We start from the raw sequence: 288,358 nt of genomic DNA on the forward strand, positions 1-288,358 counted from the left end.
ATAAAAATATCTTAGATTTTAAGTTTTTTTTTTTCTTTCCATCTTAGTCTACATTCTATTAAAATCCTTCTTTATCTTTATACTTTATCTTAGATTTAACCAAAAAGTTATAAAATTCTATTCAATTTCTAGCACACCACACAAATTCATGATATCAAAAAGACACTAAAAAGATTTTCAAATTTTCATTTCCTTATGAATTTTTCCCTTTTTAGCACTTTTCCAAAAATTTTTTTGAAAAAGTGTTTATTAGTTTCACTCTGTCCGTCCGTCCGTCCGTCCGACCGTCCGACCGTCCGTCCGTCTGTCCACAAAGCTTCTACATCCTTGAGGATAGAAAGCTGAAATTTAATACGTATGTAGATCTTTACTAGAAACTAATTTTCGTACCACAAAATTTTTACCTATTTCCCCCCCCCCCCTTAAAAATTTATACCCCCCTAAACCATAAAATATATTTATTGTAGTATAACCATATGAGTTTTTTAAATTTTTCAAACGCAGAAATATAGTAGGTGGCTTCCTCTATCGCGGCATACTGTACTTGAACTTTAAAAAAACAAAATGGCCGCTAAAATTTACCGTTATGTGAAGTCAGTTTTTTGAAGCCATGCCATAAAAAAAAATAATTATTTTTCTTAACTCGTACAATTAACCCTTAAAATCGAGCATTATGTTAACCCCTCTTTAAATTAGTTTTTGCTTTATTTCATGGAGGTTCAAAACTACTTAAAATGTTCATCCTAAATATATGCAATCTTAGAAATAGTTTTGTATATGAATGAAAATAATTTTAATAGTGTGATAGGTATACATAGACTGCTTCTAAAAGAGGCATTTTCACTTGTTAAAGGGAAAAGTGTTACAATACAAACCATTGGTTTGACTCAACTTTGTTTCTCTTTTACTCTTAATATTTTTTTTTTCTTTTTGTCACAACTTTATTTATTATATGAAACAGGAAATCTTTTGATATCCTTGTTGAATAAAATAACTATTTTGTGTAAGCATAAAAATATTTTTTTTTCCTTATTTTGTTTATCTCTTTAGAAAGGCAACTTTCTTTGTATTTGATTGAAGAAATTGAAGAAAGAAGCATTTAATTTAAATATAGAAAATGTAAAATTGCGTATGAAATGCTTTTCTGAAGGTTCCCTGTTTCCTTGTTTTCTTTCTTCTTTCAAATTTAAAGAATTTTATTACAATAATAACGTGAATAAAATGCGAAAATGTGCATTATAAGGACATAGAAAATGCTTATGGAAAACTACGAAATACGTAATAAAGAAGCAGTGTAATTTATAGAATCGATTGGAAGATTGGGAGTGTTAGAGTTATTTTAAATGAAGATATCGAGGAATTTAAATTTTTATTCAAGAAATTTAGAAATCCATTACAAAATTAATGAAATTTAAATTTAATTTTCTTTTTTTAAAAACACAGGAATGTTTCGAATTTTTTTTAAGAGATTATTGTAAATTACAACATAAATGTGCCATAAATACATATTTAATTCCGAGGGTTTTACAAAAGAGCTACGCTGTTAAATTGATTTTGCTCAAATTTCTTTATCAATGAGATTTTAAATTTCTGGAATGTTTTAATTCTAATGTCGATGTTAAACAACAACTCGTGAGATTCATGACTTAAAAGGTTTTCAAGTTAAAAATTTTACAGTTTTTCAAAACACCTTCAACGTCATACATTCGGCATGAAAACCATTTTATTCTCATTTTTTTAAGAACTTCTTTCGGAATAGCAAATTGCCAAAAAATTTGTAGAGATTTTGAAGAATTTTTAAATGATATGCCGCATGACCCCCACCGGTACCTGTACCACTTCCAGTACAACAATCTAGCTTATTTTCAATACAAATATTAGTGCAGTAAAAATAAATTCTGAATTTGAAATCCCTTTGTCGTGTTAAACAACAAGAAGAAACACATTTAACACATGTCCCAAATTGAAGTGTCAATTCAATTTCTTGAGATTAATCTTAGATTTTAACGCAAGAGGGAGAAAGAATCACTATTATGAGATTTTTGAGTTTAAAAGTTAACCGTAGCCAATAGTTTGAACACAGTAAGATGCCAAAAACTTACATTTTCACTACTTTTAAAAGTTATAACTTGAAGGAAAAGGAAATTTTTAAAAATTTATTAAAAATGTTAAACTGATGTTGCATTTTAAGTAAGCTTTGAACAAAAATAATTTTATACAAACAAAGAATATAAAATTTATAAATTATTTTTCTTTCCTGAAGTTAAAACCTACTCAAAAATCCAATTACATTGAATGGAATTTTTATTTATAATTTAAATGTAAAAAATTCTACGAAATTTTTAATTCTCTATGTAAATTTAACTTGAAAATTAACAAAGTAAACAATGCTAAACAAGGCACATACCTACTTCTAACTGCTTTTATTATTATTATTATTGTATATTCATAAATTACAAGAATAAATGAGCGTATGCTTGTACACAAACTAACAGTATGTATGTATATGAATCATATATAAAAGCACTTTGTACACATTATCCTCGAAAAGTAGTCAGACAAAAGGTACATGATATTTTCCTCTTATATAATATTCATATCAGACATAATAACTGATTTTACAATAAAATATACATACTTATATACACGTGCATCAACAATATTACAACTATTGTTTAAGAGAAAATAATTATACACACACATATATAATTATACACCTGAAACTATTTTTAACAAAAATTACCTAAATTCTAAACAATATTTTCTCATTTTAAATTGTGTTTTAAATTATTATTCTCTTACATTTATTGTTATATAGAAAATTATTTTTATACACAATTAAAAATTATGCTTTAGTCTAAATTAAAAATTTTTTTAAACAAAGCTTTAAGAAGCGTTTTTAAATTCTTATTGTATGGAACAACAGAAATTTGCAGTTTTTCAGATAGTATACAATTTGGCAGAACATGAAGTTGTAATCCAAAACGTTATTACACTTTTACTAGAATATTTACCTTTAAACTATACGCGTAATTCTCGTACAATTTAAAAAATATCACAATACAAAATTCTTATCAATCAAAAATATGATTTTGTCGAAGTTTAATTTGGCTCATCTTTAGTTAGTATCCCAGCCGTCAATCACCAAAATAATATTAGATCACATATTTCACTCATTTTATTGAAGTTCCTGGAGAAGCCGATTATCATGGGACTTTATTCCTCCTTATAGGATTTCTTAAATAGGATTCTTAAATAGGAAGTAAGAATCTAGGAGACTCTTAAATAGGAAATTAGAAAACTTCTTATCTAGTATTTTTATTAATTAAATTAAAATTTTTTCAGTAGCATTTCTTATGTTATCGCATTCTGTTGCTTTAAATTTAATATTTGGTAAACTTGAATCCAGAATATTTTAATGAATTTCTGGGTACTGTTAAAGGTTACACGCACATATATTCCAAAATAACGCCTACCAACAGATCAAACTTTATTTAATTTGTTTTACTTTTAAATTCGAAATTCTTAAAATAAGAGGATTATATTGGGCGACTACTCTAATTGAATGCCTATTGGTTCATTAATTTTGAGTAAATATTGTTGTTTATTGATATACACATTTTAAATCAAGATAACATTTCAATGGCTAACATGAATATCGAGATGGCGATTCAAAATCAAAGCAAAATTGTAACAAAATTCTCATTTCATTTACACTAAAATTCTTTCCAATTTTTTGAAATTAAATTTAATTCAATTTTTTGCTTCTATTTCACAAAGACGCGATACCCCAATCTAATTAAGTATAGGTATAACACTTATAATTTACATGTTGCATAATATGAAGCTTTTATTACGAAATGCATAACATAAAATTATAATAGCATAAGGGAAAATATTTTACTTTTACACAATAAAATAAAAAAAATAGAGGAAATATCAAGGATATTTTTGTATATTCATTTCAAAAATGCTTTTTTAGTATTTAATTGACACATACACACATGCTCACTTAAATATTATAGTTCTGTTATATCAATTGTTGGGACTATTTAGATTATTCTAGGAAAATATTATATTTCTGTTTTGAACATAGAAACATTACAATTTCTGGTACTAGCGCATATTCTGTTATTAGTTTGTTGTTTCGGTATTGAAATTTTCAATCAACATTCATAAAATTCATTCAAATTTCATAAAATAGAATTTTATTTAAAAATTAATTCCAAATTCTTAAATTTCTAGAATTAGTAAATCTCACCAGATTCCTGAATAATTTTATTTTTCTCCTAAAGACTGCTATAATAGAATCCAATCTGTTATATAAAAATTTACTACCTATGAAAGCAGATCAAGAGGCAAAGGGAGAAACAACAACATAAAAATGAGTGGCAGAACTCTGCAGAACTGTGTGCTAGTATTCTTGTGACTTGAAAGAAAAATACTAACAGAATAGCTTGAATAAAATTCATAAATTAAATGTATGACCAACACAAACGCTTGTGAAGGGGAGCAATGTAAGTTTAGTGTGGCATTAATTGAGAAAATAAATAAGAGAATTTTTAATTAAAAAATTTTTCTCTTTAAAAGAAAAATTATAAATATTGCATATTTATAGGGGTACATTTTATGAAAATAAAAATAATTTCTGTAATAAAAATTTTTTTTTAAAAAATTAATAAATTTTTTCTTATTCTATATTTAGATTGTTGTATTTTTGCTTTGTTTCTCTTTCTCTCCTCAGTTTTGTTTTTTTTTTTTTAGTTTTAAAAATTCGTCGCCTTACAACTACCAATATGCACATACATATACTTCATGAGTCGATTTGGATATTAGGGTCTTCAGGAATTCACCTTCACCTTCAAGATTTCACGTGGCATTTACAACTCCAATGAGAAAAAAAAGGTAATGAAAAAATATTGTTATAAAATTTTTAATCACTTTAAAACCCAATTTATATAAAAATCTAAAATTTCACTATTCAAGAATAACATTTCAAATTACAAGACCTAAAATCAGAACACGCTTCAAAAAAAAAAATTTATTAAAAAATATTTTAAAGTTATTATTAACCTATAATTTAATTAGAACTAAAAGAATTTCTATAAAATATTCAACACTTCTACATGCCTGATTTCAATTTTCCAACCCAAAAAAATTTTAATGTACAAAAATGCTTAACCCTATGCTATACAGTGTTAAAAAACTACCTTACCGAAAATATTTTTTTTCTCTTCATTCAGAAAATTATAGCATCTCTCAAGTACTTACTTAAGAACGTACGAAGAGCTGTTTGTCCTTTCTTCTTTTGTATAAGAAGAAGTTTTTCAATTAAAAAATTTTTTTCGGTGAATTTTTACCCGGTATACGAGTAACGTGACAAATATATTTATTTTTGAATTAGGAAAATTTTGTGGGCCCGCATATCAGTTATGTAAATAAGAAAAAATGCATAGCGCTTAAGGGTTAAATTATAAAATCTTTGAAAGAAATAAACCAATATAAAATTAAAACTAAAAAAACCAAATATTAAAATAATATTTTATTTAAAAGGTTTACCAATTATTTTACCTAAATCAAATTCAGAAACAGATTACATACAAATCTAATATTTATTTAAACATATTTACATATTTACTTAAATTCACCATATAACTATTATTTAAAACACATAATAATTTTTTTTTTCAAACAATTTAAAAATAGTTGAGTAAAAATTTTCTTAAATTTATATTTGACCTACATTTCATTTTGAATAGGAATTGAATTAGTTTACATACATACACTTATATATTAAAATATGCACACATAATAGTAAATCTTGTAAAAGTAAATTTCACACCAGTGAACTCAAATCTGAAGATTACTATAAATAGACAACAGATGGATTAATTTTTGTGTTACCACAAAATATAAAAATAAACCAACACATACAAACAAACATTGTATGTATGTACATAATAAAAAATGGTCATCTTCTTCTGCTTTGGTTTTTCTTGTATTTTTTTTTTGTTATATAAAATTTTTCATACTCATTTAACTTTTAAATCAAATTATTTTACTTAAAGGATATACCAACAATATTACTTAAATTTTTTTTAAAAAAATAGGAAAAAAACTTTTAAATTTTTTATACACAACGAGGATGATATTATGTGGGCGCATAATGTTTTTATGCAGATATTGGTGATGACAAGAGAAAATAAAAGGTTATAATGAAGTTGACACTTGGTTAGAGTAGGTCTATTTCATTTGTTCTCCAATTTTCAAACAATTATTTTTTAAATTTATTACGCCCGTTGCTATTCAATAATTATTTATTTGTGTAATTGTAGAAAAAGTAATTAAATAAACTTACGCCCAGATGTATGCAATTTTATATTTTTTTTTCAATTAAATTCCGAATATGGTTACCAGGTAAGTTTGTTTCGCGTGCTGTTAATATTTTTCGTGTTCCAAGGTTTTCTATTTGGTTGCTTCAAAAATAAATTGTTGATATAAAATTCATGCGTTCTTGTACAATTATTATTGAAATATTCATTCGCCCTCCTATATTCATTCTAATCATACTATATTCATTCACCCTCCAATCTCATCGAAATTAATTGTGACCCAAGTTTAGTGTATTCTGTGTTGATTTAAACCGACGTATTAGGTATAATTAACTTAATTTAAATTCAAATTCAATTTTTGTAAAAAATATGATATTTCTTGTTGATAAAGTTAGTTTTGAGATCAACGTTATTGTACGTCATGTCAATAAAATTTTCTCCCCGCAGAGCCGAGGGGATATTTATTATGAGCCGAGTAACTAATAACAATCGAGTTAATAATATGTCGAAGTAAGGATATTACAGGCATTCTTCATTCGAATAAAATCGAAAATTTCTAATTCTTCCACAAATTGTTATAAAAAATTTATATTAAATGATGAGAGGATCTCCAATCCTTGGTATATTGCCAAATACATTCGAAAAATAATTCATAATTTGAGTAATTAGTCGGAAAATCCGATTATAATTTCACGCTTACTTTGTGTTTTTTGTTTTCCTTTTTGTTTTATTTTAGTTTTCCCATTTTCCATTTTTTTTTGTTTGTTTTACACTAATGATATAATGAAAAACAAACATAAATTTATATCCATGTTATTAAATATACAAATAAATATTAAAATATAGATACACATGAATACATATATATATATTAACATATTATGTGTTATGGTACTGGATAAAAAACTGGATGTAGTCCTTGAAGAAATGAATGAAAAGAAGAATGAAAATTAAATTATTTAATTTCGTTTTCCTTTTTTTTTTCTTAAATTTTCATTTCAAATACAAATAGTTTTAAAGTGATTTTTCTTTTGTTTTTGTTTCAAAGAATATGCTCTTTAAGATCAAAGAAAATAAGAAATTGATTTCTTGTTAATTTCAGGTTCATAAACTGCAAACTGTTGCATTTATTTACATTATATGTTTACACATACAATCTAGTACACCTTGTTACTCTATACTAAATATTTTTGATTTTTATTCAATTTTAAATTATTGACAAAGAGAAATCTACAGTGCTTTTAAATAGTTCAACATTGCATCTGAACTAACAATAATATTGTAATTCCAAGAGTTGTACCATTAACATCGCAAATATCTAATTCAAACGAGTGAGTTTATAAGTTAATATACTTCTCGCATGGTTTGGCCTTTAATGTCGAACAAAACTTAAGCACTTATATTATATCATTAAATTCTACATCGGACATACAAACGTTCTCTAATATATTTAATTAAAATGGTCTGTAGAATAATTTTTTATTTGGTTTTGGGATGATGGCAGAGGATAACACTAACAAATTATCACATTTGTACAATTTTCTATTAAAATTTTAAAAGAATATTAATTGTTTTGCATTAAAAATTAATTTTGTTCTATTAAATATAATTAGGAACCCTATATAGCTGGTATTATGATATAGATGTACCTTGATTATATGTTATTTTGTGCATATATAGAGATTATAAAGTAAATCATTATATTTAAAGAATATTCTGCACATAAACTTGTAATTTAAAATATAGGTTTTCAATTATGCGTTAGTAATGCGAAGCTATTATAAGTAATAGATGCTTAATCCTCATTAAGTATTTTAGATTATTGATTAATTTTTGAGAGCTATTCAAGTGTAAATATCATTGCGACCGCTTTGATCTACTGATCAATTAATGACCCTCTCAGACACAAGTTTTGTTCCCAATTTCCTCAAGCAACCTTCAGAGATATTATACCATTTGTTAAACATAATATCGGGAAGGTTCAGATAGCCGGAACTAAGGTGTTCGAAGCTTTTTCTTAAATAGTGAGTCGCAGGTATATAAAATTTGAAACATCTCCTATTTTCCGGCACCGGAAAATATGCTAAAAGTGGATTTTATTGTGATGTGCGAAGATGTTTGCTCTCCGTCCCAATTCGGGGATCATGCGCTGTCCAAAAAAAATTTTACTATATAGCGACTGTTCCTACCTGAATATGTCATTATTCCAAATGTTTTCCAAATTTGAAGAGCCAAATTTGAAAATTAAATACACAAAAAGGAAATGTCTAGTCTTTATTTTAATTTCAGAAGCTATTGAATCCTCATGTTCACACATATATGTTCACACATATTTGACTTGTTATATTTGACCATGTTATATATTTGGCAAAAACTTCATTTATCGTAATAAATTTTTATCTTGTTAACATCTTTTATTAATTTTCTCACAGCTAGATATTAAGAGAATAAAATTATCCGTCTCTTTGTTACATTTTTCATTCATAATTTTTCCTAATTTCATTCATATTAAAAGTTCCTCTCACTTTACTCACAGTGTCTGAACTCAATTCGGAAAAAAAAATTATTTTAGTTTTTTTTTCTTTCTAAACCAAATTTAGTTACACGTGTGTGTCATTGTGAAAATAACAAAACTTCAAAATGTTAAAATCAAACACAGATTTTCTCATTTGCAAAAAATTTTTCTAAAGTAACTACCTACATACATGTGGCACTTACTCATAACATATTAATTAATCAAAAATTCTGAATGTTGTTTCTGTACTGAAATTATTTCAGAACAAGATTTTGTACCAGGTACGTAAAAATTGTACCGACTTGGAATAATACTCGATTTTAATTTTTTATAAATTACAAAACTTAATATTTCAAAAATCGCAACAATAGAACGAGTAGACGTAAAGTGTATTCTTTGTACGAAACTAAACAAAAATATGCGATTTAATTTCGGATAATTCCTCAGTGCGGATTAGAACGGCTCACTTATTAATTAAATTACCAATCACGCCATTCTTGTTAGATTGAATTTTTATCTGGCATTATAAACGAATTTAAGGGCCTATGAGGACTCAATTTGTGAAAATTATGGTTTGTGTAGGTTTTTAATTCTATGGAAATATATGGATGTACCAAAAAAAGGAGTTACTTCTTCATATAAGATTGTACCTCTACTGGTCACATGTGTCATATTTTATGAAACATAATGTACATGGGATTAAATTAATAACATGGGTCTAAACAAATGTATGAAATTTCAGACAATGACGAAATTTTAATAATTTAATAATTAAAATTTAAATTATGAATTTCGTGCAAAATATTTTGTAAATTTTTTTGGGAGCAATATTTGAGCACATCTTAAAAACAAACACTTTACTTATGGATAGAAGTACTCCCATCACTATATTTGTATGAAATATGTGTATGTTATCTGGTCCATTCATTGTACTGCTTAAAAATTATGTTTTTGAAAAGCACCTACATGAATATAAACGCTCCAATGTCGCATATGAAAATTATTTTTTGGTACTGTGCAATTATTTCAAAAATTTGAAACGTTAAAAATTAATTTCTTAAATTCAACTTTATTTTTTTCCAAAAAACAGAAATTTTTAAAAATATATTGCTGAATTAATGTCCTCAAATTCATTATCGAATACACAAACCAAAAGCTTCGTAAAAGCTTTGTATTATAAATTTCTTACGATATAATGCACTTGCTTTGTTATAAATTTTAAGTCTTACTACAATATTGTTCAGTCTATTGCCTGATAGAGGCGCTTACTATTATTTTAAATTATATACTACCTACCGCTCTTAATAAAAATAAAAAAAAATTTTAATATATTGGTTTTTGTCTTAGTTTTCATTGTATAATTAAATCACTCTGGTAACGAACAACAGAATTATAATATATTTTTGTCCACAATAGAAAGACTAAAGGATAGTTTTATAAAGGATTTGAATTAATTCAAATGGTTCGGAACAGAAACTGAACCCATTTTCAAAAACACAAATACCTACTTCTTTTTGCAATATACATACACATGCACATTGTAGTAATTCAAATCTAATAAGGAATTTGAAATGATTTCCATAATTCTTCTCAGAAGTAGTTACATTGATTCAATAGATTAAAGTGATAATAATTATTGGAAAATACGACCTGATTACTCTCATGCTACTTGTGCGTCAATGGTATATAAAAATTGTGTTACTTTTTCCGACTACATTGCAAATAATAGTGGAGGTTATATGGTGGCATCAAATTTCACATGTGGAGTTTTCGGCAGAGATCCATCGGAGTGCTGAACGCGTTTTCAGTATTCTCCGCAGCCGCAGTATGGGGCTGTCTTGAGAAACACAATGAGTTGGGTAGACAAAACCGGGATACTTTGTACTGGGTGCCGGGCTATGGGGCGTGGAAAGAAATGAGGAAGCAGATACGCTGGCGAGGAGGAGGGCAACACACCTCTCCTGGAGCCGTAGCCCTTCTACAGTATCAGACCACATACTATTCGTTGGAAACTAAGAAAAGAATCAGAGAGGAGGCGGTCAGAACACTGGAGAAATCCTCCGGGGCTGCGATAGGCCAAGGAACTTATGGGAGATTATGACCAAAAGCGTTTTAAGAAAATTATGCGAATGGCAAGAATCAGGTGAGAATCCTCACCGAGCTCTTGTCGGGTCACTATAGACTTAAAGGATACCTCAGCAGGCTGGGCCTAGAAAGCGAAGATAGGCTGGTTCTGTGAGGAAGATAGGGAGACTTCAGTACCCCGTTTGTGGCGGTGTGTTGCTATGGCTCGCACGAGAAGGGAAATACTGGGGTACTTTACCATAACGGCGGCGGAGTTAAGGTCCTGCGCACCCCACAAATTGTTTTAGCAAATCAGGGCGGTGAATCAACCATTGTGCCTCGCATCCAAACGAGGCACAATGGATCCTTTACATGATCTCAGTGCACTGTTACCCTACTTTTACATTTTACAATCTACAATCTTCGGCAGAAATGCGTTTCTCAATGCTGGAGAAGTACTAATAAATTCTTTTTAGGAATATGTCTATCGGTCTATTTGTCTGTCTGTTTGCCAGTGTGTCTGTCTGGCTATCTGCTTGTCTGTCTGTATATCTGTATATTATTTGATTCAGATAGTTAAAATAATGAAATTATTTTTTGGGAATATCAGAGCTCGAAAACTGAACTTTCACTATAGAGGTGGTTTTAAATTTTTTTGCTATATCTAAGAAATTAATTGAATAAATTGGTTAGTCATAATATCGCTCAAATAATATTTTCAAATCACAATTTCAGTTATTTTATCGCTTTTAATAACGATAATAGAAAACTAAAATTAAATCAACATTGCAATAAAAGAATTAATTTACCTATAAATGCATCAAAAAATTCATAATCTGAATTAAAAAAAAAATACTTTTAATAGAATTGAGAAGAAAATTTTTTCATTATTCAATTATAATGGAATAAGAAAATTTGTGAATGCAAAAGTATGAAAATATTGTGAGACAGAATATGAAAAAGCATAAAAATCAATAAATTTTAATATTTCATTTAATGGAAAATAACGGTAATGTTTTTAATTTTATTTTAGTAATAAACAATAAATTTAGCATACTTACAGGCGTACAGCATTTAAAACCCAGAACGTTCGATATGAGAGTCCATGATTTTTATGAACGGCTCAGTTGGAAACTGCTTGTGAATTGTGTACCTATGCCAATGTTGAAAATGCTATTAACACCCTCCAGACCTGCAATATTCATAAATGATTAAAAAATTTAAGTTTTTCGATTGAATTTTTGTGTTTAAAATTTATTTTTAATGAAAATAGAAACTTGGGCATCTTGAATTTATAACTATTTTAAACACTCACAATTTTTAGTAAAAATATCTTCGATGGAGCTGGATGGGATGGAGGCTATAAGAGGGTAGCGTGCTGTAACATGGCCTACAAAAAGTTTTTGGAGGACACGCTGCCGAAGCTTGAAGGCATCTGGGTGGGGGTCAAACTGCGGGCTATTAATAGGTCCGATGTTGGTAGGTACCGGAGGTCGAAACCATGGCTATGAGTACCCAGACCCTACGTTGCAGCGGAGAAGGTCCTCAGGCTACTGATTGCACAGAATCGGGAGCTTGGGGCAAAGGACTGGACTGTGGTTATGGAGGAGCCTCGGAAGGAAACTGGAAAACACCTCCTTTTGAGCATAAATAGAAAATCGGTGGCCTATATAGAAGAAAATGGCGGATTCGTAAGGTTCAGCTTATCCAAGGTGATGCTTAGGATCGTTGGGGCGGGCAGTACGGGAGATGGAAGTAATACAAGTCAACATCCATCACAGTAGGGATAGAATGTGGATGTCATTACATTGTCATTATATTACAATGTAATGACATCCACATTGCGCTCATTCAGGAGTCGTGGTTAGACGGAAAGGGAAGAATACGGGGCCTGAGGCTTAAGGACTATGTCCTGTATTACAAAATCGGAGTAAGTAGACAGAGATCTTGTATCTTCGCCAGGAAGGAACTAAAACTTTTTCTTTTAGATAACTTATGTGACGGCTATACAACTGTGGTGAGGTGGGAGAGTAAGAAGAAGGATTCGCCACTTCTTCTGATCTCATGTTATATGCCCTACAACAGCGAGGCAGAGCCGCCGCCGGGAAAATTCAGAGAGGCTATCAGGATGTGGAGACACGATGTGCTGGATGGGTACGATGTGAATGCGCACCATACTCTGTGGGGAAGCTCGGATGTTAATCAGCGAGGTGAGTCCTTAGTACATTTTCTTAGTGGTACTAACCTTTGTGTATGTAATAGGGGTTGCGACCCTACTTTCGTCGTTAGGAATAGGAGTGAGGTGCTAGAGCTTACTTTGGCTACTAATTTGGGGACCTTAATGGTCAGTAACTGGATGGTATCGGAGGAGTCTTTCCTCTCGGACCATTGCTATGGAGTGGTCTTACCTCTGGAATCTGACATTGCTAGGCCGGTACATGAACTGATAAGAAGAGTTAAGTCAATTGACAATGCGATTGAGTGTCTGAGTGCTGCAATGAGGTGAGCCTAATGGCCAATTGCCCAATTAGCCGCCCTGCAAAGTGTGGTAGACCACCATGGTGGTGTAACGAAAGTGTTAAATCCACGAGGAAAGTAAGGAGACTACATAATTTGTCGAAGCGGGGTAGCAGCCCATCCATGTGGGATGAATATAAGAAGGAACTGAGGGCTTTTAAGTACACAATAAAGAAGGCCAAACGGAGGTCTTGGAGGAGCTATTACACGTCATTGGAAAATACCAATGAGGTTGCAAGATTAAGGAAACTACTATCCGAGGAGCCCCTGGTACCTGGTTTTGTTAAAAGAGACGGTGGTACTTGGGCTTGCTCTAGTACAGAAACGTTGGGGGAGCTGATGGGGTTCCCTTTCCGGGATCAATTCACGAGGGAAAAGGAAGAGCAAAAGCCAAGGGGGTTCAGAGGAGAGGAACGGAGACTGTACGAGCTTTAGGTAAAGAAATTCTTACGGGGGAGAGGATACAGTGGGCTATTAAGCCTTTTGGCCCTACAAGTCTTCGGGAACGGATGAGGTGTGGCCTATCATGCTGCGGAGGGCACCGAGAGCGATAATTGATTGGTTGGTGGTAATTTTTCGTAGCTGCCTGTATATGGGGTATGTCCCTAGAGAATGGAGAGAGGTAAGGACGGTTTTTGTGCCGAAGCCTGGTAGGAATGGTCATGTCAGCGCGAGGGATTTCTGGCCAATCAGCTTGTCGTCTTTTGTGCTGAGTGCTTTGAATAATGTGAAGGCTGAGGCTATCGTGGGGGCTCTTGAAAATGTAGGAGTAGAGGAGGGCATAATCAGATGGATAGAGCAAATGCTTATCTGTGGGCCCTGGTTATGGAGGTTTATCTTAGGCTCATGAGGGATAGTCGATGTAGAGTTACTGCCTATGCGGATAATGTGGCAATCCTGGTCTCGGGTAAATACCCGGAAGTACTAAGTGCAATAATACAGGGAGGTCTTGATAGACTGGATGGTTGGGCGCGGGGATGCGGTATTTCTGTGAACCCCTTAAAACCGAGCTGGTGTTGTCCACGAGAAAAAGGAAGGTGCCCAGGTTTGCCGTGCCTAGGATGGCGGGATAGGGAAAGGAGGAAGTTGGACAGGGTGCAGCGTATGGCTTATATTGGGGTGACGGGTGCATTGCGTACTACACCCACTTTGGGTTTGGAGGTTATTCTCGACCTGGATCCGCTGGATAAGCAGGTAAAAGCGGCGGCGGCGACGAGTGCCTTGGGGTTACAAGCGATGGGCATACTTAAAAACAGCGAATATACACACAGTAGAATTCTGGGGGAATATGTAATGCGGCATATGGACATTAGGCCTGATTTTGTGGTGCCATACACCGACTGGAGGGTTGATTATGGGGTTGGTATAAACAAAGGGAGGATTGGAGTGTGGGGGGGTTATGCACGCATGAGGGGTTATCCATCTACTCGGATGGTTCTAAGACCATGGATGGTACGGGGGCGGGGGTTTTCTCCGAGCAGTTGGGGATAGAGTTATCGATTGGGCTGCCTGAAGGATGTGGGGTTTTCCCGGAAGAGATTTTGGCGATGCTCAGAGCGACGGAATTGGCTGCAACAAAACCGGTGGGGGGATGCGAGCTGGCAATTTTTGTGGATAGTAGGGCGGCGATTGGGGCACTCGCATCCTACTCGGTTGGGAGGGCTTTGGTGGGTCGTTGCAGGGGGGCACTTAGGTCACTTTTTACTATGTGTAGGGTGACTGTGGTCTGGGTTCCCGGTCATGGCGAGATACGAGGTAATGAGGTGGCAGATCATCTTGCGAGGGCTGGGGCTGACGGGAATGCTTGTGTGGTACACGCGTCGCTTTGTCTGGCGCTGAGGGCTTATCTGCCGTCATAGAAGGTGAGTGTAGGAGAAGGAGCGGGGTCTTGTGGGTGGAGACTCACACGTGTAGGGTGACCAGGCAATGTGGCCTTTCAGGGACGAAAGGAGGACGAGGATGCTGTTGAGATATAATAGGGCTGATCTTAGCGCACTGGTTGGGGTCCTGACGGGGCATTGCCTTCTGGGGAAAATGGCCGGGAGGTTTGGGATTGCTATGACGGATGTATATCGTGGGTATCGGGATGTGGTGGAGGTGGAGGATGTAGAGCATGTCCTCTGTGCCTGCCCGTTTCTGATGTGGAAGAGAAGGCGTGTCTTGGGGGCTTATTTTTACGATGACCTGGGGGATCTTTTCAGGATGTCTCTTGCGCGGCTTTTGTACTTCACCAAGGAGGTTGGCTGGTTTGGAAAAGGGGGTCTTGCGTGTCGAACTGCATGGAGGTTGTTGGGTATTTTCTGGGCTCTTACTACTACTTCTACTAGTAAAAATATCATACTCACCTATTATGTAATTATTTTTTAATAACATATGCAGAAGAACTTTAAAAAAATCACTTTCTAAATCACTTTTCATAACAATAAAAAAAACTTATTTTTCACTAATTTTATTTTGTAAATTTCTTAATTAAAATTTTTGGATAGTTGTGATTTTATCATTAGTCAAGGTTTTTTCCGATCCAAAATGTTTAATCAAATTTCCTTAGAATTTATGCCTTCACTCTCAATAAAATTTTATGCTTTTTGTTTTTTTATTAAAGTAAAAGGAAATTTGTGAACTATAACCTTATTTATCCTTTCAAAAGCTATAAACCATGGTAAACGAAAATTTTTCTTATATTTTCATATTCTGTTTCATTCCACCAATAACAGCTATTAGGACCTATTTGATATTTTTGGTGTGAATTTAAATTTTCGCCACATACAACTTCTTTTTCATTTGACATTCTACTCTATTTTATTGGAGACCCCAGTGCATATATTGTGTAATCATATGCTAAATTGGTTTGTACTTATATACTTAATGATGTATACAAGTAGACTGTTGTACCTAAATATACTAAATACTTACATATATAAGTATAGTAAAAAATATACAGGATGCTTTAATATGATTTTTTGATTTTTTGTATTTTTTGATTCCTTTAATTGAGGGGCTCAGAAGCAAGGTGGCCTCACCCTCACTCCCAAAATTTTTGCCACAATATTTGTGCTAGGCTACTTTCGGACTGGAAAAAATTAAACACTTAGCTACTGTGGTCCTCAGTTCATCAGTATTATCGACATCAGACCAATCAGTTTGGAATTCATTTCACTTTGAAAAGACTTATATTCTAACAAAGTTTATGGAGCATATGGCAAGTAATTAAATTTATATTTTGAGTCAATCCATTTACCAATGAGGCGATATGACGCCTTTAGATTCATCTTGTTACTATATAAACCATCGGTCAATGACTTTAGTTTTTGTGAAACAATTTCATAAACATACTGACTAAAAATTGGGCTATAGGAATCGATAACTGAAAATTTAATCGTTTTTATCCATCTTTTCCTTAAAAAGTCAATTGAAAACGAATAATTGTCGATTAAAATAAAAATTACCGATAAGATTGCCATTTCTTCTGACTTTTGTTTTAAATTGAAAAATTAAGTGCGTTTGAAAAAATCATTCTATCCCAATATTTTTACCTCTGCCAATAGGAAATTTAATTTAAAAACGAAATTTCAAAGTAAAAGCGAAATTTCAATCATTCCAAAATGTAGTTTCTAGGAAAAATGTAGTATCGCGGTTTCTATGAATTGTTTCCAGTCAATACCTGAAGTTAACATTGATCCAAATTGCGAGAATGTTTGGTTATGGTTAAATATCAAAAGAAAAATTTTCAATTAACATAGAAGGATGATTATTAATGAAAATGTAGAATTGATTTAGCATTATCGAAACCCTTACTACCATTGTTCGACAAGTTATAACATTTTTCACAAAGCGTGAACAAAAGATGGCACTTGTTATTCGTATAAGTTTTCATTGTCTTGATTGTCTAGCCATAATGTTAGAACGACATTTCCACCCTGGATGAGTGGAAGGAATGTACCAAAGTGAACAATTGGAGGGAGTGAATAAATTGATCGTGGTGGGTCGTCCAAAATTTACTTTATTATCTTTCACAAATTTTTTCTCTATTTAAATTAGACCATATTTTATGCGTCTAAATTAGTCGTTGTTTGCTTTTCTTCCCTTTTGTAATATTGCAAATAGCTGACCTAAACTTATATAAGACTTGATAATATTTTAAACAAGTGTCGTAAAATTTTAAATTTTATATTAATTTCCAGTAAAAGAAAGAAAAATATTTTAATATCGGCCAGCATTGAATTCAATTACAAACCATTGATTTTTATTTTCTCGTCTTAAATTCTGCAATAATTCAAAAAAAAAAAAATAAAAAATTTGCGACTAATTAGCATAAATTTCACATTTATTTCCATTAGATGGCCTGATTATTTTTTGATAGAGTAACGAATTTTTTGCATAATCGTCTATTCTATAATATTATGTGGACATACACATTACATTTACATACAGATACAATAGATTTACAGATATTATACATGAGATAGAATAATGTTTCCTTTTTTTTTGCCAAGATTTTGTTATAAATTTCTCTTAAAAATTTTAACAATTACCATTTGGTTTTTCAAAAAAACAACCCAAAAGAAACGAGATTTTGGTTACTTAAAATAATAATAATCATTTGTATGTACCATATTATATTTCAAGACTCCGACTTTTTCTTGTATTCCACTTTATTTATATATATACAAAATTTGGTTAGAGAAGATTAAAAATGTTTTCTTTCAGATAAGATCTATGGCTCAATTCATATTCTGTAATATATTTTCATAGATTTGCATAATTTTATAAATAGATTATTATTTTGTATTTATTCAAGAATTTATATGCTGAAAGTGGACCAAAAGGGAGAGCCTATTCCTTCCAAAAAATCTCCCATAACTTAAGAAAGTATAATTTCTTTTGTGGTTGTGTAGCTACTAGTTAAATTAACAAAATACTTTCGTTTGTTTAAATAAAGTAGGTTGAATTAAACAGGAATCTAGGACAACGTTAAAATTTGAAGTCCTATGATTGTTAAACTGGAGCTGATCAACTACCAAAATATTTTCTTATTTCCTTTATTATTCAGTAAATCAAAATTCTTATAGTTATACATTAATAAACAGTATGAACTTCTTTGCATAAAAACGAATTCAGTTATTATAAACTCACGAATTCTTAAATGAAATTATATTAGTCAATGCAACTTGAAATTTTTAATACTAAAACCTTTCAGGCCGCAATCCTTATGACAGAGGCAAGCTAGCTATATAAAAGAAATAAAAAACAATTGCTTAGCCGATATGAAAAATCTTGTTCGTTAAGATTGAGGTCTGCAAGGGTTAAATATGAATAAATTTATTTGAAAATTTAATTTTGTTTTTTTAATAAAAGAATAATAAAGAAATTTTCTAAATTATTGCTTTAAAACATTTTTGCATTTTATTAAGAGTAACCATAAATAAATTTAAAATCCAAATTAAATTCTGCAACTTGTTGAAAATTTCTCAAAACATTTCCAATTTAAAAATGCAATACAAAATCTGAAATATTAAAAAATTTGAAAATTTAATTTGTTTTTCAAAGGGAATATATGAAAGAAATTGTGGACGTATACGATAGCGTTATTATTTTTCAGACTAAAGGGCGATAAATTAATAAGAATTTTTTGTAGATTTTCTTTTTTTTTTTAGTATTTCACTACTTTTTCCAAAATTCGGTCAAAATTTCGGTATTGTCAAGGCAACAATAAAAATAATAATTTTTCAATTATGCAAATTAAAATTCATTTTGTTTTTTTTTTTTTTATTTTCATATTTTGGAATATTTAATACTCTTATTCCAGTTAAAATCCTTTTTTCAAAAAGGATATTTTTGATTTAAAAATGTTTGATTGCGTGCTTGTTTATATTTCTCTCTGTTGTTAATCTGGTTTTTAATTCATTTTAGAAAGAAGAGAATATTAGTGTTTGCTCGTTGTACGAGTATTGTTGATGTTGATTGAATTTTCTGATGAAAATATAAAGATTATTTGTGTATATACATACAAATACTTATTTAGTCTTTAAGGATAATTTTAACACTATAAAATCACTCATAAATTTAAGAAGAGAAAATTTTTCTTAAAAAAAAAAGTTTAAGATGAAAAATTAAATTTTTTCTGCTTCATGAACAAAGGATATTATTTATAGTGGTAAAAATATAATCATCTTATACATACATATAGAATTTTTAATAAATAGCAATAATACTCGTAATAATGGTAATAAATGAAATAAATTTTCTTTTTTATTTTTTTTTGTTTTTGTTTTTGGGAAGATGTAAATTTTTCAATTCATTTCATTTTAAATGTGGTTTGAAATAGCCAAAAGGGATTTTAATAAAGATTTTAAGAATGTTTCATTCTTTTTTTTCTTATTTTAAGATTTACAATTTAAGAACGGTACAACAAGAGTTCAATTATTGAGAAAAACAAAAAATTATAGAGGGATACTACTAAGGTGGTTTCTAAAATTGTATTGAGAGCCTACAAAAATTTTTCAAACTTTTGACCTCATATTTTAGGTAAATTTATATTTGATTGTATGATTTTCCTATATGGTCGTAAAACATAGGGAAAACAATCAAAGAATAAGGTAAACTTTTTGATCTCAATCCAAAATAGTTTTTCTGAACCCGTAATAAATCTGTAAATGTACACTATTATTAAATTGTATGGACCGCTACCGATCAACACACCACTGTATGCGTCAAGGCTTAAATAGGACTACAGGCTCGTGTGATGTAATACCAATGGTGTTATGTAATACCAATCTCGGTTTATTTAAACAAAAGTTGATATTGAGAAATGGATTCATTAATTGGAATGATTGTGTGCTGTTACAGCTGTCGATATTTTTTTGATGGAGGTTCTTGATGTTACTAATTTGTAGCTAGTTATACCACAAAGGACATACGCAGTTAGAAAAAGTGGATTAAAAGTAAAAAATGTCCGCAATCATCTTCAAGCTGTAACAATTCAATATTAATCATGTGATAATAATAACGAAATATTTTTCACTATAATTTCATAGCTAGATTTTCTTATCTTTTGAACACATATTTTTCATAATGTAGGACTTATTGAAGAATTGTTCAAATAACAATATACATCTGGATATAAAGGCAAAAATATTAACAACAAACAGAGCATATTATACAACGTCTCACCTTTTTAAATCAAGTATCTTATTAAGATCATTTAAACTACAGTTGTACAAAACCATATTACGTCGAATATTGAGCTATAGCTTCGAAGAAGAAGAAGAAGAAGTAGGGCTTGTTGAATAGATTTTGCTCTATGCATACTATACACGTATATTTATTTGAACAATCTTTTATAGACGTTAAAACATTTTTTTTATTCAAACATGTTTGGAAAATATTTCAGTTCATTGTAGTTCAAAAACTTGTCTCTCTTAAAATACATGTGCCTATTACAGGAATAAGGTACGAATGTATAATATATTTTTAATAATGCTATTGTTGCTGTAACTTACACTGAGTGTTATAAATAAAGGTCAATTATAATTTCATATACACACGTGTAACGAGTATCCTTATTAATTTCCTCTCATATTAAAGACTTTTAAAATTAAATTAATTTCATAAAAAATATTCAAGATCAGCTAAAATCCTAATATTTCAAAGTGACAGCGGTTTTTTATTTTAATAACATTGTGGTTTTTATTATTAACAAGTCTAGACTTTAATTATAGAATTTTTTTTTTTCATTTCGTCAACGAAAATTTAATACTTACACCCACAAATTTTTTAACTTAATAAACCAAACATAATAAAAAATGATGACTTAAAAAATTTTCAAAGAAAAAAAAAAATAATTAATTTCTTTGTTTTTTTTTTTCTTATTAAAAAATAAGTGCAAAAGTAAATGTGGAAACAATGGTTTTAATAGAATTGGTTGTTGACCTAAATTTTCTACTTTCGTTACGTAATAAAGCAAAAATCTGAAAAGGCCAAAGAAAAAATCTGCCAGCCGAACAATAGAACTTCATTAATAGCAAGTGGAAAATCTAAAAAAATTTTAATATAAAAAAAAACAAAACAATAAAAAAAAAAATTAATGAATAAAATATGAAAAAGTTCGAACTTTTTGTACACCGCCTTATAATTTTTCTTTTCAATTTCGTTATCCTGCTGGGTCATTGTTATTTTAAAAATTACAAAAGAATAAAAAATTAAAGTGAAAAAGAAAATTTTAATTTTCTCGTCAACACTTTATTTTTTTCTGTGTTTCTTTGTCTTTCACACTTTAAAATACCGAAAATACCTCAATTTATTAATTTATTAAAACTGATGCCTCCTTTAATTATTTTACCATAAAAATTTTGTAAATTGAATAAAATTTTTTTTAACAAAATTTTACATACAAAATAGAAATGCCTTTATTTGGATCCAATCCTCATCGAATATATTACAGGAAACTAATGCCGCATCGGCATTCCCACTGATTTTTTCCTTAATGTATATACCTATTTGATCAATATATTGGTTTATGCTTCACTATTTCATAATCTTTCAGGAGACTTTCTATTGTATGAATTCATGATACGTATTCTGTAGGATTCCCATTAAATGGCCTGAGTGAAGGAACTGTATCGGACAGTTTACTAATTTCCTGTTGCTCTTTTTCATTTTTTGGTCCTTGTTGGGGAACATTTTGAACTTTTGCTTCGGCACTTTTGAGGCTTTGTTCCACTTGGTTTAATCTTACTTTTAGTTTTTTAATCATTTCTAGCTGAACATTTACTTACTCAGTCAATTGTAGTAAGGTAGTTTGGATAACTTCCATTTTATTTATATAATTAGTTGATTCACTTACAAAATACAAAATCTAATGTTCATCGGATTGTAAAAAAAATTAACGTCAATCTTAGAGACGTTTTTTCGAAGATTATTATGTTTCCTTGAATTGACGTTTCCTCGGATGGTTCTACACCTCTTAGAGCTTCTGTTTGGGTAAAAACGTTTACGCTTGTAATTACAATACTATTGATACGATGAGGATCACTATGGTGCAAGATCTTTTGACTATGTTCTCACGGGTAATCACCCACCCTTTCATCCTACACTATTTCGAAGTAAACAAATTTTAAATTTATCAAAAATACTTATTCAAAACCATTGTAAACCTTTTTAAAAATTATTAAAATTTAAATTTTTAAAAAGGAAGTAGAATGATTTTGATTTTTTTTTATTTTAATTTCTCTAGTCAATTTAGATTTTTAAAAATTATGGAAATACAATTTATTAATAATTCATAAAAATCATGAACTTTTTTTGAAGTATACAAAATTTTAAGTAAAACAAAAGAAATGCGAAGTAGGGAGAGCATATAGTTTTATTCAATGGGGCTGATTTTGTGCAGCGGCTGCACAAAGTCAGCCCCAGATCCCTTCCGCGCCAGCTCATCGGCAATTTCGTTGCCCGCATGGCCACTATGGCTAGGTACCCAAATGAGCGTGACTCTATTCTCCGGTGCCAATTCCATAAGTGCAGCAAGGCAGCCCCAGACCAGCTTGGATGTAACCTGAGCTAACCGAAGCGCCAGCAGTGCAGCCCTGCTGTCCGAGAACACATAGATGGTGCGGTTTCTATACCCCCTTACTAAATTGATTCTCAGACAGATCTCTATTGCATGTATTTTGGCCTGGAACACCGTGCAATACGGGTCAAGGGTTGCATATGCACGTGTATCCGGGCGGACACCGTATACACCCGAACCCACACCCGACTCCGTTTTGAACCCGTCCGCATACCACTCGCTCGAACCCGACTCAAGTACCGGGCTACCCCGATTAAACGTCCATCGATCGGGAAACAGAACCCTTGTTCTTGTGGTCGAAGTTGTACCGCGGCAGACAGGTATCCGACATGGTTATTCTTAGAATCGGATGGCTCTTAATGAAGTCTCTGTGAGTATTGTGGGCCAACTTTAGCCCTGCCTCGTCCTTGCCTGAGAGAAGTCGGTAAGTCACTAGCCGAGCTTCCTTCAATAATGCAGCGGTAGGAACCGTCCGCATTGGACCGGTCACTCCCAGGTAGGCCGGCCTCTGTAGCTTTTCAAGCTTGGCCCACACACCCGTCTGCTGAGCCTTACGGCACCATACAATCGACGGGTAGGTGACGATGGGCCTAGCAAGGGCCGTATATAGCCAGGGTGGTATCCTGGGACTGATTCCCCAGGTCCTATCCTGTAGCATCCAATTAACCCATCTGCTCGTCGTCGCATCAATCCCTCGTTTGTGCAACGACTCACAGATGTCATGATATGGAATGTTGTCAAAAGTTCCCTCTATATCAAGGAAGCAGCAAACAGCCTCCTCCCGCACCTCCAGTGGGTTTTCAAGGACTTTAGAGTCATGCAAGGGATTCCTTCCCAGTGCATCGTCCCGTATAAATCGACCAATCACTTCCATTGCTTTCAATAGAAAAGAAGTAAGGCTGATTGGACGGAAAGACCTTGGGTGGTTGCTTGGTCGCTTCCCCGCCTTCGGAATATACGTCACTTTAGCCACCCTCCATGCCTGAGGGATGTAATTCCACGCATAGCTGGCATAAAAAATTTCCAACAGTCCTCTGGCGATATGCAGAAAATGCAGGATATATTCCTGGAGATTTGAACGGCCTGAAAGAGAAACCACCCCATCTAATCTTGTCCTTCGTGAAGACCAGACGAGATCGTTACCAGTCATCCCTTCTGGGCCAAGATGGCCTCGGTTCAATGACCGCATTTGAGTGATTCCGAAGAAGCTCCGAGTCAGGAATGTAGCTATAAGTTCCAACGTCTGCTTTCCGTTCTCAGTCATGGAGCCATCAAGCTGTTCCATTAGGCCCAACCCGCTAGCATACTTTTTGGAAAGCACCCTGTGAAGACGCCCACTGCTGGAGAGTTCATCAATGCCCTTGCAGAACAACCTCCACGAAATTCTCTTCGCTTTCCTAATTCCTTTATTGTATTTCGTGAGTGATTTTTTATGCTGTTCCCACGAACCCTACGCCTTGGCCTTATTGAATAGTTTTCTGGTCTTTAGTCTAAGACTTGAAAGCTCTTAATTCCACCACGGGCGTTTATTATTGCTCCACCTCGGCTTAGCGTGGCAGCTCCCATGGTAGGCACTAATAATAGTCGCCGTAATGTCCCATATTAGGCACTAGTAATAGAGCCTCGCTGGCCAGTTCGATATCCATGACCGTTCTGACAGAAGCAGGAATGGATCCAATCCCATCCATGAGGAGTGTTTCGAATTGACTTCAATCTTTGGATTGGGGTACACGATACATTTCTTCTGCCAGGCTCCCGGAGACCATGATATCAAACCTAATCTATGCCTATGATCGAACATGAATGTCTTATTTGAGACATGCCATCCGCTAACCCTACTGCCGATAAACTCAGTGCAAAGGGTGATGTCAAGCACCTTTTTCTTAATTGCATTTATGAATGTCGGCCTATTGCCCCCATTCATAACCATTAATTTATTGCTATATAGAAATTCAAGTAGGCACTCACCTCTTTTCTTTATATTACTGCTTCCCAAGCCGGTGTGTGGTGGGCATTGGCATCGCTTCCTATTATTAGTTGGAAGTTCCTACTTCCACAAAAGTCCACTAGATCTTTTAGTTGTTCGTCTGGGTGGGCACAGTCTCCCGGATGAGCACAAATAAACTCTGTCCAACCCCCGGAAAACTTCACCTTCACCAACGCAGCTACCTGATTCTTAGAACAGTAACCTGGAATGGGAAAATACGTTAGCCTTTTACTAAACAAAATGCAAGCCCTAGGCCTGCCCCCAATTGTATTATCATACAATAGCTCACCTGTTAGGCCCTTAACCTGATCCTTCACTATGTAAGACTCTTGAATGAGGGCGATATCATTTCCTCCGGCTCCTGTCTATGGGCTTTGGCCCTTTAGACAAAGGCTTTACATGAGCCTTGCTCTCATTGCCGCATTTTTACGCATCTTGGTGGGCGCCTGCCCTGCCACAGCCTCCTTTGCCGTCCTAGGTGCCACACCAGCCCCTCCAACAGCAAATACCGAAGCTGTACCGGAATTCCCAATGGACTTACGCTCTTTTGGTTCACTGGCGCGCTGGTCGATGGTCCTTCCGTTTCTGCCGTTTTCGGAGCGACTTCAGACTTTCCAATAATTTCTGGCTCTTTTGGTTGGCCTGAAGTGCTCGTCGTTGTCGCGGTGGGCGTTGGTTTTTTATTTTGTCCTGCCCTGCCTTGAGAGGATTTTCTTCTTTTAACCCGAATGGTAACACGGAAGTAGTTCACGAAAAGTCGGAACTCCGCTTTCCGTAGATTTTCCAATCCGGAATCATCCACGGAAAAATTGATGGAGCAGCGCCCGTCCTTTTCCTTATCCATCCTCAGCACCTTCCAGGAACTCATCTTGAGGCTGGGATTTTGCTTCCCTATCCTACTTAGGAATTTGTCCCTGGAGAGACTGAGAGTTTTTTCGTCCTTTGGCACATAGGTGACGCAGACATGCTGTTTGTGCATGTCGCCGCCATCCAGTACCACGACGTTGCAACCGTCCCAAGGCTTGATTTTCCTGCAGACACTGGTTATCCACTCCCTGGTGTTTTTATTATTGCATGTTACGGATATCGACCCATCCCTTTGCAACGCTGCAGTGAATTGTGGATGAAAATCCACAACTTTATCCATTTCATCCAAGATGGCTACTTTGATTTTCCCCATCTGGACTTCGGATAGCCTTTCCTCTGGATGCAGTTTATTATTGATGGCCACCTGGACCTGTGCTACTGCATCCCGATAAGAAGTCATTTTCGTGTTTTGTTGAGGAATGTTCTCAAAGACCTTTCCCTCCACATTGCCCTTCATCGACCTCTTTTTTGAGGGCCCTGCATCAGGGGTGTTGCTTTCTGACCTTTCCCTCTTCTGGGGATGGTAGGCCACAACACCCGATCCGCAGGCTCTCAGCTTTTGTAGCCTTTCCTTCTCATATCTGCGAGCTTCCTCTGGGGACATGCCATCCCTGATATAACCTGCGATACGCCGCTTGGATGCACCAGAGAAATATTGTTTTTTCCCACTGATGTCCAACCTATATATGGCGAGACATGACCACGACACGAACGTAACTTCGATCGTTTAAATCACCCCTTTTATCCTCTGCCATTACCGGGGCCCACCACTAGAAGGTGACAGTGCGATTTTGGGCCCCTTTTCGATGTTATAGCTTCAATAATTTTTTAAATATAGCCAAATAGTTTTTTAATATGTAGGTACGAACCAGTTCTCGATCACATCCAACTGAAATGAGGTTTTGGCACTTACTGTTTTCAATCATTTGTGAAAATTTGGTGAGCTTAGGTCAATTAGTTTTTCAGTTCCAGCTCGGACGGACGGCTAGACAGTCGAACAAAAATGCTTAAATCAATTCAGAATTCGACGCTGATCAAAAATATATTATTATGTCTATATCTCAAACCATTTTTTATTAGCGTTACAAAAATATGTTGTACGGGTATAAAAAAAGCTGCTTTCCTTAAAAGAAAGAAAAAGAAAAGTAAGACATGATTATGAAATTAGAAATATTTAAATAAAATCTGAAATTTTTTTTTTTTGTATTTGTTTAACTTTGAATTTAATTTGTACAAAAAAAATTACCTTCCATTGCGAGAATTTTTTTTGGTGTATAAAGACCATAAATTTAAAAGACGACATCATGAAAAATAAATGTTTCCTTCTATACTATTCAGTGTTCTTACACAGATAGGAACCAGGATAACTTTCCTTCTAAATCTATTTCCCGTATTCTTAAATATACCTGCTCCAAGTCTTTAAATTAAAGTTTAAAAATTGAAATTTAGGAGAAAATGTTAACAATTTCTCCATGGTTTTGCACTAAAATACTCTTATATAGCAATTTAAACTTGCCTATGGATTTAAAATATTACTGAAGTGTTTATATTTGATACCACAATAAATTTACATAATTACTTTTCAGGCAGGTACTCCTCTATATTGGATAGTAGAATTTTGGGGTATTGGACATAATTTTATATTGGGCGCTATAATCGAACTACTCAATTGTTATTGTTTTATACACAATTTCATTTTACAAACTTTGAAAATTCTTAAATTCGATTCTTTAAAAAGTAATCCAAAATTCAGTAAATTCATACATAATCATACAAGTACATACATTCATGTATGATCGAACACAAGCTAGCATACCAAAAACATTACAAATTAAACCAATTGTTACGGTTGGCTTTCAGAGATTTAGCTTCCATTTTTTTGAATATTAAACTTTTGAGCAAGTTTTTTATGAAAAAGTTTTCCTTTTTTTTATTTTTTCATTTTCAAATTGTGTTCAAAACTTCTAAAATACAAAACAAAAGTAACAAATATTCCAGTTAAATTTTTTTTTTATTTCAAAATCCCTGGGGGTGGTTTTTGATTTTTCTGTTTCTGCTCGTTTTACTCATACTTTATTAGTTTAAGGATCAATTGAGGAAAAATTCTAAAAAAGATGGGAAGAAAGTTGAAAAACTTCCACAGATTGATTTATCTGTGTCTGCCAAACAAAAATAGACACAACAACAGAAAAAAAAAAATTATAAAATTAGTTTAGAAGGAGAAATTCTTCATCTGATTTGTTTTTTTTTTTTTGTAATTTTATTTTTTACTTTTCGCTGTTCATTTGATGGTCGCAAAAGAGATGAAAACTTTGTTTAAAGAAGTTTTCCTTATATACTTTCGTTTTCGTTGATGGGAAAAATTTAATATTTTTAGTAAATATTTGAAATTTAATTAAAAATAATTAGAAAGAAAGAGGAAAATAAAAAATCGTAATTCGCTTACATGGTTTTGAAATCCGTAAGAAAATTTTAGATTTTTTTTTTAATTATTCTTGTTATTATTTTCTATTAGTTTTTTATGCTGTCACTATTATTCAATTTACAAAATTATTGCATTTCACTCTCTTCAATAAAATATTAATGGAAATATTGAAATAAGTTCTGAATTCTTAATTGAATTCCAATATTCATAACATTTGTCTCAAAATTGTGCTCGTGGCTTTAATTCACAGAAATTGTTCCACAACTTGCGCCACAACTTTGACCATAATTACTGCAAAAACTCTTGTATTTTTCAAAATCGTTGATGATTTTTCCACACTCTCTTCCGATTTCTTTCTTTCCATTTCCCGTTTCAGTATTTCTCAAAACTCCCCTGCATACAGAACAGTTTAAACTCTACAAAAATTCATAATTTCTTTCTGTCTTAAATTAAAAAATTGAGTAAGAGTTAAAATGCTTTTCAATAATTTTTACATTTAAAGTTCATTTAAATATTTTTGCTCATTATCCTTTTGAGATACATAGATAATATTTATCCAAAGGTTTATTTATTTTCTAAAAAAAAAATAAAATGATTAATTGTTTTTGTTAAAAAAAACAACATTGAATATTTTTGAAATCCTATTGAATTTAAGATTAATGATTTTACATTTTTATTATTTTTGAGTGCGTAGAAAAAGTATAACAAAAATTTAAAAATTTTAATAATTCTAAGATCATTTTAGTAAATCGAATTTTTTGTAGTCCCTTCTTATTATAGTTTATTATAATATTAAATTTGTCATTTTTCATAAATATTATTGTTATGTTGTGGTACGTTTGAGATAATTGAAAAGGATTCAATTTACTCATTCTCATTTATAGCCAAAAGAGTAAAAAAAATTTTTAATTTGTGCGTACGTACCTATAGAATTTAGCTCTTTGTACTAAGTGATGATTATTAATTATGTCTAAGTTTTAATAAAATGTTACCTTCGCGGTTCTGAAATGATTTGTGTGTGTCATAATTTATGAAAATATTTTTGTTGAAAGTTTTGGGGGCTTATTATATAGCTAAAATCGACAAGTTGATATATTTAGCAAAACAAATCGGTATACTTTATATCTGTTAACCCTAGACGACAACTCCACCCTTCTATCAGTTATTAAGTCACTATAATATTGTTAAAAAGGCAGCAATTTGCAAAGCTAGTTTTCTGACAAAGAATAAAAAAAATTAATGAATAAATCATTGATTAAAAATTAAAAGTACCTCATATCATTTACAAATTTATAGTTATTTTAACCGAGTTCCGCTTAGTTTTCGTTAGTTTTGGTGATATTTCCAAATTACTAAGGGCTTAGACTAGAAGCATTTTAGTAGTAATAAGAATTCTTAGTACATTCAGTGATTTAAGACGTCATTAAATGTGTAAAATACCTATACAAGTATTCTTATGATGTCCTTTGTGTTCTAAAAATTAAATTTTCTAAAATTGAATTTTTTAATAACTAAATTTTAATATTGATCAATTTAAATTTGAAGTTCATGGCTAAAAATTTAAAAATTTATTGAGAAAAAAAATTTTTTTTTTATTGTATAAAAAAATTTTTATTACATTTTTAATTACTTTTTGTGATTATTAAAATACAAAAAAAAAAAAACTTTGTTTAATTAACTTATAGAAATAAAAATTTTTTTATTATTTTTTTAACAATTTTTTTGTAAAACTGAAGTAAATGAAAAAAAGTAAAAAATATTTTTTATAACAATATCGTTTTTCTTTTTCGACAACAAATTTATGTTGGAAATTAGAACAGGAGAACCCAGCTTGAAAGCCTCACTACTTCTCATATACTTTATAATGGAGGTCTAAATGGAATTTCTAAGGAAATTTAATCTGAAAGAAAGATACAGCATGTAGATACTTTAAGATATTCGATATTGTACACTAACAAAATTAAACAAAAAATATCAATAAACTTCAATATTTCGGTCCATCCCAAGCAGCTCTGAAAAGAATTCCTTGAGCAAGATGAAAGGAAGAATTTTAATGATAACATCGTTCTATAGCTCCCCATCGAAAATTTGATAGTGCGATTTTCATATCCCCTTTTTAAGTTCATAATTTCAAACATATTTCTATTGCATGTATTTCAGCTTGAAACACCGAGCACTAATATAATAATATTAATTTTGAACTTATATGGGTCAGCAGAATTTTCTAAATTTAAATTTTAAATATAAAAAAAATTATTTATTAATTGTTTTTAAATTAAAAACTAATACTCACCATTGCTTTCAACGGCATTTTTGTTTAGGTTGTCTTATGCAATTTAACTGATTCATCCATTGGTGAACCCTTTCGTATTAAAAAGTGGAAAATAGCTAATCTGAGTAAAAAATTTTCATTCTCCATAAAATATTACAACAGCATAACGGAGGTGCTTCCATTCACAAATTTTTTGCTCTACCCAATTAGAATACAAAGATATGGTCAGCTCGTTTGCATAAAGTAATTATTCTAACAACAACATTAAACTATGAACATTAATACCGGACAGACCAACTATAAAAAAAATTTAAAATCCGAAGTAGCTATTGCCAATTTCTCTGATTTAAAAGTTTTAATTTTTTATCTCCAATTTCTCTGTAGTGAGGTTCATTTATTAAACATCCCACTGTCTTATATCCAAACTATACTGAACATATGGTACAAATATTTTTTATTTTGATTATTTTGAATAGAGTAAGGTAGTAAAGAAAAAAGAAATTTTTTTTTTTAAATATTTCATTTGTTTGTTTTTTTTTTTTGGTTAACATTCTAAATTTTTAGCACTTTTCCAAAAAATTTTTTGAAAAAAGTGCTTATTAGTTTCACTCTGTCCGTCCGTCCGTCCGTCCGTCCGTCCGTCCGTCCGTCCGTGGACACTTTTTTTGTTTACAAAACTTCTACACCCTTTAAGATAGAAAGCTGAAATTTCATACGTACATAGATCTTTACTAGAAACTTATTTCCGTAGAACAAAATTTTTACCTATCTCCCCCCCTCTAGAAGTTATACCCCCCCAAAACCCTAAAAATGGCCTTTTTTAAATATTTGTTGCAATGAAACCATAAGCATTTTTGAAATTTTGCAAACGCAGAAAGGCAGTGGCTTGCTTCCCCTAGCGCGATATACTATAGTTAAACTTTAGAAAAACAAAATGGCCGTTCAAATTTACCGTTATCTAAAGTCCTTTTTTTCCAAATTTTTGATGTCATTTTTCTTCTAAACCCCAGCCTGTAGAAGCTTGAAATTTTAGCAGCTTTTAGACATTAACAAACAGAAAAATTTTTTTCCATCTCCACCCCCTCTCAAGCTATCGCCCCTTGAAATTTGTAAAATTTGAATTTTTGACACCTTATATTTCCGAAACCGCAAGCTTTTCCAAATTTTTATAAACGCAAAAAGCTAACGCTAAATTCCATGAAATTAAAAAATATAATTATTTTTCTTAACTCACACAATTAACCCTTAAAATCGAGCATTATGTTAACCCCTTTTTATATTAATTTTTGCTTTATTTCAAACACTGCATATATGCGTCATCCTAAATATATGCAATTCTAGAAATAGTTTTGTATATGAATGAAAATAATTTTAATAGTTTGATAGGTATACATAGACTGTATTTAAAAGCAGAATTTCCACTTGTTGAACGGAAAAGTGCTACAATACAAACCATTGGTTTGACCCAACTTTATTTTTATTTAATTATTTTAATATACGAATAAAACATATGTTTTATATGAACCGTATACAGTATACGTGTGCGCACAAATACGTCACATTTTACAGCAAAAAAAAAAAAAAAAATTTTTCTGTAAACATTATTTTCGCTCTCCGTCTTTCTCTCTCTACCAATATATTTTTGAATTTTTCTAATAAAAACAAAATTATTAGTACTCCGTTCGTCGGAAAACCCATCTACAAAACTTCTACATCTATTAAGATAGGCAACTGAAATTTTACATACATAAATAGATATTTGCAAGAAACTTGTTGCCGTAGAAAAGTTTTGCCTATCTTCTGCACTCTAAAAATTATAGCCGCCCAAAATACTAAAATGCTATTTTTCGACTATTTATTGTAATTGTATTATTTTTTCTGTTTTACCTCATCCTAAATATATGCAATTTTTTAAATATTTTGAGGTGTGAATGAAAGTAATTTTAATATTGTAGAAAATTGTTTTTAAAAGCAGTATTTCCATTTGTTGATGCGAAAAGTGCTACTTTAGAAACCCTTGGTTTATTTTATATTAGTTTTTCTTCAGGCAAAAAAGAAGTCAATACACACATAACAACAAGTATGTTAAAATTTTATATTTTGTTTTATTTTTGTTTAATTTTTATGAATACATATTTTCGTATTTTAAACAATAACTGATGATTTTTCATTTATATTAACAGTAATAATAATATGAAAAGTTTAAAATATTTTAAAAATGGACATAATGTTTATTATAAGAAAAATAACAAGTTGTCCAGCTGTATGGAGGGAATTAGGGGTGAAGTTATTTTGGAAACAATTTTTTTTTTCACACTCATCTAAAATATTTAATTTGTTGAAATATTTTTGTTTATAGACAAAATGAATTTAATTAACGTCATTTGCTTATTAGTGATATATAAACGTAGCAGGTGGTATTAGAATTAGTAGGACAGCAAGCAACAATTTCTCGCCAATCTTTGATGTAAATTTTAAAATAAAATATACTTTATACTCTCAAGTAATGTAACTGAATAAAATTGTATTGAATAATATTGAAATAAAAAATGGGGTCCATAATCGATTTTTTTTTTATTAGAACGATAGATTAGTATAGCTATTTTAACTGTCATTACAAAGCATCAGAATCAGAATACTTAAGATTTACTTAAGATTTTTAAAAATTACTCTGAAAGGATAATGATACCTATTTGAAAAAAAAAAATCTTATGTGATCAACACATAACCGACTGCAATGTATATTGTCAAGTTAAGTAAAAGTGTTACAGAATATGCCTCTTAAATACTTCTTTCTAATTTTTGGGGCGTTAGTAAGCTTTTAGTTAACATACCTAGAAAAATGTAAATTTCGCTCTTAGTAGGTTTTTGCTTTGTGCCATCCGAATTCGCTGAAAAGTTCACCAGCTATTTTTCTCTAACAACTTAAATATCAAATATAATCAAATATCACATTTCAAGTAATTCCATCAATCCGTTCCATAGATTTTTTTCTTCAAAATTTGATGCCATCACATGACCTATCTTATTGTATGCAATGCGTTCGGTAAAAATTAATGTTATTTTTAATAAATTTTTAATTTCAGTATATTTTTATAATAAATGAAAAAAGTAATTAAATTTATTGAACAACACTACCCTCTCACTTGAAATTAATATTAAATTTAATAAAATTTTGAAAATAAATTCATTTTATATAGATAGAGGTACTTAAGTTGTTATACTCGGACCATAATACAACGTGAGTATACAATACTTTTGTACATTCTGTACGTATGTACCTATGTCGGTATACATATTATAAAATCTTATAAATAGAGGGAGGAATGAAAACATTCTTTTTATGTTATTTAAAAATTTATGAGTTTTTCAAAGTAATTTATTGCAAAAAATTTTATTTATAATCACCTGGGGTAGTTTTTAAATTTTGAAAAAGTTTTTTTTTAAAAAACATAAAATAGAAAATATAAATTTATTTTCTAATATTTTTTTTTTATGATAATTGAAAAATATTATTCTTAATTCATACTCATTCCTATTATTTTTTTCTTCAGTGTAGACCATAACGAAATTAATTTTTATTGGAAAAAGTTTTCACATTTCTTATAAATATAAAACTCATATGAGTCTATTGATTGAAATATTTATATGTGTATGGGTGGGTTATCATACAAATTTATTAGATTGCAGGTATATACTTATAATTTCAAATAAAAATGGAAAAAAAATTCAATAACTTTATAGAACATTAAAAATTATTATATAAGCAGACAGCAAATAGTTATTGCAATAATTAATAAAATAAGAAAAGTTTATTTGAAACGTGACATCGGAACTGTAATAATACCGTATCGATAACAAATTCATATAGTAGCATTTATTTTAATTGGCGCAACAAATTTAAATAAGTGCGTTTTTGTGACTAATTAATTACGAGTACATGAAACTTTATAAATTCAGCTTTTTAAACCTGAATTTAATTGTCCGCCGAATTAATTCTGGTCGAAAATTTCCGTCACCGTTTTAGGAACATGATCTCCGCTTCCGTCAAATTATTGTCACGTACACAATAAATATTTTATATAGGTTAATAGACACGTTAAAAAATGTGAAAGGGAAATTTAGCCTCAAAATAGTAAAATGACTTGAATTTTATTTTTATTAACACAAAATTTATAATATGTTCATTGAAAAATAATAAATTTTTTGAGAAAAATAATTTATAAATTTTATGAATTTTCAATTAAATTTCTTAAACTTCAAGAACTGTTATCATTATTTCTTAATAGCTCACTGATTCTACACTATGGTAGATTTTACTGTTTTTCAAAATAATTTACTAAATATTTTATAACAATTATTTTTATTAACCATAAACCATAATTTCTATAAACAATATACGCACTTTACTATATACACATACAGACATTTATTTTCAACATTAATTATTATTATTATATTAGAATCTTATAATAATTAAAATTTTATCACCATAATTATTAAAATAATATTGATAATAATGATGGTTTTAATATAATTATATTACATTATTATTAATTCCATATGATTGAAGCTACTGTAAATATGTATTTAGTTTAATATAGAATAATAAAAACAAAAATTCATATAATTTACTTAATCCGTATTTATACCCGTACGAACGTATGTTCGAAGGGTATACTAAATTTGCCTTACCGTTTGTAACGCTAAGAAATAACGGTGTTAGATATAGACTCAAGTGTATGTTTTTGATCAGCGTCAAATTCTGAGTTGATTTAGCTTTGTCTGTCCGTCCGTCCGTCCGTCCGAACGATAACTCAAAAACTAATTGAGCTGAGTTCACCAAATTTTCACAAATGATTTATCGTAGTAAGTGCCAGAACTTATTTAAATTGGACGTGGTCGGGGTACCGGTTCGGGTAGCTGCCATACAACTTCAAAATTTATTTGGCTATATCTCAGAAACTGTAAAAGTTGTGGTATTGAAATTTCACACAAACGAATACATTAGTAGGGCCAATGTGTCTCATAAAAGTCGTTGAAATTACTTGGCTCCTTCTGGTACCTGCCATACAACTTCAAAAGTTATTTGGCTATATCTCAGAAACTATAAAAGCTGTGATATTGAGATTTCACACAAGTGAATATATTAGTAGGGCCGATGTGCTTGATAAAATTCAATAAAATTTCTTGGCTCTTTCTGGTAGCTGCCATACAACTTCAATAGTAGTTTGGCACAACCAATATTTTGAAAAACACATAGTACTGAAATTTTGCATAAATTAATATGGTAATACGGCAACTTAAAGTCATAGTCTGCCCCATAGTTAGCTATGGCACATTAGTTATTCGCACATAGGATAACAAATTCGTACGGGTATCACAGAGTTGACAAGGTCAACTCTACTTTTTTTCTCGTTTTCTATTAATTCTATTACAAATAAACTTATACACAATCCTGTCAATTTTTATCATATTAAATTATCTGAATATGAAAATATCTACTAATATAATTCTGTTATACATACAAGCGTAATATTTTTGTTATATAAAAACCTATATACTAATTTGTATGTAAATATTATGGGTTGTATATTAAAATAGAAATTTAAATGAGTATGTAACTTTGAAATACCACAAAAACAACTTGTATTAACACAAATAACGGAACGTGAAATAATGTTCAAAATTTATATATCTAGATACAATGCGGTTGTAAACAAAAGTTTCTATACGAATGAGAAAAATATAAGCAGCATTATTTTCTGTCGTCAATGTTCCGTTCAAATAGCTGAAGATATTACCGCTGTGTGCTGATAAAATTGATTGATGGTGTGTGGTTAGATACCATAAATTTTGTACATAGCAGGATTAAACTTATATCCGAATTGCTGGATTTTATAAAAATAAAGTAGCATTGGAATCGTAGATATACTAATTGCTGAATTATGCATAGCGATATAATATGAGTGTTATTTTGTTGTCACTAATACTCTAATTAACATATACTTGCATTTTTAACTGCTTGCAACTTACTACTGCCATAATAATTTTCAGTCTTATTTATAACTACCCTTAAAAGGGGCACACTCTTTATGATTTTGTAAGCTTTTTTGTAAATTTTTCCAAAATTTTCTGTGAATCTATAGAAAAATTGGTATTTTGCTTTCAACACTTTATTTCAATTTCTAGTTTCTACAGTAATTGAATAAATCTTATTCCACAAAATTTGAATTATTATTAACTATGAGAGGACGAACACTAACTCACAATTTATACTAATATTTCACTTGAAAATATTATTTTTTATTTTATATCTGAAATTTATGGTATAAAATTCAATATTTGTATACGACCCAGAATTGATGTTGATGTTAAAAAAGAACAAGAGAAAAAAAAATAATCAGAAATCAAAATAAGACAAATTGAATTATTTTATACATAGAGAAACAAACCATCACCCCATATTACTCTTTCTCTCTTTCTCTCTCACACACAATAATGTGGTTCGACAGTATGTTACATAGGTTTGTGTTATTTTAATGGAAAATATTGTTATCATCTACATGAGTACATGGTATGTATATAGCAAAAAATCAGTATTTGCACACATTTACATATAGCCGCATGTCCATATGTATGCATATATACATATATATTAAATTTTTTATAATAAATAAAGTTATTTCAATATTTATTAACCTGTAGGTTTCAGAAAGGACTGGGCGTTGTTAAAATATTTGTTTTTAACTTGTATTAAAATATTTTTCTTTTGTTTTTGGAAATTTTCAAAAAGAAATTTTTAATAATTTTGTTATTTTTATGCCCATTTTTCGTTATACTCTAATTCAACTAGGATATTCAACACCAAAAATATTAGATAGAACAATATGCTTCTCTATACTGCTTTTTCTTTTTGTTTTTATAAATAAATTTTGTTTTATGGACTATAAAAATAAAATTAAGCAAAAAAAAACGGATAGATCTGAATAAAATTGAAGGAGGGTTATTGACAGATTTTCTATTTTAACCACACAAAATATGAAAATTTTTATGTTTTTTGATTTTCCATAAAATAATAATTTCTTTTATTTTATTAATTTATTAAAAAATTTTAATCTTGGTTATTTTATTGTTGATGGAAGAAAATTACTTAGAAAGTAAATTGTTTCATGTAATAGAGGAGATACAGGTGATGAACAGGGAAAAATTAATTTTATAGCTTTATGGAAATGTAATCGGCGTGGAATTAATTAGGACAAAAAATGTCACTGTCACTGCCATTCTAATTGCTACCGTCACTGTCACTGTCACTGTTACTGTCACTGTCACTGTCACTGTCACTGTCACTGTCATTGTCACTGTCACTGTCACTATCACTGTCACTGTCACTGACACCGTCACTGTCACTGTCACTGTCACTGCCACTGTCACTATCACTGCCACTATCACTGTCACTGTCACTGTCACTGTCATTGTCATTGTCACTGTCACTGTCACTATCACTGTCACTGTCACTGACACCGTCACTGTCACTGTCACTGCCACTGTCACTATCACTGCCACTATCATTGTCAGTGTCACTGCCACTGTCATTTTCACAATAAAATTGCTAAAATTCTCCGTTAACTCTATTTAACAAAAATTATCTTTAAGAAATCACAAAATAAAATATTCAAATATTGGTAGAACTTTGTTGAAATGCCAAGAAAACCTCATATGTACCTAACCAATAACCAATAAAATGAAAGGAAACAGTCATTAGACTAATAATATCAACTAGAAATAATATTTTATAAAAATTTTTGGCAAAAACTAAATTTTCTTTAAGTCTCTTAATTTACATTATTTAAAAATCGAAAAAGGATAAAGTTTTCTAGTTATAGTGATCTACTTTTCAATAATTGGATTGAATCCAAAAAAATTTTCTTTTTATTTCTCCTATATAAAATTCACAATCATAATAACCTTATCTTTGTGAGGACAACCCTAAAAATTAACATAATTATTTGTTACAAATAAAAATTTATTGCCTAAATTCGAAAATGATTACATTTTTAATAACATTAAAAAAAAAATTTTTAAAAATTAAAAACTCATATACCTCCCTGCTATTGAAAATATTAAAGAAAATCTTTCTTTTAAAATTACCAATTTTGTACAATAAATTTATTGTGCACGTAATGGCTGCCAAAAATTTTCTATACACAACATAAAATTTGGTAATACATTCACCCCAATTATGAAAAAATTAAAATGGCATAGCACAAATTTTAATGTAACATAATTTAAATTTTAATTCAATTTAGATAATTAAAGACGATTATTAGACTGTTACTTAGTATAATAAAAATAATTAAAAGTAAATTTACGCTTTATGTTAATTAGCTGCTGTTCAATTTCTTGCTCACAGAGTCCAAATTCTTTACAATACATTAAAAAGAAAATTCAGTGCTTGCATTCTCGTTCGGTGGCCCCAAGTCGGCTTTCTAAATTAACTGCAATTATTTTGAAAAAGTAATAAAATTTATAAAATATCCTTACATGCAAAAGAGATAAGGTAACAATTTCGTTAATGGAAAATCTACTTGAACAAAGAGGATATTAAAAGATTTTATAAATAAAAAAAGAATTTTCACAATAAATTCCTGAGTTTAGAAAGAAATTAATAATAAAATAAAAATATCCTTTTATTATCCTTACACGCGTAAGTTTGCAAGATTTCCCAAAAAAAAAATCAACATTCTTTTTTCTTCTTTTACATTCTTCTTAAATTAAATTATTTTCAATCTTTGTTTTAAATAAAATAAAAAAGTTCAATTGTAACAAAATTTTCTTTCTCTTTGCTTGAAAGAAGAAGAAAACTTGTAGATTGTAGATTTGTACAACGGGGGCAACAGTGCACCGCGACCACGTGTAAGGATCTATTATGTGCCCCCACCCGAGTGCTGGGCATGCACTACAACACACGCTCGAGACCCACCCTCCTGATGAACTCAAGCAACTTGTGAGGACCAGAAGACCGTAACTCAGCCACCGTTTCAGAAAAGCCCCCCAGCACCTACCCCCTCCTATGAGCAAAAGCATCACACTCCCCCAGGAAGTGCACCGAAGTCTCTCTATACTCCCACAGAATCTGCAAGTATCCTCATTTTCCAGGCCCAACCGACTGAGGTGTCCCCTAAGCCTCCAGTGACCTGTCAAAATGCCGGTGAGGACTCTCACCTGGTTCTTGCCCATCCCTATAATTTTCTTAAATCGCTTCTGGTCATAATCTCCCAGGAGCTCCTTGGCGTCCCGCAGTCCCGGAAGAGTTCTCCAGCGCTCCGACCGCCTTCTAAGACAACTTACAATACTGAAATTTTATAATTCAAAATAAATCGAACAAAACTACTATTACAAAATTGCGAATATAGAAATTAGTGTATTTTTGTTTACCTTATAATTGACATTATTGTTCTTGTCACTATTACACTATTCTAGCACAGAATATTATATATTGGGTCACTGACAAACCGATGTGCATACGGCCACAATGATGTTCACAGATCTCTGTAAAGATTGAAATGAATGACAGATGAAAAGAAAAACAGAGAGTACCTGGTTTATTGCTACTCGACAAGTATTAGGAAGAAAAACCGAAGAGTAACTGACATCATACCTTTCCGTGCGCACAGTGTGGTATGCCGGATCACAGATAAGATGATATCTCCATAAATTGAAATGCACCAGATGTATACGCTTTTAAACACAGACTGACGATTTGCGTTGATAAAATTCAATAAAATTTCTTGGCTCTTTCTGGTAGCTGCCATACAACTTCAATAGTAGTTTGGCACAACCAATATTTTGAAAAACACATAGTACTGAAATTTTGCATAAATTAATATGGTAATACGGCAACTTAAAGTCATAGTCTGCCCCATAGTTAGCTATGGCACATTAGTTATTCGCACATAGGATAACAAATTCGTACGGGTATCACAGAGTTGACAAGGTCAACTCTACTTTTTTTCTCGTTTTCTATTAATTCTATTACAAATAAACTTATACACAATCCTGTCAATTTTTATCATATTAAATTATCTGAATATGAAAATATCTACTAATATAATTCTGTTATACATACAAGCGTAATATTTTTGTTATATAAAAACCTATATACTAATTTGTATGTAAATATTATGGGTTGTATATTAAAATAGAAATTTAAATGAGTATGTAACTTTGAAATACCACAAAAACAACTTGTATTAACACAAATAACGGAACGTGAAATAATGTTCAAAATTTATATATCTAGATACAATGCGGTTGTAAACAAAAGTTTCTATACGAATGAGAAAAATATAAGCAGCATTATTTTCTGTCGTCAATGTTCCGTTCAAATAGCTGAAGATATTACCGCTGTGTGCTGATAAAATTGATTGATGGTGTGTGGTTAGATACCATAAATTTTGTACATAGCAGGATTAAACTTATATCCGAATTGCTGGATTTTATAAAAATAAAGTAGCATTGGAATCGTAGATATACTAATTGCTGAATTATGCATAGCGATATAATATGAGTGTTATTTTGTTGTCACTAATACTCTAATTAACATATACTTGCATTTTTAACTGCTTGCAACTTACTACTGCCATAATAATTTTCAGTCTTATTTATAACTACCCTTAAAAGGGGCACACTCTTTATGATTTTGTAAGCTTTTTTGTAAATTTTTCCAAAATTTTCTGTGAATCTATAGAAAAATTGGTATTTTGCTTTCAACACTTTATTTCAATTTCTAGTTTCTACAGTAATTGAATAAATCTTATTCCACAAAATTTGAATTATTATTAACTATGAGAGGACGAACACTAACTCACAATTTATACTAATATTTCACTTGAAAATATTATTTTTTATTTTATATCTGAAATTTATGGTATAAAATTCAATATTTGTATACGACCCAGAATTGATGTTGATGTTAAAAAAGAACAAGAGAAAAAAAAATAATCAGAAATCAAAATAAGACAAATTGAATTATTTTATACATAGAGAAACAAACCATCACCCCATATTACTCTTTCTCTCTTTCTCTCTCACACACAATAATGTGGTTCGACAGTATGTTACATAGGTTTGTGTTATTTTAATGGAAAATATTGTTATCATCTACATGAGTACATGGTATGTATATAGCAAAAAATCAGTATTTGCACACATTTACATATAGCCGCATGTCCATATGTATGCATATATACATATATATTAAATTTTTTATAATAAATAAAGTTATTTCAATATTTATTAACCTGTAGGTTTCAGAAAGGACTGGGCGTTGTTAAAATATTTGTTTTTAACTTGTATTAAAATATTTTTCTTTTGTTTTTGGAAATTTTCAAAAAGAAATTTTTAATAATTTTGTTATTTTTATGCCCATTTTTCGTTATACTCTAATTCAACTAGGATATTCAACACCAAAAATATTAGATAGAACAATATGCTTCTCTATACTGCTTTTTCTTTTTGTTTTTATAAATAAATTTTGTTTTATGGACTATAAAAATAAAATTAAGCAAAAAAAAAACGGATAGATCTGAATAAAATTGAAGGAGGGTTATTGACAGATTTTCTATTTTAACCACACAAAATATGAAAATTTTTATGTTTTTTGATTTTCCATAAAATAATAATTTCTTTTATTTTATTAATTTATTAAAAAATTTTAATCTTGGTTATTTTATTGTTGATGGAAGAAAATTACTTAGAAAGTAAATTGTTTCATGTAATAGAGGAGATACAGGTGATGAACAGGGAAAAATTAATTTTATAGCTTTATGGAAATGTAATCGGCGTGGAATTAATTAGGACAAAAAATGTCACTGTCACTGCCATTCTAATTGCTACCGTCACTGTCACTGTCACTGTTACTGTCACTGTCACTGTCACTGTCACTGTCACTGTCATTGTCACTGTCACTGTCACTATCACTGTCACTGTCACTGACACCGTCACTGTCACTGTCACTGTCACTGCCACTGTCACTATCACTGCCACTATCACTGTCACTGTCACTGTCACTGTCATTGTCATTGTCACTGTCACTGTCACTATCACTGTCACTGTCACTGACACCGTCACTGTCACTGTCACTGCCACTGTCACTATCACTGCCACTATCATTGTCAGTGTCACTGCCACTGTCATTTTCACAATAAAATTGCTAAAATTCTCCGTTAACTCTATTTAACAAAAATTATCTTTAAGAAATCACAAAATAAAATATTCAAATATTGGTAGAACTTTGTTGAAATGCCAAGAAAACCTCATATGTACCTAACCAATAACCAATAAAATGAAAGGAAACAGTCATTAGACTAATAATATCAACTAGAAATAATATTTTATAAAAATTTTTGGCAAAAACTAAATTTTCTTTAAGTCTCTTAATTTACATTATTTAAAAATCGAAAAAGGATAAAGTTTTCTAGTTATAGTGATCTACTTTTCAATAATTGGATTGAATCCAAAAAAATTTTCTTTTTATTTCTCCTATATAAAATTCACAATCATAATAACCTTATCTTTGTGAGGACAACCCTAAAAATTAACATAATTATTTGTTACAAATAAAAATTTATTGCCTAAATTCGAAAATGATTACATTTTTAATAACATTAAAAAAAAAATTTTTAAAAATTAAAAACTCATATACCTCCCTGCTATTGAAAATATTAAAGAAAATCTTTCTTTTAAAATTACCAATTTTGTACAATAAATTTATTGTGCACGTAATGGCTGCCAAAAATTTTCTATACACAACATAAAATTTGGTAATACATTCACCCCAATTATGAAAAAATTAAAATGGCATAGCACAAATTTTAATGTAACATAATTTAAATTTTAATTCAATTTAGATAATTAAAGACGATTATTAGACTGTTACTTAGTATAATAAAAATAATTAAAAGTAAATTTACGCTTTATGTTAATTAGCTGCTGTTCAATTTCTTGCTCACAGAGTCCAAATTCTTTACAATACATTAAAAAGAAAATTCAGTGCTTGCATTCTCGTTCGGTGGCCCCAAGTCGGCTTTCTAAATTAACTGCAATTATTTTGAAAAAGTAATAAAATTTATAAAATATCCTTACATGCAAAAGAGATAAGGTAACAATTTCGTTAATGGAAAATCTACTTGAACAAAGAGGATATTAAAAGATTTTATAAATAAAAAAAGAATTTTCACAATAAATTCCTGAGTTTAGAAAGAAATTAATAATAAAATAAAAATATCCTTTTATTATCCTTACACGCGTAAGTTTGCAAGATTTCCCAAAAAAAAAATCAACATTCTTTTTTCTTCTTTTACATTCTTCTTAAATTAAATTATTTTCAATCTTTGTTTTAAATAAAATAAAAAAGTTCAATTGTAACAAAATTTTCTTTCTCTTTGCTTGAAAGAAGAAGAAAACTTGTAGATTGTAGATTTGTACAACGGGGGCAACAGTGCACCGCGACCACGTGTAAGGATCTATTATGTGCCCCCACCCGAGTGCTGGGCATGCACTACAACACACGCTCGAGACCCACCCTCCTGATGAACTCAAGCAACTTGTGAGGACCAGAAGACCGTAACTCAGCCACCGTTTCAGAAAAGCCCCCCAGCACCTACCCCCTCCTATGAGCAAAAGCATCACACTCCCCCAGGAAGTGCACCGAAGTCTCTCTATACTCCCACAGAATCTGCAAGTATCCTCATTTTCCAGGCCCAACCGACTGAGGTGTCCCCTAAGCCTCCAGTGACCTGTCAAAATGCCGGTGAGGACTCTCACCTGGTTCTTGCCCATCCCTATAATTTTCTTAAATCGCTTCTGGTCATAATCTCCCAGGAGCTCCTTGGCGTCCCGCAGTCCCGGAAGAGTTCTCCAGCGCTCCGACCGCCTTCTAAGACAACTTACAATACTGAAATTTTATAATTCAAAATAAATCGAACAAAACTACTATTACAAAATTGCGAATATAGAAATTAGTGTATTTTTGTTTACCTTATAATTGACATTATTGTTCTTGTCACTATTACACTATTCTAGCACAGAATATTATATATTGGGTCACTGACAAACCGATGTGCATACGGCCACAATGATGTTCACAGATCTCTGTAAAGATTGAAATGAATGACAGATGAAAAGAAAAACAGAGAGTACCTGGTTTATTGCTACTCGACAAGTATTAGGAAGAAAAACCGAAGAGTAACTGACATCATACCTTTCCGTGCGCACAGTGTGGTATGCCGGATCACAGATAAGATGATATCTCCATAAATTGAAATGCACCAGATGTATACGCTTTTAAACACAGACTGACGATTTGCGTAGATAAAAACGCAACAACTGCTTTTAATACATCCTAATACATCCTAACATGGCGATTATCATTGAGAGTGGTACGGCTGTGTATCCACTTGTAGTCTATACGCCACATTTCCGTAATCAAATCTAATCTCCCTAAATCATAAATCAAAAAGAAACCGCTGCATAATTTATGCATTGAAGTGATAAAAAATTGTACAGCAGTTGAAATAGTTTCATCAAAACTTTACCAAGATCAGAATTTGCTTATTAACAAAATTTTAACTTTTTATCTTAAATGTTGGTAAATGGATAGACGAATATTTACTAAAATTCCAAAAATGGTTAGGAGTAGTTCACAGCAACAGTTTATATTGAATCGTAATGAAATTTTGTAAAACTTTTGTTACAGCATTCTATTTGATTCAATATATTTAAGGGTTATTGAAATCTAAAATTGCTCATTTATCGTAAATATGAGAAAATATTAACAAGTCCTTCACAAAATACTAATACGCTAGGTAATTGAAAATTGACAATAACTTTTAATAAATCTTTTGAAATTTTTAATCTCAAAGAAAAAATCTCTTAAGTATAAAATCGTAGAAATGATTCGAATACTCAATAAAATTGGCTATGATTAGATGAAATTGAATGTGAAGAGATCAAGATCAAAAAATATAGATAATATTTTGATTAAATTACTTTAAAATTGAAATTTAAGCAAATAAACTGCAAAATAAGTTCTACTGAAATAAAATCATAATTCATTTCCTTATGATATCAAGGATAATAACATTTTTGATGCGGTTGTTAAGTATACAAAAGTGCAAAATAAACTTACAAAAAATTTCTTTGAAAAGCGAACAAAATCCATATCAACCCTTGAACCCTTATCAAAGATTTTAAAAATTATGACATCAAACATTATAATTTGCTCTATATTTTTTTACATACACAAAATTTCTACAATATCTACAATATTTAGAATGAACGTGTCAGAATGTGGAAGACATTTTCTTTTGTTTTTGTACTAAATTCAAGTAAGTTTATCCAGTTTTCGGGTTGGCTCAATAAAATGTCTCTAGTAAACAGTAAACCTAGATAAATGAAAATAGAAATAAATAATATTTGATAGGAAACCTCATTTTGTAATCATATACACAATATAGGGTACACAATAAGTATTACATAATATTTGAAGGGTATTATTGAACAGAGTAAAAGGCAATTATGTAGTTCGAGTTTAAATCCAAGTGTTTCTGAGTTATACGAGTATGTATTTCAAAACTACCTTTTGTAGATCTAATGTGCCGTTTTAATACAACAACTCCGTTACGACTAGGTTGCTAGTAGATGTCCTATAGTTTTTATTCTAGCCATCAAGTTTTTTTGAAAAATTTGTATAAATTCACAACATCTGATACGTTTCTAGTGCCGTCAAGTTTCGTAGGTCAAGACGAATCACAAGTGGACAGTCTGGTTTTGTTAAGAGGAGAGAATTCGGAAATTTCTTCTTCTCCATCTACTGTTAATAGCGACATGATAGATTGTATGGCAACCTCAGCCTAATAACGTGGTTCTATGTTTCGTAGCCCTCTCAAAGAATAATCGGAGGCCTTTTGATTTACTAAGATCGCATTTTAACCACATTCTCTTCCCGATTTCGTGAGAGATAAGTCACTCAATTTGCAATCAGTGAATGATAGAGTAATTTTTTATATAATAGATGGCAAATCCTTATTAAAAATGTTGATAAATTTAGCGCCATTAGTGGAGGTTCACCTTGTATACCAAATATGTGCATAAGTAAACTAATATGCTGTAGGTCTAAGAAGTGAAACAAAAAAAGTCTATACAAATCTATTAAGAAAAATATCGAAAAATTTAAGTAAATAAATAAAATATGAAACGAGAGAAAATTTATTTTGTGTAAAAAGGATTTTTGCCTTTATCCCGTCCTTTTTTTTTCTCTTTCTTATTTTTGTTTGTTATTTTATTACTTCATATACAAAAGAAAAATGTCCTTGGAGGTAAGCCAAATATTTTATGTGCAATTTTTGCGGAAAATATACTTTTCGGTTTTTGCTCATTCTTTATTTCTCTTCATTATTTTTTTTTTTTGTTGAAAATGGTGTTTATGTACTGATAAAATTTTTGGTATAGATGACTGCCTAAATGCTCCCAAAAATAAGAAAAAATAAAATAAAATTAATTTTAATATGAACAAAAGCAGAAAAAAAATAACAAAAATTCATGAATAAATTCGAAAAAAATTTGAACTTTTGATAAAATGCCATAAATTTCGGAAGTTGCTATTCAAAATTATAAAAAAAAAATGAGAAAAAAAACTCAAATATCATTTTTACACTAAATTTCAATAAAATTGAAAAAAGATATCGGAAAAATTTATAGTTTATTAACGTTTGCAAAATAATTTTTATTTTGAAATTTTTGCATTATTTTTCTTTTTAAGCTTTAAGAAACTTTAATTTCAAAAATATTTTATTTTAAATTTTTTTTCGAGAGAACTTTGCCGACGATCTAAATTAAATGCAAAAAGGTGACGCAAGATTTTGGGTTACGACAAATAATGTTGCGAAGTCAAACAGTGTTTTGTGAACAATAAGAAAGGAGGAGCCGTCCTCTGCTATTAAAAGCCCACAAAATCAAATTATCTCAAATGGTCGTAATTAACCCTCCGTAATACTTTACATAAGTAAATTTCTCACGTCCCTTCCTTGGAGCCTTTTAAAACTTCAAAACTGCAGCGGAAAAACCACAAAATCTTTTTTTTTTTGTATTAGAGGCTGGTACACATAGAGACGGTAGCATAGTACTTACGTCTATACGTACACCCAAGCCATAGTATCACGTCAGGGTATAAACTCATCCCGCTTTGATTAAAACTTAAATGAAATTTTTTTTGAAAAGTTTTCTTAACACTAATTTGTGGAAAAAAAACTTTAATTTTGAAAAAATACTTACACCAAACAAAGTCCTATGACAACGAAAACAATAACGTCCATTGTCGCTTTTTATGCATTCAATGAACCCGTACTCCTTTTACAATTTAAGTCAAAGGTATCTTACATTTCAACCATTCTTGTTCAATATATCTACAATATTACAATAGTTTTCTTAAGTAAGGATGTTATCCTGAAACTCTCCTTGTTTTACAAAAAAAAATTTTTAACAAAATCAACATTTCATATATAACAGTGGAAAGAAAATGAAAAAAGTCTTAAAATATGACATGCTAATTTTTTATTGAATAATTTATGTCTAGTCGGAATTGTTAGTATAGGTGTTTTTATCCGAAAAAAAAATATATAGATAAAAAAAATGAAAGAGAATAATTTAAAACTTTAAAAAATGTAATATCATTTGTTATTCCCTTTGAAAATTTTTTTCTGCTTTACTGACGTCATCTGGATTTTGACTAGTTTTGCAGTCAAAGACATAAATTATTTCGTTCATGAAACTTTCTAAACAATAGCAATATTGTCAACAAAAAGTTATGGACTTTACGTATGGGATTTTAATAAAAGAAAATATAGCAATTGCATAACTTACCTAAACAAACAAAATTCTTAAAAGAGAGCAGGCAATAAGGTGTCTGTTTTGTTTCTCTTTTCTGTATACCAAACATGAGAAAGTGTAGACATTATTGTTCTCATAATACAAAACTTGGCCAGACTGGTCGTGCAAAATTAATGAAAGGAAGGGGGTAATATGTTGGCGTATTGGTAATTTACATTTGCGAGTAAGTGTTTTGACAGTCGTCTTGCAGAAATTTCCAAGGTATTGAATATAAGATTTTCAGAACTATTTCGAAGCTATCTGGATGTTGCACCAGTGAAATATCGTCATAACTTGTTTTGCCAATTTTCGTTCTTGATGATGTCAGTCTATTATTATAATAGTAATATGAAAAAATGTTTAATAAGTATTCATTATCAAATTGTCATTGTTCCAATTTTTCACAATTTAGGTGTACGGGCTCTAGAGAGAAAGTTGACGGTCAAATACGTGGGAGCGATATTTCATCCTAAGCTTCTTTCCAAGGGGAGCCACGAGGAAGCTGTACATACATAGGAAACCCTGGCGCTTATGGTTTGAAGGGTCATCTCGGACAGGTCGTGGAGCTGCTCCCCGTCTCTCATGCTGTGGATGTGTACCATGATGCTCATGCTGCTCCCGACTTAATGAGCAGTAACATGAGCAAGAAGTGTGGCTCTTGGTACGGCCAGCAAGAATCTGGATAGATTGCAGAGACTCGCATATATCTGCATCACAGGGGCTACGACAACTTTCCAAACTGCGGCAAAAAAGGTGATTTTGGGACTAATCCCTTTGCACCTCGTTGCCGAGATGGCAGCGAAGGTTGCTGTTTTTAGGTTGGGAAGAAATAGAGTCGGAGTAAACGGAGCGAGGGATCGGGATCGTCTTATCCAGGAGGTTCCGCTTCTTTCCATGTACATTCCTACATGGAAAGAAGCGGAATTTTCGATGCCTACTTTTTCGGGCCTTTTCAGGTCCCGAAAAAGTAGGCATCGAAACCCATCAGGACGCTGATGGGTCGAAAACTAGTACGGGTACGGGTGCTGGGGTTTTTGAGCCAAGAACCAAATTCTCCGAGCCGAAAGAGACTATCGGGGAAAGAAGATAATGATAATGTCGGATAGCCGGCCTGCCATCTAAGCGCTGAATTCGTTTTCGGTATCTACCGCGGCAGTATGTCTTGAGAAGCCCAACGAATTGGGCAGGCGCAACCGTATCACTTTGAGCTTAGTGCCGGGCCATGTGGAAATGTTAGGAAATGCGGCTGCTGATGCGCTAGAGAAGAGAGGAGCAAATAAGTCGGAGCCCTTTTGCAGAATAGGACCACATAAAATTCGTTGGGAATTGAGGAAGGAATCAGACAGGAGGTGATCAGAGCGCTGTAGAAGTCTTCCAGGGCTGCGGCAGGCCAAGGAGCTCCTAGGGGATTATGAGCAGAAGCGATTTAAGAAATTATAAGTAATGAACACGAACCAGGTGAAAATTCTCACAGGGCTCTTGTCGGGTCACAGCAAACTTAGGGAGCACCTCTATCGACTGGTCCTGGAAATGCGATACTCTCGCTCATAGGTGAAGGGAGGTGATGGAAGGCTTTGGTCTCATGGCGTCAGAGTTGCGGTCCTCCGGGTCTCAGAAGCTGTTTGAGTTCATCAAAAGGATGGGTCTCGAGCGTGCGTTGTTGGGTATGGCCAGCACTTATAAGGGCGCACACAATAGGTCCTTAAACTTTGACACAGTGCACTGTTACCACCGCTGTACAAATCTGCAATCTTAAATGTTAATTATAATATGTTTCTGGATTTTAAAAATCCAAAAAAAAATACACCGCATTTATTAACCTAATTCGTCAGTTCATTAAACAAAAAGGTATTAAAAATTCTAAGTATCCATGTCAAAAATAAAGTAGATGGGAAAATGTCTGGATGGGAAAAAGGAAGAAAAGGAAAAAAATACTAAAGAGAATGTGAATTTTAATTAAAAATCTCCTCTGTTTCTGCTGGTCAGACCTAAAAATTTAACAATGAAATTTTAATTTTTTAAAAAGCTTTCTGACATTTTGTACAATTAATTGTTAAGCAGAACAATTTCAAGTAGGTACCCATTTCTTGTCATGATGACAAATCAAAAGTCACTGAAACAAAAAGTACAAAAAAAATTATTTGTGTTTTTTTTTTGTTTTATTTAGAATTAATTAAAAATTATTTTTTTTTTTCATATTTTTCTCTTTTTGTTTTTTTCATTTTTTTCTTTTTTTGTCAACTTTTTTTTTCTTTTTGTGTTTTCCTTAAAATCTATTTACACATTTATACGAACGAAAAAAAAAATTAAAATAAATAAAAATGTAAAATTGAAACTGAAAAACAAGTGAAAATGAAACACGAAATAATTAAAATTCGAACGATACTGTTGTCATCACTTTTCATTTAAATTTTCTTTATCAGTGTTACTGTCATCGCTACTATTTGAATCGGTTTTTTGTAAAATGACTTTTGGTGAATCAACTGGTATTATTTCATCTTTTGGTACAGTTGTTGTTGTTGCTGCAACAATTACAGAACCTGAACGATTTTTTTGATTAAATGATGATGGTGGGACACTTGTTACACTCATATTAATGTTATTATTTTTATTATTATTTATTCTATCTGATGATAATGTTGGTGATTGAGATGATGATTGATTTTGTTGTAGTTGTTGTTGTTGCTCATGTTGAATATATTGATATTGGGTTTGATGCTGTTGTGTTTGTTGTTGTTGTTGCTGCTGTTGTTGTTGTTGTTGTAATTGCTGTGTACCAACACTTAATTGATAACCACAACTTGATATTGTACCAGTTACTGATGTTATTGTTATGGCAGTTGATGTTATTGTTGAACCAGTATATGTCGGACATGGATGATGATGTAAATGATCAATTGGATTTCTTGTTGTTGGAACTAAATTACGATCAGCTTGTAAAAAAAAAAAAAATTAAAAAATTAATTTTTTAATTTTTAATTTTTTTGCATTTAGAAATTGAATTATTAAAATGCTTTAGTGTAATTTAGTCACCTATAGGCAAATTAATATATAAGTGAATTTTGGGGTGAATTAGTAATTTAGCATATCAATAATTAATGAAGCATATTATTTTATAGCTCAAGGTATTTTAAAATGATAATTTATTCATATAATATTTAAGAAATTTGAAAATTTCTGGATAACTTCAGAAATTAATGAAAAAAATATTAAATTTTTAATTCTACGTTAAGTAGCCATAGATAAATGTCGTTTAAGATTTTCTCTATGCTTATAATAAGAACACAAATTAATGAAAGAAATTCTCCACGTTGCAGATGTATGAAAAATTTAAGCGATTTTTAGGAATTTTAATATTATTTTTTGACACTCAAGTAAGTATAGTGGTTCATTTGAAAAAATCCTGTTTCCATTAAGGTAAAGACAATGTAAACGTTCAGATGATAAATTTCACACAAATATTTTTTTCAAAAATTTTTTAAGAAAAAAACTGCTTAATTATATTACTTGCCTAAGACTCTGTTAGTAGCAGCCAAAAATTAAATTGAGTTTTTAGAAATGAAGTGAATCAAAAATTAATTGTATGCGATACAATTTCTTTTTTTATATACATATATTAATTTCCAATAATTCAGAGTTTTGTTGAAACAAACAAAAATATCGTAAATTTAAAATGACTAAAGGCATTCCGGTTACTTTAATTTTCCCTACTTTTACTTTAATAGACTCATAGCGGATTTTTCCGTTTTTCATTTTCTTTATTTATATTTTTCTTTTGTTTTCCTCCAATATTTTTAAATTTTGTCTTGTACAAGTGTATAGTCCTAAATCATCTAAGATTTGTTGATTTTTAATCTCAGCTAAAATAATTAATTGATTTTCATTTCGTTTTGTTTTCATACGAAACAAATATTGTTATTAAATTTTTGGAAAATTTTATAATGAAATAATAATAAAAAATAGATGTAGCTATGAGCAATTTTAAAACAATTATGAAAAAGCCAGCACCACTATACGAAAATTCATTATCTGAAACTTGTAAAAACATCGTAGATCAGTTATCCGAATGCTTAATCGTATACCCCATGCCCCAAATTCTTTATTACGAAAACGAAATCTATTAATATATTGTAATAGCGATTACAAAGAAATTTCTGTGTAAAGAGCTTGGGCACGTTGTTTGGAAAATCTTTCCAAATGTACAGTTGTGGAAATCTTACAGATTGTTATTTGATGGGTTTTAATTTATAGTTTCTTGTAGGTAACTTTTAATGCTGTAAAAAATTTCCATATTTTTAATCGCTTTTACTTTTCCTCAAATATTTATTTAAAGAATCTAATTCAATTCAACACATGAATTAAAATTTTCTAATTTTAGACAAAATATTTATGGATTTTTTTCGTTGATATCTAAAAACAAAATTCCAATTTAATGGTACAAAATAAAACATTACTCTCATGTCAAGTTTCCCCTTCTTGAAATCCAAATCAATTCCCAACACCTGATATCATGTGTATTTCTTTTTTTCCCGAGTTCAATTTAGATTTTATAATAAGAAAGATGCAAAAAAATAATGACAATAATATGTAAATGGTATAACAACAACAAAAATGGCTGCCATCAACAGTTCTATTTCTCTTATGCAGCAACAACAAATTTATAATTTTTCTCTTTATCGTTGCCACCATTTGTGTTGCTAGTATTTTTGTTTTTTTTTTTTTTTTGTTTTGGTCTTTGTTATTTAATTTTGCTATGATTTTTCTTCTCTCCCGAAATCCGAACCCTCACAATTTTTTTTTTCTATTAGAATTTTTTACTAAATTTACCTAATAATAATTTAGGTTGTAATGGCATAAAATCATTTCCTGTTGTTGCCGCTCTTGGTTGTAAACTTTGAACTTGTGGTACTTTAAGTAGATCACCGCTACAACCGCTAACTCCTGCACCACCTGAAAATGATATTAAAAGAGAAGGGAATATAAAAAAAAACAAACATAATTTGTTTTTCTCTTATTTTTTCTAAGTAATTTTAATTTTTTTTTTTTCTTTTGGAATAATTGCCCTTTAAGGATATTGAATTTTTCTTTTGCTTCAAAAAAAATGAGAAGAGAAGAGAAAACATTTTGCCTGTTTTTATTTATTTATTTATTATTTTTATTTTTATAAAAAATATCTTCCGGGTAAATTGAGAAAAATATGGAGGAGACTTGAAAATTTTTAAAATTTTTTTTTGTTATACGTTTCCTAAATAGGTACAACATGCGATTGCTGCTAATAAATACAGGTGTGAGTGGTATAAACTTTGCATCAAAATATGCTATCATTAATTTATAATCTTTAGGCTGCCGGTAACTTTTATCTAATTAAGTTATTCATATTGCTCTCTTCAAGGGTCTTTGTCTTATTCCAAATAAAATTTTTTGTTTGTATTGCCACTTATATTATCCCGTATCCTTAGTTAATATATTCGAAATAGAACAACAATTTTGAAGAGCATAGATGTGTTCTTCTAATTTCTTTAATTTTGTTTAAGAAATATCACATTTTACTGGTGATAAATTACATGATATCGCATTGAATTAGAATTAGATTTTATATTATTAAATTGGATTCATAAAAATTAGCCTTATATTAACATCAGATAAAGATTTTTGTGTAAAATTATGTTGCAAACAATATCTATGGAGTTTGAGTGGAATATTCTAGTAAATACTATGAACATGTGTTAGATTTCTAATTAATTTATTGAATAAGAATAATTTGTAATATTGTACCAATATAAAGATTTTATGAAAAAAAAGATACTTATCATTAGAATGATATTTTGAGATGAGGAATCTTTAAAATAAAAATTTCCTTGTAAAACTTATTTAAAGTTTGAATATCTCTTAAAAGACTGTTCTTAGTTGAAGGTGAACATAACCAGGGCACAAAATCATATTTATTGCAGCAGTCTAGAAAATTTGAGGAATTTATAACTAAGCTTCTAAAAATTCTAAAAATTTCAGTTAACTTGAGTATCAGACCTTAACATTTTTGGGTATTGGTTAGATTAGGCTTTCAAACCCAGGATGGCAAATTTTTTAAGAAAATAATAACGTGATATACAAGGAATTAAACTTACAAATCCAGTACATATTGCATGTGTATATAAAATTTCACAATTAGGAAAGCGGTTATGTCGAGATAGATTTAGAAATAATATGTACAAAATAGAATTTTTTAGCATTTTCATAGTATTTTCGGGATTATAGACTTAAAATTCAAAACACTTCGAAAAAAATGGCTATGTTATACGACACTAACTCTACTAATAACTCTACTAATATGAGAAACAAAGATTTCCCAAAACTTTCCAGGTTTTTCTTAATTTTACACCCAAAGCAGTACAGGTTCTTCTCTTTAATTAAAAATATAATTATTTATTGCTTATCGTATAATACCATCGTTATATACAGCTTGCTGGTTGGAGCTGTGGGGACATAAACATACAATTACGTCCGCAATATACAAAACGATGTATAACTTTTGTCTTTATATGAAATTTCTCGCTCTTCGCCCTTAATACTGCAAATAATGTCCTTAAATTTTTATGTAATCATCTCTTTTTTCTGCTCAATTCAAATTACATTTACTCAAAATAACTTTCATACATGTACTGAAATATATTATTACAAGAATCCATATATTACGAGAATTTTCTAAGAAATTTGCAAATCAGGAATTTCTTCAATATTTCTTATTGTTATATGAAATTCTACATCCTTATACTTGGATTATAAATTAAATTTTAACTTTTATTAACTTTAACATTTTTAATATACGAAATATTTAACATACTTTTAAGTACATACACACACACAATTCCATTTAACGAGTTACAAAATTCCATTTAGGAAGACCTGATTATAATCGTATACTTATGTGTGTATTGTGTATGTATCAATATTGTTAAGAGAAACAAGAAATTCAATTATTTTTAAAAAATTGTTTTTAAAGGTTTTTCTCCTCTTTTTTTTTCTAGCGACCACTAATGCATCCAATAAAACAGGTATTTTAATCATGTCAAATTTAACATGTCGAGATTTCCGAGTAAATGCCTTTATTCGTGTTCAATGAATGTAAACAAACTATAGTCGGTAATTGTGTCAGTTAAACAATCTGTCGTTTTTCCGCGCACTCCTCTATTTCAATTTTGATACACGCGATGCTAATGAAATTTTATATTTTAGTTCATTATACGGACATTCATGAACTGATCAACCTTTTTATAAGAGAAAGATCTTCAGCTCAACCTTAAGTAGAAATTTGTTAGCGCGATTAAGATCCAATTTTTTTCTCTCCATTCAAATATTGATTAATTTTAAAAGAAGATTTTGGGGAAAATAAGCAAATTTATAATTTTATCCTCATCTAAGGTTATTTTTTGAAGCCCTCACGAACATTTCGCAGGAACAGTTTTTTTTTTCAAATTTCTAAGTGTTATTTAAAAAGTAGATTATGTGCTGACCACATCAGAACTTTTCATCCTCTTTTTCTGTTTTATAAAAACAAGAAAATTTTACCTTGTTATGTATACGTTTCTGTTTTCCTTAACTTTTTTGTTAACTTTGATGAAAATATTAAAACTGGTTATATTACCATTAAAATTAACTTTTAATCAGTTAAAAAAATATTGATTTCCATGTATGAGAAGATGAGGAAATTCTATAATGGCAAGAATTTTCTAATTTGCTTATATAACATTCAAGATTATAAAAAAAAATACAGTCATTGTGCGTCTTATATATTGGCATGAGTTTTACTAGATCATTTTAGAAAAAAATAACAAGAAGATTGAGCTTTGAACCGAAATGTGTTTATCTTATTTTACCTCTTATCTGAACGCTTAAGGGATATGATTTCTTCATCTATATTGTGTTCTATAAGGATGATTATACAAAAAATATTATGGAGTATGCATTATGTTAGAACGGTAATTGATTTTAAAGGTGAAAGTAATCGTATAACAATGAGAACTTATTTTAAATAGAATAGAATTTGTAGGTATCTGTTATTTTTGTGTTTATAAAAGAGGCGACCCACACCATGTAAGAATGTATATTAGGCGTTAAAATCAAATCAGTTGTTATTTTTTGTATTAAGTATTTTTCTTATTAAAATCCTCCATTTTTCACTGGAAAATTACAAAATTATTGTAAAATCGAGAAAAATTTTCTACAATTTCCATTTTTAATTTCCTTTTACTTATTGTATGATTATATTTTAATTTTACAGTCCAATGTATAGCTGATATTTTTATCTAAATAATTATTTTGATAAAATTCGAAAAAAAAACAGGAAATTAAAAATAATAAGTGCTCACAGTTACCAGAAATTCTTTTAGAAATAAAATTAATTTAATTGTTAAAACTTGAAGTAAAATACGAGATTTAATTTTAAAAAAAACCTACGTTAAAATTTTATGTTATTAATAATTGTGTGAGGGCTTTTCTTTGCCAGAATTTCTCGGATTAAAAATTTCAACATTAATTCAATTTTTCTAATGAAATTTGTAGTATAAGACTGAAAGCGATTTTATATATAAGAATATTTAAATATCATTAAATTTAAAAATTTTTTTACCAGATTTGTCGATTCAATATGGCTTAACCCTTTCGGACACGTTGTATCCATCATGCACCACGATTAATATAAGTTTTTGTAATTAAGAATATAATTTCATTTTGTATTTACAACAGGACTTTGAACTTCAATAGTTATTTCTAAGACATGCTTTATTTATTAAGACATAAAAAAGAACGATAATATACGAAATAAAGGGGTTAATGTACAATATATTATATTATCAGCTCATTAATAATTTTAGGGAGACTAAATTCTAAAAGGTTCATATAAAAAATTTTAATTTCAGTAAAAGAACAATAGGTGTTAGTAATCAATCGTATTTATAGTAAAGAAAAAAAGGAGTTATGTCACATTTTATTAGCTACAGTTAATTATAAGCTTTTTTAGTGACAAGAGTTAAGTTCAATACAAACATTTTTATAAAAATGTTTATAAGTAAATTAGAAAGAAGTAGAAGATCTGTTTAATTTTAATAGATCGGTTTAATTTTAAAAATTCTATATATAAAATTTTATTAGTCTAATTAGTCAATAAATGAATTCTGAAGAGTGTGTCAATTATTAGTAAAGTGGTATTTTTTTTATGTAGCACTTGGAAAACATTAGATATTCAAATGAGGTAAAATTTAATTCACATTAAATGATATACGGCAACTCCAACACATTGTTTTGCTAAAGAGAATTTGCGTGACTGCAATTATTGAGAAATTAAAATTTGACAACTACTTAGAAATCACACTTTAACTAAATAATTGTGATACACTTTTCAGAATAAATTTTAACCTTAATTGGAATTATTTAAATAAAAATTTGTATTTATGTATTTCAAAAAACAAAAAATACTTATAATAAAAAAAAATTTACAGATTCTTGGCACCATCGATTTGTTTTGTAATCAATAAAAATTGTGTATATTTTCTATATTTTTGATATCTCACGCTGTAAATATCTACTGTAAGCATATTATGGTTAAAAACTGGAGATATACCGCTAAACTATTAAATACTTTTAACTTTTAATAAATTATTTTACTATATGTAACTAGTATTGTAAAAATCTAATTATTATTTTACATATGGATGTTGTGTAGTACCATAGAGGCTTTCGAGAAATTTCATTGCGAAAATGTTGAATTCGTTAATACAATCTAGTTGGCTCATTGTTCGTATCTTATTTTATAATATTGTTAAAATTCAAAATAACTTAAATTTTTAATAATAGTTTACACAAAATTAATTATTACAGGTTCACTAAGACACAACAATACTATGATTATTTTCGGTAAAGTTTGTGTATACCAAGAATAATAATTATTATGAACACTAATATTTTCTATTCATTTAATTAAGGGTTAACAGTTAATATTATTGTTGAACACCAAAATATTATTACATATTTTTTTACTTACTATGTTGTGAGCCAGGTGATCTAATTACAGCCAATGGTACTGATGGTCCTTGTAAACTTAAACCAATAACATTAACACCATTTGCATGTCCTGGTAGAGGAGGAGGAGAAGCATGAGATGAATTATCGTTGAATTTTGTAGTTTTACCTTTACAATTGTCTTTTTGTTTTTTGTGATTTTTTTTTGTTTTGTTTTTTTTTTTTTTTTGAGTTTGTGAATGGTTTTTTTTTTATATACATATGAATATATATATATACAATAACATTTAATGAGATATTTAATAGTGCCAATTGTTTGAAATAATTCTAAATTTTTATTATTGTTTTTTTATTTGCAAATTTTTCAAAATAATTTTTCTATTCTATTTTTTATTTGTGCAAATTATAAAATTAAAAATACAAAATGAATTTATTTACAACTCACTTCAATAATGGAAATTTTGAAACAAAATGGCGGACAATATTTACAAATAGGAACGAAAAGCAAAATTTATTAACAGGATCATTCAATCAAAATAGAATCATTATAAAGTGGATTTCAGAGGGAAGAGAGAAATTGGAGATTTAGAGATGAAAAACATTCAATTTTGATAGTAACGTAAAACGGAGAAAAGAAAAAACTATAAATAGCTCTAATAAACGATGACCACAAAAAGAAACAATAAAAAAAAAAAAACAAAAATCGTAATAAAATTTTAATTTTATTAAAATATTTTATTTACCTATTTTAGCACTACCAAAAGCATCTTTAAATATGGCCGGAGGATGATATGAGCTACTACCGATTGCAGCACCACCACCACTACTACTACTACTACCACCACTAGCACCAGTTGGTCCATGTTGATGTTTCATAGCATTAACACGACGATTTTGACCTGGTCCTGGTTCACGTTTACGTCTTGGCTGTTCAACTGGTAGAACACGTCGTCGTTTTTTAGGTAATTTTGATCGTGCCTTTAAAAATTAATTTATATAATGTAAAATTTAGTTTCTTAAAATATTTCCTTAATTTATAGTGCATGCAATTAGCTTAAACTACTTATTACAAACTTATCACATAGTTTCTAATATTGGCGTTATATTTGCAATAAAATCGAATGAAAATAAGTTAGATTTTTTCGAAATAATAAAATCAACTTTTATAAATGTACGTTTTAAGTTTCTTAGTATGTAAACTTTTGCAAATTGAGTTCCCAACATTGATGCTTATTACAATATAGGAAATGTTTTTAAACTAATTTTAAAAATTTACCAACTGAGCTCGTGCATACTTTTTCTTATTTACTGTGAACATTTTAATTATTACTGAATAATTTTAATCGTTAGCTAGGCTTTACTCTGATTGACTGCAGTTTAAACACAATTATATTGCTTGCACGTACTAAAATAAAAACAAATTACGATATATTAAGATTTATGAGTAACAAATAAGCCCACATATCCGGCTTGTTTTCTTTTCACCGAATTAAAAAGAGAGTGTCTATTGAAAAGTCTTATCTCTCAATGTCTCATATGAAAATTTTTTTAAAACAATTTGTTCTTCTTGTTTTAATTTAAAAAGTCCACATTATCAGTTGAACTTAATGAAATTCACCCCACTAACTAAATTTGAGTATATTTTCATTTCTACTAACTTGTAATTTGTAAATTATAATAAAAAGTGAGCGAATTCGCTCAATTTTTTATGATAATTTTATTATTACAACTTCTTCAATAATAATTATTTTGTTTATCGTTTTACGATATTTCTTTCACAAAACCAAAAAAAAAAACAGTTACATTAAAAAATACTTACCTGTGTATGAGAATAAAACATTGAAAAATTACTGACAATAACTGGCACCGGCAGTGCAATTGTTAATACACCAGCTAAAGCACAAAGTGCTCCAACAAACATTCCTACATAGGTTTTTGGCGCCATATCACCATAACCTACTGTTGTCATTGTGACTATAGCCCACCATAATCCTAGCGGAATGCTTTTGAATTGATTATCAGGATTATCCTGTTGGGATTATAATTTTAAAAATGAGATTTGATTTTTGTACTGAGCATAAATAAATGAATATTTTGTTTTATTTTGTTCTCTTCCTTTATTATATAAAACATTTTTTCTATAACAATTTTTATACTATCAATTTTTATGCTCTCTTGTATATATTCTCATGATAGTATAATAGTTTTATTTAAAATTCAATTCAGAAATTAAATCTCATTTTAAAATTATTAAAATGTTTATTTCGATCTCATATTATTTCTATCTATGTAACTATAATACTAAATATAATAATATTTGGTAAGTAAGCCCATTGGAACTTAGTAATGATTATAAAATTATATTTTATTGTGGCAACAATGAGAAGAGGATAAAATATTGTATAGGATATAGGATAGATATAAAAATAAAAAAAAAAATTTGTTAAAGAAAAATTAAAAATTTTACATTGGGACTGTTTTTTTTTATAAATTTTGTTTAGTTTCAATTCGTTTGCATGGAGCTCAAAAATTTCTGTGTGAATTCTTCAAAATGTACTGGGAGTAAAAGTGAATCTGTTCCTTACAATTAATGAGAGCACCATGCAAATTCAATTTGGTATTTCCTGATAGAAATAATAATAAATATAAAATTAAAATTAAAGAAAAAAAATGTAATAATTTTATTTTTGAACCCCTTGGCAATTAAGTTGTTCAAAATTTCTGTGTGTCGATAGGATCGTTTATGTGAATTTCATATATACTAAGGAAGTGAGTATTATGATAATCAATTTAAACGCCAGAAGAAGCCAAATCGTATTAACAGTAACATCACCGGTGCAAAAAAAGATTTACGCCTAATATTTCAGTTCGTACTTTTTTTTTTTTTTTTTCAATTTCATCAAAATCTTAAATTGTCAGTATAGCATTTAAATGCTTCTTAAAATACAAAATATTTTGTTTTTACCTCATAAATTCCTTTAATATTTTTTTTTTTTAAATTAAAAATTTAAAATTATTTAAAAATATTTTTTAATACCATTTCATGCTGGAATTATAAAACAAATTTCAAAAAGTCTCATAATCAATCTAAAAACCAATGGTGATCCGGTATAATTTGAATAGTTACTAAAAATAATAAATAATTTTTTTTGAAATATCAAAAAAGAAGAGTGCAAAAAAAATTAATTTTGTGATTTTTAATAAATTTTTCTTTGTTATTTTTAAAAATTTTTTAATTTTTTTAATCACTTCACTTGGCCTAATTGCAATGTGTATGTATGTATACATGAAACATGAATTTTATATGAGTAACTTTTGATATTTATAAAAAATTCCGGAAACTATTTCTAAAATGTGAACAATTATGAGGAAAATTGTGGTAGTTTAGGAAAGTGAGTATCTACTATATGAATAGATCCAAATATATTTGAATAATTTGGCAACGACATTAACCACCTCTGATGGGATGCCGAACAATCTCAATAAAATTAACAAGGTGAGTAGAACAGTTGAGCATATTCAATAAGTCAAAGCACATTGTTATGAAGAAGCTGATTTGCTAGTGTAATAAAAGGCAGCATATTCTGTTAGTGAATTCTGTTACTTTAATTGAATTTAAAAGATTTTTTCGTGACCCGTCACCTACTCCCCAGTCTTAACAAAAACGCCTATATATTCACCAACAAACTATCCGTACCTTCGGTAGTAGTAGAACCTCTTACTCTTGGAATAGCTCTGCTTTGTTAGTGAATAATTCACAACCATGAATTTCGCTCCTCAGTCGGTATGTCACCACAAAATCGTATCAAACAGCGAATCTCTTCGCAGTTTCCTCCCTCACCCATTCTTTTAAAAGACTACAAGGAACGAAATGTTTTATGTTTCTAGAACACAATTTCCTTTCTCTTTATTTTTTAAATCTTGTATTACAATTACAATGTTTTCGCATAGGACCCGTATTACATGCATAATGAAAATCATATTGGTTTTTTTTTTCACCTAAAGCAAAATTATAATATTTTAAACACAAACATGAAAAATTTTTTTATTTTTCTTTTTAACCCGAGAATTTAAAATGAAAATGGAAATTGTACAAGAAAATATCGCAAAAAAAAAACCAAAAGGAATTGCTTTGGGCTTATTAAGGATAATTTATATTATTTAAATAATTTTACTCTGATAACCCTGAAAAATTATTCTTAATATTATTCGTGTTATTACTTTTTCTGATTTCAACCAGAAGAAAAAAAATCCTCTTCAAATACGGGTTTAATTTGTATCATTTTACTTGTCCGTCTTATTTACGCTGAAATATAAAAAATACAATTACAGTTTTAAATTCGGTTCTACTGAATACACTTCCGCTTAGAGACTATCGGCACAGAAGTGAAATTGCATATATTATGAGATATGAAATTTATAGAAATTCCACTCGGGCAATCAAAAGTGGTATAGAGTTCATTTCAACAGTATACAAGAATTTTTTGTCGTTTATGAAAAGATCTGTTGATACGAGAATATGAATAACACCCTTGTAAGATTTTAAGTCTTAAAAATTGTTATTTATATTATATAAAAATGCATACTTTTAGGGATGTATATGAATTTGTGTGAAATATGAAAATGAAGTTTCATTTATTAGCTATTAATGTTTTGGATGATAATATTTTTAATTTCTGGAAAAACTTTATACGTATGCATAGAATTTCGATTTCTTTCAATTTCCAATTAAAAAATAACATATTCGAGAAAATGGTGGAATTCACGTTGAATTGCAGATAATAGAATGTGAATAATTTCTCATAATCATAAGATGTGTGATTCATAATCGTAATATCATAAAAAGAGTAGTTTACCTGACGTTGTGAATTGGTCATTTGAACGAGGCTATTACGCAATCTTTCCCATAAAATTTCTAATTTTCCTTAAATGTTCAAAAGATTCTTATAGCAATGTATTATTCAAAATGACAAAAATGAAAACGAAATTCAGATTTTTAGAGAAATATTTTTACAAACCGAGTAAATATGCAGCAGTTGAAGTATTCCGTTTCTTATCATTTAAAATGGTGATTGTTTGCTCATAGAATTTGTTTAGGACAATGAACATTTTGAATCGTTATACGAAAACCACCAGGAACAAACAAAAAATTATTAATATAAAAATACAAAAAAACACCCGGATTTTTTAACTTTTCATTTTCCTTTTCTAAATTAAAAAATAATTTTGAGAAAATTACTAATCACGTTTTTTTAGGGTTTTTTTTTCAGGTGTATTTTTTTAATAAAGCGAAAATTGTGGCTATTTTATACAAACAGAAAACAAAAAATTTTCCATTATAATTTTTTTGTACCTTACTGGGTTTCTACTTATAAATATAATTTATTTTTTACAAAGAAAATTGAAAACCTTGTACATATTGTGATAATAAGCCAGCAGCAAAAGAAAAGGGAAAGAATTTTATTTATTCTGGTTGGGTTTAAGGTTACTTTTTAACCGCAAATACATATGAAATTGATGTTAAAAATATTTTTTATCTTCAAAAGCGAATAATTGAAGCGAATAAGGAAAATGAATTCCAAAGCAGGTTCATATTATGTAGCGAGAAAATATTGTTATATTTTATAATATTTGGCTGCTGTTTGGGATATTGCTTTCAAAATAGTTTACATTTACATACAGAATGCAGTTAAAATAAAAAAAATCATCTTTTGACTCCGTACGACAAAATAATATGAACAGACTATAAACAGTGCCATTCCAAATTGGTACACTTAATTGGAAACAGAATTCAAGAGAAAGTCAGGTAAAAGATTCAGAGCCAAAGTTAGAGACTCGGGTCCGGAGTCAAAGAGCCAGAACCGGGTTGAAAGAGTTCAAGTCGGAGTCAAACAGTCGGAGCTCGTGTCAAAGAGCCAGAGATGGAATCAAAGAATTAGAGTCGGTATCAAAAAGTACAAGTCGAAGATAAAGAAATGTAGTCAATAGCAAGAACCGGAGACAAAGAGTCATTATCGGAGTTAAAGAGTCAGAGTCGGAGTCAAGCGTCAGAGTCGAAGTCAAAGATCCAGATTCGGAGTCGAAGAGTCAAGATCGGAGTCAAACCGAATTTACAATCAATTCGGTTGAAATTTTACAGAAGTCTCAGTGTTTTAAGAGCAGAGAGTAATGTAAGCAGATTTAGACCATAAAATTGTGAATCGAAAGGCAGTTAATAATTTTAATTTATTACTTTATGATTAAAAGAAATTCTATAGAAGTCAAAAACGCTTTTAATTAAAGTTTTATATAAGAGTTAAGAAGAAAATTATAATATTAAAAAAACTGAATTGAAAATCTCCATTTTCTCATTGTTGCATACGAAAGTTTTTTTTTTCTATTTTTTTTTTTAATTTACATTACTTTAAATTATAAAATCATCCAACATTTAAAATTAAACTCAAAAAAAAAAAAAAAAAATATTGCCTACTAATGAAAATTGAAAATAATATAAAAGTGAAATATGAAAATAATATGAAGAGAAACGAATAAATATAGTAAACATATACAATACGTTCTCATGTAGGTACTCACCTGTAATTTTTCAGCATAATAAACTAAACTAGCAAATACAACAATACCTAATACTAAAAAAAATACTAATAGTGTTAATTCTTTAGCTGATGCCTTAAATGTATGTATTAAAATTCGTAGACCAGGCGAATGCCGGGTCAATTTAAATAAACGTAATATTCTAACAATTGAAAATGCTTCAAGTAAACCAGCATGTTCACCCATACGTTGCATAACATCTGTATAAAAGCTTAATGTTGCTGTAAAATCAATAATATTGACAGGTGATTTTATAAATTGCCACCAATTTGGCGATACCTATAAAATAAAAAGAGAATTTTTACAAAAATTATTAATAATAAACAAATTGCTACTAAGTATACATAGGTTTAAATTCAATTCTATATGATTGATATTATCAGTATGCCATTTGAAAACGACCATAATTATATTATTTTATCATAAATTATGCAATAAAATTTCAATTATGTTTTATATTATTAGAAAATTGTTAGAATTTTGAATGAATATTTTATGTGAAAAATAAAAATGATGATGTTTTCCTAAAGGTTTTACGATTCAAACAGTAATAAAAATATATTGAAAAGTATTGAAAATATTGACACTGGCAGACACCATAATCAAAAATTGCTACTAGCAATTTAACATTGTTATTCAATTGAATGAATTGTACACCACAGCATTGTTATATTGAAGACATTCCAATGTAATATGAAAAATGTTGTTGATTGGTTGAAAATTACATACATTTCCGTTCTGCTATACTGGGTATTCAGTATACTGGAGAGCATTTCCGATGTGTTTGGATTGCGAGGCAAAATAATAAACAAGTTGCTACTAAGTATTCATAGGTTTAAATTCAATTCTATATGATTGATAAAGTAAGACTTAATTCAGAATATCAATTTTGAAGCTTTACTACTTGAAAAGAAGACCGAAGAGAAGACGGACGACAAATTTTCATTCAAGAAAAGCACTTTTTTCAAGTTAGCCATGATTTTTAAAACTCACTGGCCTATACTGAAATCTTCTTTACAAATCTTAGATAAGATTAAAAAACCAAAAACTCTATTAACTCAGCGAGTCATATAATGCCCAAAAATTTCATTTATATTTACGTGAAACTTCACAAAATCAAATTAAGAAACCAAAAATATAATCCAAAATATTTCCATTAAAATCGAATTTCGTACGAAAAAAATTTAATTTAATTTTGAAGTTATAAAAACGTTTCAAATTAAATTTATTAGCTGTAATCAATTATAAATTTTAATTATTTTCCAATAAGAACACTTTATTTAATTATCCTCTTTCTTGAATGCGTAACGAATTCGCCGCACGTTCTTCTCATTATTTTATGATTTTAAGAAAGTTTTGGTCAATTATTTTTTCTTCCAACATTTTGTTCTCTTCTTATCCCTGTTCTCATTACAATTTGAATGGAAAAAAAAAAATTTAATGAAAAAATAATTGAGAATCGAAAATATTTAAAATCGATTTTTGGGAAGACGATGAGATAAAGAAAAAATTTTTCACATGAAAATTCTGGAATTCATTAAAAACTCATTGAATGAAGAATTTTATGTTGCGGAAGGTTTGATATTACTCGTATTATAACATGAAATCCTTTTTATATAAGAAGAACGCATTAAAATTAAATGAGATGCCTAATTATGAAATGAATGTGCTCAAGTCATACAAAATAATTTGAGATCTTAGGTGCTTAATCCAAATATAAATACAGAGGGGAGCAGCTATTAGTGTATGTACAGCAATAAATTAGTAAAGAACAAAATGGTAAGGTTCATTCTCGCTTTTAATTTAAAACACAAAACTAATTTGAAATTTGTTATTAATTAAGAGTAATGTAATTTTTAAAGTAGAAATTGACGTATTTGTGACCAAGTTTATTTTATTTATACTATTTCTCCCTCTGTTTATGTTTTCACAATTAAAATAGTAAAAGGATCTGCACAAAACCCTTGTCAATATTTAATAAAACCAAAAAAAAAAACAACCACATATACTCACCACAAATCTTATAATAACTTCAAAAAAGAACCAAACATTACAAACAAGTTCAACATAGAAAAATGCTTCATGAGGTTGCCCATTATTGCCACGCCAACCGTATGTACCCGAATGGTCTTCAAGAAATTCATCTGAATAATATTCATTATCAAAGAATCTTTTCTTTCTTGGCGATGATGATGAAGTTGATTGTGATGTTGATGATGTTGGTGATAATATTGGAATTTTATTTTTTTGATTGATATTATGGCTTTGTCCTGTTACTGTTGATTTCATACCATCGATTGGTTTTGCAACAATATGAATTTTATCACCAGGACTCAAGGACGTATAATATTTATTACCATTCTCTTTTGTATAATTAAAATGTAATGTTGCAATAGTTGAACCTTTTTGCCGTTGTATTGGTATTGTTGTTGAATTTATATTTTTTAATTGATTAAAATATTGTGTATTATTTGTACCACCAGTAATTGTTTTCCATCTTGTTGGATCTAAGAACATTGATGAATATGTTGAATTACTATTTATATTATCATTGCCACTTGAATTCATATAATTATCATGTATAATAATATTTGAATCAGTAGCAGTTGTTGTTGTTGTGGCAGTTGTTATTGAAGCACTGGACGTAGGTACACGAGTTGGAAACTCAACACGAAAACCGGGATGAGTTTTTAAACAAAATGATATCACAGAAATAAATATAAAAAAAAACCGACATACCAGCGACAATCTATAATATTTAAGTGAAATATTGGACGTTATAAGAACTTTTGATTTTGGATAGTTTTTTTTTTTACCTTTGCGCTTGTCGAACTGGCTGGTTCATCAAAAAGCGCCCATATTTTCGGTTTAATTCGTTGCCAACATGTTAACTCACCATTTATAAGAGCATCTTCGAAACCAAAAAGTCGAGCTACCTGTTCTTCAGATGGCTTTTCATTATCAATATCTAATTTATCTAAAATTGCTAAGGTATTCTGTAAAATAATTAGTTTTGATAAAGAAATTGCATATAAGTGATTATAAAAATAAAAATAATTTAACCTGGGTATCTCTATGTATACTGTAGGTTGACCAACAACATGGTTCCACTTGATTCGAATCAAGACCCCAAAATTCTAATTCTTCTTCAAAAAGTGGTCCACAAACGTCTGTTGGATAATGAAGTTTACCAGTTCTAAATATGTAGAATTTTAAGTTATTAGACATGGATGATCATACAAAATTACAAATTTTCGTAAATTAGTGAAATATCTCTAAGATTTGTAATTATCAAATTGTTCTTTTTAAAATTTATAAAGTTGAATTGAAAATTCCAAATTTTGGAATAGCAGTGTAAATTTGATTTGATTTAGTAGCAATGGACTCAATGAAAGAGCAAAATTGAGGAAAATTACTTACAATTAGTGATTTTACTCAAAAAAATAAGTAGTTTACAAAAAGTAGTAGGAGCAAAACCATTTGATATGAAAATAAACTTGCTCTGTTATAAAATTTGGCACACTGAAAAGTTTTCACAGTGCCAAGTATCTTAACAGACTAAGTAAAAGCTTTTATTACCAAAATTAAATTTTGTGCAAATTATTAAGGGTGGCATTACAAGTAGAACTAAAAATACGCTCTAGAGTTGCAAGATAATATTGAAATTAATTGAACCTACATATTTCGAAGGATTAAAATCCCCAAAATACATCAAGCAACAAATTGATTTAATTAAAATTATATTTGCAATTATTTCGATTTTTTTTATAGTTAATTATCACCACAAATGAAAAATTTATCACTATTTATTATTATAATAAATAAAAAAATTAAATTACCTATAATAGTTTAATATTTGAGCAAAAACACCAGGATGTCTATCAAAAAAATATTCATTTAAAACGGGATCATAATTTGCAAGTGCCTCTGTTAAACGTGACAAACGGGTTGCGGGAATTTTCTTTAATGTTGCTTTGTATGTTTCGTACCTATACAATCAAAATTAATTGTAGAAAAAAAGAAATAATTAAAAATTTTGTGTTTTATAGTGTTCTATTGATGTTTATGTGATATATTGGATAAGGAGGATGGTGGTCGGTTCTGATACCCAGATCATAAGCATCATCAGGACTATTGGACACTACAGTATTAAAAGGCCTATTTTGCGCTACATTGGAGGGTTGTTTTTAAGACCTTTTCGTTAGATTAGTCAGACCCATTCTTAAAAAGGAATGTATCAATGCAATTGACTTTCTGGCCGTCATGTGGGTCCCTGCTCAAAAGTGATTAGGAACGTAATTTTTTGATTCAGAACATTGGTTTTTTGTGTTCCGCTCATTTTCGGTGACTGAAAAGAACAGATCAAGATAAATTGGTGGAACAGCTATCTGCTGCTTCTAAACTTTAAAATCCTTATAGCTCGTTCAAAATAGGGCCAATTAAATAAACTGAAAAGAATTAGCGAAATGGAAAGAAGGCGTCTAATCGGATGGAAGTTGAAAGGGACTCAAGAAATTGGTATATCTGTATTTTATATTGAAGTAAATTATTCGATACATTCCGATTTTTGCCGTAATTCCCAAAACTTATTCTTTCTCTAGTAAAATTTTATTAAAATCGCATATGTTTCAATTCGACAACGATTTTGTGAATTAAAAAAAGAGTACGATTTTAAAATCCTGGAAATGATGTGGAATTAATATAATGAATTATAATGTTACAAGAAATTAAATTTTGGCATACATACCTAATTCCACCAACGTTAAGTATAATCCGATTTTCTCCATCCATATCGGTGGCACACCTTCATATTAGGAGTTTTTGAAGTATAAATATAAAACCAAAAATGAATTGAAAATACTTTGAAATTTTATTCTTAAAAAAAAACGTTTGTAATTCAGCAAAAAATTATATCTGGAAAATTTCTTCTTTCTTTAAAAATTCATCATTCTCAGAAAATTTATGAAGTCTGTAAAGAGAAATAAAGTAAATGAAAATGAATGATTATTAAAAATTAAAATGAATCTAATTATAATTCTGTATAATAAGTAAAATTAATCTTAAAAACATGCATCGCACACAAGCCCACATGATGTTGAATACACGCTTACTGACACACCATACTTTCCTTCTTCAATTTTAGTAATATTACATAATAATAACATGTACTTAATATATTCATGTATGTGTTTCTTAATATAATGAAAATTTTAAAGAAAATTTATATTTTCACACAACTTACATGTATGTACAATAAAAGCTCTAAGGGTATATGCAATAACATTCTGAGAGTGAAATTTTTTAAAAGAAATGTCAGTCATAAGTCAAAAATAATAAAGTAGTTTATCACACTTTATAAGTAAGGAGGGAAGGGTTACATTAACATGAATTAACTCTTCAACATGACATTTATTATATTAACACGTTATTGTAGAAATGTTTATGAATCATATTTAACCACCTGTTAGAGTTACAGGCAACATTTTGTTACAATAGATAGAATTTACAGCGAAAAATTAGGATTCTTATTGTTATCTACAAAGAAAATAATTAATTTATTTCTGTTCAATACTCAAATTATTGTGTTCCTATAGAATTGTTCCAAAAGCTCTTCCAATTAAAAATTTATTTCATAGCATATTTCTAAAAGCAACAATTTGAAAATATGCTTATAATGTTAATTTGTCTATTTGTCTAATCGTTCTTTTACAATCGTTGAATGATTCCAGTCCGCTCATATTACACTCTTACAATTCTTTTCAAATTTATTCTTGATTATCTCACTTTGCAAGTTCTAGACATGTCGCGCAATTAATGTTGTTGGCCGCCTGAAAATTTTGCTTATCTATTTTCATTTTCTTTTTCTTATTTGACCCCATATTAGCTAATACTCTGTATTAGCTCGTAAAATTTTCCAAAAATCAATATTCAGTTTTTTAATTTTGCATCAAAAGCTTATTTCATTTTTTATTTAGAATTTGTTTTTTTTTTAAAAAATATTTTGCTGTTCCGCCTAACAGTATGCAAAGTGAATTTTAATTAAATTATTAAAGGGAAAAATGTACATTTTACGAAATGCAAAGTAAATTTATCCTGCATTATTTATAAGTCCTTACAAGAAGAACGCTTTGCTTTTTCGCAGTAAAATAAAAATACTCCGTAATACGTTCATTCCAAACCGTAATGCGTTCGTATGTAGACTACTGTTTGTTATTCTTAAAATATTTTGCAATTTTATCGTATTTGTTATCCTCTGCCAAAGCAATGTTCAAATATTATTTAATATCATTATATGAAGAAATTATATTTTTAATGTAAATAACTCACTATTTTGTGTAAATATGAATGAAGTGCATTCTATTTTATTATAGAGCTCATATTCTATTATAACATGTTCTTTAATATTTGCGTTGGCATACATAAAAATTTTTAAGATTATAATGATGATTATGGTGATGATAAATTTATATTTAACTCAATCATTTAATATTCTTATACATTATTTTCTAGTGGGTAAAACTTTACCCATTTCAACAAAATAAATAACAAGGAAAAACTAAATTAATGTATGGTATATGCAACCATTTTACATCTTTAGTGTTAATGATAGTAGAAGATCCATTTTCCCTATCATATTTAACCATTTTCATGTTTAAAGGATTTTTAAGTAAGTACTTAATATAAAATGTAGATTGCCTGCTTGTTTTCTTTATTTTAGAATTTAATTGTATTATTTAAATAAGAAGAAAAGAGAAGGAAACAGTATGTTATGTATGAAAAAATTTACTTTTTTTTTGCCCTATAAAATTTTGGAGACTAGTGCAGATGGTAATTTTTGATGTTGTAATGAAAGTGGTAAAGCTAGTGGTATGTTTACGAAAACACTTTTAAAACTACATCTTGGCTTCTACAACTTATATTATAATAAAAAATTTTTGAATAGAATTACATTAAATGTTTCGATTAAATTAAGTGTTTTCCTTATAACCCTGTTGTCACGTAATATTTTATAATTTCATTTAAATCTCGGTTAATGTTTCATTAACTTCAATAAAATATTCTAATTTTACAGGAAAACCTTGAGAACAAAAATATTATAGCAACTACAACTATACGTGATTGTAGTTGAATGACATTAACTTCACTCAAAAAGGCAGAACTAGGCTCTGCATAACACTTTTCTCTATAAAACAATAGGTTGAACGTAAATAATAATACTCATATAATTTTAATGTGGAGTGATTATATACGGACTCTGAGCTACCACGAAATATAAATAAAAAACCCGATTGTGTTTTTATTCAATTATGTTATTGAAAGCGATTTTATTTTAACAAAACATGTTGAGGGTTAAAATATAGTGTAACATACTTCCTTCAAAATATTGTTAGTTTTTAAATAGATTGTAATGTAATTATGCTTTTTAGTTTCAAAAGCATTATTCTTTTTTCAGTTGTATAAGGATGCACTTAAAAGGTATGTATATTTCTTTATTTAACACATTTATTTAGTGGGTAGAACACAGTGGTTTTTGAAATTATATGAAGTTCTTTTCATATCACAAACTTCATCATCATATCTAAAAGAGTTTCTCTGCTCTTAAGTACATCCAAAACATCTAGTTTGAATTTAAATGCTTGCTTATAACAGTTCAGTGTATCTTCAGTGTGTGTAGTGCTTTTACAAAAAATATTCGAAATTTTTAACGATAGCATTTTTTTGTGTTTTATAGTTTATTGTGCCGTTAGGATAAAACCGCTTTCTGCGAAAGAAGTGGTCTTTGCTATTCAAATATTCTGTTTAGTAGAATGTTAGTATTTATTTTGATTATAATTTTTTTTCGGTATTTGGCCGAATTTTTATTCGGGTTCAATAGACTATGGTCCAGTTTTACATGACGGCTGGTTCAAGTTGCGGCTCTTGCGGCTAAAAAAGATTTAAGATAACGGAGAAAACTGAAAAAACAAAACAGGTGGTCCACGATCGCGGCACTCTACATCAATATCTACTGACTTCTGTAATATTAGATTTAATTATTTTGCCACTATTTTTGTAAAAAGTGTGACCCCATACGAGTATTTTACTTGAAATTAATTTAATCTGCTTTCAACCAAAATGTCGACATCTTCCTTCCATTTTCTGCAAATTGAAATTTTTAGAAATTTAACAATGTTTAATGGTACAAGAAGAAATTTTAATTTTTCCTTTCTGACCTAATAAATTTTCGCTTAATAATGTTAAAAATTTACTTGCCAAAATGATTTCCAATTATTTCAAAAATATTAAAAAAAAAAAAAAAATTTTACTTTAGTGTTTTACAGAAATTGATTTTTAATGATAAAAGTTCAATATTATCCGAAACGAATTTTAATTATACATCAAAACAAATTTCACCATCAAAAGCATAAGATTATACTTAATGTAATCGTTATATAAAAAAAAAGTGCCTCTAAATTTTATATATGGCTATAATCATTTCTCAATTATTATAACCATAATAATTCATAAAACAAAATCTATGTCTATAATTCAAAATACTTGAAGCAATAAGCCTACTTGAAGTGGCTTGAACCAGTATTATTTCAAATACACATTATAAGAAAATATACGTGATATGCATACTTTTGTTTCTATGAACATTAATATTAAAATATCATGAAGAAAACGTACTGTGACCATCCTATAAGCGTACGAAGTTAAATTTTACGTTAGCATGCGAAATTTCATACTTGTTAATTTGAAATGTAAAACAGAAACAATATCAACAACTACATTGATGAAGATGTGGAGACTGTGTTTATATAGATTACCTATCCTTCGGAACAAATTAGAAAGAAAGAGCAAAAAAGCTTGAAAACGATTAAGAGGTAAAAAATTTGCCTTTGATTTCTATCTACCACATTATTCGGAAAATTAGAAGTAAATGCTTTAATACTTTTCATTGATTATTTTTTCTTCCTCAAATCCTGTTAATATTTTATTGATTATCGACACACAATTTCAAAAATGCAGAGAGTTCAACAATACGAGTGTAGTTTTTCATATCATATTTACTATACTTTTTGCTAGAGTCGGCCTAGTAAAACCTTCCGTTCAAATGGAAGAAAAAATTTCAAAGGAATAAGTATTAAAGCTTTTATTTTTATTATAGGAAGAGTACCAAAGAAGAACACTAAAAACCGCCAAGAGTTGTTAATATTTTTGGGAAGTGGAACTAATAATATTATTTTACGTGATAATGTTAGGCAGAGTAACAATGCATATCGTTAATTATAATGATTACTCATTTTTACTTAATGAAACTTCCGGATTTTGATGGTCACTGTTCTTTATCTTCGAATTCATTTAACTTGAAAATCCAATTAGATTATAAGAATTTCCGATATATGTATATACGATATAACCTATATATTAATATATTTCTTAATATAAAAATAAAACAGAAAGAAAGAAAAAAAAATTGAATTCCATTATCAAATATCCTGTAGATATCGTAATCAATAAGAAGTACAAGAAAACATAATTTTTTTTTCATACTTATTTCCTCGTTATTTTATTTTGATGAAATCATCAAATTGAATGCTCAAATAATTCACTGTGTTATTTATTTTTTCCGCATGTTTCTTAAAATGAAAACCACACCATACCACACACAGCTGATGTACAAAAAAAAAAAAAATAAGTTCATATCTCAATCAGCCATAGAATGATTTTATTGTTATTTTTGGTGATCCTTGGGAAGAAAAAAAAAATTCTACATAAAAAAATATAGATTTTTATAACACAATCAAAAAATGAGCATAAAAAAACATTATTGTACATTAATATTAAGATATCAAATTCAGACACATTGATAACAGTATACTATAAGCATTGTGTACATACGAGTACATATACACAAATAGAGAAGGAAATTTTATGTGCAAACAATAAAATTACATTATGGTTCCCAGACAGTCTTTTGGACAATAAGATTTTGAGCTCATCAGTATAGATAGATGCCAGCTAAATAAATTTATTCTGATTCAAATTAAAGCCAATATCAAACTACCATATAGGAAATTTCATATGAAAAAACATTGGTACTCGAGTAAATAAATTTTACGGAATGAAGTTTAAAATTGTATTAATTTAGTCGATTAGAGTTGTTGGCTACTATTACCACCATTGCCATTAATATAGATATTTTATCTTTAGAAAAGTAGCTATAAACAGATATTGTTCCCAATAATTCCATAATCTCTGTACAAATTCTCTAAATTCTGCCAAAAATTATTTAAAACGTAATGATTTTTTTTCAAAATTTTTTTAAAACGTAATTTATTGTTTCGGATTACTCCTTTGCAAACGCACAAAATTTTTAAATGTTAAAATTTAAAAAACAAAAATAAAAAAAAATTAAAATATTTTAATATGAAGAGATTTCCTATTAAATTGACTGTTTCTAATTTTAATCTACTCAGGAGGCGAAATAATAAAATGAGGAAAATCAAAAACAAAAAAAAGTGCTTATTCATCCCCTTAGATAATTTACAAGTACAATTTATTTTAATACGGAAATTAAACGCCAACAGTTCCCTATGAAAATAAACCGTTATATGCACGAAATCTTATATTCTACACTGTCACATTTTGTATTATAATACATTTTATAACATTTTGTCCGTATATACCAACGTGCAGAGAAATAAAAACATAATTATAATAATGTGTATGTAATCGTCAGAGTATATTTCTTTGTTTCCCCAATGGGGTACTTCATGACTCATGCTTATATATTCCTACATTGCACATAAATATAGGCATAGTATAGCATACAATATGTACTCGTATAAGCACAATAGTATATTAATTTTATGTACTATAAATCTAACTAAATTATGCGGGAACTGTCAAAAGAAATTGAATGAGTGCTTTATATAAAAAAAATATAAATTTTAATACGACCAAAAATAGTGACCTTATCATTTTTATTAGCAAGGAATGACATACAAATACATATATAATATACTTATAATAAAAATTTTATTAATAATAAGAAGAGTATATGCCCCAGAATTGGAAGAAAATATAGGCAAGTCGCACTTTTCGATAGGTTTTCCAAATTTTTCCAAATGTTCTAAAGCTCACACTGATATCAATCTTTTAAAGCTTTTTTAGTGACTGTAACTCAAGGTACAGTGTTTTCATTTCAAATCTTTGTTATTCGTTTCAGTTTTTCGACCCTAAACATAATCATCATCAGTAAGGCTGACTCCGTTTGGCTTCTCCGGAGGACGGTGTCACCAGCACACAGACCGTCAGTAAACTTGACTTCAGCAGGATTAATCCGTTTATGGGTGAAGAGTCACGGAACCAGCCACAGGATGCGCGTAACAAGCTCTGCAACCCAGAAGGAGACTGCAGCGGCTATCGCTCAAGACATGGCTGTGGGTACTCGGAGTAAGTAGACATAGATCTTGTATTTTAGCTAGGAAGGAACTAAAACTTTTTCTTTTAGATAACTTTTGTTACGGCGATAAGACTGTGGTGATGCGAGAGGGGAAGAAGAAGGATTGGCCTCTTCTTCTGATCTCATGTTTTATGCTCTACGGCAGCGAGGCAGAGCCGCCGCCGGAAAAATTCAGGGAGGCTATCAGGATGTGGGGACACGATGTGCTGGATGCATGCGATGCGAATGCGCACCATACTCTGTGGGGAAGCTCGGATGTTAATCAGCGAGTTGAGTCCTTGATAGATTTTCTTAGTGGTACTAACCTTTGTGTATGTAATAGGGCCTGCGACCCTACTTTCGTCATTAGGAATAGGAATGAGGTGCTAGACCTTACTTTGGCTACTTTGGGAAGGAGTCTTCCCTCTCGGACCACTGCTGGATTCGATAGGATACATTTGCAACTGGAACTTTGGGGGCCTTCGATACCAATTGCTCCATTAGCCGTCCTGCAAAGTGTAGTAGACCACCATGGTGGTGTAACTAAATTGGTGAATTCAGGAGGAAAGTGAGGAGGCTAAAAAATTAAGAGAAGCGGGGTAGCAGCTCATCCATGTGGGAGGAATATAAAAAGGAACTGAGAGCATTTAAGTACACAATAAGGAAGGCCAAACAGAGGTCTTGAAGGAACTATTGCACGTCAGTAGAAAATATCAATGAGGTTGCAAGATTAAGGAAACTGCTATCGAGAAAGCCACTGGTACCCAGTTTTGTTAAAAGAGATGATGGTACTTCGGCTGGCTCTAGTATAGAAACGCTGGAGGAGCTGTAGGGGGTTCACTTTCCGGGGGTCCCGAGGAGAGGCCTTACGGATTTTGGGTAAAGAAATTTTTACAGGAGAGACGATAAGGTGGGGTATTAAGTCTTCTGGGGTGTGGCCTATTATTCTGCGGAGGCACCGAGATTTATCATTGTTTGGTTGGTGGTAATTGTTCGTAACTGCCTGTATATGGGGTATCTCCCTAAAGAATTGAAAGAGGTGAGAACGGTTTTTGTGCCGAAGCCTGGTAGGAATGGTCATGTCAGCGCGTGGGATTTCCGACCAATCAGCTTGTCGTCTTTTGTGCTGAGGAGCATGGAGAGTTTAGTGGAAAAATATGTAAGGAATGAGGAAAGAGAATTGGATCTGTCAAATAACCAGCTTGCCTGCAAAAAAGTGAGATCTGTGAAGACGGCGCTGCATGCGGTGGTCACACAGGTGGAGTTGTCTCTGCAGTACAAGAAGGTTGAGGCTATCGTAGGGGCTTTTGAGGATGATTAAGGTATAATCAGATGGATAGGGAAAATGTTTACTACTAGGGTGGTTGTAGCTGAGTGGGGCTCAAGTAAGATGAGGATAATGTCGGTGAGAGGCATCTCCCAGTGGGGGGGGGGGGTCTTGTCGCCATATCTGTAGGTCCTGGTTATGGAAGGTTAATTCAGGCTCATGAGGATAGTGGGTGCAGAGTTACTGCCTATGCGGAAGATGTGACAATCCTGGTCTCCAGTAAGTATCCAGAATTGCTGAGTGCAATAATGCAGGGGGTCTTAATAGACTGGTCGGTCTTTCTGTGAAACCCGCAAAAACGGAGCTGGTATTCTTCACGAGAAAACGGAAGGTGGCCGGGTTTGCCCTGCTTAGGATGGCGGGGGTCGAACCAGGAAAACATAGAGAATAGAGTAAGAAGGGCAACGAATGCGCTGTTTACCTGCAAGGGGGTGGCTGGCAGATGTTGGAGAGTGAGTCCTCGGCTGGCCTACTGGTTGTATGAGTGTGTGGTTAGGTCTATTCTGGCGTATTGGGCATTGGTCTGGTGGCCAGTGGTGCTTCGGGACAGGGAGAGGAGGAAATTCGAGAGGGTGCAGCGTATGGCGTGCGTTGGGATGACTGGCACATTGCGTACTACACCCACTTTGGGTTTGGATCTTCTTCTCGACTTGGATCCGGAGAGTGAGCAGGTGAAAGCGGAGAGTGATAGTAGATCCGCGATTGGGGCCCTCGCGTCGTATTCGGTTGGGTCGGCTTTGGTGGGTCTATGCAGGGGGCACTTGGGGCACTTTGAAATATGTGCAGGATGACTGTGTTCTGGGTTCCCGGTCACAGAGGGGAACGGAGTAATGAGATGGCAGATCGTCTTGCGAGGGCCGAGGTGAGCGGGGATGCTGACATTATGGATTGGTCGGTGCGTCTGCCGCTTGGAGCATATCTTGATGTCATAGATGGTGAGTGTAGGAGGAGGAGTTGGGTCTTGTGGGCGGAGGTTCACACGTGTAGGATGATTAAAACAACGTGGTCTATCAGGGACAAAAGGAGGACAAGGATGTTGTTTAGGTATTGTTGGGCTGATCTCAGCACACTTGTGTGGGTCCTGACGGGGCATTGCCTTTTGAGGAAAATGGCCAGGAGGCTTGGAATCGCTCCGACGGATGTATGTCGTGGATGTCGGGATGTGGCGGAGGTGGAGGATGTAGAGCATGTCTTCTGTGTCTGCCCGTTTTTAATTTGGAAGAGAAAACGTGTCTTAGGGGCTTATTTTCATGATGGCCTTGGGGGCCTATCCGGGGTGTCTTTTGCGCGGCTTTTGGGCTTCGCCAGGGAGCTTGGCTGATTTGGATAGGGGTTCTGGCAGGTTGGATTGCATGGGGGTTGTTGGATGCTGGTTTTGGGGGTTGCCGATGGGCCTTTTCTATTGGCCTAGTGCATGGGTGTTCGGGGGGAAGCCGCCTCTCTTACAACAACTACTACTAGTGGTCTACACAGTACATACTTTTGAATGCCAGCCGCACGAAAGGAAATCCAAACAAACCCACCTGTATAACACATTTCAAATCTGCTTAAAAAATAAATTTCGAAAAACCAACACTCCGAGAATGTTACTCTTTAATAGAATAGGTTTAGTCTTTGCTTATAAATGCATGCTGCGTATTTTTGTAAAATGTAAAAAATATTTTACTCTCCCGTCTAATCAGTAAAATACTGACATTTTATTATTTTTTTCCCGGTGGGTAATTGACACATCACTTGAGAATATTTTCATGAAATTAATTGACAATATTTTTTTTTTGATATCGTGGTGAATAATACGGTTTTCATTTTATTTCTTCCTTGTTACGTATAAGGCGAATTTTTCCCCATTTTTTTTTATTCTAATATTTTTTTTGTTATTAAACATGATTTTTATGTTTTATTATTAAAGTATGCACTTTTATATCACAATAAATTTTATTTTTATTTCATATATTTTGTAAGAAACAAAAAGTAAAGAGAAAAAACGCAATCAACCTAAAATTGATATCAAATTTAATTTTTTTCGCATTCAAAATCAATAAAAATATGAAGGTCTCTATCAACAGATAAGCAAATGAAACATACAGGGTGTTTCACATAGTTTCAGAGATGATTATTGAATCAATTTCCAGCAGGCAATTGTAAGGTGCGCGGGAAGGTGCGGATATATTCGGTTTTGAGCTACAGCCTGTTCTACCAGATTTTCCTGCATATAAATAAATGCTTATAACTTCGGAACCATGCAACGTGGAGTAGCTATGGATGGTTTGTTTTACATGCGATTAATCGCTCTTTGATTTCGGGCTTACAAACAATTTGATTTGTGCCACAGTTTTCGAGATAAAGCTTGTCAAAGTCGGAAATTTTGTTTTCTTTTTTTACTTTTTTTTTAAGTACCCGAAATTTCTCGAAAATTTGTGTTATATATTTTTGTTTTCTTTTTTTCGCTATAATGAGAGCTTAAAGTTAAGCCATATAACATTTTCCTCTATCTCTCATAGTTTTGTTAGTAAAATGTGTTGAATTTGTTATAAAAACATGCGAAAAATGCATAGTGAAATGAATATATCCGCCTCCCCCCCCCCGTCAGTTTTTTCTGAAAATTGATAAAAAAATCATCCCTGAAATTATTTGCCATATTATGCGAAATACCCTGTCTAAATTATAATGCCTGCTCATATAGCCTTGGGATACGTGTATGAAAAATATTAAGAAAATATCTAAGTCTTGAAAATTAATAAATCAAACGGAATATGATGAAATTAAATATGTCCCTATAAGATATGTTCATTCATAACTGAAAACTGTCCAAAACTATTATCTTGAAGTAGGTGGTTAATATTTTTTCAAGATAAATTTCAAATATATTTTCGTTAGTTAATTTGCTTTACTTCATTAATACATTTCCTGAACGAAATTAGATACATCTGATGAATTTCAATCAAGGTGCCGTATTCCATTTCAGATACTCAAAAATCAATTATGATGAGTTTTTATTTTTCAAAAGTTTTATGAATTCGCAAGAGTGTCCACCTGAAATTATGCTGAAAGAATTCTACATTACATTATTTGTTGTTTTACCCAAGAATTCTCTTAAATTGCAAATACTTTTCTCAGCATTTTTATTTTCATAATGACCCGACCCCAATTATTTTTGGCACTGTAATAAAAAATCATATTGATTTGAATACTATACTTAAGTTCTTGACTAGAAATTAATCTAAATAAGAAATATTATATTATCTCAATGACACATATTAAAATAACATTCATTTTCTAACTAAGTCCATATAGATCCCGCTTCATAAATAATATTCTTAAAAATTATATACACATACACAAAATTACAATATTTCCATCTTCTAAATTATTCACTATAATTTTCTATTCTGTTTTTTTACACTAAAATTTCTTTTTTTTTTTCTGTCATATATTCTTGATCAAATATCACTTTTTTCCATTCCTTGTTTCTCTAATTTTTAATATTACATAATATTATCGTTGTTTTATTTTAAGGCGTCAGTCATAAATAATGGAGCAAGAGCAGAAAAAAAAAAGAATTTATTTTTATGATTTTTAATCTATATTTCTTTTATAATTCCCTCATGCATTTTAAATTCCAATTGAAGAAAAAAAAAAAAAAAAAATTACGATAAATAAAAATTTTCATTTTCATATTATTAAACATTTTTGTTGTAGTACGTGAAAAGGCAAGAGCAGCGAGCCATCTATTCATCGTTTTCCATTTAGTTGTTCATTTCAAATTTCTCATACAAAATTTATTTATTATTTATACGCGAAAAAAAGAGACATGATTTCATCATAAGTTTAAATATGAATTCGTAATGAGAGTGTACACTGTACGAGCCGAGCCTGTACAAATGGAGAAAAGATTACAAAGAATGGGAGAGAAGTTTTCTTAAAAATTGTTAGAAGAAGAAGGCAAATATAACTTGAATAATAATTTTTAATGTTTATCACGTATACCAACATAATAATTTGATTGAGATAACAAACAAAAGAGAACAACAAAAATAAAAATAAAAAATTGAGAGACTAAGCCATAAACATTTTTAAGACTGCAAACAATTGAATATTCTCTTTTTATTTTTTAAATAAAATATTTAAATGCTTTTAGTATAACATAAAAAAAAATTTTTTTAAATGAAGAACGAAAATCTTGCCCATAGCAAAATATAGAAAATAAAAAAAAAAAATTTGCAACCAAATTTTATGTTCTCAATTTTATTTTGGTTCTGGAATTTAAAAGAATATTGCTTTCATTTAAATTTTTTTTTAAAGAAAATACAAAATTGAAACAATGTTTTTCGCTTTGTTAGTTTGACATTATCTATTTAAGATCTTTTGCAAACATAAACTGTTGGAACTCTGTTGGATAATTCAATTTTACAATAAATAAAAATGTGAACACTATACGGGTGACGCTGCTAATTTCTAATTTTTAATATTACGAAATAAGTGTTCTAATAACGTAAACTAATTGGTAACAACATGGTGACATTGAAAGCTCTTTTTTAACGTTGTATAAAATCTATTGCAAAACCCATTTTCATAATTTTACTTGAAACTAAGACTTAAAAGCCCTTAATTCGGGAAGGTACAGAATTCACAAACTTTGTGATGGATAAATTTTAATATGAAAGATTCACTGTAAGAAAATCATTGTAATAAAACTTTAATTTTTATAAATTAGAATGTTAAACTGTAGCAATTTTTGATTCCTTTATTTTCATCTCTTCAACAATTAAATAATCTCCCGGAAATGTGCAATTTTTTTGAAAATATTAATTTTAATTGTTTATTTACTTGATAAGATCATTTTATAAAATTAAAACAAATTTCAATTTAGCTAGTTAAATAAATTTCAAAAAATTTCTTAAAACAAAATCTAAAAAAAACAAAAAAATTTCAAAATTGCAAAATATTCTTAATTGTCCCAAGACAATAATTATTATTCATTATAATATTTCAAGTTGAAATATTATCCAGCATTTAATTGAAAGAGTAAAATAGTAAATACAAAAAAAGGACATCATTATTTACGATGGAATCAAAATCATTCTTCGCCTTCCTTCTTTTTTCATTGTCTGTAATTTTACAAGTCATTTGCGGTTTTTAAATATAAAATTGTAATATTACTTTTGTTTTTTTTTTTCCATTTCTCTTCCAAGAATAATAAATTATTTTTAATTTTTCTTTACAACTTTAATTAATAAATACTTTAAAAATGTTCTCATCAACATTTTTTTTCTCAAATTTTGTAAAATTTTTTTCTAAATTTATTTTATTTCTCAATTTTTTAAGTGTATCTATAATTTGTGCTCATTTTAAAGATTTTCATTTGAAAGAAAAGTGAAAAGAGATGATGATTTCACGACTTGATAACGATCATTATAAATTTCTTAAATAAAATTTTGAAAGAGAAAGTTAATCTCGTTTTTTTGTTTTAATTTTCATATTTTTTCTTTAATATTTTTATAAAATGAAAATATAGTTTGCTTCTGTTCAAAGAAGAACATTAATTTTGTATAATTCAGAACCAAAACACTCATTAAGTCAAAATGTTGAAAAATTATTAGTCATTCAAACAATAATGTAGTGATAACGGTTCCTTTCAAAATGTAAATTATAATTTTAATTTTTATTCTGTAGACTTTATTAAAATCATTATAAATTTTATTTTAGTTGTTTTCATTTGAAATTTTAAAATCATTGTACTATAGAACGCCGAGCTGTACTATCGAGTAAAAGAGAAATATTCATCCCGGTTATTCAAATTAATGTTGACTAAATTGATATGATGTCCTAATTGATCAAATAAATATTAATATGATTTCTAAAATTAATATATTTCTAGAGAAATAGCTTAGTCGTAAACGGGGATGGACATCCATACTAACAAATTTAAAAAAACAGAATAAATCCGGTACACATTAAAATCTGGGAAGTTATGTGATTAAAACAGTTCGAAAAACATCGCCTACAATTCAATTCAACTCGGGAAGCCAAAAAGCTGCGAGAGGTTAACATATGTCGCTACACCAATACCGTTCTCTAAGCCATTTAACGAGATTCTGAAAAAAATCCAATCATTGCTAAATGTAGACCAGACACAAAATGAAGATGACGAGATATCGGTAGAAAACTAGAAGAAGGTTGAAAGTCAACTGATGGAAAATTTCACTCAAGAAAATTTCAGGGAAATCCTGAACCGTATCCCTCACGCAAAGGCAACAGTTGGAATCAGGAAAATGTCAAACTCACAGCAAATGCGGGCAAGAAATCATGTACACGAATGCGATCAAAATGTTAGATGACATTTCACCAGACGCTAGACTCATAGAAAATTCTCAGCTCATTTTTTCAGCTCGTTGATTCCGGCGTAGGTGAAACCATCAGACGGTGAAACCATCCATAAGATGATAAGGCTAGTCAACCCCAATCTGCAAACATATATTTGGGGGATTGTCAGATATTCGTTATAAATAATGACGGGCCATTGCAGTCTATGTGTACCTTACGATAGCCGCGTTCACTTAACCTAACCTAACCCACGGAAAGCAATGTTCCACTATCAAGCTTTATTCATATGAGATGCGCCAATTTTGATTCAATGTAGCAAAATATGTGGTATATATGAAAAGACTCAAATGATTTAATGAAAATAGTTTGGAATTTTTGGAATCAAATACATTCTAGAGTAACTCATGAAGATCTTTTGAGGAAAATTTCTTGGAAATTTGTGTGATTGGTCTTGGAACAAATTCCAAACTTGACAAATAATAATTGTGATCTAGTGTTATCAAAGTTAAAGAAAAATGATAATGAATATAATTAAACCAGTTTATCTTAACATCAAGTTTAATTTGATTAATTTGCATTTTTAAAAATAATCAAACCCATAAGTCATTTATTGTTAAATTATTTCAATAAGGCAACCACAAAAAATTTAAAAGCATAGCGATTAAAAACAATAAAAAAAATTATGTATAAAAATGAATTCTAAGAAGGAAATCCTCACCGAGTAATTCTCAATAATTTATTTCTCCTGAAATTAATAAAAATGGTGTGACGAGAAATAAACACTTTAAAATCTAAATGTAAAATTTCTATTTATCTCTTTAATTATAGCTCTCTCTCTTTTATTTTATACCTTTTTTCAGTTTGTTTTTTTTGCTAACCACAAACTATGTATATCTAACCAAGTATCTAAATTTTTTTGAAATTTAAACAAAAAACTTTGAATTCTATAACACAAATTAAATTTAATTTTCAAATTAAATAACAAAATAAGCGTTTTATTACATTTTTTTTTCTTTTCTTTTGAAAACACAATTTAATTAATCAAGGTAAATTATTTTTCGTTTTGATATTTTCAATTAAACATGATGTTTGAATACGATTATATTGTATATTATTAGAGTACACATTATATATAACTAACACATATAGACATTGTGATAGAAAATTCAACAAAATTTCAACAAAGTAACTTTTATTTAGTAAACAAATTCTGGAAAGGGACACAAATTGTTGGATTACAATGAATTCTAACATGGATTTCATGTAGGTATCAAGGTATGCTTTGTAGAATGATGAATTTACAATGAATTAAATTCATGGAATTTATAAAGAGTTTTAAAATTAGATCAGATTGAATAAATTTCAAGTTTCTTGAATTGAATTACCTAAAAATTTTTAGGTTTATAGTTTAAGAAGTCAATTTTGTGAATATTTAGAAAATATTAATTGTGACTGTCCAAGGAGATTTAACGATGAAGGTTTAATGTATACCGTTCCGTTGATGAAATATGTTGAAAATATTTTTCAAGACATTTAGATTGTTATTTGATATTCACCAAAGATTTATCCTGTGTTAATCTAAAATTTTCATGATACTTTTAGTTTTGAAATTTATTTCAAGATGTTATCGTTGTCAATCTTTAGTCAAAATAATCATACGATTTTCTCATGAAAAAATTTAGTAATCATAGCCTGCTATTGGTGGACTATTTATTCTACGTAGTTCCTCACTCCCCACTGGCTTTACCTATAAATTATAGGAACAGTTTATTACTTATTGGATATTTTTATTTAGAAGATGAAAGAAGGAAACTTTTAAAGACAGTCGATTAAATATCAAAAAACAAATTAATTTTTTGTTATTTGGAAAAATATTTTTAAACTTTTTTTATTCTATGAATTGAAAAACATACAATAGTCTCCCATGTGGCAGTTGTAGTTTATAACACGACCTCGTCTTGCCTTAAAAATACTATATGAATTCTCTTCATGTTGTAACTTAATTTTCTTTCTTTTTAAGAGCCGTACCTGAATTGCGTTTGGCGTATTTTCTTTAAAACCGCACTCATTTACTTAATCTCTCTTTCTGTTTTAATTACTTTGTAATATAATTTTATTTATTGTTATTGGATTTAATAATTATTTTAAGACATTAAAAATAATTTATAAAATATGAGAAAAAAAAATTTTTTTTTTTAATTCAAATTTTTTCCATTTTCTCATTAAGAATGAAATTACTTAAAAAGGTTTTGCAAAACAAATAAAATTATCACGTAATTTTATTATTCTTTTATTTTGCTTACATAATTGAATAATATTATAAACAAAAATATTCTTGAATCTCAGTTAAATTATTACCTAGAACTTAAACATAGACATTAATGTATAAAGGATCCCCATAACCATAAATCTCACACCTCATACTTGAAAATAAAAAATTCATTTTTTCTTTTTTTAATTTTTAATGCTCCGGTCTAACTTCCTGCTTTTCTATTTCTTGTTTCTTCTTCATTTCCTATTTCAATTTAACTTTCTGAATGGTGGTTTTTGTGTTTTATTTGTTTTTTTTGTTATTTACTTATTTACTGTTTTTTTTCACTTTTCGCGTTCCTCTGCATGATGTCATACTGTGCTGATGTTTACAAAATAAAAAGTTTAAAAAATTGTTTTTTTTTTTACAGGTTAGGTAATACTAATAACCACAAACTTTCAATCCTCATTTTTTTCCTTCCCTTTTTTATTATACCTGTCACAATCTGTCTAAATTTTCACCGCCCTAACTCTATGCTAAGGATATTTGAATTGCAAAACTCTTGCGAATATTAAGTATCTCCGCATCTATGCATAAATGTATGGTTTTGATGGTAACATGAAAAGAGTTTTTCTCATATTGTTGAAGTTGTTTACACCTATTTTTGATTTAAAAAAAAAAAATTTAAAATTGCAAAAAAAGTTTTCCTTACATTTGACTGATTAAATATTTTTTTGTTTGTTTTTTTTTTTTTGAGTTATAAAAAAAAGTTAAACACATATAAAAGTTTTGGGAAGAAAAAATCAATTTCTTGCAAAATACACATAAACTTTTACATTTCGAAAAATTATTTTTGAAAAGTCGATGGTAAGTCTATTAACTGAGCTAAATGCTTGACTCCAGTAAAATATAAGAACCGTTCCTACGGAATTTTAATAATTGTCTTAGACAACTCACCATATATCTCTTTAAGTCCTGTAACAATTAGTGGAAAATAAAGACCATGCCATCAACTCATTAAATCGTGTTCTCCTCAAGTTGAATTTTTATTAAGTTCTCCTATTAATCATGTTGAATTAATTTTATTACAATATTGAACATTTACAATTTATCCAAAATCTACTTGAACCGTAACAAAAAAAAAATGTTCAGATATTAGACTAGTTTCCTCTACAATATTTCCAACCTCGTCTTCTTCATCACAACAAAAAACAAACTACTATTCAATCTCACTTAAATTCAAAAATTGCATAGCAGACGGCGCCGTCACTATTAATCTTCACATCCTATGAAAACTTTATATTAAATTAAGAAAAAATTTGTTTTACATCCATAAAATTAAAAAAAAAAATAAAAAACAAGTAAAAACGTTTCATTCGGTATAAACCGATTGAATTATACCCTGCACCTTTCGTTATTGTGTGGCAATTACTTGAACCTCTAAAATCATTCACGGACATGTCTGATCTATAATTGGACATACGACTGCCAAGTTTCATGAATCTGACCTTATAATTTTTCCAAATATTTAAAATTAGCTTTTGGAGTTGTATGGTAAGTACCTGAACCTGCCAAGCAGTTCCACCAAACCTTCACAAATATATGTGACCTATAACTCAACATACAACTGTCAAGTTTCATGAATCTGACTTTATTATTTTTCCAAATATGTAAAATAAGCTTTTGGAGTTGTATGGCAAGCACCCGAACCTGTCAAGCAATTTCACTAAAACTTCACAAATATATCTGATCTATTATCGGACACACAACTGCCAAGTTTCATGAATCTGACTTTATTATTTTTCCAAATATGTAAAATAAGCTTTTGGAGTTGTATGGCAAGTACCTGAACCTGTCAAGCAATTCCATCAAAACTTCACAAAAATATCTGATCTATAATCGGACACACAACTGCCAAGTTTCATGAATCTGACTTTATTATTTTTCCAAATATTAAGAATAAGCTTTTAGACTTGCATGGGAGCTACTCGAACCTGTCAAGCAATCGCATTAAAACTTTAGAAATATGTCGGACCTATAATTGGACACACGACTGCCAAATCTAATGAATTTGACTTTATTATTTTTCCAAATATTTAAAATAAGCTTTTAGACTTGTATGGGAGCTACTCGAACCTGTCGAGCAATTCCGCCAAAACTTCAGAAATATATTTGACCCATAATTGGACACATGACTGCCAAGTTTCATGAATCTGACTTTATTATTTTTCCAAATATTTAAGATTAGCTTCTGGAGTTGTATGGCAGGTACCCGAACCTGTCAAGCGATTCCTCTAAAACTTCAGAAATATATTTGACCTATAATTGGACACATGACTGCTAAGTTTCATGAATCTGACTTTATTATTTTGCCGAATATAAAAAATTTGCTGTTGAAGTTGTATGGCAGCTACCCGAACCCGTTGTCCGAATTAGTCCAATAACAATAGGGCTCGTCCTTGGCACAAAAGAAAGAACTTGTGAAAGTTTGGTGTCGATTGCATTATTCGTTTCTGAGTTATCGTGCGATCGGACGGACGGACGGACGGACGGACGGACGGACGGACAGACGGACATGTCTAAATCGACTCAGAATTTTACGCTGAGCAAGAATATATATATATGTCCATACCGCAGATGACTCCTTCAAGTAGTTACAAACTCCATACCAAAGTTAATATACCCTTCACGAAGTGCAGGGTATAATGAAAATATTTTCAGTCATTTTACAATTCCATCTCTCTTGTATTTTATTAACTTTTAATATTGTCTGGCACAATAGTAAGATTTTAATGTCATCACAACATTTATACTTTTCTGACATATTCTGACATACATTTGAAACCATTTTCTTCATTCTCTCTATATTGTAATATCGTTGATAAGAGAGGAAATAGACATGATCGTAAATTAAATTTCTTTTTGAAATTTGATGAAAAATTGGTTCATACTTTTGTTCCTTTTGTTAAAAAAAAAAAAACAAACATCAAATCCAATTTATTAGCTATCTATAGGTACAAAAAAAATATTAGGTATGTAGGCAGAACCTTAAGGTGGAATAACAATATTACATAAGAATAGGTATGTGTATATTAATAAATCATACCTATAGCTATAACTCATAATAACAGAAGAACGTATGTATATCAGTTTATATTTGATTTTCGAATTTCTAATATATAAAATTTGAGTTGTATGACAGAAATAAATCAGCATAATATGTATGTAGGTAATGTAAATAATTTGATTTTTGTTTACTTCTTTTGACATTCTTTTCTTAACCAATATTATTCCCAGTCAAACTTTTTAGCATTGAATTTTTAAATATTCAAGAAAATCTCACCATTTAAGGAAAAATATTCGAAATTTAATATAACAGGCAATTACAAACCAAATAGGTCCGTTCGAATTTATTAAGCCAGTTCGAATTTATTGAGCCAGTTCGAATCTATTGAGCCAGTTCGAATTTATTGAGCCATAAAAATTTGACAGAATTTGAAAAGAAATTTGAGTACGTGTACTTTCGACATTTTCTACAACATAACAAAATTTTACAAGAATAAAGTTCGCCAATGTCTTGAGTTGGAAAATGGACTTTGCAGAAATATTTTATAATTTAGAGAAATAATATTCAAATAAGCGAAATTCACACTCTCTTAAACCCAATCAATTTTTCAAAATTATTCTCGTTTCTCTCAAATCCGACAGGGTTTACTTAAAAATCTACAATAATTTACATTTATATTTAAGTATTATTTTAATGTTGTGCAAGTATTTTCGTCAGGCAACTTAAATAATTCGATTTTTTGTATTCGAATAATGATGTGACATGAGTTTCTACAAGCATACACTTGTATAAAATTAAAATCTACATACATACATATATGATAAACAAGCGATATTTTTTTTAGTTTGTTTGAGTACATATAAGAAAAATATGTGAGATAAAATTTTTGAAATAAAATTATTTAAGAACTGAACAATTTACATCTTTTTTTTCCCAATATTATTCTATTAACTTCACATTTTTACAATGAATAAAATATTTTAATAGATTTAGTTATTTATATTCAGAAAATATTTTTGTTTTCAAAAGAAAAATTTTTTAAAAATTCAATTTACTCAACAAATTTTATATTTGCATTATGTGTGTATGTCAAGATTACTGTCGAAAGTATCAATTTGTCAATTTAATCCTCAATTTAAAAAAAGTGAAAATATTAGTATAAAGTTAAAGCTCCATTACAAAATTTAAAGTTCTATATAATAATTTGTACCTTGGAGAACATTATAAAACCACACAGGAATTGCATGGAGTTAAAATAGCACCTATATATCTTCTGTTTTATCACTAAATGCAATTTAAGAAACAGTAAACTCGTACTTCAATCCAAATTCTAAAGTAATTTATTTGAGAAATTAAGGAAGGGATGTGTTCAATCTTACAAATTTAAGAACTTTTTTCCAAGGCAAGAGAAAAGTGCTATATAAACAAGAGGTGATTTTGAACTCAGAAAAGGGAACAGCATAATTGCTTTTGAGCTCAATAGCTAAAATTTAAAAGTGTAAGTCTAAAATTTTAAAGTGGAAGTAATTTTATTAATAGCAGAATAGCAGAATGTTGCATTTTCAAATCAGTAAAATATTATAATATTCAAGAATTCACAACTAAATTCATCAAAACTTATTTTTGTAACTTACTAAATTCATGAGCTCACTAAATTTTTGAGCCTCAAAGAGCTCAACAATTTCATTTTAATTCATAAATTTAAATTTGACTTGAACTCAACAACTTATGGCTTAAACTTTGCTCTCGGTCCTCTTCTCTCCTACATCAATTTCTTGCAAAAGACATTACAACCTTAATAAATATATAAATACCATTTAAACAACATAATTAATCGAAAAAAAAGCAAAAATTAAAAATCAATCGAATTTTTGTCCATGTTCTTTAAAACACAAAATTTATTCATATTCTATGAACTCAAATTGTCAAACGTACAACCAAATAAAAAACGTGAATGAAATTTTTTGAAGAATTTTCTCCTTCATTTTGATGTAATGAAAAAAAAAAAGAATTATCTGTCAATTGAATCAATAACGGTAATTCCTGTTAATTTTTATTTTACGAATGCATACAAATTTGCCCCTTTTTTTTTAAATTCGGCCCTACCTTTAATTAGAAGAACGAATTTTTTTGATAATGCTTGTTGATTTCATTATATCCGTACGAACGTACATATGTTCGACGAGTATAATAAATTTACGTAACCGTTTGTAACGCGAAAAAATAATTGTCTTAGACATACACTCAAGTATATGTTTTTGATCAGTGCCAAACTCTGAGTCGATTTACCTATGTCTATCCGTTTGCACGTATACTCGTCTGCCCCTCTACCCATTTTCTTGTCCACTCGTCTACCTGTCCTTCCGTCCGTCCCAATAATAACTCAAAAATTAATTAAGCTACATTTACCGAATTTTCAGAACCCTATTTAATTGAAAGCTACAATCGAGGTACTGGTTCGGGTAGTTGCCATACAACTTCAAAATTTATTTGACATTTTTCTCAAAAACTGTTCAACCTGCAGTACTAGAATTTGGCAAAAACAAATATGGTAAAATGGTAACTATATTCCTTAAAAGTTTTGGAGATATTATGAGCACTTGTGACAGGTGCCATATAGCTCCAAAAGTTATTTGACCATATCTCCAAAATTAGTCGGGGTAATTGAATAATTACACAAGCTAATATGTTATTTAGATAAAAGTCGATGAAATTTCGCGACAGTTTGTGGTAGCTGCCATAAAACTTTATAAATTCTTTGTTCATAGCTCAGAAGGTATTGAAGCTACAAAACTGAAATTTTTTTCAAACAAATTTGATGATGTAATCGTGATTTTCAGTAGATATATAAAAATCAAGAGGCTGTATGAAAATCTTTTATTCGTACGGGTATCATAGAGTTGACACGGTCAACTATATCAATTACTGTTTTTTTACAAAAAAAAAATAATTAATTTCAATTTTCCATTAAAAAAAAGCACAATTTGGCTTATAACCCTCGCAGGATACTTTTTTTTTTCATTATGTTCTTTGCATTTTAATTGTGCAATTTTAATTTTTGAAATTATTAAAAAATATTCATTAAAAGTAAACCTTGTAACCTTGATACTCTATTATCAAATTATGTTTTATTACGTTGGTGTACACTGTGAAAAAATATTGAGTAATTTAATTATTTTTTAATTCAAATGACACAGTTTTCTTAGTCAGGTTATTTTTTAAATTAAAAACTTTTGGATGACTTAAGTTCTAATTTAAGTAACTGGCAGCTCTATATAGGTACGTAAATATTTTTGCCAATTTTTTTACTTTGGAATTTAATTTAAATTTTGTTTTTGGTTAGAAAGAAAGTCAAATTCGAGAACTTTCCAGTGAGTCAGGTATGAACCAGAGTCTCTCGACTAATATAGTGAAGCCAATATTATGAAGTAAAATTTTGTTAAGTAAAAATTGTTCACATAAAATTTTTTTCACAAATTTCATTGAGAAAAAAATTTTATGTGATATATTGAGTGCAGTTTATACGAGTATAGTACTCAATATTTTCAAGTGAATTTCATAATTTCATGAGTATTTGCAATCCTAATTGATAATAATTGCCATATTTTCTCAGTGTCACATATTTGATATAAAAAAGGATTAAAATTATAATTATTATGATTTTAATATCAACATTTTTTTTATTGAAAATTAAAAATTAATGAATGGTTTTAACTCTGGCATATAATCATTTTATTGCTCTACCATAAAATTATTAAAAAAAAAAAAAACAAAATAACAAGTAAAAAGCGTGGGTGCGTATGTGTTTGTTATGTATGCATTAATAATGTCCTTGAATGAAATAAACAATAATTTTATTAATGTTTTTCGGGTAAATAATAAAAAAAAAACGTAATTATTTCTATTTAAACGTGAAATACGTGTTTGCTTTAATAAAATTTTATTAATTTGTTTATTTAAAAATTATTTTGTACATTTTTTATTATTTTTAAAATTTATTAAATTAAATAAAACTTGCATTAATCCTAAATTTTTCAAACAAAACCTCAAATATCAGGAGAGAATATTAAATAAAAAAAATATTTAAAAACCATTCAAATTCCGGAATACGAGTATCAACTTAATTTAAATATCTAAATACGCGAAATATAAATTTAATGTTTAAATAAGTACAAAAATTAATTAAAAATTTTCTCACATTTTATAACAAAATCCTGAATTTCAAATATATTCAATAGAAAATATAAATAAGAATATGAGAAATATTTGAATACATAGCAAGTATAGGAAATAGCAAGTGAAAATAGCTAGTATGAGAAAATTAATTATTTAATTTTTCGATGTGTTACGTACACAATTTCCCACTACTTTATGCAATTTATAATATTTATTCTAATAAATTTAAAACATATGCCACAAGGGGCTTAGAAAAGTGTTTTATTGAAATTAATTTCGAATTTCAAAAATTATTTTATTCATATTGTTCTATTTCACAAGATTAATATTGTGAATTGCGCAAATTAAAATTGTAGTTGTAGAAAATAAATATGGAAATAAAATTTTCTATAATTGTAATAAAGAAAATATTTAAACAAAATTTTTATAATCTTATAACTCTGCTCTGCTTATCTCGAACAAACGCGTTGAAAATAATAGAATTTATTTATATTATCAATAAATTTAAAATCCTTGTGTATTTTCTAATATTTCAAAATAATTTTGAATATAATAATTTGAGTTGTTGGAATAAAAAACAAAAAAAATAAATCTAGTTTCAAAGTAGATTTGGGTGATTTTCATCCAGCTAAGTAATGTGTTATATAGTCATCATCAGTAATCTTACAGCCCAGTATAAACCTTAGTTTTATTCAAAATTCTCTGTCACCCTTCTCGATTCGTTGTTAGTTGCCGTTAATTTATTATATTCATTTTAAGTAAGTCTTCTTCTATGTCGTATTCAAATGCTTCTTTGAAAAAGTGGTTGTATTAAAAACTTTTATACTATTTGTGTTTTCTCTTTAAACGAATTCAATATTGAATTTTGGTAAATTTTCAAATAAATTTCATTATTTTTGCCCTTATATTTGAGATAAGAAGAAAAACAAAATAAATTGTGTAATATCCAAATCGAATTTCCTAGAGAAAATCAAAGTGAATAGTAAAAAAATTTTGAAAAATTTTCAATTCAATTCAATTCAATGCTTTATCACGATTATAAATTTTTTTTCAAGAAAAAATAGAAAAAATCTTTGAAATTAATGTTTGGAACTTTTGTATTCCTTGTACTCGTATTTCTTTTTTTTTTTTGTTTTTTTCTATTTATTTCGCTCTTGAGTCCCATTATTATAAAATTCTTATAAAAAGAAAATATTTTCTTTCGTCCTTTTAATCATTGCTATTAAAAAAAAAAAAAATATCTTCATTTCTCTTTTTTCTCTCGCATATTTTTTATTTATTTCTTAAAGGACATAACGCATTCATTATACATGTATATATTATTGTGTGTTTTATATATATATACTTAGATTGATCTTTATAATCCTTGTAACGCTGACCTAAAAAATTAGAAATCGTGACATAATAAACGATAGACAAAACAAAAAAACTAAATAAGTATTATGTAATCCGTATTATTTATTTCTATTTTTAATTTCAATAGAAAAACAAATGAAAAAAAACTAAAAAACAAGGAGTTGATCGAATCCATGATTTGTTCACAATAGCACTTTTATCATTGTGGTATTGTGGCAAGAATGCTATTATGGTGCTAAGTCAAAAACTTGAATTTATAAAACTTTGAATGAAAACGTTCTATTGAAATAATATTCTCTTATAATTATAAGAAATATTGCATAAATTTAGGATGAATTTATGCAATTCAAAATAGCATTCAAAATAGTATTGCTTGTTAATTTCGTTAAAGCTCAACTGTTTACTTATAGGAATAAGAACCATTACTCCGCAATTTTTGGTTTTGTAAATATTCGGAGCTTGTAGTATCGATGTAATTGAGCAAAAGGGAAAACGTTAAGGGTTAATAATAACAATTCAGAACCCCGCAAGGAGATGAAAAGATTATTATTTAATCAATTTCCCGAAAAAATCTTAAAATTTTAATCCCAGAATTGACGATTAGGAGAGAAAATACTCCAAACATTAGCGATATATTTGCTTGAGAGAAACTATAATTTGACGGGTTTATTCGGCAACTTGAAATTACGTCAGCTGATTTCTAGAATCTAATATTTATTTGTAGACTAAATTTATTTTTCATATCTTAAAAGGTGTTGAAATTGTGCAAACTAATGAGCTAACAGACAGACAAAATTCATTTAATACAAGAATTTTTCCAAGTGAGCTAAAAATAAGAAAAAAAAAAATCGAATTCCGATTTTTGATAAGAATATTTAGAGATAGGCGCATTTGTTTGCTTAAAAAATTTTTTTTTTCTTCCTCATTTCAAATAGAATTATTTATCAGTTATTCGGCATTCTTTGATTGTAATTTGAACAGTTGTTTTGTTTCTTCATTCTCTTTTTTTATCTTTCTCTCTTTCTCTCACTCTCCCTCTGCTTAAATAATCAAAATTCCTTGAATATACTTTGTATATGAATTCGATTAAATTTCATTGAAATTTGACTTTTTTTTTTACTTTTTTTTTTAGAAATGTTCTCATGTGTCCATTTTAATATTGTTGTGGGTTTTTAAATATAAAAAGATTTTAATTTATTTTTTTATTCATTCGAGTCACACAAAAGAAATTTTTTCTACTCTCGGTTCTTGGAAATTCGAATTTTTTTAATTTTTTTTTATTTTTTGTGAGATTTCTCCTAATATTTTTGGTTGGTTTCAATATGGAGACTTCCAACATGATTAAATTCATTCTGTGTTTCTTTTTTTTTTGTTTTGAAAATTTTATTTTTGTTCTTTAAATCTATGTTTTTCAATTTCAACACTTCCATGTTGCCTATTTGAGTTTTAAATAATATTTTAAATTTTATTCAATAATATTTCAGAGTATAATCAAGATTAATGAAGATTTTGTTTAAGAATAAATTGAATGGAATGCGTATTGCTCCCAATTTAGTCTAAAATTTAGATCATAATTGAATTTAGATTTAGAATTAAAATTTACTAGAATTGCGTTATTAGAATTTTAAGGTATTAATAGTGTTGATTCAGTAGAGAATACCAGATAATTTTAATTTCATTTATTAGCAAAATTTACGGTAATAAAACAAAATTCAATAAAATGAAAACTTCAATAGGAAATTCAGACATTGCTCTTCATTTTTAACTTTAATTCTATTTATCGAACGTATTTAATTATTATTTAAGATAATTGTATAATTTAAATTGATTCAATAATATTAATTTAATTTTTTTAATTGAAAAATTTTTAGAAATATGTTATATCTTATTGAAAATTTTATTTCTCATCGTAATTTAATTCAAATGAATTTATTGCCATGAGAATTTCATATAAAATCAACAAAATATTAATAGACAAAATAATATTTTCTTACCCATAAGAATCATATACAGTAAAACTACTATTATATCGAACCGCTTAAATCAAAATACTTTGTTGTTTATAATATAGAGAGCTTTACTAAATGGAACATTAAGTGGAGTTGTTATTTTACTAACGCCACAATAATTGTTAGTTAAATAGGCAAGCTCGTTCGTTATATTGAAGTTTTACTGTAAATATGGAACGGCATCAAAAAATTAGTTTACTTATGTTTAAAAGTTGCATATACCTTTTAGAGTGCTATTGAAAAATTCTCTATTTTATTTAAGCTGTTTTCATAAAATTGATTGTGACACCAATCTGTACACCGAATAGATCTTGAGATGGGCAGAAAATAAGCATCATAATATATGGTTCTATATCATATTATACACATGAAGAATTACAACTTATAATCTGAATGCGCTTCTGATGCTACCCACATCAGTTTAATAAAAAGTAAAGTCAAATTTCTCTTTGACAACTTAAGTTGCTTTTTAATTTTGAAAAAATTATTTGTTATATACCTAGGTTTACATAGGAAACAATTTTCTCTCACATTATTATTTAACATACGCTATTAGCAGTAGGGCCTGTAGGGGCTGTCAATATAAGTTTTACAACAAATTTGAAAAATTTTATCAAAAAAAAATATTCATTTCATTAAAATTTTAATATTTTCAATTCTCAAAAGCCCAATCTAATATTTTTTTTAGTATTCAGAAAAGTACTCTTATTTTAAAATTACAAAAGGAAAGAAGAGAAAAGAGAGAGAGAAAGAAGGAGAGACCATCTTCAGTATAATTACTACGAGTAACATCATTTTTTATGTACATAAAGAATTTGAACTAAATAACCTCAGTATACTCTGGCGAGTTAAAAAAAAAGTACTTTAGTTTCGTACCGAATATTCAAATTAAATTGATCATTGTGTATAAATTTTCGATATCATTAGCTATTATCAAGAGTAATCATTATCCTAATCATCGTCATCATCGTCAACAGCCGAAAAGAAAAAAATTCTTTTACCTTTCATCAAAAAATAAATTTGCCCATCTTTTACTCATCTGCATTACGCAAAAAAAAAAAAAAAAAACGTAAAAAAGCCTTCAAACTTTCAGATACAAGGACTAAATCCTAACATTTTCCAGTTTTATGTTTATTTTTCTCAAATTACCTTAAAAAATTAGAAAAGAGAAACCTTAAACTTATAAATTTTTGGTTTTAATTTAATTTTGTTCTGATGTGGTTTTCTCCATTCTTTATACTTTTGCTTTCGCCGTATAATGTGGAACTGTGGTCTTTATAATGCAAACTAAAATATTGGTAATTTTTAATGAATTTGTAGGAGGTATGGAATTAATATAATTTCGAAATGATCTTTGATATGAAATATTTTTGTATTCACAGAGCCCACACACATTTAGCCATCAATGTGAGTTTGTACAAAAAGAATTCACAAGTTTAAATGGGTATTTTTTCTTTATTTTGTTGAATAGGTAATCGTTTTTAAAATCACTATTTCCATAAAGAAACTATGAGTTTGAATATAACCTTGAAAGTGCGAATAATGTTTACCAGGTGAAAATTCAAAGATAAAAAATTTTTATCATCTATTAAATCGGCTCATTATTACGTCAATGCAAATATTCTGAGCAAATTTTCCATTAACTTAAAATAATAAAGTCCGTTTTCACCAATGGTTTTCTTAAAAAATTAATTTTCATATTATACTTCTTTTATTGCATACTTCTAGGGGTAAGATAAATTTAATAATATTTTATTATAACTATATTATTATAACACAAAAACTAAATTTGGGTCTTTGCACGTTTATGGAATCGGAAAAGTTTCTACATAAGCTGAACACCATAAATAATGAGACATCAGTTTTAAGACATTGCGAGACTACTACAATGAGAGAGGTATTTGAATCTATTAACTTTCCTTCCAGATAAACAAGTTTCGTCCACAAGTTTGGGCCCGTTTATGTGTGGGGTCCCAGTTTTTCACCATAAGGAATGTGTAGAAATGACACGGATCTGAGATTTACACAGCTATGTTTCATTTTATCCCGATATCATTAAATTGCTTTAGAAATTATTTTTCATAGCACATTCATAAAAATCTTCAATCAGATATCATTTAAAGAGATCATATGGAAGAGTCAAAAACAACAACATTTAAGTTTCTTAAAACTTTAAATCGAAAATAATTTTTAATAAAAATATCTAAAATCATTAAAACTTTTCATTTCATTTTACTTTTGCTTCCCTTTAATATTAAAAAAAAAAACACAGAAATCATTCTAGAAATTGCAAAAACTTTAAGTTCTTACATTTTTCAGTATCCGAACTTCATAAATATTTTCTTAAGTACCTACTATTTACATTAAAATAAAAGTTTTATTGGATTTTTACTTTTGTTTTTTTATTTTACTCTAGCAAAGAAGTTAAACTAAAATAAATGTCCTTTTCCTTTCAAAATAATTTCATTTTTATTACAGAGTTATACATGAAACTCTTCTTCTTCTACTTCGATATTCTTGCTATGCTCAAAAAAAACGAAAAGGAAAAAGAGAAAATAAAAAAAAAATCCTTTGATTTATAACAGATCCTTATTGTTATTTTATCGTATTTTATTGATTCCATTCCAAATTTTTATTGAATTCCATATTTTACTACTTCAGGTTCATCTCCTTAAACAACAAACTACTAACTTAATCAAATGTGCTGCCGGGCGGGTAGTATTACATAAACTGTAGCTTATCAAACTGTAACTGTGTATTATTTTTGCGAAACCTAATTTTAATTTTATGATAATTTGATTTGCTGTGACATTTGAAGAGGTTTTCTCAACATTTTCGATATTCTGGACATTCTAGTAGCGATTTTTATCACAGTTTTCACTTTGCAAAAGCTGCTGTTCTACCATTTTGTCACAAGCTGCTGCTTTGTCTTTATTTACAATATATAAGAAAAATATTATTCGAGAAAATGAGGTGATCATTCTTCTTAATTTTAAGCAATTTGAGCCATTTTGAGCCACTTTGAACCACTTTGAGCCAGTTTGAGCCACTTTGAGCCAGTTTGAGCCACCTTGAGCATATATATTTTTTAGCACATACAAATAAAAAAAAATGAAAATTTTCATTTAATCATTTTTGAATGCTTTATATAGGACCATTTATTATAAAATTTGTTTTAAGAACTAAAAAATCTTTTCTTTTCTCATTTCTTATTCCTTAATATTTTCAATTCAAACACACACATTATTGTACTCATTCTTTATATACTATATTTCAAGCTCAATTCTCTTTTTCTCTAACTATCAAACAATGCTACAATCATAAAAGGATAAAAAACTCTTAGAAATAATAATAAAATAACAAAAAAAAAAACAAAAGCAAAATAATACCAAAAACGAATAATAAAATAATAGTAAGAAAAATTGGATAAAATTTTTGAAAAAAAAAAAATAGAATCCTTAAGTAACATTTCTAGTTCTTCAACGAAAAAAAAAAAATTTGTTGATATGAAAAGAAGAAAAATGAATAAAATTTCGGAAATTAAATGAAAAAGTCTGTTTCACTTTTAATTTTGCTGCATAAGTATGTTTTTCTTTGGTCCTTTGAGAATATTTTCTGTACATATTTATTTCAAATTCTAATATAATGTCAGTTAGTTAAATTCCACATAAGTATAATGAACACACAAATATACAAAAGGATATTTAAGAAAAGTATGAAAAGCATTCCTGATTCTTTTTTGTCATGTCATTGAATTCTAGTTAACGACTGGAAACAATTATTATTATTTGGTTCCATGTACTTTTCTCATTTAATTTTCAAAAAAAAAAAATTGTATATTGGAGACTTTTTTAATGCGCATGTCCTTAAAACGAGGAAAAAAACAGAAAATTCAAAATATAATTTTTTTTTCTTTTTTGTTCTTCAAACGTTCCCTACAGGATATTCTATAAGGATGTAAAAAGGCTAATTCTACTCTAATATCTACAGATTATGACAAAAAAATTATTCCTTTTGAGGAAAAGCATAAAAACAAAAAAAATATAAAAGAATTTTTTCTTAAATTTTTACTTGTTATAATTTTTTTTTTGGGAATATTTGTAAAACTTTAAGATTTGCTACAAAAATTGTTAAAAAAATAAAGAATAAAATATTCAATTTAAATGGAAAAATTATTATTTTTACAGGTAAGTAAAAAAAAGCTAAAAATCATTAGATGTTGAGACGGAATATTTAAAATGTGTGAAGGTACTCGAATTTGTTCAATAGCATTGGTCTTTGGAAAGTCTAAAAGACGTCGTATTTAATATTTAAGTGGAAAGGATAAGAAGGGAGGTACAATAGATGCTTTTGCTGTTTGTTGAGATGAACAGTCACCTTAGAGCCGTTAATTCTAAAATATAACGAAATTTTTTATTATTCTAAACTAAGTGCCATTGAATTGTACGTTCAGCTCAACCTGCAAAGGAGGTATCGGGGACAGAATATAATAACTATGACATGTGTGCGTGGAAGGAAATGAGGCTGCTGATGCACTGGCGAGGATAGTACAAACACACCTCTTCTTGAGCCGGAACTCTTCTGGGGAATCGGACCACATTCTATTCGTTGGGAACTTGGAATGGAATCAAAGAGAAGATCAGTTTTCCAGCGCTCTGACCTTCTCTTTGAAGGAAAAAATTTTCCCGAGCTGCGGCAGGCCAAGAAGCTGCTGCGAGATTACGACCAGAAGCGATTTAAGAAAATTATAGGGATGGACAACAAACAGGGGAGAATTCTCTCCAGGGTCTTGTCGGGTCATTGCAGACTTAGAGGGCATTTGATTCAGCAGGGCTCGGTTTCTGTGGGAAGGACGGGGAAACCTCTGTGGACCTTTTGATGCGAAGTTGCAGTGTGTGTTGTAGGACATTCAGTCCACTCGTTATGGCTTAAAATAGACCCTTGTACGGGGACACGATGCACTGTTGCCCCGTTTGTACAAGTCTATAACTTTACCGTCGTTGGTTGATTATGACGTAGAAACACCTACTTTGACGGAGATCCATCCATTTGCTATAACAATAATTTATTTTTATTCGTTCTTTCTTCTTCTCACCCACTTTACAAAATTTTTTAGTTTATTCAATGCAAATCAGGATTTAAAATAATTTTTGAGAATTTTAATATAACTCCTTATAATATAATATCATAATCTCGATAATCCTTCACCAGCTTACATACATAACTGTATTATATTCTAACGGTATTAGCACAGTACTTTCAATTTAATGTTCTCTCCAGAAATTAAAATTTGTAATTTTATTTCAAATATTTCAATAGCAATTAAAATTTATTCTCAGACCATAAATTCAACTTTGTTTTTTTTTGGTTCTCTGAATATTTTAAGTAAATTTATGGAAAATTTTAAGTACTTCCATATTTTTACAAAGAATTCTTTGAAAATTTTCAACAATTTTATTTTATTTTAAATTTATATATAAATTTATTTAGGTAGCAATGCTCATTGTAAAATTATCATAATTAATAAAAATGTTCATTGTCAGCAAAAGCATTTAACACGTGAACTCACACAATATTGTCTGTTTATCTTAGGTGAATTGTTGTTTGGCAAAAAAAAAACATAAAATTTCCTTTGTATTGTTATACAAATGGGCAGTGTGTTCTGTTATACAATTTTATTTTCAATATTAATTTTTTTTTTTTTAAATTTATTTTACTTTGAAAATACTACGATAGTCTAACCGCAGGATAATAAATTTATATATGTATATGTAAAGAAAAGTGGTTTGGAATTGTTAGACTTTATGGTCAATTAAAATTTATATTTATGTTATGAATTTGAATTTATTTCAAGGATATTCTGGAATTAATTTTAATATTTTAATAAATTTTAAAATTAAATAAAAGAATGAAACGAATAATTTATTGAGGAGCTTTTTCGAAAAAAAATTTTAAAGCACAAATTTATTTCGAGAATTTCAAACTATATTGTCATACTTAATAAGGATATTTAACAATCCTTTATATACAATAATTTTACATTTTGCAGCTCTTTGTGGTACATACGTAAATAGCAACTTATTATTCATGGATTGGAACCGTAATCAGTGGATGCATTGCAATTATGAAAAATTCTGGAATCATCCCGTCAAACTGCATAACAAATTCTGTCCAGTCTCACATTAATTTCAAAACTACGATTGCACAGTGCGTTCAAATAAAATTGAGCTTATGAGCTATAATTGAGCTTATGAGTTGCGATTTTTAAGTTACGAAATCGTTTCCTGTTCAAACTACCTTCAAATTGATTTTTTTTTTTAATTGCATACATTTTTGTTTATACTTCAAATACTTGACTTATTGTTGCAATGTTACGCATTTGTTACGTTCCAACTTTCTATGTTTCGAACTTGTTTTTTTAAATTTGAAATAATTTGATTTGCAGTACGAAATACAACTCTCGAGTATTAAATTGTACATACCCTATATAAGCACATATGTATTAAAAAGCCTTCCCCCATCTCTTAATTATTTTTACATTTTTTTTTTTTTTGAATTTAAATGCTGTTTGTCAAGGACATAGTCCTTGTTGGGTTCCATTGATTGGTTCTTTTTCATGAATAAGAATTCTTTTAGAAAAATTCTTAATAATCATTTTAAAATTTTGTGGGTCATTCAGTATTAAATGGACCAAGAAAATTATGTTATTTCAAAAAGTTGATATAAACACAAACAAGGAAATCATTGCAACAAGACAATACTAATGGAATTTTGTAAAAATTTTTAAAAATTGACAATAGGGCCACCATTTTGAGATCAATTCCTTAAAAAATATCCAGTTTTTGAGAAAATTTTATGAAAAAGAAAGGCTACAAGTTTTCATCTTAATTTGAAAATTTTTTCAACCCAAATCTGAATTAAATAATTTTCATTTAATTTCTGAATTCTCCTGTAAAATTTTCTATTTATAATGAGGATTTTTTTCCAATTTAAATTCTCATTCTCATTAAATTTCAATTTTGTACCATATTTTTTTTTGCAATTGATTTTACAATTTGAACTCTTTTCAAATTCAAATTTAGAAATTTTTTCATTTCAAAGCAATATTATTAAATTGATATCATTAAAAATATTCAATTGTACAGCCAGCGTTATCTATATGACACTATATAATTCTATATAATTATATATAATAAAGTATTGTTACACACTCGTACATACGAGTACATAATTAAAGGATATACACAAATATAGCTATTATGTTGAAAGTCTGTTATCAAGGAATAAAGGCATTTCTCAAGGATAAATTTAAATTGAAAATAAAAATTTAAATTTTTGAAAAAATAATCCTCTTTCATATTATACAGAGATTTAAGAGAACAAAACGTATATTATACAAGTATTTAACCAAACGCTTACAACAAAATTGCAATTTTTATCTGCAAATGATTATTTAATACAAAAGTTCGTGATGGGATGTGAAAATTGTAATTTAGTGTATAAGATGCTTAACCGTTCAAACTCACTTTCATGTATCTTAATACTGGAATATTCTAGTCTATAAAATCCTTCATAGACAAATAAATATTTGTATAGTTTTTAATAGTCCTGCAAAAGCCACATTTTACGATTTATTACAGTTGAGTAACAGGAGCAAGATATTAAACCACAATATGCTTTTTTTACAGTGACTTATTTAACATAAAAGATTTTTTCATATTTTTAATTTTTATGGCATTATTGAAAAGAAAATGTTTAAATATTTGAATTTTATATTATTTTTCGTACGTAAGCACATTATTTAGGTGCAAAGCGCAAAAAAAGCATGTTAGATGGATGGGCATTATCCTTGATTGTTATCATAATATATCTTCCTGGTCAAGGATATTATTTTATTATTTTTCTGGATTTTATTTTTTACTTTGTATACATTTAAAATAATATTTTTCGCTTTTATTTTCGTTATCATTTTTTTTTTGGAAAATTTCACATGATATAATTATGTAGATATAGAAGAAAATGCCTCAGAGAACCCAATATGATTTTCACTTCAAGGCTATTAAACTAATAAACAATACACACCATACAGCCGTATATAATATAAAAAAATTTTAGCTTAAGTTCATTATTATGGTAGATCCTCGTCCATTCCAATTTTAATATTTCCAATTTTTTCATTCTTCTTCCCTTATTATATTTACATTAGAGACACACACAAATCTTTACTTATTATCTCTTTAGTTGCTCTTTTTTTTTTTTGCAATAATAACAAAAATTTGTACTTATTTGCTCGCATCATTCTCTCTCTGTTTTTTTTCTTTATTTGTACTTTAATATCCTGTTAGGCTATCACATTTCATATGTTCATACACATATGAATGATAGGAAATTTTTATAGCTTCTTATAGGCAGAAAAAAAAACTAGCTAATCTTATATTATAGTATATTGACATCCATGATAGTGATTGAAAGTTTTTGATGAGTGATGAGCTAATAATTTGATCATTATAGATGCTGAGTAATCAATAATTATAATACAAAAGAGAAAGAAAAAGAGCAAACAAGAAAAAAAAACTAAAAAGGGCCAACTGGTGGGCAGTAGTGAAATTATTATTTTTTAATATTTATTTGATTAGACAGAAGAGATTGTAGAAGAAAGTGAGTAATGATTTCGTAGATTTTCAAATCAAAAAAATATTTATTTGTTCCTTAACTTATTTCGGATTTTTTTCTTGGCAATAAAAACTGTTGTAATAAATTAATAATGCAAAATTAAATTATCATAAAAAATAATCGAAATCGAGAAAAAAAAAATAATTGGAATTGATGAATTTGGTGATTATGATTTATTATACGGTTGACATTAACCGAAAACTCTTACATATCACAGTGTTTCTGAATGACTTTCAAATTGCAAAGTGATTTATCATTTATAGGAAACTAAAAATGTTTAACTTCTTATCATTTTATTACAATAGTAATTAAGTTTTTAACTTGTTTCTTTTTTTCTGAGACAAAGTTATCTGTAATTAGTTAATTAACATCAATATGAAATAAAAACTTGATATTGAAGCAGTTACGAATAAAATGGTGTTCATAATAGCCCTAAATTAATTATAATTTAATATTTTCGAATTTCCATTATAACCCAAATGACGAAACAAAAATTAACATTTTTGCATGTCTATCAAATAATTATTATCTTCTAAGTAAAATAGTGACTTCATCACATTCTACGTAATATACTCTATTTCATATCAGTCAATGTGTTTCTGGCCGTGTTTATGATTACATTCCACTTTCATTGTTTAGTTGAAACAATGGTCTTAAAACGTTTTCATTGTGAGTTCTACTTCAAAGTTTAGAAAACTATAAAACACTGTACGTAGTTATATATTAGATATAACTTTCCAAGTGACGTCAAGCACTAGATCAAAAGAAAGTCCATCGACAACCCTTGAAAACCACTTATTGGATCACAAATTTCAATAAACTTGATAATGATACAACAGATCGTTTTTCTATCCCTTACTTATACTTAAGTCGAGTAAGGCTACTGGTACATAATATTATGTTATTATTAAGAGTTCCATAAACTTGAAACAGATCACTCAATTCTATGTTAATCCATAACATTAACCATAACGATTACTTTTTTTCTTTTGCTTAATGAAAACTTAAATTAGCATAGTATTAAGTAAAATTTTTTCTATTGTTCAACAACTCAACTATAAATAATAATTCGATTTTCATAATAAGACTTTTCCACCTTAATTCCTGATTGTACCGTTGATGAGAACCATACAAAGATATGGGCCTTTGTACAAAATTGCAAGTAATTATATAAAAACTTTATGAAGATGTGATAAACGATTTTTAAAATTGTTGATCAAATTTCGAAAACTCTACACAATTTTAATATTCTATATAAATATCTCTCCACTAAAATATTACCGTATGACATTTTTCGATATTACCCTTGAACAGTTATTTATGTTGTATATGTAAGAGAAAATATATTTTATTTGTATGAGTTTATAAATATCAAGAAAGACATTGTATGTGTTAGTAAAATAATATTTTGGAGAGTTTCATTCTAAGAGGGGAAAAAATACATATAAAAATAATTTATAATACTATATAGTTTTATCATAACAATATAATTATATTTAAATAAAGTGTGAATTACGGAAATTTTAAATTTGAAAAATAAAAATTACTGTTAGAACTATAAGTACAGTAAAACAATTTTAAAATAATAATTATATCGTAAATTGAATTACGATATAATTACGTAATTATATCGTAAATTATTAGAGCTACTCCAATCTGTTCCGTTTTCAAAGTTGTTGAAATTTAAACTTTATTATAAATGAAGAGAAGTATTGTAAGAATATATTCACTTTTAATTCTTTTGAGATTCAAAGAATTCCCATAGTTCCGCCATGAAACTCCCAGAATCTGAAATAAATTTATATTGAATTTTAATACTAAACTATTTAAAAGCTGTTCTCTTGTTGTTCATACCCTTATGACTAATTATATTTTTTTTGTATAACAATATAGATAGTGCACACTAGACAATATCATATCACACTTTGGTTTAATGCAATAAATTTTCTCTTTAAATCTTATCTGCTTTCAATTGTAACAATAAATTAAAATTTCAAATACAAATTTAAAATAAATGTCAAAAAAGCTGTGATATGCCAGTGTGACCACTTTTTTCTCTCTTTTTTTTTTTCTTTATTTTTTGTTAATTTCATTCTTCTGGTTCTCTTACCAATACAAAATGATACGAAAATTTATTTTCTTTTATGAGGTAATTATTTGACAGTTACAACTATTTTTACTGTAATAAATTTATAAAAATGTTGTAAATGACTTGCAAAAGTAAAAATTGTAAATTTTTTTTTTGTTTGCACAGTAATCTTTTAGCATTTAATCAAAAAATAAAGAAAAACGACAAAAGAGAAGTTTGAAAAGAACAAAAACTGGGAAAGGAAAAATTTAACGAGGAGAAATGAAAAAAATGTTTAAAGAAAGAGAGAGAGGGAAGAATGAAAATGGAGGCAAAGTTTTCATTAAAAAAAAAAATTGGGGGAAAAAATTCTCTTGTATACCGTTTTCATTCTAGATCTTTTCTTCCTTTATATAGAACTAATTATGCATGATGATGAATTTTTTTTTGAAAAAGTAGGTACTCTTACATATTATAAAACAAATACACAAAACATAAGAACAACAAAAAGAGAAAACCAAACATAAAAGATCCTCTTTTATGTTTAATTTTTTGTAATTTCATGCAAAAATGTTAATAGTTTCTTACATTGTAAAAAAAATTGTAATATCATACATGAAATTGAATAAGTTAAGAAAAGATTACACACTAGAAGTTGACTTTAAAAATTCCTTGCTTTACCATTAATCGTTTTTAACCCATTCCTATCCTAATTGTAAATTAGTTCCAACAAAAGGTAAGAATTTTTATTTGGCTAAATTTAGTTTTATTTTAGAAACAAAGAAGGAAAAAAAAAAAGATTTCGTGCCAATAACCAAACCGATTCAAAGAAGAAATTCCTATAAAGCAAATGTTGCGACAAAAAGGGTTAAAACAATAACGTGTTTAACAATTAAGACGGAACACAAGTATTACTTTCTATTTATGAACTACCACCATTTTTCTCTCAAAACGAGTTTACACTCCTTTGAACGATTTCCACAGATTTATTTTATTGAACACGATTTCTTTATAAACTTCTTTATAAGCAAAAATTTCGGCATGTGATACTCTTTTCAGGAATAGCAACAAGGCAGTGGTTGTAGAATATGTTCTACAATCCATAGAATGTTCCATTCTATTTGAATAGAATGTCCCATTCTATTTGAAACTGCGGCGTTTTCAAACAATTCATTCATTTGAATTTTTACAAAATCAAAACGAACTTGCAACAAATTGCAGTGAGTCTCGTATCAAAGTGCATTGCTATAGATTGGTAATGAAATTGTCAAACTTAACAATCGCGATCGTCTCCAAAAGCGTTGCCAACTCGTGAGGGCTTATACAATGATCCACTTTGTCCACTTTGATTCGAACAACTCTGTATATTTAACATTAAAATCATGCCTATTTCAGAACCTAAGCAAATGAAAATACATAAAATTTTTTTCTAAAATTTTTGTTTAAATCTACTTAAAATTAAAGGCACGCTAAGTATGTGTAAACTATAACTCAAAACCGACCCGGAATGATAGCACTATCAATTTCAGTACACATACTTTTCTACTTTTGAACTCTTGAATTATAATGAAAAAAAAATTTCTGATTTAATTCTTACTTTTATTATTATTTTTTTTTGTTGTAAAATTTTTCACAGATAACTAAGTAACCATTAAAATATCAACCATACGTGAGTTAAAAATAACATCCTTTTCTCTGATTAAGAAGGATATTGTGTACATTTTAGCATAAAATCTCACTATAAACTATGCGAAGTCTATAACAATTTCATAGTGTACATGCTATTATGAATTGTACATTACGTCTACGTACATACGCTGTATCTCAATTTTCTCCCTAGACTTAAGATAAAATATAAGATATATGCTTCCATTATACTTCACTTTTATTTCACTTTTTTTTTTTTTTTTATAAAAATATTTTTCAAAATGGATAATAGTTTGTTATATCGTATATCCTGTAATGGGTGATGAAAATTATTATAGTTGAACAGAATATGGCAAAAAAAAAAAAAAAAAAAAAACTGAAAATTTTTTAAGGTAAAAAAAATTTTTTTTTTCTGAGCTAAAAGGATTTTTGTTCTTTATTAAAGAGTTGTTCTCATATCTATTGTTCAAGACACACGCAAGATAAGCAACAGTACATTAAAATTTTTTTTTTGTAAACCAGGGTTTTTTTAACTTTAAAATCATGTGAAATTTTTGGAACTCATAATAATTTTTTTTTTTAATGAAATTCAAGGATTTTCATCGATAATTTTACGAAAAAGAAGACTGAAATAAAAGCTGAAAATAATAATGAACATTGTCCTTTTAAGGAAGCATACATAAAAATGCTAAATAAAAGGATTACACTTTTTTCTCTCTTCGACCCAATTTTGGACTGTTCTGATGGACACAACAAAAAAAAAATTTTAATAAATTCCTTATGAATTATGGATTTACACAAAATATCGTAAAATAATTTTAAAATATTTGTCTTTTATATTCTTTCTATTCAAGGACTAAGAGAAACATGAAATGAAAAGAGAAGGGAACATCTTTATAATACAAAGCGGAAGTATGGACATGTACTCAAAGGCTTAATATCGATACAGGAGAGATTTGCCAGTTACAAAAAGAAGTGACAATATAGTTGTGAATCGACACTATTTGTAATTCCAATTGGTGTGCTATTGCTAAAATAAGATTTGTAATATAAGAATTAAGCGCGATGCAAATGTGACAGCAACATTTGACTAACAATCATACAATGAAAAACGATATTGATACCTTACTTCGACATTGTTTTCATAATCGTTTGTAATCGAATGTTTAATTTTTAGGAACTGGAACCTCAATGACAGAAATCATGTTCGTTTTCTCAGCAATATTATTAGAAAATAAAACTGAATTGATTTGATAGCAATATATATATATAAATAGTTTTATCCAGGGCATGTGAAGAAAGGTAGGCTGCAATATCTAGGCTAGAAAGATATTGTAAGCTGCAGAAAGAGACTGAAACAGAACAATTCTCGAAAATAATGAGATCTGTTAAAAAACAAGTCCAATATTGGAGTACATTATTCCAAAGAAATGAACATTTTTAAGAATCACTGTTATACAAATATTTGTAATTTTTTTTTAATATGCAAAATTAAATCGAAAAAGGGGTATATAGGGTGGTCTGGAACTGCTGGAAGAGAATAAGTTGTTTTGAAAGCTTAAGGGAAATCAAATTGAAAAAATTCTAGCAAATGCCTAAAATAGTCCTCATCTTCTAGAACTTGATCACAAATAGTTTTTATGTCACATACACCGTTCGTCTAGTTAAGTGATTCGGAGTTCCGAATCACCCTGTTCAAAGGGGTTGAATATACATTTCTTTTTTTAAATACTTTATGTACTGAAAAAATTATGTAAATTTTTAATTAATTATGTTCCAAAAAAAAAAAAAGAAAATGGAAAAAGGTTAAATTGTTACTTAATGAGTTATAAAAAAAATAAAAAAATATTTAAATGAGTTTAATTTTACATACACATACATTCTATACATTATTGTATAATTTATGGAAAAACAAAAACAGAAAATATATTAGAATTAAAAAAATAAATAAATATGAAAATTAAATTAATTGAGTGAAAGAACGAGAGCATTTCAAAAGTATTTCAAGCGAAAAGATGAAAAAAAAAAAAATATGAATTTATTCTAATTTTAATTCTTTAGAATTTCAAAATAAAAATTAATAATAAACGAGTTCATAAATTCAATTTGAAAATTCACAAAAAATATTATACAAAATAAATAAAAAAAAAAAATTAAATTAACAATATTAAAAAATTGAATGCTCATTAAATTGACATTAAAAATAAAATATTTCATGTAAAAAAAAAACAAATAAATTTAGAATATTTTTATGGAAGTTTCAAATTGACTTACTCTTATTCAAAATTCTCTTATGCAGAAACCATGTAGGATCTGAAAAATTTCAAATGAAAAAAAAAATATTTTTTTTAATTATGATTTAATTACAAAAATAAATAAAGTTGGGTCAAACCAATGGTTTGTATTGTAGCACTTTTCCCTTAAACAAGTGAAAATACTGCTTTTAAAAACAGTCTATGTATATCCACCACACTATTAAAATTATTTTCATTCTTATACAAAACTATTTCTAGGGTTGCATATATTTAGGATGAATGATTTATGCAGTCTTTGAAATAAAGCAAAATTTAATATAAACAGGGGTTAACATAATGCTAGATTTTAAGGGTTAATTGTGTGAGTTAAGAAAAATAATTATATTTTTTAATTTCATGGAATTTACTGTTAACTTTTTGCGTTTATAGAAATTTGAAAAAACTTGCGGTTTCAGAAATATAAGGTGTCAAAAATGCATATTTCACAAATTTCAAGAGGCCATAACTTGAGAGCGGGTGGAGATGGAAAAAAATTTTCTTCTAACGAAATGAACTACTTGTTAATGTCTAAAAGCTCCTAAAATTTCAAGCTTCTACAGGCTGGGGTCTAGAAGAAAAACGACATGAAAAATTTGGAAAAAAAGGACTTTAGATAACGGTAAATTTGAACGGCCATTTTGGTTTTCTAAAGTTTAACTATAGTATACCGCGGTAGGGGAAGCAAGTCACTGCCCTTCTGCGTTTGCAAAATTTCAAAAATGCTTATGGTTTCATTGCAGCAAATAGTTAAAATAGGCCATTTTTAGTGCTTTGGGGGGGTATAACTTCTAGAGGGGGGGAGATAGGTAAAAATTTTGTTCTACGAAAACAAGTTTCTAGTAAAGATCTATGTACGTATTAAATTTCAGCTTTCTATCTTTAAGAATGTAGAAGTTTTGTAAACAGACACACGGACAGACGGACGGACGGACGGACAGAGTGAAACTAATAAGCACTTTTTTTCAAAAAATTTTTGGAAAAGTGCTAAATTATAGAATAAATAAATAAATCAGAAGAGTAAAATAGAAATTTAATTAAATTTGGTAGAAAAATGTAACAAAAATATAACAAAATTGGATCAAACCAATTGTTTCTAAAGTAGCTCTTTTCTCTCCAACAAATGAAATCTATTACACTATTAAAATTGCTTTCATTTGTATAACAAAATATTTTAAAAATTGCATACTTTTAGGATAACACAAAAAAAAAAAATTGAAAGAGAGTTAGCGCTTAATGCTCGAATTTAAGGGTTAATTGCGTCAGTTTAGAAAAATAATTATATTTTTTGATGACAGTGAATTTACCCTTAGCTTTCTGGATTAATAAAAATTTTTGGTTCGACGGACGGACGGACGGACAGACTGAAATTAATAAGCAAATTTCAAACAAGTTTTATTTGGAACTAGAATTAAGAGTGTTATAATCAAGGGCAACTTCGATATACGCAGAATGTTTTTTTTTCTTGAATACCTTAAAACTTGCAAAAGAAGTAGCAGACAACGAAGAATTCAGTAGTTACGCTTCAAAAATTCTATTACGAAAACGTTTATGATTAGTGTACTCGGTCGATTCTTTAAAAATAAAATCACAGTAATTGAAAATTACTACTAAAAAGCCCAGTCATCATTTTATAATTTTTTTCACTCACACAACCATCACCCAGAATTTATGAAACAAAAATTTAAAATTTTTACTCGGACTCACTTAACTATAATTCCAGACTTTTGGGAGCATATTTTTCTAAATGCTAATAAATATCGTAAGATTATTGATTTTCGAACGCATTATATAATATGGTAGTCTTGTAACATAAGTTTGATTATAATATTGTGTAACAAACAATGGATTTGACACAATTTGAATCACTTTTTTGAATGAGAACATGAATTTCTCTATTTGAAATTTATCTCGCCTCAATTTTATAAATAAATTTGGAAAAGTTTAAGTGAATTATTCTTTAATCACTAATATTAGTCACAACTTACTTCATTAAATTTTGCATAAGTGGTTTTACTTTAAAAATTTATTGCAATTTGGTATTATTTTGCTCGTTAAATAAAATTTTAGGAAATAATTTATACCAGTTTTCTTAACCATATTTTGGGGTCATAAAAATTTTATGAATATTCGAAAATAGCTTGTCTACACTCTGTCTTGGTTTTTAGTTTTTCTCTCTTAATTAGATTTAAGGTCAAATATTCTTGATGGTTAACCAAATATATTCAACAAATTAATTTCCCCATTTAGAAGGTTCTATAATATTAACTTTAATATTGTTCATTTTAATTTCTTTCAAAAAAAAATTTTTATAAAAAATCTTCAAGAAAAATCTTTGCAAATTTAATGTCAAATACAGATTTAGAAAAATAATAATTTTCCTAATTTGAAATTTTAATTTTTTCTCAAAAATTTTCTATTTCTTCTATATACTTATAACAGTAATATTACCATTATATCATAAAATTACTGTTACAACAGTTTCTATTACAATGATTAATGATTTATGATTAATTTTAATTCATTTAATTTAAAATATAGAAATGTCCATAGGCTTGTTAGACTTGTTAGATTTATTACATCATTCTGCTTTGAGAATGATGTAAGCATTGGACCGATTAATTGTACATGTTCGAGTAAATAAAATGAATAGTTTAAGCAATGGCAATCAAATTTTAGAATTTGAAGAATAATAATTTTTTTAATAAATTTTGATTGAATGACATTGTTAGTTTTCCTTAAAGTCCCGAAAACTAAAAGGAATTCAAATAGTTCTAAATTTAATTAAATTTTCATTAGAAGTTTACTTACCTATGTTCTATCAAGTATGAAATTTCTTTTAGAATTTCGAAATTTTTTTCTTTAAATTTTATGAAGTGAAATAAAGCCGAAATTATTTTATTTTAATTTAATTATAGATTTACTTATTTGTATTTCAAGAAACAATCATAAAATCAAAAATTAACTAGCATTTTAAAAATTAACAAGAAATTTCCATTCGAGAATTGCAAATAGAATTAATATTTCCAGTCATTGCTCTTGTATCAAGAAACCCATAAAATCTGAATTTCATAAACAATTTTTTGATTTTTTGATTTTTGATTTTATCCTTTGATTTTTTGATTTTATGCCTTTACCAAACCAAAAACAATGGAATTATTGTGTTATTGTTAGGTGCATTCGTGGAAAAATCAAAATTCAATATTCGAAAAAAAAAAATTTTTAAATTATTATAATTTTCTATTTAAATTATATAAAATTTATTTTATATTCCCCGCTTCTCACTCCCCATCATCCACTCCCTTATTTCTCATGATATGAAAATATTTTTCATATATTCATTTGAAATTATTTACAGTTGGTTTGTTATTTTATTCCTGAAATTCATGCTAGTAAAATAATTTCTTTTTTGCTTTCCGTGGAATTACAGCATTTCATTTAAAATTAATTTCACATATTATTTTTGACAATAATATGGAAAATATGTAGGAATTAGAATGTGTAACAATTTTAAATTATAAAAGATTCTAATAAATAATCAAGAAAAAGAATTAATTTTAATTCAATTAATAATTTATTTGATAAAATTAATGATGTTTGTTAAAATAAACCATGGATTAAATGAAAATATCCTAAATGCGAGATATGAAAATTTTATTTCAAAAAAAAAAAATCCAATAAGGTTTGAAGCTAAAATATTGAAAATGAATCTAGTACAATTTTTTAGCGAAAAATTCGAATTTCAAATTGGAATTTTCAAACACGAGACCTATTTCTCGATCGGACATTTTCTGCGTTTATTTGCTCGTTTTAATTAAACAAGCTCAACATTGAGCTTATTATAAAGTATAAGGCTCAATAATTTATAAAGTAAAATTTTCTGAGTCCACTTAAATCAGGTATTCTCCTTCTGGTTTATGTGATCTGAAAGTTTGAAACCCAAATTTTTTTATTTTAACCCTCTAAAAATGCACTGTGTTAACTTTTATTGCATATTTCTTAAAAGGATGAAGTTATTTGTTAAGGCTACGTAATATTATTCCAAGAAAAACAATATTACAACACAACCATCGGCCACAAACAAGTTTAATTTTTACCACCTTAGTTCTTTAACATAAATATTTAACATTTTCATATTTAATTTAACAAACTTTCACTCAACTTTTACTATAATTTGTTTACTCATCCTTAATTTATGCAATTTTCAATATTCGTTTTGTTCTAATAGAGTGCGCTTGTATAATTTTTTTTTTTTTATTTTTTTTTTTTATTAAATAAATTTCATTTTGTTAGTTTTTACATTTTCTCTTTTTTACATTTTGTTTGTGTTTCGTCTTTGATTCTAATTAAGACATAAAATAGGCTTTATATTAAATAAAAAAAAAATAAAAGAGAGTGAGAGAGAGAGAGAAATTTTTTCACATTAAATATAAATACAAAATGTAATAAAACATATAATAAAAATCTAACCTTGTTTTTATACCTAAAAAAAAAAAAAATAATAATAATGAAGTGAAAAAAAACACAATAATAAAATAAAGCCATAAAAAAATAACATCAAAATTAACAGAGCCAAAGATAGAGAGAGAGAGAGAGAATGAGAAAAAAAACTTTAGTTGATCTTAAAATAAATTCACTTATATTTTATTACATAATATTGTACACATCCCTGTCTAAATCAATATAAATGTTAGTAATTCAATTTGACATTTTGAAATTTATTATTTTGTTTCTACTAATTAACATTGTATAATATTACACACATAGAAGTACAAGTGTATACGATGTACGTGCATATGGTCCATAACAATGTACAGTAATACCCCGTGTTACGTACGCTCGTTTTACGTACCCTCGCACTTACGTACATCTCATTTTTGTCCCCAATTGCCCATTATACGTACAATGATTCACACTTACGTACTAAGCTGTCCAAAATTATCTTCTTTTTTGTCATAGTTTTATTAAAGATCTTCTTCGCTCAGCTTTTTCCTCCTGCCGTCCCTTCCCCTCTTTATTCTCTTTAAATACTTTTCGTTATCAACATTCCTTCCTCTTTGGGAATGATGGCGGTATTAAAGGGAGGTAACTTGGACTGGTCTGGCGGCATTCTCAAACATTCCTCTCTATCTAATCCGAGGAGCTAATCCAAGCTCCAGTGTTCTGAGCTCTCGCGTAACAATTACAATATTATTTATATTTAAATTATGTATTGATGAATTTTGAAGTTTATGTTTTATATTTCAGTTTTGTTTGATATTTATATATGTATATGAATTTGTTTTTTGTTTTGTTTTTTTAATACACGTTAAGTGTTAAATATAGTATAAAAACGTATGAAATAAAAGTATAAAACTGCATATATTTATTGTTTTAGTTTGTTTCAAACATATTATTCATCAATAAAGTAGTAGATTCATTCTACGTACATTTTTGTTTTACGTACACGCTCTGGTCCCAAAGAGTACGTAAGTGCGGGGTATTACTGTATAAATTCTCTTCTTTTTAGCTATATAATTGTAAGGATATTGTAATAAAAGAAAGTGCAAATTGAATTTCATATATTTTATGGTATCCTTATATTTCATTATTTTTAGTATCCTTGAATTTATATGTGCATGAAGTACAAATAATATTCAAGTGAAATACTAAGATGACAATATTTAATTTTATAAACTTTTATTGATAGTAAATTTAATTATATATAGGTTAAAATATCCTTAAAATTTATTGGTAGAAAGGAAAACAATATACACGTTCTTTAAATATTATTTTTAAAGATGATTGTAATAACAATAATGAAAATTTTTTTATTTTATTTCTATTTTTGGTTTTAATAAATTACTCTAATTTATAGTGTTGTAAAATTTTGATAATATTTTAATTATCCCCAGTATTTAATAAGTATTTTGGGATTATAGAGGGTTTTCAAACAAACTATTACTGTAATGTTATGTTATTTCCAATTGTTTATTAATTGAAACATGATAAAAATTAATTTAATACTGGCATTTAATTTAAATTCAAATCGGAATACAGTGAAAACTGCCTAAGACGGACACTGTTCATAATTCCATACAAAATAACCCGTATAAGACGGAAAATAGCTTAAGACAGAAACGGACAGATTTTACGTCATATTTTGTTATTTACAAATCTACATAAAAGTGAACTGATATATCTGTGCATATTATGTATATCATCCCTGTTCTCGTCTTGTATTTTGGTATTTAATTCTTTGGCGATTGTCTAAGATTGCTCGTTTGATTGGTTTCGCTTAGCTACAGCAAAACATATTCTAATTTCAGGTCCACCTCTTCAAGATCAAGCAAAATTTGTTTTTGTAATTCTATATAAGACGGAAATCTGCTTAAAACGGAAATATTTTTTTGTCCCCTGATATTCCGTTTTAAACACGTTTCACCGTAATATTAATGGTCAAATAGGAATTATTTTAATGGTTTAAATGTAGGTTTTTATATTAAAACTTTAAAATATTTCAAATATTTTGCGAAAAAAGAGAAAAAATTTCAATTGTTTCTAATCATTTACTTTTAATTTTAACTCAATTAATTTAAAATGATTATAAAAAGTATGACAACTTGTAATAAAATCATAGTCAATTGGGATAAAATATGCGAGTTTGGCATTGATTTAAAGATTCCAACAGACAGAACTACTTCAAAAACCATTTCAAATAGCAATTGTTTAATTAATTTTAAAAAATGTGAGCCAATATTTCTACATGTAGAGAAAATGTTGGTTAAATGAACACAATTTTTAAACATTTTAATTAAATTTGTAATGAGAATGTGAAAAATCACGGATTAACCAAATCTACTGTAAAGCTTCTGATTGACACACAAATTCAATTCAAAATTGTTAAAATAATTTTTTTCATTTTTTAAATTTTAAAAATTCTTAAAAATATTTTTTTAAAAAGCACAACGCGTATCAAACGTTTTCCGAATTTCTTCTCAAATTTCTGGAGTGCAAAGAAATTTTTTCTCCAAATATAAATTTCCAAAATGTTTTCCACAAGTTTCAGAAAAAAAAAATTTTTATGTTTTACATTTACAATTATACTGAGAAAAAAAAAAGTTTCAACATTTCCTTTTTAAATTTTTCTCAAAATAAAAGTTTCCTTTTCCCTTTTTCACTATTTTTTCTATGATAATGAGTAAACTGTTAATAATAACTGATGATAACAAAGGAAGAACTGTAAAAAACAAAAAAATATTCCTAGAAATGTTAATTACTCTTAATTATTAAAGTTTTATTTGAATTGCCTAGGAAAAAAATTAATTACCCTTTTTTTTTAACATTTTTTGAGAATTTCACGATTTTTAAATGAAAACTATATTAAATATTCTGTGGGTAATTACAATTACCCACGTTCTTGTTATTACAAGAAAATTAAAAATATTCATTTAACATAAATATTGTAGTTTAAATAGAATGCAGATTGCATTCCTATAATTATAAAATTGTTGGCGTGTAACACACAAAGAATGCTACGAATTGAAATATTAGCGTAGTTAATTAAATCATAACCTATATTACTTTAATTAACGGTCTATGTTGATAAAACTTCCATAAAACTCGGGACTCTTGTAATAACCATTTGCCTAAACTTTTCGATGTACTTTTACCGTCACTGTTAAGGGAATAAAAGGGTAGTGTGCAATTTTGATGCCTTGACAATTACCTTGACAATACCTTGACTGCTGTCTAATAGAAGGCCTTCTGTCGCTATTGGAGTGCCACTTTCTTCAAATTGCTTTTAGGAAAATTAAATTACGACTCAGAGAATTAAACCTAGTGTGAACGTTTTCGTTTTACTTTTAGAAATTTTTCCTGGTTTACTGAAAGCTCGACTGTTACTATTAACTTATTTTCTGAATATGAATGTGAATAAAGATTTACATTCTCAAAAAATCTTAATTGTCCCTGACGAACATTGCTAACAAACTGTTTTCTTGCAATGATCACTGAAATTTTGCGCGAATAATTTTTCCCATTTTATTCATGCTTCCTGATAAGTCTAAAAAGTGGAAGGTTTTTCCTACTTCTTTTGTTCTATTCCGCTACTTCACTTTTATTATATCTTTTAATCCAATTAGACTTGTACCGATAAATGGAGTTCTTACAGCCATTTGTTAGAATTCTTTACCTGTAAAACGATCCGGTACCTTCCTTATTGTGATCATTTTCAAACTGCTGTGCAAAAACTTATGAAATGCAAATGATTTTGCTTTTAATTTTAAAATTACTAATAAAATTAATTTCTCCATACGAAATGTCCACAATGTGGCGTAAATTCTTTTGTATATTGAATAATAAGTTTCCATTTTACAAAAACATCAGCTTCATTAACAACTTTTACAATCAAAAATTCAATATCAATTATGAATAAAAATAAACGTGTAAAGAATTTTTCATAAAAGTCTTGCATTAAGAATCTTACCATTTTAGGAAATTACATAATGCCCTCTAATATTACTCATATTATAAGGTACCCAAAATAAAAATATATTGAAAATTCTTCAAGAAATTTATAATAATTTTTATATCAAATTCAATAATATTTTTTATAACATGAAATTACTACATACATGCATATTATATTTTATAGATTTTCTCTACATTTTACATTCCAAGTCCTTTTCTGAGTATACAAACAAACAATTCACTTATTTTATATTCAAAACGCATACAAATTCTCAATTCTTTGTATTGAACCCTTAAATTCTTAAAGGTCTAATAAAATACAATTTTTACGCAATTTTAATTCTCAAAAGGTATAAAATCCGAAAATAAATGTTTTTTTACTGTCCATTGGACAACTCATACCTTTATTTCTCCTATAAAAATGGCAAGTATGAATGCATGTTATAGATATAGACTCTATGTACTAACAACATAATTATATTTGTATAAAATTAAGCCAAGGTAATTCAAGAAAAAGGAAAAAGGTGAAAAATTTTAAAAGGAAATTGTATATGAAGCAATACAAAGAATAATATGAAAAACGAAAATTCTCTATTCAAAGAGTTCGTCCTTGAAATGAAAAGTCAAAATCCCTTTTTTTTCCTTGTTTACTTTTCGTCTCTTCTTTCGGAATCATTCAATTCATTTAAAAAATAGAAAAAAAGGTAAGCAAAAAACTAGAAAGGGAACAGAAATTACCAGGATTCTGTTTCATTATGATAAATTATACATGTAGAATCCGATATGAATTTGAATGAAAATTTTACAAGAAAAACAAAAATGAAATTGGATCTAGAAGAAACGTATGATCGTCTACTAGTTAAACTGGAGCTGCTTTATATGTCTTATTCAAAGACGGGACTGCTTTGTAGCTTCATTTAGGTGCTTGTAGCTTCATCAAATTTCAAAAAAAAGAAAATACGGCCGCCTACAATCGTTAATAAGTCATTGATTCATTGAAGAGTCAATTATCCCTAGTTCAAAGACTCAATTAGATAACTTCACAGATATTAAAAAATCGCATTTATTTTTTAACAATAATTATCCAAAAAGAATATGTAAGGCCATCTTTTCCACCTATCCAAACAAATTTATGCCTAAATAAACTATGAATTAATAGCTCGGAATTGTTCTATTCCAAAGCAAGCTTAACGCAAAAGTTGGGAAAACTTAGCGACCTTCGGAATTCCCTCTTTATGAGCCAATGCTTATCCATCGCAGCATCGGGTATTGTAAATAGTAGATTTTAAGGAAATCGAGTGGGGCAGGAGAATTCTCCAAGCAGCCATTCGCGACTTATTGTAGCCTCCACACGTCCTACCTATAATATTCCCGTTTCAAGTGCAAAGTATGAGATATCTCCAAGGGAGTTAGACTGTAGGTCCCAAACACTTAAGAAACGCTGTCCAAAATAATTGTGATACCGGGCACTCGCAAGGATTGTGAACGGCGATCTAATCACCGCTCCCACAAAACCTGCACAAGGGGGAGTCTGATTTCCTCGGTTTATACAGGTAGCGGTTTACTGCGGTTTCTATCCGTTCCTCCTTGCCCACATCTCCAACAACTCTACCTCCTTGCCCCAATGTCTACTAGGGACCATATGAGTACGACTCTGTTTACCAATACCAATTCCACAAGTGCTGTAAGGTAGCTCGAGACCAGTTTCTATGTAACCTGGACAGACTGAGAACCAACAACGCCACCCTACTGTCGGAGAACACATAAGTGTTACAGTATTTCTACCCCATTTCTAAATTGAATCTCAGACAGATTTCTATAGCATGTATTTCGGCCTGAAACACCGTGTAATACGGTTTCTGACCCGCATATATACGGGTATGTAATACGAATTTGCTGTGTTCTCCTCTTAATTCTTAACAAAATTATATTAAGTTTTTCTTTTCTGTTACCTCTGTTTTATTTTTGGTTTCGGTCATCTTTTATTTTCAAATCACGTATAAAAATACCGACATGTTTTCAAAATATACCAAACTCTTACACATTTCTATTTATTAAATAAATAAAACAGATATCTAAACATGTTTTCTGTTGTCAAGTTAGAGAAATTTAATATTATAAAAATATTGGAGCATGTAATGCACAATTGATATAAAAAATAATGACATAAAGGATAAGTCTAAGACCTCTAAAAGAAATGAAAAGTGAAACTGTTTTCAGTTCTTGGAACATGTCAAATATATTTGGAAATATTTCTTTTTTATTCAGTCTGCATTTCACTCACTACAGCAGCTGTCAATATATCTTTAATTTTTCTAATTCCATCCTACCATTTAGAGGCCTTATATTTTGCAATAATAATGAACAACCAAAAAAAAATTAAATTATGATTTGAGACAAACAAGAGAAAATTTCCTTTAAATATTTTCCTTTTTCCAAAAATAATTTCTTTGACTTATCCAAAAAGGACAAGGACAAGGAATATGACATTTTTTCATTTTTTTTCTTTTAGAATGATTAAATGTATTTGAAGGTAGAAATTTGTATTTTCAATGCGAAAATGTCATTGCATGACATGTAAAGAGAATAGGTGCATAAAGGGAATAAAGCACTCACTTTGATTACTTTTTCGGAAGAATACCTTCAAATAATTCGTAAAGATAATAAATTGTGAAATAATATTATTCTTAAAATGAACAAGTCCAAATTTATGAAATATATATTAAGTTATATAATGGTTGGACACCCTCTTGAACTGCAATTTTATTACAAGAAGGCATTTATTATTAAAATCTGCAGTGTTATTACAAACATTCTCATTGTCCGGAGTGCTGATTCTTTCAACTTCAACTGTTTCAATTAAGCATGAAAACTAATCACTAGGAGAAAAGTATTACGTCCTTCTTATGTTTGAAAAGGAGAGAATTCAGAAATTTTCCAACGAATCTCTTTTTGCATAACATAAAAAGAGATTATGTGATGGAATGAACTATTTTTATACCAATTTTGATTGATATTTTGAAATATATAAGGAAGCGAATTATAAGCTTACTGATTCAAAAAATATTCCAATTCTTAAATAGCATTCATCCGATGTTAAGAGAGGAAAACATTAACAAATGAGAATCGAACTGTTTTCTTCTCAATAAAATTTGAATACACAAATAAGTTTGAGTAATCCTTATTTTAATAAAAAATAGAATAAAAACAAAAAAAAAAACAATAAACAGGAGAAATGACGAAGTAAAGAAAAATATTTTCAATAAAAAAAAAAAATTTCTATGAAATTGATGCTGAATTTCCGAAGATTTTCAAATATAAAGAGGATAAAAATATTTTACAAAGGATAATAATTTTTTGTTCTACATTTTGCTTTTATTTTTTTTAACCCTGAAATTAATCAAAATATTATATAGAAAATGTAGGTGGTGTAGGAAAATATCTCAAAAATTTTGAATACTTTGATCGTTTTCGTTTCCATATTGTCTTGTTTTCGTACATAAGATTGTAGGGATGCAGTTTTTAAACGTCAGAGCAAGTTATGCAACAGTCTATTTAATTCTAAAATATTGTTTAAACAAAAATTTAACTTCTATAATACAAGACGTTGAAACTTCTTTGAATTATTGGGAATTCCTTTTAAGTCCATTCTTTCATGTTAAACGACGAATGTCGGTGTATTTATTTTAAATGTTCGTTTATTTTTCGATCACAGTGACTCTGATTTCTCCAGTAAATGTATATAATTTTCGTACGATGAATCACTTGGGAATGTATAGAAACCGGGTTTGTGCTATTGTGAATTTCTTCATATATTTTGGATACTTTCCAGTCAAGTAGCACCGGCATAAGCTGAGGAAATTCTTGTAATTTCTCCCACAAAATCGTTTTTGAGGCAATTTAAAAGCAAAAATTCAATTTCAGCTCTTTCAAAATGGATTGAATTAAATTTTGTGTCAATGAGGAAGACCTTCACTCTTCAGACTTTAATTATATAAAATTGGAAAAGTTTGAAAATAAACAACATTTGAATTTTATTAAATAAGAAAGATTTTTTTTTAAGCTAAGAGAAATCTTTTCAAACGAAAATTTTAATTGGAAAAAGGAAAAGCATTTTTTATTATTGATGCTATATTGGCAATATTCCCATATATTTTTTTACTTATTACATAAGAAAAACAGATATACCTTCTGGGCAAACATAAACCGAAAAAACAAGAAAAAAAACTAAAAATAACAAGAAAATATGAAAAGGATAACATAAAAATTCAAATTAAAATCAAAATCTCAATGTTATTAAAATTAAAACAAAGGATTTCACTACTGGCATCCTACAAATACAATGAAATACCAGGTTTACGTAAAATGCTTGTAATCTTATAAAATTTGTACAAAATTCTTTTAACTTAGAAAAGAATATTTTTTGAGATAAAAAAAAATCAAAGGAAAAATAATAGGGACTGTAGCTAAGCAAAAATTTCTTAAAAAAATATAAAAATAGAGATTTGGAATTTAAAGTGAGAGACAAGCCATAAATTAAATATATATAAAAAAATTGCATATTTTGCGGAGTTTTAAAACAAACTTGTTAAAAACACGATTTGTGAATTTGAATAAATATACCGTTATGATTGAACAAGTAATCTAAGTCATTCTTAATGCTTATAGAAATTTTGTAAGATTCTTAAAAATTTTAAAATGATTAAAATACCTCCTAAATGTATGCAATATTACAGATATAAGAAAACAATATTATAGTCAACCGCTATCGCTTGAAGAAACATAATTAGAGAGTTTCAGTATCACGCAAATATTTCTACATGAAACAAAAAAAGACCGTACAAATTCTTTCTATTTCGCAAAGTTCGCTAGATTTATTGAGTCGAATCTTGTCAGAAAGAGAAATAAATTTTTTCCATGTCATACATGGTGTGGAATCTGCAATACTTCTACACATTGTATTATTTTACATTTTTATTTTGATCACAATATCTTCTGGAATATGGTCAACAATCGGTATTTTCACGGAAAAATACTCACTGTTTTTGTAAATGATATTTGACGACAAAGAAATGCAAGAGTCTACAGAAAGAGATTTCAAGCTTTTTTATATAAAATTAATTCACACAAACTATCCTCATACTAGGAGAAACCAATAAATATTATAAAAAGAAAATCACTACATTTCATTTATGTATGAATTTTATATTTATTGAACCATGTCCGATTCCTGTCTGTTGCGAATATCTTCACTGGATACTGCCCCGTAAAGTACCACCTGCATAAAGTCGAAAAATCACACTTCCCCTTGAGCAGGTTTTGTGGAAGCAGTGATGTAACCGCTCTGCAAATTCTTTGCAACAGCCCGGTCCTGGCTATCCGGCATCGCAATTGTCTTTGGATGGGTTTTCTGAACGCTGTCTGCTCAGGAATTAAGTGCTGTCTGATTCTCCAGATTTATACTTGAAACAGGGATATTATAGGCGAAAGCTTGGAGAATCTACAATAAGCCGCATGTTTGCGGTGGCCCGGTTTTCTCGAAATCTACCAATCTACCAAATCTATCTTTATATTTATTGAAATTTAATTTAATTAGAATTTCTTTATTTTAAATAATTTATTTATTATTCAAATTCAAATTTCTTTATTACAAAAAAAAAAACTTCTCACTTTAAAATTTTTAGCTCCTATGTAAAAAGAAAAACAAATTCCATAAAAATTTCTTTAATTTTCTATTAATTTTCCTGTTATAGTTTTTTATTTTTTTTTTTTGGTTATTTAGACAAATTCCTACCATTTGGACCGCATATCACGTCAACTTAATAATATTTACGTATCACGTGTATTACATAAAATCAAATTTAAAAACCAACTACAGTAAACCTTAGTAAAAAAAATTTTTTGACAAGAAAAACCAAAACCCAAATTTTTTAACTTTCTATCTAATCATATTATTTTTTTTTTTATACAATATAGGGAAATTCAATTATATATCCTTTTCATTATCCTTTTCTTTTTTTGTTCCATTGTTGTACAACAATATTTTAAAATGGTCAGAAATAAATACTGGGGGCTATACGTGTTCACTTTTTTTTTCTATCAAAATATTTTATTACAATCTACCATATTGGATGCTTTTGCATCCATATATTTGTATGTATAGCTATATTTTATATATATATGTATATATTCACATTAAAGATCATATAATATATTAGGTGTATAATACACACTTTTTAATATCATTCCTGTACCAGCTGTCTACTCTTACCATATCATATTTTCTTACACGCATAATATAGAAATGATTCAGTTTTATTAATGCAGGAAAATATTATGTTTGTGTAAATGTACGTATGTATGTACACAATATTTATTTATAAAAAGTTAATTTCTATTTTTAATCCAATATGTTCAAAAATTTCTTCTTCTTCTTCTTCTTCATTTCTCTTTATTCTATTAGAGTTCAAGTTCATATTAAATATAAAAAAAAAAAAATGTGTAACAGTCTCCCTACATTATTATACACGAATCTTCTAAAATTTTATATGTGAGCCTTTATATTGAATTTTGTTTTATACACCTATATAGAATATTCTTCCAGATAGTATTTTTCAATATTTACTTTAGGCCTCCTGTTTGAGTTTATCATTATTGTATTATGGACATGAAAAATCTATGTATATTCATTTGTTGTTGTTATTTTTTTTTTTTGTGTTTTGTCAGAAAAGAATTTTATTTAACATTTACGATATTAAAATTTCAACAAAAAAAGTACATATATAGATATATATTATAAGGAAGAGATGAAATTACTACAAAAACTAACACTAATATTCTAAAAAAAAGCACTTTCATTCAACATTGTATCGTAAGTTGAATTTCATCTACCAATATTATACACGAAAAATTTCAACAAATCATTACCCAAAACAAGGCCAAATATTAAATACAGAACGACTTAAGCCACATAAGACTTCAAAAGGTTAGTAGCTTTTTCATAGAACATTTTACTTCTAAATCTGCAAGAATCCATCAGGATAAATTGAATTTATTCCTCCTCTTAATTTCCTCCTTTTGATTTTTGATATTATTCCTCCTTTCAATTTGGTACGTATCAAATACCCTAGTCCCCATCACGCTAACTATATTCCTTATCCTGCATTTTATAAATTAAACACTCTTGCAGATGAAACTTCATTTCCTTACGAATTCTGTACCATTTAACGTGCAATAATGTCAATAACATGAGAATGAAATTCAAAAAATTCAATTTTACATCTTCCATTCCTGAAATTCTTTTTGACTTCTTGGAGCTTCAATATTTATGCTTCTCTTATACAAAATTATTGAACGGTAGTGTACTTTTATAATCTTATTCTCTTTTGTTTTCAATTCGGACCATTACAAGAAAAAAAATAAAAATGAAAAGAAGACTAAAATTAAAAAGCAGCAGAACATTCTTTATAGAAATCCTTCTTGTTATCTAATGTTAACTGCTTTTATGAAAAAAAAAAAAGAAAAAAAAATTAAAAAGAAAAACAATCATAAGGACATGAAATACGACGTTTTTTTTTTATTCATAATCTTTTGTCATATCCGGTTTTGTTTCCATTTTTTTTTTGGTATGAACCTTATCGATATTAGTGTGTGTATATTTTTTTAAGGATATTCCAGGATATTTTCATTAATTTAGAATTTTTCATTCAAAATTTCCTCTTCTTCCTTTTTTCTTTCATTCTTTCGTACTTTGCTCTCATACCTTTCATAATTTGTCCATTTTTTTTTTATTGAAGAAAAAAAAAGGATAAAAGGTTTTCATTTTCTATCAAAAATTTTTTATATGAAAATACCAAAATACCAACACAAAAAAAAAAAAAAGAAAAACACTGAGAAATTCTAAAAATATTTTTTTTAATTTTGAATGAATTTTTGAAGAAAAAATTGGTTTACTCTTTTCTTTTTTTTTAATATTGGGTTCCTTTTTATTATCAGAAAAAAAAAATATTTCAAATATTTTGATCAAAATTTCTAAATTGAACGGAAGAAAAAAATCATAAATTTATGAAGTAAAAAATCTGATGTGGCCGGCACATAACCGACAGCAATCTAACTTGTCTAGATTAGTAAAAGTATTCTTGAAGATTATGAAAATGTCTTTTGAACTCTTCCTTTCAATTTTTCAGCTTTCAGTTGACATATACCTGACGAAATTTTGACTCTCATTAGATTTTCTCCTTGTGCAATCCAAATTCCCTGAAAAAATGACCAGTTTGATAATAACCAGAGTTAAAATATTAACTTTCAGGAAATTTTATCAACCTGGTCCGTAGATATGGTAAGAAATCTAAAATCGGCACCAGTTCAATTTCAGAGCTCTGATCTTTTCAGAAAATTTATAAATTAATTGCTTCAGAAGCCCTAGTTGAGATATTAATTAATAATTTAGATTTCAAAGAAATTGCTAGATTATTTCTGTTTATATGCGCAAAAAGGTAAAATCAACCCCCAAAATGGTCTAGTTCCCGATACCTGACACATCCAAAAAGTTGATCAATCGGTACCATAGTCAAATACAAAATTTAATCAACATCGATTCACCCGGATTTGAGATACACGCGACAGACACATGTCGACAGACATAGACAGGCAGACGGACAAACCGACAGACCAATATCTCTCTAAAAATAGTTTTTTGCTTCCCTACTATTTAAAAATACGTTCTCACCGAAAAACCGACACCCGAAATTTGGTGCCATCATATAACCTTCCCTGTTGTATGTAATGCAAACACTAAAAAGGGTGAACAGGGTTTCTAGTTGAAATTATTAAAAAAAGAAAAAAAAATGATTAAGTATTTTTCAATTGAGTGATTCATTAAAGATATTGCTTTACAAAAAAAAAATGTGTAAAGTAATCTAAGGTTAATATTTAAGATTTCCTCATTTGAAAAAATAATCTCATAATCGATTAAATCTAGAAATTTTTATAAGCTTTATAAAGATGTCAAATTGCTGTTTCTTTTTATTGAAATATTTTGTGTGTAGCTAATTAAGTATGTTTGATTTTAGTTCAAGATATTACAAGGGTTTTTTTTTTATAAATTTGCTGATTGTAGTAAATATGGTCGTCTGCTAATGACGACCATATTTAAAACTTAATAAATTAAAATTGAAAATTAAGAAAATATAAGAATACATTTCGCAAACTTTGAAATAATTCTTAAAATTTCTTGAACAATTACTGAAAATACACGAAAGGTAGCCCAGATATCATACAATTCTCGAGTAACTAATTGTGTTCCAAATAAGTTGCGCCACAGACAGAAACCTTTTTTTTCACATTTTTATTATTTTTCTAATGAAGACTATGGGTGTTTGGAAGCATCACCGGGTAAGGGGCACCGAAATAAAGATTTTCGACGAGTGCATGAAATCTGTTTCCATATGGCAGCAAAACGGTGCTAATACAGAAGAGCTACAAAGATAGGGTTTAGACTTTCCTAAACAATAATGACTACGAGTAATATACGGAATATTCTGGCCAAGAACTATAAGCAATAAATATCCCTGGAAATTAACAACAGTTCAAGAACTAGTATACGCCCAGATAAGAAAGAAAAAATGGAAGTGAATGTGCCACACCTTCTGAAGGCCAGCAAATAACATTCCACGAAAGCCCTTGAATAGAATCCGCAGGGTATAACGAAAGTAGGCAGATCCAAAGAAATATGACACAGATCAGTAGAAAAAGAAGAAATAGAGGCCCGAAAAACATAGGCCGAAATAAAAGAAATAACGCAGAATAGAATAAGACGGTGAAGCTTTGTAGATGCCCTATGCTAGGAGCATAGGGAGTAAAAAAAAGCAAAAAAAAAATTTTTTTTAATAAATTTCGAATCACACACACTCTTTTTTGATTAATAGAAATTTACGCTTTCTGTTTGTTTGTGAGGGTAGCAAAAATGACCTTGGTCCTGGGATCCTTAAAGTAGAAAACAGGGAAAATTAAATCGCTTGTAATTCGGGTCATCTTCCAGGAATTAGTTTCTTACTATGCCTTTAATTTTTTACATATTAATTTTAATTTATTCTTGTCGCTTCTTCCCTCTGTGTCATTCCAAGTTTGACCAGCCGTTATCTTTACATAATTATTTTATACACAAATCTTTACACATGCACACATTAGGATTTATTTTTTTATGGGATATTTAATCCGATTAATCAAGCAAATGAAAACAAGGAATTTCAAATATAAAATTCCTGTTAAAATATAAAAAGGACAACAAAAAAAAAAGTGGAATGTAGGTTAATTTTTAATCTGATTTTAGCCAGATTTTCTTTTTCTTTACTTTTAAAATTATTTACCCTTATATACTGTGTAAATTTATCTCATATTGATAAAAAGGATTAAAAAGAAAAAAATAATAGAAAATGGAGAATCTACAAGATTGTTATGTAATAACCACGAAACAAAAAAAGATGGTCTCTTAAATCAACTTTAAATGAATTTTAATTTTTTTTTTTTTTTTTTTTTTTTATGAAAAGGATTCATCTGAAAATAATTTTAATCCTTGATAATTATCAAAATAATTTATCTTTAATCTTTATTTATTGACAGTAAAAACATTAAAATTGTTTTTTTTTTTTAATATTTTGTTGGATTTTTAGTAAAAGGATTTTATTCTTTTAATCCTTGAAAAATTTCAGGTTTTTCATCAAATTTTATAAATATTTTTTTTAATGGAAATCCTTGAATTTTGTATTGCAGTGGTAAGGTTTTGTTTTCTGAATCTGACTTTATTTTCTGAATTTGAGTCAAGTTTTGCAACTGAATTAAAATGAATTCAATGAAAATTAGAGGTTTTCACCATAGAATAGAGGGATACGAGTGAATTCCGGACTTTGTATTCGTATATTGAGCAGTATTAAGCTAATGTAAGAGATAAACAAGCAATTCATCTTAATTCTCCAAAATTAATCAACTCAATGAAAGTAAAACATTCTATAGATCGAGCTTAACAATAAATGCTAACCCTAAAAATTTTTTCGCCAATTGTAATCTATGAGTTCTAAACTTAAAATATTGATCAAAACTTAAATTCTTTTTCTAGCACACCTTTCATTTTAATCACGTTCAAATTTTTATGTTTACACACAAAATTAATTTTATTCTCTTTAAATTGTATAAAATTTTTACTTTTAAAATTCGTAACACATTCACACTTGTATAACGAATTCAAATGTGTGAACGTATACTTAAAATTACATTATGATAATATTTTAATATTCTCAAATTTATGTGAGTTACGGTTAGATTCTAATTGAAGATTATGTAAATTTTTAGATATAAAAATAATTTTTTGACTTGCACGTCTTTTACACGTGTTCAAATTTACTTATAATATGTATATTTTGCAGCTTCATAATGTGTAAAATGTAAAATAGATGAAAACAAATTTATGGGACCAAAATGCAGTAAATTTTAATGGTAGAGGTTTGGAAAGAAAACGTGTTTCAAGTTTGTGAACAAAGTTTTACCGAAGGTTGATTTAAAACGAAATTTTTTTGTGAAGTTTTGTATGCATTTTAGCAGGCTATAATATGGATTTTTCGAAGATTGAAAACCAAGTTCGGTTCAGAAATTCGTTCTTTTGCATTATTTCATAAATGTGTGTAAACAAAAATTTTATTTAGTAAGTATGATTTTTATTCAAGTTTTCCACAACCGCCTCGAACACATGTTATATTTCGAGCATATGCTCAATTAAAGCAAAGTTTTGATTTGTGGGGGCAAGCCATTACACACAATTACACCGGAATATTGTTTTATATTTTTAAAATTTTATGATCAATATCCTCAATATTTTCTCCCAACAAATGCTCGATTAATTAAATTCTTAGCTCATTTTTTCCTGATTCACTTCCTTAAGGAGCATAGGGCTTCCGCAAGGCATCACTATCGAACTCTATTTTGCGACAATATTTTTATTTCTGCTCACATATTTCCAGTTGAGGCTTATTCCTTTGTGACTAAACTCTTTTAAGTTAACATCTTACTTTTGTCGAAGGAAGCTGCAATGTGAGAAATTCTATATTGAGCTCGCATTGACTGCAAGACTGCTCAAGTTATATTTTACTCAATAACTTTATTCTTGCCTGGTTGATTTTGAGGCATACCTCCTCGGCCTGTCCGCTAAGTTTTGTATTTCCGCTAAGTTTATGAAACAAAAGCTAAGTTTATGTCATCCGCGTAATGAATGTCTTCTATAGGCGTTTCATATGTTTCTCATTATCTCATTTATCCCTGCTTGACACCTCTTTCCATTCTTTGTGGAAGTCTTTATTTTTCACTATAAAAAAAAAATCGTCATTAATTTTTTTTAAATTAAAAAAGTGATTTTAATGCGAAGCATGACTGTATCTACATACGTATATGCATACATATCTACATTCATATCTACATACGTATATGCATACAGGCTATCCGTAAACCCTTTCCATTCCGTAGTCCAATTAAAAATGAACATTAATCTGATTTATAGACTACCAAATGCTAAAGTATTTCAATTTTATAAAGGTGAATATTTTATTCTCACATGACGTACTTACTGACCTTTTCCTTTTTCTGTTATTGTTTAAACCCAATTCTTTAAATCTATGCGGCAATGGATACATAGAGCATTAATTGAACTTGGACAGTAGAAAAACAAAGAGAACAAACTGAATATCAAGAAAATTAATAAAAATCAACAAAAAAAATGTGCATTTTCTCACAAGAATAAAATTAAATACACCACATTTTAAAAATTTGGAAAATTTCACCGGAACTAATAAAACTTATTTATTAACTCTTATTAAATAGATGAGAGCGGACTGTGAAAAATGAAAAAAAATTTTCTATTTAATTCCATATTAAAAGGAGAAAGAGAACGAAAAACATGATGTCCATTCTTGTATTTATTGCAGGGTCATGGTGATTTTCAAATAATTTAGAATTGAAAGCAAAAAAAATTTAAAATAATTTTGATAACTGGAAATGAAGCAAAAAAAAATCATCTGCAATGGATTGGTAAGCATTTTTATATGCTCCAATCTAAAACAAAAAATGACCTACAGCGTTTTATTTTTTATAAAATTACCATAAATTTTTTTTCGGGGTTTTTTTTTTTTTTTTGAACCCTTAAATTCAAATTGAAATTTACATTATTATAGTTATGGGGCTTCTATCTGCCACTTAGATATTAGATTCACTATAGAATATTTTCAATAGTTTATAATATAGTAACGTCAATTGGGGTCGGACAAACGAGGCAAGCTTAAACGAATTATCGAAAATTAACGTCTGGGATTTTCTTAAGATTCCTTACAAAAACCGGATGCCATAGACGGACCACTTGTTATCAGTGAAGACCAGGTTGTCGCAGGATGGTAGTAGCAAAATAACACAAATATGTTAATTGGGATGCGCACAGGTCAAGTCAACCAACCATTGTCGCGATAATAACCGCTTATTTTCATTAAACCTTCCTATAACATTAATTATTATTGTTGCAATACTGTGATGGCAGTATTCTGGGTCAGTCTGATTTCAATATATAAAAATTAAAATGGTATTATGTTGAGCAACTAAGAAAAATAAATAAATAAACACATTGCGGGTAAAAGTGGTCTATTATGTAAAATGAAAAATAATATAGTAATTTTTCTTTTTCAACCACAAATTCATTTCATTGACAAGAGTAAAACCTACGTTTGCGTTTTATATTAACTTGGTATATGAATATTTTTTTTTCATTCCATTCATTGTTATTGCAACTGCAACTGACACTTCATTTTCTATTCTTCATTTTATTTAGGGTTTTTCCAGTTCGATTGCGAACAAATTACACAAACAAAAAGACATATCCGCATTATATTATCATTTTTATTCCTATTTATTGATGTCCTTGTGAAATTTTTTCCATTAATTTTCATTTATTTAATGCAGATAAAACCAATATTTTTTTCTCTCGTTAACAAACTTATTAGTTTCTGGTGCATTCAACAGCGAATAATATTAAATTCAACAACACAAAAAAAAAATGCTGAAATTATTCTTTGGAAATGTGTAATTGAACATAATTTCAAGCCTCTTTAAACAGCTCACCTCAATCTTTAATACGAATACGTGTTTCCTGTGACAGAAAGAGAAAAAAAAAATGTAATTAAATATAAAAACTTTTTTACATGTACAAAATAATATTAAAAATGGAACCATATTGCTTTTTATTGTTTGCAATTTGATAAAATGAAACTACAATGAACTTTAAATGCAAGGCGAAAGATATTTCAAAGGAAAGAACTGAAAAAGAAGAATTGCCGCCTTTCTTGAACACATAATAACAACGTGTTGCCAATTGTATATTTTCTTTTTACGTTAATAATGAACTTTCACAATAGAGAGAGAGAGACACAAAACAACACAAAACAAAAACAAAAAATTATTACCATTTAAAGCACTACTATTCTTTAACGTCTGTTTCTATTCTTCTCTTTCTCTTTCTTAATTTTTTTGAGTTAATTTTTAGTCAAATGAGAAACGGAATAAAATTAAATAAAAAAATTTTTTTTTTGTTTTCATTTTCATTTGCAAAGGAAACAGAAATGACTTTAAATTTCAAAGGAATTGTGGTGTACAATGCAAAAATATAAAATAAAGAAAAGAAAAAAAAAAGAAAGAGAAAACCGAAAATGTAATTATATAATCTTTTAGGCAACGGTTTGTAGGTGTAGTGAAAAAGAGCAAGCAAAGAGAAAGTAGGAAAAAAACACAATTTTTAAACGAAAAAAATTTAATCGTTACTTAACACTGTAATGTGCAAACATTTTAGTGTTATTGCTCCTGACATTTTCTTCGTTTGGTTTTCTTTTCTGTTCTTTTGGTTTATTATACCTCATATTTTATTATCAAAAGTTCACAGTCATCAAGTTCTTTTTTATAAAGGAATTAAAAAAAAAATATTAAATAATGAATTTTTTTCTTCATAATTTTTTTCACTTCAATTGTCAGTCTGTCAAATATTAAATTTTGTTTGAAAGTGGAAATCTAATCCAAAACGTTTAATTAACTTAGTAGAATACCTGCATTTAGTTGTCCATCCAATTGTTTAATATCCATCCTCACTTTTTCTTTCTTATTACTGTTGCGAGAAACTCTTGGTGTGTTAAAGCTCAGAGGTCTAGTTAGCCGCCTGGGCCATAATAACTTGACAAATGATTCTTAGGCCTTGCTTATAAATACCTGTGTTTTACATTTAATTTTAGTTTTTATTGTTTCGGAGCCATAGACCAGGGCTGATTTCACACAATTGTTGATATCTTCTTTGACCACTCCGGTTGTTGATGTTATACTACCGAAATAACTGAACTGTTCGATACCTTGTATTGGGCTGGCATCCATGACGAAGTGTAAAGAGTTTGCTGTGTTTATTCGGATCGATTTGGTTTTTTTTTGTGTTAATTTTCAGACCGACTTTTGACGCCTTTAAATTCAGTTCATTCAGCTTTGCTTGTATGTCTGCCTTTAGGCGGCTTGGCATAGTCTAATAGGGTGGTTGTTGATTTCTGCATTACATTCTTAGATTACTACTTAGATTTTTCTCTACTTGCTCAGAGTTTTAAATAAGCTGAACGACCACATTGAAAACTAAAATTTTCACAAACTGTCTGCAGCATATTTATTTAAAACTACATTACCCGAAGTACACTTGCAATTAAAAACCATTTTTTTTGTTATTAAACAACATTTTATAACATTCTAATTAAATTTTTTTAATGTTTATTACTTGATTATTATTACTATTGTTATATTTCAAGTACAGAAAAAAAAATTAGATATATTTCAAACTACTTTTAAACATTACCAGCGTAATTATTATAGAATGACATAAAATGATATGTATGTATGTGTGTCTGCACATGGACTCATATTATAACATGTGTAAATTAAATGCATTTGTAATTACAATATCTAAACATTGTTCAAAAAAAAAAATGATTTAAAACACAAAATTTTTGACATGTTTAATTTATCTGGTATACAAAGTATGCGTACTAAGTATTAATACTGTTATAAGTCGTGTGTAAATCACATAAAAAAAATTTATATATTTTATGTAAAAAATTATCAATTTGAATTTTATTATTGATTTTGTATTGTTTATAATTTGATATTGGTAAAGTAAGTGTAGTGAACATTCAAGTGAAATAAAAAATTTATTTGAGAAAAATTATTTAACATAGTCCGCCCTTTAGTCATAATTCGATTTTATATGAAAATATTGAGAAGACTATTAAAATGATATTGCTGCACTAACATTTGGGAAAAATTTGGGGTCGGCTGAAACTTTGTCGTACTTGAAAAATCTCATATCCTCCTCACAAATTGAACTCTCTGTGAGTAGGTACTTTAAAATAGTCTTGAATAACGTCCAAAATCAAACGTTGATTTTAGTACGATATAAGCGAAATATTTCACACCACTTCGCATCCTGCGTTGTGATTCCAAAATAACTTTCATCCCAAATTTCCGTAATAAAAAATTATTTTTGATTAAAATATGAAAGAATATTCCGTATAATTTTGCATGTCACTATTTTATTACTTCACCTTAAACAAAGCATAACATTTTTATAAAAGCTAAAACTCATTTATTCTATTTATAATAATTGGAGCCATAAAATTTAATTATTGTGAAATTGCTGAAGCGTTAATAAAATTTCACTGTAAACAAAATCAATTTCCGGTGTCTGTTTTATTGTTTAGATTGTGAATATTTTGCACAAAGTAAAATTCAATTATGACCTGATAATTACATAATAAATTCATGTTCATGGTAATAGCACAACAAGTTTACACATGCATATATAATCAAATAGAATATTTTGATAAAAATAAAACAAATTAAAATAAAACATGAATTTGATTTCAAATGACTGCTCTTACAGAAATGACTGCTTCGGAGCCATATATACAAGTTTAGTTACCATATGAGCCGGTGAGTATACAATCAAGGAGTGAACCCTATATTTTAATTTTACTTCCCGCCAGCTGCACAAATAAATTTCAAAATTAATTGGAATCATCTTTTAAGAATGAGAAAATCAATTTCTTCTGCTAGAAAATTTATTTGAGAAATTCTATAATTTTATTTCCTTCTCTCGACTTTGTCCTTTAAAATAAAAAAAAAAACTTTGAAAATTTTTCGAACGAAACAAAAATGAACCAAAGTGGAAGAAAAGGAAAAAATTAATTTCCTTCGTAAAATAACTCATAAATATTCTGAATAATTATTTTTACGATATAATAATTTGCGGGCAAAGAAAATAAAATATGTCTATAGTTATAAAAAAGAATTCGAACATAAAATTTTTTTATAGAAAAAAAAAATAAGTATTCATTTTTAATAATTCCATAACATTACGAGCTTTATATTGAATTTAATGGTCAGAAATAATATAAAAAAAAAATATATGGAAAAGCATATTATCGTAAATGCTATATAAAGTTATAAAAATTTTTCAAAATATGAAAATTTTATTCAATACTGAATAGTTATTATTTATGTCCCATGTGATATTAAAAAAGCATAATAGGAAAAAAAATAAAGATAATGTAAAATTGAATAATTTCTACAGTGTCTGTGGTATGTGGCATGTTTTTCTCATTATGTGCACGTGAATGGATTTTTCATCATATGTTATATACTTTGAAAATAGCAACACACACTATATTGCTCAATAACAACGATAATGGAATAAAAACATATGATTTTCTCTAATAAATTCTAAGTGTATCCACTGAAAATGTCAGGCACAAAATTTCGGTTCAAGGTCAGATTGCTTATTTTTGCAATAATCATTTTTTATGCGGTCATTTTATGTATATTTTCAATAACGGAAATCATATTATTGATAAGGAAACTAGGACAAATTTAATAATTTTTTTAAGGATATTTTTTGATGATATAAAAATGGCGGAACGATGTAATTAGATGGAAACCATCTAAATAGTACATTTTTATGTATATTTTCTATTTGCAACTGGATCGTTTACAATACACTATAAACTCGTTAAGGAAAAATTAAGCCTAATTGCCGAAAACAATTTTGCAATTATACAAATCACAGTAATTTGCACCGTCAATTGAGTTTCAAAATAAGTTATGGTAATTTGGTAACAATTTTCAGTTTAAAATCATTCCGTAAGATTTTTCTATAGTTATGAGTTTCAGAGAGCGAATAATGCAATTTGACAGTTCATTTGAACCGCCGTTTTTTAGTTTAAATACAAAAAGTTAAAAAGACACATTATTAATAAGAATATCGTGCTTTAGTTATCTAGAGACAACCAATTCAAAACTATTTCAAAGGCCCTTTTTTGGTATTTCACTCAAAATTTCAATATTCTATTCATAAATAGCTAGCTAATTTCAATTAGTTTCTCTGGTTATGGATCTCTATTTTGAAATATACATCATATTGAAGACACTTGTTTATATTTACATCATATTACGTATATATAACACATTCGCTTGTAAAAACCCGTAATACACATTTTATTCTATTAAAATCATATTAAAATAAAAAATTTACTCAATAAAAATGAAATAAACCTGCTATTATGTTGTGCTCAAAATATAATCAAAACTCAATATTTACATATTATACAAAACCATTATACTCGTAAATACATACATACATACATTATTATAATAAACTCATCATTTAATAACAAAGAAAATTATATTTACACCTTTAATAAAGCTCATAATGTAATTTTGTTATTGATATAATAAAAATATTACTCATATTACAATACAACTGGAGAATAACCAAAATAAACATGAAGTGAGTGATGGAGAGGAAGATGGAATGACGAGCAGACTGGAGTAGCTTGGGGGAAAAAATATGAAAATATAATATTTTATTTAATACCACCAAACCAGAAATACACTTAACATGAAATAAAATGTTTAGAACAAAGCAATTTATTTTGTGGCACATATACAAACATTTTTATATTTTGTGTTATATGTACATAATATTAAGACTAAAACAAGCATAATAAAAATTCAACACCTTAATATTTACCTCAACAATATACAAATACAAGACACGTTAAACCAAAAAAAAAACGATATGAAGCAGAAATGCCACAATTATTATCCTTTCAATCCATGATGAATTTATTGGCAAAAGCCCAATAATAACAGAGCACAGAGCACCTTACATTTTTAATCATTTTGCTTCTCTATAAACATTGTTGATTTTCATTTTGACAATGATTGTATACATTTAGATTGAATGTAAGCGTACACAGATATAGGTCTGTAATTTTTCGTTCCATACTGATAATATTCTTAAAGAGGAAACATTCCAAACTGCACGAAAGACCACAATTGCTGCAAATAAAAGCCAACAGCTTCCAAGTCCATGAATTTACATTCCCGTATATAATTTAGTTCGAATAGAGTTAAGTTTCTTGTACACAGAGCAGGCCATACAAAGCACATAATATCACTTCGCAAGAAGCCCGTATGTCACTTTCCGGTATTTATCCTTATCATGGATAAGCATACCTTAACGTGGTGTAAGTCTTTAATACATAATAGTCCTCCAAGGTGTATATGAAAGGTAGCGGAAACTTTTGAGTCCCATTTTGAATTGTTTGTTGACTAGCAGCGAACGAAAATCTATTTTTAGTTAGATTAGCATTTACGCAAAGTTACGCAAGTCACTTTGTAAATACACGCCCAAGTACTGTTAAACTGCGTTAGAATTTATCGGTCGGGAAGTGAGAATTTGAGGTTACCCTATTGATCAGTGGTTTGACTAAGATGTATCTTCTTCGACTATCCAATCGGTATCAAGCAAAATTTCGCAGCTCAAAAATGAGCCTTTCAAACGTTTTGTGAAAATTAAAGAAAACTTCAAAAACTTAAATTCTGGACTTGAATTAGATGAAACATTTATTCTGTTTAAATTTATTCTTGAACTTATGAAAATTGTTACGTTTTCAGTTTTAAAGAGAACATCCTTGTAAAAAAGCCAAAATTATTTACACATTGTAAAGGCTTTTTTTACAACTTCGAATGAAAAACAACATTGTACATTTTTATTATCGTAAATTAAATATACTATATATAAATTAAAAATAAAAGAATGAAGTTTAAATGTAATTTAAATACAAATGGGATTTTATATACCCCAGTTTACATTAACATAAAAGAATTTCACTTACATATTGTATACGAACATATTCAAATTTTGCAATAATATTATTCATAATGTACAGAGATATTAAGTGTTATACGTTAAAATTTGTACAAAAGATTATTTTATTCAAAAATTCGACAAACTATACAACACACTGTTTGTATTTCACCATTATTATGAATTTGAAAATAAAATTCTCCATTCTTTAATAATATGGAAATTTTATTGTCTCTTTTTTTTCCGATTATCAAAATGTTAGGGAATTTACATTTTTCTCACCATTCATTTAATTTGCCTCATCTAGAATATTTTATATTATAAAATTTATAGATTTTATTTCTTCGTTCCATAGAGAAAAAGCTACGTTGCATTAAATGGAACGAACAGGAGTAAAATCGTTTGGCAGGAAAGCAAAATTGTGTTGAATTTTGAACCACTTTTTTATTAGCTTCTAAATTTTTATACAGTTATTATAAATCAACGTTAATAACAGTTAAATTTTTTTTTACAGCAATGTGAAATAATGAATTTCACAATTTTTAAGAAGATTATAAAAAAAGGTGCATTCTATAACATTATACACTACATATGAGGTGTGCGTCTCATAGGTAAGCAAAAAATTAGAGTCCTTTTTTAATGAAAATATTATTATCTTATTCGACCATATCCTTCTTTTATGATAATCAAAATTGATAATAATTGATGTATATTTTATCATTTTAGAATTATATCACATTATTAAATATTTTGGATCCACACCAGTATTCTTTTGGCCTTCAGATTTTTATGTACGTATAGTTAAATTAATAAAGTCAAAAAAATTAAGCTTATCCTGCGAAAATACTTTTACAATTTGGATTTTGAGTTCAATATTGAAATGTGGAAAGTAATTAATTTAATCTTGTCCCAAACAGCCTTTTTATTTCATGTAAAATATATTACAAGCGAGACCTTTTGAATTATAATATTTAAATTCATCGTGGCAATGCTTAAATCTCAAAAGAGGTTGCTTAAATGTCAAAGATAATAGTTTAGCTTATTAATTAATGAATTAGCTAAAACTAATGTTTTCGTGACAAAAACAAAAATTTAAATGGTACGTACCGCCTAAAAATATGCAATATGCAAAAATTAGATGACGTGATTTTTACAGCACAGATTTGCGACTTTTTTTTCTTTATACAATTTTGTTATATTATAAATTTTTTTTAGAATTAATACTTTATTCCAATATCCGAAATTCAATCCAAAAATTCCATTAAACAATCTTACATATAATATTTTAAACAAACAAAACCTATTCAAATATTTGATGTGAAAAATTATTTTACGCCAAAAAAAATATTTAAGGAGCACTAAGCAAGTGATTCATTTTTAAAAGCATTGAAGAAAAATGTTCACTTTCTCTTCAACTTCTTCTCAAATTTCATTGCATTATTTCTCTCCAATCAAGTACTACTTAAAAAGAAATATGAGAGAGAATAACGCAAAATGGAATTTTAATTTCCAAGTACTCATGTTTAAGAACCAGATTTGAAAACACTTCTAATATTAATTAATTATAGAGAACAGTACCAGAACAAATAAATTGGTGCAACAACGGTTTTCAGTAAAATTATCACAAAATATCTTGTAATGATAACAATAGATTTAAAGTACAATTTTATGACATTCGTTCCGATTTGATAAACTAAAATTGAAAGTCTACCTAAAAATATTACAACTACTATTTTTCATTTTATCAAAACTTGGCAACTCTAATTTTGATATTTTATGTTTTGGTGTACACAAATTCAGTTAAGATTGATTACGGTTTGACAGTTAAAAAAGATTATAAATAACGTTATTGTACAAATTTTTATTGATAATGATGAATGCTTAGTATTATAAAAATGTAAAGTAAAGACTCAGCTATATAAGGAAGCAGGAGACAAAGAATCGAAATTTTAAAAAAAATATTTATTTAATTTGATTTTACTCTGTTTATTATCCCATTTAAAGTAAAAAATTAAGTAAAATTTAAATAAAAAGATAATATTGAATTTAAATATCCTAAAAAAAAGAAAATTAAATGTCAATCAAATAGCTCTGGGAAATGATTAAATTTCCCCTTGCATTTTAATATTATTTTAATTTGCTTAAAAGTGTATATTCAACTTATTGTTGATATTGAAATTTACAAAATTGAATTTCATTATTATTAAGTAAAAAATAAAAGTATTTACCTGATCAAATCCAACTGTACTCAATAAAAGTAGCAATTACACTACTTGTATACTTCACAATCAAAGAGTTGAACCTATAAAAGAAAATAAATTAATTATTTTAATCGAAATTTAGAAACCACAGTTTTTAAAAATTATGTTTCTATTAAATATTTCAAATACAAGAAAGTTTCAATAATGTTTAACAATTCAATAATACCCGTAAAACTTTACAGATATTGGATTGGCGGAAAAGAGAAAATTCGGGAAACACCGTCGGGAGAATTACGACAATACAGTATTAGTCTTAATATGGGTGTGATGCGAATGCGCACCACACTCGGATGTTAATCAGCGAGGTGAGTCCTTAGTAGATTTTGTTAGTGGTACTAACCTTTGTGTATGTAATAGGGGTTGCGATCCTACTTTCGTCGTTAGGAATAGGTGCTAGACCTTATTTTAACTACTAATTTGGGGACTTTAATGGTCAGTAACTGGATGGTATCGGAGGAGTCTTCCCTCTATATTCGTTTTAGGATAAATTTCCAACTGAAGGTGGAAAGAACGGAGGCTATACGAGCTTTAGGTAAAGAAATTTTTACGGGGGAGAGGATACAGTGGGCTATTAAGTATTTTGACCCCTACAAGTCTCCGTGAATGGATGGGGTGTGGCCTATTATGCTGTGGAGGGCACAGAAAGTGATCATTGATTGGTTGGTGGTAATTTTTCGTAGCTGCCTGTATATAGGGTATGTCTAGAGAATGGAGAGAGGTAAGGACGGTTTTTGTGCCGAAGCCTGGTAGGAATAGTCGTGTCAGCCCGAGGGATCTCCGGCCAATCAGCTTGTCGTCTTTTGTGCTGAGGACTATGGAGAGGTTATTGGAAAAATATATAAGGCGTGAGGAAAAGGAGTCGAGTCTGTCAAATGACCAGCATGCCTACAGAAGAGGGAGATCTGTGAAGACGGCGCTGCACGCGGTGGTCACGCAGGTGGAGGTGTCTCGGCAGTACAAGGAGTATACATTGGCTGCTTTCTTGGATGTTGAGGGTGCTTTTAGTAATGTAAAGGTTGAGGCTATTGTAGGGGCTCTCGAAAATGTAGGAGTAGAGGAGGGCATAATCAGATGGATAGGACAAATGCTCACTATTAGGGTGGTGGTGGCCGAGTGGGGCTGAAGTAAGGTGAGGATGGTGTCGGTGAAGGGCACTCCTCAGGAGGGTGGGGGGGTGATGTCGCCATATCTGTGGGTCCTGGTTATGGAGGGTTATCTTAGGCTCATGGGGGATAGTGGATGTAGAGTTACTGGCTATGCGGATGATGTGGCAATCCTGGTCTCGGGTAAATACCCGGAAGTATTGAGTGCAATAATGCAGGGGGTCTTGATAGCCTGGATGGCTGGGCGCGGGGATGCGGTCTTTCTGTTAACCCCATAAAAACGGAGCTGTTGTTGTTCACGAGGAAAAGGAAAATGGTCAGGTTTGCGCTGCCTAGGATGGCGGGAGTCGAACTGGATTTTTGTGCGCGATACCTAGGCGTGATTATGGATAGCAAGCTGCTATGGAAGAAAAACATAGAGAATGGGGTAAGGAGGGCCACGAGTGCATTGTTTGCCTGAAAGCGGGCGGCTGGTAGACGTTGGAGAGTGAGTCGTCGACTGGTCTACTGGTTGTATGAGAGTGTGGTTAGGCCTATTCTGACGTATGGGGCATTGGTCTGGTGGCCAGCGGTGTTTCGGGATAGGGAGAGATGAAAGTTGGAGAGGTCGCGGCGTATAGAGTGTGTCGAGGTGACAGGTGCATTGTGTACTACACCCACTTTGGGTTTGGAGGTTATTCTTGACCTGGCTCCGATGGATGAGCAGGTGAAAACGGCGGCTGCGAGGAGTGCCTTGAGGCTACAAGCGATAGGCATACAGTACGATAGATAGGAAATACACACACAGTAGGATTCTGGGAGAATATGGAATGCGACCTATAGACATTAGGTCCAAATTTGTGGAGCCATATACCGACTGGAGGGTTGATTACTGGGTTGCGGTTCTACAAAGGGAGGATTGGAGTGCGGAAGGGATATCCATTCATGAGGGGTTGCCCATCTATACGGATGGTTCTGAGACCATGGATGGTACGGGGGTGGTAGTCTTCTCGGAGGAGTTCGGGATAGAGCTATCGATTAGGCTGCCTAATGGATGTGGGGTCTTCCTGGCAGAGATTTTGGCCGTGCTCAGGGCGGCGGAATTGGCTGCCACAAAACCGGTGGGAATGCGAGCTGGCAATTTTTGTGGATAGTAAGGCGGCGATTGGGGCCCTCGCCTATTCGGTTGGGTCGGCTTTGGTGGGTCGATGCAGGGGGGCACTTAGGGCACTTTGTACTATGTGCAGGATGACTGTGTGCTGGCTTCCCGGTCGCAGCGGGATACGAGGTAATGAGATGGCAGATCGTCTGGCGAGGGCTGGCGCTGGCGGAGATGCTGACATGGTAGAAGCCTCGGTTTGTCTGCCGCTGAGGGCTTATCTTGCCGTCATAGACGGTGGGTGTAGGAGGATGAGCGGGGTCTTGTGGGCGGAGGCTCACGCATGTAGGGTGACCAGGGCAATATGGTCTATCAGGGACGAAAGGAGGACGAGGATGCTGTTGAGATATAGTCGGGCTGATCTCAGCACACTAGTGGGGGTTTTGACGGGGCATTGCCTTTTGGGGAAAATGTCCAGGAGGCTTGCGGTTGCTATGACGCATGTATGTCGTGGATGTCGAGATGGGGCGGTGGTGGAGGATGTAGAGCATGTCCTCTACGCCTGTCCGTTTCTGATGTGGAAGAGAAGGCGTGTCTTGGTGGCTTCTTTTTACGATGGCCTGGGGGACCTTTCAGGGGTGTCTTTTGTGCGGCTTTTGGGCTTCGCCAGGGAGGTTGGCTGGTTTAGATAGGGGGTCTTGTGTGTCGAACTGCATGCGGGTTGTTGGGTGTTGGGTGTTTTGGGTTGCCGATGGGCCTTTTTTTGTTGGCCTAGTGCATCGGCTTTGCGCGGGTGTACGGGTGGAGCCCCCCTCCCTTACTTAATTACTTACTTACTTACAAGAGCACAAGTGCGCAATTTTTTATTTCTCTCACTACTTTTAATAAATTTTAATAATTTTCGCAATATTGTCAATAAATTTTCATTATTAATTAAATAAAACCATCAATGTAGACACGATTTAATTATCAAAAAAAAAATTTCAAATTAATTCAATTTAACATTATTGTGCATATACAAATATGTATATGCAAATTTGCAATATGATGTGTGTAATTAAATCGAAACCTTTGGCAAAATATGATATTCAGTTTTGTTTTTGTTTTTTAGCAAAGAGAATTTTTTTTGCAATTTGCACAATAATTATAACATAAACGAGAAAAAAAATAGAGTTGACCTTGTCAACTCTGTGATACCCGTACGAATTTGTTATCCTATGTGCGAATAACTAATGTGCCATAACTAACTATGGGGCGGACTATGACTTTAAGTTGCCGTATTACCATATTAATTTATGCAAAATTTCAGTACTATGTGTTATTCAAAATACTGGTTGTGCCAAACTACTATTGATGTTGTATGGCAGCTACCAGAAAGAGCCAAGAAATTTTAGCGAATTTTATCAGACACATTGGCCCTACTAATATATTCATTTGTGCGAAATTTCAATACCATAGCTTTTTTAGTTTCTGAGATATAGCCAAATAGCTTTTGAAGTTGTATGGCAGGTACCAGAAGGAGCCAAGTAAATTCAACGACTTTTATGAGACACATTGGCCCTACTAATATATTCGTTTGTGTGAAATTTCAATACCATAGCTTTAATAGTTTCTGAAATATAGTCCCATAACTTTTGAAGTTGTATGGCAGGTACCAGAAGAAGCCAAGTAATTTCAATGACTTTTATGAGACACATTGGCCCTACTAATATATTCACATGTTTGAAATCTCAATATCACAGCTTTTATAGTTTTTGAGATATAGTCAAATAACTTTTGAAGTTGTATGGCAGGTACCAGAAGGAGCCAAGTAATTTCAACGACTTTCATGAGACACATCGGCCCTACTAATATATTCACTTGTGTGAAATTTCAATACCATAGCTGTAATAGTTTCTGAAATATAGCCAAATAATTTTTGAAGTTGTATGGCAGGTACCGGAAGGAGCCAAGTAATTTCAAAGACTTTTATGTGGCATATTGGCCCTACTAATATATTCGTTTGTGTGAAATTTCAATACCATAACTTTTATAGTTTCTGAGATATAGCCAAATAAATTTTGAAGTTGTATGGCAGCTACCCGAACCGGTACCCCGATCATGTCCAATTTAAATAGGGTTCTGGCACTTACTACAATAAATCATTTGTGAAAATTTGGTGAACTTAGCTCAATTAGTTTTTGAGTTATCGTTCGGACGGACGGACGGACGGACGGACGGACGGACGGACGGACGGACGGACGGACGGACAGACAAAGCTAAATCAACTCAGAATTTGACGCTGATCAAAAACATACACTTGAGTCTATATCTAACACCGTTATTTCTTAGCGTTACAAACGGTAAGGCAAATTTAGTATACCCTTCGAACATACGTTCGTACGGGTATAAAAAGGCATTTGTTTTAAATTACCTTTTAAAAAAAATAAAAAAATTAAACTTATTTTTAAAAAAAATTAACTTTAAATATTTTTGCTTAAACAATATTGTTTATAATTATTTCTATAAGATAATATTGTGCTACAGAAATTTAACTGTAGAATCTGTTATAGGAACGGGAATTGATGCGAAAACTTGGTAAGAACACATACCAGTAAAAGAGACTTCACAACTAAAAGAGAAAAATATGTGCTCTATATTCCGCACTGTGCATCTGACTCCTGTGGAAAAGGAGTTGATATTCCGAATAGGGATATACTACTACTACTACAATACTACCATTACTACTATCACTACTACTATCACCATTACTACTATTACTACTACTGCTACTAGTTCTACTACTATTACTACTTCCACTCCTATATGTGGAAAAGGAGTTAATGTTCACAATCGAGATATACTGTACTACTAATACTACTAATACTACCACTACTAGCACTGCTATTAATAGTGCTACTGTTACTACTTCTACTACTACTACACTACTACTTCTTCTACATGTTCCCTTACTGCTATTACTATAGTACTACCATCTTTTAATTTTTTATTTTTAAAATACGAATATTTTTTAATATTCTGATAATTGTTTCCATTTTAATTTTCCTTTCCTTATTTTAAAAGCATTCATTTCCAATATATTTATGCGAAATATAAAATTAATTTTTTTTTCATCACGCCTGACTAGTTCTCAGAATATTTGCAATTTAATAAAATTCCATGTTATTTGATGTTTTATTGCAGATTTTTATCATCGTTATCATATTATTAAATAAATCTTTTGATTATAGCATTTTTAACTCAACCAAATTTACATAAAAAATTAAACCAAATATGCAATTTATTGTAGTACATTGTACAATTACATTGTTCTTTAAAAATTTTAAATTATTTTTTAAAATTACAAAATACAAAATACAATGAATTTATTAAATTAATTATTATTATTAATTGTTTGAAAAATATTTATAACCATGTACGTAAGTACTATTTAACATGATATTTCAATAAATTAAAAATTATTGTGGAAAACAAGTTATTACATTAAATTGTAGAGAAAATTAAATTGTGTAATTTTTTTTTTCCATTTTTGGTTGACGAAAGAATGTTTCACTATATTGAGAGGAAAGTATTATGCAACTGGTATTTTACTTTTATTAAAAAAATGTTTCTCGAATTACATAATCACTGACTACTGCAGAAATATGACCGCATTTAAGAGAAAAAAGGAAATTTAATTAAGAAAATGGCAATTTTATGAGAGCGATTGAATTCTAAGTGTCCTAATAAAAAAAGGAGTCTTTAAAGTTAGCTCAGTTTACAAAATATTATAATAAACGCTTACGCATGACATATTGTTCATGAATTTTTCTTGGAGGAGAATTGCATATGGCCGGCCATCAAACAAAATCTATAGACGTTTCTACATCAAAATTTCATCAAATTTTATTAAATTCAAAGACAAACTCTATATGAACAGTTTCTCATGTATAAACCCTTCTTTCCTATATTTATATTCCTGTTTTTTAAGTACATTATATTCCTAAGTCCAAACTTATATTAGAAAATTCAGATTCAATACAATTTTTCTTAAATTTTTCAAGCACAATGAGTTTTTTTTATAGTTTGAATTTAATTTTACAAAAATAATAATTTCCGTCTGTGTATAAAATTTTCTCTATAAAAATAATCAAAGTGCATTTAAATATAATTTAAAAATTTCTTCAAATAAAAAATTTTTTGTATATAATTTCTATTGCTTAATGGACCATAAAAATTCATTACTTTACTCAATATTTTCAAAAATTTTATCTTTAACTTATGTACAAAATGTTTATTTATCTAGCGTAGAAATTTTATTTGAGAAACTAAAATAAATTTAAATGAAGTCGAATCGAGAAAAATGATTTCTATAGTAGCACATTTCCTTTGAACAAATGAAATTACGCCATTTTAAAAATAATCATTTAATGCATCATAATATTATCTAGTAATTTTCATAGTCCTCGGATGGGAACATAATGACCAAGGTTAATTAGGCAAATTTTGAAAAGCTTATTATAGACTAACAAAAGTGAAGAACCGGAAATTTAAATTTTAAAGAGGCAAAATTTGGAAGAACAGTAGTGTTGATTAGTTTCAATGAGCATCGTAATATTTTCCTTTACTGTTCCGCAGTGAATGACTGTAGTAATTTTTATGTCATTTAAAGGAATGTTTGTGGTTTTAATACAACAAGTTGTCAAGGAAAGTTACAAATCCAGACACGAACAAACTGTCTGTATGCAATTTTTCGTTGATTTAGTTGTAAATCTGCTAAAAATTTGAAAATATTTTTATTTCATTTGAATACTTGAAAATTTGTAGTTGTACAAAAATAATTTATAGCTGATGTTGTTTTTATTCCCAGAAGGAAAGATTATTATACGTAAATGAAGAATATTATGGTAATAAAGTGTTTAAAAATTTTTGATTCTCATTGTGTAAATTAATAACAGCTCCTGTTAATGTTATATTACTAAAGATATAAAGCAAAATTTTGTAAAATATTCACACCAGAAAATTAACCAAATATGGAAATTTTGGTATAGGAATAGAAGAATTTAAAAAAAAATAGTATATTTGTTGATCTCAGAATTTGACGCACACACTTTTAGTAACATACTGATTGACATTTTCTCTTTTCTTGTCTAAATTCTTATTCAAATATTAAAATTCTCTTTTAATTATTCTGTGAATATAATCAATGAGAAACTGTTAAAGTGTTAAACTGTTCTATACGCATATTTATTTTACCTTTTACTGAAATTACATACCCACATAATTAAATTTTCTCTCAACAAAACAAAAAAATTGAGTTAATCAAAGAAGGTGTTCTTTTAAAATGCATTAATTTTTCTCTTTCATTATAACTCATTATAACAGTTTTTGAAAAATATACTCAATTAAAGAATAAAATAAAAATTTTATTTTTACATACTTGATTACTTAAAAGAGTGCATGCATATAAAATAAATGGGTGCACATTTACATATACAATATTACGTGATGACATGATTACATATAAATAATTTATTATATACTTAAATGGATAATTCAATTAAAAAGTTTATAATTATTTATGCGATTTTTTTTTGTGAAATGTTTGATGAATTGAAAAATCTAATGAAATGAAATTAATTGCAAAAGTAATTTTTATTAATGCAAAAAATTATTTGTTCATTGGGAAAAGTTTAATTTAAATTTGAAATAAAGTTGGGTCAAACCAATGGCAGCACATTTCCCATTAATAAATGAGAATACTACTGCAATAAACAATGAACTATGTACATTATGAAAATTATTTTCATATATTAAAATATTTCAAAGATTGCATACTTTTCGGATGCATGAAAATTTGAAAAATTTAAGTTTTACAAATTTCGTGAGGCGATAACTTGATATCGGGTGGAGGTGGAAAAAAATTTTCTTCTTATGAAATAAACTATTTAGTAATATCTAAGATTGTTGCTAAAATTTCAGAATCCTATATAGGGTGTAAATTAAAGGTCTAAAAGAAAAACGAAATCAAAAATTTGAAAAAAATGTGTTTTAGGTAGCAATTGGTTTTAACAGTCATTTTGTAATTTTTCTACTGTTACAAAATATTTTTCTGTTTGTTTAAAATTAATAGTTAAAAATGGAATTTTTAGGTCTTTAAGCCCGGCTATAACTCTTAGTGGGAGACAGGTAAAACTTTTCTTCAACGGAAATAAGTTTCTAGTAAAGCTTTTTAGCTTCCAGGATGCAAAAGTTTTGTAAACATGCCTACGGGCAGTGAGACGGACAAACGGACGGAAAGGATGAAACCAATAAGCACGTTCTTTTCAATTTTTTCTTTTGGAAAAATGTTAAAAAGAAAAATAATTTAAATATGCAGTTAAAAGTCAATTAAGTTCCAATTATCTTAATAACATTGGCTATTGCCGATCAAACAATTTGCACTATATAAAATTGATGAATGTGATTATGTTTTGTAGATTTTCCTGAGTACTCTGGAATGTTAATGCATGCAGTAATCAAATGAATATACACTCAGTTACAACTGTAACAATAGCTCCGATTACGAATGTCTACTGTGAATAGGGCTGTATAAAATATTGATCAACCATTAGAGGCAAGTTAATTTTGACTTATTATTAATATCTACATAACTGTTTAACATTTTATGCCCTTGTATTTGATATTTAGATTTTATTACTAAATACAAAACTACAAGACTATACAAAATTGTTACGCAATATTTTGCTACTGAAGATTTCCGTAGACCACTAAACACACACGTAGAATGAATTGTATTTAAAGGGTAAATTCACTTAAAAAATTAACAATGCACATATGATGCCCTAACACATAATTCAATTTACTTTTTTTTTCCCCCAAAATAAAAATGAGAGAAAATTTTAAAAAATCTTTTTGAAATTTAGGTCAAATATAATAGTAAAAATTCATTCTTATACACGTTCCAATTTATAAAACAAGGAAATAAATAAAATTTTCTTTTTAACACAAAAAAAAAATCTGATGTGGTCAGCACATAACCGACTGCATTGTGCATTGTCTAGTTAAGTGAAAGTGTTACAGAATATTATAAAAATGCCTGTTAATTACCTCTTTCCAATTTTTAGGACATTAATAAGCTTATAGTTAATGTACCTAGAAAAATGTAAATTTGGCTCTTAGTAGAGTTTCGCTTTGTGCTACCCGAATTCCCTGAAATGCTCGTCAGTTAGTTTCGATAACAAACAGAACTCAAATATCAAATTTCAAGAAATTCTATCAATTAGTTCCGTAGATATAGTGAAAAATGTAAAATCGGCCCGCAGATCAGTTTTCGAGCCCTGATCTTTCCAAAAAATTTATATGTTCATTGTTTTAATACGAAGAAACTAAATATTAAATTTCAATGAAATCGGTCGATTATTTCTCTTTATATACGCAAAAATGTATATTTAGCCCGTAGTAAACGTCCAGTTGCTGACATCTGATTTCTTTCAAAAGTTAGGAGGTTTTGCGGCCGGTCGAGCGAGGCTTATATATGAAATTTCAAGCAAATCGGTTGAATAGTTTCTTTAAAATGGTGAAAAATGTAAAATCGGCCCGCAAATCCGTTTTCGAGCCGTGATCTTTCCAAAAAATTTATATGTTCATTGTTTTAATACGAGGAGTTCATATATTAAATTTCAATGAAATCGGTTGATTATTTCTCTTTATATACACAAAAATGTATATTTGGCCCGTAGTAAACGTCCAGTTGCTGACATCTGATTTCTTCCAAAAGTTAGGAGGTTTTGCGCCCGGTCGAGCGAAGCTTATATATGAAATTTCAAGCAAATCGGTTGAATAGTTTCTTTAAAATGATCAAAAATGTAAAACAGGCCCGCTAAAAAGTGCAGTTCCCGAGGCCTGATATATCCCAAAAGTTGATCGATCCGTGCCATGGTGGAAATAAACTTACATATAAAATTTCATAAAAAACGGTTCAGTAGAACTTGAGATACACGCGTGCACACACAGACCTACAGACGGACAGACCGACAGACCGACAGGTTGCTAAAAATAGTTTATTTACACTTCCCTACTATGGAGAAGTGCATTCCCACCGAAAACTCGATATGCAAAAGTTGTTGCCATCACATAACCTACCTATTGTATACACAATACGGTCGGTAAAAATATTAAAACCAAGAACATATGTACATTGGAGTAGATGATATTAAATTTCTAGGAAAAAATTTCCAAGTAGCAATTTAATTAAAAGAGTAAAAACCAAAAAATGGACTCAAAGTATCAATTTTTAAATTGAATCTTCATCATCTACGGAAATAAAATTTTTCTCTTATTTTTGTTTTTTGCTTTAAATTTTTAAAATTTGTGGTTTATGTTCATTTTAATTTGAGTGCAAATTTAATTAAAACTTAAAACGTGCTATAAATAAAATTTAAAAAAAAAATTTTTTTCGATACTAAAAATTTTATGTATTTTATAGGAATAAAATATTATTTTGCCAGACAAGAGAATAGTGTGATAATTTCCTTAGAGTCTTAATAAAATTTTCGAAAATATTATGGGGGCCCATTGTATTATGACATGTATATAGGATTTATATGGAATGAAGTATGGGAAAAAGATGATAAAAGACAAGAATTTTGATAGAAAATTGTTTTAGAACATGAAAACTATGAATTTATTTCTACATACAATATAAAGGATTTGTTTTAGTGGGACAAGAGGATGAATGATAGTGTATTTCTTATATTTTGTTTAGATAATTTACGAAGAACATTTAAAATAAACTGTTAACAGTTTCAGTTTTAGGAGAGGAATACAATATCTACATCTTTCAGGTTGCGGTCAATCATAACACCAATAATTAATCTAAAAGTCGAACAGATTTTAAATTCTCTAAATAAAAGGCCTCAAAAATATTTAAAGCCATTCTTCATAAATAATTTCTTAATCAATTATGTATCCATTGCATTTTGCTATTTAAATAAAAGTAGTAGTAGTGAGAGAAAGGAGACACGCCTTCTCTTTCATGCCCAATTCCTCGTGAAAGACTCCCGTTCCGATACCATTCAAAATCCTAGAACAATCCGATAGACAATACCTCATGTATGCTTAGTCTTCTAATACGCTAAAGTGAAGTCACAATCGGAACCGTAGTCAGCCGTCCAGTTCATATATGGCACCACAAAGTCAGACCTAACGTCACTAACCTGCATCCCATCCTCCCTCAGGATTCTACTATGAGTATAGTCCCCGTTTCTCAGTAAAACTATCGCTTGGATTTTCAAGTAGTCCTCGCAACCACCACATTCGTGTTCACTTACCGTGTCCGCGCTCAAGTAATTATTTACGTACTCCCTCGGGATACTACAGTTTGTATAACCCATGTTTCTCAGTATACATATCGCTTGGAGACTCAAAACACTCCTCGAAGCCACTGCCTTCACCTACTCGTCCACCGTGTCCACGCCCAAATAATTACTTACTAGAAGACTGCAACTACGCGCCCAGTCGCTCAGTCTTGCAATACTCCCCTGAATTATCCCAATTACGACTTTCAGATAATTACCCGAGACCAGAATAGTCACGTCATCGACATCACTATCCCGCACTAGGGTATTGACCCATAACTAGGGTAGGTATCTTTAGCTCATGCGGATAAGATCCTGCCACTGTGGTTGCCTTTCACCGACACTATCGTCACCTCACTCGAATTTAAATAATTAGTATGTTGACAAATTAAAATATAGTGCAATTTTAAGAAAATTTTATTTACAAATCTTTATTAAATGCATTCATTCGTTCTAAAATATTTCTACTCTTAAACCCCTGACATAATGCGAGTTTCATTTTATTTCTGAGATTTCGAATTTAATACATTACAAAGTTGACTGAATTATACGAAATAAACTTAAATGTTAAAAAGTAATCGGAAAATCAAAAATTCTTTTTAAAAAATATTTTCCTTTCACACACTCAATATTATAATTAAATTATTCTCTTATACAATTATGGTTAATGCAATGTCGAGATTTCAACAAAAACAATTGATGTTGAATATTTTCGCAAGAAGAACTCATAATAGTTTTTCATTTTAACAATAAATTTTACTGTCACTTGGAAACTTTTAATATAAAATTTCCATTCTGAAGCATTAAAAAATTTAAATAACAATAGCAACCAAATAAAATAAAGAAAATTTTCCTTGAAATAAGGATCACAATATTGTTATAAGAAATAATTTTCTTTTGATTTTGTTTTTCAATCTCAAATCGTCAAATTTACAAAATAATACCCAAAAAAAATAAATAAATATAAAGGGCTTTATTTTTAACAAAATAAAATGAAAAAATAAGTATGAATGCTATTTTAAGCAAAAAATACGTTTCTGAAATAATAAAAAACAAAGAAAAACAAATTTTCTTGTAATTTTTTACCAAAGATACAAATCGGATTATAAAAGAGTTAAAATAATTATATTTAATACAAGTGTATCAGGTCGACCTTGATTACAACACTAATTTATATTTTATACCCTTTACGCAAAAATTTCACATGATTTCTGCCTCACTTATAATGTACCAATTAGGAAATGCCACTGATTGAATGAGTTTATCTTTACTCACCAGATGTTATAGCCTTAATTCAATATGTTTTATCCCCAGTTTCGATGAGGAAACAGAAGTAGCGTAGAACTAACCCAGTAAATTGTGCCTGTAGTCAAAAGTTACAATTTTTCAACTGGCCGCAATTGGATTTGAGACTTAGGAGCCAGCCTCCAAATTAATAATCTACAAATCTGTCATTTAACATCAAATTGAAAGTATTTTAGGTTAGGATATCGGGGCTCCCCGAAAGGTACACATAAGCTAACTAGATCCTTTGAGGTACCGCCGGATCTCTCCTCTTCCTCTCCCCAACTGAACCAACTCGAGACCCTCAAAAATCGGTTCACATTCCTAACGCTTACATTCGCCAAGTCCGTAGCGTCCCCGAAGAAGTAAGATCCAAGGAAACTCTGCCTGATTTGAAAGCAAGGTACTTTTAAAATCCGAACTCAATCACAACTGATCTACCATATTATATATAATAATTTCAATTAATACGTTGTAGAGTATAAAAGCTTATATAAGGGTATTTTATAAATATAACAAATTCTAAATAACATGAAAAACAAAACAAAAACATCTTTCATTTCTCTTCTTTTACAAAATAAACAAAACATTAAGAATTTCATTTGTTTAAATTTTTAACAAAAGAAAAAATTTTCAATTTAGTTTTCTTTCCTCTTTTCATTTCTTTAAAATGTAAACTAACTATACTCTTTTATATATGTGTGTGTGTATGTAACCAAGTGAATGAGTAAGCATCATAAGACGTAAGTGAAAATGTTTTCATGGAAATTTTTAAAAAGAAAAAATAAAATACTGAGTTCTTTACCTTTTACAAATTCTAAGAAAAATATAATGATACTCTCTCTCTCTCTAATTTTCCGCTCTGCTTTTCTTCTCTACACGTCATGCCAACATTTCAATTTCGATATTAAATCAAGATTCAAGAATGAGAAGAGAAAAAATTTTTATATGTGTGGGTGTGTATTTTTGTATTCAAATGTTAAGTATTAAGAAGTTATTCATTATTATCAGTTCATAGCTTTCAATATTATTAAATTTTATAAATTAAATAGTCAATTAGGAATAAAATAGAAACTATATAAAAAAATTTATATTCGGTTATATCTTCCAGGCAATTAATAATAAATTAGCAAGAATGACGTGAATGACTTGAAATTCAATTATGCTATAAAAGTTGCACGAAATTAAGGCTGATTGAATATTGAGAGTAAAGCGTATATTGTAAATCAAATATATGTAGGTTAATTTGATTTTTAAGAGAACAGATATAAATAATTAATAAGAAAATGTTAATAATCTTTTTGTTCATTTCAAAAATTCATTAAACTATAGATGAGGTACACAGAACTTTCAACAGTGAAGGATTTTTAGTAGAATTTTTTTCTGGTCATCCACTTCGTAACATTTTGACTAAAGTTCTTTCATAAGAACAACTTAATTATTTAATATGAAGTATTTTATTTAAAAAGTGAAGCATTTTCAAACAATTTGCAACCAAACACCTGATTATGAATGAAGATTTGCAATTCCTAATTAAATAATTGTGACATACGCCACCTTAAGTGAATTTTGCTAAAGAAAATAAAAGCAATGCCATTTTTGTTGTGTCTTTAATCAAAACAAAATTGTCAAGGATACTTTGTTTTCCTCATTTAAATTTTAGAATAGGATTTAATTAAAAAACTTTTAATAAAAAATTTTTTAAAACCGGTGCGTATACTTACTTAAAATTTTGATATTTTCACTAATTTAAAGAGTTTCTGTTTTAAGAGACAAGAATAATTACCATTTTGTTAAATTATATATGAGAAAACTTAATTATTATGTGTGTATGTATATAATCTAAAAGTTGTTCTTTTGCTAAAAGGCATAATGCATGGAATGCATATGATATTTTTGAATTCTTCACAAATATTAATTTAAGAACAAAATAAACATAAACAAATAAATGACAAAGAAAACTTTTTTAAAATTTTTTTAAATTTTAAAGTTATTTTGTAAAATTCAAAGAAATATTTTCTTCGGTACCCTTACATAAGGTTGATACATAAGGAGTTTTATAATATAATATTAAATTAAATACGACTCGTATTATAGTGTTTCCGTCTACCTTAATTTTATAGTGCAAAATGTTAGTGAGAAGACAAGAAGTTTAATGTACTTAAAGTTAACTTTCAATTTTATTATTCTAAGTTTAAAAGGCACTACTACACTGTTAACATTCATATAATTAACTGCTTTTTTACATTTGCAGCTGCCAATTTTATTTATTAGATATCATAACTTAATTTGTAATCTTTAAATCACCTGTTGAAATGAAATTATTTTAGCACGACATTGTCGACAAAACTACTTGTAATAATTAACAATTTTCAATATTGATTGTAAACTCTTATGCCTTCATATGCTGTTCTGTTATTAGTATTTTGCGTTCTAAATAAAAATTTTTCAGTTTAAGCAAAGATTATCACCCCTAAAAGTATGCAAATTTTTTATTGTAATAAATCCACCGCTAAATACATTCCAAATGCAACAAACTTGTATAAAACTTCATAAATATCGAATCACCACTTTTAAATTTACATTGAAATTGATAATAATTAAAAAAAAAAAAATCCGCCATATTGTATTATGAACACTATTTTAAATTCAATATTTTAGAACATTTCAAATGCAGACGTCAACCTTTTTTATTTATTGAAATTGTTTAATAAACAACTGAAAGAGACGTGAAAATTTTTATTACAATATTTTTAAAAAATAAAAAAACAAAACCATTAAATTTTCACAAATTTTCTCCTTTGCAAAATTATTTTTTATTGAAGAAAAGTTGTCAGAATAAATATTTTTGTTTTTATCTAATGGTGTATAAAATTACTTTAATGTTATATGTTATCCTTTAAAGTCGTGATAGTAATTTTTCATAGAAGAGAGCATATTTGCAATATTATACACACATATGGATCTGACAAGAGTGGTAAATTTAAATTGTTTTATGATGATAGTATCCTTTTCTGTCATAAAAATTCATTTTCACAATATGTATGTGATCAACATGCAGGTACAATATTAAAATTTCAACTTATAAGCACAATGTTGATAATATTTCACTATAAGGATTATAAGGATAAAAATAAATATTTAAGGAAAATTTTAATTTTAAAAATTTGAAGTAAGATTGTAAAAAAATTTAATTTTAAAACTTTCAAATAAATACAGCACTGTTGCATAATTTGGTCACTTGTCTTAATGTTACCGAAACTAATTTGAACTACATCGTATAGGTTGTGACCCTCAACTAAGTGTGGGGCATGACTCGGAAGCGCCGGTCCGGGAGCCATCGTACCGATATATTCGAGCAATTTGTGAGACGTGGAAGACCGCAATTCCGTCGCCTTGAGAGTGAATGTCTTACCGTATTTTTCCTTTTCCTGATAGCTGGAGCAACAAACTATCCCAGCTGTACTAAGGCCTCCCCATCTTACCAACAGAACCTGCAAATGTCTTCACTGTCATGATCCACTCTACTGGACCCGCATTCACACAGCCTCTTCGTAGCATCACCAAAAAGCTGGAATCAAATACTATCCCCAGGTGTTTGACCTCAAATTTTCTCTCAACAATCGCACACGAATGCTTCCAGTTCCGATTGCCAACAGTTTTACATATGTTTGTGCCTGTTATACTAATGGATAGTGTTGAGGGCCTCTGTATTATGAATTTAACCTCCTTTGACACTTCACTAATAATACCTCTTAAGAACGCTGGAGGCAAATTAAATTTCCGCCGCCTAGTAAATGACACAATAACTGCCTTGGGTTAATGCTAACCTTGAATAAAATAACACAAATTGTATCTGACTCCGGTTTCAGTCAACCAATTCCACAAAACACGAATATTGGTTTTAGACTATTTTTCAATGATTGAAAATCTTATACTTTTTATTAATGAATTTATCTTCCTATATAGAAGTCTTTTAAAAATTCTTTTATTCTTTCTTAACTTTATAAGATACTTAAAAGTACTTGATTGATTGTATTTGGAAAGAAAAAAAAACAAAAACACTCAAGTAGTATCAATTGTAAGATTAACAGTTCACCGGAAACTGATTAATTTAACATGGATAACATTACTTTGACAATTGTTATATTACTGACTTGAATAACTTCAATAGTATTATGAATGTGTTTTTATATTCTTCTTTTCATCTGTCATACAGAGGAAAAACAAACCCAAAATAAAAATTTTTTCTAATGAAATTAATAAAAGACCTTATACAGAAAGTATGAGCACAAAGAAATGGATAATATCACTTCAAAACAAAGTTCTGTTATTCTTATTCTCGTACAAATAAATCAAATGTAAGTGAAAACATATTATTATTAGTAGGAGTTTGTATCATTCTTAAAATATACAAAATTTTATTTAAAAAAAAAAAAAACTCATTAATCATTATTGTATCTACCATATATCACCAGTATAGAGAATTTTGTTAATACACCCACACTTGGCTGAACAAAAATATCTGCTATTATAGTAGATATTATGAGTTTAAAAATAATATTTATTTTAAATTTATTTAGTTGCCTAAATTATGAAGAAAATTGTTATTTTTTAAAGTTTAAAATCAAGTGGAAAATATTCTAGACCGGCGGCATCACAACGGGCCTTAGTGGCCTAGGTGTACCCTTTGTGGGGCCGTGCAACCTAACCTAACCTAACCTAAAATATTCTAGAACTTAAAAACTTGTCAAATAAAACGTTGCGCACTATATTGTTGTACACCTTGTGGGGCCTTGTGGGATACACTACCCATCAATATTTGATATAGAGACACACGCTATTAAATTCTATACTCGTAAGTGGATCAGAAGGAAACTCAGAAAGAGCAGAGTCCAATATGCCAGTCAATAGGGTTGTTTTTGGGAGCCTTTAGTCAAATTTATTTTTGAATAACAATTGAATGAAACAACCTCAATTAGTTTGAGACAAGATTATTTCTTATTAAAAATTTTTTTAGGGAAAGTAAATGCCCAACGATATTTAAACGGCATGAATAAACAAAATTTTATAAAATTAAACGAGAGTATTGTGGCCAATGGATATTGTTTTGGTTGCTGTCCTTTTTGTCTATTATAGTTCTCTTAAGCAAATTCATATCATGCTCACGTTCACTAGACGTGCAAAAATATTAATGAAAATATTTCCAAATTAATTTTTTCAGAAATTCAATCATACTTAAATTAAATTAAGACTAGTTAAGACTAGTTGATACTTCTTTTACAACAACTATACTGTATTAAAATATTAAAAACATTCCGCAAATGAATTATTACAAAATTAGAACACTTATGACACTCGCTCTCATAATTAATTTAAACTTATTTTTATGCTACACTAAATTAGCTGGTATTTATCATTGTATTAGGCAAAAAATATAATAAATCATTTTATTTTATTTATAAATTTTTTTTTTTAATATTTTTCTCAAAACTCACTTACAATTACAACAAAAATTTCAAAGGTTATAACGCGTACACATTTAAGAATAGGCGGGATTCTGTTTCTACACTCAAAAAAAAAATGTGTAAAAAAAAAGGTACAAAAATTACCATGTAACTCAAACTCTATTGAACTTTCTTAATAATAACAATCTTGTAATATACTTAAATTTTTCGAAACTTTATTACGATTCCAAGTTGTTGAATTTTAATGGCGGATATAAATTCTCCACAAATGCTTAGTCCTATTTTTAATTTTTTTTTTCCTCTTAAATTCCATGATTTAAAAAGAAAAATTAAAGTAAAGTACGCGTGAATGAAAAATGAATTTTTCCTCCATATATCGTGGGTTAAAAAGGAAAAAAATAAATTTATTTTTGAAGATTTTCATTTTTTTTTACAAATTTCATTTAAAAAAATAAAAAAAAATTTTCTGAAAATCGTTTAACCAAAAATAACCTTCTTATAAAATTAAGAGAGTGAGAATGTAATAACTTCATTTTAATATTTATTTACGTATATAATGTAGATGTTAGGATTTATTATACATGCTATAAAGAAGTACGTAGACGCAATAATATTTTTAGTTTTCAAACATGTTTTTAAAACATTATGCAATTAGACTTTCTGATGAGAATAGCAGTGTAGAGGCAAATTTCACAAATTATTTTAGAACTATGTAATGAATGTATGTTCAATTGAAGAGATTATTGCACTTACACCGGCCGGCACTTCAATTTATTCACTAACGCACTGAATTAGATACTCTTCACTATTTATACCTAAAATTATCTATTTGTTAGTCAGTAATCACATGAGCCAGCTGTTCTTTTACAGATTCAAATATTTTATCAATAATCGAGAGTAGTTATTTCGAACATCTATTCAAAGATGACTTCAAATTATAATATCAATAATAAATATTAAATCCTATTAACATTTAAGTTTACGAACTAGTTCTTACATCTATATGTAAGAAGATTTTCATATCAAACAGTTCTCCATTTACAAAATAACCCGAACTAGTAGTAGATTGAAATGAAACATTTAAATAGAATTAATGCAACAAATGTATATAAGTCAATAAGTTTTCCGACCAAAGCCCTCCAACATTCGTTAATATTTTGATCTATTTTTTTTCCTGTAAACTTCTTATTAAACAACTGCCGTATTACAGCCAAAATATTATATATACGGAACGTTATTGAAAACGCTAATGAGTGTCTGTTTTTCGAATTTTCCGATTTCATGTGCAATTTCATATGTTTTAAGTATACCTAGATGTGTTCTATAAATATACTATGTGTACGTTGCGCGGAGACATATAAAATTACATATAGATTTGTGCACGTATTTGGATGGCACACACAAGTACATACGATAAATAAAACAAAAATGTTTTATACCCTTAAAATAGAATTCAATATTTGTATTTAATATTATGTATAGCATACATCCGGGCGCGTAATTTCTCCCATAAAATAAATATGGGAGAAAAAAAAAAACAGGGAAAAAAATTTCAGCTTTTAAATATGTTTTATTTTTTCTCTCTCTCTCTTACTCTCTTAACTTTGTTTTTTATAATTTTTTATTGTTTTTTTTTGTATTAAAAGACAGAAAACATGTGAGACGCCATGAGGTCTCCCCTCGCTATTAAGTAAACAAGCAAAAAACAACACAAATTTTTTATTTTTACTAAATTTTTCCTGTTTTTTTTTTTTTAGTTTCATATTATATTTTTTAAAGTTTAGTATGTGACACATAATGTCTGGAACGTGTTTATATGTAAAATGTAAAGTTTTTATAGGAAATATTTTACAATATAACACAAAAAAAAATTTAACTTTTTCATCTTCCTTTTACGGCTCACATGTACATATATCGTTTCCTTTAAGTTTATTAAAGAGTTATTTTCCTTTATAAATAAAATAAACTCAGAGATTTTCTCTATGTTCATTCAACATTTTTTGTTTATAGTTGAAAATTTTATGGGAAATAAAAGTAAAAAAAAAAAATTATGTAGGTATAGGAAATAAACAAGAAAGCAATTCTCTATAAAAACATGCTTGTAAACATTTTTTATTCATTTAAAGTTTCGTTAGACTAAATTAAGTCTAAATATGCTGTTACCAATAAAACAGGATGTTAAATAAATATTTTTTTTTCTTCTTTTTTTTTTGTAAAAAATATGGAGTCTATTAATATTAAGTTGGAAAGTCTATTATTATTATGAGTTCTATTAAAATTCAAACCTTTTTTATTTTGCATTTTAGTAAATTATGTGAAATTTTCACTTAATAATTTCAACATACTCAATAATTTCAACATTTATTAAATATTTCTTTGATAGTATCTCTCAACCCCCGAGCTTGTCGTTACTAATTACTCCCTTTCATCTTTATCACCTTTTTAATTACATACACGCGGGTGTAAAGAATGCGACGAACATTGATAATAAAATAAAAATTAGTTTAAGTCCTGACGAAAGAACATCCAAAATACTTCAGCCCTAAGAAAGTCAGGTATGAGCCATAACGACATATATGCGGCAGTATATCGCGCAATCTACATGCTATCATACAATAAGTGGGAGCTTTTAGCACTGAAATAGCATAGCTGTGTACTCAAATTAAATAAATCTAAATCCCTTTTTTACAGATTATATCGAAACGATTAGAAGGGTGCTATAAAAACATTGTGCCACTGTTCTGCTCTGACCGTCGGAAGGCACATGTGATTTTTGAAAAGATATTTAGCAGTACCCCATAAGGTTTACCTTCTAGTATTTATATGGAACTGCGATAATATACCTTTGGGTGTCAGAAGCTAAAATAAGAATATGACATAGTTGGTTAGGGTTGTCGAAGGGATTATATTCCGATAATCATAATACACTTCGGAAATCTAAAATTTACAATATGCGGCAGCATTGTCACTGTCTTACAAAATCTATATGGAGTAGGTAATGTTATCTACATAGAAGATGTCCACATGATATTTTGGTTGTGCAACCTACTTTTCCAAAACAATCCCCAGAACTGTTTTGAATATGATTATAGAAAAAATTGCATGGCAGCAATCATGAACAACAATGCCTTAGTAAATATTCCATTTCCTCTCTGGCAAGCCGCGTAATTTATTCTAAAGGCTGACATAGCGAGCAAATCTGTTATGTGACCTATCACTCAAATATGCGTTACTCCGCTTACAACTACTAATTTCAAAAATGCGAGATAGCAGTTTCACATTAATATTGACTTTTGTCTGTGGATTCTGCCATAAAAAATTAATACTGTAAAAAGAACGGAGCATAATAAAATATAATAAACACAGACCTCTACAAATAAACATGAAAATATTGTAAAACTGTAAAAATAAAGTTTTTCAAATGAATCTTATCGGGAAACAGAAAACTTTTTAGTAGATATTCTTCCTTAAATTCTCTTTCTACTATACCGTCTTCTTATTTTATTAACTAACATAAATTTAAAATCCAATTTCATTAAAAAAATTAAAATTTTACACCAATTTATTTATCCGTTCCATCGTGTTACATATAGAAGAATCTTAATAGTAAAACTCCGTCTTCAAATAAAATTTCATATTATAAAAAGCAATTTCATAATTTCCCAACACAAATAAATAAACAATATTTGAGAAAAAATTCTTAATACAAGTTATTTACGAGTACATCCTCTTGTAATTTCAAATTCAGTTGTTTTGATACTCGAAACCTAATCATATGTAGGTAATATGTGAAATGAAACCATTTTTATTTTTTCATTTCTGGAAAATAATGAAAAAATAAATAAACAACCCATACTAGAGCTAGATATTTGAATTTATTTAAATAAATTTTGATCCTTGAGGGAAACTGTAAAATTATGTGGAAAAGAAATTTGCATAACGATAGGCGAAAGGTAAATTATTATTAATATTCAAGGTAAATAAACAAAATTATTATTTTTAAGAAAAACACCCAAATTTTGTTTTTCATTATATTTTAAAACATAATTTCGAAAATATGGAAAAAATAAAAATTTTACGTGAAATTTAAATTTAATACATTATCATCAGCTAGGTTATTTTATTGGACAATGTTCTGACAGTGGAGGATGTTATATGCAAATATTAAATGACATACAATAATAACATGCCGACAGCTTGAAAATTTCGCCGAAATTAATATAAGTTTGGAAAGTGAATGGGAAAACATAAATATCAGAAGAAAAAACTGAAATCCATGGTGAAATTGAAAGAATGGCGGAAGAATTACACATTATTTTCCAGCACTGTAAAATTATTCAACTAAGGAAACTGCAACAATTAATAGGGTATGAAAAAATTATAAGAAATTACGAAGGAATCTATTAAAAATTACAAAGCTTCCACTAACGAAATTTTTGTAAAAAACGTAAAATTTTATTTCTAAAATTTGCAATGTAAAAACTCGACACGGCCAAAATCGACTACAAAATTTAAATTATACACCCAACATTATGGTATAAACTGTATACCAACGTCTTTTAATATTATAGCATCATTAGATAGCCATAAAAATATTGTGGCACGGAAATTAAGTCAAGAAGTTTAACGCTCACAAAGAATCTGACTAAGCAATGTTAATTCTATAGCAAGATTAAGACCATTGAAACCATTCATTTCCATTGTTTATCTAGTTACAGTTAAATTGATGTCGACATGAGCTTCTATGGTTGAATATTTTTCCTATTCAAGGAGATAAAATTGTTATATTTCAATAAATCCCACATAAAATTTTGTTTTTGTTTCATAATCTTCAACAAAATCTTTCAAAACAATAATATTGCCCTAAGAAAATTTCAAACTTAATTTTCCAATAAGTTTAAATTAAAATCAACAAAAATCTTTTATAAAAGAAAATTTTTAAACTTATTTGATTGACAATATTATTAAAAATTTTAAAATTCTTCATTTACCAAACTGAACTTATTTGTTTAAAAGTTGATAAAGGTCCAAAAATAAGGACAAAGTATTAGAACAACTTTTTTTGTTCTAATACTTTGTTTTGTTGTTTTATATTAAAATAAATAGAATGAGATATACAAAAGAAAATGGCTTACAACCCTTTTAGATTTGCACAAAAGAACGACTTTTGATGCTTTCAAATCCATATTTTCGCGTGCGGTACCTTAACTAGCCGGTATATGACAAAGCAAATCTAATATTCTAACAATAGCAATAAAGGGGCTATAATTTATATTGTATCCAAAATTATATATGGAATATTTCATTGCCTCCTAGTTTTGTACACTGATATGAAGATTATTAAGTTTTTTAGCCATTATTTCTTTGGTTATTAAAAATATTTTGGTGAATTTTATTACCGGGAAACCAGTTTAAATCATCCAGATTGCATCGACTTTTCTAAGTTTGCGTCTCTTTAAGGCACTTACAACATCAAGTATGACCGAATATTAACTGAATAACTGGATGATATATAAATATTTTATTTTGCGTAATTAACAGAAATGCAAGTTTTTCTCTCAAAGGTATCTAATTTTTTTTTCTTGCTTGGTATTGCGAAAACTTCTAAATTTTAAAACTTATAGATAGTACTCTCGAGCCTTCTAAAATATCAAATTAGAAAACATTTTACTTAAACATTTTGGACAATTTAATCTGATCTAGAATTTGGAAAATTTATTATACCATTTCAGTATCACTACGATACACAAAACTTTATCGAATAATCAAATATTTTATAGTAACGAAATCGAAATACTTTTTCTTTGAAAACAAAAAAAAATCAAAGAGAAAAATTATAATGAAAAAAAAGAGAATTTTCTCAAGGGTCCTTGCTTTTATATTTAAATCATTAAAGTTTTCCTTTAAAAGTAAACGTTAAAGTTCGCCCCTTAAAAGAATAAAAACAAAAATTATTATCGATTGTCTTACAGCCTCTGAGAATCTAAAAAGAATATTTTGTTCTCCCGTAAATTTCTCCTTATCTCTCTCGCTCTTCATAAAATATTCAATAAGGTTTCATAACAGAAAGTTCAGTTAAGTTTTTGTAGCATACTTATACAATATATCAACATCCGGACCCTACTATATAACTATAAATTTTATCAGAAATCTGTGTAAAATTTGTATTGAAGTCAAAATATTTTACTTTACAGTTTGTGTATAGGAAACCCAGACTAAAGTTTTGGAAATTCATTCTTATCTATTAAAATTTCTAATAGAAACAATGGAAAATACTGGGAAAAATAATTTACAAAAGTCACAAATAAAATATTTTCATTTTAATAAAAAAATGAAAATATTTAAAAATTCGATCAGAGTATTTAAAAAACTATGAATTCTGAATGTCATTCAAAGATCAGTAGGAAGCCATTTCTAAGTAGGAAGAAAAAACAAAGTAATTCTCTTTTGATTGACATGGGCATGCGCCGCAATTTTGCCAATTGTGAGAGCAACTTGTTATTGGACATCTTATTCAAGCAATAAAAATAAATAGAGGTGAACATGTTGTACTTGTGATGGTCGTATAAACTTCTACAACTGGAATAAAAATAAGTCAACCTAGAGTTTTCAAGTTCGAATTATAAAATATAACAGCTGCAGTTTTAAGCTGATTGCTTAATTGATTAATTCTTAAATAGCGATAAATGTATTTCCGAGATGAGTTCACTATAGTCGGAACTTAAAATGAAGCTATTATTAGAAAATGAAGTAAGCAAATTATTTAAATTACATTTAGCCACATTTTTAAATTTTTTTACACAAGTACTCACTTTTGCTGACAGTACTGCAATATTGGCAGTAGGATCGGACATTGGCGATTCGACAAAAAAATTGCAGGAGACATGTAACGACATAAGCTAGTTGACGAAGGATTGGAAAATGAAGTTGAATGAAGCAAAATCGGTTCACATAAACTTTACCAATCGAAAAATAGTTAATCCACCACAAATTCACTTAAATGGAACGATCGTAGCAATCCATAACTCTAATACCTAGGAATGACCGTAGATTTCAAGCTAAGGTGAAAAGAGCATATAAAAAAGAAAAACATAGAATTAGAAAATAAATGTAGAGAAAATTATTGGCTCCTAGGTCGTAATCCCAATTTGACAATTGATAATAAGATATTGATTTATAACCAAGTTATTAAACCAATATGGCTATATGACATTCAACTGTGGGCTTGTGCCAAGAAGACTCACATTAACAAAATTCAAACCTTCCAGAATAAAGTTCTACGGACCATGGTAAATGCGCCATGACATGTGCGTAACAGTGACATTTAGCGTAACACAACAGGAACTTGGGAGTTGTTAATGAAATTAGGAGTTATGCTATAAAGCATAGGGCTCGTCTAAAACAGCATGTAAACATAGAAGTAGCTCGGCTGCTAGACAATGGCGTTATGACAGAAAGACTTGAACGAACATTAAATACCAATTTTCTTGCGGATGGTATTTAATTCCTGTACGAAAGACCAAGTTAGCGCAGACGTAATAGTTAGTTTGTAGGGCCAATTTTATCCTTTCAGAGTTTAAATGATTTTTTAATTTATTAGTCACTCCCTCCCACTGTCGGAAGAAAAAGGCGCATCTTTCTTCGTCTTTCGGGATTTTTTCACCTAGTAGAAAACAAAAAAAAAATTTAAATTACACACTTATATACTTTTGTACTCTTATAATATTTTTGATTTCGACCGCTTTTCTATCAAATCACTAAAATCTATTTTATTTTCAAGGGTAGAAACAAAGGATTCCAGTATATAATTTTACATCTTACAGAAAAAAAATAAACACACTTTTTGAAAATTTTGCAAAATAAAAAAAATAAAGTAAGACCTTTAGGTTCAAAAGTAGGCATTTTCATATTTCCTAAATTTAATCGGTTTTCTTCTTAAATTTTTTTCTCCTTTTATAAAATTTTTCTATGTACAGTTCACCCCTACATACTTTTGATAGCCTCCTTAATCATACATTTTTATGTAACATAAATCATTTAATACAAAATTTATTTTTTTTCTCTTCTCTTTTGAAAATTATTAAGATAAATGTCAATTTATACTCTCATCCTTAGTTCAAGAAAGTACTTGAATATTTTATAAAATTCATAGAAAAAAGGAAAAGATAAAGTTCTAAAAGTACATTGTGTAAGCATACGTGAAATGTCAAGAGAGTCGAATATTATGTATTACAACGGCAATATATAGTATTGGAGTAAATAGCAATGCATGCTATATACACTTAAAATATACTTCATTTATTCCCATACGTAAAATTATTCATTCTCCTTTTAATATTTAAATTTATATATACTCATATATAGGCATTATATTCGTTTGGGAGGATCAAATTTATCCTAATTATTTCTTATGTATGAAAATTTTTTTAAGAGAAGAAAAATTGTTTAAATAAAGTCATAAATTTAAATTTAAGGTCAAATTTTTTATATAATTTATGAGATTATAAGTAGGTTAATTTTATTGTCTAATACAATATTATTTAGGTACTCTTTTAGATTAATGAATGATGTGAAGGATATAGTATGACTAAGATTGAAAATTTGTATAGGCATTCATTTAAAACATTAAAAAAGTAATATTTTGGGCAGGAATTTCATTTACTCGTAATAATTATATTTTAAATGTTAGAATATTTTTTTTAAATTTTAGTTAAAATAATTATTTTTATACTTAGAATTCTAAATATTCTTAAAGGAAGAATTATTAACTATGTTCATTCCAACGATGTTAGGAAGAATTCCAATTTGATGCTCTCCAATCATTGGTAATACATTCACAGTCTTTTTTTAAAACATAACTGCATGTCTGCAGAGAATTAAACTGCTTGAATATCTGCCTGCTGTTTGATTCCTAAAACCAATTCCTTCGTCATCAACAAGTATTTAAACAAATTTATACGATGATGCCCATAATATTTATTATTAGGTACCAATCTTGCTTTCACATGTTTGAACTTAACATTCTTGTCGATGGTTTGTTTTAATAAAATTCCAGATGTCTTGAACTTAACTAATAGTAGTTTAAATCTCAATTATTTCTCTTAATATCTTAATTATCTCTGCTCTGCCGGTTGAATAGCAAGTAGTTATGAGCGGCTTAATCGAACTCAAGAATTTCCACTCTTGAACCACTTCCAATATTATCTAGATTATATTATTCCTTAGAATTTTTTCCCTCTGATTTTCCACAATATTTTATTTCTTATTATTTTCTGCGACTCATTTGTAATTTTACTCAGTTTTATGCATTGTAATTTCCTTACTCTAGGTTTATCCTACAGTCATTCGTTGTTCATCGCTGAAATCTGCCATTTGTATATAGAAAGACGTGCTTCTTTTGATTAAATATTGTATAATTAAAGAAGCAATATTTCCCATTCTCTTATTAATACTAAATTTTAGCACCCACCATTTAAATTACACTAACTAGAATTAAAAATTTTTCACTTTAATAATTTTCCATTTTAAACACATACATGTTGAACATTAAATAAACATTATTTTTAAGAACGCCTTATTTCATTACAAAGCCTGATAACATTTTACAGGCTACCAAACCGTATTACTGCAATTTAAAAAAAAAAAAAACATAAACAATCTTTTTTTAATATTCTATTTTCTTTTTGCCTTCATTTTGGCATTTCTTGGTCAGTTTTCTTCTTTTATTTTTTTTATATTTTTTAACCACACAATTTCCATATGCCTTGCATAATTTATGGCACAATAAGGTTGAAAACCAAAGTAATAACATTATTTGAAAATAAAGTAAAATATTTGAAAATTTTTGTAATATAAAATTGAAAAAAAAAAATTATACAGCTATTTCAATTTTTCATTTGAGAAAATTATTTGAATATCCGAAAGGAGATGAGAAATAATCAACAAGGACGGTATCTATACCTTACTAATCTCACTCCGGTTGTTTTTTTTTTAAAAATTTGTAAAATTTATTTTCTCACTCTTATCAACATTATGCTCTGTTATCTGCGTCCGTAATTTAATTTGAAATATTTTCTTAATTTGTTATAATAATAAGCCATAAATAGTTAGTAAAATTGTTCTTAAATATGGTAATTCTCGTAATAATATTAAAAAAAAAAAAAAAAAAAAGCTGTAATTCATGTCAAAAGTTTTTCATATAAAAATTTCTCTTCCATGCTCTTAAATTTTTTTTTTTTTTTTTGGAAAAACCGAATGAAAAAAGTGAAAACATGAGAAAATTGTTAAGTAAACAGAAAAAAAAAAATATAAAAATAAAAACAAACCATAAGAGTGAAAAAAACACCTTTAAGATATTTTAGCATACGGTATATGCAATAAAAATAAAAATAACAGTACTTTTCTCTTCTCATTTTTTATTTTATTCTTTGTTTTCGGTTGTTTTTTTGCTTTTATTACTGTTCACTTTTCCGTCAAAATTTATGTTGGTAATCAATTTCTCTGGCATATAAAAACTGGTTGTTATTATGTGGTTTTTCTTTCGACGACGGTACGGTTTATTTTTTGTGGCCTGTGCTCTTTTTTTGCGGTTATCATTATAAATTTTGTTTTCTCTTTTTCATTTTACTTGTTCTCTTTTGTTCAATTCAATTTCAGGTTCATGTGTAATACCATAAAATACTTACCATTTTTTTACCATTTTTGTTTTGTTTTTTTTTTTTTTAAAAAGGAAACCAAACTTAACAAAGAAAAAAATCATAATCATTGAGAAAAATAAAAAAATAGAAAAAGAAAATATGAAAATCAAAATGTTTTTTTTTTTTTTTTTTTTTTTTACACTCTTGCGCTAATCCAAGTTAAGTATAACGACAATATATTGTATACGTGTATTTTATTCCATAAAAAAAAATAAAATTAAATCTCAAGCTCTTGTATTTTATTCTTAATTCAATAAAGAGCTTAAAATGAGAATGAAACATTTTATTTGTGTTATACGTACACGTGGATTTAAAATTATTCTATATTTAAATGTGGAATAATGTGAATAATATTTATAAATTCTATTAATACATTAAGCTATTAAGAAGAAGCTATGATTTGTGCTTAAATATTAAATAAAAATTATCAAGGTAAATAGATTTTTAAATTTGAGAGAGATTCAATGCAAAACAGAGAGGCCATAATTCTGTAAGAGAAATACTTTCATTGTTCGAATGTATATGTGCAATATACAAACTGCTAAATTATTATTTCACAATAAAATTAATATTAATTGTAATTTCCAGTTAGTTATCTTTCGTCTCACATCCAAATGAGACAAGGAAATATTTAAAATAAATTTTTAAAAATTAAAATGATTCTGCAAAATGCTCTCTCATCATTTGTAAAATAATGGAATGAATAATGAGAATTCCAGTAAATGCATAGTCACTATAATACAGTTAGCGATTCTCTCTTGTTCAAATCACACGAGACTATAACGAATGAAAATATAGAAGAGAAAATTAAGAAAAATTTAAACTAAATTAAATTGGTTAATATGTTTTAGTATAATAACGATCGTGCGTGATAATAGCCAATGCGAGTGATCTTCATGATACGAATTTAGAAATTTACAATTCCTTCACGTCTTTTTTAAGTCTTTATATAAATATACAAAATATTTTTTATTTGATTTTAAAATAAAAAATGAAATAAATTTTCTTTTCAACGAAATTTTTCATAGTTGCAGTAAAGAGATTTTTGGTATTGTATTGCGTATAAAATACAAATACAAAATCATATTATATTTTCAATATACATGTATGTGTTTGTGTTGTAACAGCAACAACAAGGATAACATTATTACCCAAGTGGTTATTGAAAAAAAAACAAAACTGACAAAAGATGCCGTTGAGGTTTTGCTTGTTCCTTTTATTTTGTTTATAAAATGCAATAAATATAACAAAATGAAAAATAAAAAAAAATTAAAAAATATACCGTTATGTTTTCCTTTTTCCCTTTTATCATCATTATTGTTATTATTATTACATATTAGCCACGTCAAAAGTAAAGTGGTGCGGGGAATACAAAAAATGAGAATTCACGTTCTAAAAAAAAAAAATCCGGAAAAAATATGAAAAACTTCTGTGACAGTTGAGTTTCATATTCGTATATTTAGGTACGTAATTTTTCATACACGTCATCATAATATTTTTCTTAAATATGTCAAAACCAAAATATAAAAAAAAAATAAATATATTATTTCCCTTGTCTATTTTTAAAATAAAAAACAAAAAGAGGTGACGAATAACACCCGTTTCTACTTGAAGAAACCACAAACGGTTTTGATTTAGAGTTTCCAGAAAACAAAGGAGAAATCGTTCACTCACATAGATCTGTCATTTCAATAGCATTTTATCTAATGGAAAAAAAATAATAGGAACAAAAAGGTATATAATATTATAAAAACTGTTATACTCGACGCAATATTATAAATTATGCTTTTGTTAAATTAAAGAGAATTTGGATGGCATATCAAACATTACTGGTAGATCAAACATTTGGTTTAATTTAATCCGATCATACATTTTTGTATAACCTAGTGAAAATTTAACCTAAGTTTAATGTGTTGCAAATAATGTTTGACAACACATTTTGTTTGAATTTTTCAAATGATATTTAAAATATATATCAAACAATACTAATGAATCAAACATTTTGTTTCACGTAAATATTTGACAATTCTGTATGATCTAATGAAATTTTTAATACAAGTTCAATGTATCGTAAGTAATGTTTAATAAAAAAATTTGTTTGAAACTCAACGATGGTATTTGCAATGCATATGAAACAACATTAATGAATCAAACATTTGGTTTGATTAAAGCGAATTAGACATTTTTGTATGATCAAATGAGAATTTGATTCAAGCTCATTGTGCCGTAGTGTACATTTATAGCTCATAGGTATTCACGAACTCTCATCGGTATTCACGAAATCCAAAATATTCTAAGATTTGTATTTTGTAGTACAAACTTATTAATAAAAGAGTTATTAGTGAACAATTTTTATTCTATACAATTTTCTAAAATTTTCTGAGAAAATTCTAAGTTTCTATTGTCATAGTGTTTTTTCTTCTCTTTTATAATATATTTATCTCTAATAAATAAATAAACTAAGATAAAGATAAATTTGAAAAAAAAAACAAACACCTAAAAAGTTTAATAGCGACAGCAATTTCTCCCCTAAATACTTTCTGAATTTAATTGAGTGAAAAAAAAAAATTCTCGAAAATAAAAATTAATTACAAAAATTTTATTTTACATCAAATAATTATTACTGATAAAACGATTACTTTAATTACACTTTAAGTGGATGTTGTACAGTTTTTAAATTTACTCACAAAAAAAATAAAAGCCCGAGAAGAGTAAAATGTTTTCTTTTGCTCAGAACATAATACTTTTCTCTTGTTACTCCGGTTTTCGGTGACATCGACTTTACAGCATTTTTAAGCAACTTTTTTTTTTGCTTCCTTTTGTACTAGTTAGTTGTAAAATAATGAGTTTTTGCTATTTCCCCTTGTTATTTTATATACGTACTGTTAAAGTTTTCTCAGCAATGCAGTAAAAGTTTTTTTTTTCTAAAAAAAAAATAAGGCAACGACTCTTTTTACTATCGTCGTAGTAAAGAAATTAATAAAAAAAAAATTTTTTTTAATGGTACAAGAAAAGAAAAAATTTCAATTTTTTTCGTTAAAATTTTTTAGCAAGAAACTTGTGACAAAGTTTTATATTCTTTGGTATTATGGAGAAGAAAAAAAAATGAACGAAAAATTTTAATATTGAAAAGTTATAACTACTTTAGTTTATACTCTTTTCGAATCTGAAAGTTAAAATATTGCATTAAACCTTATTTCCTTTGTAAAAGGAAGGGAAAACTTTTCCATCGTCTATAAAAATTAAATATCAAATTTTTTCATATGAAAAGAAATAATGTATAAGTTTGTGGGGGTAAAATATACAAGTGTGACTTGAGTACTGAAGACGTTTACATATACAAACATTTTATTTCTAGCCGAATTTCAATCCGAAAGACCCTAAAACGACACGTTTTCACAAATTATTAAAATTTTTGAATAACAAATTGTTTTTATGAAAAATGCGGAAACGGAGACAAAATGTCACACGAAGATAATGTGAGACTAGTTTTGTACGAAAGAGCAAACGATTAAAAGAGAAAGAGATGATTCATAGGTGAGTGGATAAAAAAATACATACTAGCCAGCTCAGCATAACAACACTTCAATCTCGGTTTTTAGGTGATTCTTTGCAAGAATTGTTATACTCTTTTTCATTCTTCCCTTCTCACCCCCTCCCCCCTATCATAATTATATAATCTTTTTTTATTTCTTCGAATTAACACTCTGTATGAAATTCGGTGAGCAACAAATAATAATTATAACAAATAATACATTAGTTTTGCAACATACTCGGCTGATATACCGTAATTGACAAATTTTTATTCACAATATTATGTTATACACAGCATTCACAATATATTTGTATATTTGTAACGCAGTCTACAGTCATTATTCGAATAAAACTTTTAAAATTTTAATTGTTTTTCCAATTTCAAATAATGCAATATTACAAATTAAAAATTAAAGAATTTTTAAACAATAGCGAAAAATATGAAAAACTCACAAATGGCACATAATCGTATTCCCGCGTAATCATATTGTCACTTTTAATTTAAAATATGTGGTATAAAATCACAATTTAAAAATAAAATTATAAATATTGGCAAATAATTTTAAACTTTTTGTTTTACCCTCATAAATTTATTTTATATAATATTAAAAATTCGTGGCTTTTTTCATTAAACATCAGCTGCTTAGAATGTCATACAATTTTTTTTTTGTCAGATGAACAAAAATTCATAATATTCTTTACGATAATTTTAAAAATTTATTTTTATATGAAATTTATTAAGTATACATATGGATGTATTTTATACATACACTTTTATGAAAATGTATACCAAAGTATATGATGACTCATCCTTTAACATTATACCACTTTTGAAATACTTGCTTACTTTTTTGGAAATATATAAAAGTTTTTGAAAAATTTTTGGCATAATAATATTTTTAAATATGTATAACAGAATTTTACATGATGTACTCGTATACTAAAATATGCTAAAGTAAAACTTCACAAATTTTAGCAGTACTTTTGTTTTGAATATATATATATGTACATTGTTTATACTATTCACAATATTTTTATTTTGTGTAAAAATGTGTTCAAAATAATATTGTGAATTATTATCCTAATTTGTTCGAAATCGAACAAATCATTAGTTTGAATTCGTTTCATACCATTTACATAGTCATTTAATTCTATTATACGTATGTATGTAAACTATTTCTACCAAAATTACAAAAAATTCTGGTAATTTATTCTGATGCAATTATCAAAATTTATTTTCAATTATTAGCAATTTTTGTGAAAAGTTTGTTTGAACATTATTCCTAAATCAATAAACGAGAAAGTGCTGATATTTTTTCGCAATAATTTATATTTCATAATTTTTTAGCTCTAATTCTCCAATTCAAACCAACAACTGCATCCAATTTACAATATGCTTTCGAAATAAAATTATTCGTATAGATCAAATTCAATCTAACAGTAATCATACTTTTGTATAAAAGATTTCTAATGAAATTATTAATGTATGATACTTGTATGATACAACATGTTTATAAGCATTATGAGAAGCTCACGTGTATTGAATAATACAATACAATGTCTGAATGTTTTGTTAAATTATGTATGACCATCTTAATGCAGAATTAATAATTCATGTAATTTTTAAAATCAAAACAATTCTTCTTCTCAGATAGAAACTTCTAAATTGTTTTAGAAATTGGCGATTAAGAAAATGGTGACAAGAAAAAATTAAAAATGCTATTGAACAAAGGACTCATATTGAAGTCATTCCAACATTTGCAATTATAACAACTGACTGAAACTTAATCAAGTTGTAAAGAAATCCTTCAAGTTTGTCAAGATATTTATTAATTTTTTCTTCTTTTGTTCAATTTTTTTTTTTGCATTTATAACAGAATTTTAGTATCGATTCGACTTAAAACTTAATTTCTTTTTTCTTACGTAATATTTTTTATGTAAATCTACCCAGAAAAATCTTACAATACTTTCTTTTTCGTTTTGTTTTTGTTTTGTTTTATTCAAATAACTCAAATGTGTGTCTTAAAGGATTTTTTAAGTTAAAAAGTAGGTGACTTTAAAAGCCAATTTAATATTCCACAAAAAAAAAAAACATTTCCTATACATTTATACACTTACATTGTCATTATAGAAGGCATCTAAAATACAAAAAGGATCATAAAAATAAAAAATATAGGTAAATATATATAGAAACCCAAAGCTCCTCTATAATAATAATAAGAGTAACAAAGTGAATTACCAAAAACAAGAACGTAACAAAAAAAAATATATATATACGAAAATTCTTGAAAACTTGCCAAAAAAATTTCTTTTTAAAATATAATGCACAGCATCCCTATCACCAGAACCATTTCCTATATTATTATTATTATTTTTCTTTTTCATTTTTTGGTGTTGGAAATTTTCAATTCATTCGTATTCGTATAACAATATAATTCACAAATTTCATTTACTTTAACTCTGTATACCTACATATTGTTTTATATATATACATATATATATATATATATATATATATATATATATATATATATATATATATATATATATATATATATATATATATATATATATATATATATATATATATATTATAACTATACCATTTATCGTTCGTTCCATCAGCTACATTATATTTAAAATATACAAAAATAAGAGAAACATTTTAGTGGAAAAATTATATTTGAGTTTGTGAGAGGAAGACGAAAAAAAAAATTTTTTATGTAAATGGTATTATAACGATTTTATCATGATTTATTGGTTCGTGGGCAAAATAAATTCCTTAAAATATTTTGTTGAATATCCAGGTTACCGAATATTACCTGTACACTACTACATTGCACAGTATACACCTTCATATTATAATCGTTTTAAAATATATTTTCAATTATTGTTGGTATAAAGTATAAATGAAGCGGAACTTGTATCAGTTTTGCATATTAAAAAATTTGTTCTTACTTGTAATTTTATTCCCTACAATATATTTGCCAATAATGTTATATTGTGTAGAAAAGTGAGAGAATTTTCGTAAATTTTACGAATAAATTCCAAAATAAAAGTTTTTTATTGAACTTTATAACACTGCAATATTGTAAAATATTGGGAAATAAAATGTGTACAAATTTTTATTGGAAATTGCTGTAGTAATTTTGATGATAATAATTTGCTAACTCTAATTAAAAAGATTTTAATTTAATTCAGAAAGGATTTTTGCCATGTTACTTATTAGAATGATAATGTAAGAAGAGCAGGTACAGTTCTGACTTGTTCGGCGCCCTACGCAACCGGCTTGCAAAATACAAACAGTAAACAATTAGCGATTACTATATAAAATATGCTTGAACTAATCTTGAACTCGGTAAAGCTAATTTCATTTTCTGAAAAAAGTTACGAAAATTTTTCATTTCTTAAAATTTAGTTTTTCATAATGTTTTCAATCGCGCCCCTGTTTTGCGGCGTCCTTTGTATGTGCTATCTTTGCATATATGGTAGATCCGGTGCTGAAAAAGAGTGAGTATGTACATTTGTGTAGTCGGCAAGAGGAATCATTCAACATTGGTCTAAAATATGTAACATGTCGGTACAAAATATTAATAATTTCGCAAAAATTATAGCAATTTTAAAAAATTTTTAACTTTTTTATAAATAAAACTTTCACCTTAAATCATTCATATCATAGAGCACATTAAATACGAAAATAAAATCTCAGAATTTAATCGCATTTTGCCTTGGAATAAAGAAAAATCAAAACAAAATACGGTAGTTAATGACCTTTTCTAAAATACAGAAAAGAAAATAAACTTTGGTAACCTTATTACTTGTTATATTGAAAAAAAAACTAATTTTTCCTCTTTCTTTATTTCCTTTTATTTCGACTCATTACACAAATATACACAACGATCACGAAAACAAACAAAAAAAAAGTTCATACCTACTGAAAATCCTTGTCATAATTTCCATTTTGTCTATTTTTTATTCTAACTTTCTTTTTTTTTTCATTTTTTTAAGTCACACTTTTCTTCACAATTTTCTTAACATTTCCACAATAATTACATAGTAATTTGCATTCTAACCCAGTTAAACAAAACTTGACAATAACCTGATGGTTGTTATACCCGGAAAAAAAAAATCCCTCCTCTATCGTTCTTCATTTTCCATCTCTTGTCGTTTTTTTCATAACCAATTTTCACTCATCTTCGCATCTCATCGTCTTATTATAATTGTCATTTTTATTATTGTTATTATTCTTCTTTTTTTCTCTCTTGTATACTGTTATACAAGAATATTTTTCCATTTGACTGTAAACGATAATTATAAAAAGGAAAAACATAATTTTCTATGGCCTTTTCCGACCGATGAAAATATGCTATGATAGTTTATATATAGGTACATAACATGAAATTATGAACATAGCGGCCAAACGAATGAAATGAACAGTGAAAATGAAAACAAAGATTATTAAAGAAAAAATCCTTTAACGCAATTTAAAGCAGTAAAGAGAGCAAAGAGAAAACACTTTACCATAGTTAATATTCTCAAATAGCTTATAAATATAAAATGGCACTCAGTAACCAATGATAAAAAAGAAAATCGTTTCAAATAATATAATAGTTGGACAACAATGAAAATTATTAAATACAGAGAATTGTAAAGGAAAGTATAACAATAAAAAAAAAAACTCCGACTAAAGGGTTTATAAAGCAGAACATTTCAGTCGAACAATTTTCAATTTAAAAATCAAAAAATCTGATGTGATCAGCACATAACTGTCCGCAATATGTATTGCCTAGTTTAGTGAAAGTGGCACAGAAAATTATGGAAACACTTCTTTACAATTTTAATGATACTAGTAAGCTTCTAGTTGCCGTTTCTCGAAAAATGCGAATTTAGTTCTTAGTTGAGTTTCGTTATCATCATTCTTAGTTATGCCCCGGTGGGTTGGGGAGTATAAATACCCACGGTAGGCATGCTTGTGGTATGAGTCCACTAAAATCCAGACAAAATGCAGGCGCGTCTGATCCAGAATGGAAAAGAAGTCTCCAGTGGCAAAAACAATCACTTGGCGTTTAACAAGATTAATAAATCCGTTTGACAAGAACTGAAGGCTTGCAAGGTCTCCTTCTAGGTTTAAAGAAGACAACAAAGGAAAAAGCTCTGAAGGTAATGTGAAAGGCCTGTTCCTCTGAAGGAACCAATAGGCAATTCACGTAGTATAAGCGATTTGGAAAACCTGTACAAGGAGCTGAAAGAAGGTATCTGCAAACTAAAGGCTGCAAGTTTAAAATTACTATGACAGCAGGAAGCAGTTTCAACACAGAGAAAGGAAAAAAACGTGTGATCGTGTATGAAACAGATGAGGAGGAGTTGGCTAGAGACACCAATTGGATTCTTAAAATCAAAAAGAACTCAAAGAAGGGAAAAGCCAAGAGTTCACCAGAAAAAAAGAGATCAAAATGGAACCGGCACTAAAAATTGAAAGCAGAGAAATCTCCACCAGAGAAAAATTTTCAACTTAAATTACATAAACCTCCGCCGGTAATAGTAAGTAATACATATAAGCAATTACACGCAGCTAATAAGGATCCTCAAAGAGGAAAGTATTAGCGTGAAGATAAACATAAAGAACCTGGGGGGCACAAACATTGAGCCTTCCAAAGAGTTCAAGTATCTGGGAGTAATCTTAGACCAACGACTAAACTGGGGGCCTCATTTTGATGGAGTGAGAGTTAGGGCCACCCGGGCTCTATGGGCTTCGACGAGGCTATATAGAAAAACGTGGTGTGTTAGACCTAAAATGGTCTACTGGACCTACACTACAATTATTCTTCTGTCATATCAAGGGCCCTCCGACGCTGCCCATCGATATTTCAGGCCTCAGTGAATGGGAGAAGCGGGCCAGAGTTGAATACTGGGTTAGCTGCCTGGGGCTGTCGTACTCTCGGTTGCTCGCCTGCGAGTGAGATGCTTCGGAGTGGGGGGGGGGGGTTTGTGGTCCCGGGGAGGATCTCGCAGCTTGATGTAGCTGCTATACTGCGGTTTGTCAGGAGCCTAGGAATAGAGCTAATGTAAGGGGGATAGGAATCACAAAAGATCCTATAGGTCGACGTGAAGGGGGCCTAAGGACCTCGGTCCCCTTTTAGAAAAAAAAAAAAAAGCTTGATGAACAACTAAAAATAAATGTTGAAAATGAATATAGACAATTAACTAAAGGAGTGGCATACCTATGAAAATAAATTGACGAGGCCATTCAGAAGGCCGTAATAGACCTGATTTTCGAAAATTTCCAGGAACAAAAGTTTAGATCTGGTCGCGGCATTTGCAACAACATACGGAATATTATGCCAAATATTATGTCATGTTTTAATATCAATATAACAAGGCTTAATCGGGCTCGAAAAATCGACTTTTTGCAAAGCTTCGGGACAATAAACTCTTATATGTGTGTATAGAAATGGGGTAGAATTTTTGTATATGAGTCAGAATTATGACCGCACGAACGGACAATCAGATTTCCCTGAAATTTTGCTGAAAAGTGAAAGAAAGTGAAAATTAGTAAATTGCAAAAAATAATAACAAAATAAATAAAAGTCCTTTTTTTGTCCTCCTTTTTCTTCTTCATTCTTATTGTTTCTTATATTGTAAAAATGGTAAAAGTGAATATTAGCGAAAATGTAAATGAAATTTTTTTATATGCTTAATAATATGTATGTATTTATATACACATACATTATATTATAGTCGAAGAATTAAAACTAATTACCTTTCAGGGAATTTTAAAGAACAAAACAAAAAAAAAGTTCTAATAAAAATAATGACAAACGAAAAGAAAATGGATTTTCTCTTTTGTTTTTTCTTTCATAAAAATATACTTATGAAATTTTATATAATAAAGTACATAATATTATATATAAATAAGTAAATAGTTAGGAAGTAAATTAAACTTTTAAAAAATAATGTGTACAGTTAGATGGGAAGAGATGACCTACATTACCCTTTGAGAGCAATATTTTTATTCTCTGCGAATGTACTACAGTATAAGATTTTTTTTGTAATGAATTTAATTTCTTCCATAAGTTCTTAGTTTAATTGCTTATGAGGACCTTATATAATAATTTTCTTTGTAATATATAAAAAAAAAAAATTCAAAATAATAGAAAATGTTTTTTTATTATTTTATCATTCTTAATTTTTTTTTTGGTATAATATCAAGAATTTTATTATAAATATATTTAAAAAATAATGTCGTTTTTTCATTGTTATATACAATGAATGAGAAAGTATGGCAATTCATTGTTTTCATATAAAAAGCAAAATATTTTTATTAAAAATTAAAATTATCGGTATGAATATAATGTTAATGTTAACTATTAAAATTAAAATTTATTGTTGAACTGAAAATAATAGAAGCACAGATTATTCAAAATGGTTAAGATCTATAAATTTAAAATTTAAAACACTAAAAGAAATAACGATCACATTGTGCACTTTCGTACGCTTTTGAAATAGAAAATTATCAAAAAAAAAATGAATCATACAAAATTAGAATCATACATGTCTCTTATACAAATATAATTGAAATTCGTAATTAAGTTAAGACTTGTAGCATTGCAATTCAATTTGGATTTATAAATAATTTTTTACTAAGAGAAATTGAAAGACATCAAGCTCTCATACGAGTATTAGGTGTTTGAATTGTTTTGTATAATAATAAAGCTTTATCAAACATATGTAATTCTACAATTTGTATGATAAATGTCTACTATACAGTTACAATGTAATACAATTTATAATATTGGTGAATAGTAAACGAGTTTGAAGCAAAGATAAGACTTATAAACCCATATTTTTTAATTCATAATTCCTGCATTTGCAGTGACTTCCTAATACGAGTACTTCCTAATCTCAATTATTTCGGATGTTGTGGTTAGGTTTTTTCGTACTCGTAACCCCTTCTGTACACATATTTAAATCTTGAGTCAAACGAAATTTCATAAAATTTTTCGAAATTTTATAAAATCAAAAGAAATTTTATAATACGCTGTCATCCAAGATTTTTATCGGACTTCAAACCTATACACATTTTATAGTAGCTTATACTTTCTTCTTTTTTTTCTGTTTACTCTTCTTAAAGAGTTTTCTTTCTTTCTATCAACACTATCATCCCCATTATTATAATATACCAGTTTATCCTTTGAGTAAAATTGCATATTATCATAATGTACAACAAAAAATACCAGTGTTTTTAATGGACAATAAAGAGAAATTGTATATTAATAAAATAAAATTAAATTGAGAGAAAAAAAAAAACAAAAAATTTTTTTATATAGCTAAGTAATTTTATCTCTTTTTTCTCATTTTAATCTAATAAATATTAAAATCGATGCGTTTACACAATATACTTATTTAAGAATATAAAAATATGGATAGGAGTGAAGAAAAGGAAAAAGAGGATAATAAAATTAATATTAATTTTAAATGCAGACAAAATAAATAAAAATTAAAATAAAACTGAGAATTTTTAAAATAAATTAAATTTACACAATATTGCATTATCGCACAAGATAGCGTAGAATATTGAATAGCTCTAAGGAGAGGAAAAGAAGTAAATTCTATTATAAAAAATATAAATTTTTAATTTTCAATACAAAAATACTTTATGCAATAAAATATTGCATTAGGATAAAATAATTGCAAACAAAATTACATAAAATTAATTTATAGTGTAATTTTTCATTGAAATTCCAATTAATGAAACAATGATTTAAGGCAACACATTATGGCTTAAGAGTAATTTAAATTTTAGCAATTGCACCTCCATTTCAAGATTGTAGATTTAAAGCGAAATCTGATGGGGTGGAAGAACTCCCCGAGCTACCGCAGCCATTCCTGATTTATTGTAACCTATTGCACCTTTTACAATATATTTTATTCTTATTCAATTATTTTCAGTTCCATATCATTTATTTCTTTATTTACTATTAGCCATTTTAGTTACTAATAATATTATTTTAATTATAATTGTAAACATTAGCAATTTTTTGTTATTTTTCAAATTTCCAGTTTAATCTAAGCTTTTTACACAATTAGTTTAAGTGCTTCAACGGATTTTATACCTTATTACCATAGAAATAATTTCGCCTGAAAGTATGCAATATTTTAATATTTACTTTTTAACGTAAACTATTGCTACATTACATTAATAACACGTCACATTTTATTATAAAGAGTACGAATGGATTTTAGACAATTACTCATTTTGAGTCAAAATAGTTCTTCTTAATTGTATTGCCATTTACACGTGTCTAACTCCTAGAATTATAATATTGCAATTTACTATTCACAAATGTTATAAAGCTATTGTCGGAAAATTGCTGTACGCTCGCATAGCAGATGCACTTCCGTATTGTCCCCCCTAGCAAGAGCAGCCATAACGTATTTTAATCACTACAAATAACACGATTGTCTTAAAAGCACAACTTAAATCCATTTTAATATTTTTTCAAGAAATAATATGTTAAAAATTTTCAAACAGAAACAAAAATGCTTCAGTTTGCTAAACTATCACTTTTCATTTTTGAATCCTACGTCATTTTCATACTATAGAAGCAAAAATATATTATATTAAATGTGTTCTTTTTTCTTGTATTTTAACAAAAACTTTATCTTTAAACTAAAAGAAATATTGTTTTGAAATTTTTAAGGAATTAAAAAGTTGATATGCAAAAGTTTAAGAACTTTTAAAACCCATTTAAAAACTATTTTATAAAAAAGAAAAAAATTTCAAAAATTTCATCTTGACTTTGAAAAATAGAGCAAAATAGCTCTTTTTGCAGGATTATTTTACGTTAAAGAAATATTTTTCTTGGAACAGAAAATTTTAGAATAAAAATTTTTGATTTTATAGAGAAAAATCTTCTTTTGAAATTAATTTTATTTAACAGTAAAAATAAAGCTATTGAAGTGAATATTTTTCAATTTTGATTTCTCAATATAAAAAATTATTGCATATAGGAGAAAAGATAACAAAAAATTTAAAAATAACAAGCCAATCAATTTGACATATCGAAATTATTCTGGAGACAACATACAGAATTAAAATTTTCTCATTCAAAAATCATGTATAACTTTTTTTTCCTCTCTCTTTTTGTTTATTAAAAATCGATTACTGCCATGAATATTGAATATTTATAGTTCCTCTTATTTTTCTCATTCTATCTCTCCCCCCTTTACTATCTCTTGCTTCTTCATAAAAAGAATTCATGTTAAATTATAAATTGAGATGCTTAAGAGTTTTTTTAATTTTCTTTATAAGATATTTGTGAAATTTTATGTAGATTTGTTCGAAATTTTTTTATTGGAATGAAACTGTTCGAAATATAAAATAACAATTTTTTTTATATAAATTTCAAAAACCAAACATTAAGAAATTTATTGGGATTTTATTAACTTAAAGATAAGAAAAATTTTTTTTTTTAACATTAAAAATAATCAATAAAAAAAATTTTTTTTAATTCTCTATAATAAAAAAAAATGTATTTGTAATTTTTATAACGCACCATTAAAAATCACTAAAACAAAAATTATACAAATTTTTCAATTGTCTCTGCTTTTAATAGGAGTCATAAAATATAATAAAACTATGCTACAAAATTGATTTTTGGAATAAAATTTTATTGACTGAAATTTTCAAAGGAATTAATATCCTTTATAAAAAGTGTGTGAATACTTGAATATTTTTTGAAAAGAAGTCAAAGTAGGTGGGGTAAAGCTACGCAGTGCTAGGAGGAGGCTGCAGCGACTATCGCTCAAAACCTCGGAGGAGCTTAGTCCTTGGGAGATAGAGTAGATGGAGAAATCGAAGGCGATCCTGGGCTCGAAGGAGATCAGAGAGGTTGCGAAACCCATGATTCCAGAGAGATGGAGGTCTGCGGTGGCTGTAGCGAAAACCGAGGGGAAGGTGGCTCACTCAACCAAGGTCAAAGCCGAGGTTAGAAGGGACCACTTCCATAAGAAGAGGGGGCGTTCCGACGATGGTATTCTCCCGAGCACCTCCAAGAAAGCGAAAGGCAGAGCTTCGCAGAAGGGGAATGTGAGGTAGGTTGCCATGATAAATGGCAAAGAGTGGATGAGGTACTGAAGGTGTTTTCATCTGGCTCAGCAGACGAAATCATCTTCGATGGAGCTGGATGGGATGGAGGCTACAAGGTAATAGCGTGCTCCAACATGGCTTACAAGAAGTTCTTGGAGGACACGCTGCCGAAGCTTGACGGCATCTGTGAGGGGACCAAACTACGGGCTATCCCTAGGTCCAATGTTGGTAGGTACCGGAGGCCGAAGGCGTAGCTGTGGGTACCCAAACGCTACGTTGCAGCGGAGAAGGTCCTCAGGCTACTGATTGCACAGAATAGGGAGTTTGGAGCTGAGGACTGGACTGTGGTTAGGGAGGAGCCTCGGAAGGAGACTGGACAACACTTCCTTCTGAGCATAAATAGGAAATCGGTGGCCTATATAGAGAAAAATGGGGGATTGGTAAGGTTCAGCTTGTCCAAGGTGATGCTTATGATTGTTGGGGCGGGCAGTTTGGAAGATGGAAGTAATACAAGTCAACCCCCATAACAGTAGGGCCGCCATTGGCAATCTTGTGGGGTACATGAGCACTAATGGCATCCACATTGCGCTAATTCAGGAGCCGTGGTTAGATGGAAGAGGAAGAATTCGGGGCTTAAGGACTATGTCCTGTATTACAAAATCAGGTAAAGCCTCGGGCCTGAGGCTTAAGGACTATGTCCTGTATTACAAAATCGGAGTAAGTAGACAGAGATCTTGTATTTTTGAATCTTGGAACTAAAACTTTTTCTTTTAGATAACTTTTGTAACGGAGATACAACTGCGGTGTGGTGGGAGAGGAGGAAGAAGGATTTGCCTCTTCTTCTGATCTCATGTTATATGCCCTACGACAGCGAGGCAGAGCCGCCGCCGGTAAAATTCAGAGAGGCTATCAAGATGTGGAGACACAATGTACTGGCTGGATGCGAATGCGCACCACACTCTATGGGGAAGCTCGGATGTTAATCAGCGAGGTGAGTCCTTAGTAGATTTTCTTAGTGGTACTAACCTTTGTGTATGTGATAGGGGCTGCAACCCTCGTTTACGGCGTGATACCTGGGCGTGATTATGGATAGTAAGCTAAGAAAGGAGGAAGTTACACCCACTTTGGGTTTGGAGGTTATTCTCGACTTGAATCCGGTGGGGGAGCTGGTAAAAGCGGCGGCTACGAGGAGCACCTTGAGGTTACAGGCGATAGGCATACTTAAAAACAGGGAATACATACACAGTAGAATTCTGGGAGAATATGGAATGCGGCCTATGGACATTAGGCCTGATTTTGTGGTACCATACACCGACTGGAGGGTTGATTATGAGGTTGTGGTTCGACAAAGGGAGGATTGGAGTGTGGGGGGGGGGGGGGGGGGGGGGGGGGAGGGTTATGCACGCATGAGGTGTTATCCATCTACACGGATGGTTCTAAGACCATGGATGGTATGGGGACGGGGTTCTTCTCCGAGGAGTTGGGGATAGAGCTATCGATTAGATTGCCTGATGGATGTGGGATCTTCCAGGCAGAGATTTTGGCGGTGCTCAGGGCGGCGGAATTTGCTGCAGCAAAACGGGTAGGGGGATGCGAGCTGGAAATTTTTGTGGACTGTAGGGCGGCGATTGGAGCCCTCGCGTCCTATTCGGTTGGGTCGGCTTTGGTGGGTCGATGCAGGGGGGCACTTAGGGCACTTTGTACTATGTGCAGGGTGACTCTGTGCTGGGTTCCCGGTAGCGGGATACGAGGTAATGAGATGGCAGATAGTCTTGCGAGGGCTGGGGCCGGCGGGGATGCCGACATGGTAGACGCGTCGGTTCTTCTGCCGCTGAGGGCTTATCTTACCGTCATAGATGATGAGTGTAGGAAAAAGAGCGGGATCTTGTGGGCGAAGGCTCACACGTGTAGAGTGACCAGGCCAATGCGGCCTATCAGGGACGAAAGGAGGACGAGGATGCTGTTGACATATAACAGAGCTGATCTCAGCATACTGGTTGGGATGCGGACGGGGCATTGCCTTCTAGGGAAAATGGCCAGGATGTGGCGGAGGTGGAGGACATGACGTAGAGCATGTCCTCTGTGCCTGTCCGTTTCTGATGTGGAAGAGAAGGCGTGTCTTGGGAGCCCATTTTTACGATGACCTGAGGAACCTTTCTGAGATGTCACTTGCGCGGCTTTTGGGCTTCGCCAGAGAGGTTGGCTGGTTTGGATAGGGGTTCTTGTGTGTCGAACTTCATGGGGGTTGTTGGGTGTTTTCTGGGGGTTGCCGATGAGCCTTTTTCTGTTGGCCTAGAGCATGGGCTTTGCGCGGGTGTACGGATGGAGCCCCCCTCTCTTACTACTACTACTAGGTGGGGTAAATTAATTTCACATTTGATATTATGACTTATCAATTGCTTGAAAATTACTTTCTCTTTATATAAATTAGAACTTTTCGAATTCATTAATCAACATGTCAGCTTTTTTGCATCCATAAATTGATTTTCCATATCTCTCGCATCAGTCACCTCAAATATCCCCATTAAGTATAATATAAAAATAAAAATTTTATTTGTAGTTAAAAATTCCCAATTAAATAAATACAAGGAATAATACCAAAAGTATTTTTTTTTAACTCAATTTCTATATTTATAAAAAATATTAAATTTCACTTGACTTTATTATTATTTTAGTCCTTATAGTTCTTTCAAATAATTTTTGGGTCGTTTAGAAAATTTTCTCTCAAAAACATATTTTCAAAACTTTTATTATTAGATTAAAACTTTGCACATTTTATTTCAAAAAACTTCTTATTGACCGGAGAGAAATATAAAAAAATGTAGTTAAATCGTTAAAGAAATTCTCTTTCAAAATATAAATAAATTTTTCTTTTGGTTATCCAATCTTTTTCAAACAATTTCTTTAATAAAATTTTATTAAAAATGAAAGTTCTCCCTCTCTCTTTTCCTCTTCTAATTTAATTTTAATGGTTGAAAAGAAAAAAATAAATTTTTATTCTTAAAGGATAAATTACTCAACTTTTTTAAAGAAAACAAAAATATTTTTCTTAAACTTGCATAAAAAGTTTTTCTGAACTCAAATTAGAAATTCCCTAATCTTAAACGTGAAATTCCACTCATAAATTCTCTTTCTCTACTTTCATGTACTAGTTTAGCAATAATTTGTAATTACAAGTGTAAAAGAGAAAATAAAGTTTCCTAATTCTAAGGTGTGAAAAATTTCAAAGAAAGAGAACAATAAATTATAAGTACATTTTTTATTTATTTAAAATTATTTTCTCTTTTTTCTCTCTTTATGATCTTAAGATTATTATTACATAAATATAGCAATTTCAAGATTAATAGACAAATTTTAACCAATATTAAAAAGTTTTTTTTATATTTTTTTCTATTCAAGTTTTAAAAGAGAAGGCATAACATTAGAAATAACATTTAGTACATTACATAACAGATAACTGTATAGTTCTCGCTTCAACATTTTAAATATGTTGAAAAATTTCAAGCTCACATTTTGTATATGATTTAATTTAAACCAATTATTTAACAAAAAATTTGTGAAAGATGAAAGACTTATGTGAGTTTCATAATACTGAATTGTAATATAAGGGTTAAACCTAACATAAATTCAAATTTTATTTGTATAACAGTATATATTAATTGTATAACAGTATTATTTTAAAACCTTTTATCAAAATATGCATTTCCAAAAATTTTAAATAGAAATCGGTACTAATATTCCAAATGCTTATATAAAAAATATTTTTTTTTTCTGGGAAAATATGTGAACAACTGTTCCTTATATAACAGAATTTTTTCGTATCAAGGGCTCCTCAGCCAGGTTAATTTTATGAATGCTTATTTTCTAGATTTACTAAGCTATATTGGATAGTCATTAGAATAAATCAATTTCTTGTAATTAAAAAAATTATATAATTCTAAATAATTATTATTAAGATTATAACACTTTTCAAAGTTGCAAGAAATATAACATTTTTAATTAACATACAAATAATATTTCAAGTATACAAGTATTAAGATAAAACAAACATTATTTTCATATATTCTGCATGACAATTATGTTTTGTTCTCACAAAATTCAATTTTAAATATGATTTTCGAAAAAAATCGTTATACCAAGTGTTTTACATAAAAAATTTAAAATTTATAATATTATATTACACTTGTATAACAATATTATTTACTACAACATTTCATATATTATTTATTGTTAAAATCATTGCAATATTTTACCATTATGTTTAACATTCTTATATAACACAAAACATTCAAAACAATATACAAAATATTTTCTATAATATTTACTTGTATCATAGTAATAATCTTAAAATTTTGAGAAAATGATCTATTGTAATACACAATAAGAATGAATTCTTCTAAATAAATCTTATGAGCTTTGCTTTTTCTATTCTTTTACTATTACAATGTTGAACTTTGGACCGAACAATATTTTTTTTTTATTGAAAAACACTTGTTATTATTGTACTTAAGTTTTCAATAACAATATTATTATATTATAGTATATTATAGTATGCACATATATAATACATGTATTTGTTATACATAGAATAGTTGGTTTAACTTTTATTTAAAAAAAAAATATAGAATAGTTACTAAAGATTATTCTAATGTACTTAATAAAAAACATGTTGCATACCCGTATAAAATTGTAAATAGATCTATGTATAAGAGAATGTAGAAATTTTATAATATAGAAGAATTTATGAAAAATCGTTTAGCCTTATAGTATATATAAGACTTTAATTCTCCATTCTGATTTTCCATTTTCTTTTAATATATTATCCTTAAATACATATATCCTTATTTTCTTAAGATACTCTTGAAATGAATTTTTATTTTTCGTCTTTTATTTTTGCATACATTCTCTTTTTTTTTTTTACACGTAAGTAACCATCTTATGTATTTAGAGAGAATAAAATATAGAAAATGTAAAACTCTATACTCAATGACGTATATACATTTTAAATTTTTTAAACAAATATTAAGGAGAGAGTAGGCACACAGGGTGTTAAAGAAACAATGGTATTGTCGAGTTTGGAATTTATTCGATAAGTTCTAAGGAATAAAAAATATTAAGAAATATTTTCCTTTCTTTGATTAAATGAACTCAGAATAGTACTCAGATTATTCAGCATTCTTACACTCAGAATATTCAGCATATTAATGCAATTGCAAGCATATACTTGTTATAGAAAATGTTCTATGAAAAAAATTTTATTTTTTCATTTAAATATTTTAAAAAATTTCACACCAACCATTTTCCACTGAGAGGTGAATTCCATAAACATTAAAATAAGCACACCAAGTTAGTTTTTCCCACCATATATCTCGAACTATGTGGCTATATTTGAAGATTTTCAAGAAAAACAACGTTTTGTCATCATTATAGTAGCGAAACAAGGCGATAATAAAAAATGTTTCCTAATATTTGTACCGCGTATGAATCTATTTCGAAAATACTATCGAATCCCAGACACCGAGTAGAGACAAGCAAAAAAAAAAAGATCTTCAAATAAATCTTTAAGAAGTCAATTTAATTTTTTTTTTTATTTTTTTTATAGATTTTGAATAAATTTCGTTTTTCTTTTATTCCTTCAGCTTAACAAGAAAAAAAAATTATTTTCTTTCATTTTACAACCTTATTCTTTTTTTTTATAATTTTCCTGTGTATCCTTTCATAGGAATTTTTTTTAAATGGATATATTCTGAATGGATTGTATGAGCACCTATATAAATAAATAAATAAATAAATAAAAATAAATAAATAAAATAAATACATAAAATGTTTAGTAAATCAAATGAAAAACATAAAATATTTATGTATTTTATAGCATTTATTTTATTTTTTTAATAATTTACCAAAAGAATCCGTGAAAATTCAATTCATAAACTTAATATTGTCGGATATTGATTTTTTAATGAAATTTGTTTCTGTAATTGAGAGTACGTTAAATGTTTCAGTATTAAAGTGTAAGGAGTTTTAAAAATAAAAGTTTTTATGATAAGAGACAAAACATTTTTAATGCATCGGCAATATCTAGAACTATAACTTGGATTTTTATAAGAAACAAAACGAAAATCCTTAAATTATTAAATATCAAATAAAAAGGTTTCAGTCGGTTTAAATCGACTGAATTCTACCCGGAACCTTCCAAATCTGTGTATAAATATTTGTTTTTGAAATATTTAGATTAAGCTTTTATATAGTCATATGGCAGTTACTCGAACCTGTTAAGGCATTCCATAAAAACATTCGAGGATATCTGTGGCCAATTATCGGACACATGACTGCCAATTTGCTTGAACCTAAATTTATTATTTTTTCGAATTTTTAAAATAATTTACTTGAGTGGTGTGGCAGCTACCCGAAGCCATTTTCTTATTGTGTTCAATTGCCATAAGGTCCGTACCTGAGACAAAACTAACAACTTCTTCATTTTTAAGTTATTGTTTGATTGGACAAACGGACGGACATGTTTCAATCAACGCCAAATTTTACACGAAACAAGAATATAATAATATATACACGTCCATACCGCAGATGACTCCTTCAAGTGGTTTTAAACTATGTATCAAAACCTCTCAAGCGTCCATCTGAAAAGGATGAGCATGGTGGGGGGCGAACTCTGCTGTTTATGTCTGTAAGAAGACGAAACCATGGAGCACTTATTGTGTGAGTGCGAGGCGGTTTCTCACCTGCAACTAGCAGTTTGATGTGGTTGCCATACTGCGGTTTGTCAGGGGCCTAGGTGTACGGCTAATGAAGATGGAGATGGGAATCACAAAAGATCAAAAAGATGGGAATCACAATATCGGACAATTATAAAAATTTTTACCACTTAAGGATTAAACTTTTAATTTCACTATTGCAAAACACAACACAAAAAATCAATAAAATTGAATTACCATTTTACAATACATTTTTGATTTTGTTACCTGAGAATATTGACATAAAATATAAATCACATTGGAACAACATCATTTTATTTTGCTGAAGTGTAAATTGTGAAATCTTTTTTTAGCATACTAAATAAATAAACTATCCCGGTCTCATATAAAATTCAACTTTACATATAAATTTACATATAAATCTATTTTAAAAAATTCAAACAAAAAAAAAATTTCTTATTCATTTGATTAACCTCTTAAAAGTTGATTGGATCCCTTATACACCATACTTTCTTCTGAAATCTTAAATTAATAGCACTCAAAAACTAATATTATTACTTTTTTTATTGTTTGTTAGCCAAGTTCTTGTATTTCTACAAAATAATATAATTTTATTTAAATTTTAATATTACCCACTTATTTTAAGTGGGTAATTCAAAATATTTACATAAAATAGGATTTGATATTTGCTGCCTGTTTTGTTATATTGTATTTTGTATAACACAATAAAATCGAATATAATAACTTTTAAATTTCTAAAATACAATGAAAATGATAATAAATTTTGCAAAATAAAAAAATTTACAGATTTTATTTACTTTTTGACCCAATAATCTAATAAAAAATCTATTTTAACAACTTTTTCAAAAAATTTATTGTCAAAAAATTTCCCTATATTCGGACAGAATTCTCTTTTTATTTAAATTAACTTTTTGACAAGAAAATTCGCTTTAAACCACAAATCACACAACCTTTCACCAAAATATAAAATTCATTCTTATATGCAAAACAAAAACAAATGCAAAATAACAAGAAAGACAACCCAAAAACATAAAACAAAAAAACATTAAAAAAAATTAGATAAAAAGTCAAGTTTTCAGCTATTTTAACGGTCTTAAAAAATACCCACAAAATTCCCATTATGGAAGAAAAAGGGGAAAATATTCATAAAATTAAAAAAAAAATCATAAAAATTAAAGTTAAAACACTTCTCTTAAATTCACCTTTAAATTTATTGCTTTTCTAGGTCAATTTTGATTTCAAAAACATTAAAAAATAAAACTTTTATACAAACAGGATTTATGTAGTATCTGTCATTCTTATTTGGTAAATACATATACATGTATAACAGTTATAATATTATAACAAAAATTGAAAATGATAATTCGTATTTGATCTAAACAACACTAAGGTCAAAACAATACGGTGAATTATTGTAAAAAAAGAATTTTGAGTGAGATACTTTTGAGAGTGAATTTGAGTGATGTGGAATTTTAAGAGCGATTTTTTCAAATTAATGTGGCAACGTTGGTTTTCTTTTTGAAGAACACAGAACCGAAACATAATTTTACAATTACAATCACTTTTTTAATTTCAATCCTTGTTATAATATTATTCAGTTTCTTTCTAAATATTTATTGCGTTACTTCTTCCTTAAAGATTCATAAAGAAGCTTTAACATATTTGGCTAGTGTAACCCAATTTTATTTTCTTAGTTCTTGTACGTTCAGAACTAACATATCTGAATTATTTAGAAAAAAAACTATTCATTGGAGTCAGCATATTTTTTAAATGTTCTTTAGACACCTAAAATGTTATCTTTCATACCGACACCATGCAGTTCTAACAATAAGCATATGCAAAAAAAATTCAAAGTCTTACTATTGTAAAATTAATTTTTAACATAAAACTATAACACGGGACTGCCCCATATTACATATTGAACAAGAAATCTAGCCTTTTCAGGGTTACGTAAGTCATTGTCAAACTAAAAATTTGATTTCAATCTAGAAACCTTAACTTCAAACCGTAAAAAATTATATGTAAATTTTTCCATTTTAAAATTATAAGCCTAAAATGTACATTGCAAACTCTGGTATTTTCTGTCTCATAAACGCTATATGCTATTAACAATATGTATAAAAAAAATGGAATTCAGAAACGCAAATTCGGTCGATTTACTCCTTAACTTCATTTTATTTTTATTTATTTTTTGTTTTCCTGTTAATGCTATATGCATTTAGTTTTTATTACTTGTGACTTATTTGGTGAGCTTTTGGCCTCCATTTTTGGGGTATTGTGAAGATTTATATTTTATGGCAATTTCTCTCATCATCATCATCACCGTTTTGGTTTTCTCAACAAAAAACAAATTCCACCTTCTGTCATTCTCTTGTTCTTTTTTTTCTGTTTTGTTTTGTTACAACATTAAAAGGATAATCGTAAAAAGTTAAAAAAATAAAATATTTTTTTTTTGTTTTTATATTTTCATTTTTCCTATTTATGGGTTTTAACAGTTTTCAGTCCAAAGATTTTCTTTTTTATTTAAATAATAAAGAAAAAAAAAAACTTTACCCTTAAATCAATATGTTTGTGTATATGTTTACGACTGAATGAATGTTGAAAGGTAGATTTTCATATTTAAAAAGAGAAAATATCCTTTTTCCATAAGTATTTAATATGTTATAGTTTTTTTTTTTGTTGTTGATGAAGTTGAATAAGCAAAAGTTTTATTATGAAAGAAAAGGATTTCATGTTATCGCAATCCAAATCATATAATGTGCGCTCTAGACCTTTATTTTTATTACTTTTTTTATTAAAAAAAATATTTTTATAGATTTTATATTAAATATTTAATATTTATAATTATAAAAGTTTCCAAAATATAAAATTAATTCGGAAAATATGAATACAATGTAAGTTTTGAATATGCGAAATTCCATAGATACCACATAATCTCAAGGACTCTGTGATTTTTTTATTATTTTTAAAATGAATTGAAATTTTAATATTTATTTTAAAATTTAACAGTATAGGTAGGGTCTTCAATATAAATAAACTACTAAGCCTTTGTATAATTTTACATTTTATGTCAAAATAGAGGTCCCTTGAAAGTAATTTGTACCTCAATAAGGTTTCCAAAGTCATAATTAAAATGCACGTATAAATTCAATGGGTTATGTCGCGATTAATTTTCTTTGCTTATCATGAAAAAGTGCATTTTTATTGAAATCTTTACTTCTGATGCAGCTCAAGTAGACATGCAATTTTAAGTTTTGCAATTACTGCTTGATTAAAAAGATGAGAACAATTTTTTTAAAAGTAATTAAATTGTTGCCTCAATAAAAAACAAAAGCATGATGTATGCGAACTCCAATATAAACTAAAGAAACAAAGAATTACGTAATACAACAAATTTTAAAATTTAAAATTGCATATCTTCAGGGGCTCTTATGAATTTAGAATAATAAAATGTGTAAGTTGGGATAAATTTTATTCAAAATGCCGTTTCTCTTTAGACCGTCTTTTTTATTTGCAATATTACAAATTTTCATTAGCAATTAAATATTTTACAATATTATAAGAATTAAACAAAAAACTAAAGCAATATTCAAAATTTTAAAGTTGATTAATTTTGGAAAAATTTGATCCGTCATCTCTTACTTTTAATATTACATTTAAACACTCACTTATTTCAATAGTATTGCAGAGAGAGAGAGAGAGAAAGTATGCCAAATAGTTGTTAATGTAGAAATTAGAAAAGCAATTTAAAGAGAAAATTTAATACGAGTATTAACACGAAATTCTATACCTCATATAATTAAATTTATAACATTTTTTTTTTGTACTATTAAACAGAGAGAAATTACTTCTCTTCATTTATTCACCACATAATAATACAAGTATTAAAATATGGAACCACAAGTAGGAGTACAATTATTATAAGAGCGTATATATGTACATGTATAAAACCACTGTAATAAAAATAATGCTTTATTACCTCCAACTTTTATTCTTTTATTTCAAAAATAAGCCTTACATAACACCTTCGAAAGTAAATATAAATTCTTCTAAAAATTAACAAAATTTTTTTTATATAAATAAATAAATTATTCATTAAAATTTACCACTTAAAAATTGTAAAGTACTTTTCTCCTAATTTATTAATGACTTCTTATTTTCAAGGATATTAGAAATTAGAATGGTTACCCATGTTAAGAATAAAAATAGAACAAGAATGAAAAATTCTAGAGAAAATTTTAATTTTTTTTTTTTTTGAAATATCTAAGCTAATACCATTTTTTAATTAGAATTTCATGACTATAAAAAGTTCAAAATTTTATACACCACAGAATATAAATTTTTTTTTTTTTATTTCTCCTGTTTATTATCATAATGAAATATCAACTTATAAATTTATTGTAAAGGTGTTTTAATTTTAATTTATTTCAAGTGTTATCAAAAAAAAAAAAAAGTTGAAAAACACCTACGATTTTTTTTTTTTAAACTAATAAACAAAACAAAAATAAAAAATTTTAAATTTAATCTAAAAGCAGACATTTAATCTTTCATTTTTTTAATTTAAAAGTTGTTATATGTATAAAGGCAAACAAACTGTACTACGATTAATAATTTTTCGAGGAAAACATTTTAAAATTTGATAGCTAAGCTAAAAGAAAATTAAAACGAAAAAAAAAATAGAGTTGATCATGTTAAATCTGTGATACGGACTTGTTATGCTGCCACCGAATTCGTAATAGTATATGACCAAAAAACTAATAAAATTGTATAACAGTTATAGCAAAAAATCTAGAAAATTCAAGAATTTTAATCATATATATAACAATCACAATAATTATATTTGCTTATACGAAATTTCAATGCCTTTGCTTCCATAATTTCATAGATATAGCCAAATAAATTTTGAATTGTATGGCAGCTACCCGAACCACTGCCACTACAGCATCTAATAATAAAATTAATATAGCATCAACAAAATATAAATAGGGCTCTGGGATTGACTATTTATTGCAAATGACTGGAATTTGTGAACATTTTGATGAGCTGAGCGCAATTAGTTTTTGAATTATCGTTGCCACGGACAAACAAATGAATAGAGATGATCAAATCGACTTAGATTTCGACACAAGTTAAAAACATACACTTGCAATTGCCTATAATTCGGACCATAACTTCTTAGCGTTACAAATGGTAAGACAAATTTACAACATCCTTCGAATATACATTTCGTACGGGTAATAATGTGCTTGGGTGGTTAAAATATACAATATAAAATGTCATTCAAATGTAGTACTACAAAGTAATTCAAAAAATTGTGGGTAGCTACGTTGCGCATTGTCACAACTTGTCCTTGTCTTTATGTATCACAAACAATTTGTTTTACTTTTTCACCTTCTTCACCCCTTAATTGCATAAATAATCCATTTTTCCAATTTCCATTGTTATAAAAATAAAAATTTAATGTATTCGCCGCAATAGTATTGTAAAAATTCAAAATTATCCGAAATTTTCATTAAAAATAATTTTCCCTTTGAAATTTTTAAAATCATTTTAAATTTTTTTTATTTTGGATTTTTTTTTTCAGAAAACAAAAATAATTTTTATTATGTAAGATTTTGAGAAAATTAAATTTTCAGACATATTCACATAAAATGCGGCCCAAACGTTACGGACCATAAAGTTTCAAGAGTTTTTAAAATCAACACAACGGTTTATTTGTTTTTCTTTTTTTTTTTGCATTTATTTTCTCCTCTTAATATAAATTTTACGGTTTTATTGTTATTATTATATTTTATTATAAATAACCAGAACAGACCACTACTATTCCTCTCTTTCGATGATAATGGCGATACTTGAATTTAATGATATCCTTTATCTTTCTTATTCCTTTAATATTATGGTGTTGGGGTTGTGTGTATGATTATGTTTTATAAGTAAAGATATGAGATATGCTTAATATGAAAATAGTGTTAATATGAGCCCAAGAAGCCATTATTGGAAATATATTTTTTTCTAATTTTTTTGATTTCCTAGACTCTTAAGTATAATAGCTATAAAATTCACTGATTCGATTACTACACAGCACAAGAATTTCAAAATAGAACTAAAATTTTCCCATTATTATTTTTTACTTGATTTCTTAAAAATAATTAGCTACTGTCTAACAAAATTCCTTAGAATCCCGTTCTTGTCATGAAAAATTCAATTAAAAATTATGTAATCTTATTGTCATGATTAATTTTTTGAAAAATTTAATTCAACGTTAGAGATAGAATATTGCTCTTACTTATATAATTGTGCCATTTATCTCTTTTAATAGTCAACTCAAATCAATATGCTATTAATGAGAATTGAGAATCAAAAAATGGAATTTTTCTCATTCCGATTATTAAAATATTTTTTTCATTTCAATTATTATAATAATAAATTTCGCAACACTATTGCCTACGGGGTTACTCCATATATATTATAATTTGTATGAACAGTATAATGTTTTTATAGAAATATTTTTATGAATATAATAGTTTTGATTTAAAAGCATAATGGAGAAAAAGTTTATTACTTTTCCTATTGGTCATTATTTTCCGAGAAAGAAATATAGAAGGGAAAGTTTTCTTTTCATTATTGTCTATACAATTATAAATATATATGTTATACTTTATGTATGTATATATGTGTGCAAAAAAAATGATATGTGATCGTTTTACGTATAAAAATCATATATATCAGTATATGTAAAGTATAGCTATATTTAACAATTTCCTTTTGTAACGAGCCCGGCCATTTAAATTAAGTGTAATATTTTCTCTTAGAGAAATAATACTGTTATTCATCAACTTCATATTTCCTGTACATGAATATAATCGTCAAAATATTTTTCATCCTATTATATTAGTAGCAATTTACTGTCCACTACCACATCCAGGGAGCGTCCTCAATTTAGACGGTAAACTCGACGCCTGTTACTATATAGAAGAAAAACTTGGGCACGTTCCTCCTTCTCGTAGTTAAGACCAGTTCTGTCTTCACAAGGTTCAGAGACATCCATTATACCAGTTATTAATTCCAGGTAGTTGCTATAAAACCATAATAGCCACATCATTTGTATAAGCAATAAATTTGCAGTCACCACCCTCTATAAGCTTAAGAAAATTGTCCATAAGTAGGACCCAAAGGTACAGCCAAAACAATCCATTTTGAAGAATATCCTTCGTCGGCGTCATCCTAACTTCATTCGAGCCGTTTCAGTGAAAAACACCTGCCTATTCTCTCGATTGAACCCTACTACAACCCTATATCCTCAAGAACCCTTATGATAGCCTCTTTGATGGCACCATCAACCTGCAAGAAATCAGTTAAAGTATATTCCTTATACAGCGGAAAGACATCCATCTGTGTAACTACAGCATATTATAACGGCCGCCTCCACTGATCTCTGTCTTTGTTATATTAGTTCTTACAATGTTTTTGTATTATTAATGAATTTAAAATGTCTAAACCAAATCGTCTTTGAACTTTAAATAAATTTAAATCAAAACTCAAATTGTACACTTAATCTTAAACTCCGCGTAGATATGTATAGTAATTTGTATATAATAATATACCCACACATATATTAAAGTTAAACTGTCAATGAAAATTTAAAAAACCCATAAAAATAAATAATTTCTATTTAGTTTATCTTTAGATACGATTTCATTTTTATCTATTTATTTTGATTCTGTTTTTATATACCCTTTCGAAGCATCCATAACACTTCATATCTTTCTTTTTCATTCCGTTTCAATAAAGCCGTAAAGTTTTTGATATTTTTATAGCCATTTCATTGTTTTGTCATCATTTCGTTTCTCTCCGCGTCCTTCCTCACTCTCTTTCTCTTTCTCTCTATGTTCGTTTATTTATATAATGCACTTTTTCATATTTCTGTTTATTTTTATTTTGGTGTTTCTTGTGCTTTTTTCTTACTCCATCTATTTCCCTTCATCTCATTACCACTCTTTTCTTTTTTAAAAGAAAAATTCTTTATTTCTCAAAAAATTTTTTGTTGTTCCTATTCTGTAATTTTTTTTTCTCTCATATTTTTCAATTTATCATTTTTATTTTATATTTTTCTGTGTATATCCTGTAGATAAGGAAATAGCAAAAAAAAAAAAAAATGAAAAAATGGCGCTTTATTTTTTTTTGATTTATTTGCTATCGACAGTTTGTTTATAGTTTTTAATTTTTTTCTTTTACTTGATTGTTTTTTTTTCCTATCTCAATCATGAAACAAAAGTAAGGATACGATGGCTTTATATATTGTATATGTATGTATGCTTTTTTAAACAATCTCGGAATTGCAATTATTTCTTTTATAAAATAATTGATGCATTCACATATACAACAATTTTAAAAAAACGATATAATGGTGTTCATTGTGTTCATTGAATCACAAACGATTATTAAAATACCGGGTAAAACTTTATTTAATTTTCTATATGTGTTTGTACCAAAGTAACAAATATTTTGAGTCCTGAGGGTGCTTGAAATTTTACACAGCGTTCTGCTTTAATTTATTTTGTATTTTTTCTCTCATATTTTTACATATAAAATGGCTTAAAATATTGAAAAATTAACAAGTTTAAAAAAATCTACGCCTAAATATATGCAACTTTTTACAAAAAAATTTCAAATTACACGTTTTACAGCTAAAACATTAATTCATTTTATAAATAATTTTTTAGTGAAAATGCTTCACAGCGATTACAGTATCCGAGTTTAACTTGAATCGAAATCAGGGTCGAATTCGAAATAAATGGAGTTTCAAAACTTTTGGAATTCTTTAATATTTTATTAAATATTTTGCTTTAATACAAATAACGTTAAATGAAAAATTAGATTAAGTTCTAACCCAAAAATTTATGTGTCGTAATTTATATGACACTAAATATTTAAATTAGTTCTAAATTAGTTCTAAATTCAAATTTGGCTCATTAAATTTGAATTTAAACAAAATTAAGATTAAAAAATAAACTCATTTTAATATTATGTACAAGAGATACAAGAATAGTAATAAATTCTACATTTCATCTATCTACACACTAATTCCATATAAAATTCCCAAAACACTTAAACTTATACATGAATTTTTAATCGAAATTCTTTCTACAACTCTGCGTAAATAAAAAATTTTTCATAATTGAAATAAATCTAAAGGAAAATTTCTGACCTTTTATTTAAATTATTATCCCTAAAAATATGCTAAAGAAAAGTAAAATATTTTAGTTTTGTTATAGAATAACCAATTAATTGCCTTCTAAAGAAATAAAAAATCAAATAGGTTTGCCAAGAAAAACAAAAATGCAAAATATCCAAAAAATTAACTTTTATAAAATTTTGCAATAAACTTTTACTTTTATCCTTTTTAAAAAAGTTTTTAGTTTTGAACTCCTACTGTTTTTATTTTTCTTTTTATTTATTTTGTTTACTCCTTTTAAATTACCAGAAAAAAAAATCGTAATAACTAAAAGACAAACTTTTTTCTCGTTTTTTTTTTTTGTATTTTGTGTTTTCTCTAAAGTAAATAAAATTATTAAATCTTTATTATTGTTCTTAATTAACCCTAACATTACTATATGGGAGATGGTAGAGGGGATTAAAAAACATGTTACATCAATTAATGTCAATCCCATGTCTATAACTTCCGGAAAATTTCTCAAATTTAAAATTATCCTTTCCGATATTCCCTATATTTTTTCTTGTAATTTTTTCCTCTTCGGTATTTTCGGTTTTTGTTTTACCCTAAATATTATTACGGATGTTAATGAAGTTACTGTACAATGTTAAAATAATGTTAATAAACAAACACACATATGTATGTGTATTTTAATATATTATGTACGTACATCTATTATGTAATCATTTTATTATTTAAGGATTTCATTTATTTTGCGTAAATGTATTCAAGATCATTACAAAGTAAGTATACACGTTGTTATTCTATTTTGAAAGGAAAACAATGTGAGTTGTGTAATAAAAAAATATAAAAAAAAAAATGAAAAAAAGAAAATAAATGAGGAAAAGTTTTTTTCTCTATTTTATTTCTATTTTATCCTTAATTTTAACTTTTATGACAGTTATTCTATGACTTTTTGTTTAACCATTTTTATTTATGCTTAACATTACATTATAATATGTTAAAAAGAAATTCATGTTAAAATTGTTACATATTACGTTTATAACTTGTCCAATAGAAGTAGAGGCGTTGCATGATGAAGGACTAAAATTTTTTCACTCATGTCTTATATGAAATCTCAAAAATTGAGTTAAAATATAATGGCAGCATCCACCATGATCAATAGCATCATGGGAAGCAAAAATGATATTGAAGTAGATTAAAATATAGTTACATTGAATTCTAGTTACACTGAATTCTGATACCATTTTGTTATAATATTAAAATATTTCGGAAAATTTCTCATCTCAAAACAAGTTAAGAACAGAGAAAACTTTGTATTCTCAACAATTGCCTCAATCAAACTCAAAATGAGGTCAACAATATTTTTTTATTTAAGATTTTTCATTCTATTTTGGATATATGAATCAGATGAAGTAGCCGGGCAACAACTGTGGCGCTAGATTTTTTAACATCAACTTAAAATTGACTACAAATAAAAATATTAAGAATTTGGTCCAAAGCTGTTTGATCCAAATTCTCTAAAATTTAAAATAAAAATTTAAGCAATTTTGTACCGTTATTCGTTCCGGCTATTAAAAACCAAACTGAAATTTTCTATAAATAAAAAATATCACTGCAATCCAATAAATTAATAAATTTTCACCTCAATGGAAATTTTCATTTTACGATTTCAAAAATTCTTATAGTCCTAGTTAAATCAAAAATTAATTTTTTCATTATTCTTAACACTTTAATTTCTAATTCTAATTCTCCCTTATTTCTCTCCTTATAATTCTTAACCCCATTGATTAATACCATACCTTTCTTGCAATCAACCCCAATTTCCTCAGTACATTTCTAATTTCCATAGTTCTCAAGCAAATTGGCGTTTCATTAGTCGTTAATGGCTCTTCAATAATTTAAATCTGAAAAGCGAAAACGTTACAGAATATGCCATTATGAAAACAAATTTTATGACCCATTTTTGGGTTTATTAACTTTAAAAAAAAAATTATTTGTGATTATAATTTCCAACAAAAATAAAAAAAAGTTTACACATCCTTAAGAAAATAAAAAATTTAAAACTTTAAAAATGAAAGAATAAATAAAATTATTTTATTACTACACAAACGTCTACCTTAAGTTTTATGGAAAATTTTAACAATGGGAGCAAGTGAACTGAAAAATGTATCTTTTTCAACTCAACTCCCCACATAAACTTTTTATGATCTATAATAACCTTTGTTCACCTTAAAATAATGTTCAATTTGCAAAAAAAAAAAAAATTAAAAAAACCAAGAAAAAAATATTTTTTTTTTCCATTCGAATTTTGCGTAAAAACGTTTTCCGGGAAAACACATAAAAACTAAAATGAAAATGTAAAAATATATGAGGGTACCTCCATATTTTGCGATTTTAATACAAAACAGAATGTTAAAAAAAATAACAAATACACAATAATGACCTAAAAACAATAAAAATGAAAAAAAAGAAAACAAATTTTTTTTTTTGATTTCTGGGAGAAAAAGAAAAAAAAAACCTTATAAAAGGTTTCCCATTACTGTTTGTTTTCTCTATCTCTACCTTCCATATTAAAAAATTTTATCAGTAAATTAACAGTGCTGTCAAAAACAAATTGCATACATGGACCTTACTATATACATATGTGCTAAGATACATAAGTTCTAAATTTTACTTAGTCAGGCATACAATACAATAAGGATTTAAAAATGAGCTACTTAAAATATGTAAGGACGATAATTTTGTGTTGAAGGAAATATTAAAATTTACATAGTAAAAGATGAATGAAATTCTCTGATAATAATTAATCCGGCATTTTGATATTTTATTATATCAGTTGAAAAAAAATTTGGAAGAAAATGGAATTATGAAAAGTAATATTTTCAAAGTTCAAAACCCTAAAAGTTTTGGGAACACAATATCAATTTTTTGTAAATCTTTTAGTACTAATAATGAATAAGACAGGTTCTGATCTAAGTTTTGCAACGAGATAATGGGACTCGTTCACAATTCATGGGCTGGCAGAACAGATCCAATTACCTTCTTATGCACCACCAAGAGATTCTTTTGAAATTTGTGTAAAGTAACTTGGTTTTACTTTAATATTTACAGGATGTTTTTCATAAGCTAACAAATAATTTCGGGGATGATTCTTTCATCAATTTCCAGGACAAAATTGCGTGGCAGTGGAAGCAGGTATACTCATTTTCGAGCTACAGTCTGTTGAAAAAAAAATACCTGATATTTATTGCATATAAACAAATGCTAATAACTTCGGAACCATAAAACATAGAATTATCATTAGGAGCTTATTTTACAGGTGAATGACTATAGGTCTCAAAAATTTTTGTTATTATTTTTTTTTTTGATAAAATTTTTCGTAGTATACGCACTTTTAACAAAGATGATTTTTTATTCTAGTACCAAATTTTATCGTTTATTGTTTGTTAACAATTAAAAATTTCATTTACCCAATAAATATTACCATAGCTGAGCCCGTTAATTTGAAATTCTTTTCCAAGCCATAATAAATGATATGTCGCCTCTTTCTATATCTAAAAGATTATTTACTTTTTGCTGAATGCTTATACTAAACAACAATCTAATACGAAAATTTAAAAAAATCCTCAACTACCTCAGGATATTAATTTTTTCTAAACCTAATGTTAATTATGAAGCAATTCGTTAAAAATTAATGTAATAAGCAAAAAAAAATGTTCCTATTTTTTTCGATTTTTTTTACTCCTTTTTAAAATCACACACACACACGTTACTCTTTTATTTTCAATTTTAATATTTGCACATACTTTGCAAATTTTTTTCTTATCAAGGACATTAATTTCTAAATATAACTGCATTCTTTGTCCATTATAATATTTTTACACACATATTTTAATAGCTTATATACACACACATACATATAATGTGGACATCACAAAAGCAGAATAGAAAAAAGTATGTCCATTAACTTTCTAGTTATTTATACGATAACAAAAATAAAAAATAGAAGCAAAAACAAAAACAGAATCCTTTTGTTTTGTGATATTTTATTTCCTCTCTCCCTCTCTCTCTCTCTATTTTGTTACATCCTTCTCTTTTCACATTTTACAACTTTAATTTTTTTTTATTTTTATTTCTTTTATAATGAATAACTCTTTTTAAAAATAAATAAAAATAAAATGCTCCGTTACAACAACAACAAAATATAAAAATAAAACAAAAACAGAAAAGGAGAGAGATAGGGATAGAGAAAACAATAAGCTTAAAGCCATAAAAACTTCAAAGAAAACATTTTACGAGAGAAAATATTTAAGTAGAAAAAAAAATTTTATTCATGTTTAAGACAAAAATCCTAAACAGAATTGTCCTAAATTTTCTATACTAATAAAAATAAAACAAAAAAAAAATTAATCCTTTAAAAGGAAATAAAAAAAAAAAAAACAAAAATTTCACTTTTATCTTTATCTTTCCATTCTAAAGACCAGGAAGATCTTGCATTTAAGAACACAAAAAAAAACTTCATTATGAAATAATGATATTTTTCTTGTTCACATTCACATACACTCCTTTTACACTCTTAATTAGGAAAAAGAAAGAAAAAATGAAAAGGTATTTTTATTCTTAGTCTCCCTGGCACACAAAATAACCAAAGTAACCATATTAAAGAAGGACCTTACAATCGTATTAATTTCTTCTTTACTTAGGTTACCTTTAATTCACTGTAATTTAGGTGATTTACATTATAGTTTCTCTTATTTAAACCTGAAAAAATTTTAAAAAATCATCCTCATCCTTCAAGGAAATCTTCTGACTAATATAATACCAAAAATTTTCATGCTTAATTAATTCAAAAACTATAAATTAAAAAATTGTTTAATGTAAGGTCTGTACAACTAATGAGATGGCCGTTAGTGTGGTAGTTAGAATTCTTTGAAATCAAAGTTTTTAAATTCAAGATTCCATGATTTAAGATTTTTAACTGAATTTAAAGGCAACGAGATCTAAAGCATTTCAAGATGGCAAATTATTATGATCGTAATTAAATTTCCATTTTGGAACAGTTTTATTTTTATTTAAAAAATATCAACAGCTGGAAACCTTGAAAATTTTATATTTCAAAATTTTAATATTGCAAAAAGGACTTCACAAAAATATTATTAAAATATTCATGTGAAAAATTAAGTAATCAATTAAAATATATGAAATATTTAAAAATAATTATTATTTTAATTATAAATTACGATAAATATTGCAGGCTACGGTATAATTACTTGATGACCAATTTGTTATTCTTCTATTCAATTTCAAATCTCTTAAGTGTCCTTTTGTAAATTTGGAATATATTATTTATTATTAATTTAATTTTGATGCTTTGGTTTGTGTGCTAGTAGTGTAAATGCAATACATAGCACTAAATACTAAAATAGCAATAGAATACTAAAAATTTCTAAATTAGAAATTCTTAGCAATACATTTAAATCTCTAAAAGACATTTAAAAATCCCAGAATGCTCATTCCGCTTATTTCACTGTAATCAAACCTCTAACCTGAAAATCGTTAAAATAGTTTCCTCCTCATCCAAAACCACTAAGTACGTACGTATTCTAAACAGTTGTGTATCAGTGAAATACCATTAAGATAATAGCGTCACAAAACTGATATTAAACGAGGCGCCCTCAAAAATAATTGTACGGAAGAACAATCGTAAATTTTCGATAATTTTCGTATTCTGACCGTGAATGTGTTAACATTAGCACCTAATATTGTACAAATGACATTTTATTGTAGTAAATTTTCAATATTGATCCTTTATATTATAAATTGATGATAATTTTTAATAGATTTTTTGAATACATTATGTACATACAACAATTTAATATTTGCATTTAGGCACAATACCAGTACATAGGCAAAAACCAGGATTTCCGTTTTCCGATATAATGATTGAAAATTATTAATAAAAATATAGAAAAGAATACAAAATTTATGACAATATTTTAGTTTGACAAAATCTAAATTGAAATAAAATAGAGGAAAATCTGAATTAACGCATGAATGAATATTTTATGCATAAATAATTACGTAGGTGATTGTTTATAATTTTATACACCCAAATAAAATTAATCAATTTCTAAAATATCTTGTTCATAAATAATTTAGTCATATCTGGAAAATTATAAAAGCTGCAGCATATTAACTTTGTGAGTGCTGTAATATTGGTCAATATTCCAATAGTCAAAAGCTTGGTTTGAAAAACTTCACACAGATATCATTGAACTGACATGGTCAGCTCTATTTTTCTTTGTTTTTACATATAATTGTATGCAGATTTTTAAGATTCGTAAAGATTTCATTTCAAGAGATTTTATTTGAGTAGAATTGATTATCTCCGGCATATTACAAGTAAATTGAGCAAAAATTGATTCTTTTTTTCAATTACTTAACCATGTAAATCTACTAATATGTTTATTTTCACTTTCAGTGAGTATAGTTATATTAGATTTAAGTATACTTAATCATATATACATATAATAACCAATTATTAATAATTGCACGTATAAATACCTTCATTTATTAAAAATAAAGTTATGATATGTCTACAATAATACTAACCGTAAATAATTAAATTATTAGTGTTTGTCTCCGGTAAACGTTATACAAAACCTCGCAGAGTATACAAACTAATTACATATTACACAATTAGTTTTACAATATAGGTATATTAATTAACATAATATGCTAATATGATACATAAAATTGTGAGAGAAAATTTTAAAACTATTTTAAAAGTATAATTAATTCCCCAAATTTCAAAATGCTTTCTAAATTCAATTAAATTACAATATTTTTTTCGATAATTTAATTATGATAAAGATTACAATATTTTTCAAATTTTAACATAATATATGCCCACGTATTTATACCATACCTTATTTTTACCGACCGTGTTGAATACAATAAGGGAGGTCATGTAATAACACCAAATTTCGGACATCGAGTTTTCCGTGGAAGTGCACTTCTCCATAATAGGGAAACGTAAAAAAAATATTTTTAGGAGACGTCTGTCTGTCGACATGTGCATGTATACGTGTACCACGAGTTCGGCTCGAGTGTTCCGATTTTGACGAAATTTTATATCAACATCTTTCGAAATATAGCAGGCTTCGGGAATATTACCAGTTGGCGGGTCGATTTTACATTTTTGTCCATATTAAGAGAAAAACTTATCGAATTTCCCTGAAATCTCACATTTAAATTCAGGGTATTAAAATAATAAACTTGTGAATTTTTTGGAAACACCAAGGATCGAAAATCGAACTAGCAGCCGATTTTACATTTTTCACCATAAAATGCTGAAAGCTTACTAACGTCCTTAAAATTGAAAAAAGTGCTCATAATCTTCCGTAAAATTTTTGCCAAATTAGACAATAATGCAAATTGCGGTCGGTTAGGGGCTGACCGTATCAGATTTGTTTTTTTTATTTATTGCAGCAAAATACGTTTTTCATATAGAAATTTTTGTTTACCTTTCAATATTAAAAATATTATAAATTAAATTATATTTTATTTTTTATTTTCATAGATTCTTTTACAATTAATTATGCCCGTAAGTGCTGCAATTAAATGCATGGAATATGATTCTATATATTTATTTTCAAATTTTAATTAAATTATTGCTAAAAAATTTAATTTCCAAAAGCTATAAAAAACAATAAATTACTGTCATATTAAAAATGTTATTTATGCAAAATTATTTTAAAAATATTTTTGTATAGATTTTTAGTAAGGATTATAGTTTGTGTACTGCGGAAATACAACTATATGTTGATAAAATCTGAACGTTGAATCGCAATACCAAAATTTAGATACGATATAGATTTTAGTCTAGTTACAGAGATTTTTTATTCCCTCAACAAACAATTTTAATGAGGTAGAAAACCTCAGTAACACAAAATACTCCAACCTTACATCACATTTACCACAAATTTTCTTCTACCTTAAAGCTGCCTAAGAAATAAATCCATTTCGAAATTGATTAAAGTCATTCCAATATTTTTCATATAAAAATCATTGAATATTTCGAATTTTTTAAGAAAAAAGGTTTATGCGCGCCCCTTCTGGCCACTTGATATTCCAGAAAAACTACTTTCAAAACTGTGAGAGCTTAAAAAGTCCTTTTTCAGAATTATTTGGATCTTTATAAAATTTTCTAAATTTTGAACATGAAATAACTATTTTGAGTTATTTCGGCCTATTTCGGCCTATTTCGGACTTTTTCGTGCTAATTTTCGAAATATTCAATTTATTTTTTTACAAAATCTGCAAGAATTAACAAAAATGTTAAATTATAAGTTTTATATTTAGAAGTAGAAATAAAGCTTGCCCGAACTTGAATTTGTTGAAACAATTTAGACCGTTCAATACATTATTTAAAGGTACTAATTTAAAAGAATTTTATATTAACTATGAGTTCTAACTTTTTTTTTAAAATATTCGTCCTTAAATAATTTGTACTACGCGGCTTATTTATATAGTTCAACGATATTTAAATATTATTAAAGCAACATCCTTGTTTTATTGAAAGAGTCAACAATAATAAAATTTCACCAGTACCAATACGAGTACAAGTGCAACATCCTTCCTCAAACAGTAACTCCTTTTAAAATTTTCACATAAATTCTAAAATTTTTTAGTCTCTTATGTGAATAATTAAATATTTTTACAAGAATTTATAAAATTTAATAGCACTTCAGGATCTATTCACGAATAATATTTCATAAAAAATTTTACATAACCGCAACAATCCACTAAAAAATTCAAAAGAATTTGCACAAAACCTCTGTATACATAAACAGTGGAGGCTCAAATGAACAACACTGAAAACTCATTTTTGTTTTGTTTTTTTTTAGGTGTCATAATGTGTTTTATGTTAATTATATAATAATATGAACTATTATGTACATATAGTACACAGGAAAAAATACCATTTACAGATAATTTTATAAAAAATAATGCTTAAATTATTAAAATATTTGGCAAATTTTCAAATGAGGTGCCCTATAAACTATATAGTATAAATAGTGTAAATCCTTTTAATTTAGCAATTAATTTTTATTGTTTTAGTTGTATAAGTATGTATGAATGGTATGTAAGCAGGAATTCCTCACAATGTATGCGCATTTCAATGAGAAATACAGAAAAATTTTATATATAGTTTGTAAATTGGAAGTCTATAGGGTAAATTAATTGCATTATTGTGCTCAATAAAATGTAATCGTTTAAAATATTATTTTTGTTGGTGATAATTAAAGTAAATGGTATTTATGAAGGCTTAATTTTAATAAAATTATTACAAAGAATTTCTGGATGTCTATAGAGATTTCTAATTTTTCCATTATATTATATTTATTACAAATATATTGGGTTTGTTCAAGTAGAATTGAAGATGTCTTGTGGCCTGCTCAAAACACAGAATATAACCCTATACGTCCAATATTATTGCCTTTAGCACATAGTCGGGCACTTGCTTGAATCCGTTATATTTATAGTTAATTTTGATTCTTCTTACTCATAAAGACATATTCTCCTTTCAGTAATTATATAAGAAAATAACTATTCTAAATGAGGAAAAAGTTTAATAATTCATTATTTTTAAATTCATTCATTTAAAATAATACAAAGTGCCTCTACATTTGATATACTTAAAAGTAGATAATCCTGCAGCTTAATTTACGAAACTGAAAAAATGTCGTCAAAATAAGCCTAATCTCGTTGAAACTTTGTAGAATTTGAATGGTTACTTGTCTGCTGTTACACGATTACTTATATAATCACTACAAAACATTTACCATTAAATTTATTCCCAAAAACAAATTCAAATTCTTAAAAGATAAAGTTCCAAAAAATTCTAATTTCGTATTTTCAATCCTCGTATTTTTAATCAAATAACTAATTTATATCAATTTCATTTATTTTTAAGGTTATGTCGTTGAACTAAGACATTTTCTTTTTTTTATCTCTTATTTTTTTTGTATGAAATATGATGGTCATAACTCATCATAAATATTATCTACTTCCTAAATAATATCTATATGTACCTATAGTATGTATGTATAACAAAAAAATATTTCATTGCTGCAACTGTATATAGTTGAAATAAATTTAGAAAAGGACCCAAGAATGTAATTACAGGAAGTCAACAAAAACATTTATTGTTCTCTTTCCTTATTATTCATAATAAAATTAAAAGATTATTTTAAATTACAATTCCATTAAATAATTTTCTCGTATATTTTTTATATTAATGATTTATATTAATATTATACTTCATCGGATCTATGGGAATTCACTAAATACATATTTACAAACGCAATACAAAATTAATAATAATTGATACAATTAAACTTAATGAATATTAATTATAATTAATTAATTAATTTTTTTCATTATTGTTATTTATAAGGCATTCTGAATTTTAAAATTTTCTTCAAAAATATTAATATTGTATATTGTTCGAAAGCAAAATGGTGTCGCTATGTTAGATAAATGAATGAAATTCGCGAAAAGCATCTCTTATGAAAACTCTTCAGATTTTCACTTATAACTCAATGAGACAACAGCACTAACAATATTTCCTTGTATTTTCCAAAATATTTTCACTCTCTTGTATTACAAATACATAATTATAGAATACTAATATCAAAATTAAATTCAATCTCCTTTGCTTCAGAAAAACCATTTAAAATAGAAAATCCAAACGAAAATGGAATGAACATTTAAAAACAAGAAATTGCCAAAGTCAATTTGACTCACTTTGAGTTGTCTATTTCGCTATGTACCCGAGAAACTATTAACAAACCGATTTAATATTTCGATTCTAACAATAATTGAGCACACTCGTCTTTTAATGCCCAATTAAACAATTTTCTTTAACAGAAAATTTTTAGTTAATGTCGATCATTCGGAATCGATAACATAGCTTAAGCAAGAAAATATGAGCATGTACTTTAGTGATTTATCATAATCTAGTGACAATATGTAAAATATCATTTTCGAATTTTAATACTTCGAACCATGAGATGGTTACATTTGAAATTGAGTTTAAAAAAGAGAACGGCAATAAATTTGTTTAACATTTCAAATAAAATATTTCGTGCAGATTCTATATTTTAATAGTGTTATATTAATTTTATCCAAAGTATATAATAATAATATCTGATCATTGGTGCAGTGGTTATGGCACCGGCCCTTTAACCGAAGGGTCTCGGGTTCAAACCCCGGTCAGGTCACTATAAAAATTATATTCAATATTATATAACTTAATATGCAATACTAATAAATATTAAACAAGTAATTTTCAAATACATATTCATTATGAATATTATATCATTATGAATATTATAATATTATATTCGATAATAAAAACTAAGAAAAATAAACAGTAAATATTAATAACCTCAAATAATTAATATAAATAAAAACTACGGCAGGCTAGTCACCTACCTAGCTAACTCTCTATGACTATAGAAACTAGGGCATGATAGATATCATGCACTAGCCCTATACTCCTCCTAGGAGTGAAGAAGGAAAAAAAAAAAAAATATAATAATTATGTATTCAAAGCACAAGTAAACAAAATGCGTTTATAACAATTAAATTTAAAAAAGAAAATTATCATTATACTTTACCTTATTAGATGTCCGTGCTTATAATCAGAAATTTTCAGAAAATTATAAAATAAATTTTAAATATAGAATATTAACAATTTTAATCTGTTATACTTGTATAAAATAATATAAGATATTGTTTGGTTTATCATCAATTTCACTTAATTAATTTAATATTTTTTTATAATCAGAATTACACTCAGAAAATTACTTTGAGAACGAAAATCATTTTTGATATTAAAATTTAAATTATTTAAAGAAAATTTTTACAAATTTTTTTTTTTTATAAATTTATATATCAATTTTTTTTAATATTCTATATACATGCTAGCAGCTAAGTATATTTTATTATGTTATGAATATCAAGTACCTATACATATAATTCCGTATCCTTGATATTAAAATATTTTCAAAAAAAAAAAAAAAAATATGAAAAAAAAGAAAGAAATTTAAATTGTTTTCCTTTGCTTTCTTTCTTTCTCTTTTACAATTTATTTCCTATTTGCTTATTCTACATTTTGTATATATTGTACATAAGTATAAATGTGTATATTTTATATTTATTTTTCAAATGGCAATATTTCCTTTATTTTATATTTTACTTTTCCATATAATTTCCTTTTTACTTTCACTTTTTCTTATTCTTCTCCTTATTATTTATTACTTCTCCGAACAACTTCAAAAATATTATCAAAAAAAAAAAAAAAATTCAAAACAGAAATTTTTTTTTCCTTTACTAAAAGCACTTTAAGCACTTAAAAATTTCTTCTTTTACTCTACAGTCAGTGCTCTTATGTGCTAACTCTATTTTATACCTTTATCTATTTATTATTTTTTTATTATTATATTTTTTAATGTATAAAAATATTTTAAATATAAAATAATTTTCACAACTAAAAAAAAATCACAATTTTTCTTATCTTTTTTTTTTTTCTTAATTTCCTTTTTCCTATCAGTAAATTTCTTAAATTTTTTCGTTTTAAACACTAACACACACACGCACGCGAATCAAAATATTAAAAAAAAATTTTTATTTTAAATGAAAAAGAAAAAAAATTAAAAATATTTTTTTTAAATTTTTTTTTTTTTAATTTTTTTTTTTTGATTTTATAATTCGAAAAATTTTATTTAGAACCTTTCAATGAGGCAGCATCCAAGTATCTGAACTTATTACAATTATTGTTACTGTTATAAAAACCATTAAAATCTTTTGGAGATTTGCCAAAATATTTTGAATTTGTTTCATGTTCGGTTTTTTTTTCGACATTATACATAAATATGTTAGTAATCTCTTTACATAATAAATTTGTATGCGTTCACAATCATACTTTTAAAATGAAAATATCAAGTAAAAAAAAAAATCAAAAAATTTATGAAATAAAAAAAAAGTCTCCAAAAAAATTTTTTTTTCAAAAAAAAGCATCACTATGCACAGCAACAGTATAGTAAAAAATTAAAAATATCCGCACACATATACATTCATAAATTTTGGTACATAAATGGATAAATTTCTTAATATTATTCTTATATTCTCTCCAGTTCTCCAATTCTTGTATATTCTGTTCTCTTAAATAATATTATTTTCTCTCATTTTATTTGCAAAAAATCATTGTTCGTATATAGGCAATATTATTCAATTGTGTTTGTATTTGCTTTATATTTCTTTGTAAAGCTACTACTATCATGCTAGTAACGTGAGAAAATTTTTTTATTTTCGAAAATAAAATAGTATAGAATAGTATAGAAAAAAATTGTTATAAAAATAATGATAAGTGATAACGCAAATTTTAATGTGTATTATAGATATATGTGTGTAGATACTTGAATATTTATAACAATTTCACATTTACATACCAATTATTATATATTATATACTGCGTATACATTTCATTAAAAGTTACTTGTAAGATAGTAAATTAAGCATGAATGTTATAATATTAATGTATGTATCTATTTAATATTATGTTTAATTTTTTTTTGACAATTTACTGAAGAATTAAGAAAAAAAAAAATTTTTTTAGTTATTTCAACTAAATATCAGGTATAATAATATTTATTATTGTTATACAAGCAAAGAATATAACAGTAATACGATTTTAATTCACATCACAGTATCATAGTCTTTACATTATTATTTATTATATTATGTTGAAAATGTAAGTTGGTGTGATGAGATGAGAGCATTTGGAAGGAGATGCATAATGCCAAACAGAATTAAAGGCTATGTTAGATAATATTTACGAGGGTAAAATAGTTTTTAGTAAGTATAAGCCTAAATAATAATTCAAACTATACAATGTAATATTACTTTAAAACGTACCAGCGATTTTACAACACTCAATCTTATATTTCTTTAGAAATTCTTTGGTAAAATATTAACAGGGTTTGAAAAACATAAAAAATTCTAACTTTTAGTCAAATTTCAAAAACAGTTTTTAAATTATTTTTTTGTTATTACGATTTGTTTCTAAAATTAAAAGACAAATTTTATTATTAATATTTTTCATTTTCTCTCAAAAAAAAAATATGAAAGTTCTTTTTACTTTTTGACATATGTCATTTGCGTGTTTTACTGTCAAATAATGCGTCCTTTTTTTCATATTCAAATTGCTTTTTACATTTTATTCTTCTTTCCTACTTTTTTCTTTTTCTTTTGAACAATATGTGACTGTTTCATTGCATACGTGGCATATATTTAGTACCGGGTTAACTTTTATACACGTATTATACGTACTTGTTTTTAATTTATTCGACGAAATACTTTCTTTTGTTTCTATTGCAAAAAAATTCCGTCTGTTTTTGACATTTTCATGTAAGTACATAAAAAACTTGGTGTATTTACAATTTATTTAAAAAATAAAAAAACAAACAAATTAAAAACAGAAAATTAAATGCTAGGAAAAAAAAAACAAAAGGACTACAGAAGTTCTCAATGTTATAAACATAAAATGAAATTTGTTTTAATTTATTTTTTTAAACTTTTTTGAAAAATAATTTAAAAAATATTAAGATTTTTTAGATTTAGGTCAATCCCCTCTGTAATAGAATCGGAAAACGGAATTAGGATTCAAGGCACAATTAAAATTGTTGATTCTATTGTATGAAAAATTTACTCGAAAAATTTGCACGAAAATGTGCTCGAAAAATGTATGGGTATACGTAGGTACTATTCATGTAGCTTATAAAATCAATACTTCTTACCAGTATCAAAGAACTCATAGCGTTAAGCCGGCCATTCTCATTTTATTACTTGTTTATTAACAAAATTTTATTCTTTAACTCTCTCAATAGAAATGCTAACACCGCCTTACTGCCAATATTAAATTTTATGAACTACATTGCCATATTATGGTAAAGTGATACCGTATACGGCGATGTAAATTTTAATGGCCATTTAATTGAATGTACAAAAAAGTTCATTTTTTTTTTAATAATATTTTAATAATATCATTTTTGAATTTAATATCGTAAGAAAATAAGAATTTTAAAAGTGAATAAAAATGAATTTAAATTTTGCCTTTTTTAATAAATTTTTTTATTTCCTTTATAACAAGGATATGGTTGCGAGTACATGTGTTTTTTTTTTCTTTTAACTAACCGAGCCCTTCATTCATTTTTAAATTATGTACTTGTATATTTTGGTTAGTTGTTATTTTATTTACATACATAACTACGGTACGTGGTGTATTTTAAACATTTTTGTGTTTTGAAAAATAAAAATCCAGAAAAATTATTGTAGAATATTTTCACGTACGCTCTTGTAATTCTTTACATGTGTATTACATATAGGAGTATATCTTTTTATATGGTTAAGTAATACAAATGTAATATAAAAATTAAATTTCTTTTTAAATTTTTTATTCACTTGTGGTTTATAAAATATTTACACATATCATGGGTATAGGCAAATACTTTTAGTTGTACACAAGTTAGTACGCAATTTATAATTTCCCATAACGATCAAAGGTATATAAAGGTATAGAAACTTAACAACAACAAAATATGAAATTGAAAACCTTAAAGTCTAATGGGTTCTTTATTCACATATAAAATAAATTTTATTTTTAATCTAATAATTCATCTTTTTTTTTTTAAAGTGAATGCGTTTGAAAATTTATTACGAATGTGAATATAAAATAACTGTAACGTCGAATTTGCATGTTTTGTATAATAATGTGAATGTGAATATTCACAAATGTGTATGTAAATTTTTAAAGTAATATAGAAACATATACATCATAAATATATGAATGACTGCAGTTAATATTAATTTGTTTTGAATGCTGCCGCTGCAATACAACAGAATTCACTTAATAACTTTCCAAGAGCGAAGAAAGGAGACAAGAAAGCAATATAGGACATGAAAAAATATTTTCATTCTCAAATAACCGAAAAATTTTTAATGAAATTACCAATCTATTGCAGTTGGTTCTTTATTTATAGTTTTTTTTTTGTTTTTGCATTGAGTATTCGAATTTCAATAACTCGTTCAATTGGGTTTAGTGGAGAATTTCAACTTTAAATATTCAAAAGTACTAACGATTCTAACACGATTTTTTTCATGATTCAGTCACCATTATTAAAATTTTAAGGGTAATTTCTGTAGGCAAAATTTAGTGGAAATTTTTAAAATAAATTCAAAATTTTTTGATGAAATTGTTAATATTTTTTTTTCTAAAATATTTTAAAAATTATTTGAATTTTTATGATATGTTGACAAAATTCATAAATAATACTAAATAAATTATTCTACCATTGTTCGCTCTTAAAATTTTAAACGCTTCATAAAAAAAATTAAAAAATAAATGAAAAAAAAAAATCCGAAATATTGCGTTTTTGTGATTATTAAAAACAAGATGTCAATAAAAATATCTGAATATTTTATTATTTTGTGGTAAACCGAAAATTCGATTGTATATGTACTGAATAATCTACATAAAAATATCTAGTTCTTTTTCCAATAGTTTTTTACAAATATCAATATTATTTTTATTATCACAAAAATTGTATTAAATTTATGGTAAAATAAAATATTGGTAAATAAAAATTGCATTAAATTCAGTGGTAGCAAGCAGACGAATTTGAAATCCTAGTAATCTTAATTTTGTTGAAATTTTACAAAATCCGGAGTCCCCAAAAAAAAGTGAAATTTTTCCGTACGAAGATTTGAAAATATTCAAATGTAATTTTTGTTATTTTAAACACTGTGCTAGTGCTACCGTAGTATCACACCATAACGCCGCAAACTCATAATAATCAGCAATTATTTTTGATTATTAAATAAAATTTGGCCAAAAATAGGGTTATTTTAATTTTGAAGAATTATTTCCACAAAATTTATATTCTTATTTATATTTTATATTGACAAAATTAGATTAATGTGTACAACAATAAATTCCAACAGTATTTGCAGAATTTTGAAAAACAAAATTAATTTACTTGTAATAATTAAACGTTAAAGCTGAACTCTTATCATCCCGTCTTTCGATTTAGGAAGTTTTCCCTCAGAACCACAGAATTATAGTGTAACTTTTGTTTTTCTTTTTTCATTTAAACAGACAATAATTTATAGGTTATTCATGGTTGGATTGAATGTTAACTTTTTAATTTATTTACGTTTCAATTTAATTGCTTTATAAATAATAAAATATTTTATGAATTTTGTTTTAAAATTTTTTATATTAAATTTGAAATCAGCATGATAATAAATAGTAAAAAGAACTGCCTAATTTAAGGACACTGTCCTATAGAAAAGACTACTCAAAAAATAATTGGTTCTTAAAATTATTGCAATTATTTTAAGAACCAAAAACAGGATCTTTAGAAAATGTTGCCAAATATTATAAAAACCAAAATTTTTTTAACTGGTAATAAGGCAAGAACATTTTCTTACCAATAACTATCGTTCTTTACTTTAATTTTGTAAAATTAATATCAAAAATAAATCTCGTTTTTTCTTTAGCCATCGAAATCTCGAATTATCAAGACATATTAGGTACTTGAATTGACTATATAACATTACTATCGTTAAAAAATTCCAATAAGCAACTTGTAAATCAACTCGTTTAAATTCAAGATATTTCGAATTTATTTTACAAAATGAAATTTTTGTAATAAATTAAAATTAAAAATAACTTAATAATATTTTTCTGAGCAACTTACAAAAAAAACATTACCAAAACATATTTATTAACATAAATAATAGGATTCCATTAAATATTTTTCCAAGTACATACAAAAAAAAAAAAATAATTTATATTGAAATTTTTCTGGAAATGAAAGAAATATCATAAATTTTATTTTATTGGGAATTAGATATCTCTCTAAATTCAAAATGAATTTATTAATTTTAATAACCTGAGAGAATTCTATTTATCCTTAACTATAACCAAAATCATAAAACCATTTTATAAAGTTGATTTGGTAAAACCTTCGAATACAATATTTTATCTTTGTACAAGGTCCTGTTTAACAAAAATATTGATCCAATTTTAATACTTTATAAATTAAATATATTATAGGATTTTATTGTACATCAGGTGTTAAATTTCTAGAAAAGGAAAGATGATTTATTTTGGTTCTGAAATAATTACTATTTTTTTTTTCAAATTTGATTTATGGCTTGATAAACATTAATTTTATATTGAATGGCCTTCAAATTTATGCCAATTTAATACTTTAAAATTTTATATTTCTTGGAAGATAAGATTAAAAATTCTAAAATTTTAATAGAGGTAAAACTCAAACTAAAGAAGTTTGGTTCACAACAGGAGGATGTACATGTTTATAATAGGATTGTGAATTATTTAATCGAATATTGACCAAAATTAATTTATTACCAACCGTCTCCTGATTCGGATTCAACATATACAAATACTAATGTCTTCAAAAAAAATTCTTTTTTTTTTGATTTCGAAATCAAACGTGCTCTCCAATTTAAGCCACTTTTTTCATGCAGCAAAGTGGCTTCACATTCTTTCAAAAATGACTATGCATACTGGGACCGACATAATGATTTATTGCACAAGTTGTCTCAAAATATTTCCACCCCTGAAATTTGCTATCATATATCACACCACAGCTATTTCCTTTCCAGTTCTTAAAGGGAAACCTAGTTGCCTAGTTGTTTTCTTCTTCCGATATAAAAAGAAGGCTGTTCTAGAGTATGAAAGTTATCAATGGTATGAAAGTTAATAGAGAAACTCCAATTGATACTTGTTTTTAATTGTTCCCTCAACTATTCGTGGTTTTCTTCTATACTATTTCACATTCTTATAGTCTCTCACTCGGAATTTTGTACAAAAAAAATTTTTCGTTTCTTTAAGTGATTTTTATATAATTTGATTTCGCGTTTTTCTCCGCTCTAGTATTCAATATTCAATATAAGATTTATCAGGAATTATTCTATTCTATTTATACCCAAATTTTGATTATTATTCTATTATAAATTCATTTATTTTATTCATTTCAATTAACTTCAAAAACTGGTTATTTCATAATTAGCAATTATTGAAAATTAAATAATTATTTCGATTTGTTCAATATTTTAATAATTGAAGTCATTATAGAAATAATATTATTATCATTCAATTGAAAAATTTAAATCGCCATCAGTAATAAATAATTATTACTGAAATAAATAATTTATAAAATACTCAAAAATTCTAATTGAAATTTAATATTTAAAATTCTAAATTACGGTAGTAACAGTATGTGCCTATGAGGATGCATACGAAAAAACTGGTTATAATACTTTACTTCCTTTAATATTTTAATATTTTTGTTGATGAATGACTCTTGTACAAATTACCAATAAAATTCACTATTACCATAGGATTCTAAAAATATTCAAAATGTTTTGTTTTCCTGGATTTTCTATAGTGAATAAAATAAATTAATTAAATTTTAATTCAATTGAATTTTGAGTAATCAATTTAAAATTATTGTAAAATTTAAATTATTTTTTTACAAAAAAAAAATAAATTTTACTTACATTTGCGAAAATAATCGTGGATCTCAATTAAGCATAGAATTATTTGAGGATTATACTGGTACAACGTGTTGAACTTGAAAAATTTGAGAGGATTTTCAAAAAAAAGCCTATATCAACAAAAATTTTGTTCTCTTATTCTTAAATTTTCATATTTTAAAAATAACTTTTATTTTATTATAAATTAAATATTAAATAAATCGATTTGTCATCTTATTTTAATCTTTTACATTATTCATACCTTTAAAATGATTTCAGGTTTCAATAAATCTGCGCTTTTTCAAGAATGAATTGTTTTAATAGGATAAAATTTAAGATAAAATAAAATTGTAAAAGCATGAAGAATAAGTATGAGATTTTGATGTAAGAAATTTGAGTTCTTTTATTACAAAAAATTGTCTGTATATTTTAACAAATGAAAATTTATGATTTACTGACATTACCCATATAAGAATGCAAAATGTAACAGAAAACTCTTCTTTCTACGACCAATGTACTAAATTTTGTAGCTTATACGAATTATACTTAATTTTACTCTATTTTATTGTTAAAATATTTTAAAACTTAGAAGTACGGATAAGACGAACACGCGCCGAATACTCTAATTTTTGTACACCTTACAAAGGCGGCCGCTTCCACACCATCAATAATCTCCCAAATTCCATTCTTAAAGTCTGAATCGATTTCCTTTCTTTCTGTCAGCATTATATACTCTATCTCGATAACCGAACTGGAAGGCATTCTCTATGATTCTGGGAGACAGTACTTTCAATTCTAGAGTAGACTCTTCATAATCTTGATAACCGAGTTTAGTATTGTGATACTTCACCAATTGTGACATTCAAGTAAATCACTTCCTTTTTGCAATTTTATTATGATGGCATTTTTGAAGCTTTGGTTCTCGTATATTAATTCCAGCAAATATAAATTATTATTTTTATCAAAAATTTTCACAATTACCGTAATTATTTATTTTAATTGCCACCGCTACCATATTCCGGAATCACATATCTTCAAAGTTATTTTTCAAATGTTTTATTTGTCAAAGTTATTTTTCATATTTTATTACAATAGAATCTCAATAATTATTAAATCTACAATTAATTTTTTTCATATAAAAATTTAAAATTTATTACAACTCAATTGTAACACAATCTCTGACGTTTATTCAATTGAAATATTACCTGACTCTGAATTTTATCTCACTCTCTCTAAACAATAAATTTTATAATCTTATAAGTAGGCAGAAAAGAAATTTAATTCTCTCAGAGTATTCATTTTCCATTTTGTTTTTCTATTGTTTTGTTTTCTTTCCTTTGACTTTTGATTAACTTTATTAATTTTTCACCATATACTAATTAAATTCACCTTTTCTTTACTCTATGGGAATAATATCAACGTACTCGTATTCCTACAAGTTATAACCTGCATTTTAAATATTATATAAATCATATCAGAAGAGAGAAAAGAGAATTCATTCAGAATTAAAAAAATTTTCTATTATACCCAGTCGTAGATAAGAGGATTAAAAAATTGAATAATTGAATTATTTGCTTCCGCGCACATTTTTAAAAACGAATATATCTAAAAATATTACGAAAAAAAAAATATTTTATTAAAAAAAGAGAGAGAACAACAAAAAAAAAACAATTTATCTTTTGAGATTTTTCTTTTTTTCAATTTCTCCAGTTACTTTTTAATTAACTTACCTAATAAGTATGTAAAGTGTATGTAGAAAAATTTTGAAGGCAATAATATCTCATGTTACATAAAAATTGAAGGGTGTAACCTTTATAAATTAAATATTCCTGATAGAAAATTTCTTCATTACAATAATAACAAATTGTATTATCTCTTCGTATGCAATGCGGCCGTCACTGGCGGGACACGAAAGCGTGCCGTCATGCGAAGGTGTTTCTTTCGGCGTGATCCATCGGATTAACCGCAGAGTAAGCAGGAGCCGGGTTCGCATTATTACGAATTTCTTCACGGGGCACTGCCCAGTGAAGTACCATCTGCATAGGCTGGGGTTGTGATGAGACCGCCGCGCACATTCTCTGCGACTGTCCGGCACTGGCTGTTCGGCGCCGCAATTGTTTTGGACATGGGTCCCTAAGTGTTCGGGAACTGTTGTCTAACTCCCTTAGGGATATCTCCGGCTTTGTGGTTGAGACGGGGATATTATAGGCGGGAGCCAAACAAAATTACAAGATCTTGTAATTTTGTGAAACTTCGACCATACTAGCATATGTTCTTATAATAGGTGCATAGCTTAGGTTGAATAGTATCTATGTTTCAATTATCAAATAATTCTCATAATCATTCACTTGTACCAGTATCACATTGTTAATACATCGAATTTTTCGTATTCCTCTTATTCTGCAGACTTCTCCATAAATTTAAGAAAAATTTCATTTATTGGAGGCTAAGCCGTCGTTGCTTTATTTTACATTGCATTTTCGATACTTTCATTGATTTTCTAAACTAAAATTAAATGTAAAATATTTGTATCCTTTAAAAAAAAAAAAAATATTGAATTTCAATATTCTTTTTTATCATATTATCCTCTTTCATTTTAAATTTTTTTGTAGTCAATAAAAAAATTCTCAAAATGAATCTCATTCATGTAATTGCCAATAAATTTATAATTATCCTATAAAATAATTTTTTTACGGATATTTTTCAAAGTGATAATGTAATTTTGAATTTTCTTTTTGATTTTTCATTTTGTAACCTAAAAACAGAAAAATAAAATAAGTTTTTTTATATTATTAAAGCATAATTTTTGGCGCACCTGGATATTAAAACATCTGATAAAGATTAAAATAAATAATTTACTTTTAATCCTTTATAAATCTCTAAAGGATATATTTTAACAAATACAATACAAGTACGTATGTACTTTATTATTCTTTTTAGCTTTTTGAGCCGAAATGAAAAATATTTCATCTTCTGTTTTCATATATCCTTTTCCATTTTTTAAGAATTTCATTTTTTTTTCTGATTCCGTTTTAATGTGTTTTCACTTAACACAGCTGAATGAACAAAATGAATAAAAAACAAATATAAAAATTAACTTGAAAGCGATGAAAATATTAAATTTTTTTGAATTAAATAATTATTATTTGTAAAGTAAAACTAGTGATAATCTGTTAATGAATTTAAAAGGCTTTAATAGTATTAAGAAAACAAAATTAATAACTTATGTGTAGTACGAATGTTAAATATAAAATAAAAATATTATAATTAGGATGGTGTTATGAATAAATTTGAAGAAAAAAACTTTGTAATTATAATAATTTTAACTTTAAATACTCCAACGCATATTATAAATGTGAAAACTTTAAAAGAAAATATTGTTTTTCATTTGAATTTTAGAAAACAAAACACTTGATATTATGCACGGGACGGGGTCTTGTACATTAATGGTAAATCAATAACGATGCCGAATACATTTGATTCTTAGAAGATATTGTTTTTTGTTAAAGTCAAATTCAGAGGATATTTCTACTATTATCCAACTCCACTAGAAACAAATTAATCAAAACATGAGCGGTGTGCAAGTTATTCAACAAATACATATGCTGATTTTTATTAAATTCAGATTAAGATATTGCAACCTATGATAACCTAACGATTTATTTTTTAAATTTTCACGCACTTTTTTGAAAAATTTTCCATTTTGGGAAAATTCCAACAATTTCAAGATATGTTACCAAGAATTGACGGAATCACTATGGAGGGCAGATACACGAATGTATATCAAGCGAGCCCAAAGCGCTTTCTAAAAAAAATAATTTAGATGTGTTAGATTATGAATGATATAAGGTAATTCATCCTAATAATTATTGAAGAAGAAATTTAGTTAAAGCATAACGAAGAATCAAAAATAGAGAGGAAAGAGGCTCAACTTATTATGGTTAAAATTGAGTTTACTAAGCAGTACTTAAATGTTGGCTCAGTATATTGTTCACATACATGTAATATAAAGAAAGATATTTTTAAGAATCTCTTATATCTTTACAACTCTACATAATGGCAAGTAGTTCAGGCTTAGAAAAAATTACAACGAGTGTGCCTCAAGGTACTTATATAAGTAATTTGCTAGAGCTGGTGAATGTAACAGTAACATTGGATATTATTATATAAATTTTAGAAAAATTATTTCTATTCAAAGTGAAATTTTTGTTTCCTCGTACCCCTAAAAGTATGCAATTTTTTAGATATTTAATTTTATTACTTTAATAAGAAATTTTCTCAAAAAATATTTGATATTTACCAAAGATTAAACTTCCTAGGGCCACAAAAAAACAATTAAAATCTTCGTATTTTAAAACCTCCTTTTAAAATTTCCTTTATCCCTGACAAAACAGTAATATTTATGGTATATAACCTTATAATATAATAATATTACTAAAATATAAATGCATTTTGAAAAGTTTTGTAACATCCCTTCCCATCCTTCACTCTTTTGATATAAATATTTCTAGTAAAAATTTCAAAAGTGCAAAGTAAGTGCATAAAATTCAATTTGTTTTTGATTTCGTTTTTAATTTTTATTTCATAAAATTCTTCTTTAATCTACTCAAAATAATTTCGTTTTAAACGATTATTTTATATATTTTAAGTTTTTAAAGTTAAATAATTGAACCCGATAATTTTTACTTAAAGTAAATATTAACTTTTATAAATTTTACTTTAAAATGTTAGCAAGAATCAAGTTATTTGACATAGAAATTTGTTAAAAGATTAAAATTTTTAAATACTACCAAAGAAAAATATTTTTATGAAGAGTTTCTTTTGAATTATTAAAGTTCTCAAAGAGTTTCAAATATCTTTATTCAAAAATAATTGTTGACTTTATTTACCAAATTGTTTACGTTGAATTTTATAATTAAAACCGCACAATTTCTTTATATAATTTCCTATTTTTTTAAATATTTTGTATAATTTTCATGTAAAATGAAAAGATAAAAATTTTCTAAAGTCTTAATCTTAAAAAATCCAATAAGGAAATTCAATTCTATTCAATTGAACCATTAAACAAAATTCTTCAATTTCTTTTACAACTAACAATTTAAATTCCTCCTAAAGGTCTATAGTACTATAGTATATATTCGCGACCTGTAATTGTGAATATGTGGTCTCTTTGAAAATTTCAAATGTAATTTTCTTTTATAAAATTTACAAACCTCAAAAGACCGCTAATTCAAAAATATTTTCATAATACCTCAAGTTTCTAATGAAAATTTTGTTTTCCTTATAATTTTTAATTTCTATTTCGTTTATTTTTTTTTTTAAGTACTTTACACAACTGAAATAAATTAACAATAAAAAATAAACGATACTTTCATTAAAAAAAGAAAGGATTCCTTTGGAATTATGAATTTTTCACTAAAACCCTTTTGACTTTTTTTTATCATGTTGTCCTTGAAATATTTTTCATTTTCTCCTGAAATGTACTCTTCTGTATTAACTATCCTTATATCCTTGTAGTCAAAGAAAAATGTTAAAAATTTTTAAAAAAGTAAATTTTTTTTAAGTTTGCCATCCAAATCATAGGATATGGTTTTTAAAATAGAATCTTCGAAAACATTTTTCGAATCGTACCACCAATTTAATCGAATGTTAACGTAAACGATAGCTGGATGCGGATACAGAGAAATTCGCGTAAACTCTTTCTAAAGAAATGAAGTCAGCATTTTTTCGAACAACAAAAATCCAATAACATTGTTGATTGTAAATTTCATAAGCAGGATGACAATATACCTTAACCCACCATTAGTTGGATTTACCCTTAATTAAGTACAGATATAGCGATTAAAATACCTTCCCGTAACCAATCTTTTCAATAAATTCGAGCACCTTGTGAAAGTGAATCCTTCGCAGCTCCTCCAGTTTCAAAGCAGAACCATTCACAAACTTCCTTATTCTGTAAAGTAAAGCTCGATACTACAAAAGATATCAATGTCTCTACCTCTTCTCCATAGATTCTCCATAGAATCACAGACTCGATTTGAGAAGGTCCCACGAGCCGACAATACCCACTTAAAAGACTGGTATGGATTTTCACCTGGTTTCTAGACATCCCAATGACGCTCTTTTAAAACTTCTAGCTAAATCCCAGCTGTGATAATATTCGCCTCAAAAACTGACAGGATTTACTTTAAGCTTTCCAATTTATAAAATGTGTTCATTATAAACTAAAGCCATTATAAACTGAGTACTCAATTCATTGAAATATTCGGAAAAGTCAATGAGATCCTACTTGAATTAGGAAATAAAAAAAATAAATAACACTTAATTATTCAACACCTGAATAACATTCTAACATTTTTTTTTTTTTATAAAAAACATTTCCAAAATTGTGGGTTAAAATCTTAAATACCTACATTAGATTACACACATTCGTGTACAACACAGCCTTGCAAAAATTGGGAAAGAGATATGGCACTATTTAATTACTTTGCCAAAGTTAAGTCTACAGCTGTTTTTCAGAATTACCAGAATATTGCCATCATATAGGTTGTGGATAATTTTCCTGTGGGTACCAGTTTTCAATGGAAAAAAAAGAATCTATTTTCGCAGCTTCTTCTGCAATGATTTAGAGGAATTCTAGCAGTTTTGGTTGGCGGGAACCTTTACATTCTTACAAGCAGCCGGATTTCAATAGCTTACTTGGTGGAACTGTTGAATTATTTACCTTGAACTTGGGATACGCCTCCAGATATCTTAGTATTTTGTACTGCAAGTACAAAAATATGAAATTTTTTTCAATAAAATTCTAATAAATACACTTTTAACTAAAGACATCTTAAATAATTTATAAGTTCCATTAAAATTAGACCTTGCTATTTGAAGTAAACTTTGAAAAAGCAAATCTATTTGAAATATGTGTTAGAAAAATACGTGTAACTTCACACATCTTTAAGTTTATCTAAAATTATAATTAAAATATTATATTTAAACACAAAATTAATAAAATTATTAAGGTTTTCTTAATGAAAAATACACGTTCCACAATTTTTCACATTATAAAATTAATTATCTCCCTTTACTTATTCGAATTTTAGTTATAGAAATAATACAACTCTAAACTAAAGAATAATTAATCGGAAATGTGTTACTAATAGGAGAAAATTGCACCCATGTAATCGTATACTAAAATTAGGCTTTCACTTTGTGTGTGTACTATGTATGTATATAAGTATATGGAGATTTTCTGATAATATTATCCTTATAAAATATTCATTCCTAACATTAAATTCAATTAGAGCCCAATTACTTTCTATTTGTATACAATCATTTAATATGTATGTACATATAATAAAATCTATATACTACATAGAGCTTGTGCCATTCTATGTAATTCGATTATGGAAATTTCTAATATTTAATTATTAACTGTATTTACAACTCAAAGTTAAAATTACGTTATAAGTAGTAAAGTAGTTTAGAGAAATAAAATATTTAAAACTTAATATAATGAAATAAAATTTTATTATCAGCACATGAACATTTCTAAGGATAATGTAATAGAGGTAATTAAAAGATGTGTCAAGCATTATATTAAGTTTAATAATAATTTTAATTAATGTATAATGGTTTTCCAAGAATTGCTAATTAAATTAACAGATAAGTTACTGACAATAAATACTTAACTTACATAAAAAAAAATACTTACCCTGCAAATAGTTACATTGAGCACTGTCATCCAGGAAGTAACGTATAACGCATTGAGCGTCTCTTAAAAAATCCATTTTCCTGATAAATTGAAGTGTCTTCTGCAAGTTAATTCTAAATTTACATAGACACCCGAGTGACTCATTTTTCCTGTGGATCAGAATGTGTATACCAATATTCACTGTGAACAGAATGTGTATTGAGGTTTTTCTCTTGAAGATTGAGATTTTGTCTCTTGACAAAAACTGCCAATTTCATTCTGTTTCCCTTCTGGCTTCCTCCAATGACCCATCAAGGATACCTCATGGGTTTCAATGGTTTTACTCAATTTTATTATTTTCTTATTCTTCCTCAGGTTGTAACCACGCAAAGGCTTCTTGACTCACCACAGCTCAGAGCGATCTTTCTATAATAAATCAAATATCGTACATTTTATTTTCTTCTCAGATCCCTAGCAGTCCGATGACTCGAAAGAGCTCCGGTTCCAAAAGGAGTGTAATGACCTTCCTTTCAAATAAAAAAACTTAGTTGTGCGTTTGATGTTTAGTGTTGAAAAAAATGTAGTCAGCAATTTGTTGATCATTTTCTTCATGAATCTGCAACTACGTTGGTAGCGTATTCTTCTAGAATACGGTTGATCACAGTTGTGAGTCCAGTTCGAGGGGAAATTTTTTTTTAATTTTTCTGTTTTAACTCATTCTTTTGGCTATGTTATCGACTTGTTCTAGTGTTCAGTTGTATGAAGAAATTTTCTTTGTTTATTTCTATAAAGTATGTAGGTTTCACTTGAAGAACCATTTTCAATCACAAACACATTTATTTCAAAACTAATAACAAAATACTAGAAAATTTGAAGTAAAAAAAAAACAAACATGAAAATCAATGATTACTCAAAACACTTAAAACGAAAAACAAACATTATTTTAATAATTCAAATCACGAGATTTCTAAAATGAATAACAAAACAAGAACACTCTTCTAACAATCTATACATTATACTTACATTTACACTTATGTACAATAAAACATTCATACATAAGATTTTTTATACTTTATTATTAACCATAATACAAGAATCATATGAAAGAAGAATAAAAAAAAAACAAACATACAAGCAAGCAACAAATTAAAAATCACTTCACCTTCAAAAATACAAAAGTTTTTACTCTCATTTCTAAAAAAAAAGAGAAAACATGAATCCAGCACTATTCATGGAATATTGTGTAACAAACATACAATAGAAATTCTTTTGGATTGAGTAATAAAAGCAAAAAATGCTACTGCTCACGGTTGATAAGTACCATACAATTGTACTGTTTTGCATAAATTTTTAGATCGATGGTACAAAAAGAAGTTGAAATGGAAAATATTCAAATAATACACGGCACGTCATAAGCATTTGATATTTAAGTAGATCATAATTTTTTTCTTTGAAATTTCAAACATTTACCTCAACCTACTATGCTACCCAACCATTATTCATTTTGGTCTTGCAACTCGTTGATCAGCAAATAATCAATATTCGATTTTCTACAAAACTATAAATGTAGTTTAACACAACAAACAAAGTGATATTTAATATTTTTCAATATTTTCTTTAACGAAGTTTCAACTATCAAGTGGTTGGATCAACTACTCCACAAACGATTCAACGTTTTAAAAATTTGCTATGTTTTGAATATGTTGAGGGACCAATTTGAATAGTGGATTAATAGCATTAAAGGAATATTTTTAGAAAGGTTAGAAAGAAAACAAACACCGTCCCACTAGCAAAGTACAGAAAGTACAATTCAGGATTTTATTTTAGTACAACTAATTTTACCTCAACATCAACACTGGCCTCTTCTCTAATCTAAAAAGAAGAGAAAAAAAAAACAGAACAGAAAAGAAAAACTAAATCAAAAATTCAAGTTAAAGGTAACCCACTTCTTTAGTGCTCTCAAACCAAGTGCTCTACACAAAAAACAAAATAAAAAAATTTTTTGTATGAAAATAAGAAAAAAAACAATAAAAAGAACAAGAAACGTGAAAACAAGAAAATAGTAAAGCAAATCAAGAATACAAGAGAAATAGTTCAAGAGGAGGAGAGCCGAGTATAGGGGAGAGATTTGAGTGAAGAAAATTTCAAATAATATTAAAAAGGATATTGAGGTTAAACGAATTTTTATTTTTGTTTCCAGTTTTTTTATCTTTTGTTTCTATTCTTAGTAAAACTTTCAATATAGTATGAATAAAATTCAATTGTTACAGAATTTGGCACATGTCCATATGCAGAAAAACAAAAATTCAATATAAAAAAAAAATAAGAAGAAAATCTTTATTGTCAGGATCAAGGTAAATTTGTGAAAAGCATTGATTTGCGTGAGATCTAAGCAATATTGTATAATTCTGGTAAGATTCTTTAAATATTCAAAGAATCGAAATAATATTAAAAAAATCTCTAAATTATAGGATCCAAATATCATAGGAATCAAAATTTTATTAGGCTAAAATAAATTTAAATTGCTGAAATTTTTATAAACACGAATAGCAAAATTGGAAACCGAAAGAGAAAAAACATGAAGTCAAAATTGAGTTTTTTTCAAAAGAAAAATTTCTTTAAAATTTTCTCTCTTTAGATTCAAATGCAACAAGAATTGTATGTACACTTGTATTTTCAAGAAATTTTGCTTCTCAAAACTCTTCATAAATTATTAATACAGGAATTTAATATTTGAGCATACATGACAGAGTTGAAGGGGCTATTAGAAAAATGAAGAAACTAGTTATGAATAAAAGATATGTGAAATTGCTGAATAACGTTTGGAAGAGATTCGAAATTTTATGACAACATTATTCTTTTCACAAAACTCTTTACTATTATACTGTTAACGCTATACAAAATTTAACGCGGCTATAAGGTATCAAAATATTTGGATTTGTACAAACATATTATATGGGAAGTCCCTGAAATTGGCTGCATTCCAATTGAATTTGAATTTCTTAATTCGAAGCAAGGAACTCCTGAACTAAAATTTTACCTCATGTCGCTTTAATTTAAATACAGCACTTAGATCAAAAATACTTTCAATCACATAAGAAGATATTAATAATGAATTCTAAACGAATTCTTTCATTTTGAATAAAATTATTTAATATTTAATTTAATAATATTGAAATATAAAATATTTGTGATAAGAAAATTTTTACTTTCTGATCACGATAATGCTTATGGTTCTCTACTAGGTCTTCTATAAATGTATTATCAAAATCACGAATTCAATAAGAATATTTTCAATTTGTTTCAATCATATTCAAAGGATATCAAAATGTCACAATATATGTAAATAAATACCTATATACGTAATATTATATAGCTGCTTTTATTTATGAAAACAGCTGTACATTGCATATAAGAAAATATTCTTTTATATGAAAGGACATTTTTTAGCATAATATAGCTACATTTATGATTTCGTACTAAACATAATATGCCTACAGAAAATATTATTAATTTTAATAACATTTCTAATACAAATTTTCTCATACAATGTTAAGAATTTTTTGTAATAGACTTCGAATTATAATAAGAATTAAAGGGAAAAAGAATTATACGAGTATGTAATATTTATACAAGAATATGTAATGTGCATACATATTACATACATAATTTAGTTGCTGCTAATTTGATAAAAGAATCTTTACTATTAAATATAAATATATTAATAATTTAGAAAATTATTCACTATTATTACATTAACAACAAAAAAAAAACTGATGTGATCAGCACATAACGGACCGCAATGTTTAATGAAAGTGTTACAGAAGATTATGAAAATGTCTTTTGTGCACTTCCTTTTAATTTTAAGTCCCGCAAGAAAGTCTAGTTCCCGAAGTCTGATATCTCCCAAAAATTTATCGATTAAGTGTCATAGCCGAATTAAACTCACATATAAAGTGTTCCATGTAATGGCTTTGTCTAAAAGCCCATAGACAAGAGCTGCAAAAAATGATATGGCTGCTAGATGTATCCAAATAAATCTACAACATGCTAAGGCATCTACTGATATTCTAGATCATTGATTTGTGAAGGATCACCTCGACATCATCCATATCCAAGAGTCTTACATAGTGAAGGATCAGATTAAGGACCCAACAGGTGAGCTATTGTATGATAATATAATTGGGGATAGGCCTAGGGCCTGCATCTTGTTTAGTAAAACACTAACATATCTTCCCATTTTAGGTTACTGCTCCAAGAATCAAGGAGCTGCGTTGGTAAAGTCGAAGTCCTCCGGGGGTTGGACAGGATTTGTTGTATGCTTGCGGGTGACTGCGCCCATCCAAACGAACAATTAAAGATCAAGTGGCCTTCTGTGGTAGGAACTTGTAGTTAATAAACGGAAATGATACTGTGATTTAAATAAAAGAAGTGAGTGCCTACTTGAATTTATATAGGCCAACATTCATAAATGCAAATAGGGAAGAGGTTCTTGACATCACCCTTTGCACTGAATTTATCAGTAATAGGGTTGGTGAATGACATGTCTCAAATGAGACATCCATATCCGACCATATGCAGATTAGGTTTGATATCCTGGTCTCCGGGGGCTCCTCATGGATGAGATTAATTCCATTCCTGCTTCTGTAATAACAACGGTGGATATCGAACTAGCCGTCAGGGGCCCTGACGACGGCTATCACTGATGCCTATCATGGCAGCTGCTCCGCCAAGCCGAGGTGGAGCAATAGGAGGTGCCCGTGGTGGAATAAAGAGCCTTCAAGGCTTAGACCAGAAAGCTCTTCAATAGGGCCAAAGCGTCGGGGTCGTGGGAAGAGTATAAAAGCTCACTCACGAAATACAATAGGGAAATAAGGAAAGCGAAAAGAAGCTCATGGGAAAGCAGACGTTAGGCCTTTTGGCCGCAGCGCACTTTCTTCCTACTCGAAGGTTCTTTGGAATCATTCGAATGCGGCCATTGAACCAAGGGCATTTGGACCCTGAGAGATGACTGGCAACGGTCTCGTACCATCTTTACAAAAGGTAGGATTAGATGGCTGTGTTTTCTTTCAAACCTTCTAAATTTTCGAATAATGACGGGATATATCCTGTGTGTTTCCAGAGGGGTTCGAACATTTCGTTAGGGCGTTGCTGGAAATTTTTCGTGTCAGCTATGCATGGGGTTACATCCTCCAAGAAAACAACCACGAAAGGTCTTTGCGTTCCATGAGCAATAAAGAAGATGCTTTGTAGATTTATAAATGATGGCGCACTTGGAACCAGTCAATTGCATAAGTCTCAGTATGCCTATCAATCAGGAAAGTCTACTACACTCGCTCTGTAGGGTCTAGTGGGGCTCTTCGAGAACTCACTGGACTTGCGGGAGGTAGCAGTTGGCTGCTTTCTTGAAATTTAAGTTGCTTTGATAGCACCCCATATCGCCTCATCTGCGAGTCGTTACACAAATTGCGGAATTGATGAGTTAGTCGGATGCTACAGGATAGAATCGTTAAGTTCATCACAGCCAAAGGCACACTTTTAATCAGTCAGTTGTAGTGATAGGGGGTCCTTGTCGGCTGTCTGGGGCTATGTCGACGATGTGACTTCCGACATACAAGACTAACAGAGATTTTGTTGAGAGCGATCCGATTCTAAGAATACCCATGTCAGTTTTCAGTCGGCTACTGTACAATTTCGACTGCAGGTACAGGGTTTTGAATCCCGATCAATGGACGTGGGATTGGGGCGGTCCGGTACTTGAGTCGGATTCGAACGCGTGGTACCCGGACGTATACCAAACAAAGTCGGATTTGGTTTCGGGTGTATATCGTGTCCGCCCAGACACGCGTACACATGTGAGCCAGAACCCGTTTTGCAGAGTGCTTCGGCACAGGCCAAAATGCATGCAATAATAATCTGGCTGAGAGGCAGTTTGGGAACGGGGTATGAAAACCGGACCATTTATGTATTCTCAGACAGTAGAATGGCATTGTTGGCACTTCAGTCGGCCCAGCTTACACCCAGGCTGGTCTGGAGCTGCCTTATTGCACTTCTGGTTTTGGCATCATTAAACAAAGTAACGCTTATTTGGGTGCCTGGCCAAAGTGGGCAACGAAGCTGCCAATGGGCTGGCGCTGAAGGGATCTGGGGCTGACTTTGTGCAGCCACTGCCATAACAATACAATAAGTCGCGAATGGCTGCGGTGTCCGGGAGGATACTCCTGCCCTACTCGGTTCCCCTTAAAAATCTACAATCTACAAACTGGTATATAAAATATTATCAAATTTTCTTAAGGATCACAAAAGAATCACTAATATTAAAAACGCAAAAAAATTCCAACTTTTTTTTTTTTTAAAAAATTAAGAAAAACAGTGTGAAGTAGTTGTTAAGTACAATGCTTTAGTGAAAAAAAAAAAAGTATAAAAACTCATATTTACCGTTCTTCAATTAAAAACGTCTTAATCCTTATAAATTAAAACCTTTGTTTTAACTTGTGCTTAATTCTACACTTATAATAAAAAAACAGAGTTATTAGCAAAAAAATTAAAAAATACCCGGTTGTTTTAATTACACGCACTTTTTTTTATTTTTCAAAAATACAAGAAACGTAGACAAGGGTATTAATAGTGTAAAAGAGAAAAGATTTACACTAATATATATTAAGCAATTACTTGTGTTAAACACGGATTGTTACCAGGATATTAAAGATGACAACATTAAATTTTTTAAAATATTTTTTGAAAAAAAAAAAATAAGTAGGTGCGCGAACAAAATAAAAAAAGAATTGATCTGAAAAAGTGGAAAAGGAAAACGATAATAACATTTGTTGTATGTCTTGTTAACTATAAGGTATATATAGTATTTTATAAATTTGTTTTATTTTAATAAACTTTGAGTTTCAACTCTAATAAGAGATGTTCAATCTTAATTTAGATCTTTATGATGTAAAAGCATTTCTTTTTATTAATTAAATTCAGTTATCCTAAGAATCGAGGGGCAGCAGAAATACAAGACCCAAAAAAATCATTTTGGGAGCACACAGCTCATTTTTTTCGTGAAACATTTACCGGTGGTAAGCAAACTGTTTCACGCAGTAAAAGGACACTTTACTCTCTGTTTTGCCCACCCTCCTCAGATAGATCATCGACAAGCAGTGTCCATTAAATAAACCACAGGCTAAATTACCGGCTTCCATTCCGTTTTATTTTACGTATTCCCTATTTTTCTTAAATTAAGCCAAACTGAATTTCTAGACAGTTTTTGTCCTAAGCTCTTTACTTATCAAGTTGATTGGTAGATAATCTGTGCAAACAATATTTTTTGGATCATGAAATTGAAAGTCGCCATCATTAACATACATTTTTATGTTTTGCTACAGATGTAACTAAACCATAATTAAATCTTTTTTTGCATTTTAATTTAGTTTCTCTTAAATAAATATGGCGAATAAATCTGTATTTCAAGAAAATATTTAATATAACTTAAAAGTACACACAACTAAAAAGGAAAATCACAAATATTTTCTTATAACATCCTTGTTGTTATAATTACTTTTGTTTTTTATTTGTACAAGTATACTTATGTAAGGCACATACAAACAAATTATTATGAATTACAAAATTATATACAAAAAGCATAATGTTCTTGGGAATAAAACAGTTTTTCATTTTATAGATTTATTTTTTTGTTTTTCATAAAGTTTCTTACCCGACTTTGATTAAGGTAACTTACTAAAAATATTAGTAATTAAAAAAAAACACAAGCAATTCTGCTTTTAATTTTTTTTTTGTCCTTTTGTTCTTAAATATAAAAATAATTACAAGAGTGCCTTAAGGATTATGATAAAAAATTAAGATAAGAAAAAATATGGATATAAATATGTGCATCTGTTTGTATACCAGATGAGAAGACAATTTTAATTATGGAAAAGCGCCGACAATAATCCATTCTTTAAAAAAGAAAATTATCTACAATTACGATGTATTTTTAAAATAATTTGAATTTTAATGAATTAAGAAAAAATTCTTTTCTCCCTCTGTCTGAAAATCCAATTCAAAGATATTATTTAAAATTTGTACCCGTTGTCGTCAAGGGATTTGGAAATTACAAGGAAAAATATCATGTAAACAAACGTCGTTTGAATAATTTTCCATCTACATATTTAATATTACCAAAACCTTTGATCGATCTTTGTCAATTACAGATTCTAACGTAAAAATATTGTAATATGTAAACAATTCTGTTTTAGATAATAATGACTGGAATAATAGTCTTTTATATTGCGTTATTGAATAAAGTATAATGAAATAGTGTTCAACATAAAATTAATGTGCTTATTCAGAGAAATGCAACAAAACAAATTTCAAATGATTTCTACTTGATTAATACTGATTATCATGAGTATTCGACCAATTAATTATCACTTTAAGAGAGAAAATCCTTTTTCTCTTTCTTTTCAACAAAAATCCAAATTTAATATACTTACGTAGATGTTATCAAAAATCCTTATAAATCACAAGTCCTTTTTTCCAATTTTATTTGAATCTATTTGAAGAAAAGTAACAAAAGAATATTTTTTTTACAAAATTTGTATAAAAGGTATTTAAGTATATTATTAGAAAATTACTAATTTCCTCTTTCTCTCTCTCTCTCTTTACAACTTTCAGTATCTATAAATGTATAAATATACTTGTATAATGGAATCAATTTTGTTCTATTGTCAATTCTATAAACATATAAAGAGAACTGAAAATAATAAGAAGTATACACGAGTATAAGAATGAAGGAAACAAAGAAAAAAAAAGTTAAAATTAATCCGAATTTCATTAGTATTCAACGAAAAAAAATATAACGAAAGTTAAACTAATCGACAATCCATCAATATTAAAGTGCCTACACATTAATATTAAAGATCTTTTCTTCTCATCCTTAAGTTAATATTTTTTCATTACTGTACACTACAAAATATAGAACATCAATTTCAAACTCAAAGAGCTAAAATTAAAAAGAAAAGAAACCAAAAATATAAAGTCAATATTTGAAGTATATTAAGAATTTTATTTGAACTTACCGACATAACACTCTGGTTGTATTGTCTGATATCAAATTGATGTTTTGAAAACTAAATTATATAATCAACATTGATTTCCGCAAAATTTTACAAATAAATTTCGAAATTTGAAAAATTTAAAAATCAATTTAAAAATTCGAAAAACTTTGTAAAATCGAAATATTTCACACTTGTAGGATTTTATTATCAATATTCTTACAAGTTAGAGCATTATTGCATACTTTCAGGATAATGTTGCATCAATACAAAAACTGCTCAAAGACACTATGCATGAAACAATTTCAAACCGAAATACAATTTTTTCCAAGCGACAAATTAATTTAATTCTGATTTTTTATGTAGAGTCTAACAAATTATATTCCATAAAAATATTGTTGCGAACCAGACTAGCATTTTCTATTAGAAAGTTTTTGAAAAAAAAAAAAATCAATTTATTTTCTATTACTAACCATTTAAATATTATTAACATCTGAACAAAACTAAAATGCACTTATAAAATCGATATAATATCTTGAAAAATTTGTGAGATTATAGGGAAAACAAGAAAAATATTCATTTAATTTAACTTTGTCCTTTATCCTTTTAAAAAGTTAAGCAAAATTATGACGAGAATCTTCTATCAGAATTGAATAAAAAAATTAGCTATAGAAAATTTTGAAACAAAAAGCAAAAAATTCTATTCTTTTTTCTTCTTGAAAAATTTTTCTCTTAATATCCTTAGAGCTTAGAAACCATCGCATCAATATTTTGTATTAAAACCGCTCTGATTAAAGCAAAAATTGAAAAAATTTTCCAATAAATTCTGCACAAATTGAAATAAAAAAACATTCTGTTTTCTTACTAAAAATGAAATTTTTAAAAAAATCGAGGTCAAAATATAAATTATACTCGTATTGTACCCCACATTTAATTATATTTTATGAATTATAACCAATTTATTATTGACGGAAAAATTTTAATTGGAAAAATTTAATAACCAAAACAAAAAAAAAAGGAGGCGAATTTTCCTTCTCAATTATATTATCGTAAATTTTTTATTGAGTGAAAATTAAGTTAGAATTTTTCCTTTTCAGTTTTTCTCATTTTCGTTTTGTTGTTGTTTAGAAACTTTGAAAACAAACCAAATCATGAGGAGGAATTTTAATTAAGTATGAAAACTTTCTCATTCTTTATGATAAAATAGAAATAATTTTAATTACAATAGTAATCTTTTTTATCCGAGATCATTAGTATTAGTCTTAAAGTTTTCGTATTGGTATCAATAGGTTTACGAGTATAATAATATTGGCGGAATTGACTCCCCGTGATCACGAAAAACACTTAAAATCGCGCTATCTCTTCTATTTTAGCCAGAAAACGCGTTTAAAGTTTTGCAAAAGATTATTTAAATATCTCCAAAACTATTTTTGCTACAGCCTATTATCATATATTGGCGGACTCTGTGAAGTCCCCGTGATCACAAAAAACACTTAAAATCGCTCTATCTCTTCTAGTTTAGCCAGTAAACGCGTTTAAAGTTTTGCAAAAGATTTTTTTTAATTACGAGTATCTCCAAAAATATTTTTACTACAGCCTATTATCATTTATTGGCGGACTCTGTGGATTCCCCGTGATCACAGAAAACACTTAAAATCGCTCTTTCTCTTCTAGTTTAGCCAGAAAACGCGTTTAAAGTTTTGCAAAAGATTTTTTTAAATATCTCCATAAATATTTTAGCTACAGCCTATTACCATATATTGGCGGACTCTGTGGACTCCCCGTGATCACAAAAAACACTTAAAATCGCTCTATCTCTTCTAGTTTAGCCACAAAACGCGTTTAAAATTTTGCAAACGATTTTTTTTAAATATCTCCAAAACTATCTTAGCTACAGCCTATTAACATATATTGGCGGACTCTGTGAAGTACCCGTGATCACAAAAAAAACTTAAAATCGCTCTGTCTCTGCCAGTGTAGCCAGACAACGCGTTTAAATTTTTACAAAAGATTTTTTTAATTATCTCCAAAAATATTTTTGCTACGGCCTAGCCAGATTTTTTTAATTATCTCCAAAAATATTTTTGCTACAGCCTATTATCATATATTGGCGGACTCTGTGGATTCCCCGTGATCACAAAAAACACTTAAAATCGCTCTATCTCTTCTAGTTTAGCCAGAAAACGCATTTAAAATTTTGCAAAAGATTTTTTTAAATATCTCCAAAAATATTTTTGCTACAGCCTATTATCATATATTGGCGGACTCTATGGATTCCCCGTGATCACAAAAAACACTTACAATCGCTCTATCTCTTCTAGTTTAGCCAGAAAACGCGTTTAAAGTTTTGCAAAAGATTTTTTTAAATATCTCCAAAACTATTTTAGCTACAGCCTATTATCATATATTGGCGGACTCTGTGAAGTCCCCGTGATCACAAAAAACACTTAAAATCGCTCTATCTCTTCTAGTTTAGCCAGAAAATGCGTTTAAAATTTTGCAAACGATTTTTTAAATATCTCCAAAACTATTTTAGCTACAGCCTATTATCATATATTGGCGGACTCTGTGGACTCCCAGTATTCACAAAAACACTTAAAACCGCTCTATCTCTTCTAGTTTAGCCAGTAAACGCGTTTAAAGTTTTGCAAAAGATTTTTTTAAATTACGAGTATCTCCAAAAATATTTTTACTACAGCCTATTATCATTTATTGGCGGACTCTGTGGATTCCCCGTGATCACAGAAAACACTTAAAATCGCTCTTTCTCTTCTAGTTTAGCCAGAAAACGCGTTTAAAGTTTTGCAAAAGATTTTTTTAAATATCTCCCAAAATATTTTTGCTACAGCCTATTACCATATATTGGCGGACTCTGTGGACTCCCCGTGATCACAAAAAACACTTAAAATCGCTCTATCTCTTCTAGTTTAGCCAGAAAACGCGTTTAAAATTTTGCAAACGATTTTTTTAAATATCTCCAAAACTATCTTAGCTACAGCCTATTAACATATATTGGCGGACTCTGTGAAGTACCCGTGATCACAAAAAAAAACTTAAAATCGCTCTGTCTCTGCTAGTGTAGCCAGACAACGCGTTTAAATTTTTACAAAAGATTTTTTTAATTATCTCCAAAAATATTTTTGCTACGGCCTACCCAGATTTTTTTAATTATCTCCAAAAATATTTTTGCTACAGCCTATTATCATATATTGGCAGACTCTGTGGATTCCCCGTGATCACAAAAAACACTTAAAATCGCTCTATCTCTTCTAGTTTAGCCAGAAAACGCATTTAAAATTTTGCAAAAGATTTTTTTAAATATCTCCAAAAATATTTTTGCTACAGCCTATTATCATATATTGGCGGACTCTGTGGACTCCCCGTGATCACAAAAAACCCTTAAAATCGCTCTATCTCTTCTAGTTTAGCCAGAAAACGCGTTTAAAGTTTTGCAAAAGGTTTTTTTAAATATCTCCAAAAATATTTTTGCTACAGCTCATTATCATATATTGGCGGACTCTATGGATTCCCCGTGATGACAAAAAACACTTACAATCGCTCTATCTCTTCTAGTTTAGCCAGAAAACGCGTTTAAAATTTTGCAAAAGGTTTTTTTAAATATCTCCAAAAATATTTTTGCTACAGTCTATTATCATATATTGGCGGACTCTGTGGATTCCCCGTGATCACAAAAAACACTTAAAATCCCTCTATCTCTTCTAGTTTAGCCAGAAAACGCATTTAAAGTTTTGCAAAAGTTTTTTTTAAATATCTCCAAAACTATTTTAAATACAGCTCATTATCATATATTGGCGGACTCTATGGATTCCCCGTGATCACAAAAAACACTTACAATCGCTCTATCTCTTCTAGTTTAGCCAGAAAACGCGTTTAAAGTTTTGCAAAAGATTTTTTAAATATCTTCAAAAATATTTTTGCTACAGCCTATTACCATATATTGGCGGACTCTGTGGATTCGCCGTGATCACAAAAAACACTTAAAATCGCTCTATCTCTTCTAGTTTGGCCAGAAAACGCATTTAAAGTTTTGCAAAAGTTTTTTTTAAATATCTCCAAAACTATTTTACCTACAGCCTATTATCACATATTGGCGGACTCTGTGGACTCCCCGTGATCACAAAAAACCCTTAAAATCGTTCTATCTCTACTAGTTTAGCCAGAAAACGCGTTTAAAGTTTTGCAAAAGTTTTTTTTAAATATCTCCAAAAATATTTTAAATACAGCTCAATATCATATATTGGCGGACTCTATGGATTCCCCGTGATAACAAAAAACACTTACAATCGATCTATCTCTTCTAGTTTAGCCAGAAAACGCGTTTAAAGTTTTGCAAAAGGTTTTTTTAAATATCTCCAAAAATATTTTTGCTACGGCCTATTATCATATATTGGCGGACTCTATGGATTCCCCGTGATCACAAAAAACACTTACAATCGCTCTATCTCTTCTAGTTTAGCCAGAAAACGCGTTTAAAGTTTTGCAAAAGGTTTTTTAAATATCTCCAAAAATATTTTTGCTACAGCCTATTATCATATATTGGCGGACTCTGTGGACTCCCCGTGATCACAAAAAACCCTTAAAATCGTTCTATCTCTACTAGTTTAGCCAGAAAACGCGATTAAAGTTTTGCAAAAGTTTTTTTTAAATATCTCCAAAAATATTTTAAATACAGCTCATTATCATATATTGGCGGACTCTGTGGATTCCCCGTGATCACAAGAAACACTTAAAATCGCTCTATCTCTTCTAGTTTAGCCAGAAAACGCATTTAAAATTTTGCAAAAGATTTTTTTTAATATTTCCAAAAATATTTTTGCTACAGCTCATTATCATATATTGGCGGACTCTATGGATTCCCCGTGATCACAAAAAACACTTACAATCGCTCTATCTCTTCTAGTTTAGCCAGAAAACGCGTTTAAAGTTTTGCAAAAGGTTTTTTTAAATATCTCCAAAAATATTTTTGCTACAGCCTATTATCATATATTGGCGGACTCTGTGGACTCCCCGTGATCACAAAAAACACTTAAAATCGCTCTATCTCTTCTAGTTTAGCCAGAAAACGCATTTAAAATTTTGCAAAAGATTTTTTTAAATATCTCCAAAAATATTTTTGCTACAGCCTATTATCATATATTGGCGGACTCTGTGGACTCCCCGTGATCACAAAAAACCCTTAAAATCGCTCTATCTCTTCTAGTTTAGCCAGAAAACGCGTTTAAAGTTTTGCAAAAGGTTTTTTTAAATATCTCCAAAAATATTTTTGCTACAGCCTATTATCATATATTGGCGGACTCTGTGGATTCCCCGTGATCACAAAAAACACTTAAAATCGCTCTATCTCTTCTAGTTTAGCCAGAAAACGCGTTTAAAGTTTTGCAAAAGGTTTTTTTAAATATCTCCAAAAATATTTTTGCTACAGTCTATTATCATATATTGGCGGACTCTGTGGATTCCCCGTGATCAGAAAAAACACTTAAAATCGCTCTATCTCTTCTAGTTTAGCCAGAAAACGCATTTAAAGTTTTGCAAAAGTTTTTTTTAAATATCTCCAAAACTATTTTAGCTACAGCCTATTATCATATATTGGCGGATTCTGTGGACTCCCCGTGATCACAAAAAACCCTTAAAATCGCTCTATCTCTACTAGTTTAGCCAGAAAACGCGTCTAAAGTTTTGCAAACGAATTTTTTAAATATCTCCAAAAATATTTTAAATACAGCTCATTATCATATATTGGCGGACTCTATGGATTCCCCGTGATCACAAAAAACACTTACAATCGCTCTATCTCTTCTAGTTTAGCCAGAAAACGCGTTTAAAGTTTTGCAAAAGATTTTTTTAAATATCTCCAAAAATATTTTTGCTACAGCCTATTACCATATATTGGCGGACTCTGTGGATTCGCCGTGATCACAAAAAACACTTAAAATCGCTCTATCTCTTCTAGTTTAGCCAGAAAACGCATTTAAAGTTCTGCAAAAGTTTTTTTTAAATATCTCCAAAAATATTTTTGCTACAGCCTATTATCGTATATTGGCGGACTCTGTGGATTCCCCGTGATCACAAAAAACCCTTAAAATCGTTCTATCTCTACTAGTTTAGCCAGAAAACGCGTTTAAAGTTTTGCAAAAGTTTTTTTTAAATATCTCCAAAAATATTTTAAATACAGCTCAATATCATATATTGGCGGACTCTATGGATTCCCCGTGATAACAAAAAACACTTACAATCGATCTATCTCTTCTAGTTTAGCCAGAAAACGCGTTTAAAGTTTTGCAAAAGGTTTTTTTAAATATCTCCAAAAATATTTTTGCTACGGCCTATTATCATATATTGGCGGACTCTATGGATTCCCCGTGATCACAAAAAACACTTACAATCGCTCTATCTCTTCTAGTTTAGCCAGAAAACGCGTTTAAAGTTTTGCAAAAGATTTTTTTAAATATCTCCAAAAATATTTTTGCTACAGCCTATTACCATATATTGGCGGACTCTGTGGATTCGCCGTGATCACAAAAAACACTTAAAATCGCTCTATCTCTTCTAGTTTGGCCAGAAAACGCATTTAAAGTTTTGCAAAAGTTTTTTTTAAATATCTCCAAAACTATTTTACCTACAGCCTATTATCACATATTGGCGGACTCTGTGGACTCCCCGTGATCACAAAAAACCCTTAAAATCGTTCTATCTCTACTAGTTTAGCCAGAAAACGCGTTTAAAGTTTTGCAAAAGTTTTTTTTAAATATCTCCAAAAATATTTTAAATACAGCTCAATATCATATATTGGCGGACTCTATGGATTCCCCGTGATAACAAAAAACACTTACAATCGATCTATCTCTTCTAGTTTAGCCAGAAAACGCGTTTAAAGTTTTGCAAAAGGTTTTTTTAAATATCTCCAAAAATATTTTTGCTACGGCCTATTATCATATATTGGCGGACTCTATGGATTCCCCGTGATCACAAAAAACACTTACAATCGCTCTATCTCTTCTAGTTTAGCCAGAAAACGCGTTTAAAGTTTTGCAAAAGGTTTTTTAAATATCTCCAAAAATATTTTTGCTACAGCCTATTATCATATATTGGCGGACTCTGTGGACTCCCCGTGATCACAAAAAACCCTTAAAATCGTTCTATCTCTACTAGTTTAGCCAGAAAACGCGATTAAAGTTTTGCAAAAGTTTTTTTTAAATATCTCCAAAAATATTTTAAATACAGCTCATTATCATATATTGGCGGACTCTGTGGATTCCCCGTGATCACAAGAAACACTTAAAATCGCTCTATCTCTTCTAGTTTAGCCAGAAAACGCATTTAAAATTTTGCAAAAGATTTTTTTTAATATTTCCAAAAATATTTTTGCTACAGCTCATTATCATATATTGGCGGACTCTATGGATTCCCCGTGATCACAAAAAACACTTACAATCGCTCTATCTCTTCTAGTTTAGCCAGAAAACGCGTTTAAAGTTTTGCAAAAGGTTTTTTTAAATATCTCCAAAAATATTTTTGCTACAGCCTATTATCATATATTGGCGGACTCTGTGGACTCCCCGTGATCACAAAAAACACTTAAAATCGCTCTATCTCTTCTAGTTTAGCCAGAAAACGCATTTAAAATTTTGCAAAAGATTTTTTTAAATATCTCCAAAAATATTTTTGCTACAGCCTATTATCATATATTGGCGGACTCTGTGGACTCCCCGTGATCACAAAAAACCCTTAAAATCGCTCTATCTCTTCTAGTTTAGCCAGAAAACGCGTTTAAAGTTTTGCAAAAGGTTTTTTTAAATATCTCCAAAAATATTTTTGCTACAGCCTATTATCATATATTGGCGGACTCTGTGGATTCCCCGTGATCACAAAAAACACTTAAAATCGCTCTATCTCTTCTAGTTTAGCCAGAAAACGCGTTTAAAGTTTTGCAAAAGGTTTTTTTAAATATCTCCAAAAATATTTTTGCTACAGTCTATTATCATATATTGGCGGACTCTGTGGATTCCCCGTGATCAGAAAAAACACTTAAAATCGCTCTATCTCTTCTAGTTTAGCCAGAAAACGCATTTAAAGTTTTGCAAAAGTTTTTTTTAAATATCTCCAAAACTATTTTAGCTACAGCCTATTATCATATATTGGCGGATTCTGTGGACTCCCCGTGATCACAAAAAACCCTTAAAATCGCTCTATCTCTACTAGTTTAGCCAGAAAACGCGTCTAAAGTTTTGCAAACGAATTTTTTAAATATCTCCAAAAATATTTTAAATACAGCTCATTATCATATATTGGCGGACTCTATGGATTCCCCGTGATCACAAAAAACACTTACAATCGCTCTATCTCTTCTAGTTTAGCCAGAAAACGCGTTTAAAGTTTTGCAAAAGATTTTTTTAAATATCTCCAAAAATATTTTTGCTACAGCCTATTACCATATATTGGCGGACTCTGTGGATTCGCCGTGATCACAAAAAACACTTAAAATCGCTCTATCTCTTCTAGTTTAGCCAGAAAACGCATTTAAAGTTCTGCAAAAGTTTTTTTTAAATATCTCCAAAAATATTTTTGCTACAGCCTATTATCGTATATTGGCGGACTCTGTGGATTCCCCGTGATCACAAAAAACACTTAAAATCGCTCTATCTCTTCTAGTTTAGCCAGAAAACGCATTTAAAATTTTGCAAAAGATTTTTTTAAATATCTCTAAAAATATTTTTGCTACAGCCTATTATCATATATTGGCGGACTCTGTGGATTCGCCGTGATCACAAAAAACACTTAAAATCGCTGTATCTCTTCTAGTTTAGCCAGAAAACGCGTTTAAAGTTTTGCAAAAGTTTTTTTTAAATATCTCCAAAACTATTTTACCTACAGCCTATTATCACATATTGGCGGATTCTGTGGACTCCCCGTGATCACAAAAAACCCTTAAAATCGCTCTATCTCTACTAGTTTAGCCAGAAAACGCGTTTAAAGTTTTGCAAACGATTTTTTTAAATATCTCCAATAATATTTTAAATACAGCTCATTATCATATATTGGCGGACTCTATGGATTCCCCGTGATCACAAAAAACACTTACAATCGCTCTATCTCTTCTAGTTTAGCCAGAAAACGCGTTTAAAGTTTTGCAAAAGATTTTTTTAAATATCTCCAAAAATATTTTTGCTACAGCCTATTACCATATATTGGCGGACTCTGTGGATTCGCCGTGATCACAAAAAACACTTAAAATCGCTCTATCTCTTCTAGTTTGGCCAGAAAACGCATTTAAAGTTTTGCAAAAGTTTTTTTTAAATATCTCCAAAACTATTTTACCTACAGCTCATTATCATATATTGGCGGACTCTATGGATTCCCCGTGATAACAAAAAACACTTACAATCGATCTATCTCTTCTAGTTTAGCCAGAAAACGCGTTTAAAGTTTTGCAAAAGGTTTTTTTAAATATCTCCAAAAATATTTTTGCTACGGCCTATTATCATATATTGGCGGACTCTGTGGATTCTCCGTGATCACAAAAAACACTTAAAATCGCTCTATCTCTTCTAGTTTAGCCAGAAAACGCGTTTAAAGTTTTGCAAAAGTTTTTTTTAAATATCTCCAAAACTATTTTAGCTACAGCCTATTATCATATATTGGCGGACTCTGTGGACTCCCCGTGATCACAAAAAACACTTAGAATCGCTCTATCTCTTCTAGTTTAGCCAGAAAACGCATTTAAAGTTTTGCAAAAGTTTTTTTTAAATATCTCCAAAACTGTTTTAGCTACAGCCTAATATCATATATTGTCGGACTCTGTGGATTCGCCGTGATCACAAAAAACACTTAAAATCGCTCTATCTCTTCTAGTTTAGCCAGAAAACGCATTTAAAGTTTTGCAAAAGATTTTTTTTAATATCTCCAAAAATATTTTTGCTACAGCTCATTATCATATATTGGCGGACTCTATGGATTCCCCGTGATCACAAAAAACACTTACAATCGCTCTATCTCTTCTAGTTTAGCCAGAAAACGCGTTTAAAGTTTTGCAAAAGGTTTTTTTAAATATCTCCAAAAATATTTTTGCTACAGCCTATTATCATATATTGGCGGACTCTGTGGACTCCCCGTGATCACAAAAAACACTTAAAATCGCTCTATCTCTTCTAGTTTAGCCAGAAAACGCATTTAAAATTTTGCAAAAGATTTTTTTAAATATCTCCAAAAATATTTTTGCTACAGCCTATTATCATATATTGGCGGACTCTGTGGACTCCCCGTGATCACAAAAAACCCTTAAAATCGCTCTATCTCTTCTAGTTTAGCCAGAAAACGCGTTTAAAGTTTTGCAAAAGGTTTTTTTAAATATCTCCAAAAATATTTTTGCTACAGCCTATTATCATATATTGGCGGACTCTGTGGATTCCCCGTGATCACAAAAAACACTTAAAATCGCTCTATCTCTACTAGTTTAGCCAGAAAACGCGTCTAAAGTTTTGCAAACGATTTTTTTAAATATCTCCAAAAATATTTTAAATACAGCTCATTATCATATATTGGCGGACTCTATGGATTCCCCGTGATCACAAAAAACACTTAAAATCGCTCTATCTCTTCTAGTTTAGCCAGAAAACGCGTTTAAAGTTTTGCAAAAGATTTTTTTAAATATCTCCAAAAATATTTTTGCTACAGCCTATTACCATATATTGGCGGACTCTGTGGATTCGCCGTGATCACAAAAAACATTTAAAATCGCTCTATCTCTTCTAGTTTAGCCAGAAAACGCATTTAAAGTTTTGCAAAAGTTTTTTTTAAATATCTCCAAAAATATTTTTGCTACAGCCTATTATCGTATATTGGCGGACTCTGTGGATTCCCCGTGATCACAAAAAACACTTAAAATCGCTGTATCTCTTCTAGTTTAGCCAGAAAACGCGTTTAAAGTTTTGCAAAAGTTTTTTTTAAATATCTCCAAAACTATTTTACCTACAGCCTATTATCACATATTGGCGGACTCTGTGGACTCCCCGTGATCACAAAAAACCCTTAAAATCGCTCTATCTCTACTAGTTTAGCCAGAAAACGCGTTTAAAATTTTGCAAAAGTTTTTTTTAAATATCTCCAAAACTATTTTAGCTACAGCCTATTATCATATATTGGCGGACTCTGTGGACTCCCCGTGATCACAAAAAACACTTAAAATCGCTCTATCTCTTCTAGTTTGGCCAGAAAACGCATTTAAAGTTTTGCAAAAGTTTTTTTTAAATATCTCCAAAACTATTTTACCTACAGCTCATTATCATATATTGGCGGACTCTATGGATTCCCCGTGATAACAAAAAACACTTACAATCGATCTATCTCTTCTAGTTTAGCCAGAAAACGCGTTTAAAGTTTTGCAAAAGGTTTTTTTAAATATCTCCAAAAATATTTTTGCTACGGCCTATTATCATATATTGGCGGACTCTGTGGATTCCCCGTGATCACAAAAAACACTTAAAATCGCTCTATCTCTTCTAGTTTAGCCAGAAAACGCGTTTAAAGTTTTGCAAAAGTTTTTTTTAAATATCTCCAAAACTATTTTGCTACAGCCTATTATCATATATTGGCGGACTCTGTGGACTCCCCGTGATCACAAAAAACACTTAAAATCGCTCTATCTCTTCTAGTTTAGCCAGAAAACGCATTTAAAGTTTTGCAAAAGTTTTTTTTAAATATCTCCAAAACTGTTTTAGCTACAGCCTAATATCATATATTGGCGGACTCTGTGGATTCGCCGTAATCACAAAAAACACTTAAAATCGCTCTATCTCTTCTAGTTTAGCCAGAAAACGCATTTAAAATTTTGCAAAAGATTTTTTTTAATATCTCCAAAAATATTTTTGCTACAGCTCATTATCATATATTGGCGGACTCTATGGATTCCCCGTGATCACAAAAAACACTTACAATCGCTCTATCTCTTCTAGTTTAGCCAGAAAACGCGTTTAAAGTTTTGCAAAAGGTTTTTTTAAATATCTCCAAAAATATTTTTGCTACAGCCTATTATCATATATTGGCGGACTCTGTGGACTCCCCGTGATCACAAAAAACACTTAAAATCGCTCTATCTCTTCTAGTTTAGCCAAAAAACGCATTTAAAATTTTGCAAAAGATTTTTTTAAATATCTCCAAAAATATTTTTGCTACAGCCTATTATCATATATTGGCGGACTCTGTGGACTCCCCGTGATCACAAAAAACCCTTAAAATCGCTCTATCTCTTCTAGTTTAGCCAGAAAACGCGTTTAAAGTTTTGCAAAAGGTTTTTTTAAATATCTCCAAAAATATTTTTGCTACAGCCTATTATCATATATTGGCGGACTCTGTGGATTCCCCGTGATCACAAAAAACACTTAAAATCGCTCTATCTCTACTAGTTTAGCCAGAAAACGCGTCTAAAGTTTTGCAAACGATTTTTTTAAATATCTCCAAAAATATTTTAAATACAGCTCATTATCATATATTGGCGGACTCTATGGATTCCCCGTGATCACAAAAAACACTTAAAATCGCTCTATCTCTTCTAGTTTAGCCAGAAAACGCGTTTAAAGTTTTGCAAAAGATTTTTTTAAATATCTCCAAAAATATTTTTGCTACAGCCTATTACCATATATTGGCGGACTCTGTGGATTCGCCGTGATCACAAAAAACACTTACAATCGCTCTATCTCTTCTAGTTTAGCCAGAAAACGCATTTAAAGTTTTGCAAAAGTTTTTTTTAAATATCTCCAAAAATATTTTTGCTACAGCCTATTATCGTATATTGGCGGACTCTGTGGATTCCCCGTGATCACAAAAAACACTTAAAATCGCTCTATCTCTTCTAGTTTAGCCAGAAAACGCATTTAAAATTTTGCAAAAGATTTTTTTAAATATCTCTAAAAATATTTTTGCTACAGCCTATTATCATATATTGGCGGACTCTGTGGATTCGCCGTGATCACAAAAAACACTTAAAATCGCTCTATCTCTACTAGTTTAGCCAGAAAACGCGTTTAAAATTTTGCAAAAGTTTTTTTTAAATATCTCCAAAACTATTTTACCTACAGCCTATTATCACATATTGGCGGACTCTGTGGACTCCCCGTGATCACAAAAAACCCTTAAAATCGCTCTATCTCTACTAGTTTAGCCAGAAAACGCGTTTAAAGTTTTGCAAAAGTTTTTTTTAAATATCTCCAAAACTATTTTAGCTACAGCCTATTATCATTTATTGGCGGACTCTGTGGACTCCCCGTGATCACAAAAAACACTTAAAATCGCTCTATCTCTTCTAGTTTAGCCAGAAAACGCATTTAAAGTTTTGCAAAAGTTTTTTTTAAATATCTCCAAAACTATTTTAGCTACAGCCTAATATCATATATTGGCGGACTCTGTGGATTCGCCGTGATCACAAAAAACACTTAAAATCGCTCTATCTCTTCTAGTTTAGCCAGAAAACGCATTTAAAATTTTGCAAAAGATTTTTTTAAATATCTCTAAAAATATTTTTGCTACAGCCTATTATTATATATTGGCGGACTCTGTGGATTCGCCGTGATCACAAAAAACACTTAAAATCGCTGTATCTCTTCTAGTTTAGCCAGAAAACGCGTTTAAAGTTTTGCAAAAGTTTTTTTTTAAATATCTCCAAAACTATTTTACCTACAGCCTATTATCACATATTGGCGGACTCTGTGGACTCCCCGTGATCACAAAAAACCCTTAAAATCGCTCTATCTCTACTAGTTTAGCCAGAAAACTCGTTTAAAGTTTTGCAAAAGTTTTTTTTAAATATCTCCAAAACTATTTTTGCTACAGCCTATTATCATATATTGGCGGACTCTGTGGACTCCCCGTGATCACAAAAAACCCTTAAAATCGCTCTATCTCTTCTAGTTTAGCCAGAAAACGCGTTTAAAGTTTTGCAAAAGGTTTTTTTAAATATCTCCAAAAATATTTTTGCTACAGCCTATTATCATATATTGGCGGACTCTGTGGATTCCCCGTGATCACAAAAAACACTTAAAATCGCTCTATCTCTACTAGTTTAGCCAGAAAACGCGTCTAAAGTTTTGCAAACGATTTTTTTAAATATCTCCAAAAATATTTTAAATACAGCTCATTATCATATATTGGCGGACTCTATGGATTCCCCGTGATCACAAAAAACACTTAAAATCGCTCTATCTCTACTAGTTTAGCCAGAAAACGCGTTTAAAGTTTTGCAAACGATTTTTTTAAATATCTCCAATAATATTTTAAATACAGCTCATTATCATATATTGGCGGACTCTATGGATTCCCCGTGATCACAAAAAACACTTACAATCGCTCTATCTCTTCTAGTTTAGCCAGAAAACGCGTTTAAAGTTTTGCAAAAGATTTTTTTAAATATCTCCAAAAATATTTTTGCTACAGCCTATTACCATATATTGGCGGACTCTGTGGATTCGCCGTGATCACAAAAAACACTTAAAATCGCTCTATCTCTTCTAGTTTGGCCAGAAAACGCATTTAAAGTTTTGCAAAAGTTTTTTTTAAATATCTCCAAAACTATTTTACCTACAGCTCATTATCATATATTGGCGGACTCTATGGATTCCCCGTGATAACAAAAAACACTTACAATCGATCTATCTCTTCTAGTTTAGCCAGAAAACGCGTTTAAAGTTTTGCAAAAGGTTTTTTTAAATATCTCCAAAAATATTTTTGCTACGGCCTATTATCATATATTGGCGGACTCTGTGGATTCTCCGTGATCACAAAAAACACTTAAAATCGCTCTATCTCTTCTAGTTTAGCCAGAAAACGCGTTTAAAGTTTTGCAAAAGTTTTTTTTAAATATCTCCAAAACTATTTTAGCTACAGCCTATTATCATATATTGGCGGACTCTGTGGACTCCCCGTGATCACAAAAAACACTTAAAATCGCTCTATCTCTTCTAGTTTAGCCAGAAAACGCATTTAAAGTTTTGCAAACGTTTTTTTTAAATATCTCCAAAACTGTTTTAGCTACAGCCTAATATCATATATTGTCGGACTCTGTGGATTCGCCGTGATCACAAAAAACACTTAAAATCGCTCTATCTCTTCTAGTTTAGCCAGAAAACGCATTTAAAGTTTTGCAAAAGATTTTTTTTAATATCTCCAAAAATATTTTTGCTACAGCTCATTATCATATATTGGCGGACTCTATGGATTCCCCGTGATCACAAAAAACACTTACAATCGCTCTATCTCTTCTAGTTTAGCCAGAAAACGCGTTTAAAGTTTTGCAAAAGGTTTTTTTAAATATCTCCAAAAATATTTTTGCTACAGCCTATTATCATATATTGGCGGACTCTGTGGACTCCCCGTGATCACAAAAAACACTTAAAATCGCTCTATCTCTTCTAGTTTAGCCAGAAAACGCATTTAAAATTTTGCAAAAGATTTTTTTAAATATCTCCAAAAATATTTTTGCTACAGCCTATTATCATATATTGGCGGACTCTGTGGACTCCCCGTGATCACAAAAAACCCTTAAAATCGCTCTATCTCTTCTAGTTTAGCCAGAAAACGCGTTTAAAGTTTTGCAAAAGGTTTTTTTAAATATCTCCAAAAATATTTTTGCTACAGCCTATTATCATATATTGGCGGACTCTGTGGATTCCCCGTGATCACAAAAAACACTTAAAATCGCTCTATCTCTACTAGTTTAGCCAGAAAACGCGTCTAAAGTTTTGCAAACGATTTTTTTAAATATCTCCAAAAATATTTTAAATACAGCTCATTATCATATATTGGCGGACTCTATGGATTCCCCGTGATCACAAAAAACACTTAAAATCGCTCTATCTCTTCTAGTTTAGCCAGAAAACGCGTTTAAAGTTTTGCAAAAGATTTTTTTAAATATCTCCAAAAAAATTTTTGCTACAGCCTATTACCATATATTGGCGGACTCTGTGGATTCGCCGTGATCACAAAAAACATTTAAAATCGCTCTATCTCTTCTAGTTTAGCCAGAAAACGCATTTAAAGTTTTGCAAAAGTTTTTTTTAAATATCTCCAAAAATATTTTTGCTACAGCCTATTATCGTATATTGGCGGACTCTGTGGATTCCCCGTGATCACAAAAAACACTTAAAATCGCTGTATCTCTTCTAGTTTAGCCAGAAAACGCGTTTAAAGTTTTGCAAAAGTTTTTTTTAAATATCTCCAAAACTATTTTACCTACAGCCTATTATCACATATTGGCGGACTCTGTGGACTCCCCGTGATCACAAAAAACCCTTAAAATCGCTCTATCTCTACTAGTTTAGCCAGAAAACGCGTTTAAAATTTTGCAAAAGTTTTTTTTAAATATCTCCAAAACTATTTTAGCTACAGCCTATTATCATATATTGGCGGACTCTGTGGACTCCCCGTGATCACAAAAAACACTTAAAATCGCTCTATCTCTTCTAGTTTGGCCAGAAAACGCATTTAAAGTTTTGCAAAAGTTTTTTTTAAATATCTCCAAAACTATTTTACCTACAGCTCATTATCATATATTGGCGGACTCTATGGATTCCCCGTGATAACAAAAAACACTTACAATCGATCTATCTCTTCTAGTTTAGCCAGAAAACGCGTTTAAAGTTTTGCAAAAGGTTTTTTTAAATATCTCCAAAAATATTTTTGCTACGGCCTATTATCATATATTGGCGGACTCTGTGGATTCCCCGTGATCACAAAAAACACTTAAAATCGCTCTATCTCTTCTAGTTTAGCCAGAAAACGCGTTTAAAGTTTTGCAAAAGTTTTTTTTAAATATCTCCAAAACTATTTTGCTACAGCCTATTATCATATATTGGCGGACTCTGTGGACTCCCCGTGATCACAAAAAACACTTAAAATCGCTCTATCTCTTCTAGTTTAGCCAGAAAACGCATTTAAAGTTTTGCAAAAGTTTTTTTTAAATATCTCCAAAACTGTTTTAGCTACAGCCTAATATCATATATTGGCGGACTCTGTGGATTCGCCGTGATCACAAAAAACACTTAAAATCGCTCTATCTCTTCTAGTTTAGCCAGAAAACGCATTTAAAATTTTGCAAAAGATTTTTTTTAATATCTCCAAAAATATTTTTGCTACAGCTCATTATCATATATTGGCGGACTCTATGGATTCCCCGTGATCACAAAAAACACTTACAATCGCTCTATCTCTTCTAGTTTAGCCAGAAAACGCGTTTAAAGTTTTGCAAAAGGTTTTTTTAAATATCTCCAAAAATATTTTTGCTACAGCCTATTATCATATATTGGCGGACTCTGTGGACTCCCCGTGATCACAAAAAACACTTAAAATCGCTCTATCTCTTCTAGTTTAGCCAAAAAACGCATTTAAAATTTTGCAAAAGATTTTTTTAAATATCTCCAAAAATATTTTTGCTACAGCCTATTATCATATATTGGCGGACTCTGTGGACTCCCCGTGATCACAAAAAACCCTTAAAATCGCTCTATCTCTTCTAGTTTAGCCAGAAAACGCGTTTAAAGTTTTGCAAAAGGTTTTTTTAAATATCTCCAAAAATATTTTTGCTACAGCCTATTATCATATATTGGCGGACTCTGTGGATTCCCCGTGATCACAAAAAACACTTAAAATCGCTCTATCTCTACTAGTTTAGCCAGAAAACGCGTCTAAAGTTTTGCAAACGATTTTTTTAAATATCTCCAAAAATATTTTAAATACAGCTCATTATCATATATTGGCGGACTCTATGGATTCCCCGTGATCACAAAAAACACTTAAAATCGCTCTATCTCTTCTAGTTTAGCCAGAAAACGCGTTTAAAGTTTTGCAAAAGATTTTTTTAAATATCTCCAAAAATATTTTTGCTACAGCCTATTACCATATATTGGCGGACTCTGTGGATTCGCCGTGATCACAAAAAACACTTACAATCGCTCTATCTCTTCTAGTTTAGCCAGAAAACGCATTTAAAGTTTTGCAAAAGTTTTTTTTAAATATCTCCAAAAATATTTTTGCTACAGCCTATTATCGTATATTGGCGGACTCTGTGGATTCCCCGTGATCACAAAAAACACTTAAAATCGCTCTATCTCTTCTAGTTTAGCCAGAAAACGCATTTAAAATTTTGCAAAAGATTTTTTTAAATATCTCTAAAAATATTTTTGCTACAGCCTATTATCATATATTGGCGGACTCTGTGGATTCGCCGTGATCACAAAAAACACTTAAAATCGCTGTATCTCTTCTAGTTTAGCCAGAAAACGCGTTTAAAGTTTTGCAAAAGTTTTTTTTAAATATCTCCAAAACTATTTTACCTACAGCCTATTATCACATATTGGCGGACTCTGTGGACTCCCCGTGATCACAAAAAACCCTTAAAATCGCTCTATCTCTACTAGTTTAGCCAGAAAACGCGTTTAAAGTTTTGCAAAAGTTTTTTTTAAATATCTCCAAAACTATTTTAGCTACAGCCTATTATCATTTATTGGCGGACTCTGTGGACTCCCCGTGATCACAAAAAACACTTAAAATCGCTCTATCTCTTCTAGTTTAGCCAGAAAACGCATTTAAAGTTTTGCAAAAGTTTTTTTTAAATATCTCCAAAACTATTTTAGCTACAGCCTAATATCATATATTGGCGGACTCTGTGGATTCGCCGTGATCACAAAAAACACTTAAAATCGCTCTATCTCTTCTAGTTTAGCCAGAAAACGCATTTAAAATTTTGCAAAAGATTTTTTTAAATATCTCTAAAAATATTTTTGCTACAGCCTATTATCATATATTGGCGGACTCTGTGGATTCGCCGTGATCACAAAAAACACTTAAAATCGCTGTATCTCTTCTAGTTTAGCCAGAAAACGCGTTTAAAGTTTTGCAAAAGTTTTTTTTTAAATATCTCCAAAACTATTTTACCTACAGCCTATTATCACATATTGGCGGACTCTGTGGACTCCCCGTGATCACAAAAAACCCTTAAAATCGCTCTATCTCTACTAGTTTAGCCAGAAAACTCGTTTAAAGTTTTGCAAAAGTTTTTTTTAAATATCTCCAAAACTATTTTTGCTACAGCCTATTATCATATATTGGCGGACTCTGTGGACTCCCCGTGATCACAAAAAACCCTTAAAATCGCTCTATCTCTTCTAGTTTAGCCAGAAAACGCGTTTAAAGTTTTGCAAAAGGTTTTTTTAAATATCTCCAAAAATATTTTTGCTACAGCCTATTATCATATATTGGCGGACTCTGTGGATTCCCCGTGATCACAAAAAACACTTAAAATCGCTCTATCTCTACTAGTTTAGCCAGAAAACGCGTCTAAAGTTTTGCAAACGATTTTTTTAAATATCTCCAAAAATATTTTAAATACAGCTCATTATCATATATTGGCGGACTCTATGGATTCCCCGTGATCACAAAAAACACTTAAAATCGCTCTATCTCTTCTAGTTTAGCCAGAAAACGCGTTTAAAGTTTTGCAAAAGATTTTTTTAAATATCTCCAAAAATATTTTTGCTACAGCCTATTACCATATATTGGCGGACTCTGTGGATTCGCCGTGATCACAAAAAACACTTACAATCGCTCTATCTCTTCTAGTTTAGCCAGAAAACGCATTTAAAGTTTTGCAAAAGTTTTTTTTAAATATCTCCAAAAATATTTTTGCTACAGCCTATTATCGTATATTGGCGGACTCTGTGGATTCCCCGTGATCACAAAAAACACTTAAAATCGCTCTATCTCTTCTAGTTTAGCCAGAAAACGCATTTAAAATTTTGCAAAAGATTTTTTTAAATATCTCTAAAAATATTTTTGCTACAGCCTATTATCATATATTGGCGGACTCTGTGGATTCGCCGTGATCACAAAAAACACTTAAAATCGCTGTATCTCTTCTAGTTTAGCCAGAAAACGCGTTTAAAGTTTTGCAAAAGTTTTTTTTAAATATCTCCAAAACTATTTTACCTACAGCCTATTATCACATATTGGCGGACTCTGTGGACTCCCCGTGATCACAAAAAACCCTTAAAATCGCTCTATCTCTACTAGTTTAGCCAGAAAACGCGTTTAAAGTTTTGCAAAAGTTTTTTTTAAATATCTCCAAAACTATTTTAGCTACAGCCTATTATCATTTATTGGCGGACTCTGTGGACTCCCCGTGATCACAAAAAACACTTAAAATCGCTCTATCTCTTCTAGTTTAGCCAGAAAACGCATTTAAAGTTTTGCAAAAGTTTTTTTTAAATATCTCCAAAACTATTTTAGCTACAGCCTAATATCATATATTGGCGGACTCTGTGGATTCGCCGTGATCACAAAAAACACTTAAAATCGCTCTATCTCTTCTAGTTTAGCCAGAAAACGCATTTAAAATTTTGCAAAAGATTTTTTTAAATATCTCTAAAAATATTTTTGCTACAGCCTATTATCATATATTGGCGGACTCTGTGGATTCGCCGTGATCACAAAAAACACTTAAAATCGCTGTATCTCTTCTAGTTTAGCCAGAAAACGCGTTTAAAGTTTTGCAAAAGTTTTTTTTTAAATATCTCCAAAACTATTTTACCTACAGCCTATTATCACATATTGGCGGACTCTGTGGACTCCCCGTGATCACAAAAAACCCTTAAAATCGCTCTATCTCTACTAGTTTAGCCAGAAAACTCGTTTAAAGTTTTGCAAAAGTTTTTTTTAAATATCTCCAAAACTATTTTAGCTACAGCCTATTATCATATATTGGCGGACTCTGTGGACTCCCCGTGATCACAAAAAACACTTAAAATCGCTCTATCTCTTCTAGTTTAGCCAGAAAACGCATTTAAAGTTTTGCAAAAGTTTTTTTTAAATATCTCCAAAACTATTTTAGCTACAGCCTAATATCATATATTGGCGGACTCTGTGGATTCGCCGTGATCACAAAAAACACTTAAAATGGCTCTATCTCTTCTAGTTTAGCCAGAAAACGCGTTTAAAGTTTTGCAAAAGATTTTTTTAAATATCTCCAAAAATATTTTAAATACAGCTCATTATCATATATTGGCGGACTCTATGGATTCCCCGTGATCACAAAAAACACTTACAATCGCTCTATCACTTCTAGTTTAGCCAGAAAACGCGTTTAAAGTTTTGCAAAAGGTTTTTTTTAAATATCTCCAAAAATATTTTTGCTACGGCCTATTATCATATATTGGCGGACTCTGTGGATTCGCCGTGATCACAAAAAACACTTAAAATCGCTCTATCTCTTCTAGTTTAGCCAGAAAACGCGTTTAAAGTTTTGCAAAAGTTTTTTTTAAATATCTCCAAAACTATTTTACCTACAGCCTATTATCACATATTGGCGGACTCTGTGGACTCCCCGTGATCACAAAAAACCCTTAAAATCGCTCTATCTCTTCTAGTTTAGCCAGAAAACGCGTTTAAAGTTTTGCAAAAGTTTTTTTTAAATATCTCCAAAACTATTTTAGCTACAGCCTAATATCATATATTGGCGGACTCTGTGGATTCCCCGTGATCACAAAAAACACTTAAAATCGCTCTATCTCTTCTAGTTTAGCCAGAAAACGCGTCTAAAGTTTTGCAAAAGTTTTTTTTAATTATCTCCAAAACTATTTCAACTACATCCTATTATCATATATTGGCGGACTCTGTGGATTCGCCGTGATCACAAAAAACACTTAAAATCGCTCTATCTCTTCTAGTTTAGCCAGAAAACGCGTTTAAAGTTTTGCAAACGATTTTTTTAAATATCTCCAAAAATATTTTAAATACAGCTCATTATCATATATTGGCGGACTCTATGGATTCCCCGTGATCACAAAAAACACTTACAATCGCTCTATCTCTTCTAGTTTAGCCAGAAAACGCGTTTAAAGTTTTGCAAAAGGTTTTTTTAAATATCTCCAAAAATATTTTTGCTACGGCCTATTATCATATATTGGCGGACTCTGTGGATTCCCCGTGATCACAAAAAACACTTGAAATCGCTCTATCTCTTCTAGTTTAGCCAGAAAACGCATTTAAAATTTTGCAAAAGATTTTTTTAAATATCTCCAAAAATATTTTTGCTACAGCCTATAACCATATATTGGCGGACTCTGTGGATTCGCCGTGATCACAAAAAACACTTAAAATCGCTCTATTTCTTCTAGTTTAGCCAGAAAACGCGTTTAAAGTTTTGCAAAAGGTTTTTTTAAATATCTCCAAACATATTTTTGCTACAGCCTATTATCAGATATTGGCGGACTCTATGGATTCCCCGTGATCACAAAAAACAGTGAAATCGCTCTATCTCTTCTAGTTTAGCCAGAAAACGCGTTTAAAGTTTTGTAAAAGATTTTTTTAATTATCTCCAAAAATATTTTTGCTACAGCCTATTATCATATATTGGCGGACTTTACACTTTAAACGCGTTTAAAGTTTTGTAAAAGATTTTTTTAATTATCTCCTAAATTATTTTTGCTACAGCCTATTATCATATATTGGCGGACTTTACACTTTAAACGCGTTTAAAGTTTTGTAAAAGATTTTTTTAATTATCTCCTAAATTATTTTTGCTACAGCCTATTATCATATTTAAAATTTTGCAAAAGATTTTTTTAAATATCTCCAAAAATATTTTTGCTACAGTTTATTACCATATATTGGCGCACTCTGTGGATTCGCCGTGATCACAAAAAACACTTAAAATCGCTCTATCTCTTCTAGTTTAGCCAGAAAACGCGTTTAAAGTTTTGCAAAAGATTTTTTTAAATATCTCCAAAAATATTTTAAATACAGCTCATTATCATATATTGGCGGACTCTATGGATTCCCCGTGATCACAAAAAACACTTACAATCGCTCTATCTCTTCTAGTTTAGCCAGAAAACGCGTTTAAAGTTTTGCAAAAGGTTTTTTAAATATTTCCAAAAATTTTTTGCTACGGCCTATTATCATATATTGGCGGACTCTGTGGATTCGCCGTGATCACAAAAAACACTTAAAATCGCTCTATCTCTTCTAGTTTAGCCAGAAAACGCGTTTAAAGTTTTGCAAAAGATTTTTTTAATTATCTCCAAAAATATTTTTACTACAGCCTATTATCATATATTGGCGGACTCTGTGGATTCCCCGTGATCACAAAAAACACTTGAAATCGCTCTATCTCTTCTAGTTTAGCCAGAAAACGCGTTTAAAGTTTTGCAAAAGGTTTTTTTAAATTTTTCCAAAAATATTTTTGCTACAGCCTATTATCTTATATTGGCGGACTCTGTGGATTCCCCGTGATCACAAAAAACAGTGAAATCGCTCTATCTCTTCTAGTTTAGCCAGAAAACGCGTTTAAAGTTTTGTAAAAGATTTTTTTAATTATCTCCAAAATTATTTTTGCTACAGCCTATTATCATATATTGGCGGACTCTGTGGATTCCCCGTGATCACAGAAAACACTTACAATCGCTCTATCTCTTCTAGTTTAGCCAGAAAACGCGTTTAAAGGTTTGCAGAAGATTTTTTTAAATATCTCCAAAAATATTTTAGCTACAGCCTATTATCATATATTGGCGGACTCTGTGGATTCCCCGTGATCACAAAAAACACTTAAAATCGCTCTATCTCTTCTAGTTTAGCCAGAAAACGCGTTTAAAGTTTTGCAAACGATTTTTTTAAATATCTCCAAAAATATTTTTGCTACAGCTCATTATCATATATTGGCGGACTCTATGGATTCCCCGTGATCACAAAAAACACTTACAATCGCTCTATCTCTTCTAGTTTAGCCAGAAAACGCGTTTAAAGTTTTGCAAAAGGTTTTTTTAAATATCTCCAAAAATATTTTTGCTACAGCCTATTATCATATATTGGCGGACTCTGTGGATTCCCCGTGATCACAGAAAACACTTACAATCGCTCTATCTCTTCTAGTTTAGCCAGAAAACGCGTTTAAAGGTTTGCAGAAGATTTTTTTAAATATCTCCAAAAATATTTTAGCTACAGCCTATTATCATATATTGGCGGACTCTGTGGATTCCCCGTGATCACAAAAAACACTTGAAATCGCTCTATCTCTTCTAGTTTAGCCAGAAAACGCGTTTAAAGTTTTGCAAAAGGTTTTTTTCCAAAAATATTTTTGCTACAGCCTATTATCTTATATTGGCGGACTCTGTGGATTCCCCGTGATCACAAAAAACAGTGAAATCGCTCTATCTCTTCTAGTTTAGCCAGAAAACGCGTTTAAAGTTTTGTAAAAGATTTTTTTAATTATCTCCAAAATTATTTTTGCTACAGCCTATTATCATATATTGGCGGACTATATGGATTCCCCGTGATCACAAAAAACACTTACAATCGCTCTATCTCTTCTAGTTTAGCCAGAAAACGCATTTAAAATTTTGCAAAAGATTTTTTTAAATAGCTCCAAAAATATTTTTGCTACAGCCTATAACCATATATTGGCGGACTCTGTGGATTCGCCGTGATCACAAAAAACACTTAAAATCGCTCTATCTCTTCTAGTTTAGCCAGAAAACGCGTTTAAAGTTTTGCAAAAGGTTTTTTTAAATATCTCCAAACATATTTTTGCTACAGCCTATTATCAGATATTGGCGGACTCTATGGATTCCCCGTGATCACAAAAAACACTTACAATCGCTCTATCTCTTCTAGTTTAGCCAGAAAACGCGTTTAAAGGTTTGCAGAAGATTTTTTTAAATATCTCCAAAAATATTTTAGCTACAGCCTATTATCATATATTGGCGGACTCTGTGGATTCCCCGTGATCACAAAAACCACTTAAAATCGCTCTAGCTCTTCTAGTTTAGCCAGAAAACGCGTTTAAAGTTTTGCAAAAGATTTTTTCAAATATCTCTAAAATTATTTTTGCTGCGGCTTAAACTTTTGCAAAAACAACTCAAACTCGTATGAGACCAAACAACATGTGTGATGAACAACGTGTTTGATTCATGTTATATTTGTGTACATGGGTAGTACGTATGGTGTATTTGTCTAACTACCCATGCATACAAAAAATTTCTAATAATTTTTTTAAAAATAACTTTTATATTTTGTTTTCAAACAATTCTTATCATTGAAAAGAACCCTAAAAAAATTCGGAAAGTTTAAATTAAAAATAAACTTTATAAAAAAATTAAATTTCTCAGAATGAATCTGATAAACATTTCAAATGAAAAAAAATCCAATTAAATTATGTAAGGTTTCTTATTAATTCAACAAAACTTTATCGATAGTAACCAAATTATTTGTCTAAAAATATCGCAGCTCCCTATAAAAATATATTTGATTCTTACATACTGCAATTTAGAAATAATTACAATAAACATTTTAGAATTCAATTTTTCATTTCAATGAACTATTTGTCTGACAATTCTTATTCATATTTTGGTAAAACTTGAACAATGGATGATATTTTTTTTTGTAAATTTGTAAAAACCCAATATAAAAATAATAATAATAATAAAAAATTTAATAATCTAGAAAACTAAAAATATTTTGTGTAATAATGAAGATCATAAAAGTTTAATTGACCCAAAAAAAGAAAACAATACCAAAAAACGCTTGAAACTTTATTAAAAATTTATAGTCGAAGCCGAATCTGCTCTTATTTTTCTTCTTTCTAAATTTTTAAAATTACTAAAAAATTTTTTTCCGTTTCTGTGGGAAATTGAAATAACAATTTCGTAGAAGAATGAATAACACTATTAAGTTAATACTATTGAACGTAAAAACTACACCTAATTTTTATGATCAAAACCTACTCAAATCCAAAAAAAACAACATTTAATTTATATTCTCTTTAAGAACTAAAATTTAAGCTAAGGAACGATTATGTTTATCCAATGTAATCTATTCTATTCCAATGTAAGCTGCCATAAACCGAAAGAAAAATTTATTGCACATCATCGGACTAAGGACATATAAATCCTTAGGAACCCATCACTGACATGTTACCAACACCTTAATTATAATGAAAACATAGATCGCCTCATACAAAGCCACAACTGCTAATAGCACTTTTGAAGATAATTTATTGAGATCTCTCATGGTTTATAAATTTTGTTCGTTTGTCAATGAGATTACTTTCTTTTATCTATCCAATATAAGTGCGGTATTCTTCTGGACTTTGGGCAGAACTACATAGTCTCTGGATAAATAAATCGCTTAATATTAAATGAAGAATCAATGAATCCCTATTTTGTTGTTTAGTCACTTATGTTTCAAAATCAAGGGCAGTTACTATATTCATTCTAATCAAGAATCAAAGAACTTTAATATCACAATCACAAAAACAGAGACTAACTAAACAGAGCCACAAGTCCCTACTACAAAAATGTCGTTCAGATTATTTTTGGCAGGATTATTTACCTCTTCTTTTCTCGTCCTTTTGAATTAAACTCATACTCTCTACAGCACTCTTTACAATAACCCTTATACAAATTAGCCTGTATTTAAGTGATAAAAATGATTTCAGAGAATCAGAGGTGATTCACTATTTTCGTGAATCCTTTGTTCTTTCGAGACATGGAACGAAATAGCAAAAATTTTTGCATTAAAAAAGTATCAACCACATAATTATAAAACTATTTCAAATTACCATCGAGCCTATTTTCTTTATCTCAAGACTAATTTGCATTATGAGCAAATTTTTTCCCTATTCTTGGACTTTTATCAAATAAACACAATGATTATCCTTATTTTTCTAATTTTTTTTTGTTTGTCAATTAAGAATATTAAAAATTATAAGAATAGCATATACACACACGCACGCATTTGCATAGAATTTCATTTATATAGAGAATTAGAACTTTTTAAAAAAAAAGAGAAAGTAAATTGCATATCAAACAAAATTATGTTTTCAAAACTTCTAAAGAGGGAAAACGAAAACACGAAATAATCTTTTTAATTTTTCAGGACATTTGAGTTAAAATAAAAATATTTTTTTTTTTACTTTATTCTTGAATTTCCGTCCTTTTTTTCTCAAAGGAAAGTTTCTCCGTTTTTTTTTTTTGTTTTTTTTTTTTTGTAAATATTTTTCCGTTTTCTTTGCAATTATTTGTTTTGGTTTTTATTTTTCTTTTTTAAAATGGATTTTATTTAACAAAAAATATTTTTTTTTTATTTAAATCCCTTATTTGGGAAAAAGAAAAGAATAAAAAACAGAACACCAACTGTAAAACTTTATATCCTTTAAATACCCTTAAAAAAACGAGAAATTCATAACATGTCCTTGAATCTAAAGGATCCTGCAGCTATATATTGTATAATATTTGAGTATGTATTGAATTTTGATTAAAAAGAAGCAGATGTTTTTCTTCCATTGTATGGGTTTTTCTTTTCATATTAAAAGCCAAGACAATTGTGATAACAGTGAAAACCTTTATATTTTTATAATATCGATTATTATTATTGCAATAAAATAAAATCTCAATATAGGTATGCTATATAAGCTTTGTTTAAAAATATTCTGAAGCTTAAAGGATAGCCAACTTAAAATTGGGGTTTATAAAGTTGAAGCATGCTACATATTTGCTACATCGTATTACTCAATATACTCCCGTTTAGCGTAGTTCCATAAATTTTTAATAAAATTTTTGGACACAAATTGAAGACTTAAAGAATTAAATTTTTTCAGTTCCAAATTTTTCGATTTCCAACTGCGGTATGATATTCATTTATTTTTATCTCTATAGTTCCCTATATTACAAAACACAATTACATAATATTAATAAAAAAGTTTATAAATGTACAGATATTCTATATGTGTATTAAAATATTATTTAATGTCCTTTTTCTACTCTAATTATGTGATATAAAACAAGTTCTAAGGGAATAAAATTATTACACGAATCTTGTGAACGATACAAGAGGAGAAAATCGCTTGAAGCAATTTCAAATAAATTTCTAAAATTCTAAAAACAAAGTGAAATATGAAAACATATTCCTACATATTCGCGAAATATTCTAAGTACTATATTACATTTTCTTTTTGGCAGGATGTCCCTAATTATTTCTAAAGCTTTATTTAGCATATTATTATAGCACATTACTTGGGAAAGTTTAACATTTCTTGCTAAAAATTGTCAATAATTAAGGTGGTCGACGTATGCCCAATTGCATTGATTTATCCCTCTTCTTTTTTTTCTCATCCGTCTTCTTCTTTTTCTTCCAATGGGGGAAAGGTCCTTCTCACATCGACCTATAGGATCTTTTCAGATTCTCATAGCTAGCTAATTAGTAGTATATCTATGCCCCTAAAAACTTGCAATATAGCAGCCACTTCAAGCCTGCAAGATCTCTATTGGAGTCACAAATCCCTTCGGATGCATCTCAGAATGTGATGCGCAGTAGACGAGCCTGCGCATCACATTCACACAATAAATGCTTCTCCCTTTCGTCCTCTTGCAGTCAAAGATGGCCAACCTCGCCAACTATCTTGTCCATTCTTTTTAAATGAATCCAGTCTAATGAGACAGTGTTTAGTGACAGCACATATTAATAGCCTCACGTCTGGATGATCAACCCCCGCCCCGTGGACCACAAGCGAGATATAAATTTTTTGGAGTAGCTCTATCGACTGCTCCCTTAATGTGAGGCTCCCAGTTCAGTCGCTGATCCAGAATAGCTCCCAGATACTTGACTTCCTTGGAAGGCCCAATAATTGTGCTAATCAATTTTCCGTCGTCTAGTAAATAGCACAATTACTGCATCGCTAGTGTTAATGCTAAGGCCCTCTGATTGTGTTCAGTCCCAGATTATTATCTTCTTAAAAATATCATCATAATTCTATCGCGAGAAAATGGATTTCCTTTTTCTGGATTTGAACATTTCAGTACGGTCTTTGCGTAAAACAAAAGACCGTGTGAAAGGCCACCGAAATTTATTTTTACGCACAATATGTGTATTAATGCCGATATGTTAATGTCGACAGAACATTAGTTGATTTCTTTTTATAACATAATGACCATCTCTTCCTAGATACACTGCAAACAATCGGTATTCTCATACCAGTGACTGACGTTGAACCAATGTAATGAACCAAAGCTAAAGATTCAAGAGTGTTTTTTCAAAATTACATACACGTACAAAAACTAGGAGATTTAAAATACCCCCTTGGTAAAAACTCAGGTACATACATATTGTGTTATTTAATTTGCTGCCAAACTCTCACAACTCAAAAAATGTTATTTTAAGTGAAATGCTTTGCTCTAAGAAAATGAATAACTTAATTTTATTTTGTTAATTACTTATTACATATTTTAAAGAGTTTTTTTTTTATTCGAGAGTGATTAGGACTTTTACATTCATAAAAGTCTAATGTTAAATAATTACTGTTGCCTTTTCTATAGGCAGTGATCTTTGCTTTTCTTGTAATTTCATTTAAATGAATGAAATAATTGTGCAAATCAAAAAAATGAGTTATTAAACTTTCGCAGCAGTCGTATAGTGTAATGGTTAAAGTACACGGCAGCACAATATAATTAAAAATTTCTAAATAAGTTCAAATTATCAAAAATATATTCAGAACGAATGCAAATAATCAGTGATGGCATAGGCTTATATTATGCACTAAATTACACACACATAGCAGTATGTATATTCTACCTTAGATGCATTTAGAGAAAATTATTTTTGAATTTTACTTGAAACAAGAAGGGTTTCAGCGTAATTAAACATGTAAGTGATTATATGTGTGTATTAAAGGATGTGTTAATGACATTATTTTTTTATGTATCGCTAATGACTACATAATTAGTGAACATATGTGTTGTTCGTTTGAAGTTTTATTTTTTTTTTCTCTTTTCAGAAATTTTAATTGGGTGGACTTGAATTACGATAGTGCAATGTGACGATATTGAAATGAACACAAAATACATGAAATATGTTGAGTATTTGAATGTATAGAATTTATATTTGGAGCATTTTCCTGCAATTAGGCTTTATTTAATTAGAAATGTTAAGAAGACATAATTTTTTTTTCATTAACAATGTCATTTCTGTGTGGAATTAAAAAATTCATTCGTGCCTAAAGATATTTGTTAAAACTGCATAACAACGTTTTAAAAGAATTATTAGAAGTTGAAGCGTATAAGTTTACACTTTATGAACATTAATTGTTTGAAAAAATTATTTTATAGATGAGGCATATACTATTCAAATTACCTTCACAAAACAATAGTATTGTGAGTGAAAAGTCAATTTGAAAATATTGGTACTGTAACGTAACAGCATATATCAAATTGAATATAGATTGATAAGTTTTGTATCAAAAGACTGATATCTGATAAGTCGAATTCACGTAATGTATCCCTTTAGAATAGTGATCCACACGGTATTAGGTTATACTTTATTCCTTATATGTACGCTACCTTTTCGTTTCGTTTTGGTTCAATTCCACCATCATTATTCCAAAATTTGTGTGGCTTCAAGGAACAAAACTTTATCAATATTAAAATTCGTTAAAGTCTAATGACGTCCAAAGTTACTACTCTGCCGTTCTTTACTTGCTTTGCTTTGCGTAATTAATTTCGCATTTCTAACTTTAAATTAACATTATTTAACCTGAGAACTAACCAGTTTACTCTCAATTTCGCAGCCAACAAAAATAAAAATTCTTTTTACTTTTTTCCTTTATTTAATTTTCAGAGTCATTAAATGACCCTTCACACTCAAATAAAAGAAAAATTATAAAACAAAAATTAACATTGTTTTTTTTTGGCTTCTTCTTTGTTTTTCATGATTACCTTCAAGAATCCTCAAACTCACTTAATTAAAAAACAAAACACAAAAAATAAAAAATAAAAAGATTCAAATTTAAAAAATTCATTCCAAGAAATGAGTTTTTTTCAACAGCATGGGAAAATTTCAAAACAAAAGAATAAAAAAAAATTCCCATGGTCGACCGAGGTGCACAATTATATTATTATAATAAAAATGTTTATAGGTATATGGTTGATTCACTCAACAAGTTGAAAAATTTCAAGCTAACTAGAAGTATGTATGAAAGGGTGAAAAAAAAACAATTTTAAAAGTCAACTAAGGGTTTTGAAAGTAGCACAGTCCCCTCAAGTAGTTCAAACTGTTTCAAAAGTCAAAATATCCTATTATAATTATTTTCATATCACTTATTTTATTGCATACTTTTAGGACGAAAAAAAAATTGTGGGCATGCGTGTATTTCAAGTTCGGCTTCCCCGATTTTTATAAAATTTTATATGTGGGCTTTTTTTTGGCTATGTCATGGACTGATCAGCTTTTGTGATATATCACACCTCCAAAACTGAACTTTTTTGCGGAACAATTTTAGATTTTTGCCCGTATAAAGAGAAATAATCCAAAAATTCCCTTGAAATTTAATATTTAAAATGAAAGTGTTAGAACAAGGAACATATAAATTTTTTGAAACGGTCGGGGCTCGGAAACCAAACTGGGGGTCGATTTTATATTTTTGACCATATGTACGGAACGGATTGATGGAATTTCTTGAAATTTGATATTTGAGCTCTGATTGTACCTAACTGTAACTAACTGGCGAGTTTTTCAGAAAATTCGGATGGCGAATACATATATAACCGAATTATTTTAGGTATGTTAACTAAAAGCTTGGTGACTTCCTTAAAACTGAAAGGAAGAGTTCAAAATGCATTTTTATAATCTCCTGTTACACTCACACTAAACTAGGCAATTTACATTGCAGTCGGTTATGTGCTGATCATATCAGGTTTTTTGCAAATATGATGTCAGCTATTTATTGGACCGACAGACGAGTAATTTGATAAGTTCCATTTTTCTCGATTTTTATAAAACTTTTCAAAATATAAGAATAAATAAAAAACAAATGGATGGGAATCAAAACAATTGCTTTTTTTTGTTTCTTTTAAAGGAAAGATAAATCCCCTTTAAAGTTAGATAAGACATCGAAGAATCACTTATACTCTTTACTTTTTACATTATACACAATATAAATAAAACTGAAATTGTTGCAAAAAGAAGTATAATGAATAAATAATGTAAATTAGTAGAAATTTTCTTTATTTATTCACTGATGAAACACAGAGTAGAGCGTACCATTCTTCTTACCAGAAATGCTTTATCATTTTACTTTTCTATTTACTGTGCATTTTGAATTATTTGTAGTTGTTTTTAATTAAGTTTCTATTATTATAATATTTTTTCTCTCTCTCTAGTTAAAAATAGGATGCTATGAGTATATATAGGAAGGATAACAATTGCATAATTTATTTTATACGTACAAAAGATTCATTTGCTTCACTTTATCAGTAAATTTTACACAACTTTGTTCTAATTTATATTTTCCATATATTTCCAGTTCATTTTACCTTTAATGAAAATTATCACGTTCTGTATGTGCAATAAAAGGATCCACTAACGTCGAACGAATACTTTGTGGTCGTATATCATAGAAAGTTGGTGTAAGCTTATTTATTATTCATAGCAAATGTTCTTATTCATTAGTTCACTTTAATTTCATTTTTGTTAAAAAGAAAAATATTCAATAATATAAAATATATTTAGGATGATTATAGATGAAGATATAATATTGAAAATTTTAAAATGGTAAAATTTATATTAATGGGAATTCATGTTTTAAGCGTGCTTATTATTACATTTTAATTAAAAAATGCAAATTATTCAATAAACTATAGATTAATAGATTAGAGAAATAAGGTTTTAAACAAGAAATAGTAAGTTATAGGCCAGAAGTTATAAAAAAATTTTGCATATTACTTGGGGCTGTAGAGAAACACAATTAAAGCTAACGAAAGGTTTGAGATATTAATTTAATTAAATATTGCTCAAAATAAGTCTTATAATTGCAGAAGACTATAGCGGGTAATTAACGTCTAGCAGACCCATATCCTCATTAAATTTTATGTAAACCACTTTGGATTATTTACGTCGTGTACAAAAATAATAAGTTTTTTATGTTTTAAATTAAAACGATGTATTTTTACACATTACGTAAACAATATGAGTTTATTTACGTTTTGTATAAAAATATTGAATTTTTTACGTTTTAAATGAAAAGTATTGAGCTTTTTACGTTTTACATGAAAATAAGGTATTTTTTACACATTACATGTCAAAAATATGTGCTTATTTACGTTTTATATAATAATGTTGAATTCTTTACGTTGAAAATGAAATATGTTGAATTTTTTACGTTTTACATGGAAATAATGTATTTTTGCAAATTACGTAAACAATGTCGAATTATTTACATTTTGTATAAAAATATTGAATTTTTTACGTCTTAAATTAAATATGTTGAGGTTTTTACGTTTTACATCAAAATAATGTATTTTTAGAAATTACGTAAACAATGCCGAGCTATTTACGTTTTGTATAAAAATGTGAATTTTTTACGTTTTAAATGAAAAGTATTGAGCTTTTTACGTTTTACATGAAAATAAGGTATTTTTTACACATTACATGTCAAAAATATGGGCTTATTTACGTTTTATATAATAATGTTGAATTCTTTACGTTGAAAATGAAATATGTTGAATTTTTTACGTTTTACATGGAAATAATGTATTTTTGCAAATTACGTAAACAATATGGGGCTATTAAAAATATAGCAATTTTCAATTATTTTTCTGAAATTCACATGAATGAAGTGAATTTTTAAAAAAATGGAAGTCGCGCCACACCGCGATTAACGATAAGTATTTGGATTATGTAAAACGACCCAAAATTATTGTTATTGCTAGGTTTAGTAGAAGAAAGCTGTCTTTCGAAAAACAAGCATCTATTGAATACGAAATAATTATAAGCTAAGCACCAATAGAGTGTTTTGTTTTCCAAAATCGCAAAGTTTCTTTTAAAATATTTTTCAAAAAATTTAAAATTATTATTTTGAACTTTTAAGTACTTTTTCCAGTATTATTGAGCATTGACCGTAATGAACTCGTCTTTCATTAAAGAATGCGTTTAAAACAATTTTTCTTTTATCTCACAATATTTTTTCAAAAGTACAATGTTCCAAGAAAAAAAAATATACTTATGTAAACCACAAAAAATATTAATCATATAAAATCTAAAGTATTTTTAAAGTAAAGAATTGAAAACGCACAGCAAAATAAAATGTTTTTAAAACTTTCATAAATTCAAAATGGCCCATCACCACAAAATAAAGAGCATGGAAATAACAAGAATTTTAAAATGAAACTTAAAAATATAGAAAAGGAAATTGTATTAACGAAACAAAATAAAAGGAGAACAAAAAACGAGAAGAAAGAGAAAGAAAAAATTTAAACAAAATTCTGAAGGTTTTACTTTACTTGTCTTTTCAACAGAAAAAAGTCAAAAGTTTTAATGATGTAAAAATGAAAGTAATTTCAGCCTCATGCACTTTTTAAATACGAAAGAATTTTTTTTTCTTTTGCCTCAGTATTTGCGGTTGTACAATTTCCAAAATTTATGAAACTTTCTCTTTAGATATAAAACCTTACGAAATTCAAATTATGTGAGCATCTGAAAATAAATTGCTTTAAAACTTTTAATAAAATAAAAACGAAAAAATTTTTTTTTTCTCAACTAAAATACAAAATGTTATTATTACCCTACACTCTTTAAAACATACATGATAAAACACACATAATTACATTAATTATAATAAAATCACTTGAATTATATTTAATGAAAAGAAATGAATTAATCGAGCAAAAATCTGAGGTATTCCATGAACCAGGTACAAAACAATCGCTGAACAAAGTTAATAGAAATTAACTTGCCTGCTCTTTCTTACAACTTTCCACAGTGTTATTCTAGAAAATATAAGTTAAACAGATTTATGATGTTGAATTTTGGCCCAAAATAAATTTTGTTGAACTGAACTCAACATTTTATTGTAATTAAATTGAATTTATAATTCAAACTTAAACTAATACGAGTATTTAAGAAAAGTTTGTTTAATTAAAAATTATAATTGGCCAACTCTTTGGACATTATTAGAGTACTTCCAGTGGATTTCTAGAAATTAAAATTTTTAAAGAAATAAAGCAGTTGCATCGACTCCGATCTGTGGCATTTACTCATTTATTTTTTTACAATTGTTAACGATAATCTTAAAATATCCTACAAAAATAAATTACTTACAAATCCTTTAATACGTTGACGTGCACAATATGTACCTTTACATAATACGTTATCTATTTTATTGTACTCCAGAAAATTTAACAAACTTTCTACCAAAATTTCCACTGAATTAAACTTTAAAGTTTTTAACTTTTAATTTAAAGAAAATTTAATGAAAAAATAAAAAGTTTATTTAATTAATTAAAAAAGAAATTAATTTATTTTAAACAATGAAAAAGTTGTGGAAACAAAAATAAAACAATAGCAGATTTACATTGAAATTTAAGACAGAAGAATCGTAGAAGGTAAGGGGGCGAAGTGGATTTAACAACTGTCTGATGTTAAAACCGATAGTCAGTCAGCTAAATTTCGAATAGATAGACAATTACTAAAAAATTTCTATTCTCTCAGAATCAGGAATATAAATCAGAACCAGAGACTTAATACGAGTATTTAATGATATCATTTATATCAACAACAATTTTATACATATAAAAAGCATCTACACATTTATACTCACATTCTCTTATTTGTGATAGGGCAATGCAACATAAATTTCAATATGCATGCAAACATATACACATTTGGTATACTTTCATATACAAAGAAAATTTATAAATTGTAAAAATAAATCAAGGAGTTTAACACAAAAAAAAATTTTTTTTTAAGAAATCCCAAAATCCATACTGGCATGCGGTAATGAAAATATTATAAAAGGAAATATTTCCAAGAGACCACAAGGACATGTTTATAATCAAAATCTTTTATTTAAAATTGAATTTTATAAGATAAATGTACAATATTATTAAATTTAATATTTTCCATAAATCCAAACAGAAAAAAATTCTGAAAATTTTAAATAAATCGAAAGGATTTAGTCCTTTTATAACAAAAAATTTTTCTCTAGAATTAAAATATCGCAAAATTTTTTTCGTATTCTTTGGAATAAAAAATGTATCAAATGAAAAAATTCTATACCCTATGTAGTTTACTATTGAATCGGACTATATTGATACCCATATTCCGAAACTGTATACTCAATTTTATTGGACGGCAAATGGTTCTAAAATGAGACTACCCTCATTGGAGTGAAATCCTGCCTATAAATTTATAATTTTATTCAAATACTACTGTATTCTTATTTTATTTCTTCACAACACAGATTGTTAAAAAATCTGGAATCTTTTAAGGTCAATATCATAATATAGTTAACTGAAATTTGCTCATTATTTTAGAAAATGTTATTGCATCTCCATGTTTTAAAATTGCATCTAGAATATACAAAAATGTTTTGATAAAAGAAACAAAATTACAAGACAAAATCATATTGAATGAAACTTCTTTTTATTATCAATACGAGTATTCAAGGACTCTTTTACACAAACTTCCTAGCGTTCTCTCAAGGATGGGACACAAAATGATTATAATTTAAAAATTATTCAATATAATATTTTTCATTTTTTTTAAATTTCAATGACAATGTGTTGCTCGTGAATGATATTAAAATTATAATTCTGTTTAATCAACACTTATATTTTACACTTTCACTGAAATTACTTAGTTTTATTTTGAGTATTAGCAAAATTGGTGTGGGTAATACTGAAAGTACTCAAAGGGTTCTATATTGTAGATTCTGCCCTCAACATTTAGTGATTCAATAAATTTTTTTTGTGACTTTCCTGCAAATTTATTTCATTTTTAAAAGAAGGGGTGTTGCATAAATACAATCTGATTCAGGGTCCTAAACGCAAAACACTTGGAATCAAAGAGCCAAACTGAAAGAGTTGGAATCGAAAACTTTGGGTCAAAAATACGTTATCGAAGAGTCGGAGTCGAAAAGTCGAAGTCGGACAGTTGGAGTCAAAGAGACGAAAGTAGGAGAGTCGAAAGTCAAAGAGTCGTAGTCCAAAAGTCGGCAATCGAAATCTGAGTCAAAAAAATCTGTAATTACGAATTTGAAGCTTTTTCAAGTGCAAGACTCAAGTGGGAATTCAAAATTTAAATACCTCGTCGAGTAGGAATCAATTTAACTCGAGTCATAATCAGTTTAATTCGATCAGAATCAGGTCTACAAAACTTCTGAAATTTGATTGAGCTCAATACCCTAAGACCTATTCTCCAACCTTAGCTTAAAAACATAAAGCTCGTAAAAACTCGTAAAGTGATTTAAATTGAAGATTCCTTTACCAAAATTTAATTTTTTTGAAATTCATTATTTTTTATTTCAACTTTAAACTTTTTATAAGGTCTTGACATAGCTCTATGCACTAAAGTTCAAAAATCGAATTCATTTATTTTCTCTTTGAATTTCAAGTTTCCATTAGTTGTACATTTTATTTTAATTTTAATTTCTTCCTATCATATATACGAATTTTAAAATGATTCAATTATCTCTATAGAAAATACTCAAAAAATATTTATATAACAAATATTTAGTTCATTTTTTACCCATAGATAGCATCAGTACATATTTGCAAATAGCCTAAAAGCATGCAAAAAAAATCCAAAGAAATTCTTTATATATGTATGTTTGAATGTACCTATAGTCGCAACAATATTGAGGTTAAGCACAATAATATGTACACAGATTTTCATTTTTTTAACTTACTACAAAATTTACATACATACATGTACATTTTTTATGCCTATGTGCATATAGTACAGACATATGAACATGTTGATTCTATTATGATGTTTTCTTTTGAAGAAAACAAGAAGCAGTATATGTAAAAAGAAAGTAGTTTAAGCGTTTTTGTACGAAAATTTTCATAAAGACTGTAAGATATTTTCAGGAAATATTCAAAATTTAGAAAAGACTAATTATTTTAAGTTTAAATATTAACTTTTTTACTAGTAATTTTGATTGTCTTTAAATATTTGATATTAATCGTAAATGACATTTTTATTGACTGGAACATGTGTATTTTATTATTCAACTGGAAAAGCATAGATATATATTTGAATTTTTTCGTGAACTCGAGGCAATAACAAAATATTATTATTGCAAACTTTTCGTGAAACTCATAAGTATTATAAATCTACTCATGAATTAATAATAAGGTTCAAGTTTTGTTCTAACTAGTCTAGTAAAGCAAACTAATTTTATGTATATAAAATTGTTTTAATGGAAAATGCTTACACACGAGTTCAACATTGACATAATATGAAGGTACTTCTGAGATAAATAATTTATGCATCAGAAATATAAGCAATAACTTTCATAAAGGAGAATAATAGTAGATGTTCATTTAATTCAATTAGCACATTAATTGAAAGTTTCTACCAAAAAATTTAGCTTTTAAAGAAATCAATTAAAATTATTAAAATTATTGATTCAATTTATATGAAAAGAATATTGATTAAATGAAGAATATAAATTAAATCAATAATTTATAATTAAATTACAAGAATTGTTTTGTATAATAATAAAAATTTAATAAGAAAATCCATGATTTTAATAAAACTTTAGTGTTTCGCCTTCTAATGGTGTTGGTTCTACAAAATTTTTGAATAGAATTCTAATTTTAATGCAATCAATACCCTAACCCTATATAAATTACAAAATAAAAAATTATTTTCAACATTTTTCATTATCTAATTTTAATTGTAAAAAAATAGAACTGCATGTGAGCATTATTCCCATGACCACGTTATATAACTCAATTGAAAATAATTTATTTTAAATCTCTTTTGAATATTATAAAGCATATATTAACCTATTAATATAAAAATCTCAAAAGTGCAAGAGAATATTAAATTGAGAAAAAAATTATTATATAAAAATATTTTTGCAATAAATTTAAATCCCCAAATCTTAATCACATAAAACGCAACACATAAAATAAAATCTGAGAGCAAAAATTTTATATGCGGGTTAATATCAAAAATTAATGAATGTACTCGTAATTCATATATTAGAATATTTATGTATGTATTTAAAAAAAATAAATTTAGATGATGAAGAATTTTTAAGTCATTTTTATCAAACATTTTAACTACAATAAATTTTTCAACATTCTGCAATGATAATTTTCTTTGTAATTGAAATGAAAAATGAGCTAAACGTTTTGAGAGAATTTTATTAACAAGAATTGAGATTACAAGTGGTTTGGTTTATGATTGTTTAGAGAAAAGCACTGTAAAAAGAGAATAATGAAAAAAAATTTTATCGGTATGGAATTGATTAAATTTTCCGAATTTAGTAGAATTTAAATCAAAGATACGAAAAAAGATTTACTGGGAAGACTATTGACTACATTGCAATTAAAATTTCATTATTCTCTGCCTCCTTGTGTGTTACGAATAAATCAGTTCATTTCATCCGTAATAGCCGAAATCAGCAGATTTTGACATTGATTAAACATTATTAAATCTTACTTATCCATTTCGATGCCTTTTTGGTTATTCCAAACTCTTAACCGGTGATGCATTTTTAGTAATTAGTGAAGTATTTAAAAAGTAATACTGTTCGCGCTATACGAGGTTGAAAATTTTGATTATTATTCAAATAGACTAAATAGTATGACGGACAAAATATTCAATACACCATTAATAATCATTTGATTTTAACTTCATAAATATTTTTTAACTATCGTTTTTAAAAATTGGTATGAGAGCTTTGTAAAAATAAAATATGAAAATTTTAAAATGAAATTTAACACGTTTACACCATAAATCAATTTGGATTAAGAATTATGACGACAAAAATTGTAATATGATTTTTTTTTTTTTTTTGAACTAAAAAATAAATGGAAACGAATAATTATTGATTTTGATGTAGATTAAAAAAAAATAAAAGTTATTAAAATAAATTCAGCTTCTCTTATCTTTATTTTCAAACTTTTTTTAAAAAAATATTTCGGACCTTGACATAAGGATTTAAATTTACCACAATCAGCTTCAAACAATAATTTTTTTATTAAAATTTGGAGGCCACAATAGATGATTTCATGAAACATTATGAATAATGCAAGTTTTCTAAGCCACTATTATTTTTGGTTAAGCAAAAGAACAATGATCTATACTCATTTTGTGAAATAAATTTATATTAATTTTAAATAGATTTATTTTTACACAATGTACATACATATATAATGTTTATTTACGCTATTTTAAATTTTTAGCGCGAAAAATTTTCTGACTTTTACCGATTGGCACAATCCAAATTTTGTTAGGAATTAAATCAATTCCAATTAATTATAATATTTATTATTCGTTGTTCTTTACAATAATTGAATATATTCTAGTAATAAATATTCTATAGTGGAATCTAAAGAATTTAAATGAAATACAAGAAAAAAATCTAAATCAGTGAATGGAATAGAAATCGAAGTGTTATCTAAATGAAAATTGCAGTTATTGCATCTTTGGATAGATGCCCTTTGATGTAGTATCTGTTTAGAAAATGGGACGAAACGTTTGGTTCACCTCATTCTGGAATTCCCTTATAACAAATCATCTATATACCGTCGGACGCCCTAAATTATTACATCAAGACTATTTCCTTAATAGAATTATAGATTAATGGTATGGCATTAGATATGTTTGAGTATAAAAATTTAAACAATTCCCCATATAAATCTGTATGTATACAAATTTCATAAAGAAGTTCTTTGTTGTTCTATACCATAGTTATTTAAGAGAATAATTGAGATTTTTTTTTTACAATTTTATTTATAGTTTTTGTATTTTTCTATTTCGAAATTATTGTTTTGGAAAAAATGCTTAGATTTGTATTGCATGCTACCATAAAAATAATGCTATCCTTTTAATAATGAGGATAAAGAGAAAATATAAGCTATTTTTATATTCTTTATATTTTCCAAATGGTTTCTTTACATTCTACTAAATTCTTATTAAATGCTTTATTATCCTTTTAAAGGAATTTCCTGACATTCAACATCCATTTAATTTACTATTATTTTTTCATGTTTTCTTGACTATTTTATATTTTTTTTTTTATTTTATTATATTTTATATTTTATACTGCATATAATCTTTTAACTTATATTAAATTAAAGATAAATACGATTAATAAATTTATTCATAAAAAAATATCAAATGAAATTATTTATCATGTTGATATTTACAAGACCTCATAAATAAAACAATGAAGAAAATATTTAAAAACTTTTTTTATATTAAATAGTGAAATTTCAGTGCTACGCAAATATTAAAGAAAAGGCATGCCATATACTCTTGTAGATTGTAGATTTGTAAAACGGGGGCAACAGTGCACCGCGACCACGTATAAGGATCTATTGTACGCCCTCATCAGAGTGCGGGGCATGCCCTACAACATAATGCTCGAGACTCACCCTCTGATGAACTCAAGCAACTTGCGAGGACCAGAAGACCGTAACTCCGCCGCCGTTAGAGCAAAGCCCCACAGCACCTCCCCCCTCCTATGAGCAAGAGCATCACACTCCCACAGGAGGTACACCGAGGTCTCTCCATACTCCTCACAGAATCTGCAAGTATCCTCATTTTCCAGGCGCAGCCTCCCTAATGCGTTCCCTAAGCCTGCAGTGACCCGTCAAAATGCCGGTGAGGACTCTCACCTGGTTCTTGCCCATCCCTATAATTTCCTTAAATCACTTCTGGTCATAATCTCCCAGGAGCTCCTTGGCTTGCCGCAGCCCCGGAAGACTTCTCCAGCGCTCCGACCGCCTTCTTTCTGATTCTTTCGTTAAAGGAGTAAAATCTAAACTATCATATAGTTAGATAAAACTATTCGTATGCCGATAATGAAACTTGACTAACGCCTTTACCAACACAGATCTCAAAATACGTTTCAACACTTTCGAAACATCGAAAACTCTGTAACGTAGCATATATGTAGAGCACACAGGCATTTTTTGACATTACAATACCTCTACACTTCAAATGCTGGCCAAAGTTTCTTGTTGGATAATAGGGCCCCCTTCATAAACGTTATAGAGAACACTTATTGAAGTAATTGCTTATATTTACTAGTTCATTAAAAGTAGATTAAGGTGCTATATACAGACTTTTAAAAAGAGCTGGTCTCTATTGCAGTGTTAAATTTTTCATGTCATTCAATATTTTATGCATGTATATGCTTGATTAAATAAAATCTGAAAAAAATATTACCAATACTATATCACAAAAACTGTACCAAACTCTTTTTCAAATTGTTATACTTGTAAAATTTTTTAAAAACTTTTTCTACGTTGATAACATATCAAAAATTTATTAAAAATCCTATAAAACTTAATTCATATTTCGAAAATCAAAATGATTTATTCATCCTACATGTATCACATCCTTCTATTATTTCGATTTTTTGACACTTTCATATATGAATCTAAGTTTTTATTTTCAGAGTAGTTTCAAAAATTCAAATTTTTGTTTTTTATTAAATTTATGATTAAAATAATTTTCATATCTACTTCCATACATCTACAATCATAACGAGAATGACATACATATGAGTTGGTAAGCATAGTCTGTCTAATCATACGTTACGGATATTCTCACACAAAATCAAGAAAAAGAAGAAATTCCATTAAAATTATACAAAAAGAAGAACACTACAAAAGTCAAATACAATGAAATTTTAAATTCCATTTCAATATCTATTTTCTTAAACTTTCTCCAGGATAACAAACAAAAGAAAACAGAGAAAAGTCTACAAAAGACTTAATACATACAATACAACATACAAACACATGATTTCTACTTTTATGTATACAATAGAAAATCCCCTAAAAATGCTAAAAAAAAATTCTCTATAAAATTTTACAACTTTTAATATGCTTTATAAATTTAAACGTGTTTCTTATCTTTCAGATTCTTAAATCTTTCTAACAAAAAAAAACTGTCAGATTGTAAATTTATACGAAAAAAATAATATTTTTAGTCACAATAAAAAGAAAATAAGAAAACAATAGAAAATTACAATTTTTAGTGAATTTTATTTTCATACACACAAAGTGGGTAAATAATACACATATACACACAGATTTTATTTTACTATATCATAAAATTATAGTATTTAAAGAGTTCCCAACTCATATGAAAACATGATGATTTTTTATGTGAAAACAAAATTTTAGACACATACATATATTAAAATGCAAAAAATTTGTCCAAAATGGTGTAGTACACAACTCTATTTGAATTAGATTATTCTAGGACGACGGTTTTAGTAGTTATAATACCCAGCCAACATATCATTTCAGTCTGGCACAGAATTTATTCAATCAAAGGAGGCAGTTAAATATTTGGGGATTAACTTGGATACAAGATTAGGTTTAAAAGAAAAAAGAATATACACAAGAAAAAGAATATACACAAGAAATCAAAACATCACCAAAGAAGAAGCGGAAGTGAGAGCACAGACGAAGGAGATATGGAAGGAACGCTGGAGCAACAACCACAGAGGTAGGTGGACAGCTAGATTCATACCTGATCTCGACAGGTGGGTTGGGCGTGGGCATGGCGAAGTTAATTTTTACATTACGCAGCTTTTGCCGGATCATGGATATTTCCGGGCCTACCTACACAGGATAGGGAGGTTGAACCCTGAATGCAGGCACTGCGGCGGAGCGGAAGATACTGTCTTTCACACTTTTTTCGAATGCAGCATTGCAGAAACTGAACGTCCAGGCTTAAAAACGGCCATCGGTATAATAACTCCAGAGAACATCGTGGATTGAATGTTAGAAAGCGAGGATAATTGGAACGTAGTAGCCAAATACATAGAAATATTGTTACGCAAGAGGAAGAGGCTGAAATATCTGGAGATAGACGAGATAAGCAGACGAGATAGAAGCGGCATAATTTAGGATGCGTAGAAATCAAAAAGAGGAGAATTAAAAAGGAAGATAGGTTTCATCATGAAAGAGAACAGCACGGTCCAATCTTAAGTAATGCGAAGAGCGGTTCCGGATTGAATCCACCGTGGGATGGTGGGTGTTTTTGTCGGTAGGAGTCCGACAGTATTGAAGTTTGCGGAACCATCTCATTCTCCATAAAGGGTTTCACCTACTTGTCCGCGTGGACTCAAAAAAAAAAAAAAAATGTTTATAATACCATTTAAAAAAAAATTTTACGGTAAAACTATTAATTACAAGAAACTTTCGAATATTCAGATTACAATCGTGAAACTATGCATAAACGGGGATAAAAGTAAAATCATTAATATTAAAAAAATTTAGTCAAGATAATGGTTGTGAGAGATATGACAGTTATGCGAGTGCCATGCTAGTACTTATACTAACTACCATAACAGCAAGAATGACCAGTTTTAAAAAAATTTCGTACGAACCATTCTTAGAATAAGAGGGTGACATGACAGTAAATGGAACTGTGGTAGTTTCCGTTGATGGTCACTTTTGAAAATAATTTCACATGAACTGTTTTTAATTAGCCCATTTTAAATAGCAAAAACAATTGACAACTTATAAATCCATGTGACCAGTATCATGCACTCCTTGAATTTCTTTCACTCTTTTATTGAGGTTATAGACTAAACACGATCAGCTCTAACTTATTTCCATTTTTAATTTTATTGATCATTTAAGCACTTTCATATAAACTGCACCAAATAAAATTTGAGAAAGTTTAGTAACCCTTTAGTCACAATCTCTTCACATAATAATTTATAAATCGCAAACTTTTAAATATACATAACACAATGTAAAGTCAATACTCTGCAGAAATACTTTTGCCTTTTGTTGTATAACGTATGCAAATTTTAGATTATTAAACAATGAATACGAATTAAATTTTACTTTACATTGCAAAATCTCTGCAAAATTCAAGTGTTATTGATAATCAGATTACAAATATTTCATTACATTCGAAATAGTCATGAATAAAACTTCGAATATTTCCAAAGAATAAAACTCTTGCTTACAATTGTGATGCAATAAAAAATCATTTCAAAATAACTATTATGTCTTATACAAACCATTTTTTTAAAAACAAGGCCTCATTAACTTGTTCTTGTTTAAACATAAACACATTAATAAATTTTCTTATAAAAAAAATATGCACCAACACTATTTTACGAAAATTTACGAAAGAGACACATTGAGTAAGAACATGTATTCAATAACTAAGAAAAATGATTATAACTCAAACTTAAAAACTATACTGCAGGCTCTCATAACTACAGCTTCTTATTTCATTTACAAATGCACTACATAAAAGAACGTGCTTATGCATATTTTCAATTTTTTTTCCATATTTTTACGTACTGCCCTAAATGCAAATTAAGTACTTTTACTATTTTTCTTTTACAGTTAACACAGGCTCAATCCATTTATAAATATAATGTAAACTATAAATTTTTTTAGTGTATGTATGTAATAAAAATAGTGTCAGTGTTATGATATTTAAAAAGGATCTAATAAACAGTTATATTACCTACATAAGAAAATAAAAAAAAGAACAGTTATATTTGCAGCTAAAGTGTGAATATAAGGATATTTTCACAGTAAGGATCATTTAAATTTATATTATGTACTCGACATGTAAATGAGATTCCATGCCTTGTATTTTTGTTGTAAATTGTGTAATATTCAACACAATATGTTACTACGAAAATTTTATAGAAGGAAACATGGTATAAAGAAGAAACAAGAAGAAATAATAAAAAGAAAATTTAAGTGTTATCTTTTTAGTTTTCAGTTTTTCGTTGTTTTCCCCTTCATATTTCTTTTAGTATAGTTAGGTATATGAAAAAAGCGTATTAGATGGATAATTTCATATTATAAATTTATATAACTAATTTGCATTTCTGTTTTCTTATTTTGACCCCCATTTTGTTCTTGTTTTTTACTTGTACAAAGCAATCCATTAACAAATTCAAATCTTTAGGTACAAATACGAAATGCGTACTTTGAAGTTAATCGGCTGTAATGACAAGGTAATATTTTAAAATATTTTTATAAAATACACATAGAAATTAAAAAAAAAAAATAATAATGACACACTGTCTACATACAGTGTGACCGTCGTAATTCACACGTTTTAATATCACTTGTGTGCAGAAATTTTTTTAGTGCGAACTGCAATAATGAAACTATTCTGCAATTTTTGGCTCACAAGTCACAATCAAATCTATTTTAAATGACCACGTGATCTTTTGGACCACGTGATCATGAAATTGTTTCGTATCTGACATTAGATTTGTTTTCACTTTTGCCTTTTTCTCTCAAAAACTTTTCTTGTTTTGTTTTCTCTCCCTGTTTCATTGTCAAAATCCCGCTTTTTTCCTTTTTTGGTTATTTAATAAATTGATAAGAGGATTCAACTTCAATAAATAAAATGAAGTAAAATAAAAACAAAAAATTAAAATATAAAAGAAACAGGTAAAAATAAATCAGTCTGCAGTATAAGAAATGAAAGTTGAAGAAAAAAAAACTTTCTCTTAACACACGCACCTGGTGAAAATTTCTGTTTTTACCTTTTTTTCTTTCTATTTACGATTTTCTTTCGCATTTTCCACTTCGATAAATTGTTCTTTTTCCTTTTTTTAAAAGTATTTTCACTTTTCCTTTCTTTGCTTGTTCTCGAATTGTGTTTTTTTTTTCCTGGTTTTTAAACTTTTTGTTTTTTTTTTTGTTTTTATACTTTTTCAACAATATTAAAACGTGTTAGGTGGATTATTGTTTAAATAAAGGAAGAAATTCAAATAAATAGAAAAATATGCGTTATTTGAATTGACAACGGGAGTCCGAATGCATTTCAAGTATGATTAACCGAATTATCAATATACAAGCTGTATATTGATGATTATACCATAGCATCCGAATTTTATTAAATTTTAAATTATAGTTTTAAAAATTTCTCTAAATTAAATTCACCTGAACTATTATGTACGTATTATGAGGTAATTCAACTCAATGCAAAAATTCACCACACCACATAAAATTCACCACACCATATAAAATTCACCACACCACATAAAATTCTCCGTACCACTTAAAACAATCACCGAAGTACATAAAATTTTCAACATACTAAACTGTGCATAATCAGAAGAAATAAGAATTTTTACTCAAAATTTATAACCGAGTATTTATATTCAATATTTATCCATTATTATATTAAAACAAAAAATGACAGAGGTAGAGATAGACAAAACAAAAAATAACATTAAATTACAATTTCAATTCAAAGTGAAAAAGTAAAAATAAAGATTTATAAGGTTTACAAACAAATCTTAAAAGAAAATTATACAAAAAAAAACAACTCACAAAATAAAAAAGATGAAAGAATAGGAAAAAAAAAATAATAAGGTAACCCAAAACGGATTCATAACAAAAAAGAAAAAAGTTGTGATATTAAAACAACACCTTGTGACAAATAGCTTGTTATAAGCTTGTGTGTTAAAAGTATCAACCCAAATTGATTCCTAACTTTTTTCTCTCTTTTTTCTTTTCCAGGCAACAAAAACGTCATTAAGGTGAAAATGATTTTTAACTTTTCCAGATTAAAAAACTTCAAAAGAAATCACATAAGTTGACGAGTTTTTACCTGAATATTTCAAAAAGAAAACGCGTGTTACAATTTTTTGTTTTCAAAAGAAAAAACAACCTTTACGTTGCAGCATTCTTATACATTTCAGCTATACTAGAGTTTTATCAAGGAACATAATAGAAGATAATTTGTGGCATGTGTACGAAATATTACCGAGGTACATTATACAAGTACAAAGTTTAATAATTGAGTAGATTTATACAATATGTGTTGGTATATAAAAATTCCACAGGTTGTGGTATTCCATACCAAAGAATGTAGGAACATATTGCTTTATAAAATTTCTAAATAGTTAACTAGAATAATAATCAAAAAGTATTATTAAACGTACAATTTTTCTAAATTACTAAATTAATAATAAGTATACTAGATAATGAACATTTTTATGTGGAATTTAACTCATACGTTTTAGAAATGAGACAATTTCCCGGTTAAATAATTTCTAATTAACGATTTCATTATGGAATTTATGAATTCCAAAAATTCTTAATGTTAAACTCTAATAGAAATTTTAATCGAACTCAACTCTTCGGTCTACCGAAATTGAACCGCGCGCCAATATGCATTTTCCGTGTTCGATATTTGTATAAAATTTGAGAAAGAATGAAAATAATGGTTTACTTCCAATAACGCGCGCTTGGATTTTACAATTGGAATTGCGAGTAGGCTGCCCGATCATGTGGCAATGTAGAGGTTATTTAAATACATAGAACTAATCTCATTTTTTGGAACTACCACCATTTTCTATCACAACGTCTCAGTATTATACTAAAACTTTGCACTCAACACATCAACAGTGTATTACGAGTAACAACAAAAGAATCTTTAAAATGCTTAAAAAATGTGTAATGTAAAACCGATTACCAAAACCAATCCAATTAATTTCCAACTCAATAACTATTATAATAAATTTATTTTAATCTTAGAAATTTTTTGTAATTTTTCCCTTTCTTTAGACCATCTGTTAGATTCCCCTTTCTCTTCTGTTAGATTTCAACAAAACGATTAGCTCACTATTTTTCAATAATTTCAGTTAATAATCTTTTTAATCAAAAAATCTTATACTGTTTAAAAAGTAAAAAAAAAATGGCGACAGCAGGAAACCACAACCTTTTTAACTCTTTAACGAACAAAAAACGTTACAATTAAAATTAGTAACAACCAATACTCAAACCTATACTAAAAAAAGATTGAATAAAAAAATCAAAAAAATTCCTGGATGAAGCAATTAAGAGAAATAAAATGATCAAATCAAAATATCAAAAAAAGGAAAAAACTCCATTAAATAGGAATAAAGTAATGAGAAAATCCAATTTTTTTACTTTTATTTTTAAGTAAATAGTTTAAGCATTCTTCGAAAATTTTAAGAGGGGCCATCAAGGATCATATTAACAGAATACCAAATAATCACTATAAAGATATTCACATAATTATTTTTTAGCCCTTCACATTGTCTTAAAGCAAAATTATGCTCGCCCTAGGTCTGAGGGCATTAAAATAAAAAAACCAAAACAAAAAGCATTTATTTTTATAAAAAAGATATGCTCAAAGGCAACAAAAAACCTAGACAAATTTTATCCATTTACGGTCTAAAAGATTTACAAAAAACGGCACATTTTCCCTTTTCCAGCAAAATAACGTAGTACTGAAAAGCACAATGATTTTGGTTAAATGTAAATTTTTTTTAGGTAGGCGTCATATTATCTCTTCATTTATTTGCTTTATTCGCCAGATGAGCGAAAAGTGATAAACATATATAAAAGCCAGTGTACAGGCAACTTATTACCTGTTACCGTCAAGGCTAAGATGACTACTCCAATTGGTGTTTAGAAATGATGAATTCAAAATTTTCACAATACCGTACAAAAGGTGCAAGCAGCAGCTGATGGCATATACATAGCAGCTGATTTGGACACAATGAGTTAAGAGCGTTGAAATAGAGTGGAGAGGCCCATTGTGCGCTGTAGGTAGGCGCACAATACTCGTATTTTAAAATAACACAGCTCCTCCTTAAACTATAAAGCATCAAAATTTCGGGATTTATAGTTTTGAAATGAACTTGTATTAACATGGTAAAGGAGTGCTGAAAAAACCTTAGATTTTTGTTACGGTCGGAATGCTCGAATAAACTTTTTACCTCATTCCATCGTTTTGTTTCTCCTTTCCCTCATAATAAAATGTGCTCTGAAGCGTTAAAAGAA

General features: G+C 28.6%; 1 pseudogene; it reads right to left on the reverse strand.

Annotated features, from left to right (window-relative positions):
• Positions 1–50,669: 50,669 nt before the first annotated feature.
• On the reverse strand, positions 50,670–214,969 carry LOC129608240 (uncharacterized; annotated as a pseudogene).
• Positions 214,970–288,358: the final 73,389 nt, after the last annotated feature.

Source organism: Condylostylus longicornis, unplaced genomic scaffold, assembly GCF_029603195.1.
Source record: "Condylostylus longicornis isolate FDR11 unplaced genomic scaffold, ASM2960319v2 ptg000031l, whole genome shotgun sequence".
Taxonomy (NCBI): domain Eukaryota; kingdom Metazoa; phylum Arthropoda; class Insecta; order Diptera; family Dolichopodidae; genus Condylostylus; species Condylostylus longicornis.